This window comes from Ahaetulla prasina, chromosome 13 (genome assembly GCF_028640845.1).
Source record: "Ahaetulla prasina isolate Xishuangbanna chromosome 13, ASM2864084v1, whole genome shotgun sequence".
NCBI classification, from domain to species: Eukaryota; Metazoa; Chordata; class Lepidosauria; order Squamata; family Colubridae; genus Ahaetulla; species Ahaetulla prasina.
Genome location: NC_080551.1, coordinates 23,099,422 through 23,322,334, shown reverse-complemented (window position 1 = coordinate 23,322,334; position 222,913 = coordinate 23,099,422). Strand labels below are relative to the sequence as shown.

At 44.1% G+C, this 222,913-nt stretch overlaps 6 protein-coding genes and 1 long non-coding RNA gene across 17 annotated transcripts; 3 read left to right on the top strand and 4 right to left on the bottom strand.

The window, feature by feature from the left end:
• Nucleotides 1-2,356: 2,356 nt before the first annotated feature.
• On the bottom strand, nt 2,357-19,214 carry ISL2 (ISL LIM homeobox 2). Its single transcript, XM_058156711.1, has 6 exons — nt 19,157-19,214; nt 17,565-17,754; nt 15,905-16,179; nt 11,028-11,317; nt 6,129-6,296; nt 2,357-2,473 (listed from the first exon to the last, which is right to left on the bottom strand). The coding sequence occupies exons 1-6, from the start codon at nt 19,212-19,214 to the stop codon at nt 2,357-2,359; spliced, it is 1,098 nt and encodes a 365-aa protein (XP_058012694.1).
• Nucleotides 19,215-35,022: 15,808 nt separating this feature from the next.
• Nucleotides 35,023-65,317, top strand: ETFA (electron transfer flavoprotein subunit alpha). The gene is made up of 12 exons (XM_058156655.1): nt 35,023-35,181; nt 42,096-42,245; nt 43,335-43,416; nt 43,552-43,634; nt 44,699-44,798; nt 47,060-47,170; nt 48,107-48,208; nt 50,207-50,275; nt 51,170-51,252; nt 59,700-59,765; nt 63,053-63,133; nt 65,045-65,317. Exons 1-12 carry the CDS (start codon nt 35,131-35,133, stop codon nt 65,078-65,080), a joined length of 1,014 nt encoding a protein of 337 aa, XP_058012638.1. The 5' UTR covers nt 35,023-35,130; the 3' UTR covers nt 65,081-65,317.
• TMEM266 (transmembrane protein 266) lies at nt 64,402-138,060 on the bottom strand. Of its 6 annotated transcripts, none has more exons than XR_009152046.1 (11): nt 123,531-124,309; nt 107,392-107,489; nt 103,913-104,101; nt 92,559-92,632; nt 88,538-88,594; nt 87,199-87,337; nt 85,750-85,865; nt 81,970-82,159; nt 69,021-69,083; nt 67,189-68,372; nt 64,402-64,538 (listed from the first exon to the last, which is right to left on the bottom strand). XR_009152046.1 is itself a non-coding variant. In XM_058156646.1 (11 exons), the coding sequence occupies exons 2-11, from the start codon at nt 107,403-107,405 to the stop codon at nt 67,750-67,752; spliced, it is 1,620 nt and encodes a 539-aa protein (XP_058012629.1). In that variant the 5' UTR covers nt 107,406-107,489; nt 123,531-124,311; the 3' UTR covers nt 65,470-67,749. The 6 variants fall into 6 exon arrangements, 5 of the variants coding, with proteins under 5 accessions (XP_058012629.1, XP_058012626.1, XP_058012627.1 ...); XM_058156646.1 differs by lacking the exon at nt 64,402-64,538 and adding an exon at nt 95,579-95,733 and having other exon boundaries at nt 65,470-68,372; nt 123,531-124,311; XM_058156643.1 differs by lacking the exons at nt 64,402-64,538; nt 123,531-124,309 and adding an exon at nt 137,518-138,060 and having other exon boundaries at nt 65,470-68,372.
• LOC131184860 (uncharacterized) lies at nt 86,415-95,565 on the top strand. The gene is made up of 3 exons (XR_009152048.1): nt 86,415-87,233; nt 89,700-89,824; nt 92,537-95,565. It is a non-coding gene; the product is annotated as an uncharacterized LOC131184860 (long non-coding RNA).
• NRG4 (neuregulin 4) lies at nt 113,942-161,578 on the top strand. Of its 4 annotated transcripts, XM_058156654.1 has the most exons (10): nt 113,942-114,350; nt 130,394-130,548; nt 132,035-132,110; nt 144,343-144,419; nt 148,495-148,560; nt 153,690-153,783; nt 157,051-157,200; nt 157,852-157,931; nt 158,741-158,826; nt 160,245-161,578. In XM_058156654.1, exons 5-9 carry the CDS (start codon nt 148,551-148,553, stop codon nt 158,752-158,754), a joined length of 348 nt encoding a protein of 115 aa, XP_058012637.1. In that variant the 5' UTR covers nt 113,942-114,350; nt 130,394-130,548; nt 132,035-132,110; nt 144,343-144,419; nt 148,495-148,550; the 3' UTR covers nt 158,755-158,826; nt 160,245-161,578. The 4 variants fall into 4 exon arrangements, with proteins under 4 accessions (XP_058012637.1, XP_058012635.1, XP_058012634.1 ...); XM_058156652.1 differs by lacking the exons at nt 130,394-130,548; nt 144,343-144,419; nt 160,245-161,578 and adding an exon at nt 159,009-159,144 and having other exon boundaries at nt 113,943-114,350; XM_058156651.1 differs by lacking the exons at nt 130,394-130,548; nt 144,343-144,419 and having other exon boundaries at nt 113,950-114,350.
• On the bottom strand, nt 153,803-175,547 carry FBXO22 (F-box protein 22). Of its 2 annotated transcripts, XM_058156647.1 has the most exons (9): nt 175,375-175,547; nt 173,802-173,934; nt 173,118-173,211; nt 171,578-171,673; nt 170,638-170,802; nt 168,367-168,526; nt 164,343-164,755; nt 155,186-155,288; nt 153,803-154,044 (listed from the first exon to the last, which is right to left on the bottom strand). In XM_058156647.1, the coding sequence occupies exons 1-8, from the start codon at nt 175,476-175,478 to the stop codon at nt 155,215-155,217; spliced, it is 1,239 nt and encodes a 412-aa protein (XP_058012630.1). In that variant the 5' UTR covers nt 175,479-175,547; the 3' UTR covers nt 153,803-154,044; nt 155,186-155,214. The 2 variants fall into 2 exon arrangements, with proteins under 2 accessions (XP_058012630.1, XP_058012631.1); XM_058156648.1 differs by lacking the exons at nt 153,803-154,044; nt 155,186-155,288 and adding an exon at nt 163,075-163,340.
• A 3,421-nt stretch (nt 175,548-178,968) lies between these two features.
• On the bottom strand, nt 178,969-209,282 carry UBE2Q2 (ubiquitin conjugating enzyme E2 Q2). 2 transcript variants are annotated; one of them, XM_058156649.1, is made up of 13 exons: nt 209,030-209,282; nt 198,426-198,527; nt 194,956-195,060; nt 192,011-192,067; nt 190,401-190,538; nt 189,794-189,878; nt 186,309-186,369; nt 185,195-185,285; nt 184,974-185,032; nt 183,713-183,761; nt 182,486-182,581; nt 181,172-181,251; nt 178,969-179,386 (listed from the first exon to the last, which is right to left on the bottom strand). In XM_058156649.1, the coding sequence occupies exons 1-13, from the start codon at nt 209,198-209,200 to the stop codon at nt 179,275-179,277; spliced, it is 1,206 nt and encodes a 401-aa protein (XP_058012632.1). In that variant the 5' UTR covers nt 209,201-209,282; the 3' UTR covers nt 178,969-179,274. The 2 variants fall into 2 exon arrangements, with proteins under 2 accessions (XP_058012632.1, XP_058012633.1); XM_058156650.1 differs by having other exon boundaries at nt 181,185-181,251; nt 209,030-209,281.
• Nucleotides 209,283-222,913: the final 13,631 nt, after the last annotated feature.

The window sequence follows — 222,913 nt, the reverse complement described above, 5'->3', positions numbered from 1 at the left end:
CTGTGTTGTTGCTGCAAGAAATCTGCCCATTTTCGGACAAACATCCAATCTGAAAAAGAGTGCTAATACTTGAACATAAAATATAACTACAAGGTATTTTTCCTCACTCTGTTCATCCAGGGCACAGAGAACGCCCGTCTTCTCTCACCGCGAGATCAAATCCCAGCCCTTGAAACCTTTGGGCTGGAATTTGGGCTATTCTTGAATCCGTGAAGAAAAGTTGATGAAGTCTTGTAAATTCCCAAAAGATTCCCATTACTCAACAATTTTACGGAACCCTTCTTGATATAGAATTGTACATATTTTGTTTTTGGAGGGAATGACCAAGTGGGACACAGCCGCCCTTCAGAAATGGAGTGAAGCCACGAGAAAACTCTAAACCGGCTTTGAATTCATGAAAACAAATGTCCTGGAAACGAAATATAATGAATGAACTCCAATTAATGAATGCTTCCTGTAGGTGGACATCATACTTGACTTCTTAGTTACGCAACAGCTCAAAACCTGGCTGATCTCGAGATGCCGAATGAGTTCCGAGCTGAATATAATTTTTGGATGGGAGACTACGAAAAATCCCAAGAGTGGAAAGACCAAACAATAATAATAATAATGGCTAGAAAAAAATAATGAAATACTGCAAATTGAAGTTGAATGATCATGGAGGAAGAAATCAGTGGTTGTACCAATACTAATAGAAGCCCTTGGAGCAATACTCAAAGGGCTGCTTAGATACATGGACATTTTGAATTTAGCAGACCCTGAATATTCTGACTTTGCAAAAAACCACCTTACTCAGAATTACCTATATATCCTCAAACGTTACCTTAATAGGTCCTTGGTTAGGATTTGAACTGTTTTTATCAATCCCAGACTCTGACTCAAAGATGAAAATTATTATTATGATTATTAAATAATTATTCGATACTGACCTGGCCATTGAAACTATGTGATTATGGATGAAACATGTAACAGTGATACCCATTGTCATCGGGCAGTTGGTACCATGTCCGAGAATTTTATAAGATACATCATAAGATACATCAACAAATTGCAGCTTCCTGCAATAACACCAGCAGAACTGCAAAAAACTGTGCTACTTGGAACATCGTACATCTTAAGAAGATACTTGGTTGATATCTGGGACGCTGGCAGCAACCCGTCTCAACCATTAGCACCAGTCAATGGTATTTGTGATGCATTTTTGAATGTTCAGTTGACTGAGTTTCATGTTTAATGAATAAAATATAATAATAATAATAATAATAATAATAATAATAATAATAATAATAATAATAATAATAATAATAATAGACAGTGGCCGGAAGAAGTGACTATGCACTCTATTACGCTGCTAAAAAACATTCCATGCCCATTTGTGCAAAGGCACCGGAAGCCAGATTCAACTTTTACTACTGAACAGAATCACCATCAAATTAAATGTTACAATTTGGCATCAACTGTCCAAAGAGACTGGAAAGCTGCAGTCAAGTTTTTCTTCCGAGCAATTAGGAAGGCCAAGAGGTAGAACACAAGGATCGGAACAATTTCTCATCTTGGTATTTGTTCTTTTATTATTCGGGTCAAATTCTCAATGTCACTGTTGCTGCGCGATAATAAATAACAATAACTTACTTTGGTCTGCAAAGGCTGAGAAAAAACCACACACCTTCCATCCATAAGATAATTTAACACTGGCAATGGGGAGGGAGGGGAGGGGTTTGATTTGGATCGGGGACACACACAAGTCCTGGTGGAATTTTTTCCAGCAATCATGCGGGCTCAGGAGGAGAGAAAGAGAGTGCGAAAGAAAAAAGAAAAAAATCCTCCTCTTTTGGGACCACCAAAGAAACGGAGTGGAAAAAAAGTTCCAGCTTTTTCCAGGGAAAATGGAAGCCACAAGAGAGGTTGGTGACGGGCATCCAGAACTGGCTGAGATGATGAAGGCAAAGGATGCCTGGGTGCCTCTACACCGTTTCCATGTTGAGCTGATTCCTTCCATTGAGGAAAAAAAAACCAAGAAAATGGAAAAAGCCATTTTTTAAAACGACAAGAATGGGATCTGAATCTCCTTCGATCAGAATCTCCTTCGAGTAAAATCCAGAAGTATTTGAAGGAGGAGGGAACCAGAATTCCTGGGAAGTTTAACTCCTTTTCCCTCTCCCTGTTTGGCAAAGTCAGAGGAACCCTGGAAGACTTCCAGCTATCGACGGACAAAAGTCGAGATGGAGCCGGGTTTTTAAATAAAAGAGAATAATTTAACACGTCGTGTTGGCTTAGCGCTCAAGTTCTCATGCAGGAAGCAAAAAAAAGCATGCGGAACAGTTCTTGAGGGGTCAGGCGTTCCGAAAGACCCCCTTCACGTTTCCACTGGACTAGGAACCATGCTGTTGGGGGTATCTGGGAGCTGGGACGATAAAGAGGTGACGTCGCTGCCCGAGGAGTTCCCTAAGGAGCCGGATTCAGAAATGGAGAGCTGTGGAGGAATGTCCAAAAAAAAAAAAGGAACAAGATTGGGAGAGAGAAGTTAGAAAAATGAGATAAAACAATCTCAATGGGTAAAAACCAGGGTAGAAGAGACTCTATTTTAGTACAGGTCATCCTTGTCTTACAATCATCCGTTAAAGTAACTGTTTGAAGTTAAAGTGGCATTAAAAAAAAAGACCAGTCCTCGCACTTACAACTATGGCAGTGTAGGGGTGGGCTGCTGGGAGTTCGCAGGGGTTTGTGAGAACCTCTAGCTAAGATTCTGTGCAGTTCGGAGAACCCCCCAAATCCCACTCCTGGCCGGCCCCTGCCCACTCCTCCCCTCCCTCCCCTCCCAGGAGTCCCCACACAGCCTGTAAGTGCAAGGCATGCCCTGAAGATCAGAGAGGGTGAAAAATGGGCCTACCAGAAGTTTGGGAAGGCCAGAAATGGGCCCATTTCCCGCCTCCAGAGGCCCTCCAGAGCCTGGGGAGGCCCTTTTTGCACTTCCGAAGGCTCAAGAAAAGCCTCCGGAACCCGGGGAGGGCAGAAATGCCCCTCCCTCGCTGTGGTGCAGGAGGCTGACTAGGTCACACCCACCATGCCCACGCCCACCCAGCAACCGGGCAAAGAACCCCTTGCTAACATTTTTGAAGCCCACCCCTGTGGCAGCGTTGCTATGGTCACATGATCAAAATTCAGGGGCTTGTATTTTTTTTTGAAGGTCTGGCTGGGGAATTCCGGGAGCTGGAAATCCACCTTTGCATCCCTATTCTGGCGACTTATTTTCTTTCCCATCTTGACAAAGCTGTTTATGGCTGGAATCACCCCATAGGAAGATTAATCCATAGGAAGATTCCTTAAAACTAGGTAAATTACCCCCAATTAGGTAAATGTGGTTTTTCTTCGGGTGACAACGCACAAACCCATGACCCAGCCCAACAGAGGCACTTAAGCTGACTTAAAAGATGGCCCCATGAACTAAAATATATTTAAACTATACAGCCAAAAGACAAGCAGAGGTAGATGCAAGCATTTCGTATTGACTCTTCAGTACCTACATTACAATAACACGGTTAAAATCGGCCTCAAATATAAGATCTATTAGATCTATTTTAACCGTGTTATTGTAATGTAGGTACTGAAGAGTCAATATGAAATGCTTGCATTACCTCTGTTCCAGGGGTGAAATCTACTTACCTTCCCTACTGTTTCGGAAGTACGTGCGTGTCACATGCAACTTTGGACTCTCTGCGCATGTGCAGAGGATAAAAAACAGGTTACTTCCTGGTTAAAACCAGGGAGTAACGACGTCCAGGTGGGTGAGCAGAGCCTTGTGCTGCTGCCGCTACTGGCTCTCCAATCCACCACCCGCCGCTACCGATTCTTCCGAACCGGTGTGAACCAGTAGCATCTCACCACTGCTTTGTTTGTCTTTCAACTGTATTGTTTAAATTATTAAAGGGGACTGTTTTAAAATATATTTAACAGTCTCCCAAAGTATTCCTATTAAGAGGAAAACCAATGAAATTATCAACCGTGATATGTTGAAACAACCTAAAGATTGTTCAGGGATCTGGCTTTCATAAATTCCCTTTCTAGTTCTCAGGTTACGACCGTTCCTTGAGCGACTGTTCAAAGTTACGACAGTGCTGAAGGAAGAGAGCTACGATCGGGTCCCAAAACTTCGATAAGACTTTCTGATAAGCGGTTTTGCTTAATAAAGGGAGGGAAAATGGGAAGGCATTTTCTGAGGCTGAGTCTAAGCATGGCCGCACCTGAAATTCAGCAACTTGGGAGAGAAGAGCCATCTTCGGGGGCAGGGAAAGTGATTTGCAATATTTTAGAGATAAATACCCCCAAAGCAGGGGTGAAATACTCCCGGTTCGGACCGGATCGCCTGATCCAGTAGCGATGGCGGCAGGTGGTTTGGAGAACCGGTAGCAAAAATCCCTGCCCCCACCCCCCATGCCCAGCTGAGCCGAAAAAATGCTTTTAAAAATTAAAAAAAGCCTCTGATAATCGCGTGGCTCAGCCAGGATCGTCAGAGGAGCCTTTTAAAAGCATTTTTTTACCACTTCTTCGGCCGGAGAGGTTGTAGAAAAAAAATGCTTTTAAAAGTAAAAAAAACACCACCTGTTGGCCACGCCCACCCAGTCACATTACCCCCACCACCACCAAGCCACGCCCACAGAACTGGTAGTAACAAATTTTACATTTCACCCCTGCCCCAAAGGTCTATGCACGGCAGGATACAGCGGCTTTTTAAGCTTCGGCAACCGGCTCAAGAGATTTCTAGTAGACCCACAGCGAGATGGGCAGCAAATATGTTTAATAAATAAATAAATTTTGCCCCTACTCCACCCCAAGCAAAAGAATAGAAAGCCATCCCCATCTTCCTGGCATTGAAGCTGACTAGATTTTTGCAGCCAGTTCAGATTTCAATTCTGGCAGCTGGACCGAAGCTGCATCCAAACCCACATGCTTGGCCCCCTTAAAGGATTAATCCATCTTCTGAGTTCGCCCAAGACACCAAATCGTAACTTATCACTTCGTGCAAAATCTATCCGGGAGGGTCTCTCGCACACACCTATGCCAAAGTCCACACTGGAAGCCAAAAGCCACCTTCGCATGATCTGGGAAACGAACTACAGAGGTGGAGACCCAGAGGTACAGGTTAAGCTAAGCCGGCTGTGTGGCCTAGTGGTGGGAACCTGTTTCTCTTTGGCCTAACGAGTTCCAAATTCTGCTCCCTGAAACGAATGCTAGTCTTTGCCAAAGGGAAACCTGGCCCTGTTCTCAGTCTTTAACAAAATCTTGCATTTCTTGCGTACATGTATTGCAATTCTTAAAAATGTCAGGGGCCAAACATTCCTATTTCAGGGCTCTTTGGCCCCCAAAGAGGGGCTATTATTTTTCAAGGCCACCCCAAAGGGTTCCTGGTTGCCCCATTCCCTGCAATTTAGGAGGATCTATTCCTGTTGGGGAGACACCTGCCACGCACCAGGGGCCTTCGATGCACCTTTTGCAAGAGGGCACAGGTGTGCCATTGCACCATCACCATCCATCCAGGGCCCTTTTCTCCAACCTCACACATACCAATACCAAGTTATTAAAAATAAATTATTATTATTATTTGCACCATCAGCTCCAATTAGAGGCTGGGTTTGTTTTTTTTTTAATTTCTTTCTCTGTCTTTCTCATCCACGCCCACACCCAAAGCCTCCCTCTCTCTCTCTCTCTCTCTCTCTCTCTCTCTCTTCTTACGCAGCCAATCTTTGAACAAATATTTTGCAGTCAAGATCATTTCACAAGCAAAATATGACACCTTTTATCTTCCCAAACACAATGCGGGAGGAGGGGAATGTCCTTCCCAGGGCTGGGCTCCACATTTCAAATGCACAGCCTTGGGATTCTCTTTGGTGGGGTGGGGGGAGAGAAGAGGAGAGAGACAGAAGTGATGGAGGGAAGGGCAGAATCCTTCCATATATTCTCCACTTTTCTTAAGGCAGAATCCAGGGAAGTGACTGTTGCTGCCAGAGGTAGGGGAACCAGCCCTAGGGATGAGTGGGGTGATTAAGGTGGCAATGCAACAAAAGGCAACTTTCCCCTCCACTGCCCCACTCCCTGCCCTCCAGTTATGGGGCGGATTCTCAGTCGCTTACCAGTTGCTGGAAGGCGGGCTGATCCAAGTCGCTCTGCAGAGCAAAATTGCTGAGAGCTTTCCAGGGCGGCTGGTACGTCTGCACCTCTACCGCGCTCCCTTGCACGGCGCTGTCGTGGCGGATGGGGCTGCCAGCAACCAAAGGGGTGCCTGTTAAGCCCTGCAAGCTCTTGGAGGGAGACCGGAAGGGAGAAAGTTGGAGAAGAAAAGGTCAGCTAGAATGCAGCCGAATCTGCTCAGTTTCGAAGACGATCCCACATCCTCTGCAATTTGTTTTCAGGTTTAATTTGGCCCCTCTAGATCAGGGGTCTCCAACCTCCCTTCAACTCTGGGAGTTGAAATCCACAAGTCTTAAAGGGACCAAGGTTGGAGACCCCTGATCTAGATGGCATATTGGGGGGCATGGAGGATGTCTTTTGGGATCTCTTGCCCCAAACTAGAAATTAAACCAGCTTTCTCCTCACTATCACCTAAACTCAACACCTCACCTGCGGAATCAATGACGGATGTCCCACCATAGCTGCAGAGAATGGGAACATGTCGTATCAGAAAGGGGAAATGTTTAAAAATCACCTTTGGCCACATATTGCAATCCACATCTGTGAAGGCTACCTATGGGGTTGGGGAGGGCAGGGATAACTGGCAAATTAGTACTGAGAACTCTTGACGCGATCAGGGGTCTGCTTTCTGGCAGCCCTGAGTATGTAGAAGTGATCGCCCAATGAAGGAGATTATTCTTATTACTCTTATTATTAATGCCCTTGATTAGAAAAAGAAGCAAAAAGAGAGAGATTTTCTTCTGATGAACTCTCCAGTTCTTTATGTGTGCAAAAATACATAAAAGTGGTGAACAGACACATCCCTATGGAGAAAGAATCATCTGATTGTTTTTAATTAGTTTGGGGATCTGGAAAATTATTTGAGGGGTAGAATTAAAAAAAAAACCCTCACATACTGAATAAGCTAAATGCCAATATCTGTCTGTATGTCATCTATCTATCTATCTATCCATCCATTTATCTATCCGTCTATCTCTAACTATATCCATCCCTAGCTAGCTAGCTAGCTATCATCTAGCTATCTATCATCTAGCTATCTATCATTTATGATATCTCTCTCTCTCATCTCTCTGTCTCCTCTCTCTCACTATATCTCTCTCACTATATCTCTCTCCGTTTATCTCTGTAACTCTATCTCTATATTTCTCTCTCTCATCTCTCTCTCTCTCATCTATGTCTGTCTGTCTGTCTACCTATCTATCTATCTATCTATCTATCTATCTATCCATCCATTTATCTATCCGTCTATCTCTAACTATATCCATCCCTAGCTAGCTAGCTAGCTAGCTATCATCTAGCTATCTATCATCTAGCTATCATCTAGCTATCTATCATTTATGATATATCTCTCTCTCATCTCTCTGTCTCCTCTCTCTTACTATATCTCTCTCCGTTTATCTCTCTAACTCTATCTCTATATTTCTCTCTCTCATCTCTCTCTCTCTCATCTATGTCTGTCTGTCTGTCTACCTATCTATCTATCTATGATTTCTCTCTCTCTTTTTATCTCTCTCTATATATTTTCTCTCTCTCTCTCTCATCTCTCTCTCTCTTCTATCTATCTATCTATCTATCTATCTATCTATCTATCTATCTATCTATCTATCCATTTATCTTCCATCTTTCCTTCCTTACAAAACTGGAGCTCCTCTCAGTATCATTTCCAAACAGGAGGAACTAAAAAAACTAAATATGCCAAAACTAAAAGCCAGATACCGCCCCCCACACACACAAAGAAAGGGGGGGCAGTGCTCTGACTGTGCAAGTCACCATCTTGCCTTTTCTGACTCCTTCTGGGAAGGGTTGGAATTAATTTTTAAGATGCCGGAAGATTTTCCCTTCCCCACCCCCTCCCACCTTGCTATCAGCCAGCTGCTCCACTCCATCAGCCATCAATGGGAGGGAGTACCTCCAATCCTTTGATTTACGGAATCAATCAAAGTAATTTGATTCTGATAAATGAGGAAGAGAAGACGCCCCCCCTCCCACCATGAGCCCATCCCACCTATTTTCCCCCCCTTCTGCTCTCCATTTCTCATCCAGGGAAATATAATATTCTGCCTTTTTTCATATTTTCTAAAATATTTCATTCTTCTAGGAGAGGGGTGGGTGCTAACTTCCTACACCCCCCAATCCCTTTTTCCCTCCCCATCTGGTGCACCCATGATGGGCTTCAGCAAAGCAGCTCAGAACATCTGGAAGGCAGCCTGAGATGTCTTCTGCAGAATTTACAGCAGAGATCAAATAACTTTTAGCAGAAGGGAACACTATGGAAAAACAGCAAACAAAACCACAGCTCAACTATCCTTATTTTTTGGGAAGCCTTTTTAAAAAAACAACCACCACCGACCATTAAAATTCGGCTTGCTTTAAAAACAGTCCCCAAAATCAGGCTTATTTGAAACAATCCTTTTACTTTTCGGTAGATGAAATAAATATAAAGAAGATATCGTGGCTGCTTTTGTGGGGGGGGAACGTTTTTTTAAAATAAGTTCAATGAATCATTACGGCTGTTATTGTTGTTATTCTTATTGCCATCATTATTATTCCTGCCTTTCCCTGCAGACAGATTGACTCACGCAGAGATCTCCTACATGAGACACTATTGATCTTGAGCCCGGGGGGAAAAAATCAATATTGCTTAAATATCACCTGGCGGACAGCCGCAAATAAAAATAGATACTATTGCTGTGCTTAAGAGCCTAATGGTGGAGAACTCTTTGTGGTGCAGTGCTAGATATGTGCGACTAGGGCTTAGGCCCCAAAGAGGAGCTACACCTACTTTAGGCACTGAGTAGATTTGCACCTTGAGCAGAAGGTTTGCTAGGTCTCTGCACAAAGTCAGTTGCATTGGAGTCGATGGGGCAACGTAGGGCTACCATATCTGGTCTGCGAAAGGTCTTAGAGCTTGTAATCCTGACGTGGTACCCTCAAATCTATGGGTCCTTACTCCAAATTGGTGGGACTAGTTGATGACACCCCCGCCCCCAGAATTGAGATCCAAAGAAGCCCTGATCCTGAGAATTTTCCCTCCCCAGTCCTAGTCAGTAAAACTCTGTTCGGAAAAATGGCCTTTGCTCTAATTTATTTCTTTGTTTATTAGATTTTGAGCCCACCTCTGTTATTTTTATAAATAACTAGACAGGAGATATGTCCTTCCTCCTTCCTCTTATTCCACCTTGTAGAATTTGGAGAGCCCAACCCCTCTTCCAAACTCCCAAAACTTCTCCCAAACCCAAGAACCCATCAAACTGCCCAAGGAGTTGATGATCCAATTCTACAGAGGAATTATTGAGTGTGTCATCTGCACCTCTATAACTGCCTGGTTTGGTTCTACAACCCAACAAGACAGACACAGATTTCAGAGGATCATTAGAACTGCAGAAAAAATAATTGCTACCAATCTGCCTTCCATGGAGGACCTGTATACTGCAGGAGTCAAAAAGAGGACTGTGAAAATATCTACAGACCCCTCACATCCTGGACATAAACTGTTTCAACTCCTACCCTCAAAACGATGCTATAGAGCATTACACACCAGAACAACTAGACACAAGAACAGTTTTTTCCCGAACGCCATCACTCTGCTCAACAAGTAATTCCCTCAACACTGTCAAACTATTCACTAAGTTTGCACTACTATTAATCTTCTCATCATTCCCATCACCCATCTCCTTCCACTTATGATGGTATGACTTTGTTGCTTGTATCATGATTTATATTGATATTGTTTCCTGATTGCTTATTTGTATCCTATGACTATCATTAAGTGTTGTACCTTAGAATTGTTGATGAAGGTATCTTTTATTTTATGTACTCCAAGAGCATATGCACCAAGACAAATTCCTTGTGTGTCCAATCACACTTGGCCAAGAAAAAATTCTATTCTATTCTATTCTATTCTATTCTATTCTATTCTATTCTATTCTATTCTATTCTATTCTATTCTATTCTATCTAGTCTAGTCTAGTCTAGTCTAGTCTAGTCTCTGGCCCTTGCTTGCCTTACTCTCTTGAAGACCCAACAAATCCATTCTCCTGCACTGAAACCTGAGCTCCATTCAACCTCTATTGAGACTGAAGCTCTCTCTGCTGGGGAAGGGGGAATTGGGTGGAGGCTATGCCCCCCTGGATGGCTCAAAAAATTACCCTTATTGGGGGAAAAAGGAGGGGCTATTTCCTAAACACCTTTAGCATCTCATGTAAATGCTGCCATTCCTCACTTTTTAGACTTTGCCTATGAAGGCAGGCAGCAGACGATGAGACAATGAATTTGGGGCTGAGCTTAATCTCCTCTCCCTTCATCAGTGGCAAAATATATGCTGATGCCAGAGGAACCTTCCTGCCACTTGAAATTCCCTTCATTGCCTCCCTAAAGCCCCCCACAAAAAAACTAGGACTCCGTAAAAGACTGGAAGGGGACAAGGCAAGAAAAGAGCTGCCTTGAAGGAGAGAGAGAGAGAGAGAACCGCAATTCCACCCTGCCAGAGTGTATGGGAATTGTAGTCCTGAGAGTCTGAGAGGGAGAACCTATTGGCATTATGGGGATTTTACTTCCAAGAGTTTGGGAGAGGGGAGCTGGCTGGCATTATGGGAATTGTAGTGCTGAGAGTCTGGGAGAGGGGAAGCCTCCAGCATTATGGGAAATGTAGTCCTGAGAGTCTGGCAAGGGGGATTCCACTGTAGCCACGAGAGTCTAAGTTGGAGGAACCCACCAGGTTCAGGGGGCTGGTTCGCTCCTGGGGTGTAGTACCTTCGCTCCCAGCGCAAGCGGGGAGACAAGAGAGTGGGAAAGGCTCTTTGGGCCGGCTCGGCTCGGCTCGGCTCGGCTGGTTCACTTACTGCCTTGTCGCTGTGCTGCTGCTGCTGCTGCTGCAGCTGTTTCATGAGGATGGACTTCTTCTTGTCTTTGCAGCGCTTGTTCTGGAACCAGACGCGGATCACGCGTGGGCTCAGCCCGGTCATCTCCACCAGCTGCTCCTTCATCAGCGCGTCCGGCCGCGGGTTGGCCGCGTAGCAGGTGCGCAGCGTGTGAAGCTGCTTCTCGTTCAGCACCGTCCGAACCCGCGTCGTCTTCTCCGCCTGCTTGTGCACGTGGGGACGCAGGGAGGGCTGCCGCCCGGGCACCGCGTCTGCGGAGAGAAGGAGCGGGGGGGAGGTCCAGGCCAGCGTGAAAACGAGGCCAGGAGGGAGAGCGAGGCGGACCCCTAGAAAGAGGGCCGCAAAAACATACCCACAGAGGGGAATTCCTCCCATCCCAGATTTTTTGGGGAACATTTTCTATCCTCCAGGATAGTAGCCCCCTCTTCCTCCGGAGGCGAAGGAGTCGGGAGGACTCCCCCTTCTTTCCCCAACGACAACCCTGCAAGGTAGGCCACCAGGTCCAAAGTCACGGAAGGCGTCTCTCCTACTGAAGACAGTTTGCATCCTGGTTCCCTCGACCTTAATCCCCAATCGCTTTGCGAACCTGAACAGAAGCCTAATCATAATTTAGTGGTCATTAAATACGCCCGACGTCGCCCAGTGTCGCTTGAGAGCGGCATATAAATCTAATAAATAATACAATAAAACCATTTTTATTTTGACCTTCGGAGGGTTTCTTAGTTTTGCTGGGCATACAGCAATGAAAGAGACAATTTTCCTGTCTCCATCTGGGCGAGGGTGGGTGGGGTGGGGCGGGCAGCAGCTTGTCCTAAAAACGGGGCGCAGAAAATAAGGGCCCATTTTATTCGAAATACGGAGGAGCGGCTGAGCAGCGCAAGCGATTCGGCAAAGCCCGGCAGAATGAACTGGGGAAGCCGTCGGAAAGCCGACGATTCGCCCTTGAGAACAGGACGGGAGAAACTTAAATTGCCTCCAGTTTAATTTAATTTAATTGCTTCCCCCAGAAAAGAAAAGAAAAAAGAAAGAAAAACCGAAACTCAGTCAATTCGAGGAATCTTGGTTGTTTTCACAACGGAATAAAATGCGTCTACAGTAAAAACGAAAGTAAGAGAAAGGAGAAAGGAAAAGTTTACTTTCTTCTTTTGAGACCTGCAGAATTGGGGGGGGACCCAATTATAAATCCCCCCCCCAAAAAAATAAACAAATCTTTCCCCAGCAGGGAAAACTGACCGGCGCTGTTCAACTTCTGAGATGCAAACGGATCTGGTCGCGTTCCCTGAAAAAAACCCGAGTCCAATCAGCCGTGTGAACGGAGCCACGGAGCTAAGCGGGGATCCTGGCATATTACCCGCCTCGGGATGGTCCCACGGCCCAGGTCGGACCCAAAAATGCAGGGTGGGGGAGGTTGAAAGGCCGCGTGGGAGCCCCCACGCAAAAAAAGCCATATTTCTTGGGACTAATTCTCCATCCCTATCTGGAAGACAGACCTAATGGGTTGTTTATGATGATTATAATTGCTGCTGCTATTATTATTATTATTATTATTATTATTATTATTATTATTATTATTATTATTATTATTATTATTATTATTTCCTTCTCTCAAAACAGATTCTGCCCTTGCCCATTTCAATCCTTCTGATATTTCATGTCATTATTTTATTTTATTTTTATTTTTTTAATTTGAATTTATATCCCGCCCTTCTCCGAAGACTCAGGGCGGCTTACACTGTGTTAAGCAATAGCCTTCATCCATTTGTATATTATATACAAAGTCAACTTTATTGCCCCCCAACAATCTGGGTCCTATTGCTAACTTCCATACATTTCCAACGCCTGATTTCAAACTCGGGAGCTACGGGAAGGCCCTGCGGAATCCAGAATGCCGTCTCTTCCCTTTCGGTCGGTTTTAAAATAATAAACGCCCAACTTATTTAAAATTTTAATCAATCAGCGGCCGGACTGCGAGGAGCGAATGCGAAAAGAACCAGCGAACGTCTCTTGAGCGTTTTGAAAGAAAACTGAAAAAGAGATTCCTGCTTAACTTTTTCTTTTTAAATCACCCGTAAAAATCGCAGCAGCCTCCAGCTGTGAGCGCGTCCATGTGTGTAACTATCACACGCGCGCAGACACCTTCTGGTCCACGAGGAAAGATTGGGGGCGCGATTTAAAAATTCCTCTTTTTCCGAACGAAAAGGAGGCGAATTCAAAGTCGGCCAACGCGACCTAATTAGACACGGAGGAGACCCCGGGTGTGTTCCTCCAATTCCTCTCATTTCCCCCCCCCCCCCGCTTAAGACCCCCACCTGGCTCTTTCCAAAGATCGTTTCTCAATACCCCTCGCAGGTTTCTCCCCCCCCCATAAATTGTCCCTCGACCCTTCGCGGGGCTGAATTAAGGCCGCGCGCGTTTAACACGGATTTGCAAGATGGCCCGCCGCGCCTGCACTCTGCAAACACGTTTTATATATATATATTTATATATATATATAGCCCACCCGGATTTCGGTTCGGGGGGGAAAAAAGCCGAGCTCGGTTGGGTTCGTTTTTAGCAGGTTTACCTGGCGGGAAGCTTCTCTAAATTGGGTGGGCTTCGTTGCGGGGAAAGAAGGCGGAGGGCTTCAAACGCACCCGCGGCCCTTCACTGATTGGGACCGCGGGGGAGCTTCCTCCCGAGTAAACCCTGCGAGGTTTTAGGCCTGCCGGGGTCACATTCACCAGGCGCCGAGGCCCTTAGATAGACGAACGGGGGAATCTATTCCCCGGGGAAACGGATCTTTGAGGCTAGGAGAAAGAGGAAAGATGGCGTTTCCTTCCCTTCTTTTTCCTTTCTTTTCCTTCCCTTTCCCTCCCCTCCCTTCTCTTTCCTTCCTTTCTTTTTCCTTTTCCTTTTCCTTTCCTTTCCCCCTTCCCTTGCTTTTCCTTTCCTTTTCTATCTTCCCCTTTCCGTTTTTTCCCGTTCCCCCTCCCTTCTTCTCCCTTCTCTTTCCTTCCCTTCTTTTTCCTTCCCTTTCCTTTTTTTCCTTTCCTTTCCTCTTTCCCTTCTTTTTCCTTTCCTTTTCTGTCTTTTCCTTTCCTTTTTCCCCTTCTCTTTCCTTTTTTTCCTTCTTCTCCCTTCTCCTTCCTTCCCTTCTTTTTCCTTTCCTTTCTTTTCCTTTCCTTTCCCCCCTTTCCCTTCCCTTCTTTTTCCGTCTTCTCTCTTCTTTTCCTTCCCTTCTTTTTCCTTCCCTTCCCTTTGCTTCACTTCACTTCCCTTCACTTCCTTTTTTCTTTCCCTCCCTCTTCCCTTCCTTCTCTCTTTTATTTTTTTTCCTCTTTCTCTCCCTTTCTTTTTTTCCCCTTTTTTTATTTTCCCCTTTCCTTCTTGCCTTCATCACCTCCAATCAATTTCAAGAGGCACGTTTGGCCCTCTCGGTTTCCAACATCATAAACGTGCTGGTGGGACTCGGAAGCCACGAGAAAGCAGCGAAAGGCAAACAGGTAAAGGTGTGTGCAGGTGAAAGGCGGCAATTGAACCACAGAACAAGCCCCACAGTACTATTTGGGCTGGTTTGGCGGAGGTAGATTTGGGCTTGGGGAAAGAGAAAATGTGCCAGAGCAGATTTAAACAGGATCCACACTAGTTTTATTTAGGATCGTCTTCTTAGTCAGCAGAGGGAGGGGTTCCTGGGGATCCCTCTCCACACCCGGAAGTTCCCAGAATTCTTTTGTTTGGAGGCAATCGGGAGATTTAAGTCCAAGAACGACATTCGAGGCTAAATCAGGGATCTACCAAACACCCCCTGGCCTGCCCCACAGTTACTTTGATATTGGGAGGATCTGCTTTCTATTAACTCATTAAGGGAGATATTGGGGTTCGTTACTGCACCTCCTTGTGAGTCTTCTCTGTTTACAACCCCCCTTTTTTTTTCTTTTACATTTTGACAACAGCATCTTGGAGGAGGGGGGAGGGGAGAATCAAGTTTGGGGAAAAGAGAGAGAGGGTGTCTAAGGGATTTCTCTGAGGTTGGAGTTTCAAGAATTAGGACTTTCTGACTAGCCATGAACGGGCAACGGGGCTTAGCCAGGCCTTCTGCTCGCTTCTGTCCCAGGGGCCAATCTTTCCCCCTTTCCTTGAACCCAGGGCCGGCATCTGGGTTAGGAATGGTGGGGAGTTAGTTAGGCAGCACAGCTGGAAGGTGCTCATGTGTAGGCTGCCCAAAACATGCCCGGGACCTGTAGGTTAAAATTAAAAAACAAACAAACACCTGGTTATTTCCTGTCTTCCTGCTAATCTTTGAAATAGCCACGTGGCCTTTTGCAACTTAGAGCACTTTAAAACTGCCCTAACCAACGAAAGCAGCCAAACTAGTTTTGATCCCCCAGAAACGGTGAAAGTCCTGTGAAAAAGACCCCCACCCCACCCCCAACAGAGTGAGTGGAGGAGGGGGACACAAAACCAGGTCCCCGGAGGAGATATGGAGTTGTGGATCCAGACAAGGGCTGGAGGGAGGATGAAGCAGAAAATGCAGAGAAAGGAAGGGAGAGGAATAAATATGTGGGTGTCAGGGGGAGAGAGAGAGAGAGAGAGAGGGAGGGAGGGAGGGAGGGAAAAGGTGAGAGAAGAGGGAAGGGAGGGAGGGAGGAAAGAAAGAAAGAAGGAATAAAGGGGAGAGAAAAGGGAAGGGAAGGAAGGAGGGAAGGAAGGAAGGAAGGAAGGAAGGAAGGAAGGAAGGAAGGAAGGAAGGAAGGAAGGAAGGAAGGAAGGAAGGAAGGAAGGAAGGAAGGACTGCTGCGAACTGAATGAGACTTGGGGAAGGGGCTGCCTTTGGATGGGCGGCCAGGCTGGAGGCTTACCTGGGAGCTGGAGGTGTCCCGGCCTGGCGCCCTGCAGGTGTCCGGGGCTGCGCGGGGGGCTCTCGGCTGAGCCGGCGCCGTCGAGCAGGAGGCTGTGGTCGGCGCGGCAGAGCAGCTCGTGGTCGCGCAGCGAGAACTCGTCCCCGGGCAGGAGCTGCCGGCTGCAGACTGAGCATCGGAAGCATTCCAGGTGGTAGACGTGGTCGCGGGCGCGCATGACCAGGTCGCTGCTGCTGAAGCCGCCCGCGCACTTGGCGCACTTGATGCCGAAGAGCCTGTGGAGCCAGCGGACGGAGGGCGGCGGTCAAGCAAGCGCTGCCAGGCCGGACAGCCGCGCCCAGCCCTGCCCTGCCCTGCCCTGCCCGTCCGCCCGTCCGCAGCGCAGCGGTTCCTTGGAAGCTCCTCGCGAGCCGAGACCGAACCCCCACCCCCCGAACCGCTAAGGGGCTCCAGGAACGAATATTTCGCTAGCGACAGCTAAACAAACGAGGAAATCAAGAATCCGCTCCCGGGGTCATTAACAGACAGTCCTTCCCGTTGTTGTTTTTATTATTAATAATAATAGAAATATTATTCCCATCCAAGCTCTTTTGGTTTACTTTTCGTCTGCGCAAGAATTGGAGCTGCCGCTGGCGGGATTTCGAGGCGAACCTGGGAGCGAAACGGGAGGACAGGGGCCGACTTTTGGCCAGGGGTGAAGAAACCAAGGGTCGGCCGAGCCTGCAGACGCCTTTCCTTTCGAAATAAACTCCCCAGAAATCAGTGGAGTTAATGTCCGAAGAAGTATACACCCTTAGGATTTGTGCACAGATGTGTCAGCGTGCAAGGATCCCCCCCTCTATAAGAAAGCAGGTGTGCGTTAAGTGTGTGGATCTGTGCGTATGCAAGGATTTTACAGACAGGCCTGTGGGTGTGTCAGGAACTTGTGCCCCCCCCACCCCCCGTTGTATAGAAGGCAAGTTGGTATACATGTGTGCACGCGTTTGTGCAAGGGTTCCCCAAATATTTTACAGAGAGGCATGTAGTGGAATGGGCGTGCAAAGATTTCTGCCCCCAACTTTATAAAAAGCATAGGTGCATACGTGTGTGTTTGTGTCGGTGCAAGAGAGGCGTGAGGGGAAGTGGGCGTGCAAAAGAGTTTGTGTCAATGTTAGAAAAGGCCACGCGTGGATGGGTGTCAAGGCAAGGGTTCCTCCCCCCCCTCCCTGAATTTCACAGTAAGGCCTCCAGGTGAGCAGTTGTCCATAGTCCGACCATCCTTGTGTGTGTGCGTGTTTGTCGGGGTGGGGGTGGGGGTGGAGGAGAGATGACAGATGGTTCCCTTCTCCTGGCAAGGCGTCTTGAACTTCCGGCCATCAGGGGTTTCCAAAACCCACGCGCCTCGCTCCACCTTCGGCGACCCGCCTTATAATTCCATCCCCCCCCCACCTTAAAAGAAAACTTCCACTAAACGCTGGGGGAGGAGGGAAGAGGGAGGCGAGACTCTTTCAGAGACACCCCCCCTCCACCAACCCCAAGAAGCCAGGCTAAGAGCCCCAAGCGGAGGGGGGGTCCACGCTCGCCCGCGCAAAGCTCCCAGGAGAAGCTTAAAAATAAAGGGGGGTCCCCCATTCCCCCCCCGCTTAGAAAGGAATTGAGGAGGGTGGGGGGGCTCTTCTACCTGATGTAATCTCTTTTACAGTAAGTTTTGCCATCGCGCACGAAGCAAGTACACGTCTCGTCCAGGTACTGGCTACAATCCGCGCACTTCAGACACGCCGCGTGCCACTCCAGGTCCGGCGAGACCTTGAGGATGTACTGGTCGTGGATTTCGCTCCCGCAGCCCACGCACGTGGCGATCCCGGGTTTCTCTGCCGGGTGGGGGGGGAGGGGAGGGGAGGGGAAGAAGGGAAAAGCGGCAAAAAGACACTCAGGAAAACTTCGCAACGGGTTGGGCCGAAGGAGCGCACCACGCCCCCCCCCCCGCCGGCCGAACGAAAAGGAACCGAGCCCCAAAGCCCCTCCGAAGGCCTGGATGGCAGGACAGCCCGAAGGGGTCGCCGAGACCCCCCCCCCCAAAAAAAAAGGGAAAACAGAGGAAGGAAAGAGCAGCGGGGGAGAAAAATTTCGGCCCGGCCGTTTCGGCAGTCGTTTTTCCATCGACCCATTTCCCAGATGGGTTGAAAATGATTTTATGGATGAAAAGATGCAGAAGAGAAAAAAGAAAGTATGGACTTTCTTCATCATCATCATCATCTTTTCCTTCGACACTTTCTGGCGAGGTGCTCAATTATTCCGGGCAATAAAGCCAAATTAACAACATTAAAAGGGAAATATAAAGATGAAGAAAAGCCCTTTTCTGCAACGCACAAGCGTTTGCAACTCACTCTAAATTAACTTCCCCATTAGCAGGAAAATAATAACAACAACAGTGATACATTTTTAAATGTTCAGTTGGAGTTTCATGTTTAATAAATAAAAGGATAAAATAATAAAATAATATTATTATTATTAATAATTATTATTAATAATAATAATAACCAAGACAGTACTTGGTTGATACCTAGGACGCTGGCAGCAATCTGTATCAACCATTAGCACCATCGATGGTATTTGTGATGCATTTTTCAGTGTTCAGTTGACTGAGTTTCATGTTTAATGAATAAAGTATAATAATAATTGGAGGAAGAAATCAGGGGTTGTACCAACAGTAATAGAAGCTCTTGGAGCAATACCCAAAAGGCTGCTTAGATACAGGGAAATGTTTGAATTTAGCAGATCCTGAATATTCTGACTTTGCAAAAAAAAAACACAGCGTACTCGGAATTACCTATATATCCTCAAACGTTACCTTAACAGGTCCTTGGTTAGGACTTGAACTGTTAAGTTTTTACCAGTCCCAGACTCTGAATCGAATTGAAGGTGAAATCTTAAATAATCATCATCTGTAACACCATCCAACGTCCACATCTGCCTATCCCAGGTCCTTGGAAAAGGACTCGCTAGCTAAACAAAAATGCCAAATCCAGGCTAAACATCTGGCCGATTGTGCGACGAACCATAATAATCGTATTAATAAATCTTATTTTTGCACCTCCTTTCCCCCCTCCCTCTCCTCACCCTTTTTCCAAGCGGTCCATCCAAAGCAACCCCCTTCTTTTCCAGAGGCATCCTTGCGCGCCCCCTCTTCCAAGTGCGCCCCAAATCTTCCCAGCGCGGGGTCTGAGCGGAGATGGGGGGGGGAGGGGAAATTTTCAAAAAAGAGCGACTTACTTTTGGTGTGATCCCCCATCGCACCTCCAAAAGGGGAAGGAAAAATAATATCCACCATGCAGAAGGAGATGCTGGGAAACGTTGTGATGCAGAAAGAAAAAAAGAAGGGGAGGGGGAAAAAAAGGAGGAATAAAAATAAAGTAATAATAATAATAATAATAATAATAATAAAAGGGGAGGGGGGCGTCTCCGGCCGCTGCCCTGCTCCAGCCTAAACTCCTGCAGCCCGGCCGGAGAGCAGAGAGAGTGTCCCATACGCAGCATGACGTCAGCACGGCGCGGACCACCCACTCAGCCCCCCGAAAGGGGGAGGACCAGGAGGAAGGGTGACGTCACAGAGGGATGCTCCGGCAGCCCTCGAAAGCGATTGGCCGAGGCGGAGGCGGCCGGAGTTGATTGGCCGAAGGCGAACAATGGAACGCAGAACTTTGGGGTCCCGGGCAGAAGGAGCTCGGCTGCCGGGGGTCTCGCGCGCTTGCTTGGCTCCTCCGCTGCTGCGGCTGCGGCTGCTTGGTACTTGCAGCGGCGGCGACTAAGCGGGCTTTGCACGGCGGCTGGGTGCCCGGGGAACGCAGCTACCCGGTTCCGTCCTTCGGCGTGGAGGGGAGCTGCCGTTGAAAAAGCAGAGACCCCCCCTCCCGCCCGTCTCCGTCCTTTGCAGAAGGGCTTCGGGGCGTGGGAAAAACGCAGCCGGGGAAAAAAATATCTCTCTTGTTTCAATGTTGCAATAAATAATAATAATGATTGATGATGAGGAGGAGGAGGAGGAGGAAGTAGCCATCCAATAGTCTGGGCTAGCATTCCTGACTTCGCGGAGATAACCTTATAGCAACGCCAGTAACTAATCCACCCATTTCTGGGGGTTCCGATTAAGGAATTAATTGGTTTTCTTCCCCAGCAAATACTCCGAGTGCGGCCCGATTCTATATTTACCCCGCTGTAAGGCCCGCTTTATCCGGGGAGGCGGGCATCAGGGCGGGGAAGGATCGCATCCGAAATACAAGATTGCAAGTTTCTGGTTTTTTTAGCGCCATTTTCGGCGCGCTTCCTTGGTCTCCTGAAAGTTTAGCTTACTCGCTAAGTAAGTAGGATCGGCATTCTTTTCTACCCAACCGAGAGATCTGGCAAGGCTTACTTTTGAGTAAACCGAAGAAAAAAACAGCGCTGAGAAAAAGAAACATCGCGCAGCCCGTCTCGCCAAATCTGAGCCGCCTGTAAATTTCTCTTTCGGTTTTGGACCGTTCCTAGTCATTATCCTCCTCTGCCCATCCCCTCCTCTCGATTTTATTCATTTCTTGCAATGTTTTTTTTTTTTTTTAAAGAAAACTTCCGCAGGAACGGCGTTTTATGGTTGCTACGGGCGCGAAGACTTTAACCATCTGGCCGCGTTGTCCTTTCTAACTCGATCCTAAAAAACCCACCAGCGATCGCCTCGAAGATGCGTTTCGTTTTCTTTGGCGCGGGGTAACTCGATCCTTACCAGCAGAAAGACAGCCCGGCACTCTAGTTCTCCGTTTCCAGTTCTTGGAAAAACTGGAAATATATTTCCAAATATGGAACTTTTGTTTCAAATCGAGCCCGATAGTATTTTTTAAATAACTCCATTCCCTAAAAAAAAAAAAAATGTAACCGGCAGGAATGCAAAATGTTAGGTCGCTCTTGAAATAAGGTGTATCTGGATTTTAAAATAGTCGCCCACGAAGAAGCAAAACCGCTGAGGCCACTTTTAAAACATTTAAGAAAATTTCAGACTTTTTAAAATTCTAAATTGTAGATTCAACTCAAATTCTTTAAATGCGATGGGTTCCGATTTCTTGCACTAACAGAGCCAAAAGTCGGAGACGGTCGATTTCAAAGCTACATTTTAATCTCCCACATTTTTCCCCTCAAAAGTTCTTTGCCCCCATAGAAGAAGCTGGCAGGGCTTTAGAGTCTCATGTATAAAATGAATTCGGAGCAATAATATTTTTTTTGATTCGCCTTCAGTATAGGCAAGAGATGCACATTTGTGAACTAGGCAGAATTCCTCGTCAGACCAGACAAAATGGATATTTAGTGACAGGCGTGGTTTGTCAGTAAGGCTTATTCCATAAATTTAAGGTTTAGTTGCTTTTTTATTGTTTTGTTGGTCAACCCTATAGATTAACAACTGGGACTGTTACACTGTTGGTGCACTAGTGTGTTAATTCATACTATAACCTCTGGACATACCTATTTTAAAGTCAGGGCAACTTTAAAATAAAAACAAAAAATATTTTTGTTTTTCCTGTATACGTTTCTCTTCAGATAACTTCCTATATCTGAAGCGCAGGGAAAACTTACACCATGCTGGAAATTTTAACTTTAACTTTATTGAACAAGACCGAAATTTTATTTTTACCCTTTTCATTTGAATAACAACAATAGTAAAGTATGTGATTATTTGACTATATTTCATCCTCAGATATAATTCACGCATATAAACCCCAATAGGTGGCTTAATCTTTCTAGTAATCGCTATACAATGGAAATAGGTGTACTGTGTGCCTATCTTTTGGGGATTGTGAAAAAAAAATACAGGTTTTATCCAATTTACACAATGGTATGCATTTGCGCAGGGCCTGAGTTCTCAACACAGGCTTCATCAGGGCCGAAAGAAAACCTAGTTAATACAGATCAACGGCTCTGCTAGAGTAATTTGAACCTGGATTCAATTTTTCTGTGGTTTAGCGTGTTTTGATGGTTTGGGGATGGCCGAGGGCAGTTTGCAAAGGCAAAAACTGAATTAATTCGGAAACCAGGTCACACCCAATGCTCCCGAGGTACATCCCGCATTTAACACGAAGGCACATTGACATACATAGAAATAGACTCCTTGAAGTGCCGTGTGATTCCTGAGCAATTTGATCCCCTCCAACAAGTGACTTTAGGGGCTACGTTAGACGTTTTTTTCCAAACTTGGTGCGATTTGGTCGGTTAGAGTCTGAAACACAGTTGGACGTTTCCTCGTGGTCACCTTTCCAAGCCCTAACGTGGTCTGACGTTATCTTCCAAAGCTAGACAAACTCAATCACGGGGCCCTGATGGTTGACAGCCGACGATCAGCAACCAGCGGACCTCAGTCTTGAAAGGGAAGGGGTACCTGGAGCTCCCGTTCACATGTCTCCTTGTATCCGTGTCTGCTCCTCCACCTCCGGGCCACAATCGCGCGTCTGCGCAGGGAGATTCTCTGGGCCTTTGCTTGTAAGGAACGATTTGGAGATAGAGGGTCTTCTTCCCCCACCCGCACCCACGACCCAGAAAGAGGCTCGCCCCGTGCAGCCGGGGGGGGGGGAATCCGCTTTGCTGGAGTGTTGCATTCACACGACCCACCGACCCGCCTCTCTAAGAGCAGCTGCATTAGTGGGGGAAGAGAGGGACGGATGTGCGAAGGCTCCTCTCAGTCGCCCCTTTCCCCCAGCTAATGCGGGATTCCATGCATGACGTGGGAAGGCAGACAAAATCAATGTCCAGGAGAAGCAGGTCGTATGAACGCGGCTAATGTCTAATGGAAGAACTTCGGAGACCCTCGGCTGGGATTTCTCTGCTTTGAGGCTGGAAAAGGGAGGATCAGAATATGTCTTTGTAACCTCCCTCCCCCTTTCTGTTCCTTGCAACCCCTGTCAGTGTGTCCTCCCTCCATTGCCCCCCCGCCCCCTCCCCTCGAAATAAAAAGGCATCCAAACCTCCCACCCCAATTCCCAGAACTGCACTGAAACACAATCATTTTGCGGCTTTGTACAAAATCCAGCCAGGAGGCGGAAATTCTGTGGAAGAGGTTTTGCGCCAGTCCCTCCTCAGATGGGAAATTGGGGTGTGTCAAAGTCACACCTTGCAACCTGGGCTAGGAAGAAGCCAGAAAGCAGGAAGCAAAAAGGCTGCTAGCTAAAAACATCACTCTGGTATTTCCCCCCATGTCTTTCACCTCCGGGAATTTTGAAATGAGGTGGTTTAAGGCCAATATTTTCTGTTCCCGCCTCTTTTATTATTTTATTATTCGTCTGTTGTTTTGCATGTACAATGAGAGCTTCTGAACCAGAGACAAATTCCCCACCTGTCTAATCACACTTAGCCAAAGAAAGTGAGCTGTTCTGTTCTGTTCTGTTCTGTTCTGTTCTGTTCCCTTCCTTTCCCTTCCCTTCCCTTCTCTTCTCTTCTAATAGCAGCCAATCTTCTTTTTTTCTGAGAATCTGGAGCTTCCCAAGACAGATATAAAAAGGCGAAAAAGGCTTCCAAGAAGCATGTTTATGAACAAAAGAGCACATTGTGTATTTGTTTGTTTCTCATCTTTATTCATATTTTTTTTTACAAATAACTCAAGCTGACAAACATATCCAGCACATCTTCCTCCTCCTATTTTCTCCACTACAACAATCCTGTGAGGTGGGATGGATTGATGGAGAGGGACTGCTTCATTCACTGAACTGGTTTTCATAGCTAAGGCGGGACTAGAACTCTCCCATATCCTGGTGATTGGCCCAAAGTCACCCAGCCAGCTTTTGTTCCTAAGGCGGGACTAGAACTCTCCGTCTCCTGGTGATTGGCCCAAAGTCACCCAACCAGCTTTCATGCCTTAAAGGCAGGACTAGAACTCAAGTTTCCAGGTGGCAACTTCAAAGATATGTGGCTGGGGAATTCTGGGATAGTTGAAGTCCACACCTCTTTAAAGGGGTCACGTTTGAAAAACACCGCTTGAAACCTTGCTTCTACAAGAACCAGTGAAGACTCTTCCTTATGTCCCAGACATAAGCTAACTATCGGTAACATCCTCGGCTCCCCCATCTTTCTCTCCTGCCTTTCCCTTTTACCTTTGGGGTTTGGTGCCTTGATCCAGTCCAACCACTTCCTCCGCAGGCCACAGATGACTGGAGCAAACAGTCACAAAAAGTCAAACGTCCATTGCTACACAGCAGAGGCACTCCGAAGGACAGACAAGGCTGGGTTGTGTTTTCCATGTGGTTGTGTTGGAAAAGTGCCTCTTGGCTCCCCTGTGAAGGAAAGGTTTACAACCTGCACTTGGGGGATTGAACTGGTCGATGGATGTTTTTCCCCCCATCCCCTCTTTGCTGGATGCCTGACATCCTGTGGGAGGCCTTGCCTTACATAAGGACAAAATGCAGTTTTATTTCTCCTCTGAATTCTTGCAGGCAGATTAGAAAGGAAGTGTTTGGCCTTCCCCAAACAGAAAATTTATTTTTTTTTGACTCTGCTCCTAAAGTATTTTTTGGACATAACACACAGAGGTGTGTGTGTGTGTGTGTGTTTTTTTAAAGAATAATGGCAGGTCTTTGGATATGATGGATGATTCATGTTTGTTGTTTTCTAGACATATTTGGGGTTTTGCAAAAAAAAAAAAGTTACTTAAAGGGAATAAGCTCTCATGAGCTGCAGCCTGCTTCATCACACAATTTACTGAAGCGCCTTTCAGTAAAATTGACTAGTCTGAAAAGGGGCTAACCAAAATCCTTTAGGTTTGGCGCGCCATTGACTAACATAGTTTCTCTTCTACAAAAGCAGAAAACATTCCTTCCTTCCTTCCTTCCTTCCTTCCTTCCTTCCTTCCTTCCTTCCTTCCTTCCTTCCTTCCCTCCCTCCCTCCCTCCCTCCTTCATTCATTATTCCTTCTCTTTCCTTCCTTCTTTCTTTCCATCCTCCCTCCCTCCTCCTGATTCCTTTCCTTTCCTTTCCTTTCCTTTCCGTTCCTCTCCTCTCCTCTCCTCTCCTCTCCTCCCTTCTCAGTATCCTCCCTTTTCTCCATTCTTCCTTTTCCATTCTACCTCCCTTCCTTCATCCCCTCCTTCCCTTCTTCTGTTTCTCTCTATTTCTCCTCTTTCTCCCATGGGTGTATATGTGTGTGTATGTATATATTTTTATATGCATGTATGTAATTTATTTAATGGCAATGCACAATGATTCCTTTTGTGATTCTTGTACATAGAGAGGCTCTTCTACTTCCCCCTATTTAAAAAACAAACAAACCAGCTTTCATCGAGTGTTAAAGACAGAAAATCTGGTTCAATCTGCATTGCTATCATCCCAGATCCAATTAGCCATTTGGAACAGACAAAAACATTACAAGATCAATCCAAAATCAGATTAATATCCAATCCGTAATCACATTAATCACAATCTGTCCATAATTAGACATCAGATAATCTCCGTGGACAGCCGGAGAAGGCCGAATCCCATTAGCAAACTAATTCTCTATTTTCCAATTTGTGGTCTATCAGCACACCGGGTTTCTTAGAGAAAGAAAACCCAGCAAATTGAATCTCACTCAGACGAATTGCTTTCTCTGAAGTAAAGTCAACATTTAAGAATCCTGCAAGTACAGATTTATTTGAGAATATTAACAAACTAACATTTATTTCCTTAGAAGAAAAACCAATACATTGGTTATGGTTTTCTAGCGGACAAGCGTTCTTTGACCTACTTTGCACATTTATGATTAGGCTATTATAATAATATATCATAATTATTTGTCAATCTCTCCTCAAAAGGCTATGGAACTTTCAGATAAAATCAAAAAGGGCTAACATAATGCCAGACAATAGATATTTTGATCATAACAGAACCAGCATGCTTATTGTGGATGGTTTCTAGATCTCTGTGCCTGGGTGTTTTGGTTAAATGGACATAATCCATTCCTAGAGTTGAATAAAATAGTAGGGAAATATTTTTGGAAGATCCGCATAACCAAAACAAGCTCTTCTATATTATCCAATAACATCAGTGGGTTTTGACTTACAAAACCGATCAGTGGATTACACGGTTTATTGATCGATGGACAATTTCTTATTAAATAATTGCCAAAGGTTTCAAAATGTAAATGGATGATCACATTTGCAAATGCTTTTTCTGAACCTGAAAATGTCTGGGTTTGAAGCTTTCTCCCTAATGGATTAGCTTGTAACTGAAAGGTAATTTATGTAGGAAGGAATTTATTTCCTTCCATTAACATGAAGCTGTGTAAATCCATTTATATAGCACTTCATTTGCAAATTTCCAAGCAGAGCCTATTAAAAGTAAGCAGAGCTGAAAAAGAAGGAAACATTAAATGCCTCCTATTTCAGATTTCTCCCAAAAACCTTCGAATACAGTTATATTTTTTAATAAATATATTAATGAAAAGAAGGACTAGGGGAGACATGATAGCAGTGTTCCAATATCTCAGGGGCTGCCCCAAAGAAGAGGGAGTCAAACTATTTTACAAAGCACCTGAAGGCAGGACAAGAAGCAATGGGTGGAAACTAAGGAAGGAGAGAAGCAACCTGGAACTAAGGAGAAATTTCCTGACAGTGAGAACAATTCATCAGTAGAACAATTTGCCTTCAGAAGTTGTGAATGCTCCAACACTGGAAGTTTTTAAGATGATGTTGGATAACCATTGTCTGAAGTGATGTAGGATTTCCTGCCTAAGGAGGGGGTTGGACTAGAAGACCTCCAAGGTAGGGGTGAAATCTACTTACCTTCCTTACCGGTTCGGAAGTGCACACGCACACTTGTCTCATGCGCACATGTCACATACAAACACAGACCTGCGCATGTGCAAGACTTTCTGCACATGCACAGAAGGTAAAAAACACTTTACTTCCTGGGTAAAACCAGGTTTAAATGCCACCTGAGTGGGTGGGTGGAGCTTCATTCCGCCATCGCTACCGGATCGGTGAACCGCCGGCCACGATCGCTACCAGATCGTGTGATCCGGTTCGAACCAGGAGCATTTCACCCCTGCTCCAAGGTCCCTTCCAACTCTGTTGTTTTAAATTCTAAATTTTTTCCTCTGTTCCACCCAATACAGTAAAAAATTGTCCAAATAAGACATAGGCAGCAACTTTATATATATATTTGGGCCTCTGGTGGTTCAGCAGACTAAGTCTGTCTGTTATTAACACAGCTGCTTGCAATTACTGCAGGTTCAAGCCCCACCAAGCCCAAGGTTGACTCAGCCTTCCATCCTTTATAAGGTAGGTAAAATGAGGACCCAGATTGTTGGGGGCAATAAAAGTTGACTTTGTATATAAATATACAAATAGGATGAAGACTATTGCTTGACATAGTGTAAGCCGCCCTGAGTCTTCGGAGAAGGGCGGGATATAAATTCAAATAATAATAATAATAAGCCTGAAGATGACGAATGAGACTTCGTCGAAACGTCGCCAAGACACTTCCAATTTTACACGGGAGAAAACCCGAACAACCAAATACCTATATATATATATATATATATATATATATATATATATATATAAGAATAGAAATGGCGTTGAGTCATGCCGGCCACATGAGACATCTTCGGACAGTGCTGGCTCTTCGGCTTTGAAATGGAGATGAGCACTGCCCCCTAGAGTCGGGAACGACTAGCACGTATGTGCAAGGGTAACCTTTACCTTTACCTTTTAAGGAAAATGTATAAATAAATTGTTTTTTTAAAAAAGGGAATCTGAGTTTGCTATATCCCAGGCTGGATGGAGTTTCAGAGATTCCACCAGGCTTAAGATTCAAGTCCCGTCTTGGACTACCGAATCTAATCAGGTCTCTCTAGGTCAGCGTTTCTCAAAACCTTAGCCACGTTAAGATGGGTAGACCTCAACATTGAACTAGATGAATAATGATGTAGAGCATTTTCAGACCAAAATCAGGCCTTCTCTGTTCAATTCAAAGAGGACTAGGCCCATGATATGAAGCCAGCTGAAGTCTCCGTTGGGTTCTTGACCTTCTTGGAACCATTTGTTGGGCTGGAGCTGTCCAAGGTCCTGGTGCTTCAGATGGACTATCTGCTACCTTAGCTGACTCTATCAGTGTCCTGGCTCCTTCAGGTCCTACTCTGAGCAGTTATTTGTGTATTTCCACCTCTCTTTTTGACAGGGGAAGAAGATAGAAACTCTCAGTGGTCTTGGAAAGACAACTATCTATCTCATCTCTCTCTAATTTATTTAACTCTCATCTATATCTATCTATCTATCTATCTATCTATCTATCTATCTATCTATCTATCTATCTATCTATCTCATATCTCTCTCTCTCTCTCTCTCTCTTCTCTCTCTCTCTCTCTAGCTCTCTATCTCATCTCTCTCTATTTATCTCTTATCTCTATCTATCTATCTATCTATCTATCTATCTATCTATCTATCTATCTATCTATCTATCTATCTATCTATCTATCTATCTATCTATCTACCTACCTACCTACCTACCTACCTACCTATCTATCTATCTATCTATCTATCTATCTATCTATCTATCTATCTATCTATCCTCTCTATCATCTATTTATCTATCTCATCCCTATCTTCTATCTATCATCTATCTATCTATCTCATCTCTCTCTCTCTCTCTCTCTCATCTCATCTTCTCTCTCTCTCTCATCTGTTTATCTCTCTCTCATCTATATCTATCTATCTAACTTCTATCTTCTATCTATCTATCTATCTACCTATCTATCTATCTATCTATCTATCTATCTATCTATCGATCTACCTATCTATCTAATCATTTACCTCTGTCTCCATCTATCATTTATCTATCATTAAAATAAACCAGAACAGGGCATGCATGGGATTTAATCCAGGGTAACAATGAGCTTTCTTTAAAAAAAGTCACTCATGACATTTCTCCCCCCCTCTTTTCTTTCTTTTTTATTAAAATAACATTCCAAAGAGAACTCTAAACAACAAACAGGCTCTGGTTTAGTAGGATGGGTGTAAAAAGCGCAACCCTAGGCCTGTTTTTTTCTTCTTTTTAAACTCCATTACACTGAAAGCCTTTTCCCCACCCCTCCCCCACCCCAGAGAAAGATTTTGTTGTGGTTCAGCTAAATTGGATCAAACTGATATGATCTTCACCCTTATTAGAAGCTTCTAAAACGCCCTGCCAAATGGGGGGAAATGTTTCCTTTAGGTAGTGGGATTCTGGTTTTGTTTTTATTTTTGCTTTCGGCGGTTCTCCAGCCACTGAGTGGGCCCAAGCCTTGTCTGGCACGTCAGCTTTTCTCCGGATCCTTTAGCCTTTCCCTCCCATGTCCCTCTCCCCATTTTCACAAAACCCACCAACTGATTGACCGCATCTATTCGCGTTTGCTTCAATAGGATTCACTCTTGGCCAACCGGTTTTCCATCGGTGCCCCAAACGCACCGAATCTCTTGTCTCTTCTCGCAACTTAAACCCACCCACCCCCCCAAATCTCAGAATCAGACCGGATATCCAAGCAGCCAAACCACCCAGCCGATCGGCGGGAGGAAATCCCTTACAACAGCAAACAATATACGAGAACGAAACTGGACTCTAAGAAAAACCCGCAGAAATAAAATAATAAAACTTGGCTAGCTGGATCAACGCAGACAGAGAAGAGCCCCCCCCCCCCCGCCAGCTGTTGTGAGAACAGGGCTTGTGTGTTACTTTGGCAAGGCACAGGAGTGGTTGTTTGTGGCACGTTGGGATGTGACGAAAAAAGATTTCCTTCGGTGATCCAGTTGGATTGTGAAAGTAGAGTGATCGCCAGTTTCAGGAACGATGGTGAGTTGTTTTGGAACAATTATAGCAGTGTTTTTCAACTCTGGCCACTTTAAAATGGCTGGACTTCAACTCCCAGAATTCCCCAGCCTGCTGGCTGGGGAATTCTTGGAGTTGAAGTCCACCCATTTTAAAGTGGCCAATGTTGAAATACACACTGAATTAGGGGCAAGATACGCCATCTGTCAAGCTTGCCATAATAGCACAGGTAATCCTCGACTTACGACCATAACTGAGCCCCGAATTTCTGTTGCAAAGTGAGACATTTTGTTCAGCGAATTTTGCCCCATTTTATGACCTTTCTGGTTCCAGTCGTTAAGTGAATCCCTGGACTTGTTAAGTTACTAACACGGTTGTTAAGTGAATCTGGTTTCCTCATTGACTTCGTTTGTCAGAAGGTCGCAAAAGCGGATTACGGGACCCAGGGACACTGCAACGGTCATAAAGATGAGTCAGTGGCCAAGCCTCTGAATTCTGATCATAGGGATGCTTCCAAGGTCGTAATTGTGAAAATCAGTCATAAGTCACTTTTTTCAGTGCTGTTCTAACGCTGAATGTGTTGTGGTCCGCCGGCAGCCTGTGGAGCTGGCAAAGGAGTCAGACAGCGATGAGGCTGAGGAAGAACATGGGCCAGTCCTGGAGGCTGGGGAAGGCCTGGATGAGGACTCTGCGTCGGAGGCAGAGGTGGGGCCAGGGCCATCTGGGAGTGATGAGTGGACTCCAAAGCCTCCAGAGGCTGACGGTAGTGAGGCAGAGGAATAAGAAGAGCCTGTTCCTAATGCACGCATGAGAAGAGCTGCCAGAAGGCAAGAGCAGGTAAAGCAAAGAGGACAACTTGGGTGTAGGGCCAAGAGATGATTGGCCCCTCCCAGAAGGCTTAAAAGACCAGCAACGGCATTTGGGCTCTTTGTCGGAAAACAATGTTGATAGCCTTGCTCTTTGTCTTGCTGCATTTATTTCTTTTGATGTTTGCTGCTTTTGAACTTTTGCCAAGAAAAGCCTTTGGCAGTTTGCCTAATTAGACCAAGGTTGGTGATAAGACTGAAGAATTGTGTTAGGAAGAATTTGCTTTGATTTAGTTTGGACTACGCTGAGAATGAGTTAATTCTCAGCTGTTCTAATAAAGTCTGTTTGTTTTTGAACTAAGTGTGTCCACTATTACCTACTTGGGCCTGGGTCACAACAGAACGGTCACTAAACAAACTGTTGTAAGTCAAGGACTATCTGCAGAACCCTGCACCGGGTAGAAGGGGGTGGAATAGATGACCTCTGAGGCGCTTTCCCCCTCTTTTATTTTACAATGCCGGGCAAACCTTTGGAGAACGTTCACAAGCCGTTCCCTGTCACCCTAGACTGGTTGAGTTAGAGACGGACAACTGCAATTAATTGATTTCTGGTTTACAAGAGTTACGGACATGTGGCACCGATCCATATGGTCTCGGTCTGCTCTATTGATCTCATTGATTTGCAAGCGCAGACACCTGCTGGCTAGCCTCCCCCCTCAAAAGTTTCTGAGATGTTTGTACATTCCCCGTTTCTTTTATTATCGTAAGCCAAGGATTTAGTGCCTAACATATGCATTCAACTGGCGTAAAATTTATCTCCGATTATTATTATACGGAGGGTATTGATTTTGTATGTGGGTTTTTTCTTCCTCAGCCAACTCTTTCTAAAACAGAATTAGGATTATCTGCCGAGGTGGGGTGGAAATTAGTTTATATAGTTATCTAGACTTATCTAGACAGACTTCAGAGGATCATTAGAACTGCGGAAGAAACCATGGCTACCAACCTGCCTTCCATGGAGGACCTGCATACTGTACAAGTCAAAAAGAGGGCTGTGAAAATATTTACAAACCCCTCACATTCTGGACATAACTCCCACCCTCAAAACGACACTACAGAGCACTGCACACCAGAACAACTAGACACAAGAAGTTTTTTTCCCAAACGCCATCACTCTGCTAAACAAATCATTCCCTCAACACTGTCAAACTATTTACTAAATCTGCACTACTATTAATCTTCTCATCGTTCCTATCACCCATCTCCTTCCACTTATGACTGTAACTTTGTTGCTTTTATCCTTATGATTAATATTGATATTGTTTCCTGATTTGTACCCTATGACTATCATTAAGTGTTGTACCTTAGAATTCTTGATGAACATATATTTTCTATTATGTACACTGAGAGCCTATGCATCAAGACAAATTCCTTGTGTGTCCAATCACACTTGGCCAATAAGAAATCCTATCCTATCCTATCCTATCCTATCCTATCCTATCCTATCCTATCCTATCCTATCCTATCCTATCCTATCCTATCCTATCCTACTCTACTTACTCTACTCTATTCTATTCTCTAGAAAATCCTGACTTTTTTCTTCTTGCATCTCAATGAGATTTTTTTTTAACGGAGTTAGTGTTTAAAGCTCCCCATGCAGCCCCGTTTAATTTCCAGTTGATGGTTCCTACTTTTATTGCAGTGGGCCAGGGAAAAAAAGGACTTTGCATTGCAATAAATGTAGGGTCTCTTGCTTGGACGGGGGTGGGTGGGTATTGGACTAGATTATAACCTGTAATCCTGTCCAGAATCCAAGAAAAATCCAATATGGGGTAGTCCTTGACTTACAACCTCAACTGAGCCCAAAACGTCTGTTGCTAAGCTAAGACAGTTCTTAAGCGAGTTTTGCCCCATTGTATGACCTTCCTTGCCACGGTTGTTAAGTGAATGACTGCAGTTAAAGTAATCATTATGTGAATCTGGCTTCCTCATTGACTTTGCTTGTCAGAAGGTGGCGAAAGGGGATCATTTGACACAACAACGGTCGTAAGTATGAACCAGTTCCCAAGCATCTGAATTTTGAACATGCGACCCCGGGGATGTTGCCAAGGTCGAAAAACGGTTACGAGTCACTTTTTTCAGTCTGTTGCGCTATGGGGGTGTTCCTTGGAACCCTGACGCGCTAAATGGATTGTTGTAAACTCCCTGTAAGAGGTGCCAAAAGACTTTCTTTGGTGTTTTGAAAGCCGCCGCAGTTCTGGTGACATCCTGGCACCCTGTTTCTTCCACAGGCTTTATGCCACGATGACCAGCTGCAATTGGGCTGCGCGGCTTGTCCTGAACAAGATTAGGTAAACCACCGAGGTTGGATTTAATGGATTAACAGAGTTGGAAAAGATCTTTTAGGTCATCTAGTCCAGCCCCCCACCCAAGCAGGAGACCCTGCACCGTTTCTGACAGATGGCAGTCCAGTCTCTTCTTGAAAGCCTCCAGGGATGAAGCTCCCACAACTTCCAAAGGCAATTTCTGTTCCATGGGTTGATTATTCTCACCGTCAGAAAATTTCTCCTTATTTCCAGGTTGAATCTCTCCTTGTTCAGTTTCCATCCATTCTTCCACTGATTTGGTCGGTCGCATCTGCTGCCTCCGGAACGCCAACCCGCCTTCCGAGGAGTTCTCCTTTAATCATTTTCATATTGCTCCGTGAAATTCAAATCCTGAGACCAAGAGGCTTCTCGGTTCCTTAAAAACCCCTTGAAAGCCCATAAATTATAGAAGGGAAAGAAGGAGCCTGGGTCTCTTGGAACTTGGGCTCTGCCGCAGATTTAATGGCCTTTGAGCTGCGTCTGAGGAAGGAGCGTCAGCTGACGGAGTAGTAAATCTCTTGGACGGGGCCGGGATGGTGTGTGGCATGACTGGGCTTTGAAGCTGCTAGGTCAAACAGACAGTTGGCAAGAGGAGAGGGGAAGCGGAGGGAGAAGAAAGAGGGAAGAAACTCTGAGCATTTCGGCTTTTCAGTCTCGTTCCAGGCACCTACAGACAGATTACGCAAAGCCCCTGCAAGCTTTGAGCAGATGCGAAGTGGAGAAGAAGGAGGGAGGTTTAATATTTCTTTCATTCAGGCCAAAAGGAGAGTGACGGTTGCTAAGTACGAGGCCTGGTTGCAAGTCACTTTTTCCAGTGCTGTTATGACATTGGAATGTCACTAAACAAATAGTTGTAAGTCGAGGACTAACTGTAAAAAGTCTCCTAGGAAGGCTGACTGATGTCTGCTACAAATGGAGACTCCATTCCCTTGGTTTGAAAGGGCTTAAACACCTGTCGTGCTCCAGGTGCCAAGCCTTCTGGATTAGTAAAACGGCTCGAGGCTTAAATTTACTAGTTTACTATCCTAACTAGTCCAAAAATCTTCATGACTTGTTTAAATAGTAGACGGGGCGCTTCTGCTACGGATTTAGACTAACTTATGATTTATATTGATATATTGATCATCAATTGTGTTGTAAATGTTGTACCTTGATGAACGTATCTTTTCTTTTATGTACACTGAGAGCATATGCACCAAGACAAATTCCTTGTGTGTCCAATCACACTTGGCCAATAAAGAATTCTATTCTATTCTATTCTATTCTATTCTATTCTATTCTATTCTATTCTATTCTATTCTAACCAGCCAGGCTGTTTATGGTCACAAAATCACCCTATGGCATAGAATAAATGATAAATCTAGCCAAATATTACGATATCTCTCTGATATTTAAAAGGGCAGAGAGATTGTTGTACCCATCGCACAAACATCAGGCATAACTACATAAACGGCAGGGAAAGGTGGACCGACTGAATGACGCAAAATCACGGGCGCTGGAGAAAGCAGTTGAAAACAAGAAGAATAAAATATTTTAATATTAGATGCCATAAAAGCAGATTGTTCATTGGAAGTGCTGACAGGGAGGTGAAATTTGAAAATGTTTGTGTATTTAATACAGAAGAAAGGATTCGTGGCTGGGGAATTGTGGGAATTGAAGTCCATATTAGAGTTGCCAAAGTTTGGGAAACCCTGTTTTATACCAGGGGTCCCCAACCTTGGTCCCTTTAAGACTTGTGGACTTCAACTCCCAGAGTTCCTCAGCCAGCTTTGCTGGCTGAGGGACTCTGGGAGTTGAAGTCCACAAGTCTTAAAGGGACCAAGGTTGGAGACCTCTGGTTTATACCATTTGGGATTGTAGGTAGGACAATTCCCAGAAGCCCCTCGCGAAAGGGCTTATGGGAGATGAAGTCCAAGCGCTGCATCCTTCCAGGCGGCGCTAAGAATCAGATGAATCACAAACACCCGCCACGCCCCCTTTTCCCCTGATTGGCCACTCCGTCAAAAAGTCACCACGCCTCTTTCTAAGCTCATGTCAACGGCGGATCGACTGGGCGAAAAAAAAAAAAATTGGCGTTCCCGCCTTTTCCGCCGATTGGCCGCCATCCGCCAATGAGCAGCGCCGCCGCTGTTCCTCCTCCTCCTCCTCCTCCTCCTCCTCTCCCCCTCACCTCAATGGCGGACTCGGCTCCGCCCCTCGCTCCCCAGAAACTCTCGCGAGATGAAACGGGGCGGAGGCGGCGCCTGAGGCCGAGGAGGAGGAAGAGGAAGGCTCGCCGTCCGGGGTCGTCGCCATGACCGCGCTTCGGGGTTTCCTCAGGGCGCAGCGCCTGGGGCGGAGAGCGGTGAGTCGACGGCTGAAGCCACGGGCCCGACTTTCCTGACGGCCGGCCCTGCAGGGTAGGCCGGCCGCGCTCCCAAGGGCAAAGGTCACTCTAGCTGAGGACTGGGTGGGAGGGGCTCCTGTGGAGGGGCGTGGCCCTTAAAAAGCCCCTCCCTCTGCCGGCCCTGCAGGGTAGGACAGGGAGGGCAAAGTGGGGCTGGCAATGACCCAGGTTTGTCCCACTTAAGTGGGGGGGGGTGTCTTTGGGGGCGGGGATAAACACAGACACGCCCCTCTCCCCTGGAAACCCCTCCCCCACCTTTTAACCTCCTCATTGCAAATTGGGGGCTCCCCCCCCCTCTGTGCCCCAAAGGCAGCAGTCCATTTGCAGCGTGGCTGCCTAAATTGGGGTCAGGAAAGGGGTCCCCTTTGTGTGTCCCAGTGAAGGGTCTTGGGGGCACCCAAGGAGGGGGGGGCAGGATGGCATGGGCCGCTTTGACATGCCCCCTCCCCCCCCTTCATTCTGGGCATGTGCCCAGGTGGCTCCGTCACAGCACCGGATACTCTTGGGGGGGGGTCCTGAGAATCTGATGTAGCCCCCCCAAAAAATAAATCCCCTCTGAAGAAATGCCACCTTTTGGAGCAGGGGTCTCCAACCTTGGTCCCTTTAAGACTTGTGGACTTTCAACTCCCAGAGTCCCTTTGCTGGCTGAGGGACTCTGGGAGTTGAATCTAAGTCTTAAAGGACCAAGGTTGAGACCCTGGTTTAGATTACAACGCCCCTGCCCTTAAATTTAGTTTGTTTTTCAATCACCAAGAATTTAAGGGCAGGGGCGTTTTGCAATCTAAACCAGGGGTCTCCAACCTTGGTCCCTTTAAGACTTGTGGACTTTCAACTCCCAGAGTTCCTCAGCCAACTTTGGGAGTTGAAGTCCACAAGTCTTAAAGGGACCAAGGTTGGAGACCCCTGCTTTTGGAGCAGCCAGGTTTGGGATTTGACGGCTGGGTTTCTTTTATCTCTATTTTAACAGCTGGATGATCAAGTTCCTTGACTTACGACCGCCATTGAGGGCAACATGTCTCTTGCTGAGCGAGACGTTGGTTTAAGTGCCTCTTGCCCCATTTTAACACCTTTCTTGCCGCCACCGCCCCCCCCCCTCCCCATCGGTGGTTAAGCGAATCCCGGCTTCCCCCGTTGACTTTGCGCGTCAGAAGATCGCAAAAAGGGGTTCAGATAATCGCTGCTGCCGTCTTAAACACGAGTCGGTGGCCAAGCGTCTGAATTTTGACCACGTGATCGTGGGGATGCTATTAAGCGTGAAAAACAGTCATGTGCCTTTGTAACTTTGAATGGTCACTAAGTGAACAGTTGCGAGGCGATTTCCAGTTTTTAGTGACCATATCCTGATAGATTGTCTGCCTCTTATTGACATTATTTTTTTTTAAAAAAAATTGGGGAGTACATTTATATACAGTTGCTAAATTATATCCAGGCATCTATGGGTGGCATATGAATTTAAGCGGCTTGGTGTGTATAGTTTCTGCAAAGCCGTGGAAAGCCCTTGAGGAATGTTCCTGGCCCGTTGCTGGCATGTCAACCTTCATACTGGTTATTCTGGGTTGGCTTTCACGGGTGGGGTCAGTCGACCAGGGGCTGAATGGCCGTGGTCTAATTTTCTGGTGTCTTGGCAGCTCAGAGATCGGCTACAAAGAAATTGGTTCTGCCTCCACAGCCGCCCACAAAACATCAAGACTTCAAAAAAACAAAAAACCAGGAGTCAACCATTCGGCTCCAAAGTTCATAGCTTCCTCATAGTGCCATTGACAACAACCATCAAATAAGTTGTGGCATCACCATGCGAAGGATAGAGATGAACAGGAATCATGAGTGGACATGTGTGTGGCCCGTAAAGAAAAAGAAGGGTTTAACTACGCCCGCTTTGGCATGGGAAATCTAGAGCTGGTTTTGCTTCTTCTGTGCCAATGTGGTTTATTCGGTAAGGTTATATATTCTTGGAAAAATAATATCCCAGGAGTTTCTTTTTTCTGGATTCGCCAACTGGACAGTTGGCGTGAGGGTGCCAAGACAGGATGGCTGGGTCTTCAGCGTAGCATTGTAGCTTTTGTGGTTGTCAGTTTGTGAAAATTGACCATGGACCCTCCTGAGATGGTATCCCTAGAAGTTGGGGAAGCAGCTTACCTTTGATACTGAGTTAGAGGCCGCTTTTGAAACTTGAGTCAGTAATGCATGAAATTTACAAAACTGGAGAGTGCCCGCTGGTAGCTTAAGACAGGCTGTCTCTTGGGCTTGTAGAAACGGAAAGAACACAACCCTGTTGTGGTCTGCCAGCAGCTGCAGAGCTGGCAACTGAGTCAGACAGCAATGAGGCTGAGGAAGAGCGTGGGACAGTCTTGGAGGCTGGGGAAGGCCCGGATGAGAGCTCTGTGTCGGACGCTGAGGTGGGGCCAGGATCATTGGGGAGTGATGTGCGGACTCCGGAGCCTCCAGAGACTGACAGTAGTGAGGCAGAGGAACAGGAGGAGCCTGTTCCTAATGCACGCATGAGAAGAGCTGCCAGAAGGCAAGAGCAGCTAAAGCAAAAAGGACGACTCAGGAGTAAGGCGAGGAGATGATTGGCCTCTCCCATAAGGCTTAAAAGAGCAGCAACGGCCTTTGGGCTCTTTGCCGGAAAACAATGTTGATAGCTTCGTCTTGTTGCATTTATTTTGTATCGGTGTCTTCTGAACTTTTGCCATGAAAGACCTTTGGCAGTTGTGCCTAATTGGACCAAGATTGATGATAGGACTGAGGAATTTGTGTTGGGAGGAATTTGCTTTAATTTAGTTGGACTACGCTGAGAATGAAGTAATTCTCAGCTGTTCGAATAACATTTGTTTGTTTTTATACTGACTGAGTTTCCTACTACCTACTTGGGCCTGGGTCACAACAAACCCTTGCAGTGTAGGAATTCAGATTAAAGCATTCCCCTCCTCAAATCTTTATCCTCTGCTTGAACAGATCTTACAGATCTATCTGTATATCTGCTGAACTTTTAAACCAATATTTCTCAAACTGGGTTTAGCGGGGGTTGCGTGGCAGGTAAAGAACAGGAAAAACTGAAACATCCTCAAATGCAGTCTCATTTTCTCTTACTAGGTCAGGAATTTGGGGAATTTGTTTTCTGAAAAGGTTCGAAACCCCCAGCTTTAAGCCTGTGGAAGTCAGCTCTATAAAGGTGAATAGAGCCATCCTACTTCCACTGTGCGTTTTATACATTCCCAGCAAAGTACCCATCAATGTGTCACGGGTGAATTATGTGGCCCTCAAGCTTTCGTTAAAACAAATTCCCTGCTGGTGGATGTTCTCTCCCGCAGTTTGCATCAGGGCCCCAGCGGAAGAGCTGGCAAGGCAGCAACGACCGGCTACCTCAAAAGAGATTCGGGAGCTGGAGCAGTGAAGGAAGTAGCAGAGCCTGTCGGTGAAGTTTTGCTTAATGAAGCCGTCATGGGTGGGGAAGCCATATGTGTTTTTTTTGCGCAAGTAGGCCAGTGAGAAAATTGTGCTTTATTTTATTTATTTATTTATTTGATTTTTATACCGCCCTTCTCCCAAAGGACTCAGGGCGGTGTACAGGCAAGATAAAAACAATACAATATACAGATTAAAATACCATTTAAAAAACTTATTTAAATTAGCCTAAAATTAAAAATTTCCGTAAACTAAAAACCCCGTTTAAAAATTGATAAAATTTCACATTAAATCCAATTTAAGCCAGCCCCGCGCGAATAAAGAGATGTGTCTTCAGTTCGCGACGGAATGTCCGAAGGTCAGGTATTTGACGTAAACCCGGGGGAAGCTCGTTCCAAAGTGTGGGAGCCCCCACAGAGAAGGCCCTTCCCCTGGGGGCCGCCAGCCGGCATTGTTTGGCGGACGGCACCCTGAGAAGTCCCTCTCTGTGGGAGCGTACGGGTCGGTGGGAGGCGTGTGGTAGCAGCAGGCGGTCCCGTAAGTACCCAGGTCCTTTCTGCCGGGCTCCTCTGTTAATAGTTAATTGGAATCCCGCCAGTGGCCAGGACCCCGTGGTCCGATCCTCCCCCCCTCCCTCCTGGCTGGGTTCCTAATAGGTCAAAAGTGGATCGGCTTTCAAAGAGAGCAAGTTTGGAACAGGACAGAGAAGAAACCAACCTTTTAAAAAGACATTGAGCGTATTTATAGGCTCTGTTTTTTAAGGAAGGACCTGGAAAGATACAAAAAGAAAAACCATGCTTTTAAAAATCTTGAAAACAGAGCAAGGCACCAGGGATAACAAACTATATATCTAGTAATAAGAAAAGTCCCCTGAATAAAGATAAAGTAAAGATAAAGTAAAGTAAAGTAAAGATAAAAGTAATCCCAAGACAAATACATCAGAAGGTTTGAGGAGAAAAGGTGATCAGCAGCAGCAGCAGCCAATCGGCTGGTCTACATTCTGGATAAGATCTGCCTCTTTCCACAAAGGTAGAGAGATCACTTCAAGGGGAAATGTAGTCTTCGCTTTACAATGGTTCGTTTAGTGACCGTCCAAGGTTACAACGGCATTGTAAAAACCGAATTGCGACCGTTTTTTCACCCTCCCAACCCTCGTAAGCATCCCTGGGGTCAAAATCCAGACTCACATTTACGACGGTTGCAGTGCTCCGTGGTTACTTGATCCCCTTGGGCGACCCCCTCACAAGCAAAAGTCAGCGGGGAAACCCGATTCACTTAACAACCGGGTTACTCACTTTATCAACCGCAGCGATCCACTTAGCAACGGAGGCGAGCAAGCTTGTAAAATGGGGTTAAAACTCACTTAACCCAAATGTCTCCCTTAACCACGGGAATTTTGGGCCCCAAAAGTTGAAGACTTTTGAAGACTCCAGAAAAGTGTCATTTGATCCCATCATCACGAATTCTACCCTGGGTATTTTTTTGTTGGTGGATGGACTTTTCAAGCGCCTCTCGGTTCCCGCTGGAAACTTAAACCTCCCAACTTTAGGCAGTTACAGCATATTTCCCTTTCCGACAGGCCTATAAATTTAAGGAAATGTGGGCATTTTGCCACAAAGAGATAGATTTATTCCTCAGGCAGCGCCCTGTGGCCTTGTAACTTTTTCTGGGAAATGATGGATGGAGCGTCATCAGAAATGCCCTCTTTTTGATGTACGTTGGAAATAAGTAATTTCTTCCTGGTAATTCACCTCAAATGATTTAAAAATCTTTTTACACTTTTTGATGATTTAATACCCTTACGTTGGAACATGAGGCATCCTACAGAAACCGGGGCTATTCTTCCCACGAGGTCTTAAATCATGGATCACTGAGCACATCATTCAGGGCACCTTCATAACCTGCAGGTCTCAATAAAATCTCTTTTATGTTCAGCCAGTAATGAAGCAATTGAAAAAGGTAGTTATGAATTTGAAGTGAACATTAAGGGCGTGGGGTAATCTAATAAATTGGAGAATCGGTTGTTCTAAGTGGGGAAATGAATAGCAAGGAATGTCTTTGGTTTTTGCTAACTGGAAAAAAACCTTGGAGATTTAAGCTAAGATGTGTATAGGTAGTCCTCGACGTATGACCACAATTTCTGTCACTAACTGAGATGGCCGTTAACTGAATTTTGCCCTGTGTTACGAGCTTCCTTGTCACGGTCGTTAAGTTAGAAAGGCGGTTGTTAAGTGAATCTGGCTTTCCCCATTGACTTTGCTCGTCAGAAGGTTGCAAAAAGTGATCACATGACCTTGGGACACTGCGGCCATCATGAATAGCTGCCAAGCATCTGAATTTTGATCATGTGATTTGGTCAGGGGTCTCCAACCTTGGCAACTTTTAAGACTTGTGGACTTCAACTCCCAGAATTCCTCAGCCAGCTTTGCTTTGCTGGCTGAGGAATTCTGGTAGTTGAAGTCCACAAGTCTTAAAGTTGCCAAGATTGGAGACCCCTGACCATGGGGATGCTGCAGCAGTCATAAGTGTGAAAAATGGTCATAAGTCAGTCTTTTCAATGCCGTTGTAACCTCAAACTGTCACTAAACGAACTGTTGTGTCAAGGACTGCCTGACAGTGTCCTTATTTCCACTGTTACGTGTCCTCCGTGTATTTTTGGCATGGTATTTCATAGACCGAGAAGCACTGCGGCATAGTGGTTAAGGTAATGGATTAGACACAGATGCAGATTAACAGAGTTGGAAGCAGGGGTGCTATTCAACCAGTTCTGACAGGTTCTGGAGAACCGGTAGTGGAAATTTTGAGTAGTTTGGAGAACCGGCAAACACCACCTCTGGCTGGCCCCAGAATGGAGTGGGAATGGAGATTTTGCAGTATCCTTCCCCTGCCACGCCCACCAAGCCACGCCCACAGAACCGGTAGTAAAAAAAATTGAATTCCACCATTGATTGGAAGGGACCTTGTAGGTCATTTAGTCCAACCCTCCGACCCAATTATGACCAAAGGAGATCCAAATTCTAACTGGTTTTTAAGTATGGAAGATGCTCGGGTGAATTTTGGCCAGGCATTTTTCAGCCCTAAACTGGGACATTTAAACCATTTAGCTACCAACTCAGAATACTAGCATGGTAGATTATGTTACGACAACCTTCCATGATTTATAACCATAATCACCCTGCAGTGTATTGTTTAGGGATGATAAAAATTATATTAGAGAGACCAAAGATATCGAGGCATGTAGAGCCCTTCACAAATAGATCTTGACGGAAAGCAACCGATCTTGCTTGAAGCTTGTAAATGCTGGGCATACAAGCCTCTATCTACAAAATAATTTATCCTGTTGATGAAAACAGAATAGTAAATGAATGCCAAAAATTTGTGGCATACCTTATTTGTCCGTGCAGAACTTCAAGTGTGTTTGATTTTTAATCGAACTCCTTTTTTTTTTCTTCCTTGGTCTTTTCCAGGTTTCGTTACTTCACCGGTTTCAAAGTACGTTGGTAATCGCTGAACACGCCAACGAGGCCCTGACACCAATTACTTTGAATACCATTACTGCGGCAAAACGACTTGGGGGTGAAGTGTCCTGTTTAGTGGCAGGGACCAATTGCGAAAAGGTAAAACAAAAAAGTCTGCTGACCCAGGGAGTTGGTGTCATTTATAACTTTTTTTTGTTTGTTTACATTTATACCCCGCCCTTCTCCGAAGACTCAGGGCGGCTTACAGTGTATAAGGCAATAGTCTCATTCTATTTGTATATTTTTACAAAGTCAACTTATTGCCCCCCCAAACAATCTGGGTCCTCATTTTACCTACCTTATAAAGGGTGGAAGGCTGAGTCAACCTTGGGCCGGGCTTGAACCTGCAGTAATTGCAAGCTGCTGTGTTCTAATAACAGGCTCCTTACAGCCTGAGCTATCACGGCCCCTTGCTTAGTTAAAATGCTAATTAATTTGGTGTGAGACTTTTTCAAACTCGAGTACAGAAATTTAAAATAATTCTAATGTTGGAGCTGTCTAAGATATCTTAGTAGGCCTGAATAGAATAGAATAGAATTTTTTCTTGGCCAAGTGTGATTGGACACACAAGGAATTTGTCTTGGTGCATATGTTCTCAGTGTACATAAAAGAAAAGATACCTTCATCAAGGTACAACACTTACAACACTTAAGGAATTAAGAATATCCTAGCTCTAAATCAATATTTTTCAACCTTGGTAACTCCAACTCCCAGAATTCCCCAGCCATCATGGAATTCTGGGAGATGAAGTCCACATGTCTTAAAGTTGAGAAACTGCTCTTAACTGCAGTTCTGCACCCCTACCCCAGTAATTATTTTCTCACCAACATCTAGGCCAGGGAGAAATGCTTCCCTTAGACCACGGGTCTGCAAACTTGGCTCTTTTAAGAATTGTGGACTTTAACTCTGGGAGTCTTAAAAGAGCCAAGTTTGCAGACCCCTGCCTTAGACCAATATTTCTCAGCCGTGGCAACTCTGAGATATATGGACTTCAATTCCCAGAATTCCTCAGCTAGCATGACTGGCTGGCTGGGGAATTCTGGGAATTGAAGTCCACAAATCTCAGAGCTGCCCAAATTGACAAACACTGCCCTGTACAAATAATAACCTTAACATTCCAGATGTGTGGAGGCAGCTAGGAATTCTGGGAATTGGGGAACACTGACCCCCCTGATCTGCTTCTCCCAGGTGGCACAAGAGCTGAGCAAAGTCCCGGGAGTTTCCAAGGTGCTTTTCGCCCAACACGATGCATATAAAGGACTTCTGGCTGGTGAGTCTTTTTTTTTTACCCTCCAAGCGGATTGATTTTGCATTGAAATTCTTGGCAGGCTGTCTTTTGCCCCAGACCCTCCTTAAAAAGAAGAAAAAAATAAGCTTGCTCTGACCGGTTGCATTTTCTCTCCAGAGGAACTGACGCCACTGATTTTGGAAATTCAGAAACAATTAAATTGCACGCACATCTGTGCTGGAGCATCTGCTTTTGGGAAGGTGAGATTTTAAATTCAGTTTTTAAACCACCCAGGAATCCTTTGCTCCAAAGACATTGAACCACTATATGTAGAGGTAGTCCTCGATTTATGACTGTAATTGAGCCTGGCAATTGCTTTTAGTCCTCGGGTTGCGACCACAATTGAGGCCAAAATTTATGTTGCTAAGTGAAACATTTGTTAAGTGACAATTTGCCCCCACGTTATGAATTTTCTTGCCACCTTTGTTAAGTAAATCACTGCCGTTCTTAAGTTAGTGACATGGTCGTTAAGTGAATCTGAATTCCCCCATTGACTTTGCTTGTCAGCGTGTTGCAAAAAGGAGATCGCATGACCCCCTGGGACACTGCAACCGTCATGGATATGAATCCGTTGCCAAGCATCTGGCCTTCGACCACGGGAATGGTGCCAGGGTCACAAGTGTGAGAAACGATTCTAAGTCACTTTTTTCAGCTCCGTTGCAGCTTCGAATGGTCACTAAATGAACTGTTGTAAGTCGAGGACTACCATAACAGTTGCAAAGCAGGTCATCGCGTGACCAGACCTGATTTTACAACCTTTCAGCAAACACGACGGTTGTTAAGCAAGCCCACGATTCAGGTGTGTGGCTGCCGAAACAGGTAGTCCTTGCCTTACAATATAAGCAAGGTAGCTGTTGAGTTTTTCGCTGCAGTTTTTAAAGTGAATCGTGGCGGTTAAACGAATTTGGCTTCCCCCATTGACCTTGCTTGTTGGGCCAATCATCCTAACTTTAGACTCAGCTGGTAAATAAATGTTGGTGGGTCCTTTATAGTTTTAAGTGGTGATTAAATAAGGACTAGTAACTTAAGGATTGCTTGTAAATAGGATCCTGAATATTGGAGGCACTGCCAGAGTATTGCATTTGCTTTCAATCCATCCAATCTTGCTTTGTCTTAATGGAGCTTGGGTCACTCAGGCCCTAAATATACTTCTTAAATGTTTCTGTAATTTCCAGGGTAGAATTCCGAACCTCCACTTAGTTTTATCTTGGGGTTGCCAAGGTGTTGTTGTTGTTGTGACCCCCAGTGTATTTTTAATATTTAGAACCTGCTTCCCAGAGTGGCAGCTAAATTGGATGTTGCTCCCATCTCAGACATCATTGAAATCAAGTCACCGGATACTTTTGTGAGGACTATTTATGCAGGTGAGGCTTGCGGGCTTTTTCGGGGTTACCTGTGACCCACAGAAGCTCCCCCCCCCCCCACAAAAAAAGGAAACTTTAGAATCTGGAGAACCAGAAATGATTTTTCGACACAGCTGACGGGATCCTTCGGTCCTGTAGGATTGTAGCTCGGTGTTTCTGAGAAAGCGGAGAGCTTAATTAACCCAATCTGCAGACATTCCTGAAATGTATTTATTTTATTTTAGGAAATTTGTATTGCGTTCTTCTAATGCACTTCTGATCAGATTTTGCCAACCCTCAGCCATCCGGCTTCGTCCCTTTTATTTCACGGGGGTTACACATTAGTTCGGATTTCAGCCAAGCTGCGTAGGGTTATTTTTCTTGGTTAGCAGGACATTGATACAATTATTTGTAATATTTAATTGACTTCCCCCTTAATTATTGTGCAGCCCAAATACTTGTCTAGCCTCATTACTTTTATCTGATCCCCTAATGTAATTTGGACATGGAAACATGAGCTTTTATGTCATTTTAAATTTGTTATGGCAGTCTCTCTTTTTTTTTCCTTTGGTCAATGCTGTCCTGCCTTGGAGATTGATGGATTGCATAGAGAGAGGCTTGTATCACCGTCTAATAATTTCCTTTTTAAAAATCATTATGCCGGTGTACCAGTGGATAATATCTCCTTCCCTCCCTCCCTCCCTCCCCCTCCTCCCTCCCTCTTTCCTCCTCTCCCTCCTCCTTACCTTTCTCCACCTTTTCCTCCTCACCTTCCTCTCCCTCTTCTTCTTCCTCCCTCCCTCCCTCTCCTCTTTCTCTTCCTCTTCTTCCTCCTCTGCTTTCTCTCCCTCCTCCTCCTCTTCTCTTTCCTCCTCTTCTTTCTCCTCCTCCTCTTTTCTTCTTCTCCTCTTAGGGGAGTGGAGGCTAAAACATATGAACGGTTGCAGGAACTGGGCATGGCTAGTCTAGTGAAGAGAAGGACCAGGGGAGACATGATAGCAGTCTTCCAATAACTCAGGGGCTGCCCCACAGAAGAGGGGGTCAAGCTATTCTCCAAAGCACCTGAGGGCAGGACAAGAAACTCATCAAGGAGAGAAGTAACTTAGAACTAAGGAGAAATTTCCTGACCGAACAATTAATCAGTGGAACAACTTGCCTCCAGAAGTTGTCAGTGTTCCAACACTGGAAGTTTTTAAGAAGATGTTGAATAACCATTTGTCTGAAGTGGTGTAAGATTTTCTTGCCTAAGCAAGGGGCTGGACTAGAAGACCTCCAAGGTCTCTTCCAACTCTGTTATTCTATTCTATTCTGTTCTTCTTTCTCTTCCTTCTCCTCCTCCTCCTCCTCCTCCTCCTCCTTTCTCCTCCTTTCTCCTCTTCTCCCCTCCCTCCCTCCCTCCCTCCTTCCTTCCTTCTTTCCTTCCTTCTTTCCTTCCTTCCTTCCTTCCTTCCTTCTGTCCTTCCATCCTTCCTTCCTTCCTTCCTTCCCTCCTCCTCCTCCTCCTCCTCCTCCTCCTCCTCCTCCTCCCCCAAACTCCCTACTCTCACGAAGCATTCTTCTTTGTGATTGTGGCTTGCAGGCCCTGGGTTCAGACAGTAGGTGCTTTTTCCTGCGAAACCACAACTGCAGACTCTTGGCAAAAATTGCACAAATTCATTCTCCCAAAAATGTCAAGCCATTCAGCTTCACGAAGAAAGGGAAGAATTCTTAAGCTAGAGTTGGCTCATGGAAAAAGTGGGACCACGCAACTTGGGAGCCTTTCAGTTTCACTGTCTGAAGTACGGTATTTTTCGGACTACAAGACACCCTTTTTTTGTCTCCCAAAAGGGGGTGAAAATGTCTTTGTGTCTTATAGACTGAATATTGCCGAAGCTCCGCCCACCTGCCGGCAGTTTTTTTCCCTCTGCACGGCCCATTTTCAGGCCTTTTTTCAGGCCTTTTTTGGCCCGTTTTCAAGGCTGTTTTTGGCCCGTTTTCAAGGCTGTTTTTGGCCCGTTTTTTGGCCAAACAGGCTGAAAAAAGCCTCGAAAACAGCCCCCCAAAAGCCTCAAAAACGGGCCAAAAAAGCCTTGAAAATGGGCCAAAAAAGACTGGAAAAGGCCCCTAAAAAGGTAGGCCAAAAACTTTTGTTGTCCTCTTTTAAATTTAGGTGGGTCTTATAGTCATGTGCGTCTTGTAGTCTGAAAAATACTGTAGTTTCCTCCGAACAGCAGACAAGCCCTGGTTTTGGTGCAACTGTATTTAACTCTTTTTTTTCCCCCTGGGTTTTTTTTTTGTGTCAGGCAACGCTCTGTGCACTGTGAAGTGTGATGAGAAAATCAAGGTCCTTTCTGTCCGAGGGACTTCCTTTGAGGCTGCCCCAGCGAGTGGGGGCAGCGCAGCCGTAGAAAAAAGTGAGTGGGTTTTTTTTTTGCCTTCTTCTGCTTCAGATGTCATTGAGTTAAAACATTTATTAAATACCAAAACTTGCTGTCTTAATATACTGTGTTTCCCCTAAAATAAGACCCTGCTTTTATATTTTTTTGAACCCTGAAATAAACGCTTGGCCTTATTGCCATGCGCTCAAAAGCCCAATTGGGCTTATTATCAGGGGGTGTCTTATTTTGGGGGAAACAGGGTAGTTACACATGTTTCTTGCATGCTCCTCTCCTCTTCTCACAATTTCCGATTCTCAAAGTTCTCTAGAAGGTTCTTTTCTGGGCTTAGAAAATCTAGGTGGATATTTTGTGGAAATGCAAGGCGTGCAGAATTCTTGGATCCCACACCTTGCAATATCTAACTCGTTTTAGACTCAAACCTTCACCCTGCCAAGGTGACAATCCTTAATGTCATGCTTGAAAATGGTAGAAAGCAGTTGGAGTAAACTACTTTTAATGGTGCTTTCTGAGCTTGGTTGTTTTCTCGGAGACATTTCATTACCCAGCTAGGGAACATCATCAGTACCAGAAGGGAATGGGGCTTGCGAAGAGGAGGAGGAAGAGGGGAAGAATGACGACAGCGGGGTCCTTGTTGCTCTCTGAGCTTGGTGGTTTTCTTGCAAACGTTTCATGACCCAACTAGGGAACATCATCAGTGCTTGAAGGGAATGTTTTACACTAGATTCAGATTTGTGATGTAAGTTTCTATGGAGTGAAGTCCATCATCCTATGAAATGAATGCTAATCCGATTACGGCTCTTTTATTTATAATCCTGTTTAAAATATGTTTTTAGAGAAGAATATTTTGGCTTAGAAGTAGTAGCTGGGGAGTACTTTAGACTCTGCAGAACTATTCAGCCCCTCTTAAGTGTCAGGATTAATTTTTAATTACTGTCTTGTTAATATCCACAGTATCAGCCCCTGCACCTGTCGGCCAGTCGGAATGGATCGAGCAGAAATTAACCAAAAGTGACCGGCCAGAACTAACTAGTGCAAAAGTGGTTGTATCAGGTGGTGAGTAGTGATTAATCAAAAGTTTATTCAAATTCAAAAGGGAGAATGTATACAGGTAATCCTTGCCTCACAGCCGTTCGTATAGCGACCATTCAAATTTACAATGACTGATAAAATTGATTTATGACCCCATGGTTACGTGGTCAAAATTTGGACTCTTGGCCCCTGACTCATACTTACGACAGTCCCAAGGTCCCAAAAGATCCCCTTCTGACAAACAAAGTCAAAGGGGGGAAACCAGATTCACTTAACAACCAGGTTACTAACTGAACTGCAGTGGTTCATTTAATGACTGTGGCAAGAAAGGTCATAAAATGGGTGCAAAACTCTCTTAACAACTGTCTCGTTTAGCAACAGAGACGGCTGTAAGTCAAAGACTTGCCTGCATTTTAAAAAAAGTGTATACCCGACCAAAATTCTGGCTTTGGAGCTTCCAGCCAGAGATAAAGGGAGAAACCCCGACTGCACTGTCTGCCCAGGTGTACCTGACATCTATCACCATAAATACCAACCTTTGACTTAACAATTGGTGAAGGACTCCAATAAAAAGCCTTCATTCCAAACTCATCCACACTTCATTGGTCACAGTGGGCAGATAATTTTATCAGGCCGACTCTCACTCAGTTGTTGTTGTTGTTAGTTGCAAAGTCGTGTCCGACCCATTGCGACCCCATGGACAACATTCCTCCAGGCCTTCCTGTCCTCTACCATCCTCTGGAGTCCATTTAAACTCATGCCTACTGCTTCAGTGACTCCATCCAGCCACCTCGTTCTCTGCCGTCCCCTTCTTCTTTTGCCCTCAATTTTTCCCAGCATTAGGCTCTTCTCCAGTGAGTCCTTCTTTCTCATTAAGTGGCCAAAGTATTTCAGTTTCATCTTCAGGATCTGGCCTTCTAAAGAGCAGTCAGGGTTGATCTCCTCTAGAATTGACTTGTTTGTTCGCCTTGCAGTCCAAGGGACTTGCAGGAGTCTTCTCCAGCACCAGAGTTCAAAAGTGTTGTGTCTCGTTCGCTTTCCCCGCAGCCGGGCCCGTCTTATCTCCTCCCGAACGCTGAGGAATGTCCTGGCATGCCTCCAGCCCCCAGCCCTGGCACCATGCCCAGACAGGCCGAGGAAGAAGAAGTGCTTCCAGCCCCCAGGCCTGGCTCCATGCCCAGGCAAACGGAGCAACTAGACCCCTCCCCCTCCCCCACAGCATGTGAGCCTGAGGAAGGTCAATTACCAACAGCTGGAGCCTGGAGTGACCCTCACTTCAGGAGAATTGATAGGCGGCGTCAACAGAAGGAAGGGATAAGTGCTGAGTCATGGAGCCACACCCCATGGCCTATATAAAGGATCTGCTTTCTGGCATTCTCTGAGTCAGGCAAAGTCTACCTTATCTTGCTGAAGTCACTTCCTGGTCTCCTGCCTGCCCTGAGGACTTTGCTAGGACTTTGGCAGAGCTGCAGAGGCACACCTGATTCGGATTTCCCTGACCCGGCCGTCAGCGGAGGAGTGGGACACGACAAAAGGCCTCAATTCTTTGGCGGTCAGCCTTTCTTCTCACTCAGTACCTCTACCTTAAAAGAAAGAAGTGAAATTTTCCTCTGCTTTCCGGCTAGAAAATCGGTAGCAAAAGGGAGGACCTTTTGCCAAGATTTTAAGTCCTGTTTTATTTTGTTGTGCAAGGATAAGGAAATAAGCCCGTTAATCTCAAAGCAAGGCTTGCATACCAAACACCATCCGAATTCTTCCTGTTCCTTTGCTGGAGTGCATGGAGGAATTAATGGGACAGAAGAAGCCAGAGTACAGAATGCAAGAATTGGAAGGGGTTTAGAGATCAGCTAGACCTACCCCCTGGTCTAATGCAAAACAACAACAGCAACCCACGATTCTCGCATCCTTGCCTTTTTTTAAAAAAAAATCTCCAGCAAGAGAGAGTTCGCCAGCCCCCAAAGGGAATCTCTTTGACACTGTTTGGACTTTAATTTGAACAGATTTAATTTTCTTATTTTTCAGGGCGAGGCTTGAAGAGTGGCGATAACTTTAAGCTGTTGTACGACCTGGCTGATCAGTTGCACGCCGCAGGTAAAAAGTGTTTTTAGTTTTGATTCTTTAAAGCAGGGGTCTCCAACCTTGGCAACTTTAAGCCTGGTGGACTTCAGCTCCCAGCAAAGCTGGCTGGGGAATTCTGGGAGCTGAAGTCCACCAGGCTTAAAGTTGCCAAGGTTGAAGACCCCTACTTTAAACAATTCATATTCAATCGTTGGTGGTTTTTAAGTGGGGAGGCTGGTTCAAGGTTGGCCATTGATAAGCGAGGGATCGGTTGGCTCGGATGCTGCTATCTCTGTGGGTTCCTTGGTCCTCTTTCCGAGCTTGGTTGTTGGCTTGCAGAAGTTTCACGACCCATCTAGGTCACATCATCAGTGCACTGATGGTGATGATGTGACCTAAGTCAGTGGTGGGTTTTAGCAGGTTCTGACCAGTGGAAATTTTGAGTAGTTCAGAGAACTGGTAGTAAAAATTCTGACTGCCCCCCCCCATCTATTCTCTGCCTCCCAAGTCCCAGCTGATTGGGAGGGAATGGAGATTTTGCAGTATCCTTCCCCTGGAGTGTGGTAGGAATGGCGATTTTGCTGTATCCTTCCCCTTCCACATCCACCAAGCCATGCCCACCAAGCCACACCCACAGAACCGGTAGTAAAAAAATTTGAAACCCACCACTGACCTAGTTGGGTCATGAAAAGGTCTGTAAGCAGGCAATCAAACTCAGTGAGCACCACCGTTCAACTGAGCTACAAATATTCTTTTCCTGGTCTTTTAAGGCCCTTTAAGGAATATGATCAGTCCTGTCAATCCAGGGCACGGGCGGGATCTAGAAATGGAAATTGGCCAAACGAAGGACTCTTAACCTCAGGGAAGGGATTGGGACCAAGCAGTGAACGTTTTGTCTTCATATCGAACCATCTTCCTTGCTTTCAGTTGGTGCTTCTCGAGCAGCGGTAGATGCCGGCTTTGTCCCCAACGACATGCAAGTTGGACAGACGGGCAAAATCGTAGCGCCGGTAAGTTTCGGAAACCAAAGCTATTTGCGATCGTCAGTTGCCTGAAGCTGAGTGGATCTTACATTTTGAATATTGTTGGAGAGGAGCAGTGCTTGTTAATTTGTTCGGAAGGGATCAGCCTGTCTCCCACGCTCAGTTTCTGCTGGTTGTAGTAGGGCGTGGCTGCTTTTATGGTTGTTTATACCGGTGTTTTTCATCTTTTAAAAGGTGTGGACTTCAACTCCCAGAATTCCCCGGGCAGCAAGCGTGGATTTGGGGAGCTGCAGTCCACCCATCCTGGCTGGAGATTTCTGGGAGTTGGAATCCCCAAGTCTTAAAAGTTTTGCAGTCTTCTAGTACAGGGGTCTCCAACTTGGCAACTTTAAGCCTGGTGGATTTCAACTCCCAGAATTCTCCAGCCAGCAAAGCTTTGCTGGCTGGGGAATTCTGGGAGTTGAAGTCCACCAGGCTTAAAGTTGCCAAGTTGAGACCCCTGCTTTAAACAATTCATATTCAATCGTTGGTGGTTTTTAAGTGGGGAGGCTGGTTCAAGGTTGGCCATTGATAAGCGAGGGATCGGTTGGCTCGGATGCTGCTATCTCTGTGGGTTCCTTGTTCCTCTTTCCGAGCTTGGTTGTTGGCTTGCAGAAGTTTCATGACCCAGCTAGGTCACATCATCAGTGCTCTGATGGTGATGATGTGACCTAGTTCAGTGGTGGGTTTCAGCAGGTTCTGACCAGTTCTGGAGAACCGGTAGCGGAAATTTTGAGTAGTTCAGAGAACTGGTAGTAAAAATTCTGACTGCCCCCCCCCATCTATTCTCTGCCTCCCAAGTCCCAGCTGATTGGGAGAGGATGGAGATTTTGCAGTATCCTTCCCCTGGAGTGTGGTAGGAATGGCGATTTTGCTGTATCCTTCCCCTTCCACATCCACCAAGCCACGCCCACCAAGCCACACCCACAGAATCAGTAGTAAAAAAATTTGAAACCCACCACTGACCTAGTTGGGTCATGAAAAGGTCTGTAAGCAGGCAATCAAACTCAGTGAGCACCACCGTTCAACTCTTTGAGCTACAAATATTCTTTTCCTGGTCTTAAGGCCCTTTAAGGAATATGATCAGTCCTGTCAATCCAGGGCACGGGCGGGATCTAGAAATGGAAATTGGCCAAACGAAGGACTCTTAACCTCAGGGAAGGGATTGGGACCAAGCGGTGAACGTTTTGTTTTCATATCGAACCATCTTCCTTGCTTTCAGTTGGTGCTTCTCGAGCAGCGGTAGATGCCGGCTTTGTCCCCAACGACATGCAAGTTGGACAGACGGGCAAAATCGTAGCGCCGGTAAGTTTTGGAAACCAAAGTGGTTGGAAGGCTGTCGCGTCTCCTTCCTACGGCTATTTGCGATCGTCAGTTGCCTGAAGCTGAGTGAATCTTACATTTTGAATATTGTTGGAGAGGAGCAGTGCTTGTTAATTTGTTCGGAAGGGATCAGCCTGTCTCCCACGCTCAGTTTCTGCTGGTTGTAGTAGGGCATGGCTGCTTTTATGGTTGTTTGTACCGGTGTTTTTCATCTTTTAAAAGGTGTGGACTTCAACTCCCAGAATTCCCCGGGCAGCAAGCGTGGATTTGGGGAGCTGCAGTCCACCCATCCTGGCTGGAGATTTCTGGGAGTTGGAATCCCCAAGTCTTAAAAGTTTTGCAGTCTTCTAGTACAGGGGTCTCCAACTTGGCAACTTTAAACCTGGTGGATTTCAACTCCCAGAATTCCCCAGCCAGCAAAGCTTTGCTGGCTGGGGAATTCTGGGAGTTGAAGTCCACCAGGCTTAAAGTTGCCAAGTTTGGAGACCCCTGTTCTAGTATTTGAGGGGCTGCCACAAAGAAGAGAAGGGGTGGGGTGGGTGTCAACTTATTTTCCAAAGTACCAGGAGGCAAGGTAAGAAAAAATGGATGGAAACCAACCAAGGAGAGAAGCAACCTGGAATTGAGGAGAAACTTCCTAACAGTAAGGACAATTAACCAGCGGAACAGCTTGCCACCAGAAGTTGTGGGTGCTCCATCACTGCAGGTTTTTAAGAAGAAACTAGACAGTCACTTATCTGAAAGGGCATAGGGTGTCCTGCTTGAGCAAGGGGCTGGACTAGAAGACCTCCAGGGTCCCTTCCAGCTCTATCCTGATTCTTTTAGCCGTATCCATCCAACCTTGGCAACTTTTGCGACCCGTGGACTTTTTTTTTTTTATTTGCATTTATATCCCGCCCTTCTCCGAAGACTCAGGGTGGCTTACACTATGTCAGGCAATAGTCTTCATCCATTTGTATACTATATACAAAGTCAACTTATTGCCCCCCAACAATTTGGGTTCTCATTTTACCTACCTTATAAAGGATGGAAGGCTGAGTCAACCTTGGGCCTGGTGGGACTTGAACCTGCAATATTGCAGGCAGTTGCTGTTAATAACAGGCTGCATTAGTCTGTTGAGCCAATTCCCAGAATTCATGGCTGGCCGGGGAATTCTGAGCGTTGACTTCCACATATCTTAAAAGTTGCCAAGGTTGAGAAAGACGCCCTGGGGGCAGGGAATATTCTTCAGAACAGGACATTCAGATCTAAGCAACATCACTTCGTTTGTTGACCTGAGGAGAGTTGCGAAAGAGAAACACCCAATTCAACAGGGATGTTGTTGAAAAGGCTTTTACTATAGATGTAAATGAGCCTCGGTTTACAATGTTGTGTTGGCATTACGATCATCAGGGAAGCCGGATTGCTTTATGGATCTGATTTCTGTTTAGGGAACTGCCACAAGTGGCTTATCTCTTCTTCCAGGTTATTAGCTGGCCAAGAAATCAGCGGAGATTGAAGGAGGAGAACGGCCTTATTCATAGCCATAGCATCCCGAAGGTTGCTTGTGTGTTTGTTTGTTTGTGTGTGTGTGTGTGTGGTCACAGAGCTGGTTATGTGAGTTGCATCACTCCTTCTACTGGTAGTCCTCGACTCAACGACCACAGTTGAGCCCAAGGTTTCTGTTTTGAAGTGAGAGATTTTGAGGGTTTTTTTTCCATTTTACGACCTTTCTCACCACAGTTGTTAAGTGAATCACTGATAAAATGTCTGTGGAGATCCTCAGTCACACCCAGGCTGTGGTGGCCCCAAAGGCAACTGGACTTTCTGGGTTTTTTTCTTCTGAAGACGTTTCACTTCTCTGAGAAGCTTCTTCAGCTCTGAGCTGCAGCTGATAAGTTAATCATCCAGTCATTAAATGAATCTGGCTTCACTTTGATTTTCGCTTGTCAGAAGGTCGCAAAAGGGGATCACATGACACCCCCCACCCCGGGACACTGTGACCGTCATAAGTGCGAAGCGGTTGCCAAGCATCTGACTTTTGATCATGTGACCCTGGGGATGCTGCAAAGGTGGTAACTCTGAAAAACGGTTGTAAGTCACTTTTTCGCTTAACAGCTCTGGCAAAAGTTGTACAATGGGGCAAAACTGTCTCACTTAGCAACAGAAATGTTGAGTTCAGTTGTGATGGTCAGTGGAGGATTACTCTTTAGTATTTTAAATTCCTGCACAGGCATGGAAGCTTCTCTGGATCCTTCCAACTCTATGATTCCTGTGAAGTGCAAACAGTAACAACTGGGGATGTGTGTGTGTGTGTGTGTGTGTGTGTAACAGTGTTGTGGCCCATCAGCTGCCAGCAGAGCTGGCGGCAGACTTGGACGATGAAGAGGTTGGGGAGGAACTTGGGCCAGTGCTGGAGTCTGGGAAAGGCTCTGATGGATGCTCAACGTCGGATGCAGAGATAGCACCAGGGCCGTCCGACATTTCCCACCCGCCAGAGAGGCGGCTGCCTTTGGAGGCTGAGATGAGTGAGGAGGAGGAACAGCTGGGGCCTCTTCCAAATGCGCCTATGCGCAGAGCAGATAGGAGAGGTGGACAACGGAGGACAAGGAGTCGACTCGGGAAGCAAAACAAACGTGGACGCCGAATGGCCCCTCCCTGGCTGGGGAATAAAATAGGAGGAAAGGGGAGTGGTGGTCGTAGCGGACAACCGTTCGTATTTCTGGAAAGTTTCCTCCTCGTGTGTTTCGTGCGACAAAGACTGCCAGAACGGAGGTTTGTCTACTTGAAGTGGCTTCATTTGCAGCCTTTCTGCTGGGGCCTCCCTGCCTTGCAATTATCGTAAGGAGCTGATCAGACCTATTGCTTCAGTTAGCTCCTTGCAGGACCCTTGCCTGGACTTTCTGTCGGTGAATGCAGTTAATTCACAAAGTGTAAATAAAGAAGGGTTTTTATTTGCGAGGAGCCTGTTTCTTGCTTCTGCGAAGGCTGGGTCATTCAGACTCTGTTGCCCCCCACCCACCACACAGCTCAGTGGAGACTGAATCAAGGTTAAGGTCACTTGGGGGTGAGAATTGCACAGCCGGCTGGAACATTGGCCCAACATGAGTCAAGGGCTTAGTTGCAAACCCCCATTTGTTAGATTGATGGTTAGCAACGAAGCAGTGACTGTTAGCCGGATGTTTCTGCTCTACTTGCGTTGAGTGCCAAGGAGTTTTGCCGAGAGGCCCATTTTCTAATGTTGGTTTGAACTCCGCTGGAAGTTGGTTTGCACTCTCGATGCCCATCTGAATGCTCTCCCGGGGGGTCTATGTAGATATCTTCCAGGTCATTTGGATATTCAGTGGCTGCGCTTAAAACGCTTTCTGAGTTCAGCCAGTGAAGAAAGGATAGGCATTCTGTCTTCTTTCCATCTGGATTTTCCTGCTTGGTGAAAGTATCAGTCAGAAAGGGACCTTGGAGGTCTTCTAGTCCTCAACTCCCTGCTCAAGCAGGAGGCCCTGTGCCATTTCAGAAGCTTTTCCAGTCTCTTCTTGAAAGCCTCCAGTGATGGAGCACTCACAGCATCTGGTGGCAAGCTATTCCACTGGCTAATTTTATTCCAGCTGTCAGGAAGTTTCTCCTTAATTCCAGGTTGCTTCTCTCCTTGATTAGTTTCCATGCATTATTGCTTGTCCTGCCTTCAAGTGCTTTGGAGAATAAGTTGGCCCCCATCCTCTTTGTGGCAGCCCATCAAATACTGGAAGACTGCTATCATGTCCCCTCTAGTCCTTCTTTTCGCTAGACTGGCCATACCCAATTTCTGCAACCCTTCTTCATAGATTTTAGTCTCCAGGCCATTAATCATCTTAGTTGTTCTTCTTCTGTCTAAAAAAACCCAGACTTTAGGTAAAATAAATTGTTTGCTTTAAAAATTAGTTAACATTATAAAGACTTCTTTCTAATTCAACCTTTTTGTTGTTGCATATTTTCTTATTTTGCATCCACGTTTTTGTGCCCCGTACTTAAGAAATTCAAGCCATTGTTTTGAGTTGTGCATTAGGAAACTGATACCGCGGAGAGCAACTTCACACTTTTAATAACATGCATTCCTGGAAGATTTTTCCACTAAAATTTCTGCAAAGATTGAAGATCGCTTCAAGCTTCTTCTATTTCACCGAGCCCGAACTTTTAAAACGTACAGTGCATCTCACTGTATCAGGTTATTTTTATCACCAGGCTACCACTGATAAACCGTTGTGGCTGATTAAAATTTGGGAGAAATTTGCTTTCGATTAAGAAATTGTTTATGCCTTTTGAAAGGTTTTCAAGGTACAACTTCAAAGCGTTGTTTGCCCGTATCCAGGACAAAAAAATATATGTTTAAGCTCTTTCCCCGCCCTGTGAATTTTAAGTTTTAAGACTGACAGCCCTTGTTCGAACTGCATTATCCGACACGGCTTTTAAGTCCGAGAGTTCTCAGATTGATGCTCTGCTCCTTGGGGATTGGTGCAGAAACATTAAATTGTACTAAAATATTCATATGAGAGTGCATTTAGCTGAAAGCAATTGATGTGCTTCTCCCAGGAGAACAAAGCAAAAAAAACCCCACACCAACTTAAAACTGCAGGGCCCTGCACTCAAGCGAACACCCCAAGCCAGCTTCTTAAGAGTCATCATGTGTACGAGCTGATCAAAGGTTCTTAAAATGAAAAAGTATTAGAGAGGGATGAAAATGCTTGACCTCTCGGACTCCTTAGGAACACGAAATTATTCTGTGGTTGGGATTGGAACCAGGATCACGTGAAAAATCATTACCGTATCAAAAATCGAAGAGAGTATTTGGAGCTCAGGGTTGAACCGTGGGGGTCTCTGAGCTTGGTTGCCTTCTTGCAGACGTTTTGTTAACCCAACGAGGTAACACCATCAGTGCTGGAAGGGAGTGGGGTCTGTGGAGGAGGAGAGGGACAATTGTGGGGATTTTGCTGCTTTCATTACCCAACTACGTAACCTCATCAGTGCTGGTGAGAGTGGTGGTTTGGGGTTTGCGCCCTGTTAATTACCTAGCATAGAGATACAGAAATAAATCACACATTCAAAAGAGACAAAAAAAATAAAAACAGAACCCATAAACAAAAAGACCAGAGCACATCCCCTCCAGCAGCCTACACCCAGATAAGCAGGGATTAACACCAGACAAACAATGAAGCAGAAAACAATCCCCAAAATCAAGAAACTACCAAGGAGAAACCACACTTCCCCCAACAATGGCAGGGCACACTACGTATATAAGCAGGGGGAAAACCCCCACGTTCATCACACTGATATTGTTACCTGGTTGGGTAATAAAACGTTTGCAAGCAAACCTCCAAACTCAGAGAGCACGAAGGACCCCCACAGTGTTGAAAAAGAAGAAAAAAAAAATGACAGCCAAATTGCTTTTAATGAAGGCGGCATGACTTTCTGTATGGAAACCTGAGCTTTTTCCATCTCTCCCTCCCCCACTCCTGTTACATCTGCCTGCAAAATCTGTTCTGATTTGGTTTGTATCCAGATCAGAGACGTATTTCGAGTCGGGAACAAATCACTCCAAACCAGCTGTTCCAGGCGCACAACAGCTGGTGCCCAGGCCACTTTGCGAACAGTCCTGCTTGGAAGCAGTCCTGCTACGCACGAGGGAATAGGTCCAGTTGCAACCAGCACGGTTTCTTAATATAGGATTGTGTCGCAAAGCTTCCAGCGAATAAATGCGTCGCTCTGTTGTTTCATGACTTCACTAAATCTGGAAATGAACGTTGGGTGTTGCAACTCTTTGGGTGTTGCTAGTTTTAGCAGCTACACTAAATATGATAATAATGCACATTTCAATGACTGTCACATTTGACGGAAAACGAACCCTAAAGCTACTGTGTGGATCACATAGGTCAGGGGTGTCAAACTCAATTTCATTGAGGGCCGCATCAGGGTTGTGTTTGACCTCGGGGGGTGGTGGGGCGTGGCCAAAGTGGGCATGGCCAGCTCGACATCACTCATGTCGGGGGCGCCTGTGGAGGCCCACGGTGCCTTTGCCGGCGAAAACAGGCTCCCAATCTCCGTTTTTGGCTGGGGTGGCCTTTTGCAACTGCACGCAGCCCTCCCGAGCTCCGTTTTCACTGGCAGAGGGTTGCAGGGGGCCATCCCAGCCGAAAACAGAGATCGGGGATGTCATGTCCCACTCCTCCTCTGACGGCCGGGTCAGGGAAGTCCATATCAAGCGTGCCTCTGCAGCTTTGCCAAAGTTCTGTCAGAGTTCTCAGGGCAGGCAGGAGACCAGGATGTGACTTCAGCAATCCAATTTAGACTTTGCCTCAAAGAATGCCAGAAAGCAGGTCCTTTCCATGGGCCATGGGGTGTGGCTCCATGACTCAGCACTTATCCAGGCCTGCCCCTCCCTTCCTTTTGCTGACGTCGCCTCTCCACTCTCCGGAAGCGTGGATCCCTCCACCCTCCAGCTGCCGGCAATTCCAGCTCGTGACTGGCTTCACACTCCCCAGGCTCACATGCTGTGGGGGAGGGGCCCAGTTGCTCCGTCTGTCCGGGCATGGTGCCAGGACTGGGGGCTGGAGGCATGCCAGGACATTCTTCTGCACTCTCAGCATCCGGCAGGAGACGAGAGGGGCCCGGCTGCGGAGAGGGGGGCGAGCGAGGCACAACAGGTGGATAGGCAATGCTGTCCCTGAAATTGGAGTTACAACAGTTCATTTAGCGACCGTTCAAAGTTACGACAGCACTGAAAAAAAGGGACTTAACGACCATTGCAGCATCCCCAAAGTCACGTGATTAAAATTCAGATGCTTGGCAACTGACTCATATTTATGACAGTTGCAGTGTCCCGGGGTCACGTGATCCCCTTTGGTGACCTTCTGATCAGTAAAGGCGACGGGGGAGCCAGATTTCACTTAACAACCGTGTGACTAACTTATCAACTGCAGTGATTCACTTAACGTCTGTGAGCAAGAAAGGTCGTAAAACTCACTTAACAAATGTCTCACTTAACAGAAATTTTTGGGCTCAGTTGTCGTAAAGACAAGGATTACCCGTACTTCTGCAGAATTTGCAGAATCTTTGTCATCATAAAAGGTTTTTAAAATATTGTAAATTGTTTTTCCGTGCAGGAATTATATATCGCTGTAGGAATATCCGGAGCCATTCAGCATTTGGCCGGAATGAAAGACAGTAAGGTACAGTCCAAAACTTCTTTTTTGTTGCTACAAGGAGTGGATGGTTTCCGTTTCCCAAATCAGGTTTTGTTGTTGTTGTTACTGACAATGCAAAACCTAAAGGACTCCAGATGAATTCTATTCCAAAAATCAATTGGTTTCAAATAACTCACATAACGTTCCAGCAGTTCACAGGAGAACGTTATTAATAGAGCCTCGCCTTTAAATCTTGCGACTGCCAAATCTGGAAACTTGAGCGAGAAACAAACTTGAGTTTTCAATGTGAAAATAAAATTAGGATCCGTAGACCCGATGCATTTTCATATATCTCAGACTGTGAGGCATGAATTCATGCATGACGATGTACAGCCTGAATTATGGATTCACTATTGCGCGGAGAAAAAGGCGTCTTTGAATATTCCACAATTTATCCACTCAGATGGAAAACCTAATATAAAATGATAAAAGCTTCAAAAACTTAACTCGTTAGTACCCGTGTTTAACCCGTGTTGGATTCTTATCCAACCTGACCTGTGATGCCAAGGAAAAACTCTGTTTTTAAAAAAATATTTCTCGCCTTTTTAGAAAAATATTTCTCGCCAATTTCAAAAGGTGATTCTCACACACAAACCCCATTCCTCTTCAAGCTGTATACAAGTATGTAGGGCTGTATAAAACTATAAAGGAGTTGCGTGTTCATCTAAAATATTCTTTTTTCCACACTGCTTTTTCTCTTTAAAATAATAAAATCAGATTCTTCCCCTCCACTTGCAGAAATATTTTTAAGGAGCTCCGAATCAGTGCAACAGAATGCTATTACAATATCCCATGTTTGCTTTAAATAGTAATATTTATGCAGCAAACTAATTCAGGGCACATTTTAACATAACCCTTGAAGGAGATTGTTTAGTAACATTCAGGTGTGTTTTACTTGTGGATCACTCCTAAAGCAAGATATATTGTCCAGGGAATCCGACCCTGGAAATATTTTAAGGATGAGGTCTGACATTTACCTGAGATTAAACATCACTTGACTGTAGTAAAATCTTCTTCTGGGTTGCCCTGAAAATTGACTCTGTTCTAAAATTGAAGAATAAAAAGATCTGAAATTCATACCCTCCCTTTCCTCTTAAGTGACGTTAGCTAAAAGCTACCCATATATTTTATGAAATTGTAAAAGTGGAATGAACATTTTAAGTGTTAGGCACTGAAATGGTAACTATTTTAGCTTGATGGAGAGGGATGATTTAGATTAAACCGCGTGCAGTTAAAAAGTAATAAGTGATCCAGAATTGGCGTGATAATGGCAATAAAGGAAGGGAACCAGGTGTTATAAATTCCAGTCCAAAATGGAGGCAGTTGTATCGATAATGATAAATTGATGAGTGTCGGTAAAGTTGAGCCATTTCAAGGTGTATGAAGCGATTCTATCAACTCCCTCCTGTTTTAGATTTTGTAAAAGAGTTCAGGTTACAGAACACTTTTTGTTTTTACTAAATGATCTCTCCCTGTCTTCAGAAGTGAACAGAAAAATCTGTTTGGCTTGATTTGATTTGGGCTGGGAACAGTGGTGGGATTCTACCGGTTCGGACCGGTTTGGCCGAACCAGTAGCTCCCACTTCCTGGGTTCTCTGTTGCTGTGAAAGTGGGCCCGCCTGCGCTATACTGAGCTTTATTTCTGCTTCTGAAGCCCAGCCGATCGGGGCGGCAGGTTGAATTGGCCCTGAATCAGCCGTTTTCCTTGCTCCTTTCCTTGTTTGCGATGTGGAAGTTCAATTTTATGGAGACTGTGTCCACACGCACGCGCTCAGCGAACCAGTTGCTCAACCGGTAGGATTCCACCCCTGGCTAGGAAGTTAAGTTCATCTTACAATTCATTAATTTGAGTAATTGGTGGACTGGATCAAATTTATTATCTGTTTCTACGCTGTCGGTGTTAACGCTGTTAATCTGATTTTTTATTTAGATATTTAAATTCCAAACATGGATTTTCCAGACCCAATTTTTTTTTTATTTCACTTCGATTTTACCTGTGCTCTACCTCTGTGTTTTAGAAAATTTAAAACATACCGTCTTTACTCAAACAAATAATGTTTGTTTAAAGGAACTCTCTGTAATCACATTAACTGTCTGGCTTTTCCCTCACGCTAGGAAATATCAGCCATTATGAGAAATTGGGTAGGGAATCCCCTTGAGCGTTCTGCAACTAAAATGTATTATTTACTTCACTTACAACGGTAGAAAACGGGTTTAGTAGAGGGTGCCCCCTCCTGTTGCCCCTCCCTCCCTTGCTTTATGGATGCTAGGCTAAATAGACCATAATTTCATCTAGTGGAGTGAAGGTGGATGACAATGTCAGTCTCAGCAACTTTTAAGAGGGATGGACTTCGATTCCCAAAATTCCCCAGCCAGCATGAGGAATTCTGGGAATTGAAGGCCACCTCTCTTTGCAAAAACTGATAGCAGATCATCTGTAGCTCCCAGTTTGCAATTTTTGCAGCCCCCGAGTAGAATTACTCATTGCAACCAATTTCTAAGCCAGTGATGGCTAACCTTTTTGTCATCGCGTGCTGAAAGCGTATGTACATGTGCTGGCACCCACAATGCAATCTGCATGCGATGCGCGCCCTCCCCCGCACATGTACACGTGACCCCCATGCACTTCTTCCACGCATGCACATGTGACTCCCCACATACCACTTTAGGCCTAGCAGGCCTTCCTGCAGCATCCTGGGACCAAAAACGGGCCCCCACCCCATGCACGCGCATGCAACCCCCCACACATGCGTGCGCGTCTTCCACATGAGGCTCGCTCCGCGCGCATGCGCCGCAGAAACCTGAAAATCACCTGGCCAGTGATTCCGCCATCGTGGTTCTGAGCTTTTAGCTCCTTAGACTGTAAGTTGGGAACACCCCAGAAAATTGTATTTATTACTATTAAGCTGAGCACTTTGGATTTTTTTGTTTTTGGATGCTTGCAATATATCCCACTGGGATAAAAGTGGGAAGTCAAGATGAGTCTACTAAGCAGAGTTTTTTGCTTTGGGGTCTCTTCCTGGGTTTCAGAGAAGATGGCACACAAGCTGGAACTTTTGACATTTGCCTATGTAGGAATTTTATGAGAAAAGTTTTTTCATTCACTTCATTTTTGAACTTCTGCTTTGTGAACAATGGAAGGGAACTCATTATGGAAAAGCTGTTGTGTTTCGGCCAATAGCAGCAAAGCCATGCATAACACTGCAGCGTCTATAGGCTGCCCTGTAACATAACTAGGCGCCTCTAAATAGCCCCATTTCCTTCTCTCACAGACCATCGTCGCCATCAACAAAGACCCTGAAGCGCCCATATTCCAAGTTGCAGACTATGGTATCGTAGCTGACCTGTTCAAGGTGAGTCTTGCTTCTAGGGGAATCAACCCAAGCACATTCCTCCTCTTGATGCCAGGGGTGGAAGTTGAATTAAGACTTCGAACATGGCATTTAGTCCTTCTTATTCTGCATGGAAGGTCTCACCTCTGTCTAGGGTTACAGCACTGGGTCTCCTGACCCTTAATATTTCAAGCCATGGAAAGCTTTATCCACCAAACCAGGGGTCTCCAACCTTGGTCCCTTTAAGACTTGTGGACTTCAACTCCCAGAGTCTTAAAGGGACCAAGGTTGGAGACCCCTGGTTTGGTGGATAAAGCTGGCTGAGGGACTCTGGGAGTTGAAGTCCACAAGTCTTAAAGGGACCAAGGTTGGAGACCCTTGCACCAAACGTTTCAACTTTCTGACCTCCAATTTTGATACCTTTGATGAAGATATCTTTTCTTTTGTGTACACTGAGAGCCTATGCACCAAGACAAATTCCTTGTGTGTCCAATCACACTTGGCCAATAATAATAAAAAAATCTATTCTATAGCAAGCATACGTGAAAATGCAACAATTGACTTCTTATGAACTCAATGATCTATTGCCCCATAGACTATATTCTTTTTTCAAGAATATGAAGACATGTCTCGGTAGCAATGCAAGAGACCAAGTTGGGCGAGATTGCTATAAAACACGATTGTTGGAGATTTGGAAAAGGTTTTATACCCAGTGTCTCTGCCAACATTTAGGGGATCTGTTGATTGTTATTATTAGGCGGTAGATCACCTGTTGAAAGCAGGTAACAGAATTTCCTTTTTAATATGTGCCAGTATGCTCACAGTAAAAAAAATGGCAATAAAGGCCATCTTATCAGGGTTTTTTTAAGACCGACATGCTAGGAAGCAAGAAATTACCTATGTGTTCTTATACCAAGTTATTATGGGGTCCTCGGTGCTTTCTGAGGTTGGCCATTTTTTGCAGACCGTTTCATTACCCAACTAGGGAACATCATCAATGCATCACACTGTCAAGATGGCAGCCACAATGATGTGAAGGCCACTCCGCCCGATTCCATGCAACACGCATAAAAAAGTTGCAGGCACTTTGGCTGTACCATTGCGGCCGCCATCTTGCTTTTCCCTCCCCCATTATGCCCCGTGGACATTCCCGCAAGGCGAGAAGACGGCCCGAAGTCTGCCAGCAGTTAATGCTGTTCCTCGGTGATTGCCTGCCAGCTTGGCAGTAAACACCGGCCTTTTAATAAGCTGGAGACAAAGCGACATTCGGAAGAAACACGATGTAGACAATTTCCTTAATAAATTTTGTACGACCACATTATTTCCACTTAATGGAAATGTAGCTCTCTTAAATAATTGAGAGGCTGTATTCATCAGACGGCGAGTTCAGCTGGGATCTCTCCAAGCGAGGGCATCCTTACGGCGCCTGGAAAGGTAAAAGGAATGGATATTTTACACAAGCCGTTTGCGCAAGTGTTCAGGTGTAACCGGTAAGGAACATGCCACCTGTTCTCATCCTCTGACGCTCTACAAGGAATCACCTAAGCTGCCCCAGGTGTTTAGCCTTGGCAGTTCCACCATTGGGGGCCATTCCTCGGCACCGATTTCCACAAATAGTGGCTTTTTCCCCCCCCAGCTGACTGCTTCCAAAAGTTAAACTCTTTGTCTATAATAGCTTCCTGTGGTCCAAACAATGAACCCAGAAACTAAAATAAATCAGTAGGTTAGTTGATTGGCAGTCCAGGTTTACGTATTTTGTAAGTTTTGCCAGCATTATTTTTTTTTTAAAAAAAAAACCTGAATTCAAATATTTAGTTGCTTCCAATGTGGATGAATAAGCATCTCTTTTACATTGATTAAAAGTTGGATAAACGTCTGTTGCCTGTTGTTATTTGGCTGATGGTAAAGCTTGTTGTTTTGTGTTGCTTCCAGGTGGTTCCCGAATTGACGGCAACATTAAAAAAATGAAAGCTATTCCACATTAGGGAAGGAATGAGTATTTCTTCATACAAAGAGAAATTATTTTTAAGCAGTTTAAATTATGTTTTAGCAAACTAGAAATGTTAAAATTGCCAAAAACAAAATTGCCAATGACGATCTTGCAATATATCAATTTTTGCCCTTTTCATTTCCATTTGGCTTCGTTATTTCCTGAACTCTTTTTCTAATTCTCTAATAAACATGCAGCCACTGTATTTTGTATTATATCAGGCTGTGGAAATTCCTTACAGCGTTGTCATTAAAGAGTTGATATTGACTTAATAACAGAATAAGAGTTAGAAGGGATCTTAGATGTCTTCTAATCTAACCCCAACCTTCCACCAATTCACAAAAATGGTTGTCCAATCTCTTCTTAAAAACCTCCAGTGGTGGAGCATTACTAACTTCTGGAGGCAAGTTGTTCCGCTGACTAATTGTTCTGTCAGGAAGGTTGCTTCTCTCCTCGATATCCTTTGCTGCTTGTCCTGCCTTCAGGTGCTTTGGTGAAGGGTTGACCCCCCCTCTTCTTTGTGCCCCCTAGATTTTGGAAGACTGCTATCATGTCTCCCTTAGTTCTTCTTTTTCATTAAACCAGACACACCCAGTTCCTGCAACCATCCTTATCCTGCAACTTCAAACTATCTGTGCCCTTCTCTTTAGATATTCAATCAAAACAACCTCCAGATGTGCTGAACTAACAGCTCCAGAGATTTTGGGCTAAGCTGCTTGAGAATGCCAAGAGTTACCACCTGATCAAAAAATACCAGGTGGAAACATCCGTTGCGTATTTTAATGTGGCCACTGGAGCAATCCATGAAACCCAACAATTTTTCCAGTTTTCTTCGGCTAGCCAGCTTCTGTCCTCTTGCCCCAAGCTTTTAATAGTTGAAAAACTAGGTATTGATGCTGGTGCCTTCTCCAGTTCCTAGAGTCAGTTGCTTCCTGTTTAATACTTCCAGTAGCTATTGCAGCTCTATGCTTAACAGGCCTATGGATCTGTCTGAGACACTTGAGATATACAGAGGTAAGCATCATTTTGATTTTTTTTGTTTTCTTCAATGCTGGCACTGCTTGGTCACTGAAGTTTCAATTTAACTTGTGCTTGTATGCTGCTCTAGTATAACCTACATCTTTTAAAAGCTAGTCAACTATTGGTAAAGCTAGTGTCTCTGGGACTTGTGATTTCCTCCTTAGTAAGACCTACTCTGACGTAGAGTGGCTAACCGTAACATCTGGGAAGATAAGGCAGCTTCCCTAACCTGAATCCTTAGAAACCCTGACCAGATCATGCCACGTTGGGGGTATGCTGTTGCAACTTAGTTCATCACATTACTTACCAAAAGAAGGGGGGGGGCTATGGCAAAACAGAGAGAGGGGAACCAGCATGTGTGGAATTTCAAAGGATCCAAAATCAACCTATGAAATGTCCTGTTTTGGGGATCTACTACCAGTTACCATTTATGTCCCGGTTTCTGAGTGTAAATGGATTTTTTGGAAATAGACGGTTCTCCATCTTGATCTCAATTGGCGGGTACAATATTCTAAACGCCTCCAACCAGTGGGTTCTGAGAATTGAACAGCTCTTACAATTTAGACCAGGGGTCTCCAGCCTTAGCCACTAAGACTTGTGGACTTCAACTCCCAGCAAAGCTGGCTGAGATATTCTGGGAGTTGAAATCCACATGTCTTAAAGTGGCCAAGGTTGAAGACCCCTGATTTAGAAAAATGTTACAAGTTACTCCATGTGGAAATGACTAGTTGGTAGCTTTTGAAATTCACACAAGGTAATGCGAGCACACCTGATCATATGGTGGAAACAGAGAGAAAAAATCAATTATAAATTAAAAGTTTTGTGTTTAAAATATTTTTCTTAAAAAAAAAACCTTTAAGCAAAAGTTGCATGATTAGTTCCTCCAGCTAGGAAAAAAAATTGAAAACACTTATTTAAAATATTGCTTTTTTAAAAAAAATATTTTAATTAAAATTGTATTTGTAAAATGCCCATTTTTGTTTTGTTTATCCCGGAGGCAATAATAATTTTTTTCCCCAAAATATTTCTTCCCCAAAGTTCATGCTAAAAATAAGAGAACACTTACTTTAAAATTCTTTTGAAGTATTTAAAGATGTCTTTGAGTGGCATCGTTCAAAGTACTTTTTGAAAAACAGGGTGGGGTTTTTTTTCCAGTAAGATCAAAAATAACTGTCAATACAAATGGATTCATAATTGGTCACATACAAAGGGACGTCGTAAGAAATCGTTAGGAGGAGGGGAGATTGTGAGTTTTTATAGAAGATTGTCCGAAGTTCAGTAAAAAGGATAGGATTTGTGTTCGCTCGGCGTACAAAAACCCCACACACACCTTAAGAATCTATACATCTTTTGAGGTCATTGTTTTAACCGCATTCACCTCCCCTGCCCCCCTAATTCTCCCTTGAGGGTGACACCCCACAGACTCCAAGTGGCAGAATTTGTCAATTTCTTATTTTCGTGCTGGCTCTTGTAACTCATGCATTTTGAAAAAACGAATTTCCAATTCTTAAATCCGCATAAAACACCCACCCCGGAATGGTTCCAAGGGCCCTGTTTTTAAAGCTTTAGTGTGTGTGTCCCCTGGCGAACCACCGGTCTTGTCTGAACCGCGCAACTCCACCGAAGACTAGGAATCCGGGATGCTGTTGAACCTTGGCTGTTTGGATTCCAACGACGTGTACTTGTCAATCATCTGTGTCTTCTGCTGGAAGTGGATGACCGGCTTTTTCTGAAAGACCCCCCCAAAATTTTCTTGGTTCTTTTTGTTGTAAATATTGACGCGGCGCTCCAGTTCGGGGCTGGCTGTGGCCGACCCCGCTGGGCTTGGCAGTTTAAGGTTAACGGGGTCCAGTCCCTTTTGGGTTAAGCAGGAGTCTTCGGATAAGGAGGACAACAGTTCTTGGACGACAGCATTATGGACCCTGCGGTGGGGAGACGAAGAGCTGACCTGAGCGCCTTGAGTCGCCTGACAGGGCCGCTTCAAGGGGCAATACTCGGAGGATTCCTCCCGAGTCGTGCTGCAGTCTGTGGAAGAGCCAAAGGTCTGGCTGCTGTCGCTCTGCGCCCGGGTGACCGAGCTGTCCGTGGACCTGGAGGCGCTGCCTGACGCGGCGCTCGTGGAAATCCCGTTGCTCTCCATCATCTTCATCGGCATTTCCACCATGAAGAGGTCAGAGGAGACGTTGGGCTGGTGGACGTCGATGGCCGCTGTTGTGATGACGCAGAAGGCCCCTTCAGGCACACCGCTGTCTGTGGGTGAAGAGGTCAAAGGTTAGAGGACCGCGAGTTTAGATTCAGAGAAGTGCCTTCCCAGCTATAAGAAGCCCTGAGCTTTGTCTGGAAAAGGGTGTGAAAGACACACGTGCGCGCACACACACACACACAGAAATACAGTTGGAAGATTGTTTGAGAACCATTGAAACAGGTTTCAGAGGCTGAAAAAAAAAGCAAGGAACAACCAAGGAACCTCTGGCTAAAATTCACCTCTGGGAACAGCTGATTGGGGGTATTCTACCTGCCAATCAGCTTTTTTCTTATTTTCCTTCCCCAAAACTAAACTATACTCCGGTGCATCTTATACTCTGAAAAATACGGTAATTGCAAAATACAGGCGTTAATAGGGCTGCTCCTGGCCTGCGTTGCCACCTGAGACAAGGAGGTGGAAGGGGAGTCCCAGCTGCTTGTGTCAGCTGCTGAGGCAATGTTGGAACAACACAAATCTCACATTGATAATGTTCCTAAAGGGAGGAAGGAGTTGGAGCTGGGACAGAAGGGCCATCTCTTCCTGAAATTCAAGGGGGAGCTAAGAAGGGGCAGCAGATCGTTTCTGGGGAAGGCCGCCTTCCTAAAGACTCCCTTGAGGGTGAGTGCCTCTTAAGTTTCAAAACCCAAGCTTACCACTGCTGGGTTCGTTGTAGTATTGACTGATGTAGTTGTTCATGTCGTCTTTCACCACAGTCTCTAGAAAGGCAAAATGGGAATCATTAATGGGAAAACTCCCAACCGTAGACTGGTGATCTGAACTAGCCTCCCTTAGAAAGCACACAAACTTTGTCCTGGCAAACCTCTTTAATTCAAACGGCTGTGAATTATTGTCATTCCCAGTCCGAAAGGCTTTTTAAACAGTCTTATCAGGGGAGTGTTTACAAACACCCAACTTATCTTCCTTGGAATGCTGCCAGAGAACTAATTGCCCCACGCAGGGCAAGGCCAAACTTAGCACAGAGTCAAACAGAGCTTTTCCCGACCAGATGAACTAATTGCTTCCTGCACTTCTCCCGTTCACTTCCCTTTTATGTCTTATGGGAGAGGCCAATCATCTCCAAGCCTTACTCCCAAGTCGACCCTGTTTTCTTAATTGTTCCTGTCTTCTGGGAGCTCTGCACATGCGCACGCTGGGAACAGGCTCACACTGTTCTTCTGCCTCGCTGCTGTCAGACTCCGGAGGCAGCAAAGAACTACCAGATGGCCTTGGTCCCCCACGTTCCTCCCCAACCTCCTCACTGTTTGACTGCTGCCAGCTCTGCTGGGGGGCCACAACAACTGGGTCAAGATTTGCAAGATTAGGGTTCCCTAATTCCAGAGTTCACAAGCCTCTTTGGGGTTCAGACGCCTCTCAGTCAGTATCCTGTTTTATACAAAGTTTGTAAGAGGATGTGGGTGGGGGGAGGAAGATGCATTTTCTGAAAGAGTGTATGGAGCCATTTTAAATAGGGGGAAAAAAACCCACCCAATGTTGTAAAATGCCTGTTATAGAAAAAGTTCACAGCTCATATATGACACTGATGGACACTTGATGGACACTTGATGGTCTTGAGAGCTCCTGCTAACTTTTAACAGGCTCCAGAACTATTTATTTTTCACATGCTCAGGAAAGACATGCCCTTAAGAAAAGTTCCTTACTTAAAACTTCCTTCAAAAATGCAAGTAAGTCACACAACGCAAGTCTCCCCAGCTTTTTCATCGTACTTATTTGACTGTGTATTTTGGTGGCAGTAAAGGAGAAATCCGTCCCTTCTTAATTTGGAGGCAGGAATCAACTTTAGTAAAATACTTACTAAGTAAGCCAACATGACTGCCAACGCCCGATGACAGATATGGCAGAAGAAGGAGGAGGAGGAGGAGGAGGAGGTCCTTACAAGGAGGGCCCTTATTAAATGATTAATTAAATTTTTATGCCCTCCCCCCGGTCTCCCCTGCAAGGTGACTCTGGGTGGCCTTACCTTCTGATAAACTCTCCCTCACTGTCACCAGATGACCCAACGATGTAATTTGCAAAGAGGGTAAATTCTCAATATTTTTTCCGCCACGCTTTTAGAAATACCTCCTTCACAAAAGTTCTGGTAAGCTAGCAACCCATGCCATACTGAAGACGAAAATGCCAGCCGCTCCGCAGGACATAATGGGAGACATGAAGCCTTATTGCCCTCCCAGATTTTGGTTAAAAACAACAACACACACACACACACACCTATTTTGATATCGGAGAAACTCAGAGGATGCTAAAATGATCAGGAATGGAAATGTCAATCCCGTGCCACTGAATCCACCCACCCACCCACCCACCCCGTGAGGGGGAGGGAAAAAAGGGGAGGTTAGAAATCGCAAAAATAATTCTGTAAGAAGCCACATGTGGGCAGGAAGAGTCAGCAACTTGATCTGCTCACTTTATGGCGTGCTGAATGCCTTAAAAGCATCTCTTCTTTTATGTGCATGGTTGTGTTTTTTTTTTAAAAAAAAACCCATTTCAGGAGGGAGGGGAGAAGTCAGGCCTTGCTCGATCCTCCCAGTGGGGATCTCTTTAACCCCCCCCCCCGGGTCTCTGTGGCTACAGCCCAGCCTTCTTCACAACCCATTGTGGTTTGTAGGTGAAAGGAACAGATGTTTTCTGGGTACACGTTTCCCTGGCCGGCCTCAAACCGCTGAGTGCTTGGTACCTGAACGAATGAAGCTCTGGAGATGGCAATCTAACCTGACATTCAAAAGGGAGGCATGGCCGCCCTGCTGGTTTCGCTGGCTTTTTAAAAGCTTTTTTGGCCTCTGTTGATCTTTAAATGCCTTGCAGTCCGAGGGCGTCTTCCCTGCTAATGTCTCGAGTTTAGAAAGAAGCCTCAGTGCAGCTCAAGGCAAGCTCGTGGGTCAGGGAGAGCCCTGCGAGGCTTGTCAGCTACGTGATGTTCGATGCGTTTTGTCTCGTTCATCCATTACTGGCTCCTACAAAAACCCGCACGGAGACGTGGCTACATGCACCGTTGGTGACCCGTTGTGACAGGAGTGGCCAAGGATGATCCCAAGCTGCAGGTATCTCCATGGCAAGCCCACGCTGCAAATGCAATGGATCCAAAGTGCTATGAAAATGAAGAAGGAAAGGCTATCTGCACAAGCTTAGCTCCTTCGCCATGGTTCTGGCTCCTGCAGCAGCAAACCAGGTGTGTTTGGGCCTCTTTAAAAAAAAAAACCCTCTCCCAGTGTTGCTCCTGCAACGGCTGGTGTTTAAGGGAGCCTGTCTTGAAATTCAGAGGGCAGTACACACCCAACGGGACAGAAAACCTCTCTAGAAATTGTCTAGATCAGTGTTTCTCAACTTCTGCAGTTTGAAGCTAGATGGACTTCAACTCCCAGAATTCCCCCACCAGCCTAGCTGGCGGGGGAATTCTGGGAGTTGATGTCCACACATCTTAAAAGTTCTCAAGATTGAGAAACTCCGACCTTCATTTCTGAGAGTTGAAGTCCACCCATCTTCAAGCTGCCACGGTTGAGAAACAACGGTCTAGACCAGGGGTCTCCAACCTTGGCAACTTTAAGACTTGTGGACTTCAACTCCCAGAGTTCCTCAGCCAGCTTTGGGAGTTGAAGTCCGCAAGTCTTAAAAGTTGCCAAGTTGGAGACCCCTGGTCTAGAACTTTTTTGAGCACCATGGTCTTCACCATTACATCCAAGAGGGCAGCAAACCCTACAAGTTCAATCATCTCCCCTAAAGTCTTTCTCAAGCTGAGCTCAACTCCTGGCGATTATGTAGGCCCAGGGATGTCATTTTCTAACAAAATTTGCTGCCAGTCTTTCTCCATTTGATTTCAGGAGATGACCCTGTGTCCTTGTATTGTGAGAGATGAAAGAGAAAAAAAACAACCCCTAATCTCTGTTCAGGTTTTCAACAAAATGTAAGACACAAGTAGCGGCAAAAATCTCAGATCCTGACAAAGTGTATTATTTGGAGTAGAGAAACGGGACAGCAAATAAGCCAATAGGTACATCAAAACCAAAGTACGGTAGTTACAGTGGTGCTTTGGACTTCCAGAACCATTGTTAATTGGTTCTGGAAGTCACAACGAGTATTAGAAATGGTGATTACCGAACAAAATTTTCCCATAAGGAATAATTTAATGAATCACTGACACCGACAATTTCTATACCTCGAGTGCGTTGAGTATCAAACAAGCTATCAGTACCGGGACAAATTTTTCACATCATAATGCGTTGAGTACCAAATTCGATGAGTTTCAACACAGTTGAAGATACTTAAGAGGTGGGATTCGCCCAGCACTGGAAATGTGAGCGTGCGCCCGCTTGCTGAGCTTGCGTGTGTATTGTCCACACATGCCTGCGGTGTCACAAAACACAGTAATTCGCTTGCACGTGCCTTCCACACATGTGGGTGGTGTCAAAAACAGTGATATAGTACGGCAGGGGGTCTCCAATCTTGGTCCCTTTAAGACTTGTGGATTTCAATTCCCAGAGTCCCTCAGCCAGCTTTGCTGGCTGGGGGACTCTGGGAGTTGAAGTCCACAAGTCTTAAAGGGACCAAGGTTGGAGACCCCTGTAGTACGGGATTGTACACCTGCAGGTCGCTACTACTGGTTCGCCCGAACCGGCTAAATACCAGCTCTGAAGATCCTGCTGTAATTGGCTACAACTCGTTCTGAAAATGAGCGATGGCTTTATTTATTTATTTATTTATTTAATCACATTTATATACCGCCCTATCTCTCAGGGGACTCAGGGCGGTTTACAGCCTAATAAAAACATGCATATAAATACAGAAAAAAACACCAATTTAAAAAACTTATTAAATAAGGCCGAATGTTAAAAATTGCAATAAAAATAATAAAAACCCCTTAAAACCAAATTAAAATTTAAAATTCTAGTCCAGTCCTGCACAAATAAATAGATGCTTTCCTCGATACAAGAAAAATGACCCAATTTTTTCACCAAAAGAACAACCTGGACAATGAACAAGTTAGGGCTGTTGGCTCTGGATGGGACCCCGTTTTCCTTAAGGAAGTGTTTTGCAAGAGTCACAGGTGAACTGACTGTTCACTGCAACGAGAGAAATAAAACCAGGCCAACTCCGTGTTCTCAGGTAAGATCGGTTACAGCGAGTGTAAATAATTCAGGTTCAAATCATGTCTCCCATAAAGGATGAGAAGCATTCTGAGTACTTTATGCTTTGGCAGGAAAATTACGAGCCTGAAGTTTCCTCTGATGCAAAGATGTAAACTGAAATATTCAGCCTTTCTCCCAAACTACAGGTGACAGGTGTCAACTTTTCCAACATAAAAAACACTTCACCGGAGGCGGGGGGGCGGCGGCTTAGAAAATGCTTCTAATGCTCCATGAATGTCGGCCATTTGTTCAGATCCAAAGCAACCCACTTAGCTGCGTTTGCAACCCACCTGGCGAGCCTCATCATCTGCTTTGCAAAAGATTCAGTTTAGGGGTTAAAAAATATTTGTGTTTCCCGATTCCCATTTTTAAAAAAATCTTTTCCATCACTCCCGGTTGGTTTCAAAAAGCTTTTTACCATAAACCTGAGCTTCTCAGCTATGTAAAACAAATGCTTTGGTTACAGGTAACCATGCGGGTCAAAAAAGTCAAAATCATACAACCAGAGCCTTGTTCTTTTTGAATGGTATCATTTTCTGCTACACTTTGCACATAGAGATAAACAACATCTTCATACCATTCTGCAACCCAACAAGACAGACACAGATTTCAAAGGATAATTAGAACTGCAGGAGAAACAATGGCTACCAACCTGCCTTCCATTGAGGACCTGTATACTGCACGAATCAAAAAGAAGGCTGTGAAAATATTTACAGATCCCTCACATCCTGGACATAAACTGTTTCAACTCCTATCCTTAAAACGACGCTATAGAGCACTGCACACCAGAACAACTAGACACAAGAACAGTTTTCCCCCCAATGCCATCGCTCTGCTAAACAAATAATTCCCACAACACTGTCAAACTAGTTATTAAGTCTGCACTGCTATTAATCTTCTCATTGTTCCTATCGCCCATCTCCTCCCACTTATGACTGCATGACTTTGACCTTGTTGCTGGTATCCTTAAGATTTATACCACTGTTTCCTAGTATGATTTGATTGCTAATTTGTACCTTATGACTATCATTAAGTGTTGTACCTTATGGTTCTTAACAAATATATCTTTTCTTGTTATGTTCACTGAGAGCATATGCACCAAAGACAAATTCGTTGTGCGTCCAATCACACTTGGCCAACAAAGAATTCTATCTATCTATTATCTATTCAAAAGACATAACTGAAAAACTAAAAAGGAAACAAAAAGACCAAACCATGCCCTCCCTAGCAATCAATAGCCAGATAAGCAAAGATTAACACCAAGAATTAATATCAGAACAACAATCAAGCAGTCAACAATATCCCAATCTAGGAACTATCAACTCAATCAAACATTCAATCCAGTCTAATCAAGGAACCGCCAAGAAGAACCCCACCAACATGACACAGCAAGCCACTAGTATATAAAAAGAGAGCAAACTCACTCCCTTCCAACACTGATGAAGTTACCTAGTTGGGTAATGAGATATCTCCAGGAAAACAACCAAACTCAAGAGAGCACTAAGTACCGCACAGCCTTCTACAGAATAACTACCTTGTTATGTTCTGTATTACCACTTGAAAACTCTTTCCCAGCCCTATCAGGAGAAGCTACAAATCAGAATGTGAGACCCTTTGCAGCCAAATATCCGGTCTGTTCTCATTAAAGCTTTAAGTGTTCCTCACAATAATATCAGCTGTGCCAAATGCTGTATCTAGAATTTTTCTTAGCACAAGAAGAAAATAATAATGATAATAACAACAGAGTTGGAAGGGACCTTGGAGGCCTTCTAGTCCAACCCCCTGCCCAGGCAGGAAACCCTACACCATCTCAGACAGATGGTTATCCAACATTTTCTAAAAAATTTCCCGTGTTGGAGCATTCATAACTTCTGGAGGCAAGTTGTTCCACTAATTAATTGTTCTGACTGCAGGAAATTTCTCCTTAGTTCTAAGTTGCTTCTCTCCTTGTTTCCACCCATTGCTTCTTGTTCTACCCTCAGGTGCTTTGGAGAACAGCTTGACTCCTCTTCTTTGGGGCAGCCCCTGAGATACTGGAACACTGCTATCCTGTCTCCCCTAGTCCATCTTTTCATTAAACTGGACATATCCAGTTCCTGCAACCGTTCTTCATATGTTCTAGCCTCCAGCCCCCTAATCATCTTTGTTGCTCTTCTCTGCACTCTTTCTAGAGCAGGGTTCCCCAACCTTGGCCACTTTAAGCCTGGTGGACTTCAACTCCCAGAATTCCCCAGCCAGCTTTGCTGGCTGGGGAATTCTGGGAGTTGAAGTCCACCAGGCTTAAAGTGGCCAAGGTTGGGGAACCCTGCTCTAGAGTCTCAGCATCTTTTTTACATCTCTTTTTTCCCACCTCTTAGCCTAACCCTGACTACTTGTAGTTAAAACTCTGCAAGGTGTAAGAATAAGGTTTGAACTACTAGTCTGATAAATTAGCCAAGGGCTCCAGTTTACTGAACAAGAAGCTTGATTTTTTTTTAAAAAAAATAAATCCGATTTTTATTACAATGACTTAGGGAACCTCTTCCTGCGACAGACTTGAACTACAGAAGATTAATGAAAATATGAGGCCAGGGCCTCTTAAGAAGATTTTCCCCACATGTGCATTAAATCAATCGATTACTTGTTTGAGTTCTCAGCAATTAAACACCTCTAATAATCAAAGGTTACAAGGGCTATTTTGAAATAAACAGTCCATTTCTTCTCTTGCTTCTTTCCCCGACTAATATTTTTTATATCATCTGGGATCATCGATCCGGCATTTCAATAATAACCCTCTCTTACCCTGATTGGCATTGCTTCATTAACAAATATATCTGGACCATCTTTTGATATTAAGTAGGGCACAATTGATTCGTGATTAAAAAAACTGTTTAAAAAAGATGCTGCTGCATTGACTTCCTGGGGTACCTATGAAAACAACCCCCTCCTCCTTAAACTTTATCCGTATAGATTTTGCATTTGTGGAACAAAGGCTGGAAAATGGATGAAAAAGAGCCTTAATGTCATTAGTGCCTCCGCAGTTTGGCTGCCTTATTGGGTCTTCATTTAATAAACTAACTCTCCATGTCTCGGGGGAGGACCGAATAATCACCCACTCCCAAAGACTTGTAATTGTTTTAATGGACGGCTAGACAAGGTCTCCCGGCTGCAGGAATTAAGAACGGGGGAAAAGGAGAAAAGAGTTCGGCGCATCTCGAACAATTAGGGGGGAAGGGTGTCACGTGCCCCTTGTCCCCCCCTCCCCTTTCTAGAAGGAAAAAAAAAAGGAAGTCGTTTTGAAATATTAAACACAATTTCAAGGCCATTCTCTTTGCAAAGATTTCACACAAAAAAAACCCAAAACCTCTCTGACTTTGAACAAGTTAGGAGCGCATTTCTGCAAAGTCTTAAAAAAAAAAAGAAAAGAAAAGAAGAAAGAGAGAAGGTTTCACAAGCGATGGAAGAGATGAAAGGCTCATAAAGGAAATTTTAAGAGGTTCGGGAGCTATTAGTACTCCATAAAGGCTTTTTCCCTAAGATCTGAAGGCAGGTTTAGAGCAGCAAGGCTAACGGTTGGCATATTGAATCTGTTAAGAGCTGCAATCTGGGTGTAGGCAGAGAGAGACAAAGACTGGCAAGACATTGACCGGGGTGGCGATGGCAGCTTTGGTTGCAGGCTCCGTTCTGAGCCTTCCCCCAGACAGTCCTCGACTTACGACCAGAATTGAGCCCAACGTTTCCGTTGCTAAGAGAGACATTTTGTTAAGTGAAGCTTGCCCTGTTTTACGTCCTTTCTTGCCACAGTCGTTAAGTGAATCACTGCAGTTGCTAAGTTAGTGACACCATTAAGTGAAAGGAGATCGCATGACCACGGGACACTGCAACTGTCAAGGATACAAGTCAGTTTCCAAGCGTCTGAGTTTTGATCACATGACCATGGGGATATGTTGCAATTGTCGTAAGTGTGAAAAACGGTCCTTAAGTCACTTTTTTCAGTGCCGTTGAAACTTTGCATGGTCACTAAACAAACCGTTGTAAGTTGAGGACTACCTGAGAATGATCCTGCTTGCAATATATGGAGGAACCTGCTTATACAATTATACAATTTATTTATTATATTATATGCTGTCCATCTTACTACTGAGTGACTCGGGGTGGCTTATAATAGCATCATAAAAAGAAGAATAAAAACATTAACAAAAACTGGGGAAAGTAGGCACCAATATATGAGTGGGATGGAAGCTGGATCTTCTTCTTAGTCAATCTTGAGCATTATTTAAGAAAAGGGTAAAAAATATATATAATTCCTAAATGCTAATTAGCTTGGCAACCTTAATGATCATGGATCAGAAGCCGCCTAGACTGGTGTTTCTCAACCTCAGAAACTTAAAAGATGTGTGGATTCCAACTCCCAGAATTCCCCAGCCAGCATGGCTCGGCTGGGGAATTCTGGGAGTTGAAGTCCACACATCTTTTAAGTTCTCAAGGTTGAGAAACATTGACCTACATCATTCAAGGCAGGCTGGAAACATTCCCCCCCCCTTTTTAATGTGCCAAAGGTTCCTCTGCCTTTTCCCCACGAAAAATGAAACCAGAGAAGGCCAGACTATTATCAGAAACGGATGCTATATTTTTTTTTAATGCAAGTATTTTAAAACTTATACACACCTACCACCTGCCAGAATATCATTTCCAGCGTTTCATAGCTCATCCGAGTTCTTAACTGCCAATTTGGGGAGATGTTCTAAGGGTTTACGGGATGCTCGGTGCCTGTGGGGGGGCTCTCAAATTTGGCTCCGAAGAGGCCTGATGCAGATGACACGAGATACAGCCAAATTTGTGCCGATCTCGGTGGAGCTTTAACTCACGAGCCTTTCCCGTAAAAATACTGTGCAGGGGAAAGGGGGCTGAAAATCAGCAAAGTCTAATCTTTCTCGTGTAGGTTTGCAACTCTTCACGGTCAAATAGTTCATGGTGAATGTTTGCATTGTTCTTTACGAGTCGGGGAAATATAATTGGCTTCAGGGGGTGGGGAGGGAGTATCCCCTTTCTCCGGAATTAGGTAGGGCTCGCTCACTAAAAGGCCATTGTTGTTGAACCTGGACTGAAAGATCTCCAGGTGAGAAGATTTTGGAGGGACTCAGAAGCAATATTTCCACAGCGAAGAGTAATCTAACCTGTTTTATCCAGGGGTGACATCCAGCAGGTTCTGGTGAACTGGTAGCGGAAATTTTGAGCAGTTCGGAGAACCGGTAGTGGAAATTTTGAGTAGTTCGGAGAACCGGCAAATACCACCTCTGGCTGGCCCCAGAGTGGGGAGGGAATGGGGATTTTGCAGTATCCTTCCCCTGCCATGCCCACAAAGCCACACCATGCCCACAAAGCTACGCCCACCGAACTGGTAGCAAAAAAATGTGGATTTCACCATTGGTTTTATCCCTCTGCTCCTCAGACGTACTATTAATCCACAGCCATAACATAATACCAAAGACTCAAATCCGTTGGATGGTTCAATGTCTACGGAGATTCTCCATCATCCAGGTCATGGTTGTTCCAAAGGTGCCTTTTTTCCTTCCAATGATATGACCATCATTAAGTGCTGTACCTTATGATTCTTGACAAATATATCTTTTCTTTTAGGTACACTGAGAGCCTATGCACCAAAGACAAATTCCTTGTGTGTCCAACCACACTTGGCCAATAAATTCTATTCTATTCTATTCTATTCTATTCTATTCTATTCTATTCTATTCTATTCTATTCTATTCTATTCTATTCCTATGACTATCATTAAGTGTTGTACCTTATGATTCTTGATGAAGGTATCTTTTCTTTTATGTACACTGAGAGCATATGCACCAAAAACAAATTCCTTGTGTGTCCAATCACACTTGGCCAATAAAGAATTCTATTCTATTCTATTCTATTCAAAAGGCAACTAGACTTATTTTTCCTTTGAAAACTTTTGGCTGCAGAACTGAGGAAGCTTCTTGGATAAGAAGTGAAATGTTTTCAAAGGAGAAAAACCAAGAAAGTCCAGTTGGTTATTTTTTGGGTTGTTTTTTTTTTGGAAAAAAAACATTTTTGAAACATTGGATGGTTCTGTCTTGGACAGCTTCTGAAAGGTCAAGTTTAAGTCACTGGGGGTAAGTTAAGCAAGGAGAGAGCCATTCTGATTCCCCGCATCTGAACTTTTAGTTGTACTGTGGTAAAAAAATAAAGAGAAATTTGCGACACATCTGTAAGCATAATTGCATCCGTTTTTTTTTCCATGTTGGCGCTGAAGAGATTGTGTACTTTGAAGAGTAATTTCCATGAAATTCAGTTGAATAATCTGGGATCAATTTTAAGTAGAGGGACTTGTTTTTCTTAAAGTACTTTCAACAGTTCATTTAGGGATCGTTTAGTTACGACGGAGCTAAAAAAAGTGACTTACGACCATTTTTCACACTTGCAGCTGGGAATCCCCAGGGTCATGTGATCAAAATCCAGAAGCCTGGCAAGTGCCTCGTCTTTATGACGGTTGTAATGACCTGAGGTTACGTGATCAGTTCTTGTGACCTTCTGGCGAGCAAACTCAATGGGGAAGTCAGATTCACGTAACAACCACGTCACTAACTTAACAAATGCAATGATTCGCTTAACAACTGTCATAAAACGGGGGCAAAACTCTATACGTTTCACTTAGCAACGTAAATTTTAGACGCAACTGTGATCATAACTCAAGGACTACGTACCAGCTAAAATTCTCGTTTGTCTGAACACCGCCAGACTGCAACCTAACTCCCCTTCCCTCAAACACAAACCGCCTTCAAAACAAATTCTAATTGATTTTAGCCCGTCTTGTTTTTCAAGCAGGCTGCGAATTGTAAGTATGCTTAAGTACCATGTACAGACGTTCAGGAATGATTTATTTGCCTGGCGGATCGGTCATGTTTTATGTATGACCCAGCTGAAGCACTCTGTGCTTGTAGCTACCTAGAAACATACTGTAGGAAGCATAAAAGTTTAAGGCTGGCCCTGCAAAACATGGGGATTTCAACACTACTTAGAAGTCTGCGCTATTCTCTTCCACTCCTAATGTAACCCTCAAGGAACATATGTATAAATTATAAAGTTATGTTCAGGTATTCAGATGTAAAAGAATAAGTGGATTAATGAAACTGGGATGCAAACTCACTTTGGAAAGCCACCCGTCAACGGAACACGACTTTTTTTGTTTTTTTTGTTTTACATTTATACCCCGCCCTTCTCCGAAGACTCAGGGCGGCTTACAATGTATAAGGCAATAGTCTCATTCTATTTGTATATTTTTTACAAAGTCAACTTTATTGCCCCCCCAACAATCTGGGTCCTCATTTTACCTACCTTATAAAGGGTGGAAGGCTGAGTCAATCTCGGGCCGGGCTCGAACCTGCAGTAATTGCAGGCTTTGTGTTCTAATAACAGGCTTCTCTATTGCCTGAGCTATCCCGGCCCCAGTGATATTGCCCACTTGGCAATATCAACAAAAGCACTGGACCTCTGTACAAAATTACTGTGGATAATCCTCGCCTTAGGACCATAGTGGAGGAGCTCTGACGGTCGTAAAACAGATCACCCACATAAAGCTCGAATTTACGATCATTGTTGCGGCAATTGTCAAGTGAATGCTGGGGGCGGTTAAGCAAAACAATGGTTTGCCATAGGTCAGTTTTGCTGAAAACTACCTGTATAGGTAAGAGGGATCCCTGTTTAACCTGTTGGTGGGAGATAATTGCAAATCCTGATGCTGCACAAATAGATTATTTATTATGGGTTTTTACGAAGAGCTTTCTAAGCAAGCATCCTATTGCCTATTGCAACGTTTCTGAACCTTGGCAACTTTTAGATGCATGGACTTCAATTCCCCAGCCAGCTGGCTGGGGAATGCTGGGATTTTTTTTTTTATTTGCATTTATATCCCGCCCTTCTCCAAAGACTCAGGGCGGCTTACACTATGTCAAGCAATAGTCTGCATCCATTTGTATATCATATACAAAGTCAACTTATTGCCCCCAACAATCTGGGTCCTCATTTTACCTACATTATAAAGAATGGAAGGCTGAGTCAACCTTGGGCCTGGTGGGACTTGAACCTGCAGTAATTGCAAGCAGCTGCTGTTAATAACAGACTGTCTTAGCAGTCTGAGCCACCAAGGACCCTTGAAGTCATCTAAAAGTTGGTGAGATTCAGAAATAGTGTCCTACTAAATGAGGAATCCAAGACTCCTCTCTCGGATGAAAACTACTAAAGGCGCAAACCCACTTCCTAAAAGTGCAGCCCCTGCATATTGTCCTGATCCTAAGGAGATCCTGTCTGTCACTTCCTTCTACAACCTGGGGAAGGTTATAGATCTTCACATCAGACACGACTTAACAAGAATACCACAACTTAAACATTCTCCACTACGTTTAAGTGGGTGGGTGGAAAGGGAAGACGTAACAGGGGACTCTCGGCCACTTACCCCGAGCAGGACGCAACTCCGTGATGTTCTCGGTGGTTTCGTCATCGGAATCGCCTCCGGTGGCTACCACTTTGTACCGGTTGCCCGTCTGTTTCTTCAGCATGTGAGGCACCTGCAAAGCTGCCTCCCTCTCAGCTGCCAGGTCCAGGTCTTGCTGGGCCAGATGTGCCCGCAACTGTCTAATTTCGAACTGAAGCCAAAGAAAGAGAGAGAGAGAAAAAAAATTAGGTTTTTCTTTTAACATGTCCAATGTGCAGAGGTATCTTGCGTGTAAAAACAGACGCCCACACAAGGCGCAGTGTTCTGGCCGGGCTCCTAAAAGGACATCTCGGCCTCAGAGTTCGAAGGTCTCAGACCTGGGCAACATCTGTGAGGATGACCAGCTTGACCTGTTCGAACAGTTCTAGCTTTCAAAGGGTTTAGGATGACGTAACAATGGTTCAAGGGCTGCTAAAGGCTGTCACGGGGTAGACACGCTGCATTAAATAAGGCACGGGTGAGTTTATCCACAATTACGGGGTTAAGTGATCCACTCACACAAAACTCAATATGGCTTATCCTGGCTCTGAAACCAAACTGAGGTTGTGAAAACTGGCATGCAATTTGCACTGATGTTATGCTTGCTCCAAAAACTAGACACGCTTTCTCTAGATATAAATACATATACAGCTGTACATCTAAATTTCCTGGTACTTCTGGAGTAGCCACGGTGATATCCACTTGTAATAGAAAGCTGTGGTTTCCAGCTTATAGGGTTTTGCTACTGCTTGTCTTTTTTTAGAGCCTCAAAGTCAAACAAGCCTCAACATCAGAGGCCACTGTGTGAAGTTGGTTCTTTAGAGGTAGTTAAAGAGTTTCATGCAGCCAAATTTGACTGCACGGGGAACTGTGTCTTGGCCGAATTTTGGAGCTCCAAAGACCGTCTGTGCTCCAAAAATCAGGCATTATATTGATGGACAAGAAGCAGAACTGGATGGCCGTTAGGATATAAGAACCTGCTATCTGACCTCTAGAACCAAGGCAGATAGAGTTTCCCCAAGTCTCAACAATTCCCCAATTTCTCTCAGCAAAAGTCAGTCGAGGTAGAAAGCGTGATACGTGATTCCCTGAGAGATCTATTAAGTGGTGTTTTGTCTTTCCTGGGAAAATGGATCCCACGGCATTTAATACTTGGAGGTGCCTACATGGCCAGGAATATGAAATAAGTGGAAGGAAGCAGTGGGCATGTAATAGTACTGCTTTTCTAAATTCAACATTTTGGTACGATCTACTAGAAATGTAGTACATGTAGAATGTAGAATGTAGTACATGTAGAATGTAGAAATGTAGGGACACGGTGGCTCAGGGGCTAGGACACTGAGCTTGTTGATCGAAAGGTCGGCAGCTCAGCGGTTCGAATCCCTAGTGCTGCTGTGTAACGGGGTGAGCTCCTGTTACTTGTCCCAGCTTCTGCCAACCTAGCAGTTTTGAAAGCACGTAAAAATGCAAGTAGAAAAAATAGGGACCATCTTTGGTGGGAAGGTAACAGCGTTTGGTGTCTAGTCATGCCGGCCACATGACCACGGAGACGTCTTCGGACAGCGCTGGCTCTTCGGCTTTGAAACGGAGATGAGCACCGCCCCCTAGAGTCGGGAACGACTAGCACGTATGTGCGAGGGGAACCTTTACCTTTACCTTTTACTAGAAATGCAATTTTGGGAAGCATGGGAAAAAACAACCACGAGAATTTGAAAGACGGCAAGCAGAATAAAAATGCTGTATTTACATCAAAGGACGACCCTCAATTAATAACAGTTTTCCCTAAAACACCTAGAAAGAGCCTGGCGCTGAAAAGGAGAAAAAAAATGTGTGTTCAGGTGGTGGGAAAAATCATTTAATTCCACCAGATAAACCTTTTCTTCCAGGAAGGCTTAATATTCGGACAAGTTGAGGATGCAAGGCGACCCCACCCCCCCAATTCACAAATAATTATTTGGAGAGGAAAAAGTTAAATAAGCATTGAGAATTACATAAGAGGTCAGATTGACCAAGGAAAATGAAAGAAGCGTCTTTGCTGCCACCCTGTGGCCAGAAGGCATGAGCGCAGCCTGGCAGTCGAGCCTGGAGCATTTGCTAATGTAGAAATGGGCAGCAGGTTTTGACAGGTTCTGGAGAACCGGTAGCAGAAATTTTGAGTAGTTCGCAAACACCACCTCTGGCTGGCCTCAGGAGCGGGGAGGGAATGGGGATTTTGCAGTATCCTTCCCCCTGGAGTGGGGTGGGAATGGGGATTTTGCAATATCCTTCCCCTGCCACGCCCACCAAGCCACGGCCACAGAACCGGTAGAAAAAAAAAATTGGATTTCACTACTGGTCAGGATCCAGAGTTTCTGACACCCAGGAGATTTGATATATATATATATATATATAAAGCTTGTTCCCTTTAGGTTAAAGGCCTAAACTTTGCAATTCTGTTACTGTAATCTGGATTTTTTGAAGATTTAGCCAAAGAGGTTTTCTGCTTTCTAGTTTTTCCCTGCCCTCACAGACACGAGGACACTTCCTTTTTCACTGGCTTTGCTTGCCAGAAGGTCACAAAAGGGGATCGTGTGACCCCGGGACACTGCCACCGTCATATATGTGAGCCGGTTGCCAAGCATCTGAATTTTGATCAGGTAATCGTGGTGACTTTTTTTTTTTTTTTTTGAATTTATATCCCGCCCTTCTCCGAAGACTCAGGGCGGCTTACACTGTGTTAAGCAATAGTCTTCATCCATTTGTATATTATATACTAAGTCAACTTTTATTGCCCCCAACAATCTGGGTCCTCATTTTACCTACCTTATAAAGGATGGAAGGCTGAGTCAACCTTGGGCCTAGTGGGGCTTGAACCTTCAGTAATTGCAAGCAGCTGTGTTAATAACAGACAGACTTAGTCTGCTGAGCCACCAGAGTTTGAACTGTCACTAAATGGACTGCTGTTAAGTCAAGGATTACCTGTATAACCAACACATTAGACACCTATTTCACGCCTTAAGTTGTCATTTTTGAAAGAGGGCAAGAATTCTTCAATAGCTAGGGGCAGGTTTGGGGTAATCCCTTCCCAGAGACTGGGAAACCTCATCTAGTCTGTCCCCAGTCAAGAAATATTAGTTGAGTGTAATATTGCTTAGAGGAGAGCAGGAATTCTACCCGTCCACCATTAATGATCTATTTTAGGACGTCGGCAGTCAGGAATAAGGACTGAAAGAGTGTTGGACGTGTGCAGTTCCAAACATCTCTTGGCAGTGCCTGATGGGGCCAAGCCAATTTCGGTCCCTTTTATTATAGGTTGGGCCTCTGTGTGGCTCAGACTGCTGAAACAGTCTGTTATTAACAGCAGCTGCCTGCAATTACTGCAGGTTCAAGTCTCACCAGGCCCAAGGTTGACTCAGCCTTCCATCCTTTATAAGGTAGGTAAAACGAGGACCCAGATTGTTGGGGGCAATAAGTTGATTTTGTATATAATATACAAATGGATGAAGACTATTGCTTGACACAGTGTAAGCCGCCCTGAGTCTTCGGAGAAGGGCGGGATACAAATGCAAATTAAAAAAATAATCAGTCAATGTTATACTGATGTGTTTTTTTTTTACGCTCTGAACTCACAGTGATGTGACTGGATATAATTATTTCACGGACTTTGGTTTATTAACAGAAACAAGTATGCCTGCCTGATTAATTTTAAGCAAAGCCAAAATTCAAGAACAAAAAAACCCCTTTGACACTGGCATGAAAATATTAACAGGGTGTCTTACTTACCCCCTGTTCTTGGCAGATGTGGGTCAGTCTTTCCAGCTGTTCATCCTGAATAACCTTTGCTTTTTCGTACTGTTGAATAACCATCTCCATTTCCACTTTAACCGGCAGGACGTAGGCTACGAATCACAACCGTATAAATAGGACATTTTACACCAGGTGGAAGGCTCTTCCTTACAACTCATGAGCTACCACAAAGGCAGGCTTCCTACGGCTACTGAAAGCAAAAGGGGTCACGGTGCTTCCCTCAGCAAGTTAGATTTAAAGAACTGGGGTGCAATTAGGAGAGAGGATAATTCTGAACAACCATCTTTAAGATAAGATTCTCTCCGCTTGTCAAAATCACCTATTACCTCCCGAGTCGTCTCAGATCTTCTCAAATCAGCTTTACAGGTTTTTAAAAGCTGGGTGGAATTACTTAGGAAAATGGAAGCAAGATTTGCTCCTTCAAGATCACCCGTTCTACTCTAATTGTCTAATGTAGGGTTTCTCAACCTTGGCCATTTTAAGAAGGGTGGACTTCAACTCCCAGAATTCCCCAGCCAGCATGGGGAATTCTGGGAGTTGAAGTCCACACCTCTTAAAATGGCCAAGGTTGAGAAATATTGGTCTAATGTCTCACAGTAGGATTTTAATAATAATAATAATAATAATATTTTAATTTGTATACCGCCCTTCTCCCGAAGGACTCAGGGCGGTGAACAGGCAGATAAAATATAAATACACACAATAATTTAAAACAACCCTTAAAAAACTAATTTAAATGCCCAAAATGTTAAAAAACATACTCCCCTGTAAAATAACACAATTTTAAAAACCCATCCAATAAAAATAAAAATCAGGCTAGTCCAGCAGTTTTCACATGCAGTTTCTTTAAAAGAAGTTGCCAACCATTGAACTGAGTTGGCGTCTTTTTCTTTTTCCTAGCTCCACATCCTGCTGCAGATGATGGTGATGATATTATTATTATTATAATTTACACAAAATGACAGTATACACAGCAATCGAGATAACTACGCTGGATTTCGTATCACAGATCACTAGTCGAATACTTTCCAAGTGTTTAGGACTGCGTGATGTATCAGCAAATTATGCGAGCAGATAATAATAATAATAATAATAATAATAATAATAATAATAATAATAATAATAATAATAATAATAATAATAATAATAGCAAAATTCTAATTGCCCACACAGTTACATGTGACTTAAGTACATTGGGGATTTGTTTTATCTTCTCAGGGAGGGTCAACTGCTTAAAAGCTGCCTTTTCCATTTGCAATTAGTCTAAAACAGATTTTATCCATTTAACAAAGGAATGGCCTATTTTTATTTGTTATTTTTTCAAATTTATACAGCCACTCCTCTTCACCAAACAAGTTGACTCCGGGCAGCGCACCACCGAGTTAAAAAAACAACCTAAAAAACAACAATTCACCGTGGACTTACCATCAATAATTCGCTTGACTCTCCAAATTCTCAAGGTAATGATGAGACTAATAGCATCCCATGGACTGCTTGGTCCATTAGCCACTGTAGACGCCACCATGGGAGCCAAAGATAAGATGATCACAGCACCATCAAATACCTAAGGTGAAAAGGATTTCACGGGAATCACATATATGTTATTTCTGAACGTGTGTTATCTGTAGGAGAGGACCAGGTTGAGGCTGAGGGTGGGGTCAAGTGTGTCATTAGTTTGGAATCGTTATGCAGCCACAAGAGACGTAAATCCAGCCCTCTGTGAATTTCTGCCGACTCTTATCCTAGTGCCAATTTGCCTTGACTGTGAGTAGATCAGATTCTTGTGTATAAGTAACAGGAAGTAAACTTGTAGTACTTTTGAACTCTATCCTGGATCCTGGTTTCTTGTGCCTGACATTATCAAGCGGCAATGCAACCCTTCCTCTTCTTCTTATTTTACCCACAATGTTCCCCATACTGCATTTGTCATATTTACTGTAATCACATTTCAAAGGAATTGTCCTATACAGGTAAGTCCTTGACTAACAACAGTTCACTTAGGGACCGTTCCAAGTTACAACGGCGCTGGGAAAAATGACTTATGACTGTTTTCCCACACTTACAACCGTTGCAGCATCCCCCATAGACGTGTGATCAAAATTCAGATGCTTGGCAACTGACTCCTATTTATGACGGGGTCCCAGCGTCATGGGATCAGAGGTGGGTTTCAGCAGGTTCTGACCAGTTCTGGAGAACTGGTAGCGGAAATTTTGAGTAGTTCAGAGAAGCGGTAGTAAAAATTCTGACTGGCCCCGCCCCCATCTATTCTCTGCCTCCGGAGTCCCAGCTGATCAGGAGAAAATGGGGATTTTGCAGTATCCTTTCCCTGGATTGGGGAGGGAATGGAGATTTTACAGTATCCTTCCCCTGCCATGCTCACCAAGCCACGGCCACAGAGCCGGTAGTAAAAAATTTTGAAACCCACCACTGCATGGGATCCCCTTTTGCGACCTTCTCACAAGCAGAGTCAATGGGGAACCCAGAGTCACTTAACGACCAGGTTACTAATTTAACAACTGCAGTGACCCACTTAACAACTGTGGCAAGAAAGGTCTCAAAAAGAGGCAAGATTAAACATCTGTCTTGTTTAGCAACACAAATTTTGGGCTCAACTGTAGTCGTTAAGTCAAGGATTATGTTTAGTTTAACATCTTGACTTTAACCTGGTTGGCTACAACGAGTAGCAGAAACCTGATCAACAACACACCAAAAATGTTTGGGCGAGAGGGACAGCTCAGGAGAAAATTCGTTACATTGCACTTACCTCTATTTTGTTTTCAATATAGTCCCATATACCAAGTACGACTATTCTCAAAATAGTCTAGAGTCAGTCCACGTTGGGAAACAAAAGAAGGGAAGGAGGGAGAAGAGGGGAAATTAGCATTTGTGTTTTTCAGATTCCTTAAAAAAAAAAAATGCTGGTTCGGGCGAACCGGTAGTTGTGACCTGCCTGCCCCAGCGCTATGCCGTCCCATTCGCCCCAGTCCTATTTAGCTGCATTTTTAAGCCGCACTCATGCATGCAAGCGCGCACGCACAAGCAAACTACATGCTCACATTTTCGAAGCTGGGGTGAACCGCTTGTTAAATTATGTGATGCCCACCAGCGTCACATATAAAGAGGCAGTGAGGTGCGCGTGGGAGGAAAGTTTGGGAGGAAAGAAGGAACCCAGAAAATAACAGAGAAGGGATTCAGAGTCTGGTTCCTTCACAGTAAATCCGAAAAAGTTGCCGATTTCGAATAATTTTAAAGGGAGGGAAATAAAATGGAACGCAACAAGTCCTATATACATTCTGGTCGAAGCAAGAGGGAGGAGCTTTTGATAGAAGTTAATATGAAGATATGATTGACCTGATGATAGTAATGTTAGTCAAAGAGACGAGAGTATAAGGAACATGACCCAAAGGTGTTTCTGTATTTGCCGTTAGGGATTTCTTTCTTTTTTTTATATAGAAGTGCAATATTTAAATGCTCCAAGTTCTTGGGAGTAGTTCCATTTTCTTTTGGTTGAAAGGCAGCTCAACATGGAAAATGCTTTTTCTTATTTTTAATTTGTTCCCAGGAATAATGGAAAAGATAGGTAAAATTCCAGAATAATAGGACCGATATTTCCATGTTTAATAGCAGTCATTCTCCAACTCATGGGTAGCGTTGCTTAAAGTCTCCATGGATCCTACTTTTAAGTTAGTGCAATTTTCACCCCCTTTTGTAGATTTTAATGGAGAGGAGCTGCCAAACATTTTAGACCAGGGGTCTCCAACCGTGGTCCCTTTAAGACTTGTGGACTTCAACTCCCAGAGTTCCTCAGCCAGCTTTGCTGGCTGAGGGACTCTGGGAGTTGAAGTCCACAAGTCTTAAAGGGACCACAGTTGGACACCCCTGTTTTAGACCATTTGCAAATACAAATGTTTCTTTTTTTTCCTCAGGGCAGAAAAGTGGCTACCCGCTGAATGACTGCAATGACTTACGACCAAACTGCGGTCGTAAATGGAGGATTACCTGTAAAACAAACAGCGCAAGGGGAATTCGTGGGCTAATCCTAATTTTGTGGGTCCGTTCTAAATATTTTATCTTCGGGGCTGTTTAGCTGGGAAGGGAGATTAATGGTCTCCGTCCACATTTGTGCGATACGGTTAACGAGGGATGAGCCTAAAACAATCCCAGTGTTAAAACGATCCATTTCTAACCCAATTGCTGATGGAGTGGGGGGGTGTCAGGAGGAAGAACCGAGCCTGCCCAACGGTTTAAGTGAACACAGCTGCTAAGCCAATTTCATGCCTTATTTGAAGTTTGGCAAGAAAACATGTTCCTAATGAAGTATGAATTTGGCCATTTACAAGCAGGTAATGAGGAATTAAATCTCTTAAAGCATGGGCACTTGCAAGCTTGCAAACAAGTGTTATTTAACAGGACCTGGACAGTTTAAACCGGGGGTCTCCAATCTTGGCAACTTGGAAGACCTGTGGATGTCAACTCCCAGCATTCTGGGAGTTGAAGTCCACAGGTCATCAAGTTGCCAAGACTGGACACCCCCGGTTTAAACAATCTGGTATATGTGTGTTCTGTCCCCCTCCTCAGTCCGGGAGACACGAGCGATGACTTAATTAGCCGGCAACTATCAGCTCTGGCAGCAAACTAGCGAGCGTATGCCAAGTGTCTCTGTTAACTCTCTTGATGCCGATGAGTCAGCCAGGAAACCAGGAACAAACAGGACTTCAACTCTAATTCTCCCTCTAAGCAGTTGAGATTTGCTCACCACAAAGTGGTATAGCAGCCCTTGCTGCTTTTATATCCTGTGGGGTGTGGCTCTATGACTCAGCACTTCCTAGGCCTGCCCCACCCTTGCTTCTGTTGTTCCCGCCTCTCCTGCCTATGAAATCTAGGGTCCAGCCAGGCCTGATTGCCATCAGCCGGGTCTGGAGGCGTGGCCTGGGGGGGGGAAAGAGTCAGGGGACAGAGGCCTCGTTATCTCCTCCACCTGGCCTGCCTCTGGCTCCTGGAGCTGAGCCAGGGAAGCCGGTGCTCCAGAGGTAAGTCCTGATAGCCCTTCCCCCTCACTTTCCGAGTCACTTTCTGGCAGGGGCCCCAGCTCGGGGGGGCGCAGACACAACAATGTGGGCTGTGAGAGAAGAGATCTGAGGCTTTTTCAACTACTCTGTGTTCTAAATTTCTTGTATTTTTCTAAGGCAGAACAAGTTCTAGGAAGTTTACCATTTCAAAAAACCAAAAAACCCACAGAGGAATACGCCCAATTTGCTACACATTTCAAATGGTGACAACCCTAAAAGAAAAAAAAAATCCCCTTGGATTGTACTGGATTAATGCACCTGCGACATTTTAGGGGAAGCCGTTTTTGCGGCACTGTTAATGTAAATAACACAACCCGAAAACTACACCTCTGCTCCAAAGAAGCTATAAATTAAATGCCAAGAAAGAAGGGAGGAAAATGGAGGCGTAGATTAGGGTGGCAGATTGAGACGACTTTGAAGGGTCCTTGGTACTTTTCTGAGTTTGGTGGTTTTCTTGCAGATCGTTACCCAACTAGCTAACATTATCACTGCTGGAAGGGAGTGGGGTTTGCAATGTGGAGGTGGAGGTGAAGGTGAAGGAGGAGGAGGACTGTGGGATCCTTGGTGCCCAATGAGCTTGGTTGTTTTCGTACAGACATTTCATTACCCAAACTAGGAAACCATCATCAGTCCTAGTCAAGAAGTTTTTAATTCTAGACTCACAGTAGTGGCCAAAATTGTGGGAACCTTTTGGGAAAAGTATATTTTCAAAAACTAACTAATAACACCACTTTTTTTTTTGAGTAGTACAATAAAATTATATATCCATGGAAAGATAATTTAATCAAGAATGCAATGCAGTAACTTTTATGAAGGATTTGCTATTAGAATAGCAGTTACAGTATAAAGAAGAAAAGTGAAACACGTAGAAAAAAACGAGATACGCAAAAAATTATCACCCTAGAAAAAAATGAGACATACAAAAATGATCATCAGTTAATCCTTAGTTGGGTAACCTTTAGCATGATTTATGGCCTTACAACTTCTTCCCATGGAGTGAACCGAGTCTTTGAGTTCTGCAGCTGTTATAACGTGAAACCAAGATTGAATGATGGCTTCTATTAACTGGGTTTTATTGCTGGGTCGCTTCTGACGAACAAGTTTCTTTAGTCAACTCCATAGATTTTCAGTTGGGTGAAGATGGCCTGGGAATATCCCAGACCATTTCAGCAGTGAAATAGGATTATCTTGAAACTCAAAAAAATAAAAAAATAAAAATGGTGTTCTTAGCCAAACCTCGAAAAGACCCTTTTCCCAAAAGGTTTCCACAATTTTGGCCACTGCTGTAATTCTAATCCTTAATTGAGATGTCTTTTTAATTGTAGACAATGCCCCAACTAAGTCCTCTGGAACACTGTAGAGGCCAATTGTTCTCATTTCTATTGATCGTGCCACTCATTTCAACACTTCAAGTGACAATGGAAGAAGCATCTGTCAATAAAAGCTGCTATTTATGGCTCTTTCTTTCTCTCTGAGTCTCAAGAGAACTTCTGGGACATTCTCTGTTCTTAATCGGGAGCTGATTGGTACACTGGTCTTCCCCCAACCATTAGCACATTAAAATTTAGTTATGGAAAGCCTCTTCTGAAACCCGAAAGTCTGTTAAGTCCCAATTAAAAATACATTTACTGAAGGATACGGGGGGAAAAAAATTCTCCTCGGAGAAAATTCAGCCGTATTTCTTTTCCATGCAGTAACGATTCGTATTTCTCTTACCTCTGAAAAGAAGACAGACAGGATAACCAGACTGATCCAGTGAATGACGCCAGCAAATTGTGATGCGCTTGAAACTAAAACGAAGGACAAAAAAGCAAGTTAGATATGAGGCGTGCAACGCATAAAAGCCAAAGCAGAAACGGTCAGTCTTAAAATGTGTTTGAAAATTAAATGGAGCTGTCATTTTCGTTCTTATTCTTTACATTCATATCACCATTTTGGGAAAGCCGGTTCAAAAACCCGGAAGTCGCAGAAACCTTAAGATGGGTAAAGAGAAGGTATCAATAAAAACAAGAGGGCATATAGCAGTGTTGGCGAGTGGAGGTTCATGCGTGTGTGCGTGCTGGAAACCAGAAGAGGAGCTGCCTGGTGCGCATGCACACGCCGAGAAGATAATTTTCTGGTTTATGGCACACACCTTCAAGACCAGCTGGACAGTGAACATGCGCATGCTGGAAACCGGAATATTATCTACCTGGTGTGTGCATGCGCACCAGGAGGCTGCTCTTCTCGTTTCTGGTCCTCCTGCACATGTGAAGACCAGCTAGCCGGTGTGCCAGAACCCAAAAGAGCAACATGCCATAGGTTCACCATCACAGGCATATATCGATATTCTGATGAAAAGTTGTTCAGAAGCCCTGAGAGAGAAAGGAATGGGCCGACTCGACGTGGCCGACACACTGCGGGACAATTTAATCCTTCAATTTAATTATTTAAAAGAAATTTTAAAAAAGTATTTAAATTTTTGTCATTCCCATTTCTGTCCCTCCTTTCGTTAACAATTCTCTTCCATCATTTCTTTGATATTAGCGTAAACTTTTGTCCTGTGGGGAATTGGCTGCAGCAAATGATCCTAGATCGCTTGGAGAGTGCGATTGATTCAAAGACGATACTATGGGAAATAAAGTTTATAAAGGATTTAGGGGAATTTCCAGAACATCGGGTTATGAGTCAAAACGAACATGAATGAAGGCAAACATATGGGTCTCAGGATAATGCTTCAAGATCCAATCTGGGTCATTCATCGGGTTTTAGTCTTCCGAGCTCTTGGACTTGTGCTGGAGCACCATCCTTAGGGAACTTCAAACTTCAAAGCTCAGAAGACTAAGTCTTTAGTCTCAGTGAACGACCCAAGTTGGATCCTGCAAAACGGACACGTTTGAAGGAGGCAATATTTGCTCTGCACTGGTACCTCCAACTTAAGAAAGCCTCTCCTTTTATAGAAGAATTCCCTGATATATTTTTTTTGAGATCACACCTATTACTATAACGTGAGAATATAACAGTGACTGTTATCACGCAAAGAAAATGCATAGAAAACCCTCCTGGCCATAAGAAAAGAAGACAAAATCAATATGGCAATAAGCAGACACAAAGAGGGGTGTATGTTTGTGTATGTACGTCAGTGGTGAAATCCTATCAGTTCGCACAGATTCGGGCGAACCGGTAGTGATAAAAGCTACTGGTTCGGTAAAAAAAAAGGCTACCAGTTGGTCCGAACCAGTATTTCTGATGATCAGCTGTGCCGCGTGATTTAAAATCGCTAGAAAGCAGGAAATCCTGCTTTCTCGAGCAGCAAAGCTGTTCCTCCCCCTCGTTGTTCTACTTGCCTTCTGAAGCCTCCTTTTTCCGCACGTACTGTGCATGTGCAGCATGCATTTGGCATGTATTGCGCATGAGTGCACAGCGTGCATTTGGTTGTATTGTGCATGAGTGTGCAGCGTCAATTTGGTGCGCACTGCGCATGCAGCCTGCAGAGGCAGCAAACTGGCGAGGATTTCACCACTGATATACGTGTATATGTGCAGACACACCAACATGTACCCACATACATTCCATAACTGACAGCAGGAATTTCACAGGAACCAGCCCCAAAACAAAAGAAGGGCAAATACAACAGCATTTAAGTGTTGTTTCTTAAACTTTTCAAATCCTGCAAATGAAATGATGGGTTTTTACGCTAGAAGAGCAAATAACACAGAAACACAAATTTGCAAAAGTGAGGCTATAAGAGCCGTGTCTGCGTTTGTTTACAAAAAATGGGGAAGGGGGAGGGGAAACAGAAACGATATTCAAATAAAACCTAATAATTTTTATTATTACAATGAGACAATGATAGTATGGGCAAAACAATTTTTTTGGGATATACTATAGAATTAGACCAAGGGCAAAAACTTGGGGAAAGGAATTGTAAGTCGACAATGGCAACTACATATAAGGAAAATTAATATAAAATGTTTTATAGGTGGCATTTACTATTGGCCAGATTAGCAAAGAAGTTTAAAAACATGTCCGCCAGATGTTGGAAATGTAACCAGATACTGGGTACATATACATGCAGTGGACTTGTGAAAAAGCAAAGAAATACCGGACAAAAATACATACATATTAAGAAAAAAATGATAAACCAAAAATTAGATTATAAGACAGAAATATTTTTGTTAGGCATAATACTGGAAAAGTATGACAAAGGGAATCTATATTTAATATTACTACATGTTCTGAGAGCAGTAGGAACTGTATGTGCACAGTACTGGAAAAATGAAGAAACACCTACAGAAGAAAATGTAATTAAAAAACGTTGGTTTGTGCACAAATGGAAAAACTGACACTAAAATTAAAAGAAAAAGAAGACACGGAGTATTTTCAAACATGGGCCTTGTTTTACAAATGGCTGGACAGTAGAGGTAGAAATCAGGAGAGGGAAAAGTATTATTATAGACAAAATAAAATGACAATCCGGACAATACGCCGTGTCACTATGCATGTAATGTGAAAATATATAAATAAACTGTTTAAAAAAAATTGTATTTTTTTTTGTGGCTGCATGAGGTTTCATGCCATGTCGTACTTGGTAGTCTTTGTAAGTATGAAAAAGGGTCATAACTCAGTGCCGTCGTAACTTCAAAAGGTCACTCAACAAGCTGTTGTAAAGCGAGGACGATGGTTTTTTTTCAAACATTTCAGGAAGAGGGAAAAAAATAAACCAAAGAAAAATAACGGTAAAGCCTGCTACTCACACTGGAGAAGCTTTATATCTATTAGGAGCTCCAAAGTCAGAAGGAAGACCACCAAAACTACACAGGCTACCAGGAAACTGTTGAGACTCGCACTGAGCAAAAATACCTGCCAGACGGCCGCTCGCCTCCCGCAGCACGGCTTAAGCCAGTTAGATCTGAAGGGAGAAAAACAGAGGGAAGGAGGAAGAAGAGGAAGACAGACGAGAAAAAGGCAGACAGGTAAAGAAGAGCAAGGCAGAAGCAGCAACAGGGTTCCGTTTCAGCAGAAAGCGGTTGGGGGCATTTAAGAGTCTTAAAATGCTTATTTAGCAGGGGGTTGGACTAGAACAGGGGTCTCCAAGCTTGGCATCTTTAAGACTTGTGGACTTCAACTCCTAGAGGTCCTCAGCCAGCTTTGCTGGCTGAGGAACTCTAGGGGTTGAAGTCCACAAGTCTTAAAGTTGCCAAGCTTGGAGACCCCTGGACTAGAAGACCTCCAAGGTCTCTTCCAACTCTTCTCTTCTCTTCTCTTCTCTTCTCTTCTCTTCTCTTCTCTTCTCTTCTCTTCTCTTCTCTTCTCTTCTCTTCTCTTCTCTTCCCTTCCCTTCCCTTCCCTTCCCTTCCCTTCCCTTTCCCTTCCCTTCCCTTCTAGTCTATTCTCTATTCCAGGGGTCTCTTTGCCGGCTGAGGGACTCTGGGAATTGAAGTCCACAAGTCTTAAAAGGACCAAGGTTGGAGACCCTTGCTCTATTCTATTCTTTTAATTCTATTCTAATTTTCTAATCTATTCTATAATTCTATTATTCTATTCTTGGTTCTCTTCTCTTCTAGTCTATTCTCTATTCCATTCTTTTAATTCTATTCTATTTTTCTAATCTATTCTATTATTCTATTCCCGATTCTCTTCTCTTGATTAAATTTATACTCCATCTTTTCTTCTGATGCAAGATGCAAATTTAATCTGGGGTTCTCACACCCTTAGCAGGGATCGTAAATACTTGGGCTGAAAGGATGTGGCCGGACCATCCCTCCACCGAGTTACTGTACTTGGTCCTGATCCAGCCCCGCCTAAATCATCACAACACAATATCCTTAATGAAACCTATCTTTAGGGGTACATATGTACTCAACCCATCTGCTTAGTGAACGTACCGTGCTCACTGCACACCTGGTGTTAAGTCCAGTTTGCAAAGTTCTCCTCGTAATAAGTAAGCACGGAGAGAGTCCAGATTCAACTCCCAATGATTCCTTTTTGTACAAAATGCGCAAACAGCGAAGAGAAGCGATGCAGGATCAGACCAAAAGAATAGAATGAATGAGTTGGAAGGGACCATGGAGGTCTTCTAGTCCAGCTACTCTTTTATTCAGGCCACGCACTTGGCAACTAGAAGACCAGAAGCAAGGTACAAGCTCAAGAACCCACACCTATTGATCTTTGCCATTAGTGGGTAATTATTTATTAATTAAATTTATATGCTGTCCATCTCTGTCAAGAGGTGACCCTAGGCGACTTAAAGGTATGTGCCTTTCAAAACTGGAATTATTAAGTAATGGTCCCAATTGGTATCCATTACCAGCTTTATTTTCTTGCCTGACCTTACCCAATTGTCCTTTAAAACAGGGGTGAAATCCAGCAGGTTCTGACAGGTTCTGGAGAACTGGTAGTGGAAATTTTGAGCAGTTTGGAGAACCAGTAGCAGAATTCTTGAGTAGTTCAGAGAACCGGCAAATACCACCTCTGGCTGGCCCCAGAGTGGGGTGGGAATGGAGATTTTGTAATATCCTTCCCCCAGGAGTGGGGAGGGAATGGGGATTTTACAGTATCCTTCCCCTGCCACACCCCACCAAGCCACGCCCACCAAGCCACTCCCACAGAGCCGGTAATAAAAAAAATTGGATTTCACCACTGCTTTAAAGCCATTGACCATCAGTATCTAGGACTCCTTGAAATATATTTAAAAACTGAAAAGCATTTCTAAATCTAGATTAAGTGACCTTCTCTGATGACTTGCAATCTGTTTTATTTCACGTGGTGCGTGCGTGTAACTGCAGAAGCGCATTTTCCCATTTTAATTTTTCAGAGGACCAAGGACTGCGCAGGTAACGAAGCCTACCGAATTCTTCATACAACTTCGGCATCGAAACAAAGAAGGAATGAACATAAACATGACTGCTTCTTGTAGTTTCCTGCTTTGTTATTCCTACGTTTTGACATATTGTACGAGTAAAGGAACAACAGTTAAGACAATAAGTGCGAATCAAAGCACTAAATCGTTTTATCCAGCAGTGAATACTGCAGAGGTCTTCCCCAACGCTGGCTACCTGAGAATTTTTAATTTTAGACACCAACATCTGATTGAACAGGAACCTTTTCAGTATGCAAAGCGTTTATTCTTCCTTGTAACTTCTGCCAACGCAACCGAACGTGTTCTTTCTCTACAAGACTTAATGTTCTAGAGCAAATATTATTAAGTCTTTACATAATGCAACAGAACAGAGAGCAGCAAACTTGGACCCAAATTTACGAATAAACTTCCCAAGTCATTCTCTCAAGACTTCAATTGCCATCTATCAAAAACTGGGGGCTAATTACAGATACGCAGGAGTTATCGCGATATTAAAATTGCAGTATTTTTCTAAAATCATAGCTACGGGATGATCTACTTACATTTAAAAAAATAAATAACTGCTTTCTTCTCCCAACAATATTTCTAGATGCTATAAAATCTAGGTTCCTATTTCATTTGTCATTCTTAAATGTTTATTCTCATTCCGTGATTTTTAAAAATTCCCCAGAATGGACAGTAGATGGCAAAGATGCTATATTTAAAGCAACGGTTGGTATATAAGGCTGTCATTTTAACCGGGGCTCACCTTGTTAAAAGCAAAAATAAAACAAACGGAGAGAAATATAGACATTGGAATGGGTCTGAAATTACTACCAACAAAAAGATACAATTAAAGATCAGGATCGGTTAGAAAAATCCCGTTTTTAAAGTCATCACTTATAAAATGTATGTTTATCATTCTTTAGGGATGTACAGTAAGTAGTAAGTGTGTATTTTGTAAATTATACCCGTCATTTAAAAGCAGCATATTATTATAACAACAAACATTTAAAAGGATCACAACCAAAGAATCATCAAAACATCCATCGAAAACATTTCCAGTTGCTAGCAAAGTGGTAGAAGAATAGATGCCTGAATTTTACCTCGCAGACAGTTCCCAGGACTGATTAGATGTAAGTTGTAAAAAAAACAGATAAATTTCTTTCTAGTTTTAAGTAGGATACACAGATTAAAGAGACGGCAATTTGATCAAGCGAATTCTAGAACAAGCTGAACCTCTTCAAAGGAAAAGATCAAATCGCTTTCATCAGCAACGGAGCATTTATGGAAATAAATATAATTCTGCGATATTTTCCTTTTAAAAGCAAGCTGTTATGTGAAATCCCTGCTATAAATCTATTTATGCATTTCTTTTTTAAACTGAGGGGTTTTAAAAATACGCTGAGAGGGGAAGGCGCCAATTTACGAAAGGAGGAGAAATGCGCATCTCGAAACTGCCTTTCCCTGTGTACAAAGCCAATTCTATTACCAACTGACAATTTTCGTAATATACCGCTGTTTAAGCGAATGCTCAACAGCGAACGAGAGAGGGAAAAGATTACCATAATACTCTGGTAATGAGCCACTACAAACACTCCAACTCAAGCTGTTAACAGATGTCACAGTTTCCGCTTTCGTGACTTGGAGAACGGGGGGAGGGGACGCGATGCCACCAAACGCAGCACCGTGCCACGCAGAAGGACGTGGATACAAAATACAGTCCACGACAGCATCCAATTTAGCAAAGGGATGTATCAACCTTTAGGTCCAAAAACTAAATATATAGGTAGTCCTCGACTTAAAAACAGTTCATTTAGTGACCGTTCAAAGTTACAACAGCACCGAAAAAAAGGGACTTATGACCGTTGTAGCATCCCTATGATCGCATGATCAAAATTCAGAGGCTGGGCAATTGGTTCATACTTACGATCGCTGCTGTGTCCCAAGGCAGTGGTGGGTTTCTACCAGTTCACCCTGGTTCGAGCGAACCGGTAATGGCAGTGGCGGGAGGCTCCACCCACCCACTCAGACATCACCATGGACACTCTGCACATGCGCAGAAGGTTCTAGGCATGCGCAGAAGCGCCGAGCGAGAGCGAAGCGAGCGTGTGCATGCACGCGCTCACCGTTCCAAACCGGTAGCGAAGGTAAACGGAACCCGCCACTGTCCCAAGGTCATGTGATCCCCTTTTGCGACCTCCTGACAAGCAGAGTCAATGGGGGAAGCCAGATTCACCTTAACAAGCAAAATGTTACTAAATTATCAACTGCAATGATTCACTTAACAACTGCGGCAAGAAAGGTCGTAAAATGGGACAAAGCTCTCTTAACAACAGACATTTGGGGGTCAACTGTGGCCGTAAGTCGAGGACTACCCCTATATATATATATATATACCGTGTTTCCCTGAAAATAAGACCCTGCCTTATATTTTTTTGAACCCTGAAATAAGCGCTTGGCCTTATTGCCATGCGCTCAAAAGCCCGATTGGGCTTATTATCAGGGGAGGTCTTATTTTGGGGGAAGCAGAGTATCTATCTATCTCTATCCATCTGTCTATTAGTCTATCTGCCTGCCTGCCTGCCTGCCTGCCTGCCTGTCTGTCTGTCTGTCTGTCTGTCTATCTATCATGTTTCCCCAAAAATATGACCCTGTCTTATATTTTTTTGACTCCTGAAATAAGCGCTTGGCCTTATTGCCATGCGCTCAAAAGCCCAATTGGGCTTATTATCACGGGATGTCTTATTTTGGGGGAAGCAGAGTATCTATCTATCTCTATCCATCTGTCTATTAGTCTATCTGCCTGCCTGCCTGCCTGCCTGCCTGTCTGTCTGTCTGTCTGTCTGTCTATCTATCTACCTACCTACCTACCTACCTACCTACCTACCTACCTATCTATCGTGTTTCCCCAAAAATAGGACCCTGTCTTATATTTTTTTGAATCCTGAAATAAGCGCTTGGCCTTATTGCCATGCGCTCAAAAGCCCGATTGGGCTTATTATCAGGGGATGTCTTATTTTGGGGGAAACAGGGCATATAATTTTTAGACACTAAGTCTGACACTTAAAAGAATCCCAAAATATTAAGATGAGGTCATCATTTTGTAGCTTTTAAGAGTGAACTACTACTTCAAATGTACTGTAGGGCAGAGGTGTTCAACCCCTTGGCATCTTTTAAGAGCTGTGGACTTCAACTCCCAGAATTCCCCAGAATTCTGGGAATTGAAATCCATGGGTCTTAAAAGTTGCCAAGGTTGAGCACCCCTGCTGTAGATGCTGATTTGCCCCATCCACTTAACAAAGAATGAATAAGCAAGTTTCAAGAGAAACTTCATCATTTATAGAAGAGAAAAATTGAAGGATTATAGGGAAACTCTGGCAAAGAGCTGGTTATATTCCACGGGCACAAAAAGTTGATTGTTGGGAAGAGGAAAAAGAAATGGAGAGGGGTTAGTTGTAGATGGGACGGAATATCTTTAGAAAAGTCTATATTAATAAAATGGGAAAATACATGTAGGGAAAATAGTACTATATATATATTAATAGATAATACAACTTATTATAACTAAAAATAAGTTAAGATTAGTAGATGGAAATTTAGGATTAGGTAATTTAATTGTATTATTAACATTAATAGTGTGTTAAAGTATATTGCAAATTTAAAATATTAAGGATTAGAAATTGTGGGGATTTTGAGATACATGGAATTGATTAAATATTGTTAATATCTGGCGTTATTAGTAACCCTACACATTTGAAATATTGAAGTAATGGTGGAACAATGAGTAATTCTTAAAATATTAAATAATAGTAATTTAGTAAGTGATAACAAATACATGGCGCAAAGAAATGGTATTTATGCTTAAATGAATTAATCGGAAAAATGATAAAGGATTATGAAGAGAGAATAGTATTGTTGAAGTTGGAAGATTAGGATTACACATATTTATTTGTATTATTATTGTTAGTATTGTTTAAAAAAGACTTGACCCAGCCAACACACTGACCATAAAATAGAAAACTGCAAATAAAACATGTTTAAAAGAAAAGTCTATGTTTCCAAAAAAATAATAATGATAATCTGATTTGTACTGCCGCATCTCACCTTTTTATTCTCATAATCCCCCTTTGTGAAATGGATTATGTCAGCAATGGCCAGCTCAGGATCGTAAACTTGGTTTTGTAAACAGAAGAAGACATGGGAAAATACCTTCAATGCATTAATTAATTTTATTCTCTGGAGGTTTTAGAGAGCCCCTTGACCTTCCATGCAACCAATTGTCTTGTTATCTCAATCTGTTCATAGAACTATATTCATCCTTTTAATTGTTTTTATCGCTCTTGAAATAATAACAAAAAAAAAGGAAAAGAAACTCAAAAGATAATTTGCATTAGATCATTAAATAAAGTGCATTAGGATAAGTAAAATAGATAAAGTGCATTAGATAGCAATAGCTCTTAAGACTTATATACTGCTTCACAGTGCTTTTACAGCCCCCTCTAAGCGGTTTATGGAGTCAGCCTCTTGCCCCCCAACAATCTGGGTCCTCATTTTACCCACCTCGGAAGGAGGGAAGGTTGAGTCAACCTTGAGCCGGTCAGGATCAAACTCCAGACTGTGGGAGAGTTAGCCTGCAATACTGCATTCTAACCATTGGAAAGGAGGGAGGGAGGGAGGGAGGGAGGGAGGAATGAATGAAGGAAGGAAGGAAGGAAGGAAGGAAGGAAGGAAGGAAGGAAGGAAGGAAGGAAGGAAGGAAGGAAGGAAGGGCTTTTACAGCCTCCTCTAAGCGGTTTACAGCCTCTGGTCCCCAACAATCTGGGTCCCCATTTTACCCACCTCAGAAGGATGGAAGGCTGAGTCAACCTTGAATAAATAAGTAAAAAACTGTGATATATCATTAGTTGCTGTAACTGTTTACTGTTGTAATGATATATCACACTTTTCCCCTTTTTTGTGGATAGTATTTTTTTCAATTTTTAAAAAAGCATTTTCCCCCCTTTTTTTCTTTTTGACAATGGATGTATTTCTATCGAAAGAACTACATTCATTAAGCTGAAAACTCTTTAAACCAGAAAAGGGAAGCTGTTATTTGTAGTGCTTGGGAAGAACTCTGCTAAAACTTCATTTTGCCTCCAATTCTGCATTATGTCAAGAACGGCCTGAATCTTATTTCTTCTAAGGCTCTTTTTAGAAGAATGATCCTCTGCTGCATTCGCCCAGCTCCTTAAAAGCATTTTAAGAACCCCAAAGTTACCCAGCCTAAAAGCATTTTATAACTGTTCTTTCCCATTACACATAATACGATACATTAAGACTGTGGAACTAGAACTTGTCACCCAAACCGTCCAGAGTCAGAAACTAAAAGTCTTGGCTCCAATAAAAACAACAACAATGAACAAACCCTTTTCCCTGGTAAGGGATTAAAATTGTAATTTTAAGAGCTCTAACATGATTGGGTAAGAGCAATAGTGTAAAACCAGGGTTACCTGATGTGTGTGTGTGTGTGTGTATTGGGGCAGACCAGGTGCTTCGACAGAAAAACACTTTATATGTGTGTGTGTGTATATATGTGTGTATATGTGTGTGTGTGTGTATACATATATATGCAGGTTTTGGTATGTTCGGGTCTTTTCCCGTGTAAGATTGAAAGTATTTAGGCAACGTTTCGATGAGATCTCACTCATCATCTTCAGGCTGGAGTTTTTTTGGCTTTTTATGTGAGCAAAGTGTGGATTTTAACTGCTTTTTTAATTTTAATTTTAAATTTAATTTAAATTTAATTTAAATTTAATTTTAAATGCCAAGACCTATGTATAGAAAAATTTCTATATATAATTTCTCCTAGAAGCACGAAGCTGTAAACACCTAGCCTGAAGATGACGAATGGGATTTCGTCGAAACGTTGCCAAGACACCAATTTTATGCGGGAGAAAACCCGAGTAACCAAAGACCTATATATATATATATATATATATATATGAGAGGGGGCATTCTGCTTCCCTTTCGCCTTTCAACTCCAATCCAGGAACCCTCAGGCAGTCGCTTTCACGACAAACTATTTTGTACCAAATCTGTGTTCGCTGATGAAGAAATAAAGGGAGACTGGTACAGATCTATTTCAAGCTATTTAGCTCTCATCAGCTAGCCATACCCTTACTCGGATTTGGATTTATATATATATATAAATAAATATATTTAAGAAAAAAGTTTGGGGAGTTAAAAGTAAGTGAGAATGTGTGCTTACCCTTCTCGTTGGTATTCCTCATCCAAATTCGACAGGAGCTGGGAGCCTGCTATGGACAAATCTAGCGCAGCCAGAGGTAAGTCCCGATAGGCGAAATTAACAAGCTGTATGGGTGCGACGCTCCTGGTTTCTTCTTCTATTTGTTGTGAAATTATTTCAACTTCGGAAACGCCACCTTCTATAGGAGGCCTAATGAAGGAAAGGCAAAAATAAGAACCAGCCTCCACCTCAACTGCGAACTCCTACTCAGAGCAGTCCTTTACAGGAAATTGTTGACTTACAGGAGTGGCCAAAATTGTGGAAACCTTTTGGGAAAAGTGTTTTTTTGAGGTTTGATGGCTCATAACACCACTTTTTTTTCCTGGAGTTTCAAGATAATCCTATTCCATTGCTGGAACGGCCTGGGATTAGCCCAGACCTTCACTCAATTGAAAATCTATGGAGGCGACTAAAGAAACTTGTTAGTCAGAAGCAACCCAGCAATAAAACCCAGTTAATTGAAGCCATCATTCAATCTAGGTTTCACGTTATAACAGCTGCAGAACTCAAAAGACTTGGTTCATTCCATGGGAAGAAGTTGTAAGGCCATAATTCATGCGAAAGGTTACCCAACTAAGGATTAACTGACATGCTGATCATTTTTGTGTATCTCGTTTTTTCTACGTGTTTCACTTTTCTTCTTTATACTGTAACTGCTATTCTAATAGCAAATCCTTCATAAAAGTTATTGCATTACATTCGTGATTAAATTATCTTTCCATTGATATATAATTTTATAGTACTACTCCAAAAAAAAAAAAAAAAAGTGGTGTTATTAGCTAGTTTTACAAAATACACTTTCCCCAAAAGGTTTCCACAATTTTGGCCACTACTGTACAATTGTTTGTTGAGTGACCGTTCGCCGTTGCACCAGCGCTGGGAAAAAAAGGGGACTTAAGACCGTTTTTCAGAGTTATGACTCTTGCAGGGTCCCAGTGACCATGTGATTAAAATTCAGGCTCCTGGAAGCTGGCTCAGATTTATGACCGTCGCTGTATCCATGTGATCCGCTTTTGCGACCTTCTGACAAGCGAAGCCAGTGGGGGAGCCAGATTCACTTAACAACCGGCCGACTGACTTATCAACTGCAGTGGTTCCCTTAACAACGGTGGCAAGAAATTCGCTTAACTTCAACCGCAGAAATGTTGGGGCTCAAGTGACAAGAGGTTGTCTTCTGCACGTTAAGAAATTGATCGGAGCCGTGGTGGCCATGTGGGAGAAGCGGGCAAGGTCTTGGACTTTCTTTTGGGTGAGGAAAACCCGGAAGGTCTCAGATTCGGGTTTTCCCAGATGTGCCAATTATGACATCTCTCATAAAAGTTAGCTTTGGGGAACTGCAAGCCTCGGAGTTTTGATTTCGTTGGGAGTGTTACTTGGAACCCTGACACCGAAAAGGTTCGCCAACACCGGTATAAGAATTTGCAAAGGGCTTCTATTATTACACCTCACAACAACAGTGACCTTCGTACCATCTTGAGCTATTCCCTGTTCTGGTTTTCCTCAAATGGCTGACAAATAATACGCAGTCTCGGAGAAACGATGAAGAGAAACAGGATTAATTATCCCACCTCAAGGGCTGCCTGTTGGAAGGCCAAAGGGTCTAAACCAGGGGTCTGCAAACTTGGCTCTTTTAAGACTTGTGGACTTCAACTCCCAGAGTTCCTCAGCCAGCAAAGCAAAGCTGGCTGAGGAACTCTGGGAGTTGAAGTCCACAAGTCTTAAAAGAGCCAAGTTTGCAGACCCCTGGTCTAAGCCAGCTCTCCCACCTGCCACCCTCTGCTCTCAGTCACGTAGGATAACAGCTTAATAAACTTCATGAGACTGGAACAAACAAGGTAAGGTAAGCCGGGGTGGGGGCAGGGGGGGGGAAAGGGTTCACGTTCAACTCCATTTTGATGAGCTGGCTGCAGACCTTACACTGATTTCTCTCTGGGGGAAAAAAAAAGTGTTTAAAATCCTCTAGTGAATTAAACGGCCTGGATAATCAGCCGGATAATTATAGAAGACACTCTATTCCAGGGGGCAAATTATGCAAGAATATTTGCCCCAAACAAAACATCTGTTTTTCGCATGAACATGAGGGATTGAAAAAGCGGAACAGCAAACCGTATTATATATTCTCTTGTTTCTAGCTAACAAAAGGAAAAGGGGGGGGGAAGGAGCAGCAACCAGGAGTATTTGAGAAGAATATATTAGAACAGAGCTAGATGCTCACAGCCAGACCAAATGCTTTTGATTACCATCAAACCCAGTTGGAATGACCAACAATTAGAGATTAAGACTCAAGGTGGACTCAGCCTTCCATCCTTCCGAGGTGGGTAAAAGGAGGACCCAGATTATTGGGGGCAAGAGGCTGACTCTGTAAACTGCTTAGAGAGGGCTGGAAAGCACTGTGAAGCGGTATGTAAGTCTAAGTGTCTTTCCTTCCTTCTTTTGCCGCGGTGGCACAGTGGTTAGAGTGTGGTACTGCAGGCTATTTCTGCTGACTGCTGTCAACCTGCAATTTGGCAAATCGAATCTCACCAGGCTCAGGGTTGACTCAGCCTTCCATCTTTCCGAGGTCAGTTAAACGAGGACTGAAGATTGTTGGGGGCAAGATGCTGACTCTGTAAACTGCTTAAGAGAGGGCTGTAGAGAGGGCTTGTTCTTATGTGAGCAAAATGTGAGCAAACTTTGCTCACATAAGAACAAAGCCAAAGCCTGAAGATGATGAGTGAGATCTCATTGAAATGTTGCCTAAATACTTCCAATCTTACACGGGAAAAGACCCGAACACTGCTTCTTGCTCTACCCTCAGGTGCTTTGGAGAATAGCTTGACTCCCTCTTCTTTGTGACAACCCCTGAGATATTGGAACACTGCTATCCTGTCTCCCCTAGTCCTTCTTTTCATTAAACTAGGCATACCCAGTTCCTGCAACCATTCTTAATATGTTTTAGCCTGCAGTCCCCTAATCATCTTTGTTGCTCTTCTCTGCACTCTTTCTAGAGTCTCAACATCTTTTTTACATCGTGGCGACCAAAACTGAATGCAATATTCCAAGTGTGGCCTTACCAAGGCCTTATAAAGTAGTGTTAATACTTCACGTGATCTTGATTCTATCCCTCTGTTTATGCAGCCCAGAACTGTGTTGGCTTTTTTGGCAGCTGCTGCACATAACTGGCTCATATTTAAATGGTTGTCCAAGATACCTCTCACAGTTACTACTATATATATGTGTGTTTATGTATATGTATATGAAAGCTCCATGTGAAATTAAAGGTTGGAAGGAAATGGGGAGGTTTTACAAGTCATCCACACCACTGAAAGTTTTCTACTACCACAATCTCCAACTTTCCTGACCAAGAGAGACTTAGTTCATTGCCTGTTGCCTTTTTGATATCAAACAGAACACCACCGTATAAAAAAGCAAGAGATTCTTATCCAAGCATCCGTACTCACTGGGGGTTGGTCATGTTGAAGGATGAAACCAAGGCAGGACTCGTCTAGCCGTTTCCAGCTCCTCAGTCATGAATAGGTTGCCTCAGGAGGAGAAAATCCTTTGGAAGGAGAAAACACGGAATAAAACGTTGTGACTTAGTGGCCAAACCTCCTTTATGCACCAAAGGCATAGAAGCAAACATTAATGCCGCTAACAATCCTTAGGAATTCTTTTAACACATAAGCAGGTTAGATAGGTCTTAAAATAAGGTGAAACCCAGACGTCGGCTCACCAAATTCCAGGCCAGGACTCAATTGGTGGGTGCAGAATTTTTTTTTTAAAGTCGTTCTTTCTTTCTTTTTTGGTGTCTGGGAGGTTGACATTTAGGATGAATAGGCTCCTGTGTCGATAAGGAAGCTGCACAGAAGCAAAACAGAGACCTGGCATTTACTCCTAATCTGCCTACATCAGCAAAGGGTGAATTAATCTTTCTTCCTGTTTCAGGACATACTGTGGGACACCGAAGGTCTTCGGAGCTCATCACTTTCTCATCTTTTTTCCTCCCAAGGGATTGTTTCAGATAAAAGAGAAGTCTTTTTTTCCTTTTCCGGAAACCTTGCCAAAAACCACGGCTTTACTAAAGTTTCTAAGGCTGCTTTCCAAATTCTTGAACCGTACCTACTCATCAAGCAGAATGCTTGAATAATTTGAGCAGAACGCGCGTCAGAAACATCAAACGACAGCCCATCCAGGAATCAGGCACAAAAGATCCCCGAAACCGATGTCTCAAGACTCTTCTTATACAGGCAGTCCTCGACTTATGACAGTTTGTTTAGTGACAACGTTACAACGGTCCTGAAAAAGTGGACCCACGACCGTTTTTTTACACTTACGACCCTTGAAGCATCCCCACAGTCACGTGATTTTGCACTCAGCTGCTTGACAACTGACTCACATTTATGACGGTCGCAGTGTCCCGGAGTCACGCGATCCCCTTTTGCGGCCTTCCGACGAGCAAAGTCAACGGGGAAACCAGATTCACTTAACAACCATGTTACTAACTGGAGAACTACAGCGGATCCCGTAACAATCGAGGCGAGAACATTCGTAAAAAGGGGGCAAAACTCGCTCAACACATTTCTCGTTTAGCAACATAGCTTTGGAGCTCAATTCCGGTCGTACGTTGAGCAGTTCCTGTATTAGTGCCAAAAACTGGTCTCATCAATCACTACACAGACAAACCCAGGAAACTGCTTACTCGGTGAATAGAATAGAACAGAACAGAACAGAACAGAACAGAACAGAACAGAACAGAACAGAACAGAACAGGTTTATTGGCCCAGAACAGAATAGAATAGAATAGTTTATTGGCCAAGTGTGATTGGACACACAAGGTCTTGGTGCATAGGCTCTCAGTGTACATAGAAGAAAAGATACCTTCATCAAGAATCATAAGGTACAACACTTAATGATAGTCATAGGGTACAAATAAGCAATCAGGAACCAATCAATATCAATATAAATCGTAAGGATACCAGCAACAAAGTTACAGTCATACAGTCATAAGTGGAAGGAGATGGGTGACAGGAACGATGAGAAGATTAATAGTAGTGCAGATTTAGTAAATAGTTTGACAGTGTTTATTTATTTATTTATTTATTTATTATTTAAATTTGTATACCGCCCTTCTCCCGAAGGACTCAGGGCGGTTCACAGCCAAGTAAAAAACACAGTACACTATAAATACAATTAAAATACAGTTAAAAAACTTATTAAATTGGCCACGATTAAAATTTAGGACTAAAACCCATTAAAACCCATAAACTTAAAACACTAACCCAGTCCAGCGCAGATAAATAAGTAAGTTTTAAGCTCATGCTAAAGGTTCGAGGTCCGGAAGTTGACGAAGTCCTGGGGAGTTCGCCCAGAGGGCGGAGCCCCACAGAGAAGGCCCTTCCTGGTGTCGCCAGACGACACTGTCGCTACCGACGGCACCCTGAGGAGTCCCTCTGTGAGAGCGCACGGGTCGGTGAGAGGTATTCGTAGCAGCAGGCGGTCCCGTAAGTAACCCGCCCTATGCCATGGAGCGCTTTAAAGACGCTCACCAACACCTTGAAGCGCACCCGAAGGCCACAGGTAGCCAGTGCAGCCTGCGCAGGATAGGTGTCACTCGGGAGCCACGAGGGCTCCTCTATCACCACAAGAGCTGCATTCTGACTAACTGTAGCCTCCGGATGCCCCTCAAGGGGAGCCCCATGTAGAGAGCATTGCAGTAGTCCAGACGAGACGTCACAAGGGCGTGAGTGACTGTGCACAAGGCATCCCGGTTCAGAAAGGGCGAACTGGCGCACCAGGCGGACCTGGTGGAAAGCTCTCCTGGAGACGGCCACAAATGGTCTTCAAAAGACAGCCATTCATCCAGGAGAACGCCCAAATTGCGCACCCTCTCCATCGGGGCCAATGACTCGCTCCCGACAGTCAGCCGCGGACTCAGCTGACTGTACCGGGATGCTGGCATCCACAGCCACTCCGTCTTGGAGGGATTTATTATTTATTTATTTTATTTTATTTATTATTTAATTTGTATACCGCCTTCTCCCGAAGGACTCAGGGCGGTTCACAGCCAAGTAAAACACAGTACACTATAAATACAATTAAAATACAGTTAAAAACTTATTAAATTGGCCACGATTAAAATTTAGGACTAAAACCCATTAAAACCCATAAACTTAAAACACTAACCCAGTCCAGCGAGATAAATAAGTAAGTTTTAAGCTCATGCTAAAGGTTCGGAGGTCCGGAAGTTGACGAAGTCCTGGGGAGTTCGCCCAGAGGGCGGAGCCCCACAGAGAAGGCCCTTCCTGGTGTCGCCAGACGACACTGTCGCTACCGACGGCACCCTGAGGAGTCCCTCTGTGAGAGCGCACGGGTCGGTGAGAGGTATTCGTAGCAGCAGGCGGTCCCGTAAGTAACCCGCCCTATGCCATGGAGCGCTTTAAAGACGCTCACCAACACCTTGAAGCGCACCCGAAGGCCACAGGTAGCCAGTGCAGCCTGCGCAGGATAGGTGTCACTCGGGAGCCACGAGGGCTCCTCTATCACCAGCAGCTGCATTCTGACTAACTGTAGCCTCCGGATGCCCCTCAAGGGGAGCCCCATGTAGAGAGCATTGCAGTAGTCCAGACGAGACGTCACAAGGGCGTGAGTGACTGTGCACAAGGCATCCCGGTTCAGAAAGGGCGAACTGGCGCACCAGGCGGACCTGGTGGAAAGCTCTCCTGGAGACGGCCACAAATGGTCTTCAAAAGACAGCCATTCATCCAGGAGAACGCCCAAATTGCGCACCCTCTCCATCGGGGCCAATGACTCGCTCCCGACAGTCAGCCGCGGACTCAGCTGACTGTACCGGGATGCTGGCATCCACAGCCACTCCGTCTTGGAGGGATTTATTATTTATTTATTTTATTTTATTTATTATTTAATTTGTATACCGCCTTCTCCCGAAGGACTCAGGGCGGTTCACAGCCAAGTAAAACACACAATACACTATAAATACAATTAAAATACAATTTAAAAACTTATTAAATTGGCCACAATTAAAATTTGGAGATAAAACCCATTAAAACCCATAACTTAAAATACTAACCCAGTCCAGCGAGATAAATAAGTAAGTTTTAAGCTCATGCGAAAGGTTCGGAGGTCCGGAAGTTGACGAAGTCCTGGGGAGTTCGTTCCAGAGGCGGGAGCCCCACAGAGAAGGCCCTTCCCTGGGTGTCGCCAGGCGACACTGTCGCGCCGACGGCACCCTGAGGAGTCCCTCTCTGTGAGCGCGCTCCGGTCGGTGAGAGGTATTCGCTAGCAGCCGGCGGTCCCGTAAGTACCCCCGCCCTATGCCCTGGCCCGCTTTAACGTCGTTCACCACCACCTTGAAGCGCACCCGAAGGCCACAGGTAGCCAGTGCAGCCTGCGCAGGATAGGTGTCACTCGGGAGCCACGAGGGGCTCCCTCTATCACCCGCCCAGCTGCATTCTGGACTAACTGTAGCCTCCGGATGCCCCTCAAGGGGAGCCCCATGTAGAGAGCATTGCAGTAGTCCAGACGAGACGTCACAAGGGCGTGAGTGACTGTGCACAAGGCATCCCGGTCTAGAAAGGGGCGCAACTGGCACACCAGGCGGACCTGGTGGAAAGCTCTCCTGGAGACGGCCGTCAAATGGTCTTCAAAAGACAGCCATTCATCCAGGAGAACGCCCAAATTGCGCACCCTCTCCATCGGGGCCAATGACTCGCTCCCGACAGTCAGCCGCGGACTCAGCTGACTGTACCGGGATGCTGGCATCCACAGCCACTCCGTCTTGGAGGGATTTATTATTTATTTATTTTATTTTATTTATTATTTAAATTTGTATACCGCCCTTCTCCCGAAGGACTCAGGGCGGTTCACAGCCAAGTAAAAACACACAATACACTATAAATACAATTAAAATACAATTTAAAAAACTTATTAAATTGGCCACAATTAAAATTTGGAGATAAAACCCATTAAAAACCCATAACTTAAAATACTAACCCAGTCCAGCGCAGATGAATAAGTGGGTTTTAAGCTCATGCGAAAGGTTCGGAGGTCCGGAAGTTGACGAAGTCCTGGGGGGAGTTCGTTCCAGAGGGCGGGAGCCCCCACAGAGAAGGCCCTTCCCCTGGGTGTCGCCAGACGACACTGTCGCGCCGACGGCACCCTGAGGAGTCCCTCTCTGTGAGAGCGCACGGGTCGGTGAGAGGTATTCGGTAGCAGCAGGCGGTCCCGTAAATAACCCGGCCCTATGCCATGGAGCGCTTTAAAGACGTTCACCAACACCTTGAAGCGCACCCGGAAGGCCACAGGTACCCAGTGCAGCCTGCGCAGGATAGGTATCACTCGGGAGCCACGAGGGGCTCCCTCTATCACCCCTCGTGGCTTGAGCCTGTTTCTCCCCATCCAGACCCGTACGGCTTCCAAACACCGGGACAGCACTTCGATAGCTTCATTGGGGTGGCCCGGTGTGGAAAAGTACAGCTGGGTGTCATCAGTGTTGAGGGAATTATTTGTTTAGCAGAGTGATGGCGTGCGGGAAAAAACTGTCCTTGTGTCTAGTTGTTCTAGTTCATCTAAATATGTTTAGATGAAGACAACAGGTTGGATGCAGAACTCAAACTGAACCAAGAACTGATGCCAACTCTATTCTATACCAGGGGTCTCCAACCTTGGCAATTTTAAGACTTGTGGACTTCAACTCCCAGAATACCTGTTGAAGTCCACAAGTCTTAAAGTTGTCAAGGTTGGAGACCCCTGTTCTATACAGCCTGCGGCTGTCCTTACATGTCAAAGTCTTGCGCTGTCATTTGAAAGAGACCCATCATCCCCCAGACGGAATGAGAGTGGATCAATACTAAAGATTCCTTAACAAATCAAATCCACTCAGTGATTGGAAGGAAGAAGCACCTACTTCAAATGCCCTTACATGAAAAGGGCACAGATCAGTTGCAAATGAAAAGAAAATCAGAAAATTAGGGGGTGGGGCGGGGATGGGGGAGAACAGGAAGGAATGATAAGGGAGTAAAGATTTTCACAATTTTTTTTTTAAAAAAAGAACTTAAGGTAAAAGGTAAAGGTTCCCCTCGCACATATGTGCTAGTCTTTCCCGACTCTAGGGGGTGGTGCTCATCTCCGATTCAAAGCCGAAGAGCCCGCGCTGTCCGAAGACGTCTCCGTGATCATGTGGCAGGCATGACTCAATGCCAAAGGAGCACAGAACGCTGTTACCTTCCCACCAAAGGTGGTCCTTATTTTTTCTACTTGCATTTTTTACATGCTTTAGAACTGCTAGGTTGGCAGAAGCTGGGACAAGGAACGGCAGCTCACCCCGTTACGCGGCACTAGGGATTCGAACCGCTGAACTGCCGACCTTTCGATCGACAAGCTCAGCGTCTTAGCCCCTGAGCCACCGCGAAAAAAGAACTTAGAATAACTTTATTGTTGCTCTGAATGTACACTAATCGGCATAGATTAAAATGAAATTTCGTTGCATGCGGCTCTCAAAGGGTCACCACCTCCAATATACAACATATAAACAGGACAAAATAAACAAACAAATGCAAAATTATGCATATACCCGCATAGATTATATGACACAGAGAAACAACATGGTCTAGTTCGGATGTACACGGCGAGGAAAACAAACCTTCTTAAGGATGGAACAAATGCTATGGCTGCAACCTACTCAGGGGTATTAAGAGGAATGTGCTTCTGTTGTGCAGGAAGTCCTCAACTTACAACAGTTCGTTTAGTGACCGTTCAAAGTTACAACAGAACTGAAAAAAAGGGACTGTTTTTCTCACTTACAACCTTTGTAGCATCCCCACGCTCATGGGTGCAAAACTCAGATGCCTGGCAACCGGTTCACACTTATGACCATGTTGCTGTGTCCCAAGGTCACGTGATCCCCTATGGCCACCTTCCGGATAAGCGACGTCAACGAGGAAGAGATTCACTTAATGACTGGGTTACTAAGACTTATCAACCGCAGTGATTTAACAATGGCGGCGAGGAAGGCAATAAAATGGGACTTAACAAATGTCAACAACAGAAATGTTGAGCTGAGAGTGGTGGCCACACCTGGTGGATCAGGAGAAGGGAAGGACCATTGAGATCTGGCCATCCAAAGCCAGCCGGTTGGATTGTGTTCTCCTTATCTTTTGTTTGCACTCCAAAAGAGGCAAGGCTGGGAAACACACCTCCCTCCCGGCCAGTGGAAAGGGGAGGGCCCTAAAAGAGGAGCCACCATGAGGCACGGCCTAAAAAAAGAATCTGAGCAGCTAATATTCTGTCCCGTGAAGTTTTCTGACCACCACCGAAGGCCCCGGTCGGTACGTCAGACAGGCAAGAATTTCTGATTTTCACCAAGCATTCATCAATCTCTGCTTCGGAAGACAAACTTCGAAGTGTGAGTACGAACGACGTCTGAGTTACTACAAGCTTAACTGCAGTGGGAATTCCGTGCTGCACGTAACCCATCCTTCTTCCTTGGAAAAAAGCGGAGAGTTACAACAGGAGGGGAAGCCTTTAGAAGCTTTTTTTTCTTTTCTTTGTGTGTCTTAAAACATTTTGTGGCCAAACTTCGCCAAGGGGGATATCCCCGGAAATCCTGCGGGGTTTTGATTTGCATCAGCTTTCTCTGAAGTCATACTTGGGCTGGGTAGAGGAGTTTTATTTGTCCTGTGACACAATCCTGATGGTCATTGTGCATAGTCCAGCCAAAATGTAAACATTATCCACTTCTTCTTTTTTGGTATAAGAACTTTGGAACGTTATAATAGCCCCTGTGTGATTGCTCTGTCTGTAAGTGCAATTTCAAAATACAACGTTGGTAGTAACCGAAGGCAAGAAGAATGTGGATGGTACAGTTTTTTGTTGCTAAGTTAAAGTTCTCTGTATGTTAGGAGCAAAAACAGTAGATTTGTTACTCTGGATGTTTGCTAACTCATATTTTAATTTAATCAGCAGAGTTTAAAAAAAATTGAGCCTAGCAGTGCTTTAGAGAGAAACTTAGGAGAAACTTTCTTCAACAAAATTTCATCTTATTCAAAAAGTTCCCTACCAATCTCCTTATTTTCACCACAAGAAACAAATAGAATAATTTACAGGAAAAACAAGTCTATTTTGTGTTCCACTGATCTTGGCTGGAAAACTATGATTTGTAGAGGCTCCAGGAATGTTGTTTATTTGTTAAATAGTGTTGTAATAGGCATTTAAGTGGGAGAGCCACTGAATAGGACTTGCAAACTTAATGGGGGGAAATTCTGACTTTTCAAAATGTCACTGAGCTACGATTACCAACATTAGTTGGCACTGAGCATTTCCCTTAGACAGCTGGAAATTGCAAGCCATCGACATGTAAAGGGAGGCAATTTCCTTCTCCTTGTTCTTTGTGCTCACCTGTTGTGTTTGTGTGTATACCGTATGTTCAACTGGCAACGGAGAGCAATAGGAGAAGCTTACATTCGTTTGTTTCAACAGGATTTCTTTGTCCTTTTTCTTATTGAGTTTTCTTTTTACACTCACATAATTTTTCTCTGGTTTGATTTGATTAGCCTTTTAATTATTTTTCTTTAGTTCTAGGTTATGACTGCCTTATTACACACTCGTGTGCTTTCCTGTGTTATTTTTTTTATACGTTGTTAAGCAAACTTGAGCATCTTGCTAAACAAAATGCACAGATGCACTATATGCGGTATCTTTCTCAATAATAGTAACTGTGAGAGGGATATTGGAGTCTTAGTGGGCAACCGTTTTAATAGAAGCCAGCCGTGTGCAGCAGCTGCCAAAAAAGCCAACACAGTTCTAGGCTGCATCAACAGAGGGAGAGAATCAAGATCATGTGAAGTGTTAATACTACTTTATAATGCCTTGGTAAGGCCACACTTGGGATACAGCATCCAGTTTTGGTCCCCACGATGTAAAAAGGATGTGGAGACTCTAGAAAGAGTGCAGATGATTAGGGGACTGGAGCCTAAAACATATGAAGAACAGTTGCAGGAACTGGATATGCCTAGTTTAATGAAAAGAAGGACTAGGGGAGTCTTCCAATATCTCAGGGGCTGCCCCAAAAAAGAGGGAGTCAAGCTATTCTCCAAAGCACCTGAAGGCAGGACAAGAAGCAACAGATGGAAACTAATCAAGGAGAGAAGCAACTTAGAACTAAGGAGAAATTTCCTGACAGTCAGAACAATTAATCAGTGGAACAACTTGCCTCCAGAAGTTGTAAATGCTCCAACACTGGAAGTTTTTAAGAAGGTGTTGAATAACCATTTGTCTGAAGAGGTGTAGGGTTTCCTGCCTAAGCAAGGGGTTGGACTAGATGACCTCCAAGGTCCCTTCCAACTCTTGTTATTCTAGTCTAAAGAATAGAATAGAATAGAATTTTTTTATTGGCCAACTGTGATTTGGATACACAAGGAATTTATCTTGGTACATACGCTCTCAGTGTACATAAAAGGAAAGATACGTTCATCTTTTCTACAAATAAATCCTATAAATCCTGTAAATAATATAAATATAAATATATAAATATAAATCCTATAAATAATGAATTTCATTACAACCCGGTTTTGAGCCAGGAAATTCCTTTCGAATGAGACCTTTGTACGTGAAATACGGTACTTGTGTATCGTCCTGAGTTGTGTAGGAGATGCTTCTGATTCAACTGTTCTATTCAAAGCATCCCAACACAATAGGATTTCTGGCTAATGTGATTGTATAGCTCAGGGACATTTGAAACCTTAATATAAACATGGCCCCTGCGTTTCTGCCAGGGGTTATTTGAAAATTACAAAAGTATTACATTTTGTGGGGGGGCCAGGAAAAACAATATGACAAGAATGCTATCTTGAGCTGCGATTATCTCTAGGAAATGTATAAACTTCTGGCTTTGGGCATCTCAGCTCAGCTGATGGAAACATAGAAAGTTTCCATTAGTCGGAGGAGAGCATCTATGGCAGGAGGGTCCAAACTTGGCAACTTTAAGACTTATGGACTTCAACTCCCAGAATTCCTCAGCCAGCAAAGCAAAGCTGGCTGAGGAATTCTGGGAGTTGAAGTCCACAAATCTTAAAGTTGCCAAGTTTGGACATCCCTGATCTATGGAGATTCTCAGTCATCCAAGTCATGGTTGACCCAAAGGCAATTGAACTTTCAAGTTTTTTCAAGAGGCAACTGAACTTTCTGGGTTTTTTTCTTTGAAGACGTTTCACTTCTCATAGAAAGGAGCTTCTTCCGAACTGAAGAAGTGACGTCTGATAGTTCAAAAATAGTGCTTCTTCTCCAAGAGGAGGTATTTAATCAATGGAATGGCTTGCCTGCTGGAGCTGTAGTGCTCCATTGCTGGAGGTTCTTCAAGGAAAGGTTGAACAAAGTCTGAGATGCCATAAGGGGGGCAGGGGGTTCGGCTAGAAGACCTCTAGGGTCCCTTCCAGCCCTAGAATTCTCACCTTCACAGGGAAGTCCAGTTGCCTCTTGAAAAAGCCACCTTTGGGATAGTCATAAGATGCCTCTACCATCTATGTCAGGGGGTGAACAACTATGGCAACTTTATGACCTGTGGACTTCAACTCCCAGAATTCCCAGAGCCAGCCACGCCAGGAATTCTGGAAGTTGAAGTCCACAGGTTGCAAAAGTGTCATAGTTGCTCACCTTTGATTTATGAATTTACAGTGGAATATTTTTAAGGTCCATTTTGCTTGGGTCAAGTACTCCAGATAGTCCTTGACTTACAACAGTTCACCTAGTGACCGTTTGAAGTTACAACAGCACTGAAAAAGTGACATATGACCATTTTTCATACTTATAACTGTTGCAACATCCCCATGGTCATGTGGTTTACATTCAGATGCTTGACAACTGGCTCCCATTTAAGAGAGAGATTTCGGGCTCAAATGTGGTCATAAGACGAGGACTACCTTTTATGCTGTTCTTAATTTATTAGGCGACTAGCTTTCTGGTATTATACAACATTTGGCTTATACCTAGCAGCAGAACGGGAAATGCTATTAGAACAGAAAATATCATACGTGTTTTGAAAAAAAAAAAAAAACATTCGTAGAAATTATGGTATAAATTTTAACCGCTTCCCCTTAATGAAACATTCTCTGGCTATGAAAAATACATGCTTTGGGCTAAAATTGACCTAGAAATGTTCTCTTCATTTGTCTTTTTTGATTTTATACTCTGGAGCAGTGTTTCTCAACCTTGGTAACTTGAGGACTTCCAACTCCCAGAATTCCCCACCCAGCCAAATCGATTCCATCATTAACTATGACCTGATTTGGGGGGTCACAGGCAGTCCTCACTTAATGACCAGTTGCTTAGCAGCTGTTCAACGTTACGACAGACCTCCCCAGAGCTATGTATAACCGGCTCCAAGTTCTTATGGCCGCATGACCCTTCTCCTCCTCCCCGCAGCCCCCTGAGGTCACTTCACTGCATTTTGGGGCATCTGACAATTGACTGGCATTTACAGTCATTTGTAGCATCACCTAACTACGTTTTCAGGTGGGTTTTTTTTTGCCATTTCCTGCAAAAAACATCCAATGAAGAAAGTAGGCTCAAGAACTGCCCCCAAAAAGGTCATAAAATCAGAAGGTCTACCTGGTGATCTGTTTAAGGACCATGATGTACAACTGCTCAGTTACGATTGTTCAGTCGAGGATGACTTACCTAAGCAAGTTTATAACTAGTCAAACTTTATAACAGCCAACCAAACTTGAACTAACTCAGAACAATCACACCAGGGGAGTCAAATAAGAAGCGAAAAGCTTGCGGAAACAGCCACCCCGTCGAAAATGAAATAAGCTGGCATGAAGAAGTATTTGGCTGCCATCATTTGTCATTAATACGATGGGCATCTTTCCAGAATGGATGTGTTTCATTGCTATGAAATGATAGCCGGAGTGTGTTTAGCTCAAGTAATCAACAGCATCTGACAGAGAACTGTACTAAAGTTAGTCCTTGACTTACGACCACAATTGAGCCTAAAACCTTTGTTGCTAAGCGAGGCGGCTACTCAGTGAATTTTATGACCTTCCTTGTGAATCACTGAAGCCATTCACTTAGTCCAGGTGTTGGCAACCTTAAACACTCATAGAGCCATTTGGACCCCATTTCCCACAGAAAAGAAAACACCGGGAGCCACAAAACCCTTCCCATGCCTGACTATTTCCTGAGTAGCCACAAAACTAGCATATGTAGTTGAATTAAACATTTCATTTTCTTCTGAAACTTTTCTTTTCTTGGATTTATCCATGGTTGGCCTACCCAGAGTTGAAAAGATCAATAAATCGTGTCCATTAAGAATGTTTTGAACTTTGACTTCCTATGTTACTGGAGAATATTTAAAGACTGAGGGTTGTTCTTTGAGATGCTGTAATTTGTTCTTTTTGTTTTCTGTGGATTTGCTGCTGCCAATCTTGGCAATCCACAAACTATCAGGAAACCACCTTCTTCTTGGTACACAATGCCATTTAGCTGCCTCAGTTTCTCTTTTGATGAACAGCGGGAAGGGGAATGAGGAAAGTCCAGTTAGCAAATCATTTTCCTTGGTAAGGCTGGTACATTTTGGAAAATATATTGGTTTTCTCTTTCTCCAAGCAAAACTGGAATATTGAAATTAAGCTATTGATTTTTCAGCCTAGCTTGGGCACATGGAATAGGCCTTGCTAATTGGGGCATGATGAAGTTTTCACAACTTAAGCTGTGAAAACCTGATCATGACCCAATTAGCGAAGTCTAACTGAAGTTAATTGACTCATTAGTTATTTGGGCAATGTGTAATGAATGGCAATGAAAGTGGCCAAAATAGTTTTCGAAACGCATAGCAAGAATCAATAAACACACACACACATGCACACTTTGGAGTTGTTACTTTTTTCCCCAAAGATAAAGAAAACATGAAAGGAATATTTAAATAAGCACCATTACTTATTGCTTTAGTCCATGTCCAGGAAGGGAGGGAGGTAACAGGATTCCTCTGGGAAGGATAAAAAGCTGGCAATTAAAAACTTCTGAAAAATATCTTAAATGAAACCTTATACAGGTAGTTCTGACTGAGCCCAAAATCTCTGTTGTTAAGTGAGTTTTACGATCTTTCTTGCCATGTGAATCTGGCAATGGTCGTAAGTATGAAGCAGTTGCCAAGTGCCTGAATTTTGATCACATGATCATGGGGAATGCTGGGAAAGTCGTAACTGTGAAAAACGGTCGCAAGTCCCTTTTGTCAGTACCGTTGTAACTTCAAAAGGTCACTAAATGAACTGTTGTTGTAAATCGAGGACTGTCAGTTAATCCCATTTGGTCCCAAAGTTGATAATTCTACAACTTCTAGGACTAATGGAAGAAAGTCCTTCCAATTTTGCAGCCTCATTTGTAGAACTGAAGTACAAAATGTTATTTGCAGCAATTTGCTCGGGGGGGGGGGGGACACCGTGTGTGTGTGTGTGTGTGTGTGTGTGTGTGTGTGTGTGGACATGTACACCTCTTTCTCACCCTTTCCTTAATACCTTTAGAGTCACCGAGTGGAAAGAGCCCATCCCACCTGCAACAGGGAGAGAGGATGCAATAAATTTCAGTAGTAGTTGGCAAGAGTTTATTTTTTGGTTGTCAGTAGCAACTGATATTTGCGGATGTAAGTGGAAGGCATTTTTTCTTCCGGGGAGTTTAAGAGAAAGGAAAGAGATTGAAAAAGAAAGGGGATGGGGGGGGGGAGAGAGAAAGAAAGCTTTTTAAAAAAATTTACTCAACCCCAAAAGCATTTTTCTCAAAATAGAATTCAGTTGGCATGTCTGTTAAAAAAAAAAGCTTCACATTCATACAGCTACATTAGCTTTGCTTGTACTATTAACAAGGAGAGAGAGAGAGAGAAAGGTAGGTAGGTAGGTAGGTAGATAGATAAAGATAGACATAGACAGACAGAGATAGGGATAGATCAATGATAGATAGAAAGAGACATAGATAGAGACATAGACAGACAGATAGGGACAGATCAATTATTGATTTAGACAGACAGACAGAGATAGCGATAGATCAAAGATAGATAGATAAGATAGATAAGATAGATAGAGACATAGATAGAGACATAGACAGACAGATAGGGATAGATCAATTATTGATTTAGACAGACAGACAGAGATAGAGATAGATCAAAGATAGATAGATAAGATAGAGACATAGACAGAGGGATAGATTGATTGATTGATTTAGACAGACAGACAGAGACAGGGATAGATCAAAGATAGATAGATAGATAGATAGATAGATAGATAGATAGATAGATAGATAGATAGATAGATAGATAAGATAGATAGGAAGAAAGAAAGAAAGAAAGAAAGATAGATAGATAGATAGATAGATAGATAGATAGATAGATAGATAGATAGATAGGAAGAAAGAAAGAAAGAAAGAAAGATAGATAAGATAGATAGATAGATAGATAGATAGATAGATAGATAGATAGATAGATAGATAGATAGATAGATAGATAGATAAACAGACAGATAGGGATAGATCAATGACCAATTGTGATTGATTGATTGATTGATTGATTGATATAGACAGACAGACAGAGATAGGGATAGATCGATGATTGACTGATTGTGATAGATGAGAGAGAGAAAGAGAGAAAGAGAGAGAGAGAGAGATTCCAAAGCATCATCCCTAGAACTAAAAGGAAGATACCATTTTTGGCAACCCAGGGCATCTTCAGTATCAAAACCCTGGCACTGTCTCCAGATGGTACACTCTAGATGCATGGGAATTGATTTTCAAGACTCCCAGCCAGCATCTGAATTGGGGCAATCGAGTGTAAAAACTGCATTTCTTCATCCCTCCTTTTAGTATTTCAACAGAACTACCACCAATCGGTTATGGATCAGTGTTTCTTATTAACTTCAGCAACTTTTAAGGTGCATGGACTTTCAACTGCCAGCATGGCTGGCTGGGGAATTCTGGGAGTTGAAGTCCACAGGTCTTACAGACGCCAAGGTTGGAGAGCCCTGCGACAGACAGATACATGAATTAACTTCAGGGTTTTAGGTTATATTTTCTTGGCTGGTGATACAATGAACTTGCCTCAAACTTTTTTTTTTAATCCTGCTGTTATTATTTATTTAAAATTACCACAGAGAGAGTAGAAGCCTTGATAGTGAGAGGGTGACTGCGGTAACAGCAATGTCCCCTTTGTGCAGAAATGTTTTCCCTGCCAAGGAAGACTCAACCTTCTCTCTGTTGCAACCGTTAACAATGGGACGTAGTCAGTTCCCAAAATGTCTTTGCATGTACAGAAATAAACTTCACAACTCTCCAAAAGCATCATAGCCTCTGAGGGGGAAGCTGTTCCCTCATCTCTGCCTGAAATCCGCCTGACATTTTTCCTATTTTTGGCCTTGAGATCCCATTCCTTAAGGAGATGGAAAGCTGCAGCCCACATTTTCAAATTATTATCATTATTTTTTTTTTAAAAAAGCAACATTGCGTGTTAGAAAACAGTTCCCTCATCCGATTGGCATTGACTGAAATTTAACTTCAAAAGCATAAAGCTACCGCTTAAATGGAGTTAGGCTGAAGAACTACTACCTTGTCAGAATATACTGTATATATATATTTTTTAACATCACAACATCACAACACAGAGTGCCAAAAATAATTACACAGACTTCAAAGACTGCTTCCAGGGAACTTATCCATCTATTCAGGGGAAGGAGGAGATTAGGACAGAAAGGGAACACTGAAAGTAGAAAGACTATTGTGAATGGAGAAGAAGAAGATATGCCAAGGTCAAACGGTGGTTTTTAAAAATAGATGAGTACCAGGCTAAATGGAACCATCCATACTCAAAGCATTTCCACATCTCCATGCATTCCACACCTATAAAAAGTGACCTCAGATGAGACTGCTGATCCATGATGATCATCTAGGATGGACAAATTCAGAAGCAACTTTTATGTCCGTAACTCTGCTAACAGCAAAAGAAACTCCTTTAAAGCACTTTAAAAGTTATGTAATATTGTTGCATGGCAGGGAGTTGCAAAAACTCATCATGCCAGGAAATTTCAGAATGAAACAGAAATAGAAAAAAGAGTGTTGGGGAGGGACCTTGGAGATCTTCTAGTCCAACCCTTTGTACAAGCAGGAGACCCTCTACCATTCCAGACTAGTGACTGTCCAGTCTCTTCTTAAAAGCTTCCAGTGGAGTTTCACCCACAATTTCTGGAGGCAAGTCGTTCTATGGATTAATTTTCTTTCCGAAAAATTTCTCCTTAGTTCTAGGTTGCTTCTCTCCTTGGTAAGTTCCTATTCATTGCTTCTGGTCCTGCTTTCATGAGCTTTGGAGAACAGCTTGACTGCCTCTTCTTTGTGGCAGCCCCTCAAATATTGGAAGACTGCTGTCATGTCTCCCCAGTCCTTCTTTTTGCTAGATTAGACAAACCCAAATCCTGCAAACGTTCTTCATAGGCTTTAGCCTTCAGCCCCCTAAATCATCTTTGCTGCTCTTCTCTGCACTCTTTCCTTTGTCTCTACATCTTTTTTTATAACAGGGTGACCAAAATTGGATACAGTATTCTAAGTCTGGTCTTACCAAGGCGTTTATAAAGTGGTACTAATACTATGAAGGAAAGCGAATATAGGCATCCCGGGATAATGTTGCAGGATCCAACCTGGGCCGGTCACTGGGACCAGAGGTTTTGTCTTCCTTGTGCTGGAGCCCATCCTCAAAGAACTTCTCTCGTGTGCTTAGGTGCTCCCTAGCTATTCTGTGTGTGCGGCGTTTATATGGTGTACTTAAATGTGAAGTGCTAATACTTCACGTGATCTTGAAGGCTCCTTCTCCCTCCAGACGAATGCCGACCCTTTTCCTAGATCAGGTCATTCTGGAAGTTGATACAAGTAGAGATTTGGTATGGCCTGCATGGAAAGCAGAAGACCGCTCCAATCAGCACATTTTGCAGATTCCCCGTAATCCAGCATTTCTCAACTCCAGCAACTTTGCATGTGGACGTGGTGGCTGGAGAATTCTGGGAGTTGAAGTCCACACCTCTTAAAAGTTTCTGAGGTGCAGGAACACTTCTATAGGCCACAGCTGTCTATGCGACTGGCTCTTCGGAATGCTGGGCAGAGATTTGTCTTAAATAACCAAACAAATCAGTTTGAGTGTTTTTTTTTTTAAATGGTAATAAGGATCAAAGTGGAACCTTCTGGGTTCAAGAAATGGGCCCCATGAATTCTTCTTCTGTATATAAATAAAATGGCTCATATATTAGGAATGGTTGATCAGATCAAATCTCAGCAAATCTCAGCTGGATTTAATCCATCCATCCATCCATATCTACCTACCTACCTACCTACCTACTCACCCTCTCTCTCCCTTTCCATCTCTTTATCTCTCCCCATCCATATCTATCTATCTATCTATCTATCTATCTATCTATCTATCTATCTATCTATCTATCTATCTATCTATCTATCTCATCTATTTATCTCTCATCTATATCTATCTTCTCTCTCTCTCTCTCTCTCTCTCATCTATTTATCTCTATCTTCTAGCTCTCTCTCTCTCATCTATTTATCTCATCTCTATCTTCTAGCTATCTTCTATCTATCTATTTGTCTATCTATCTCATCTCTCTTATCTATTTATCTCATATCTATCTATCTATCTATCTATCTATCTATCTATCTATCTATCTATCTATCTATCTATCTATCTATCTATCTCAATTTCTGCAATTAAGTAAATTATTATATGGATTGCATACTAGTTTTATCTGCATGGAGACAAAGCTCTTTGCCCACAATTACTTTTAAAAGATTTGAACAATTTTATTAAAGAATGGTCAATGGTTGTTGTTGTTGTTTTTAATAGGAGCAAACATCTCCCATTCAATAGATACTTGCTACTCATATCAGCATAGTTACTGTGAAGTAACCTCATTTGATGTAGTGGATTTTTGGCTTTATCCTTAATCAATGTAACTTTATTGTTTTGAAAGATACTTTGTACTATATAACCTCAATAGGACACGAACTGTTACTTGTAACTTATTCTATCCTTACTATGGTAGACTAAATACAGCTAACAAAAAAAAATCCTTTTAAAAATATTTATCACAAGTAATAAAACATAGTTTGAATGCTCTGAAACATACAAAGCGAACAAGGGATCGGCAACTAACATCCACATGCAACAGGTGAATAGCACATGCACTGATTTCATAACTGACCATGTCAAAACAACTACAAATTATGCACCTTTTTAAAGACTCCCAGCTCATTCATCATAAAATAAAACCCCAAAACCTTTTTGTTAATTTCTCAGATCCTGACAAGTTAGGGAAATCAGAAATGTATCATTTTGCTATTACGATCCAACAGAATATCCTTCTGCACAACCTCTACCCATATAAATGAAGACTCAATCATCCAGGCAATAGATAGATCCATTTAGATCCATTTCCTCTAAAAAGATGAAATCTGTGGCAACTTGTAAACGTTGATCCATTTGCCATGATTTAACCTTTTTAAACCCCTATCTTCCTTTCCTTTGCTTTCTCCTTTCTTCCACTAATGGGTCTAAAACGACTAGGCTCCTAAGAAGGTATAACATCTTGGCAAATTTTCAAGCTTTGAAGACCAAGTTTCTTGCTTAATTAGAAAACTTCTCACCCTCATCCTCCCCCAAACTCATCAGCCAAGCTGTAGCCTCAAAAGCTGCAATTAAAATAATTTCTCCGAGGTTAAATCTTTTCCATGCACCTAGGAAAATTAACACGAACACCTTTAAGGTCTCAAACAGACAAACCTCACCAATCACTGAATAGGAGCATAGCTCCATTTCTAATTCAGAGTGTAAAGAACGCAAAGAGAAGAACTGTTAATGTTTCAACACGCAGCATAGAGAGCAGTTCCTACTCATCTTTTCCATCGAGGGTACCTCATCTTCTCTTTGAGATGTTCTTATCTCTATAATCAGAATATCTGGTCAGGAAAACAAATTGAGGACAGCCGGGTCCCCTATTGGGGAAAAAGCTCTTTCCCTCTTGCAAAAAAATATAAATAAATAAAAATAAATGCACGTTTATAGACATTTGGAACTCAACACCGGAGTATAATAATCGGCCGCTCTCTTTTAGGCTCCCCCGGGAATCTGCGGCTTTAAAATAAAAATTTGGAGATGCACTGCCCTCATCTTCACCCCTGCACCAGGTTGGAGAAGAAGGATGTTTACCTGCACATGGGAAGAGCATGGATGAGAAGGGCAGGAGAGGGGAGGGGAGGGAAAATCTGTGCCCCCCCCCTCTCCCCGGCTGCAGGGGAGATCTTCCTATATGAGAGGAAAGCCTGGTTGGAGGAAAAGTCGGGAGCCCCAGTGGGTGACTTTATCCGGGGTAGAACCTGCTCCTTCCTCTTCCTCCCCTCCAAGCGTGGAAGACGCCACTGCTCTTACTCAGCTTTTTACAGGAGGGATGCCCTGCTCTTCAGCGCAAGGAGGTGTCCCCGCTTCCCCTTCCTGAGTCCCCCCACCCCTTGAATTTAGGAAATGCCTGGCCTCTACCTGCCCCCCACCCCCACCCCATGGCCCAGCCTTGAGATAGGCAGGACCCCTCTCGCCCGAGCCCACAGGCACTCTTGCCCAGCAGGGACACTGGGGTGGGTGACAGGGAGGGTGGGATACTTTGCTGGGGCTGAAAGGACCCCTTTGCTCCTCTTTCTCCTTCCTTCCTTCCTTCCCTTCTCTCTCCTATTCCTTCCTTCCTTCCTTCCTCTTTCCTATTCCTTCCTTCTTTCATTCCTTCCTCTCTCCTACTCCTTCCTTCCTTTCCTTCTTTCCTTCCTTTCTCTTCTATTCCTTCCTTTCTTCTTCTCTCCTATTCCTTCCTTCCTTCCATTCTCTCCTATTCCATCCTTCCTCTCCTATTCCTTCCATTCCTTCCTCTCTCCTATTCCTTCCTTCCTCTCTCCTATTCCTTCCTTCCTTTCCTTCTTTCCTTCCTTTCTCTCCTATTCCTTCCTTCCTTCTATTCCTTCATCTCTCCTATTCCTTCCTTCCATTCCTTCTTTCCTTCCATTCTCTCTCCTATTCCATCCTTCCTCTCCTATTCCTTCCTTCCTCTCCTATTCCTTCCTTCCTTCCTTCCATTCCTCCTCTTCCCCTCCACCTTCCCCTTCCTATTCCCTTTCCTTTCTCCTCTCCCCCACCGCCTCTCATTCCCATTTCCTTCCTTCCTTCCTTCCCCTCCCACCCTCCCTCCCCTACTTCCCACCTCCCCTATTCCTTGCAGGGTTCCTCCTGGTGCCCTCGGGATCGGGGACCCCAGCGCCTCCCATTGCAGCAGGTGAGCACGTGCCCTTTGCGGAGGCCGGGCTGGGGGAGCAGGGCAAGGCGGAGGAGCAAGCACGAGCCAGGGACACCCCCACACCCCACCTCCACCCCCGGCCAGGGGACTCGGAGGCCGATGGAGAGGTACCTGCTGCTGCTGCTGCTGCAACCGAGGTTCCTCCTCCTCCTCCTCCTCCTCGCCGGGCTCCGCTCTGCTGCAAGAGGCAAGCGGGCAGGCGAGGGAAGCGAGCGAGCGAGCGGACGCGCGCATGCGCGTTCTCCCTCTCTCTCCTGAGCCTTCTCCGAGGGCGCGCGCCCGGGGCCCCTCCCCTCCGGGGGCGGGCCCGCTCCCTCCCTCCCTTCCCCGTCATGGGCCTCGCTCTCTCCCTCTTCCTCCTTCCTCTTCCTCCTCCGGTCGCCTTGGAAACCGACCCGGCGGAGGAGTGTTTGTGTGCGCGCGCGCGCGCTCCCTCCCTCCCTCCCTCGCCCGCTCGCGCGGCCGGCCCTCGGGCGCGAGATCGCCGCCTCCTCCTCCTCAACCTCCCTCCCTCCCTCCCTCCCTCCCTCTCGTCACGTGACGCGCTCGCGCGCCGGCCAATCGAGGCGGACGGATGAGTACGGCGCGGGTGCTGGGGGAGGGGGGGGACTGGGTGCGGGGGGGGGGAAAGAGGGAGTTTGTAGTAATAGTACGAGAGGGGAGGGGAGAAAAAGGGGTGGAGTCCAGAAAAGGGGAGGGCGGTTGCTGAGGGGAGGGGCTTCCTGGGTGTGTGGTGGGGGGAGGGGAGAAAGGAGTGAGGCGGGGAGGTTGTGAGGGAAAGGATTTATTTGAGGATTCTGTATAATTGTAATCGTGTCATTAATATGTGTTAATAAAATATTTATTACCATTATTTGTATTTAATGTTAGTATTTATCAATATGAGCTCTATTAATAAAAGTCCCTTGTTCTTTTACTTTGCAATATAAAACGGAGAAAACATTTTATACCATAATGTATAAAATACATGAATATCTCTCATCTTCCAGGTGTGACACTCATATTAATAATATATAAAACCACCTATAGTATCTAATCTCTATGTAAAATGTGTAACATTAACTAGTGTTATCTAATGTTGTACATGGCATAGTTAATGTAAATAATCTATAAAATATAGGCGGAATTTTGTATATTACATATTTTATTTATCAGATTTTTAAATCCGCCCATGTCCCTCTGAAAGGGAATCCTCTGCACAGAGACCAATGATCTTGTTGTGGTTGACAATAAATACATTTTAAAAAAAAGTAATAATAGCTGGAAGAAGGAATTCCTTCACATTCACATTAGGAGGGAGGAATATTAGGTTTGCAACCTTGAGTTATTTATAAAAATAATAAAGGCACAAGATATCAATAAAATAAAATAAAATAAAATGAGGGAAGGAAAAGAAAAAGAAAGAAAGAAAAAGAAGAAAGAAAAAGAAGAAAAAGAAAGAAAAAGAAAAAGAAGGAAAGAAAGAAAGAAAGGCTATCTAATAAAACTCCTGTATGGGATTCATAGAATCACCAAGAATTGGGCAAGATAGAATGGATAGCATCATTATCGTCAAGGATACCCAATAAAATGCAAAATAAAAGCCCCACAGAAGCCCAATAGTCATGCTAATCTAAACTGATATACAAATTAAATTACGATAACAATGGGATTAAAATAGGGTGACAAAAAAAGCTTGGGAAAATGAAAAAAGTAAAACAACCACCACCCCGAAATAGGATTAATTGTAATCACTTGATTTCGATATTAGGACAACTAATCGCCTCTAAAGATAAAAGTCCTAAATGGGTTCCTTCATAAGGTTGGTACTCTTCATAGCCATGACAAAATATTTCAGATTATATTCTGAGATGAGAGGTATAAATAGTTCTACTGTGCACCTGGTATTATGCCTAGTTTTATTATGGAATTTCAGGATGGATGGTAGCCACGCAACAAACCTTGTTTTGGTGATCATGAGGTTTCAGGTCTTCTTGTTGTGAAATTTTATGTTTTCCATAAATGCAAATGCCTATCTCCAACAGTCGTTCGCCCCAATTAATTCTTTACCCGAGGTATGAAAATAAATAAAATGCTTTAAAAAGAATAGCGGGTTAGTCGTGTTTTAGACGTGTGGATGGTGCAATGTTTAGGCAAACATGGAAAATCCTGGCCAAATATACGTTACGGTGAAAAGAACAAAGGGGTGGTATAGTAAAAAGTGGGTGGTTTTTAAAAAAAAAAAACCCTGGAATTTGCTATGCAAACAAGAATTATTAAAATTGCTACATTCATGTCAGCATTCAGGATCTTTAGGAGTATTGCGACTATAGTATCAAGTAAAACGATAGATTGTGCTTTATTTTCTACTTCGCTACATATAGCAAAACTGATTTATTTATAAATAATGAAACTTGTATTGGAATATTAGAAACAATGTTGAATAGTAGGCCATAAAAAGATGGGCAATGCAATATACTCTTCACTTTTTAGAAAGGAAACTACAGAGGCATGTCGCTCTGGGAAAGAATTTGTGAAATGAGAAACCGCAACTGAGACTGTCATTTCTTGTGATCTGTAACAGCATCATAAGGAACTTAAATTGCAAGGCAAGTTGATGCAAAAAGAAGTCTTTTCATACCGAGTGTAAGAATTGAGTTTATAACCCTTGTATAATTTATAAGAATACCTCTGGGGAATCTTCTAAGCCAAGATATGCATTTATTTATGCCTTTATTAATTTCTAATACGATGCATTCATTTTGGCCAGCCTGTCATCCACAATACTCTCTTACATTCAAGTTTAAAATTTCTTTTTAAAAAAAAAAAAAACCTGAATAAAATAAGAATGAGTGAAAATGCTCTTTTGAATTTAAAGTTGCAATGCAATGCAAATTCAGCAGGCTTACTTTGGAATAAACAAGATTGCAAAAGTTTCGAAAGTTTTTTGAGGAAGAAAGAGAATCTTAACAGCATTCTCTCTTGAATGGTAATGGCTTTTCCCAAGTTTAAATGATTATGTTACATCTAATGACATGTATGCAAACTACTCTATGCCATTAAAGGTTTCCTGGTTATTGTTCCTATGATTTTATATATCTGTGGACAGATTCAGAAATAGTGCGACAGCTGTTCTCAACTGCATTCACGCATCTTCAGTACATCTGGTTTTCTGGAACGTATTTAGTTTGTTATCTGAGCATTGACAGAATGTCCATTGGTCAGTTATAAAAAGGCCATACTACTGGATCTGCACATATACAGGTAATCCTCAATTTAAAACAGTTCATTTAGTGACTGTTCAAATTTACATAGGCACTGAAAAAAGTGACTAAGGACCATTTTTCACACTTATGACCGGTGCGGTATCCCCATGGTGATTTACATTAGAATTCTTGACAACTGGTTCACATTTATGACGGTTGCAGTGTCCCGGGGTCACGTGATCCCCTTTTGTGACCTTCTGACAAGCAACGTCAGAGGGGAAACCATATTCACTTAACAACAGCATTACTAATTTAACAATTTAACGACCGGGTTACTAAGTTAACAACTGCAGTGATTCACTTAACAAATGGGGGAAGAAAAGTTATAAAATGGGGGGGAAAAACTCATTTAAGCAAATGTCTTACTTAGCAACACAAAATTTTGGTCTCAATTGTGGTTGTAAGTTGAGGACTACCCGTATTATGCCAATACATTTATGACATCCTAGGTTCATTGGGAAGAAGTTGATGCATATGATGGCCAGCACCGGCTGGAGAACTGTGATTTCACGTTGTGTATATAATTATAATAATTCTGCTCCTTGTATTACTTGTGCTATGGCTCACGCAATGAATATTTCATATCCAAAATTAGAATTATGTTCTTTCTACTCATATTATTTTGATTATGCTGAAGCACAACTAACTGTGCAGTTTAATGCTTCATGGCAGACAAAACTCCATCTGTATGTATTTCTGTCTCACTTAGCTTGCCAGCAGTGATCAAATCTGCATATTGAATTATGACTTTACAGGCTTATTTGAAAATATGTCTTGCACTCCACTAGCACAGACTGTAACAACGTACTGTATTTTATGCATACTAGCTTGAAGTCAAATCCTTACCAGCTTCACTGGAACTAAATCCTTAATCAAAAAAAAGGAGATATAATTTGGAACCCAACATACTATTCCTTAAGTCACATTCACACTTATTGAAGCGGTTTATATATTGGCTTAAACGTTGGAAAGCGGATTAATCCCTTTTAAAATAAATAGTAAAAGTCACCCCCAATTTCAAAAAAGGGATTATTTTAAGAGGCACTATTTTAAAGCTGGGATGAGTCACCTTTTTTGAAGCAAAAATAGGCAGGTAAATTAGAGAAGAAAGTGACAATAGGAGTATCGTATCTGGAAATTCAGAAGAAATGTATTCCTCATTTTCATTTGTTGGGCAACAATTAGCAGCAAAGATTAGTTGCTATGTTATTCTTGGCTGTTTCTTGACCTAGCTACAATTCTGGTCTGCTTTTAAGTTCCGAACTATTAACAGTGATCATTCAAGATGATTTTAAAAAAAATGTTTAAGTACATTACAAAAAATGAATTTCTGATAGATCCCTTCTGCCCTAGACATTGAGGTGTAAAATAGCAATTGAAGCCCTTTGTGCCAAAATTTGCCAGAAATCTAGGTTGAATTCCAATTTATTTATGGCAATGTTTTGCCTTTTTAAAGTCCTAATAAATTTCCTTCCTTCCTTTAGGCAGAAAGTTCACGGGCATCAGCTTTGCACTGAGAATAATTTCTGTCATCCCAACAAAAAAGATGAATAATTGTAGGTAAGTTGTCGCCTCACATCTGCCTTCTATCTATTAAACATATACCGTATTTTTTGGAATATAAGACGCTCGGGACTATAAGCCGCACCTACCTTTTTTGGTGAGGAAAACAAGAAAAAGAAATCTGCCTCTGCCTCCCAGCAATTTTGCCTCCTTGCAGCAAACAGCAAACAGCCTGCTTTACTTTCATTTTCGTTTTCAGCATAGCTTGATTAGCACAAGAAAAAAAAAATCTGCTCCCAGCAATTTACCTCTTTGCAGCAATCAGCTGAGGCCTGCACAGGGCAATCCCTGCAGCCTGAAACAGCTGAGAGTCGGGAAGCCATCCAAGGACAATCAACTTGTGCTAATCAGGTTGTGCTGAAGCTGAAATGGGCTGTTTCTTCTTGCTGCTTGCTGCAAGGAGGTAAATTGCTGGGAGGCGGAGGCCAAAGCGTGGGGGCCAGTGGGTGGGCAGGGCTACATTCGGTGTATAAGACACACCCAAATTTTCACCCCCTTTTACGGGGGAAAAAGGTGCGTCTTATACTCCGAAAAATACGGGTATTTGGCCCACTGTGGGCCAGTTGCTAAGCCCCAAAACCAAAAATCAGTGAAGTTACCACAGACCCCAAAACTGGAATTGACAACCCAGATTCGAAGTTACGACCTCTCTGCCCCCGTTATGTGGCCACATTTTGAATGCTCGGCAACTGGCCCACATTAACAGTTGTTTGCAGTGCCCCACAATCGCGAGACCATGATTGACAGTGTTTTTGCCATAAACCAGCATTTATGTCCAATTTCCAGTAAAAAACTGCCCCATAGCAAACAACAGGTTTGCTTAATGACTGGGGTGGTTGCTTAAAGACCGTTGCTCCCTCTTTATGAATGCTGCAGAAAAGGTCATAAAATGGCGTCTGGTCACATGGTGATTCTTTATGATTGTCCTGATTTATAGCCAAAATCGCGGGCTCAAAAGTGAGTCGTATGTTGTCCTCAACTTACAACAGTTCATTTAGTGACCGTTTGAAGTTACACAGGCATTGAAAAAAGTGACTTAGGACCATTTCCTCACATTTACGACCACTGCGGCATTCCCGTGGTCACGTGATCAAAATTCGGATGCTTGGCAACTGACATGTACTTATGACGGTTGCAGTGTCCTGAAGTCACGTGATCCCCTTTTGAGACCTCCTGACAAGCAAAGTCAATGGGGAAGCCGGATTGGCTTAACCACCGTGTTGCTAATTTAACAACAAGAAATGTCGAAAACGGGGCAAAACTCACTGAAGAAATGTTTCACTTAGCAACATAAATTTTGGGCTCGGTTGTGGGTCGTAAATCAAGGACTACCTGTTCTGTGGGAATACCTTAAAGTACGGTGGGCGGTCAGCTTCCTGCTTTCGTTGCAAGCTGCACAGCTTGGAAGGGAAATTCTTGGCTTTCCCACAGTCCCTCCTCCTGTTTCCAGATCATTACTATTGTGCCGAGTCAGGAATATTGCGCATTTGCTGCGCAAGCATACTTTCAGTGGCACGTTGCAGCGGAAATCACATTATTCTGTGCTCCAACAGATTATGTGCTAAAGCACCATAAAAAAATACCCCCTCCAGCCCTCCTTTGGTATTAGGAAATGGAGGTATCTGCTTTGACGCCACTTCAGCTTATAAAGAGTTCTCCATGAGGGACATCGCAGGAATATCTTTTTAAGCTTTTAATAAATGTACCCAACTTCAGGGAAATGCCACAACTTTTTGTTCGGGCAGACTTTGTTCATTGATTCATTTAAGATCAATGTGGAGTTCAGGAGTGCATAATTTGTTCAATTATTTAACATAACATAACATAACATCAGAGTTGGAAGGGACCTTGGAGGCCTTCTAGTCCAACCCCCTGCCCAGGCAGGAAACCCTACACCATCTCAGTCAGATGGTTATCCAACATTTTCTTAAAAATTTCCAGTGTTGGAGCATTCACAACTTCTGAAGGCAATTTGATCCCACCGGATAAAAAGTGTTCACGAAAGAGACCCAAAATAAGATGGATCGGCGACATCAGCAAGTATGGCAGGCCCAATTTATTTTATTTTTATTTATTTATTTATTTGTCGAGTACGTATTAGATAATATATATGTATAAGCATGAATTGAATACATAAAGTGAATACAATTAAAGGAAACATTAGGACAGGGACGGTAAGAACGCTGGTGGGCTTATGCACGCCCCTTACAGACCTCTTAGAAATGGGGTGAGGTCAACAGTAGCCAGTCTAAGGTTAAAATTTTGGGGGTTTGGGGATGAGACCACAGAATCTGGTAGTGCATTCCAGGCATTGACCACTCTGTTGCTGAAGTCGTATTTTCTGCAGTCGAGTTTGGTGCGGTTTACCTTGAGTTTGTATCTATTGTGTGCTCGTGTATTATTGTGGTTGAAGCTGAAGTAGTCATTGACAGGTAGGACATTGTAGCAGATGATTTTATGAGCTGTTCTTAGGTCACACAGAAGGCGGCATAGTTCTAAATTTTCTAAGCCCAAAATTTCAAGTCAAATTGGTCAAAGAAAGCTTAGGACCGTATGGGTTGGAAATGTGCGGAAGAAGCCTTCATCCTGCAGTGGATAGACAAAGAAGGAGGAGGAAAAGAAGAGGAGGAGGAGGAAGGACAAGGAGAAGAAGGAATTAATTAGGGTTAGCTACCAGACATTGCAGTGGGAAGCTGCTCAGTCCTTGGAATCCCAGAAATAATAGAAGGAGAAAAGAAGAAGGAGGAGGAGGAGGAGGAGGAGGAGGAGGAGGAGGAGGAGGAGGAGGAGGAGGAGGAACAGGAACAACAACAACAACAATAACAACAACAACAACAACAACAACACAGTCCTAAACGCTTAGGAAGTGTTTGACTAGTGATCTGTGATACGAAATCCAGCATATTTATCTCGTTTGCTGTGTATACTGTCATTATTATTATTATTATTATTTTATTTACACAAAATGACAGTATACACACAAAATGACTGTCATCATCATCATCATCATAATTTTATTTACAGAAAATGACAATATACACAGCAAACGAGATAAATATGCTGGATTTCGTATCACAGATTACTAGTCGAACACTTCCCAAGCGTTTAGGATGATGATGATGATTATTATTATTTAGGGTTAGCTACCAGACATTGCAGTAGCTATGCATCTTTAGCCATTTCACCTTCATTTAATGGAAGCAAGCCACCGCTTCCCTTTTGTTCAAGGCTGGGCTGACTGCAGATCTGCACCTCTGTCATTGTCAGATTCTAATCCCAGAGATGCTAGAATTAAAATCCGCCGTCCTTCCGTGGGATGTATATCATAAATAGAATATTGTTCATTAATTGGGAGAGTATATCTTACTCTCTTGCTTGAAATTCAACAGCTGTGCAATATCTTAAAGATGAGGAAAAAAATATTAATATAATACTGCACAAAAGCACTAAAGGACCACAATTCGTTTTTGATCGATTGCTTCTAGGACTTAAATAATAAGATTTAAGTCTGAAAAGTGCTTAAAAGTTATTTGTTGCTCTATTCTAAATTAAATGTTTTGGGGGGGAGGAATGTTTCCAGAATGCAAACTTGGTAGCTTGAACATGCCTAGTGGGTTAATCAATCACATTTTTTTTTGCTTGTTAACTGAAATAATTTTATGCTCTTTAGTATATTGCTTTCTCAGACACACAGAAAATTCTCTCACACAGACCATTAATTTCGATGTTGATCTACAGCATACTTGTGAATCGATTATTGTACAATGCATTTGCATTTGCTTAGATCGTCTGATTTTCCAAACTGCGTTTAGCATGTTTCAAATTATTTGCTGAGTCTCGCCCTTCCAGCCGCAGTCTTTTAAACAGGAGGAGCAGCTCCCTTTATAAATTAGAATTATGGTTGTGGGCAGCATCACAGTAAGTTACTACCTTCATGCCTCATACCAGAAACCAGGTTTCAGCGTTTTTCAAGATCTTTTTTTTTTTTAAAAAAAATCAGTTTTCAAGCCCATGTAAAAAAGTGGTGGGATTGATAATTTGGGGCCATCTGCAGCCCCCACAAGCCAGGAGAAGGCCTTGGAGGTTACCAGCTGGGTTGTCCTCCCGCCACCAGCTTCTCCATCTCCTCCCTTAGGCATGCTTTCAATAATTTACTGAATAATAATAATAATAATAATTTACTATTTACTGAATCTGCACTACTATTAATCGTTTCATAGTTCCCATCACCAATCTCTTTCCACTTATGACTGTATGACTATAACTTGTTGCTGGCAATCCTTATGATTTATATTGATATATTGATCATCAATTGTGTTGTAAATGTTGTACCTTGATGAACGTATCTTTTCTTTTATGTACACTGAGAGCATATGCACCAAGACAAATTCCTTGTGTGTCCAATCACACTTGGCCAATAAAATTCTATTCTATTCTATTCTATTCTATTCTATTCTATTCTATTCTATTCTATTCTATTCTATTCTATTCTATTCTATTCTAATGGAAAGAGCATTTGAGATGATCACTGTCCACAAATAAAACTCTTATTCACGCTGTTATGATTGTTCAGGTAGAGTTTTCTCATGTTGTTTATCGTGTTGTTAAAAACAACAACAACCCAGTTCTGTCATTAAAGGCAGGGGTTGATTCTACATATGTTCACTTAGATGTCAGCGGCCCGTAGTTCCATAAAACCACAGAGTGAGTACAGTTAAGCTTATAGTAGTGGATATTGCAGATGCAACTTCAACTTCAAGAGGCAGAAACACAGCTAGGTATGAAACCACCCAGTTTCTCCTTTTCTCTTGTTATCTTCAAGTTTCTTAACAGTTGTCTTTTCTGCTTTGAGAAGCAATAACAATCCGTTGACAGAGAGAAATAAATGGCTGACGTGTAGGAGAAACTATCTACAAGAGGCTTTCTCGCTCTAGTAAAACCTGCCTGTAATCAGTTAATATCATCTTGCTGTCACAAGACACCTTCGGGGAAGCCTCAAGGATGTGTTTTTTTCTCCTCCCCACCCCATGGTAACCAGAGGGAGCATCTCAAGAAAACAAAACTAGAAAGAAAACAAGAAAATAAATTAAACCTGTAATTCACAGCACTTCTAGTGCCAGCCATGATAGGCAGTGGATCCTTGATGGAAGAGGAAGCTGGATAGATTCGTACAGAAGTCCAGAAGCAAGCAGGAATTAGCGAAATAAGCAAAATAATTCTCCCATGACTCTCCTTGGTTAGTTTCCATCCATCGTTTTTCGGTTTTTTTTTTCAAGTTTAGGCCCCAGCAAATTCAGGGGAGGAAAAAACCAAAACAAAAAACCACTGGTACCAAATATTCTTCATGAATTTTTGTTCCCTCTCCTTGGCATTTCGTTTTCACACCTGGTTTGAAAAGCCTTACCTTTGGTTTTCCTCCCCTCCGCATCCAAAGGTTGGAAATGCTTCTCTTAACGCTGGGATACCAGTCAGGATTCATTCGTGGTGCCCGAGGAAAAGCCTTCGACATCCCTGGCCTTGCCCAGAGCTCTGCCTTGAGCCCTTTTGTCCATGCTGGGTCCATTAATCAGCTGAACTGAACTCTCAATGCCTTAAAGGCGAGGATTCTTTTTCAAGGTTGAAGCCACAAAAAGAAAGGAGGACTTTGTAAGACGAGAACTCCCTCCTGAGGCAAAAAAACCCGGTGTTTACCTCTCTTAGCCTCCTCCCAACAACCCAATAACACTCACACACACACGTACACCTCAATTCTTGCACTGCCGGGTCTCCGTCTTTTTAACCCCAAATGGGGAAATTAGGACAATATATGGTAATTATTGATCTAGTATTGTGATGGCGAACCTATGGCACGCGTGCCACAGGTGGCATGTGTAGCCATATCAGTGGACACACGAGCTCAGCTCCGGCGCGCCCACCAGAAGTAGGGAAATAGGCTGTTTGCTGCCTCCGGAGGGTCTGGCGGGTGGTGGGGAAGGCCCGTTTTTCTCCCTCACCTGGCTCCAGAGCCTCTCTCTGAGTCTGGGGAGGGCAAAAATGGCATTTCTCACCCATTCGCCGGAGGTCCTCTGGAGGCCAGAAACGGCCCGTTTCCCAACTTCCGGTTGGACAGGAAGTGATATTTTTTGCTGTCCCCAGCCTCCAGAGCCTTTCTAGCAGTCCCTGGAGGCTGGGGACAGCAAAAAACATCACTTCCTGTCCAACCGCAAGTTGGGAAATGGGCCGTTTCTGGCCTCCAGAGGGCCTCTGAGGGCGAAGCCCATTTTTGTCCTCCCCAGACTCAGAGAGAGGCTCTGGAGCCAGGTGAGAGAGCAAAACAGGCCTACTGGGCCATTATGTGCCAGGAGCGGGGAGGGAGCGGGGGGGTTGCACACGTGGGGGTGGGACATATAGAATTATGGGTGTGGGCACACGCGGCCCCCCCCTCCTGGCATGTGATGGCAAAAAGCCATCACTGATCTAGTATTTGCTTGGCTGGGGCCACCGAGCAATCTGCTATGAAATACCTCCCTCCCACAAAGAAGCAGAAACCAAATGCCACCTTTTATCTCTCTCTCTCTCTCTCTCTCTTCAACCAACTATATTACTGGTACTTTACAGGAGGTAACGTTAAAATCAGAATTTCCGTTGCTGAGCAAGGACGGTTGTTAAGTGACACAGGCCCACATTCTGCAACTTTTGCCAAGGATGTTGAGCAAATCGTTGCCCTTGTTATTCGAATCCTGTGGTCCTTGAATGTATCCAGCTTCCTCCATTGACTTTGCTTATCGAGAGCTGGCTCGGAATGCTGTTCTGTGATCCTCGGATGCTGCCACTGTGATAAATATATGCTGGTTGCAAAGAGAGAGGGGGGAAGGGAGAGAGAGAAAGGGAGAGGGGGGGAGAAAGGAAGAGGGAGAGGGAGAGGGAGAGAGGGAGGGAGAAAGAAGGAGAAAGGGAGGGAGAGAAAGAGGGAGGAAGAGAGAGGGAAAGGAAGAGAGGAAGGGAGTGAGAAAGGAGGAGGGAGAGGGAGAAAGAAGGAGAAAGAGGAAGGGAGAGAGAAAAAAGGGAGGGAGAGAGAGGGAAAGGGAGGGAGGAAGGGAGAGAGAGGGAGGGAAAGGGGGAGGGAGAGAATAATTTTTTAGGATTTAATTATAAGCACCCACTTTCTTGCTTCTGATAAAAGTGCTGCTTTCATGCAGAATTTAGTTCCAGATTTAGAGTGTTTTGTTTTTTTTAATTTACATTTATATCCCGCCCTTCTCCGAAGACTCAGGGCGGCTTACAGTGTGTAAGGCAATAGTCTCATTCTATTTGTATATTTACAAAGTCAACTTATTGCCGCCCCAACAATTTGGGTCCTCATTTTACCTACCTTATAAAGGATGGAAGGCTGAGTCAACCTTGGGCCTGGTGGGATTCGAGCCTGCAGTAATTGCAGGCTGCTGTGTTTTAATAACAGGCTATCTTACAGCCTGAGCCATCACGGCCCTCAAAGTTAACAGGGAAAGGTTTAAATTACGAAAAGCCAAACCATTTAATCCGTTTGTTCGATAAACTATGGATATGTGGACCGAGTAGTAGGTAACAAAAATGAAAACGGTGTCCTAAGCTTTGGGAAATACGGAAAAAAGTCTGAGGAAACCACAGCCTTTGCCAAGAAAACCTTTTGGCTAAGAGATCAGTTCAAATCTTTCCCCATGACTATATCTTGGGAATTTAATGATCAACGCCATTGATCAGCATGAGGAGATCTGTCTCTGCCCTGAAGTTTTCGGAGTCTGAAAGGATGGAGCCAGTAGGACAGTCTAGAATAAAAGTGTACTATGAAGTATCACTTTTTAAAAAAAATAAATAAATAAATCTGAATACTCCACTGACTATGTCAGCGGATGTGTCACTGTATTTTTATGACAAGATTCCAAGTAAAGTGGTATCGTTTTGCAAACAAACTGAATCACCCTGTCAGTTCCAGATAGAAAGATTATTCCCTACACCATGTCACAAAATATTTCATTCCTATCTGCAATGCAAAAAACTGAGTTTGGGTTTGTTTGGGCAGTTACCATAGCTGCACTTCCAAAATGTAAGATGTCTAGAATTCTGGAAGGTGCTTCAACAAATCTGATGAGGAGTAGTAGGTTGATGACTCCCCGACCTCCGGACCTTCAGACGGGAACTGAAGACTTTATTATTCCGGCGTGCGGGACTAGCCTAAGAATAAAATGTTTTAGTTAAATTTTAATGGGGGTTTTATTGGTTTTTACTGTTTTAGTGATCAGGCCAAGATAATATTTAGTTTTAACTGGGTTTTAATGGTTATTTATTATATTGTTTTAATATGCCTGTGAACCGCCCTGAGTCCTACGGGAGATGGTGCGGTATATAAGTTGGATAAATAAATAAATAAATAAATAAATAAATGTAAAATAAATCTAGGGATAGGTTCCATGCAGTGGTGAAATTCCAATTTTTTTAATTACCGGTTCTGTGGGCGTGGCTTGGTGGGCGTGGCAGGGGAAGGATACTGCAAAATCTCCATTCCCACCCCACTCCAGGGGAAGGATACTGCAAAATCCCCATTCCCTCCCCACTCCTGGGGGAAGGATATTGCAAAATCTCCATTACTTCCCCACTCCGGGGGACGGATACTGCAAAATCTCCATTCCCACCCAACTCGGGGGCCAGCCGGAGGTGGTATTTGCAGGTTCTCCGAACTGCTCAAAATTTCCACTACCGGTTCTCTAGAACCTGTCAGAACCTGCTGGATTTCACCCCCAGTTCCATGCCCTTGGGGTTTATGAAAAATAGGGGTAGTCCTCCACTTACAACAGTTCATTTAGTGACCAAAGTTATAACGGCACTGAAAAAAGTGACTTGTCAGCATTTTTCAGACTTGTGACCATTGCAGCATCCTTCTGGTCAACGACCGAAATTCGGTTGCTTGGCAACTGGCTCGTATTTATGACGGTTGCAGTGTCCCTGAGTCCTGTGATTCCCTTTTGCGACCTTCTGACAAGCAAAGTCATCGGGAAGCCAGATTCATTTAAAATCCAGGGTTACTAACTTAACTGCAGTGGTTCACTTAACGACTGTGGCAAGAAAGGTCATAAAATTCTGGAAGGGTCCTTGAGTGGCTCAGATTGCTAAGACAGTCTGTTATTAACAGCAGCTGCTTGCAATTACTGCAGGTTCAAGTCCCACCAGGCCCAAGGTTGACTCAGCCTTCCATCCTTTATAAGGTAGGTAAAATGAGGACCCAGATTGTTGAGGGGGGCAATAAGTTGATTTTGTATGTAAATATACAAATAGGATGAAGACTATTGCTAACATAGTGTAAGCCGCCCTGAGTCTTCGGAGAAGGGCGGGATATAAATGCAAAAAAAAAAAAAAAAAGATAGATAGATAGATAGATAGATAGATAGATAGATAGATAGATAGATAGATAGATAGATATAATAATAAGAGGGCAAAACCTATCTTGACTTCACAGGCAAACACTACTGCCCTTGGCTGAAAAATGGCATTTGCACCCTTGACAATCAAAATGAGTCTCTCTCCCTTCTCCTATGGCAGGGGTCTGCAAACTTAGCTCTTTTAAGACTTGTGGACTTCAACTCCCAGAGTTCATCAGCCAGCAAAACTCTGAACTCTGGGAGTTGAAGTCCACAAAAGAGCCAAGTTTGCAGACCCCTGTCCAAAGGAAACTGCAGAGGGGTGGTTTGGCATCACCCGTTGACCCAAAAAGGTAGCTTTTCCAAAAAAAGAGAAGGGCAGGATATAAATGCAAATAAAAAAAAAATGGGGCAGAGGTTACTCAACAAATGTCTCACTTAACAACACAAATTTTGGGCCCAATTGTGGTCGTAAGTTGAGAACTACCTCTACTGACACTATCGTGGGGGTAAATTGACAATATCTTATGCAGAATTTGCTGAATAAGCCAAAGTGCGCAGTTTACATACATATAACAATACGCTATGAAGAATGGTTTACATTATCTTGTACTTTTCGCCATGCAAGCCTCAGGGGTTTTAATGAAGTCTGACTCCACTGTGCAAAAAACATTCCTAATATATATATACCACTCTATAAAGCCTTAGTAAGACCTCACCTAGAGTACTGCATCCAGTTTTGGTCACCACACTATAAAAAAGTTGTTGAAACTCTAGAAAAGGTGCAGAGAAGACCAACCAGGATGATTAGGGGACTGGAGGCTAAAACATATGATGAATGGTTGCAGGAACTGGGCATGGCTAGTCTAGGGAAGAGAAGGACCAGGGGAGACAGGATAGCAGTCTTCCAATATCTGAAGGGCTGCCACAGAGAGGAGGAAGGGGATCAAGCTGTTTTTCAAAGCACTTGAAGGCCAGACAAGGAATAATGGATGGAAACTGAACAAGGAGAAAACCAACCTAGAAATAAGGAGAAATTTTCTGACAGTGAGAACAATCCAACCATGGAACAGAAGTTGCCTTCAGAAGTTGTGGGAGCTTCATCACTAGAAGTTTTCAAGAAGAGATGGGACTGCCATTTTGTCAGAAAGGGTGTAGGGTCTCCCGCTTGGGCGGGGGAGTTGGACTGGATGACCTACAAGGTCCCTTCTAATTCTGTTAATCTGTCCATATGCGATTATAGGATTCAGAATTTTAAAATGGTAACTGAGGATGTTAAAATAATATGTGGCTTGGCATTTCCCAACTCTCTCCTTCCGTATCCAAAAACTTTCCGTAAGTCCAAATTTAGCTAGTGTTGTGTCTTGCCCGCCCTCAGAGCAGCCAGGGCCTTCTTATCTGCTCCCGAACACTGAGAAATGTATGCCTCCCGGCCCCAGTCCTGGCTCCATGCCCAGACAAACTGCAGAAGAAGGAGCACCTCCCGGCCCCAGCCCTGACTCCATGCCCAGGCAAACGGAGCAGCTAGACCCCTCCCCCTCCTCCACAGCATGTGAGCCTGAGGAGGGTTTATTACCAACAGCTGATTGGAGTGACCCTCGTATCAGAAGATTGGATAGGCGGAGGCAACAGAAGGAAGGGAGGGGCAGGCCTTAATGAGTGCTGAGTCATGGAGCCACACCCCATGGCCTATATAAAGGATCTGCTTTCTGGCATTCTCTGAGTCAGGCAAAAGTCGAACTTATCTTGCTGAAGTCACTTACTGGTCTCCTGCCTGCTCTGAGGACTTTGCTAGGACTTTGGGCAGAGCTGCAGAGGCAAGCCTGATTCGGATTTCCCTGACCCGGCCGTCAGCGGAGGAGTGGGACACGACAGCTAGGTTCAACGTTTGAAAGTCTCAATCTCATTATTTCTAGATAGGAATGTGAAACAATAGCAGTACGATGCTTTGGAAGTTAGTACATTATTCCATACTCGTTGGGTGGGCGAGGAGTTCGACAGCCCAAACCCCTCATCTCTTACACCTCCGTGAAACTTTCAAAATTCTTCTATCTCGCTCTGCTTCAGAACGCATGCAATGCAAAAAAACAACAACAACAACAACAACAACCGTCTGTCTCAGAATTTGTGTCTGTGTCAGATATGAAAAACAGGTGGGAAGAATGTGCTGGTCACATAAATAACACTTAGGTTGCCCTAAGAGCAGAGACCTAACGCTGGGAAGGAGTTGCAAACAACGGCTGTTGTATAACTGCGTGCGGGGTGTGTGTGTGTGTTTCTCTGAAGTGTAGACTTAAAGGGAATGAAACGCCTGTCAAACCTGGTAACTAGGTTGGGGGCGTTTGTGTTGTGTTGTGTTTGTGTTGCTATTTGGGCGCTGCTCCGAAGTCCACTCCGAATGTCAGTGACAGGGCATTTTCACTTTACGATCAAAGTCTTCTCGGAGATTGACAGGCCTTCCGTTCCCGGAGAGCAAATGGGCGGTTCTCCTGCCCATACTTGGCCTCTGTGTAAACTTCAGAGCGTCTGTCAACCTCACCTACGTTCCACGATGCCGTCCTATAAATCCCCAGCTTTCGAAGCATCAGGTGCACAATGCCAAATCTCCTGGATGAGCAAAAGAGCTTTACCTGTGGAGGTGCGTGGTTGTTGTTTTTTATTTGGGGGCGAGCACTTGGGACGTTCCTCCCCAGGTAAGCCTCTTTCCGTTCGGTTTGTTTCCGTTCTAACCGCTGTTTTGAAAACTGCGCTATCTTACCTATCTAGAAGGTCGATGAGGCGTAAGAGAAAGCCAGGAGGCAAAACAGGGGCCAGGCTTACATAACACAAGGAGTTGCATTTCCATCTTTGCATTGCAGACTCAGAAGACGCAGAAGAACAACAAAGACATCAAATCACCTTAGAAGGAGCACCAGTATTTGGTTATAGTGATAGAGTAAGTATAGATACTGCTCGCCTATTGATGTTTAGATTAACAGAGTTGGAAGGGACCTTGTAGGTCATCTAGTCCAACCCCAACCCCTCACCCCGCCCAAGCAGGAGACCCTACATACTATTTCTGACAAATTATTGATAAATCTCTTATTGATAAATCCGTACGCGATTATCCTTCGTTGATAAGCAGAGAGGTCGTTTCGAGCATCTTATTTTCACGCCGCCGCCATGCGCTTAGGTTCTTTGATGGAAAGGTAAAAATACTTCAAGTGAAGAATTAAAGATGGGCCCACAATTCAGGGTCCACAAAAGAAAAATATCACCCCATGATTAATTAAGTAGTAAGAGGCAGTTCCGGCGTAAATATCTTGCAGCAAAGTTTATACAAAGAGAAAGGTCATACGGTGTTATTCTATTTACCTTGTTCCATTTTTCAAAATGCTACTGCAGAAATAAGGAAAATATTTTTCTTTTAAAAAAAACCACAGACAAATATATATTTGAGGAAAACAGCATGTAAGTTAATATGTTGTTTAGCAGAGTATAAAACTGGTTACTTTGCCAAGAACTCCCTCAGGCTAAAATATTATATATCTGAAAATGAGTTATCTTGCAATCAGTTCATTCTATTTGGGACTCTATTTGCGTAGAATTGCTTTTTAAGTGTGTATTACGGTTTTGTAACTAGGCTTTTAAATACTTTGAATCAATGATTTATCCAATCTTAGAATTTTCTTGTAAATATCTGGTTTCAATTTTTTTTTTTTTGCCCAACGTAACTTGGAAGGAATAATAGTTGGAAATGACAATGGAGTGAGCATGATGAAATGTTCTCATCCTTCCAGCTTGTGTAAAACAGGTAGTTCTCCAGACTGCGTCAAATTTATAATTAAATAAATGAGATTATAATTATTGATGTGCTCATTTATTCGCTGAATATCTTTCTCATGGCAGTCTTGTGATTCTCAGTGAGTCCCAGGATGTATAAATACATTAAAACACCTACAATACCCTTAAAATAAAATGAAATCAAACCTTATGCATGCCTACGTAGAAGTAAGTTTCTTTCTGAGCTGGACTTTGGAGAGTGAAGTTCCTTCACGCTGCCTTTCCCATCCTTCAGTGTTTTTCAACCTTGGCAACTTTAAGTGCATGAACCTCAACTCCCAGAATTTCCCAAACCAGCATGCAGATTGGGAATTCCCCAGGTGCTAGGCCGGGAATGCTGACTAGGGAATTCTGGAAACTGAAGTCCACACGCTGCCTTCCTAGGTGTTTCCTGGAGATTTTGTGTTTCGTGCTTGTGAAATATTCCCGTACATTATAAATTCCTTAAGCGGATGTCAGCAATTATGAAATTTCCTAAGGTCCGCGTTCTCTCACAATTGGTATGAGAAAACTATGTCCATCCAGTGTTTGCTAAAGCAACTGCAAAGGTCTTTCCGGGCTAGGAGAAGTCACACCATGACTTTCCTGAGGGAGACGACTCAACTGAGGTTGATTTTTGCCAACCTCCTGACCTGCAGGAAGAGGACTAAAAATAGCCAAGAGCCAGTGTGTACCCTACCTGCGGTTGTGTGTCGCAAAAGATCGCGTGGCATTTCTTTAAGGAGTTCTTTGGGAGGTCTGTACGAAAGTTATTCATTTATTTATTAAACTTATACGCTGTTCGTTATGCCGGCCGTCCCCCTAAATTAGAAGGACGTTCGCAGTCAAATTACGAGTAATCCTTGCACGCTTGTATTTGATTTAAAAAGAAAAAGAATGTATATAGTGACGCTACTTAAACGCCTGAAAAAAACGCGTAAAACTTTAAGATGAACTGAGTATCTGAGTGGAAGAGGCAGGAGCCTTGTCCAAATTGGGTCCAAAAGTTTTGTTCTTTGTTGTGATTATTAACTAATATAACCTATATACGCATTTAGTTATGAAAAGGGAATCTTTATTACTCAACTTTAACTTTGGGGAAAGCATTTGTTTTATATCTGGAGGCGAGGGAAGGTATTCATGCAGATGGATTATTTTTAAAGTTTGGGAGCAGCCCTTCTGTAAACTATTTAATTTCTTTCTTTTATCTTTTTAATCCCCCTGCAATCTCAACGGTTACGTCATGACACTCATCCACCCATGACCTTGGCATACAGATAGTCCTCGACTTACAACCGTTCATTTAGGGCAGGGGTCTCCAACCTTGGTCCCTTTAAGACTTGTGGACTTCAACTCCCAGAGTTCCTCAGTCAGCAAAGCTGAGGTCTAGAGCAGGGGTCTCCAACCTTGGTCCCTTTAAGACTTGTGGACTTCAACTCCCAGAGTTCCAAAGCTGGCTGAGGGACTCTGGGAGTTGAAGTCCACGAGTCTTAAAGGGACCAAGGTTGGAGACCCCTGATTTAGGGACTGTTCGAAGTTACAACAGCACTGAAAAAAAGTGACTTAGGACCATTTTCCACACTTACGACCATTACAGCATTCCCAATGGTCACAAATTCATCAAAATTCAGATGCTTGGCAATTGGCTCGTATTTATGACGGCTGCAGTGTCCTGGGGCGGGTGTCACGTGGTCCTCTTTGGCGACCTTCTGACAAGTCAAGTCAAGGGGGAAACCCGGATTCACTTAACGACCGTGGCACTCAACAATCGCAGTGATTCACTTAACAATGGTGGCAAGGAAGGTCATAGAACGGGTAAAGCTCACTTAGCAACCGAAATTTTGGCCTCAATTATGGTCACAAGTTGAGAACTATCTGTAACGAGTTGGGCAGATTTTAGGTAAGGCAGAACAGTAATTGAAATGGGATGGAAATGACCATGGAGACGGTCATTTCCATCCCCTGTTTCGATTACTGTTCTGCTAACCATAAAGTTGGAGAATCTAGAGGGCCCTAAAGCTTAAGCTATGTTGCAGTCTTGAATGTTTAGCTTCTCTCTCTTTTAATTTAAAATATTGTAATTTTTTGCTCCCTTAAATCATAACATAACATAACATAATAACAGAGTTGGAAGGGACCTTGGAGGTCTTCTAGTCCAACCCCCTGCGCAGGCAGGAAACCCTACACCATTTCAGACAAATGGCTATCCAACATTTTCTTAAAAATTTCCAGTGTTGGAGCATTCACAACTTCTGGTGACAAGCTGTTCCACTGGTTAATTGTCCTCACTGTTAGGAAGTTTCTCCTTAATTCCAGGTTGCTTCTCTCCTTGATGAGTTTCCACCCATTGCTTCTTGTCCTGCCTTCAGGTGCTTTGGAGAATAGCTTGACTCCCTCTATGGCTATCCCTCCTATGGCTAGGATTTTTTGTTTAGCGCAAGAAAATGCTAATACCAAATGGGAGACAGTAATGCAACCTCCTCCGTGCTAATTCAGAAATGGATATTAAGATAATTAAGTGGGTCATTTAATAGGGTCAACTTTACCCAGTTATTAGAAAGCAACAAAATGGGATGTAATTGCAAGCAGAAGTATTTAATTAAGGGTCATGTAGTTCTTTGAAGTCTTAATACAGTGGTGCTTGGCCTGATGATCTTAGATGAGATCAGTGATGCAATTCTGATTTCAAAATTAGAGTATTATCTCAAATTACACGAAAATGACAAGACTAGGCACCACACATAGACGTAACATCATGGGGATATGCTCTACCCCAAAAATTCAGCTCCCAGAAAAGGGTTATTGTAAAGAGCTAAAATGTAGGTTTAATTCTGAATCTAGTCCGTGAATTTAATTCATCAGTTCATCTCAAGAATCTCTGCGGTGTTTGAACATGTTCATTTATTTCTTGTAAGATTTCCAGGAATCTTAACAATTCTGTTGGAACAAAGCAACCTAAAAAAAGTCGGATTATTCCCCACACCCCACCCCACAAATTAGTACCAGTAAGCCAACAAGGTTTTGCCAAGCGCAAGGAAGATTTGCCATTGTATTTAAAATTAATTGAGTTCATGTAGAACATTAAAATCATTCATTATCTATAGCGAGTAAAGGTAACGTATTCCATATTGATGTTTAACCCAAGTTGCAGTTAATCAGAAAGTAGATATTTGGATTAAAACAAGGGTGTTTTTTTTTGTCTTCTGCAGGGCAATTTTTGAAGAACAGCCTGTGTCCAAGAATTACAAATTGTGGTCAGAATAATATGCGAACAGGTAATCCCATGAATCTTTTCGTTTATTCTAACATTAAGTCATATCTGTTTGGAATAATGCACACTTTGTGTGCAATATTTTGATTGTTTTGAAGGCTGGCCTGAATGTGATGCTAATAATAATCTTTAGAGAATTCAAACTACTTTATATGCGGGATAAACTCAAATACGTTCAGGTTATGATTTGGTGGATATGGAGAAGTGTGTTGCTTATATTGGTCTTCTCATTGCATATGGGGTATATAATTCATTTCGGCCTTTTAAAATCAGCGCAATATACCGTTAGAGCCAAATTATAATTTGAGGTATCCTTCAGAATCCGGAATCAAACTGTGAATTGCAGTCTACTTTTGATAATTACAGAATGACAGAGTTGGAAGGGACCTTGGAGGTCTTCTACTCCAACCCTTTGCTCAGGCAGGAAACCCTATACTGGGTGTCTGCAACCTGCGGCTCCAGAGCCGCATGTAGCTCTTTCGTCCCCCTGCTGTGGCTCCCTGTCCGCTGAACCCACCACTGGCTGGCCCTGCCCCTCGCCCTCCCCTCCCAGTCACTCCTCGCCTGGCCTAAGAAGGCAACGGCAATTACCTAATTTTATACCAGGAGGCACAAAACCTGGGTAAGCGTGGCTGTGGGGGTGTGTGTGTATGTCATGTGACTGGGAGGGAGGGAGTGATGTCGGGTTGGCCACACCCGTCCAGGTTTTGTGGCTCCCACTGATTTCTTTTCTGTGGGAAACGGGTCCAAATCCAGGGTGAAATCCAACAGGTTCGGACAGGTTGTGGAGAACCGGTAGCGGAAATTCTGAGCAGTTCGGAGAACCGGCAAATACCATCTCTGGTTGGCCCCAGAGTGGAGTGGGAATGGGGATTTTGCAGTATCCTTCCCCTGGAGCGGGGAAGGAATGGGGATTTTGCAGTATCCTTCTGCTGCCATGCCCACCAAGCCACACACCACGCCTAAGCCACACCCACAGAACCAGTAGTAAAAAAAAAAATTGGATTTCACCACTGGTCCAAATGGTTCTTTGAGTGTTTAAGGTTGCAGACCCCTGCCCTATATACCATTTCAGATAAATGGTTGTCAAGTTGAAAGTTTAGGTCTTACGAGTCAGGAAAACCTGCCTGCTGGATTTTTGTTATTGATCTACGTGTCGGCTGCGAGACAGGACAGGCAAGGAGGGGACAGACAGGCTCAAAACCAGACTAGCAAGGCAGTCTGAACTCTCTCCAGGAAAAACCTTGACATTATTAAAGTAGACAGCAGAATTAAAGTGCAGAGAGTTTTGCACGTCTCCATCCCTCTATTCATTTCCCCCAAATTTTTAAAACACACGAGTGGAACGTTTTAAAAAACAAAACAAAACTCAAATCTAGGCCCTCAAGTCATAAAGAGTGTGTGGGCTTTTTGCTAACTTCCACCCTGGGCAGGATATTAGAAATAATAAACACCAGTAATTTATTTTGCCCAAAAGTATTTGGAATTGTTTAGAAAACACTGGCTTCAATGCTTTGGGGGCAAACAGATCAGAGGTGAGTTTCAGCAGGTTCTGACCAGTTCTGGAGAACCGGGAGCGGAAATTTTGAATAATTCAGAGTACCGGTAGTAAAAGTTCTGACTGGCCTCACCCCCATCTATTCTCTGCCTCTCAAGTCCCAGCTGACTGGGAGGAAATGGGGATTTTGCAGTAACCTTCCCCTGGAGTGGGGAGGGAATGGAGATTTTAGAGTACCCTTCCCCTGCCATGTCTACCAAGCCACGCCCACAGAATCGGTAGTAAAAAAAATTGAAACCCACCACTGAAACAGATGTTTTAGACAAAATGCCATCGAGACTGGATTTCAAAACGATGAAATTCTTTTGTTTTGTGAGATGAGGAAGGTAGGGGCCGGGATAGCTCAGGCAATAGAGAAGCCTGTTATTAGAACACAGAGCCTGCAATTACTGCAGGTTCGAGCCCGGCCCAAGGTTGACTCAGCCTTCCACCCTTTATAAGGTAGGTAAAATGAGGACCCAGAGTGTTGGGGGGGCAATAAGTTGACTTTGTAAAAAAAATTGGATTTCACCACTGGTCCAAATGGTTCTTTGAGTGTTTAAGGTTGCAGACCCCTGCCCTATATACCATTTCAGATAAATGGTTGTCAAGTTGAAAGTTTAGGTCTTACGAGTCAGGAAAACCTGCCTGCTGGATTTTTGTTATTGATCTACGTGTCGGCTGCGAGACAGGACAGGCAAGGAGGGGACAGACAGGCTCAAAACCAGACTAGCAAGGCAGTCTGAACTCTCTCCAGGAAAAACCTTGACATTATTAAAGTAGACAGCAGAATTAAAGTGCAGAGAGTTTTGCACGTCTCCATCCTCTATTCATTTCCCCCAAATTTTTAAAACACACGAGTGGAACGTTTTAAAAAACAAAACAAAACTCAAATCTAGGCCCTCAAGTCATAAAGAGTGTGTGGGCTTTTTGCTAACTTCCACCCTGGGCAGGATATTAGAAATAATAAACACCAGTAATTTATTTTGCCCAAAAGTATTTGGAATTGTTTAGAAAACACTGGCTTCAATGCTTTGGGGGCAAACAGATCAGAGGTGAGTTTCAGCAGGTTCTGACCAGTTCTGGAGAACCGGGGCGGAAATTTTGAATAATTCAGAGTACCGGTAGTAAAAGTTCTGACTGGCCTCACCCCCATCTATTCTCTGCCTCTCAAGTCCCAGCTGACTGGGAGGAAATGGGGATTTTGCAGTAACCTTCCCCTGGAGTGGGGAGGGAATGGAGATTTTAGAGTACCCTTCCCCTGCCATGTCTACCAAGCCACGCCCACAGAATCGGTAGTAAAAAAAATTGAAACCCACCACTGAAACAGATGTTTTAGACAAAATGCCATCGAGACTGGATTTCAAAACGATGAAATTCTTTTGTTTTGTGAGATGAGGAAGGTAGGGGCCGGGATAGCTCAGGCAATAGAGAAGCCTGTTATTAGAACACAGAGCCTGCAATTACTGCAGGTTCGAGCCCGGCCCAAGGTTGACTCAGCCTTCCACCCTTTATAAGGTAGGTAAAATGAGGACCCAGAGTGTTGGGGGGGCAATAAGTTGACTTTGTAAAAAAAAATAATATACAAATAGAATGAGACTATTGCCTTATACATTGTAAGCCGCCCTGAGTCTTCGGAGAAGGGCGGGGTATAAATGTAAACAAACAAACAAAAAAAAGAGTGAAAGTGGCAGGGAGACCCACTTTAGAGCAGGGGTCTCCAACCTGGGCAACTTTAAGACTTGTGGACTTCAACTCCAGAATTCTCAAAGTTTTAAAGTCTTAAAGTTGCCCAGGTTGGAGACCCCTGCTTTAGAGGGATCTCATTAGATTTCATTTCCTTAGATTGGGGTATTCTTCTGCATGGGTTGTCTGAAGTGAGATGGTCTCTTGCAATTATTCCACTGCTTCTTGGTCTAGAAGACCTCCAAGGTCCCTTCCAACTCCGTTATTATATTATGGATGGAAACTAACCAAGGAGAGAAGCAACCTAGATCTAAGGAGAAATTTCCTAATAGTGAGAAGCAATCAATCAATGGAACAGAAGTTGCCTTCAGAAGTTGTGAGTGCTTCATCCCTGGAGGCTTTTAAGAAGAGGCTGGACAATCATTTGTCTGAAATGGTACACAGGGTCTCCTGCTTGAGCAGGGGGTTGGACTAGAAGACCTCCAAGGTCCTTTCCACCTCTATTATTCTATGTTCTTCAATAGACGATTCAAGAAGGTCGGAATGAGACGGCATCGCTCCGTTTTGTTCCTATTTTGTTCCTCACATGGTTGGTTGTTTGCTAAGAGACCGTAGCTTTCTATTTATGGGAGACGTGAATTCTAGATGTTCTCTCTAACAAATCACCGGTTTGTAAACCATTAACTTTGTTATTTTGACCTGGATAACACAGGTTTCAGTCTTAACCTCACATCTCTCGCGTCCAGAACATGAACTTCTGGCAAAATCTATCCTTTCGCCTCTAAAAATCCGAAGCAAACGTCTTCACCAAGCAAAGCCTTCAGAGTAAAAATAGAAATTCTGGTTGGTTGAGTTTAGTTAGCAAAGAGCAGTAAGTATACTGGATGAACCAGCTGGTCAGGTTATGAGTCTATAAACCAAACTTATTGATGTAAGGGAAGAGTGGGCTGCTCCCCACCCTACTGGCACAGCTCCCTCCTGACTTATGGAATAACAGGCAGGATGGAAAATCTCAGTTGGTAGCTGCCATCAACAGCATGGCTGCCATCCTCATTTTTACTCATCAGAGAGATGGCTGCCTTGAGAGTAGTGAAAATATCAGGCCCTGGATGAGCTTTGCTTTTCAGAATTCGGGCAAGGGGAAATTGCCAGAGTCCCCCCGCCCCACCTCAATTTGCAGGGTGGTCAAAATTTCTTAAGAGGACACAGTGGCTCAAAGAGGATGCGGTGGCTCAGTGGCTAAGACATCGAGCTTGACGATCGAAAAGGTCGGCAGTTCAGCGGTTCGAATCCCTAGTGCCACGTAGTGGGGTGAGCTCCTGTGACTTGTCCCAGCTTCTGCCAACCTAGCAGTTCGAAAGCAGGTAAAAAATGCAAGTAGGAAAATAGGGACCACCTTTGGTGGGAAGGGAACAGCGTTCCGTGCGCCTTTGGCGTTGAGTCATGCCGGCCACATGACCATGGAGACCTCTTCAGACAGCGGTTTTGAAACGGAGATGAGCACCGCCCCCTAGAGTCAGGAACGACTAGCACCAAGTTCCCTGCAGCAACTTCCCATGCTTCCAGTTAAGGATATTTATGTCCCCATTTTTCAGGGAGTGTAGAAATAATAAAAACAATCCAGGACTTTCACACCTAATGTGCAAGATAGCACCAGTTTTCAACCCCATGTGATGCTCCGTTTTTCATGGAGACGGCTTCAGTGTTCAAAAATAACGAAATAATATTTGAGATTTGTTATGTGGCTTTGAGTAAAAACATTTATTCAGAGCAAGCAATAGATACGGTTTTCTTCTTCTTTTTTTTTTTTCCTGTTGGTTCATGTCCGATTTTCGGAGGTTGACCACGCAGTTTTCTCGGTGAAGTTTTTCAGAAGTTTTTTTTCCTCCCCCCACCCTGCTCCGTTTTAGATCATGAAGAACTCTGTGGCAGCAGTTATGGATCTTTCTGTCTGAATGGTGGGATCTGTTATACCATACCTTCTGCTTCCAATCCGTTTTGCAGGTAGGCGAAACGTTGACAATTACGCTTTGTGGCTTAAGGGCCGTGGCTTTTTCAAACATCACAGCGTTTGCCCCTTTCCCGGTGCATTAGCTGTAGGGTGCATTAGCTGTAGGGTAGAGCTGCCCTTGCTGATTCGACCCGGTGTTATGTTTTATTCACTTGAAAAATGTGATACCCAGCCGCAAAAGTGCTGGTTTAAGAGAAGTCTTTTACAGCCTCTGCATCAGCTAATTTCCCAGGCACGAAGCCTCCGGGAAGTCCCTAGAGACAGAGGGAGAGAGAGAGAGAGAGAGAGAGAACAGTAGGAAATACCAAGGCATATTGGCCTAATTGTAGACTGACAGATCGTGGCCGGAAAAGGGATACCATATTGAGAGGCGATGTCTAAATCCGATCATTGTGGAGATGCAAGGAAACCTTGTGTCCCCAGAATTACAGCAATTAATTGCTGTTGTCTTAACGCACAGGATGGAAATCGATAATTCCCGTTTACCTTTCAGCACTAAATAGTTATTGCACTTTATGGTCAGACTGGGCATTTCAATGGAAGAGGAAATACTTCCCGAGTGAAAAGAGGCTTTTAAAAACCAACCCAGTAGCAAATCCCAGAGAGATAAGGAAAAGACGAATATCTCAGCCCTTGATGTATGCATTATTTGTGTCCAGGTAGTTCTCGGGTTATGACCGCAATCGAGCCCAAAGTTTATGCTGCTAAGTGAAACATTTGTTCAGTTGAGCTTTGCTCCATTTTATGACTTTCCCTGTCCCAGTTGTTAAGTGAATCACTGCAGTTCCTAAGTGAGGAGCATGGCTGTTAAGGGTTATCTGGCTTCCTTGACTTGGCTTGTCAGAAGGTCACAAAAGGGGATCACGTGACCCCGGGACATTGCAACCGTCGTAAATACGAGTCAGTTGTCTAGCATCTGAATTTTGATCATGCGACCGCAGGGATGCTGCAACGGTCGTAACTGTGAAAAATGGCCATAAGTTCCTTTTTTCATTGCCCTTGTAGCTTTGAATGGCCACTAAATGAACTATTGTAAATTGAGGACTACCTGTATGTTATTATTCCAATAATTCCAATTTTATTATTCGAATAATTCCAATATTATTCCAATAACCTTTTACTCCCAATTAGATCAGGTGCTAATTTTTTGTTAGATATACTGTAAAAAGTTTTCTACAAATAGAGAACTCTGTCACATCTTCCTTCTTCTCGTCTCCTTCTGCTTACAAGCAACCCCTATTTGTTTTCCAAATCAGCACCAGAGGCCAAAGCGTACTTTACTCCACTTTTACTCATGACCTACGAAATTTAAAAAGTATAGATTTTCTTTCCTAAAAGACTGATTAGTCTGCAGAACATTACATTCATTGTAGCGGTAAATATAAGTAAACATACATGCCGCGGTCCTGTAGAAGAGGCAATTCTCACAGGGTGACCTGGCTAGTATCGGCTGGGCCAGAATGAAAATAGGATATTCTCATGTTCCTTGAAATCTTCCCTGCAACACATGGAAAGCAGATTTCACTGTAAGGTGGCAATTTTAACATTCAATTCTGGGAATTTTGTGCACATTATTACTCCATTACAGACAGATAAGATTACATTCCAGTGCACGCTGTAATTAAAATTTGTCATTAGGGAATCTTTCAAAGATCGTAACCTCTCCTCTGTTCATGTCATATTTCAATTAAAACCCCGCAATAAATGTTTCCCTTTCCTTCAGTAAAGAAAAGCCTCCATTTTTGCAAGCATCCTCACAATGAACTGTCATTCCGGTTTTGGGGGGCAGTTTTCGTTGCTGTGTTATTCAACCCTAGCAAAATGCAAGCTTTCCATTCAAGTCCTCTTCTCATACGGTGTCATTTTGCCTCAATCTCTCATATCCCCATGGTTTGCTGATTCCGATATTTCCCCCAATTGCCCGCACCGAATTATTTCCTTTAATATTCAGATTTTTCAATCCTTCTAAGTAGCCAGAATCTTTTGTTGGATTCGCACGTCAACATTCTCCTTACACAGTGGAGATTTATATTTTGAGACGCCACATTTCGCATCTTTGGGGTTGTGCAAAGGTGTCCATAAGAAGCCACAGCGGGCCTCACCTGCGTTTTAACTTCAACTGCATGGTGTGACATCATGACGCAGTGTTGCTGGTCCCTTTCCCAGATTCCGTGGTCACTGGGTCTACTCAAAACAGCCACCATGGAGAAAATGACGGTCATAAAATCTTCAGCCTGGCAGATTTAGGACTGTCTGTGTAATCCCAGTGTTTTTCAACTCGGGCAATTTGAAGACACGTGGACTTCCAAGTTCCAGAATGCCCCAACCAGCATTCTGAGTACTGAAGTTCAGGCATGTTGCCTGGGGCATTCTGGAACTTGAAGTCCACACCAGTGATGGGTTTCAATTTTTTTTACTACCGGTTCTGTGGGCATGGCTTGGTGGGCATGGCAGGGGAAGAATACTGTAAAATCTCCATTCCCTCCACACTCCAGAGGTAGGTTACTGCAAAATCTCCATTTCCTCCTGATCAGCTGGGACTCGGGAGGCAGAGACTAGATGCGGGCAGGGCCAGACAGGAGTTTTACTACCGGTTCCCCGAACCACTCAAAATTTCCGCTACCGGTTCTCCAGAACTGGTCTAGAACCTGGTGAAACCCACCTCTGGTCCACACTTCATCTAATGACTCAGGGTTGGTAAAACAGGAGAAAGGCATATTGTGCGTGCTGCCTTCGCATTCTTGCAGAACAGAGCATGAGTCAAATAAAGAACAAACAGGGAATTCGAGCAACGTACCTGTACTGCAACTACAATACCCTTTCCACAACTCCTTGAGCTCTTCGCTCTAACGCTCATTGTATTGGGAGACAACCAGAGGTGGGTTTCAGCAGGTTCTGACCAGTTCTGGAGAACCGGCAGCGGAAATTTTTAGTAGTTCGGAGAATCGGTAGTAAAAATTCTGACTGGCCCCGCCCCCATCTATTCTCTGCCTCCCGAGTCCAGCTGATCGGGAGGAAATGGGGATTTTATAGTAACCTTCCCCTGGAATAGGGTAGGAATGGAGATTTTACAGTATCCTTCCCCTGCCGCGCCCACCAAGCCACGCCCACAGAACTGGTAGTAAAAATTTTTGAATCCCACCACTGGAGACAACCGAGAAAGTGAAGAGGGAGAGGGAACATGGACCAACCTTGTGGTGGGGAGGGGGAGGAAATGTGGCTTTGTTTCAGCTCACAAACTCACTCACCTTTGTTCCCAGGTGTGTTGACAACTACACAGGAGCTCGTTGCGAAGCAATCTTGCTCCCCAGCATCAAGAGCCACTCAAGAGGAGAACTGTTTGTAGCCGTGTTGGCTTCGGTTGTCGTTCTCAGCGTCTTGGTAGCCGGAGCGTTTTTTTTCCTTTGCAGGTAAAGTAGCTGAAATTACTTATTGACCCAGAGAGATTTGGGCTGTTCGAATTGGCAGAATAAAAGTTCCCGTTCTGTAGTCCAAACTTTAACGTACGTGCCGTTGCTCTTTAACACTGACCAGAATGTGTAATTTCCCGTATCGCTTTCTAAAAGAGCTGAGACCAATTCCATTCTCAGATAAACTCTACGAACAGAATAGAATAGAATTTTTTATTGGCCAAGTGTGATTGGACACATCAGGAATTTGTCTTGAATTCTGTGTTTGAATTAATCTGAAGATAACAGTGTTTCTGGGCAGCTGACTCACAATCGGGCCGTGCCGCTTTAGTTCCTTGGCTAAAATATAAAATAAATAAAACAAAACCTCAGAGAAGCTGTAAAGCTGAGTCAAGGGAAGCTGGCACACACATTTTCAAACAAGGCAAACCGCATTGTCCTGAGAGCAGAGTTTATAAAGAGCGTTGAGTTGAGACAGGCTGGCACAAAGAGCGGCCAACAATTGCGTCTTATGCTCCGTTTCAGGCCATTCACAGCCTTAAGCCACTTCCATTGAGAAGTGTGAGAGGGGAAGCTAAAACCCACCGGCTTTCTCGGATTATCCATCTTCTGTCTCTTTGTTGTCTCATTCCCTTTATCCCTTCTTGCCAGGAAAGGCCAGATCCCACGGGCCAATGCCCTGGAGCGTGGCGAACACCTGTTTGAGGGAAATGGCAGGGATGCTTGCAACAGTGAGTACTTCTCCACTCAATACCTGGTGTAAGGAGCAGGGGGTGGGGGAGGACAGGTGTAGGGAAGCTGCCTGCAGCCTCTAAATCAGGGGCGCCCAACCGTGGCCATTGGTGGACTTCAGCTCCCAGAATTCCCCAGCCAGCTATGCCAGTTTCAAGTACAAACGTAATGCGAGCTATGCTGGCTGGGGAATTCTGGGAGCTGAAGTCCACAGGTCTTAAAAGTGTACAAGGTTGGAGGCCCCTGCTCTAAATCCACTTTTTTTGTAGCCATCAGCACTTGAATCGTCATCGGCCCCGATTGATTGATTGATTTAAGTTTATAGGCCGTTCACCTCGCTATCCAAAGCGACTGATAGCATGGGTAGTTTTCCCTATTCCCGGTTTTGAAACAGGGAGTGGAGTCAAAACTGAAAGATAGCCTAAAAAACTCTCTAGCTTAAAACGAGGTTGCTGTAGGAGATGACCAGGCTGAGCCTGAGGGAGGGAAGGTCAAACGCGTCATCAGTCTCAACTCCCTGCGCGCCCGCAAGAGTGCAGTCCAGCAAACCTTGAATTCTGTTGGCTCTTATCTGCCGCCAATTTGCCTTGACTGTTAGTAGTTCAGATTCTTGTCGAGAGCATCAACTTGCAATAAACCTGTATTTAGTTGAACTACCTGGGTTTCCTGATTTCCCGCGCTTGATAGTCACACTTCCAATCCCTCATCCCAAGTCGTGGACCACTGCAGACCCAAACCCCCAAGTCATTACGCACACCCCCATAAGAGATTGCCCAGTGGGTCTGATGGAAATTGGTGTCTTTTTCAGAAATAACTGAATAAAGAAATCCAAAGAAGGAATTATGGACCAGCTGCAAGAGAAGTGGAAAAGCTGAAACCACGTTGGAGGATATGGTAAGAGGGCGGAACGGATATCTGTGACAAAAGTGTTGTGCTAATTAAAGATTTACCAGGCCAGCTATATTTAGGATCCCGTTTCAAAGGAAGAGGGGCTCTCGCGGAGAAGTCTGACGTGTTGCATGGACATCTTCTCTGAATTTTTCATACTTTTCCAACTTTTCCATTTTTTATTACAGGAGGGTGTTTTTATTATGCAAAAACAGCGAGGTCACAAGATTCTGATGCATTATCATCCTGATAAAGGGGGAGAAAAAAAAATAACGACATCTGTTTAGGCTGTGTCTGGTAATTTTGGCCTGCTACAAAAACGCACGGTGAGAGCGAAGAAGCTGTGAATTATTCTAGACACCTATTTAGGCACACTTGAATAATGCAATTTGCTTGGCCAAAAATTATGAATAAATCGCATCGGCTCGCATTTTTCCACAAAGGCTTCTTTTAATGCATGAAAGGAGAACGGGCTGGGATGAGAATTGTATTTGTACATGGATATAAAGGTAAAAACAAATAAACAAATTATCAGGGAAATGGGAATTCATAGGTTTTTCTTTCCAGGCTCCTACCATCTTGAGATACTGTCTTCTGTTCAGTCTCCAGATGCTATGTTCTAAGGCAGGGATCGGCAACCTTAAATACTCAAAGAGCCACAAAGATCCCCCCACTCAATTCTGGAGCTGACCGGAAGTCCGGTATTCTCCCACCATAGAGTCTCCTCCTAGCGCGGCGTCCTTTTTCCTCTACCTGTCCTAACCGAAAGACTTATCAATTGTGGAGCCGACTGGCGACAGGGAGCCGCAGCAGAGGGATGAAAGAGCCACATGCGGCTCCAGAGCTGCAGGTTGCCAATCCCTGTTCTAGGGATAATGCAACCTATGCAATTTCTCTTGATGATGACTCTATACTTGTTGATGATCCAAGCACTACCCTTCCTTTTCTGAAGCCACCTTACACTGTTGGTTCACATCCCATTGTGTTCCACCCAGATCCTTTTTTGCTGCCCGATATTGTTTCGGAGACAAACAAAAATGTGACCGGACGAAGAATAAATGTTAAAGAATTCCATGCAGACTGAAGACGGACCCCAAAATAAATCCTGCTATGTAAATGCCACTCCTTTTCCTTCCCTGAACAAAGCAACACCTAATAATTAAATGAGAGATCTTCAAAACAGATTCTTAGGACAAGCCGATGAACGAGTTAAAATTTGCTCATTGTAGTCTTGAGGATTTTCAGTTCCTCGTTTTCGATGTGCTTAATTAATTCCTGCGGGTACAAAGACTAGTGTGCTATTTTAATACCTTTTTGCAAGCTGCCTTGACGGAAATGATGGGAAAGATAAGACATAATTTGACATTTTTTTTTTAAAAAAAAAAGAAAAGTCTAATAAAGCCACTGTCTTCTGTGATTTTCAGGAATCTGTATCAGTGTTCCCAGATACTCTGAACGAAAAACGTGATTTACGGGACCAAATATCTATGCAGAAATATGCACAGCTTATGTTCTTACCGTTCCCAGACGCTGGAGGTCAGAGGTATGTGAAGATGCTGAGAGAGACATTTGAGTCAACTCCGTCCTCGGTAATTAAAATGGACAAAATGCTTTTAAAGTATTTCCGAACATTAGTAGGTAGTATTGAAAAGCTGTTGGATATCTTCCATCCGTTTTTATTGAAGGCGAAATCAGCTTTATGCTTTAGTATCCTGCAACGGACTTTCCATGTCAGGAGCAAGCTTAGCGAACAAAATCAGAACCATTTTATGTAAAAGTTCCCACAATGTACAGTGGTTGACGTCCGGGGGGGGGGGAGCCCTTTTAGGGTCATGATGTAGTCACCGTATTCCTTTTTTTCCCCTTCTGTTTGAAACATTTCCATTTGTAAATAAAGTTTATCCTTTTCAAAGATGTATCTGAAGTCTCTCCAAAGTATCCTGGGTTTGAAATTCATTCATGTGTTATCAGTTGGTTGTAAAAGACAACTAATTAAGAAACGACGCCTGGCCAAGCCAGAGTAGAGTAATAGTTAAGGACGAGGATTGGGGAGGCTCAGGTGTGGGGCCACCTTGGTCCTGGGGTTAACTTACTCTCAGTCCAGTCTACTGACAAAGTTTCTGTTTTAGAAAAGAGTTGGAAGAGTTTCTAGAACAAGGGTGTCAAACTGGATTTCTTCGAGGACTGGATCAGCCTCTGTGGGCTGGGGGAGGGGAAGGAGATGGGACGGATGCTTCCTGCAGCACCCTGCCAGCCAAAATGAGGTGTGGGGGGTCCACTCCTCCGGGCCTCGTTTTCACCCCCCAGGCCTTCTGCAGCACTCTGGTGGCCATTTTCGGCCCCGTTTTTGGGCTGTTTTTCGGGCCCATTTTAGCCGCCAGAGGCACTGAGGACTGATCCTTCGGTATTTCCAGTCTGGCTGCATGGGCTGCATTTAAGCTCCCCGTGGACTGGATCAACACCTTCAGTTTGACACCCCTGTTCTGGAAGAAAACTGAGGTGGGAAAAAAAGTTCAGCAAACTAACATAAAATTATATGTAGTTCTGTAATGACTCACAAATCATTTCTTCTTCTTACTCATGAAACCATCAATTGGTCTGTAGGCTTCTTCTTTAAAGGTTTGGTGTTGTTGTTTTTTTGCACACCTTCTGATTTGAAAAAATTGCCAACCACAGACCCGCAGAATTGAGGAGGAGAAAAAAACCTATTTAGCCATTTGGCTATAAATGGATTTATTTCTAACAGAATCTCACCTCTGCATTACAATCCCAAAACTGAATTTGTTTTTACACTACCCAGGAAATTTACCCAGAAAACTGAGTTGACCATATACCAAATTTTCCAGAATCCATCTCAGTTCAGGAAACTTTTTAAAGCAACCAAATTACTCTCGTGTGCCCAGCACGTGTCAATGCCAACTTTAACAGAGAGATACATATTCAATATGCACTTTAGATTGTCTTCCGTAAAGCAGCGCTAAGTTTTCCAACACAAAAAGTTTACTTTAAAACAGAGGCCTTCAAACTTGGCAGCTTTAAGACTTGTGGACTTCTGTGGGAGCTCCTACGCTCTGGAACGAACTTCCCCCTGGATTACGTCAAGTGCCTGATCTTCGGACCTTCCGCCGTGAGCTGAAAACACACTTATTTATTCAAGCGGGACTGGCCTAATATTTTTTAAATTTTTTAATTGGGGTTTTATCATTTTGGAGTTTGAAATTTTAAATTTTAAATTTTTTAATTTTGGCCATTTCTTCTAATTTGCTCGGTTTTAAATTGTTGTCTTAACTGTATTTTTTCATGTTTTTTACCTTTAGGCTGTACACCGCCCTGAGTCCTTCGGGAGAAGGGCGGTATAAAAATTTAATAAAACTAAAACTAAACTAAACTCCCAGAATTCCCCAGCTGTCTGTAAGCCACAGATTTCCCCAGCTGGCTGGTTTTTCTGCCTTTTTAAACCAGCCAGAAAATATCAGTGTAATCCAGATACCTTCAAACTTGGCAGCTTTAAGACTTTTGGACTTCAACTCCCATAGCTGGCTGGAGAATTCTTGGACTTGAAGTCTACAAGTCTTAAAGCTGCCAAGTTTGAGGATCCTTGCTTTAAAATAAACACGCTGGCTGTTAAAACCCGACTTCTTTTAAAGCAACCTAGCTAGCGTGCTCCACAGGCAAACCCATCTCAGAAGTGGCTTCAGAATGGGATGTCTCTGAGACGTAAGCAGAGTTTCAGTTTTGCGCATTTTAAATATTATTTTAAAAATGACTTCCCTAAAACTTTTGAATTACTGGCTTTATGAATCACGTTGGCAAAAAAACCCTGAAACTTGGCCCATAAACCTGCATCAACCTAGAGTACACTAACCAACCTTCTGTATTCCTACCCCTAATATTTCCCTAAGTTTTAGTATTGCGGGTGGGTATTGCATTAACATTACCAAATCAAACCAGAAGAAAGATGATCAGGGACTCTCAATGTTAGGCAACGACTTCAACTACGTGAAGAATTTGGTCCTGAAGCTGGATTGCCATCCTTCATGTATTCAAAAACAGCACCAACAGCTACGTAATGAAGTAGGTCATTAAAGCTAGTCCAGCAAACGGCGTTTCTTCCAAGGCATTAAAAGCAGTCAAGTCTGAAACGACTCCCAAAATACATCATATGGACACTTTTATCCAGAATGAAAAATGGTGTTTCCTTGCATCACGGTTTTCAATTTTTCATGGAAAAGACAAGCACATTTTTGTGAGGGAAAAAAAAAAAAAAAAAGAAAGTCAAAACTTCCTGGCCCTCTGCTTTTGGAGGAAGACAGAAAGAATATTACTTGAGGTTGAAAGGGGAAAAAAATGTGTATTTAATTCTCTGTTACCTTATTTTGCACTTGCCCGACTTCCCCAGTATAACCGTAGGACATTAAACCAAATCATAAAATATCTTCAGTAGCTTTAATGTCAGAGAGAAAGCTGAATATCAAGTTAAACATCTTTCGGTCATATAATTCTGCTGCCGTTCATCCTTCCTACATTGATAAAAGCAGTGAATTCAAGTGGGGGGGGGTTGGCACAGGAAGGAAGCCATATTAGATTGTTGCCATTTAGACAGCTCCAGGTCACGACAATTCATATTTAAAACACTCAACAGCAGAATTCAAACCAAATTAAGACAAATCTTGAGGTTCCTTCATATATTTAAGACCCCCAAGGAATATATTCCTTCCTTCAACCGAAGCGATTAAGAAGCAAGCAACTAATTTATAATATAAACTGTAGCTAGTGTACAAGACTGGCAATCTTTTTACCAAGATAAGGCCAAGAATCCAGACCATCTAAAGCAGAGGTCTTCAAACTCGGCAGCTTTAAGACTTGTGGACTTTTACTCCCAGAATTCTCCAACCAGCATAGCTGGCTGGAGAATTCTAGGAGTTGAAGTCCACAAGTCTTAAAGCTGCCGAGTTTGAAGACCTCTGATCTAAAGGATGAATATTCAAGTACAAACGTGGTTTCAAATTTGACTAGGCCTCCATGGGCTACTTTGCCACCTTACCTTAACAGATGATTTTAAAGAGCTCAGTTCAGACCTGAAGCTTTGCATTTCCAGAGACAAACAATAAAAGACAGCTTAAGACAGGCTTAGTTCATAGGCTGACTTGTTCAGTAATCCACTAAGAGCATGAAAAAAAAACCACTGATATTTTTTTCCACCATGAAAGCATTGGTGATGCTAACCACCATCATTCGCAACTACCGGAACAAAGTAAAAATCTACCGTATATATACGAAACACTTTCAGTTTTAGAAAATGGAGTTTAAAAAAAAATCTTCTTTTCTTCCCCGAATTTAAGATCACATCATCGGGGAGACCGTCAAATCGACGGGAAAAAGCCTTCCTTTTTGTTTCAGGAGGCACGCGTAATGACATGCCCAGAATGGCCCGTTTCTCACAATTAATTGCAGCCTGGTTGGCCACTGTACAGGGGCAGAAGAGAAAAGAGAAAAAGAGAGAGAATTTTAAGCTTGATTGCCTTTAGCCGAACCGAAGTGCAGAAGCGCCACGACCGTGGTGTAGCTGTGCAGGAGGACATCCTTGGTCTCGTGACATTCCCGGAGGACGAAATTCCCCGTCACGATTCGATCGCATCCGATCTCCCCGTGTCCGAAGAAGCCAAATAGCGGCACGTTGGGGAAGTACTTTCGAAAAACGTCGGCTTCCACGTTCACTTTGTTGTGATAAAAGTGGCTCCCCCTGCCCACGCAGGCGAACATGAAAGCCAGGCTGTGGTGCTCGGGAATGTTGGCCGCTTTGAGGCGTCGCATGGCCGCTTCGGCTAACTTTTCATCCGTGACTTCTTGATCCAGCAGGACGGAGGCACACTGGATCTGGGCACCGCTGAATGCCAGGCCGACCACGCCCCACGACTCGGCAGGCTGGGTGTGACTGGAAGAGAGGAGGGGAGGGGGGAGAAAACAGAGTCAGAAGCTGGCGGGTCACAACCCAACATCGCCCAAAAGGCCATGCAAAGTAATACAGGTAATCGTTCGTTTAGCGAAGGTTCGAACTTACAACGGTGCTCAAAGATGTGACTCATGACAGATTCTCAGGCTTAACAATTGTTGCTTGATCAAACTTTTAACAGATTAACAGAGTTGGAAGGGACCTTGTAGGTCATCTAGTCCAGGGGTCTCCAACCTTGGCAACTTTAAGCCTGGAGGACTTCAACTCCCAGAATGCCCCAGCCAGCTTTGCTGGCTGGGGCTTCCTGGAGGTTGAAGTCCACCAGGCTTAAAGTTGTCAAGGTTGGAGACCCCTGATCTAGTCCAACCTGCGCCCAAGCAGGAGACCCTACGCTGGGGGTCTCCAAACTTGGCAACTTTAAGACTTGTGGACTTCAACTCCCAGAATTCTGGGAGTCCACAAGTCTTAAATTTTTCAGGTTTGGAGACTCCTGCCTTGTGCCATTTCTGACAAATGGCAGTCCGGTCTCTTCTTGAAAGCTTCCAGTGATGAAGCTCCCAAAACGTCTGAAGGCAACTTCTGTTCCACGGGTTGATTGCTCTCACTGCTTGGCACAACTGCCGTGTATTTTCGATGGTTGCTGTGTCAGGTGATGGCCCTCTGTGGGAGAATAGTGGGAGTCAATGGGAGAAGCCAGGTTCACTTGCCAACTCACTTCACAACTGCCTCAGTTAGGGAGGGTCCCAACTGTTGTAAATCGAGGATTATCTCACCAACCCAAATACGCTATTCTCAGCTCCCAAATGGGCATTTTAGGCATCAGAATTTTCTCCGACTTCTCCCAAGACAAAACTACTCTGATGGACAGCAGCGAATCAACTTGCCCACTTCCCTGAGAAAATTCCCCGTGGGCATTAAGACAGGGGTGGTCAAACTCGATTTCACTGAGGGATGCATCAGGGTTGTGTTTGACCTTGGGGAAGAGGGTGGCGTGGCCAAGGTGGGCATGACCAGCTCAAGGACTCTCATGTCAGGGGCGCCTGCAGTGGGCCGATTGCTCTACCAGTGGAAACAGGCTCCAGAGCTCCGTTTTCAGCTGCGACGGCCTCCTGTGACCTTCTGCCAGCCAAAACGAAGCTCAGGAAGGCAGCCCGCAGCCCTCCTGAGCTCCGTTTTCGCTGGCAGAGGCATCGCGGGCCGGCCCTTTGCTCTTTTCAGGGATGCTCCGCAGGCCAGATCTAAGCACCCCGTGGGCGGCATCCGGCCAACGGGCCTTAAGTTTGGCAGCCCTGCAGTAAGAGGTCCAAATATTGAAAATCTGAAGCTTCTTGTTTTGTTTTTTTAAATACATAAATTAAATTAGCCTCTTAACTGGAAGCTGGTTAAAAGCTAAAGGGCTAAGGGGCTCAAGAGTGTGTTATCTAACTGACAGAAAGGAAGTCACTCAAATAAGGTGAGAAGTGCAAACGGAGGGGAGGGGTGAAGATGACGAAAGGGCTGTAACACACATCATTGGCACTTCTAAATTTAGACAAACAAATGATAACTTGGCAGAACACGAAGCGTTTTAAAAGTGGTTCACTGTACGAGCAGTTGGCACAAATCTCTCTTCCTTCCTTTAACGCGAGGATCGAATGAAAGTGGCCGACTCCAAATCAGGAAAAACTTTTCAGGAAACCCTATTCTCCTCGAAAAGGAAATAAAAAGGAAAAAAAAAACCCATGGAGGTTTACAGGTAGTCCTAGATCTACAACTGTGGAGGAGCCTGGAATTTTCCTTGTAAGTGACGACGGTTGTAAGTTGAGGCACTCTTGTGACTGGCTTCTTTTTGCGGCAGTTGTTAAGTGAACGTGATGGTCATTCAGCACTAGGCCAGTAATAGCTAACCTTTTTGCTGTTGCATGCCAAAAGCGTGGGGAGCGCAGGGGGGGGTCACACGTGTGTGTGCCCACACCCATAATTCAATGCGCTCCCCCCACATGCCTGCACACCTCCCACCCTGCGATCCCCCCGCTTTTGGTACGTGATGGCCTGGTGGGCCCATTTTTCACCCTCCCCAGGTCCCAGAGGCTTTCTAGGAGCCTGGGGAAGGTGAAAACTCCTGCAAAGTTTTCCGCTGCAAAGGGCTGCAAAGTTTTCCGCTGCAAAGGGCCCCGCTGCAAAACTCCGCTGCAAAGGGCCCCGTTTCCCAACTTCTAGTGGGCCTGGAAGGCCAGAAAATCGGGTGGCCGGCGTGTGCAAGCAAACTGGAGGTGAGCTAGGGCAACAGAGATATGGCTCCGCGTGCCACCTGAGCCATAGGTTCACCATCACAGGCCCAGGCCATTCCATTAAGCAAATCAATGCATTCTTATGCACAGGTTTTTGTGGTTTTTTTTGGCTAGAAACTGGACAAAAAAAGCTGGAAACAGGCAAAAAAAACTTCTGCCCCCCCACCATCACAACCAAGAAGACACAAGAGCTGACTATATTTGCCAGCAACTTATTCCTACGACAGATATCAGTTCTGGCAATGAACCTGCGATTGCCTGCCAAGTTCTCTTATCTCCTCAGAAGCCAGCGTAACTGCAGTTCGTTGCTGGTGCAACCAAGGGTTCAGAAATAAACAGAAATCCAGAAGCCAAATTCTTAGTCTCGAAATATTGCAGCCAAAGTTTCCAAGAGTCAGTTTTTGTCCGTCACAAGAAGCTATAGAGCAGCTCCTCCTGCTTTTATACCCTGTGGGGTGTGGCTCCGTGACTCAGCACTCTCTAGGCCTGCCCCACCCCTTCTTTTGTTGTTCCCGCCTCTCCTTTCTGCGATGCCTGGGATTTAACCAGGACTGATTGTCAGCAGCTGGGTCTTGAGGCGTTGCCTGGGAGGGGGAAGGTGCGGGAGAAAGAGGCCTCGTCATCTCCTCCACCTGGCCTGCCTCTGGGACCTGGAGTGGAGCCAGAGGGGAAGGTCCCGCAGAGGGAAGCCCTGTCAGCTCTTCCCCCTCACTCTCTGAGTCACTCTCTGCCAAGAGGCCAGGCTCGAGAGCCGAAGACACAACAAAAACCAAAAAAAACCCACCCCATTGTAAATTGCGGTCACATGACTGTGGAAGGCTGCAACCAGCCATAACGATGAGTGGGAAGGCCTGATCCAACCCAGCTTCTCTTTGCTCGAACAACTTTTATCAGCCCAAGAAATACAAGCAGGCCAGGAAAATCAGAATCTTCCTTGATCGCAATAGAGAAGCCAAGATTTTCAGAAACAGATAAAAGCCGACCGGACTGAACCCTACAGACGTTCCTCGACTTACAACCGTTCCATTTAGTGACTGTTCGGAGGTGTGTGGGGTACAAGGCTTATGACCAGTTTCCACGCTTACGTCCGTTGCAGTGTCCCCGGGGTCACGTGATCCCCTTCTGCGACCTCCTGACAATGAAGAGTCAATGGGGAAGCCAGGTTCCCTCAACCATCGTGTTACTAAGTTAACTGCAGTGATTCATTTAACAACGGTGGCAAGAAAGGCGGTAAAATGGGGCAAACCCCCTTTTGGGCTCCACGGTGGCCGTACGGCGGGGACTACCTGTGACCACAGAAACCTAACAAACCGAGACACTCACGAAGTCAAGGAGGGAATGCTCTCTACGTATCCGCCTGCTAAGATGATGCTTTTTTCGTTCAAGCGATTGACAATTTGGCGGAAAAATCGTGACGATCCCGACTTCCAGTTGTTGTATCCAAAGAGGAGCATGGCTCTAAGGTCCGGGATATTCTTAAGACCTGGTTGGAGTAAAAGGAGAGAGAGAGGGAGGGGGGGAGAGAACAATATTATTAATCTCTGTCTTTCTGCTGATAACAACCAGGTGCCAAAAGACATGCATCGTTTAGTCTACGAGCTGAATCTGTTTATGTTTTCTGACCTACTTTCCCTAAAGGGACAGAGCAGCCTGTACGCATATCGAAAGGTTCCCACGAGGTTTGTTGTTGTCATAAGAAGCCCTCCAGCAAATTTCTGACCTCTTGGGTACTAATCCTGGAGGGTTGTTTTTTTTTGTGTGTGTGTGTGTAAGGCTCTAATCATATGTTTTGTATTGGGCAAACTTCACCAGCAGTTTTAACCTTTTACATATCAGAATACAGGGAGCCCAGCAAGGAAACTGGCCAACAACAGATATAGCTAGAAAAAAAGGACTCAACATTTCCTCCCGGTTATAAAAACCCTGTAAAAACCACGGGAACCAGTTGTGGTTTAGCAGGGAGAGGCACAAAGTTGGAGAACAAACCGGTTGACTTAAGTCTATTGCGTGTGTTCACTGGAGAAGGGATCTTTTGCTCTCTCGCTTAGCTGTTTCTGGTGGGTAAGGATGGAGAAAATATTAATTATTTCTAGCCTGCCTTTATTATCTATTTTTATAAACAATACTAGGTAGCGAGCCTTACCTAATACACCTTCCTCCTCCTCCTCTTTTCCTCACAACAACCTTGTAAAATGAGTTGGGCTGAAAGAGACAGACTGCACCAAAGTCACCCAGTCGGCTTTTATGCCAAAGGCAGGACTAGAACTCACTCTCTCCCAGTGCTCGGCCCAAAGTCACCCATTGCCTTGCATCCTAAAGCAGGACTAGAACTCTCCGTCTGCCAGTTTCTAGCTTGGTGCCTCTACCACTAGATCAGATCGGTATGGAAAGAACGGCAGGAAGACTTAGAAAATACGATTCGGTTCCAAGAATCACTAAGTTTCTTCCTAGTCTTTTCAGCCAAACACTACATCACAAATCACAACCTTCCAATCATCACCCTCATCATTTAACGACCCCATAATCCCTTGCAGGGTGGAGTCTGGGCAACTGAATGGAGCTAGCGGAGCGTTTTAATGGCCGGATGCCCTTCCTGTTGCCGATGCGGAGTTCTGTTCAGCAGATATATTCTCATTGTGCCCAGAGATAGAAGTTGTTGTGACTCGTCCTCCCTCCTCTCCTCAGCCGGGCCCCTCTTGTCTCCAACCGGGCTTGTTATCAGACTCCGAGTCTGATAATGAAGATGAATGGCCTGTCATGCCTCCAGCCCCTGTCCCTGGCCCCATGCCCAGAGAGGATTCCAGGAATGAACGGACAAGCCCGATAAACTTCACTCCTACAGCTTGTGTTTCTTTGGCTCAGCCGTCAGAGCAAGAAGGCAGCCAGGTGCTGGAATTACTCGGCCCTACACCCTCTGACCCCTCCCTTTCCAGAAGCTGCCAGCAGATCCAGCTGAAGACAATTCAGCGTGGGAGGACCCTCGCTTCTGGAGATCTGAGAGGCGACGCCAGCAGAAGGAGGGGTGGGGCAGGCCTGGATAAATGCTGAGTCATGGAGCCACACCCCACAGCCTATATAAAGGACCTGCTTTTGGCATTCCAACCTTGAGTCAAGCAAAGTCGTATCGAGTTTGCTGATACCGGACCCTATCGCTGAAGTCACAACTTGGACTCCTGCCTACCCTGATAAACCTTGAAGGGACTTGGCAAGCTGCAGAGGCTTCGTTGCCAAGTTTGCCACGGACTTCCTTGACTCGTTCGTCGGAGTGGGGGGTGGGACACGACAGAAGTATCTGCCTCTACCTAGGATCGAACTCACACCCTTCTGATTGTGAGGCGAGAACTCTACCTCTAGGCCACTGTACCACTCTGGCCAAATCGCAGCCTTCCAATCTACTCCAAAAAATATCTTCAAAGCAATTCCCACGTTGCGCTGCTCAAGCCTGCGTTCGTCTTATGAGGGTCAGCTGTATCAGCTTTTACAATCTTGTGTGAATTACCACTGGGAAATAAAAGGCCAGACTGTGACAGCTTTAAATAATAGCACGAGTTCAAAGAGAGCCCCCAAACAGCCCCCCCACCCCCTTCGGCTTGCCTGCTTCAGCAAACTGTTCTTCGTCTATGGTTTGCTTCTTCGGGTCTTTAAAAAAATGGAAGGTCTGAATCTTCACCCCATCGATTTTGGGGAAGAGCAGGGCGAAGCCGCCTTCTCCTTCTTCAATCTCCACTGGACGATGGCTGCCGGAGCCTTTGGGAGTAACTGAAAGAGCAACGTTCAGTGCCGTTAAAAAGGGGTTAATCTCATTTTCCAAACTCCAATAATCGTTTTGAAACCTGCTCTCGTTTTCCATAAGGAGCAGAAAGCGAAGCGCAGGCCATTCAATCGTGAAGCATCCTCCCTATTATTCTTTGGTGTTTTTAAAGGTTAGTCCTCGACTTGATGGCCACAGTTGAGCCGCCAATTTTTGTGGCTAAGTGAAACATATGTTTTAAGTGGATTTTGCAACTCTGGATGTCAAGCCATTCAACATTACAGTCCTTTCAGTTCATTTTGAGGCAAACCTGAGAGAGAACTAGGGATCTGCTGGGCCCCAGTAACTTACCCAGGACTTGTGAGGACATGGGAACGCTTTCCATTCTTATCATCTTCTTTTAATGACCCCATAATCCCTTGCGAGTTGGAGTCTGGGCAACTGAATGGAGCTAGCAGATTCTTTTAATGGCCGGATGCCCTTCCTGTTGCCAATGGGGAGTTTTGTTCAGCAGATATATTCTCATAGTGCCCAGAGAGAGAAATATCTGCCTCTACCTAGGATTGAACTCACAGCCTCTTGATTGTGAGGTGAGAGCTCCACCTCTAGACTACTGCACCATCTTGGTTTCCATTCTAATCAGAAGTCCAAATTCTACTTTTATTTGCAATTAATTTTACAGAATGTTGTGTCTTTTAAGCAGGTGGAAAGACCAGACTGGACGTACAGCTGTATCGAGGGAAAAAGTCAGGGAGCTTATTTTGTAGAGGTTGTTCTCCTTACCTACAACTCCAGGTGTCACAAGACCAAGCACCTCGCATCGTGCAGGGAGCAGTTTTTCCAAAGCGGCTGCAATTTCTTTACTGTATCTTCGCCGTGCTATAAATGCAACAACAAAAAAAAAATGGTTAGTCTAAGTTCCTGCAGGATCAATAACAACCTTGGGGGCAGCATCCAGTTTTTCTAAGTATTTTAATTAACTGCTGCAGTAAACATGGAGATCCCTAGGAGTAAGGAGAGCTGCTTGAAAGTCACACATCCGTCATTGGTTGGTCTTCACAATTTTCAGGAATAAGGTTTCAGATGATTCATGGCTCATTGGGATAGGCTTCCAGCAGGAACAAAGAGATAAAAATGAGATTTGAATTTAGGCTGATGGTATTACCTAGTTTAAAAGGGGGTGCAGTGGCTCAGTGGCTAAGACGCTGAGCTTGTCGATCGAAAGGTCGGCAGTTCAGCGGCTTGAATCCCTAGTGCTGCGTAACTGGATAAGCTCCCGTGAATAGTCCCAGCTTCTGCCAACCGAGCAGTTCAAAAGCATGTAAAAAATGCAAGTAGAAAAATAGGGACCACCTTTGGTGGGAAGGTTACAGCGTTCCGTGAGCCTTTGGTGTTGAGTCATGCCAGCCACATGACCACGGAGATGTTTTTGGACAGCGCTGACTCTTCGGCTTTGAAATGGAGATGAGCACTGCCCCCTAGAGTCGGGAAGGACATATGTGCGAGGGGAACCTTTACCTTATTACCTAGTTTGGGTAATGAAACATCTGCAAGGCAACCACCAAGCTCAGAGAGCACCAAGGACCTCTTGTTTCAACCCCAAGCTACAAACATTCTCCGCTATGCATCTCTGTTTGTTAGAAGGAAGTATGATTTGTATAATCTATCGTCCAGGAATTTAACCTTTCCAAATGTATGGACAAACAAGGAAAGATCTTATTTTCAAAGTTCTTTCGAAGGCTACCTGGTAAAAAGTTGTCGAGAGTCTGCAGAGCAGCAGCAGCAGCAACCTCTGCCAGCTCTCTATTCCCAAGGTCAAGCTTGGAGCAGAAGATCAAGATAAATCCTGTTTTCCAAACTTGGCAACTTTTATGATTTTGTGGACTTCAGCTCCCATAATTCTCCAGCCATTGTGACTTCTGAGAAAATTTGAAGTCCCAGAATTCTGGGAGTTGAAGTCCATACTTTAAAGTTGCCAGGTTTGAAAAATACTGCTCTATAGGATTCTTCCAGCAATATACTTTCGTGCTCCTGCAACTGGCAAATAACAAGAGACTCCGATAAATTCAATTACTTAGGCCAACTAAATCTATAGACCCACTTTATCCCCTAAATCTCAACACCCTTTGTGAGTGCCAAACAATACTTCTCCAAAGTTGTCTAATTAAGTCATAACAGAGCAGAGAGTCCCATTCAAGGGTATCATTTTGTCTACAGAACCCAAACAGTCCAATCAGGTGACAGCTTCCTTGCCCCGTGTGTATAGATCAATGGCTAAGAACACAGCTCACTGAGGAGGGAAACAGTCTCGCTGGCCACTTACCTTTCTTAGAACCATAGCCGCAAAGTTCTCTTTCAGTTAACATCACTGCATCTGATATTACATATAACGCTATCTGGGGGAGGACTTGAACTTTCTGTAATGTAAACACAAAACACAACATGATGGACAATGGACAGTCACACATCAGGAACTTGTCTTGTATATGAAAAACAAGCACAGCTAGCAATACAACTTGGGGTCCTCGGTGTTCTTGACTGAGCTTGATTGTTCGCTTGCAAATGTTTCGTTACCGGACTAGGTGACATCATCAGTGTTCGGACGGTGCTGGTAGTGCTCTGATGGTGATGGTGATCATCAAGTACTGATCATGTTCCCTAGTTGGGTAATGAAATGTCTGCAAGAAAACCACCAAGCTCAGAGCGCAACAAGGATCCCAGAGTTCACCCTGCGCTGCGGATATTTCTTCAACTAGAACCAAATTAAACTTGAAAAAAATTGGCTGCTTCTTGACTTGTCACTGGAAAAAAAGATATAACTGCACAGTCAAAAGGCTGTTTCTTAACAATCATCGTTTAGGAAAAAAAAAGAACAGTAAATGTGATAATGTAACAAACATGAACAAAGCTTGCCAAATTGATGGGGTTTCAAAGTTGCAACCTTAAGAATGAAGCTCAACAACAACAGGCAAAGACCTACTTCAGTCCATCTGTCCAAACCGCTTACCTCAATGTCTTCTGCTAACACGTGGACCAGGACATGGCTGTTGGACGGGCCTGGTTCCAGGGCAGAGATCCAGGTGATGCTCTGCTGTGTTCGCAGGATTCTGCGGGAACACTCCCGCCACAGCTGGCACACACTGTAACAGAAATATATATATATATATTTATAGAAATAATTATATAGAGAAATAGATAGATAGATGATAGATATAGATGATAGACAGATGACAGATAGTTATAGATAGATGATAGAGACAAATGATAGAAAGATAGATAGATAGATAGAGGATAGATGGATAGAGACAGATGGTATAAACTGATGATAGAGACAGATGACCGACAGATGATAGATGGATAGAGATATGATAGATTAGATAGATAGACAGATGATAGATATAGATGATAGAGACAGATGACAGACAGATGATAGATGGATAGAGATATGATAGATTAGATAGATAGATGATAGATATAGACAGATGATAAAGACAGATGACAGACAAATGATAGATGGACAGACAGATAGATGATAGATAAATCGATGATAGAGACAGATGATAGATGGAGACATTTTTTTTAAAATTTGCATTTATATCCCGCCCTTCTCCGAAGACTCAGGGCGGCTTACACTATGTTAAGCAATATGACATGATAGATTAGATAGATAGATGATAGATATAGATGCATGATAGAGACAGATGACAGGCAGATATAGATAAATGATAGATAGATGGATAGACAGATGATATAGATAGATAAATCAATGACAGAGACAGATGATAGATATAGATGATAGAGACAGATGACAGACAGATGATAGATAGATGGAGACATGATAGATTAGACAGATAGATAGATGATAGATATAGACAGATGATAAAGACAGATGACAGACAAATGATAAATGGACAGCCAGAGAGATGACAGATAGATATAGATAGATGATGGGTGGAGACAGATGATATAGATAGATAAATAAATGATAGAGACAGATGATAGATGGAGACGTGATAGATTAGATAGATATATGATAAATATAGATAGATGATAGAGACAGATGACAGACAAATGATAGATGGAGACATGATAGAGAGATAGAGAGATAGATATAGATGCATGATAGAGACAGATGACAGGCAGATATAGATAAATCATAGATAGATGGATAGACAGATGATGTAGATAGATAAATCAATGATAGAGACAGATGATAGATTAGATAGATAGATGACAGACAGATGACAGATGATAAATAGATGGAGACATGATAGATTGGATAGATGATAGACGGATGATAGATTAGACAGATCAATTGATCACATTGTATTGGGGGAGGGGGCAATTGCAGCCTCCTCCTGAAGCCCCCCCCCATCCCATCCATTCCAGGGATGTCAGCTGCTCCCTCGGGACTTCTGCCTGCCTCCGCTGCCACCGCCACCAGCCTGCCCTCTCCCGACCCCCCCTTCTCTCCGTGGCTACGACCACCAGCTACCCCTCCACCCCCAATTCGAGGGGCGCTTGTTCCTCTCTCGTCGCTCTTCGGGGTCCATTGGCGGCCCGGCCGCTCCCTTGCTCACCAGGCCGCCCGCAGGAGGGCCTTGGTGGGCAGGAAGCCGAGGATCCGCTCCACCACCTCGGCGAGGCTGCTCAACACGTAGCTGCCTTTGGGGTCCGGCTCCATGACAACCGCAGGCCGCGCGAGCCCACCCCCCCGCCCAAAAAAGCGCCAGCCCGGAAGCTCCGGCGCGTTGCTGACGCCAACGGCGACGCGACGCTCCCCGTTGCCGTGGAGACCGACGCGCGGGGGGGGAGAAGGAATCCGGAAACCCTCCCTTAGTCGCGAGTGATCAAGGATAGTCGCTCTAGCCTTTTGCATTTCTATGATGAGCGCTCCCTTACGTTACGAAGCTCAGAACGGGACTCGGAAGAACGGAATCTGCCGACTTTTAATGCTACATTTTTCCTATCTCTATGAACTCACAGCTTGAGGTTGGAGGGGAGACCACAGACCTAGAAAAGTGCAGATAATCCTCAATGAACAACAGTGAAAAGTGACTTATGACCGTTTTTTCACACTTACAACTGTTGCAGCATCCCCACTTATGATGGTTGCAATATCCCGGGGGTCACATTATCCCCTTTTGCGACCTTCTGACCCCCAAAATCAATGGGGAAGCCAGATTCACTTAACAACTGGGTTGCTAACAATTGCAGTGATTCACTTAGCAACCGTGTCTGGAAAGGTTGTAAAATGGAGCAACGCACAACAAAATGTGTCTCTTAGCGACATAAAATTGCAGTTGTAACTCAAGAACTACCTGTATAGAGCAAGGTTTTGTTTAAAAAAACTGTTTAGGGAGAAATCTTGAAGGCACGAAGAATGAAAGTTCACTGTGGCTGGGAAATATTTATGCATAACTCTTGAATAATCAGTTCCTTTCCTTGCATTTCCTCCTAATTTCTTTTTTAATGGAGCAAGGAAGAGTTCTTTGCAAGTGAAATGTTTCCAGGGGTTTTGCAAATCTTCGGCTGACATAATCCACGGTTTGCAGCTGCTGCATGTTGGATTTGTGTCCAGCTTCAGTTACAGATCTTCAGGATGATGGGACAGATGCAAGACAGGAGAGTCACTAGAATGGTGTCAAGAACAAGAGGAATCCCCCGTTATCTTTTGGGAGCATCATCGTTTAGGGGGATAAAAGGTCAAAGTGGGATGGAAAAACTATAAAAACACGGGATCTGAAGAAACCAGAAAGGAGCCAGTCTCTCTGCCAGTCAGGAAGAAAATTGAGGCGATTCCAAACTAGTTGATAAATAATAAATAAAATACAACAGGACTAGTAGGACTATATTTGCTACCATAATTGCTACCAACTTGCCTTCCATTGAGGACCTGTATACTGCATGAATCAAGAAGAGGGCCGTGAAAATATTTGCAGATCCCTCGCATCCTGGACATAAACTTTCAACTCCTACCCTCAAAACGACGCTATAGAGCACTGCACACCAGAACAACAAGACACAAGAACAGTTTTTTCCCCGAAGGCCATCACTCTGCTAAACAAATAATTCCCTCAACACTGTCAGACTATTTACTGAATCTGCACTACTATTAATCGTTTCATAGTTCCCATCACCAATCTCTTTCCACTTATGACTGTATGACTGTTGCTGGCAATCCTTATGATTTATATTGATACATTGATCATCAATTGTGTTGTAAATGTTGTACCTTGATGAACGTATCTTTTCTTTTATGTACACTGAGAGCATATGCACGAAGACAAATTCCTTGTGTGTCCAATCACACTTGGCCAATAAAATCCTATTCTATTCTATAAGCAAACCTCAACTTACAACCATTTCTTTAGCAACCATTTGCAGTTACAGCAGCACGGAAGAAAGTGAATTAACCAGCCCTTGCCCATTCAACAGCATCCTCAGGGTCACGTACTCAAAATTAGGACATTTAGCAATTGGCTTGTGTATTATGACGGTTGCAGCATCCCAGAAATATTGCGATCACAATTTTTCAATCCTCTCAGGGGGTTTCCGACAAGCAGAGCCAATGAGGGAAGCCGGATTTGTTTAACAGCCGCACAATTCACTTAATAATGGGAGCGATTTGCTTAACAACGGTGGGAAAAGTTGTAAAATCGGGTGTGGCGTACTTAACCACCTTGCTTAGTAACAGAAATTCTGGCCCCAAGCCGAGGAGCACCTGTAAATTAGCTGAAGAGCTTCCAATTACTATGTTGTGTACCACAACTTTTTAATGTTTTTTACCATTACTAAAAGTTCAAAGTCAGTCCAGCTTTTAAACGCTGCATTGATAGTTATATGAGCTTAAGGTCACACTCAAATCCCCCCTCAAATGGCTCTTCCAGAAACATTAAATAGTAACAGGATTCTTAAAATGGTTCATTTTATTCATAAACTTGATGCAAGTTTACAGATTATTGTACGCTGCTAAGTACTTCTGAATATTAAAAAAAAAACAACGAAACTCCCAATAAAATAAAATAGAGAAGCCGAGGGTGTGCACCTGTCATTGTGCTAGTCCATTAGAAATATTAAACAATTTGATAAGGTATCCAAAATATTACCCTCAGGTTTTCAAATGAGCTATAGGAAACTCATAGAATTTGTCCTTTGATTTAAGGCGGCTAAGACAATTCGATAGAAACAATATGTACAACCGAGTAAGCCAAAATCCTGGAAATGATCTGGAGAACGTCTTCAAAAGATCGTAAGAAATTAAGTTCCACCGGACAGAAGTCTTCAAATCTTGTCTTTCAAACTGAAGTCCAGCATCTATGATCATATTTTGGGTATCAAAGAAAGTACAGATGTAACTTTGGAGGCGACAATGGTGGGGCACAGGAGAACTGTGCATTTCTGATCTTGGAAAGAAAAATGCCGATTCCTTTAATACAATTCCAATGAACAAAAGAAAGTGATCCCAAATTCAGCTCTAAAAATTAAAAACACCTGATTTTTTAAAAAAAGTAAGGCAATGATAAAGCAGTTACTGGCTCACAGCAGTTTCCAATCCAAATTGGTTTTCTAAAAAAAAATGGAAGAGCGTGTCCCTGTTATTTTCTGAACAAAATCCATGGTCACGATGATAGTGACGTTTAGAAGAAACCACCAATCTGAATCAAGACCTTCCTGGGAATTTTGGGGCTTTTGTTTTTTTTTAAAAAAAATTGGTCTTCTTAAAAAAAAAAGTAAGGAGTGTCTTGATTTTTGCCCATTGCTTTTTAAGTTCATTATCAACAAATGATTGCAACAACCCGTTAATGGAATTGACCTTGTAAAGAGGCTTTCTAGCATTTTAAATAAATTTTCAAGCTTTACACCTAGGGCTTCCTCTTGAGAAGAAGATGCTAGAGACTCAAAAATTATCAGAACAGCTCAGCAACCCTAGCAGATACGACCCGTTGCAAAGTTCTATTGGCACAGCCTGGCTTTGCTTAAACTAAGGAGTTCTAACCTCAAGACAGCCGTAAAATAAAACATTTTAATTCTTTCACATTGCAAGCTTTCTCCTATTATCGCTTTTCGAATTAAGAAATTCTAGAAAGGTTCTCAAATTTTAAGCCGGGAAAAAAAAAAAAAAAAAAAAGAAAAGAGAGATTGGTTTTACAAGATCTGAAAACTCTACAACACACATTATCAAACTAATTTTATTCCTCTTGGTTGGCTTTAAATAAAATATATTGCAATCCTCTGCAGTCCATTCTGGAGAAAAAAAAAACGTCAACCACCCCTGAAGTGCATAGAAAAGTCAATAGGAAATTTTGAGTAAACCAAGAACCCAGTTTGAGGGACTCAGTACTAAAACGCAGGTGTGTTCAATCCGCTGGGAAAATATAGGAAAGTCTTAAATTGTTCTGTCCAAAATATTTGTCCAATGAGCAGAACAGTATGGCTGTAATTTTATACTGGATATTGACTGATTCATTTATGAGCTGTTATGGGGCATTTATAGCTTGAGTCTGCAAATAAAATCTTTTACTGATATTGGTCCAAATGTTAAATGTGGCCCTCAATATTATCCATCTTCTTTTGGAGGTGTGAACCAGCCTGGAAGAAGAAGAAAAAATAATTACACATTGTCAAATACGCAGGAACAATGGTAAACGAGACGCTTTTATGCTTTACAATAATTCTATATAGTATCCCTGAAGTCTAGAATGCACGCCACTGAAGGACACCTATCTACCACGTTTCTGGGATTCTGAAGGATCCGTGTTTGTTTATGGCTTATAGGATTGTGCAGCATTGGGGGGCGTGGGGACAAAACGTAGACTTTTCTGCAGTCTCTAAGGTGCAACACAAGGCTTCCTGGGATCATGATGCAGCCACCTGAAGAATTGCAGATGGGCTCAGTCTGCCTCCTATGACTTCCAAAGCTTCTTTTTCTTCCAGTAGAAGTAGCTATCTGTAGCTCCACAACTGAACTGTGGAGTTAGTCCTTGGTGCTCTCTGAGCTTGGATGCTCAGCTTGATTGGTTAGCTGTTTTCTTGCAGGCATTTCATTACCCACTTAGGTAACATCATCAGTACCTGAGGGTCATCATCAGATCACCATCAACACTGCAAGCTGTGATGATGAGAAAGACCATCAACCTGAAGGCCATCAACACCTCAACTGGGAGACTATCACCATGGAGACCATCAACACTCCGGTAACGTTACCTCAATGGGTAATGAGATGTCTGCAAGCCAACAACCAAGCCCAGAGGACACCAAGGGGCTCTGCATGGTTTTTTTCCTCTTTGGATCCATCCAAGCTCCTGTGAGGCCCTCAAGATGTATTCCTCTGTGATAGGAAGCTCCAAATAAATTCAATTAATTCATCACTGAAAGAGAAGCATATTGCTCTACTTTTCCTCCTTTAGACAGAGGCTTCTCGGCTGCCACAAAGAAGAGGGAGTCAAGCTATTCTCCAAAAAGGGCAGGACAAGAAGCAACGGATGGAAACTCATCAACGAGAGAAGCAACTTAGAACTAAGGAGAAATTGTCCAACAAAACAATTAGTCAACAGAATGATTTGCCTCCAGAAGTTGTGGGTGCTCCAGCACTGGAAGTTTTAAAGAAGATGTTAGATAACCATTTGTCTGAAGTGGTGTAGAGTTTCCTGCCTAGGCAGGGGGTTGGACTAGAAGACCTCCAAGGTCCCTTCCAACTCTGTTATTCTATCTTCTAAGGTTGAAGGGTGATAGAAGCACCAAGGAGGCCAAGCATTAAAATTTCTCTTCTTCTCGTCAACGTATCGGAACCAAAACCAAATACATTTTTAATTTCCAGCTCAATGGGTTTGAATTATTGTCCCAGGGCTCAATTACAGGTAGTCTTCAACTTAGGACAGTTCGCTTAGTAACCATATTACAGCGGCAATGAAAACATTGACTGATAACCATTGTTCACACTTGTGACCGAATCCACACGGTCGCACAATTTATATTCGGATTTATGACGGTTGCAGAGTCCCCCAGGGGTCACGCGATCCCGTTTTGCGACCTTCTGACAAGCAAAGTCAATGGGGAAGCCAAATTCACTAAACAACCCTGTGGCTAACTTAACAACTGCACTGATTCGCTTAACAGTGGTGGCAAGAAAAGTCTTCAAATGTGAGCAAGACTCATTTAACAAATGTCTGACTTAGCAATGTTTTGGGTTCAACTGTGGTCACAAGTCAAGGACTACCTGTTCTGAATTCAGCAGACCCATAATGAGGGTCAGTCGGCAGAGACAGAAATGTACGAGAGATACATGGGGGTACAGTGGCTTAAAATGCCCCCTCCCCTTTCCAGTCGCTCTCTTCTGATGTTATACTTACAAAACTATGGGTTTCACATACATACCATACATACATACCATTTTTCTCATGTAACTGTACTAGAGATTTATGAGACTGCTGTGCTCTTGCTAGATTGTATTGGCTCTGGAAGAGAGAGAATGTGCTTTTAACGTTTTCCTTCTAAGGAGACAAAATCAGCTCGGACAAAGAAGAGGTTGAGATGGTGGGCAACTAAGAGACTTATACAGAAACTTTCATGCCATGCTAAGACAAAACCTAACCGGGTGTCAGGCCTGGAAGCCATCTTTGGCACTGGGCCTTCAGGCCTGCCACATTTACTGCTGTGGGAAACTGGGAGGGGGGATTGTATGGAGCAGGGGTGATATGTTGTCAAAATAACATTCCTTTCTCTGAAAGTCAAGGACATCTTGCCCCGCACCTGGAGGGGTGTGATTGGGAGGCATCTCCAGTTGGGATGGTGCATTGATTGGACCATATGGGTGCTGCGCAGGCACTTGGACTTTTGTTTGGGTGGGGAAAACCTGGAAGCTTTCAGATTCGGGTTTTCCCAGATGTGCCAATATGACATCTCTCATAAAATGGAACTTTGAGGAACTTCAAGTCTCAGTGTTTTCTTTTGCTGGGGGTGTTACTTGGAACTTGGTTTTGGAATAAACTGGAATAAACTGCAGATGCCCGAGTTCAACACACCTTAAGATGTAAACACCCCACACTGATTGGCTCCATTGAGGGTAGGACAAAAAGCAATGGGTGGAAACTAATCAAGGAGAGAAGCAACTTAGAACTAAGGAGAAATTGCCTGACAGTGAGAACAATTAATCAATGGAACAACTTGCCTCCAGAAGTTGTGAATGCTCCGACACTGGAAGTGTTTAAGATGATGTTGGATAACCATTTGTCTGAAGTGGTGTAGGGTTCCCTGCCTGGGCAGGGGGTTGGACTAGAAGGCCTCCAAGGTCCCTTCCAACTCTGTTATTATTCTTATTCTAACCACTGAGAAGCTAGCGGGATGTACCAAGGGCACCCCTGTTTCATTTACCCAAAAGAGGTTGTATTTACTTTATTTAGAAAATTTACATGGCTTCCAAACACGCTTCTGGCCACGCCTGGCTGGCTGGGACATTTTGGGACTTGGAAGTCCACACCTCTTCACGGGGCCGAGATTGGGAAACACCGGTGTCCAATATGGGAGAACTTCAAATCGTTTTTCAGTTCTATGGATTTGCTTTAAAACCTGGACATGATGTGATCAAATGACCCCCTCTACTTTGACAATGAAATTTAAGCCCGTTGGTTTGCAGCGGAAGAGGCAAATGGAAGTCTTAAACAACTGGGAACACACAATGGTGTCGCCTACCTTATTCGCCCCAAACTGAACTCTGGCCTTTCCTTTGACCAACGTGGCATTAATCTGCATGATGACCGATTCTGTGGAATAGGCGCTGCTCCAACCCTAGAAACACGGGGGGAGGGTCCCGTGGGGGAGAGGAAGAAGGTGAAGGGAAGTCCTCCAGAATCAGGAGTATCCACAGCGTCATGGACAGGTGGTCCTCAAATTCCAACCTTTTGTTTAACAACCATACAGTGACAACAACACTGAAAAAAAGGGACTCGCGACCAGTTTTTGCTCTTAGGACTGTCACAGCATTCTTCCCCGGGCAGGTGATCAATTTGCACACTTGGCAAGCAGCGTGAGTTTACAACAGTTGCAGCTTCCTGGGGTGGCGTGATCGCCACTGGCGATCTTCCCAACCAGCAAGACGAATGGGGGAAAGCCAGATTCATTGATTCACACAATTCCCTTAACAACTGTTGCGGTGCGCCAGAAGCCTGCGGAGCTGGCAACAGAGTTGGACAGCAATGAGGTTGAGGAAGAACAGGGGCCAGTCCTGGAGGCTGGGGAAGGCCCGGATGAGGGCTCTGCATCAGAGGCAGAGGTGGGGCCAGGGCCATCGGGAAGTGAGGTGCGGACTCCAGAGCCTCCAGAGGCTGACAGTAGTGAGGCAGAGGAACAGGAGGAACCTGTTCCTAATGCATGCATGAGAAGAGCTGCCAGAAGGCAAGAGCTCAAGCAAAGAGGACGACTGGGGAGTAAGGCCAAGAGATGATTGGCCCTCCCATAAGGCTTAAAAGACCAGCAACAGCGTTTGGGCTCTTTGTTGGAAAACAATGTTGATAGCTTTGTCTTGTTGCATTTATTTTGTATCGGAGTCTTCTGAACTTTTGCCATGAAAGGCCTTTGGCAGTTGTACCTAATTGGACCAAGGGTAGTGATAGGACTGAGGAATTGTGTGGGGAGGAATTTGCTTTAATTTAGTTGGACTGCGCTGGGAATGAAGTAATTCTCAGCTGCTCTAATAAAGTTTGTTTGTTTTTACATTGACTGAGTTTCCTACTACCTACTTGGGCCTGGGTCACAACAACAACTTCAATGATTCGTTTAACAACCGTGCCAAAAAAAAGATGGGAAAATCGGGGGTGACTCACTGAACAACTACTTGTGGTCATAAGTCAAGGACTACCAGTACATAAAAATCAGGTGGTAATTCCACCATGGGCAGCCACCCTCCAGACCTGCATTTACCTGTTTGGTTAGAAGTTCCATGCATAGGGCGCCTCCACCCAGAACGTACCTGAGACACATAAAACGCACACTGAGAACATTTCCAATATTTATTTATTTAGGCATTAAATTTGTAGGCTGCCCATCTCTCTAGCGGGGGACTCGAGGCAGCCTACAATACCGTAACTAACAGAATGAAACCGTTGTAGCCATGATGGCGAACCTATGGCACGCGTGATGATGGCCCGAGAGCTGTCACCCTAGTTCAGCTCCTCTGTGCATGTGCGCATGCCTCCTGCCAGCCAGCTGGTCTTCAAGTCTCTGTCGCGCATGCACAGGCGGCGGGGGGACCATATGAGGACATGCGGATGGGGTGCGTGTGTGGGGGCTGCGTGTGCCTGCACAGGCCCACACACGCATTGCATTTTGGGGGTTCGGGCCCATGCGCTTTGGGCACATGGTCCGGAAAAGGCTAGCTATCACTGAATTATACCATTAAAACAGCAGGCATTAAAAGCTAAAACATTAGAATTAATATTAAAATGGATTTTTTAAAAACCCCAGTGTGTATATAGAGTGGGTAGTGAGATTTTGCACTAGTCTACTAGCCTTCTCCGAAATGGGTAGTTAACATCATGTTTAAACTTAGACTTCTATGAGTTAAACTTAGGGAGATAGGAGCCCAAGACTCTAAAGTTAATTTGAAGAATCCCCTTTGGTTTGTCTATTTGTTTGCGCCATGTCCATTCCACAGGTGACAGTTTGGAAACGGAGACCATCGAAGCTGTAAAATCAGTTGGCAAATAGTTTGACTATCGGCTCTGCCACGAGAATAATTTAGCAGGAAGCACTGTGCAACTATTTCAAGTTTCCCTTTTGTGACAACAGTCTCATTTTCATTCAGGGCATTTTTCACACTGCACTTTACTACTCCCGGAGTGGCTTAGGAAATCTTGATAAATATTAAAATTCTCACGCCTTTTAATTCTTGCTCGTAGTTAGAACAGGAATCCCCTCAATATCTCACATGCAAATATTTCCTACTCAAAAGAAAATAGATTGGACTGCTGACAGCCCAATTCAGGAGCGATTGGAGAAAAAAAGTTCTTGATACTCCGCTTAGATTTAATAGAACTAACCAGCATTTCTTACCATTCTCTTACTATAAGGTTTCCAAAGAAATATTCAAAAAGCTGCGCCGATCATTGTCCAGAAAGTAAGAGGAATGTCAGATTTGTAATTCCTGAATAATGACCGATTAAGAAATAATAATTGAACCTACCCTCCACTGAGTACTGGAGAGACTACTCGTACAAATGGAGGGTCAAATGGAAAATTATCCTGAAACAAATAAGAGAGATCCATTAGTCTTAAATCTTGGAAAAGTCTATTCTCTACCAGAGCGGTGAGCTCGGAAGAGGCTGAAATTTCGTTAAAGAATACGCTCATTAAAAGAAACAGCCTCCCACCGGTGAATTGTTTCTTTCCTTCCTACCTACTTACCTTAAAAGAGAAGCTGAGTAAAATATATTCCACGCCTTCTTTCTCTTTTAAGACTTGGAGATCGCTGTGTAACGGACTGTCGGGATCGACCCTAATCACAAGAAAGAGAAAAAGGAAGAAGAGATGCAATAACTGGATTGCAATGCCTTCCTATCTCTCATGCTCTCTTCAAAGAAGAACCGGGGAGTGACTCGCCTATAATTTAAGGGCTCAAACCAGGGTTGAAATGTAAAATTTGTTACTACCAGTTCTGCGGGCGTGGCTTGGTGGTGGGGATGTGACTGGTTGGGTGTGGCCAATTTTTTTTTCTTTTTTCTTTTAAAAGCATTTTTTCTACAACCTCTTCAGCCGAAGAGGTTGTAAAAAAATGCTTTTAAAAGGCTCCTCTGGTGATCCCAGCTGAGCCGCACGATCATCAGAGGCTTTTTTTTTTAACGTTTAAAAGCATTTTTTCTACAACCTCTTCAGCCGAAGAGGTTGTAAAAAAATGCTTTTAAAAGGCTCCTCTGGTGATCCCAGCTGAGTTGCCTGATCGTCAGAGGTTTTTCTTTTTTTTTAAAAGCATTTTTGGTCGAAGAAAAAATGCTTTTAAAAGGCTCCTCTGGTGATTCCAGCTGAGCCGCACGATCATCAGAGGCTTTTTTTTTTAACGTTTAAAAGCATTTTTGGTCGAAGAAAAAAATGCTTTAAAAAAAACAAAAAAAAACCAACAAGATGTTATCCAACATCTTCTTAAAAACTTCCAGTGTTGGAGCATCCACAATTTCTGTTGGCAAGTTGTTCCACTGATTAATTGTTCTCACTGTCAGGAAATTTTTCCTTAGTTCGAAGTTGCTTCTCTCCTTGATTAGTTTCCACCCATTGCTTTTTGTTCTACCCTCGGGTGCTTTGGAGAATAGCTTGACTCCCTCTTCTTTGGGGCAGCCCCTGAGATATTGGAACACTGCTATCATGTCTCCCTTAGTCCTTCTTTTCCTTAAACTAGACATACCGAGTTCCTGCAACTGTTCTCCATATGTTTTAGCCTCCAGCCCCCTAATCATCTTTGTTGCTCTTCTCTGCACTCTTTCTAGAGTCTCAACATCTTTGTTTTACAGTTTCTTAGTTTACTTACTTTAGAAGTTTCACGTGCCACTCATACAAGCTGTCATTCACGAGTTCCACTGAATAAATCCCTGTGGGGGAGGTGGGGAAGAAATGAAAAAAGAAGAAGAGCTTGATTAGGTAATCAAGGTTTGGGATTGGACTTGGAACTTCACAAAGCTTCAAAACAAGCCAATTTGGCACAAGGAAGGTTTCCCCCCCCCCCCCCCAATATCAGAAAGGTTTCAATATCTCCGTGAATTCCCTCTACTTTTTATCCAAGGAGAGGTTGTCTAAATAAAAGAAACTTGCACGAGTATAAAAACGTAGAAAGACACAGACAGACCCCGTGGGGGGCCCGCGGTGGTCCCGCCACTTCTATGCGAAGCATCTGCTCCATATTCCAAAGGTGCTTTTAAAAAAAGGCAGCTGGACTTTCGTTGTTTCTTTGGTTTTGTTTTTCCTTGAAGAAGTTTCGCTTCTCATCCAAGACGCTTCTTCAGTTCTTCAGCTTTTTCACTTCTTCAGAACTGAGGAAGCTTCTTGGATGAGAAGCGAAACACCTTCCAGGATTAAAAAAAAACAACACACGGTGATCTGGAGGACTGACAATCTCCACGGTCATCAGCTCCATAATGGTGGCTTTTATCATTGGATATTTATCACTGGATATTTCCCTGAATGTTCTGGGCCTCTGGTGGCTCAGACTGCTAAGACAGTCTGTTATTAACACAGCTGCTTGCAATTACTGCAGGTTCAAGTCCCACCAGGCCCAAGGTTGACTCAGCCTTCCATCCTTTATAAGGTAGGTAAAATGAGGACCCAGATTGTTGGGGGCAATAAGTTGACTTTGTATATAATATACAAATGGATGAAGACTATTGCTTAACACATTGTAAGCCGCCCTGAGTCTTCGGAGAAGGGCGGGATATAAATTCAAATAACACCCCCCCCAATATTAAGCAAGCCAACCCTGCTTAGCTTCTTCAAGATCAGCCAAGGTCAGCCAAGAGCTGCCATCTGCCAGGAGGACAGGCGGTTCCATCTCACGCCAGCGCATAAAAAGCTTTGACATCTATGTCATCTATGTACCATCTAACATCTATGAACATGACCTTCTATGGGAGGAAGCTTTGCAATTTGGTCAGTTGTTTTTCGTTTTTGTTTTTTTAAATCTAGGAGTTCAGGATGGAACTATTTAACCAGGGCAAAAGACATACACAAAATTTTCAACAACCAAACGACAACACCCTGCAGCATTCTGAACCTTACAATTCGTTGTGGGCACCAGAATTTGCATTTACCTGGGGCTTTTCTGCTGTTTATAGCAAGCATCCTTGCTCGATCGGTATCAGCAGTTCTCGACTTACGACCGCAATTCGGCCCCGAATTTCTGTCGCTAAGTGAGACGTTTGTTTGAGTATTGTCCCGTTTTACGACCTTTCTCGCTGCCGTCGTTCAGTGGAATCGTTGAACATCGGGGGTGTTGCTTGGAATCCTGACACATTGCAGTCGTTAAAATGAGTAGCTCGATTGTTTAAGCGAATGCGGCTTCCCCAATTGACTTCGCTTGTCTGACGGTCGCAAAAGGGGATCACATGACCCCGGGACATTGCAACCGTCGTAAGTACAAGCCAGTTGCCAAGCGTGTGAATTTTGACCACATGACCCCAGGGATGTTGCTATGATTTTCACACTTAAAATGGTTTCAAATGTGAAAAACAAGTCAGGTCACTTTGATCAGTGCCGTTGTAGCTTCCAACGGTCACTAAACGAACGTTTATAAGTAGAGGACTACCTGTATAAACTATAAATACGAAAGGAGACCAATGCAAGGGTGTTTTCTCATGCAGAACAGAAAAGACACAACAGGAAACCGTCCGCTTAGTGAAGCAGATGAAGCAATCAGTGGAAAATAGATAATTGCAGGGGGGGGGGGGAAAGAACGAATTATTATTATTATTATTATTATTCACTTTCGGTCTTTTTTTGCAAGAAAATCATGTTCTGGGAAAAAAGAACCCACCCATAATTTTCAGCTAAAAAAAGGATTGTCTCTCACAGTAGCCAAGAAGGTGCTACTGAATTTAATTGAGGCCCAGCTCTGGAGCCATGGTTGCACAAGGTCTTGTGCAACCTGCCCTCATTAGCACTTTCTGAGAAGTAGGCAAAGAATCAGGACTCCTGACATCCGTTTGTCACGTCACCTGTGGTATTTTGAGAAGGTGTAAAAAAAAATGTTTTCATTCCAATTGAAGAAAAAAAAAGGTGAGGTGTTTTTTTTTTTTATTTATTTTTAAAAAGCCTCTTTTGAACAAAGGGTAACCAAGAGAGGAAATTCACTTGGAAATAACGTCACGATAACACAGCTGGAGAAGTAAAAATTAAAAAACAACAACCCAGCATCATCTAAATATCGCATCATTATCTCTTACACACAAAAATAAGTCACATAATTCCAGATTTTAAACTGTCAGGAGAAATTTCCTGACAGTTAGAACAATCAATAAGTGGAACAACTTGCCTGCAGAAGTTGTGAATGCTCCAACACTGGAAGTTTTTAAGAAAATGTTGGATAACCATCTGACTGAGATGGTGTAGGGTTTCCTGCCTGGGCAAGGGGTTGGACTAGAAGGCCTCCAAGGTCCCTTCCAACTCTGTTACTATTACTACTACTACTACTACTATTATTATTATTATTTTACCGGTTGACGGTGCAAATCTATTCCCCTTCTTTTAAAAGCTTCCCGTGGGCTTTAGTTTACTTTAGTTTACTTTACTTTACTGTCATTGCACAAGGTACAACGAAATTAAATGCTGTCTTCAGTGTACATTATAACTATAAAAATAAAAACACAAACATACATCCTTTACATTTTATATAATTGAAATTGAAAACCTGATATTGCGCTGTACCAGGGGTCTGCAACCTTAATAGAATAGAATTTTTTTTTTTAAAACACTCAAAAGAGCCATTTGGACCTGTTTCCCACAGAAAAGAAAACACCAGGAGCCACAAAACCCTTCTGACATCTAAAATGAAGATAACACTGCATATATCTTTTTTTTTTACCTTTATGCTATGTATAACAAAAACCTATAGTGTGTTGCATTTATGAAATCAATGAAGTGCTACAGCGAAAATGAATTTTTATTTCTGCATGCAACAAAAACATTTTGAACTCAAAAAAAAAAAAAAGATGGGTCGAAAACCTCAATAAATTGTGTGCTGGCAGGTGTCTCACATTGGCAGTTGTGATGCATATTTTGAGCAACAGGGAGCCGCAGCAGAGGGGTGAAAGAGCCACATGCGGCTCCCGAGCCACAGGTTGCTGACCCCTGCACTATACCGTAGAATGAATATGGCTATTGCCCTGGGATAGAAGCTGTTTTTCAGCCTTTTAACTTATTTAAGCAGGATAGGGATCATAGTTTGAAACAGGCTTACCAAAAGAAATTATGCCCATGCTGCAAGATATCCCATTATTTGCTCCGTTAGAAAAATAAATCACTTACCTGTCTTAAAACTTTGCGACCTATATATATCCCTGAGCTCTTTCATTAGTCGATCCGATGCTTGGACAGACCCAGAAACCGCACCCTGCAGACAGAAAAAGGGCAAAAACAGAGTAGGTAAAATGAGGACCCAGATTGTTGGGGGCAATAAAAAAAGTTGACTTTGTATATAATATACAAATGGATGAAGACTATTGCTTAACACAATGTAAGCCGCCCTGAGTCTTCGGAGAAGGGCGGGATATAAATTCAAATAAATAAAAACAAAAAACTAGCAAAATCAATGCAGGATGCATTTAAAGAACCATGATGATTCGCTTAAAGACCTTGGGGGGAAAAAACGGGGTGCAACTCAATTAATGACCAAATTGCTTAACGATGGAAGTCCTGAAAGACCGCAATTGTGGTCGTTAAGTTAAGGACTTTCTGTAATAAAGGCCATTTTACTTTTGAGTGACCTTTTGAGTGACCTTTCAAAAGTCTAAAATAACATGAATTTAAGGCCTCTTGTGTCTCTAACGCCCTCCGTCCACTTTCAATTCTTTCATACGTGAAATGCAATGAACTTTCTAATGGATCCCTTTCCTCTCACCTACCAAGCACTTACGTTTAGGTGATCCTCCCTTTGATTCTTCCGAATTTTTTCCAAGATGGCCAGATTCTCCTTCTCGATGCCGTCATCCTCCGTTTTCTTCCCTTCGGCAGGCCCTTCCTCCTTCATGTCATAATGATCCAGATCGATGTCCTACGAGACAAGATTGCAGAGTAGGGGGAGGGGAAAGCAGAAGCAACCGATCGCTCAGGACCACGCCAGCAGTTCGGCGGTTTGCATGGATCACGCATACTGTATTTTTTGGAGTATAAAATGCACCTTTTTCCCCCAAAAAAGAGGGTGAAAATCTGGGTGCGAATGTAGCCCCACCCAGCTTCTTAAACAGAGGTTTCAGAGGCTGAAAGAAGCTTCAGAAAAGAAGCCCCCAAACAGAGCTTCAGAAAATATGCCCCCAAACAGAGCTTCAGAAAATAAGCCCTCAAACAGAGCTTCAGAAAAGAAGCCCCCAAACAGAGCTTCAGAAAAGAAGCCCTCAAACAGAGCTTCAGAAAAAAAGCCCCCAAATAGAGCTTCAGAAAAGAAGCCCTCAAACAGAGCTTCAGAAAAGAAGCCCCCCAAACAGAGCTTCAGAAAAAAAGCCCCCAAATAGAGCTTCAGAAAAGAAGCCCCCAAACAGAGCTTCAGAAAAGAAGCCCCCAAACAGAGCTTCAGGAAAGAAGCCCCCAAAGAGAGCTTCAGAAAAGAAGCCCCCAAACAGAGCTTCAGAAAATAAGCCCCCAAATAGAGCTTCAGAAAATAAGCCTCCAAACAAAGCTTCAGAAAAAAAAACCCCAAACAGAGTTTCAGGAAAAGAAGCCCCCAAATAGAGCTTCAGAGGCTTTTTTTCTGAAGTTCTGTTTTGGAGGCTTTCAGAGGCAGAAAAAAGTTTTTTCTGAAACAGAGTTTCAGAGGCAGAAAAAAAAGCCAAAAAAAAAAAAAAAAAGCCAGGCACAGAGCTCACAACCAAGGAACCTGTTGCTAACATTCACCTCTGGGAACAGTCGATTGGGGGGTATTCCGAGAGGCCCATCCACCTGCCAATCAGCTTTTTTTTTTATTTTCCTCCCCAAAAACTAAGGTGCGTCTTATACTCTGAAAAATACGCTAATTTCTCAGCTTGGGGGAAAGAGAAACACGAAGGCACAAGTGTTCAGGTAAGAGGAACAGGCAAGGCTTCCAATACCACAACTGGAGCAGTGGAAAGGAGTGTGAAGATGACGGAAGATCTGGAATGGGTAGGTGATGAAATGAAAAGAGGGACTAGGGGAGACATGATAGCAGTCTTCCAATATCTCAGGGGCTGCCACAAAGAAAAGGGAGTTAAGATATTCTCCAAAGCACCTGAGGGCAGGACAAGAAGCAATGGGTGGAAACTCATCAAGGAGAGAAGCAACCTGGAATTAAGGAGAAATTTCCTAACAATGAGGACAATTAACCAGCGGAACAGCTTGCCACCAGAAGCTGTGGGTGCTTCATCACTGGAGGTTTTTAAGAACAGATTGGACAGCCGTTTTGGCCCTTCAATGATGTCCTTAGATCCTCCCACCTTTGTTTTCTGGACAGATAAAAGATCCAGAAGCAAAAACGAAGAGCAGAGCAGGCTGCAAGTGAGCGGAGACACCTACTTCACCCATATCTTCCTCCTCTTCCTCTTCTGATGTCACCTCTTCGGTCGTTCCATTCTAGAACATGACAAAAGTTTCTCATCAATTAAATAAGCGTTTTCTTTCTTTCTTTTTCCCTCTACAAAAAAACCCAGGCAGCAGATGGGCAGAGCAGCTACGGGGCAGAGTTCCACTAAATGGCTGTGGCTGTGGAACAGAGACTCAGGTCCCTAGTCCTCAGCTTATAACCATTCATGTAACGAACATTTGAAGTTACGACGATGCTGGGAAAAAAGGGACTTACGACCAGGGGTGAAATCTACTTACATTCCCTACTGGTTCGGAAGTAAACACGCTGTGTGTGCACTCGCTCTGCTCATGCACGTCACATGCGATTTTAAACCCTCTGCACATGCACAAAGCCTTTTATGCATGCGCACAGGGTAAAAAACAGGTTACTTCCCGGTTAAAACCAGGAAGTAATGACGTCTGGGCAGGTGGGCGGAGTCTCGTGCTGCCACCGCTACCGATTCTCCGAACTACCCGCCGCTGCTACCGGTTCGCCTGAACCGGTACGAACCGGTAGCATTTCACCCCTGCTTACGACCAGTCTTTGCACTTACGACTTTCACTGCAACCCTGCAATCATAGGATCAAAATTCTGGGGTTTGTCAACTGGTATGTCTTTAAGATGGGATCGACATTTATAATAACGTAATATATAATTACGTAATATATTATAATAATAATAACGTAACACCGCTCCTGTGCAGACTGCACTGGCTACCTGTGGCCTTCCGAGTGCACTTTAAGGTGTTGGTTACGACCTTTAAAGCGCTCCATGGCTTGGGGCCTGGGTACTTACGGGACCGCCTGCTGTTACCATATGCCTCCCACCGACCCGTACACTCTCACAGAGAGGGACTTCTCAGGGTGCCGTCCGCCAAACAATGTCGGCTGGCGGCCCCCAGAGGAAGGGCCTTCTCTGTGGGGGCTCCTACACTTTGGAACGAGCTTCCCCCAGGCTTACGTCAAATACCTGACCTTCGGACTTTCCGCCGCGAACTGAAGACATACCTTTTTATTCGCACGGGGCTGGCCTAAATTTTAAATTTTACATTTTAAATTTTAAATTTTAAACTACATAAATTTTATCGATTTTAAATTTTCTACTAATTTTAAATGGGGTTTGGTTTTATAAATTTTAAGGTTCTAGGCTAATTATAATAAGTTTTTTAACTCGTATTTTAAATTGTATATTGTGGTGTTTGTATTTTATTGTTGCCTGTACACCGCCCTGAGTCCTTCGGGAGAAGGGCGGTATAAAAATCAAATAAAATCAATCAATCAATCAATAAATAATACTCCCATGGAACTGCCGACAAGCGAAGTCAAAAGGAAGCTGGATTTGCTGAATGACTGTGGCGAAAAAGGCCGTCATATTGGGCGCGATTCACTTAACGATCACATAGCTTAGCATCTGGAGTTCCAATTGCAATCGTCGGTGGACCATTTGCATCATTTCTTTCCAACATACCACTGAGTGGGAATGCATAAAACGAAGGTGGATGACATGTTTTTAGCACCCCAAAACAGTGATGACGGTGGAAGAGGGATGGGTTTCCAGAGGTTGCTGAAGGAGCCCTCCTTCCCAACAGCCCTGACCTACGGCTTCCTCGTCTCCCTACGGCTGCCCTACAATAGCTGCCATTCTGACTTTCTAGCCACCCCCCCCATCTCTTCTGAAAGGGAGACTACCCTGCTTTTAAAACCTGGAGGAACTACAGAACAACCTGGAGGTACTTACGGGACCGCCTGCTGTTACCGAATGCCTCCCACCGACCTGTTCGCTCGCGCAGAGAGGGACTCCTTAGGGTGCCGTCCGCCAAGCAATGTCGGCTGGCGGCCCCCAGGGGGAGGGCCTTCTCTGTGGGGGCTCCCACCCTTTGGAACGAACTTCCCCCTGGACTTCGGCAACTGCCGGACCTTCGGACTTTCCGCCGAGAACTGAAGACCTACTTGTTTGTTCGCGCAGGACTGGCATAGGAATTTTAATTAGTTTTAATGTTTTAACATTTTAAAATTTGGGTTTTATTCTAAATGTTTTAATTCGGCCATTTGTAAAATAAGTTTTTTAAATTATGGTTTTATGTGTATCCTGTTGTTGTTTTTATCATGGCTGTAAACCGCCCTGAGTCCTTCGGGAGAAGGGCGGTATAAAAATTTAAATAATAATAATAATAATAATAATAATAATAATAATAATAATAATAATAATAATAATAATAATACAGGGGGTTCTTGACTTACAAATTTGTTTAGTGACCATTTGAAGTTACTTACAACGGCATTGAAAAAAGTGACTTAACGACCGTTTTTCATTCTAATGGCCATTGCAGCATCCCCCATGGTCACATGATCAAAATTCAGACCCAACTGACTCATATTTACGACAGTTGCAGCGTCCCGGGGGGGCCGAGGAAAGCTAGATTCACTTAACAACCGGGTTACTCCCTAAACACCATTGTTAAGAGAGTAACGCCGTTCACCGTTAAATGAACACGTGATTCACGTCGTAAACACGGGTCCGAACTCACTTAACGACCCCCTCTCGTTTCGCAAAGAGAAATTTGGGGCTCGACTGGGGTCGTGGGTCGAGGACTATCTGTTTTCGCAAAGAAGTTTGGGGAAGGCAGGAAGAGAAAGTCAACCCAAACTGCCCTCTCTTTGAAGACGACTTGAGTAAGGAAACCCAGAATTTCTAGGTGGGGCCTTTTGCTAGCAGACCTGAACAGAGCAAACTTGCATCCTTCATGGAGAGCCACCACGGAACATAATCAAAGTGGCCAGCAATGACAGGTTTCTGAGTCATCTCTCACGCCCTGCCATGAAACTTGGCAGTCATCTCCCTGCTTGGCAGGGCATTTCGGTCCTCTGCCCTAAAGCCATTTCATCAGGGCCTTTACCTGGCCAGACGGCAAAGGCTGATCTAACATTTCGACATCCGGATGCTGGGGAAGGTTGTAGAGCCGGCAGAGGTCACATATCAACCGCTTCAGCTGCTGGAGAAGCTGCGGGAGGGGAAAAAGAAGAGATTTAAAGGGGCATCCGTGATTGGGTCTATGACAATTCACAATTCACAATTCACCACAGCCAACTCCCCATGGTCAACTCCCCATGGCCAACTCACTGCAGGACAAGAATTACACTAATATCAAAGAAATGGTGGAACAGAATCATTAAAGAAAGGTTGTAAAATAATTAGATAATTAGAACTGCAGAAAAAACAATGGCTACCAATCTGCCTTCCATGGAGGACCTGTATACTCCACGAGTCAAAAGAGGGCTGGGAAAATATCTACAGACCCCTTGCATCCTGGACATAAACTACCCTCAAAATGACGCTATAGAACACTATGCACCAAACAACTAGACACAAGGACAGTTTTTCCCCAAATGCCATCACTCTGCTAAACAAATAATCCGCTCAACACTGTCAAAACTATTTAGTAAGAATGTATTAATATTCTTCTTCTCATCTTTCCTTGGTACCTATCACCTTTTCTACTTAGGACTACAACTTTGTTGCTTGTATCTTTATGATTTATATTGTTTTATTTAGTTTCTTAGTACGATTTATGTTGCTTGCTTATTTGGTATCCTACGACTATCACTAAGTGTTGCATCTTAGGATTTATGATGAATGTATTTTTATGCTGACTACGATCATGATTTATCACTTATAGCTTTTATGTACAGTGACAGCTTATGCACCAGAGACAAATTCCTTGGGTGTCCAATCACACTTGGCCAATAAAGAATTCTATTTTATCCTAAAAGGAGAGATAGAATGAAACGTGAGTTGGCCGCAGTGAATTGTCCCCTCCACCTTGGTTGGTGGTCTTCTGGTGGTTGTGGCCTCTTCAGCTCATGCCTTCACAAGGAATGCTGGTTTTCCTCGTGTTACGATCAAAAGGTGAGCCGTCTCTACTAGCAAATCCAGGGATCAAGGAAAAATCAAGTACTTTTCTTTAGAATAGAATAGAATAGAATAGAATAGAATAGAATAGAATAGAATAGAATAGAATTTTATTGGCCAAGTGTGATTGGACACACAAGGAATTTGTCTTGGTGCATATGCTCTCAGTGTACATAAAAGAAAAGATACGTTCATCAAGGTACAACATTTACAACACAATTGATGGTCAATATATCAATATAAATCATAAGGATTGCCAGCAACAAGTTATAGTCATACAGTCATAAGTGGAAAGAGATTGGTGATGGGAACTATGAAACGATTAATAGTAGTGCAGATTCAGTAAATAGTCTGACAGTGTTGAGGGAATTATTTGTTTAGCAGAGTGATGGCCTTCGGGGAAAAACTGTCCTTGTGTCTAGTTGTTCTGGTGTGCAATGCTCTATAGCGTCGTTTTGAGGGTAGGAGTTGAAAAAGTTTATGTCCAGGATGCGAGGGGTCTGTAAATATTTTCACGGCCCTCTTCTTGATTCGTGCAGTATACAGGTCCTCAATGGAAGGCAGGTTGGTAGCAATTATTTTTTCTGCAGTTCTAATTATCCTCTGAAGTCTGTGTTTTTCTTGTTGGGTTGCAGAACCGAACCAGACAGTTATAGAGGTGCAAATGACAGACTCAATAAAAACTTACTGGTGTTAGATCTTTAGTTCTAACTAAATTCTCCTCGGAAACATTTTGTTCCAATTATCCAAGCAAAATGAACAGAAAAAGCCTGATCCACCTCCTCCTCTGGTTAAAATTCATGCCAGAGTTCACGGAAAATCAATGCATCAATCTAGAATTATCTAGAAGCTGTCTCTCGTTTTCTACAGGTGGTTCTTGATTTACAACCAGCGGTAGCATTCAGCCGGTTCTATCCGGTTCGGGTAAACCGGTAGTGGCAGCTGCAGGAGGCTCCACCCACCCATCCGGACGTCATCACATCCCGTTTTTGATGTTCTGCGCATGCACGGAAGACCCTGCGCAGGCGCGGAGGTGGTGTGTGCGAGTGAAGCGGTAGCGAAGTTAAGTGCCGCGGTGTGGCTCAGGCTGTAAGAAGCCTGTTATTAAAACACAGCTGCCTGCAATTACTGCAGGTTCTAGTCCCACCAGGCCCAAGGTTGACTCAGCCTTCCATCCTTTATAAGGTAGGTAAAATGAGGACCCAGATTGTTGGGGGCAATAAGTTGACTTTGTAAATATACAAATAGAATGAGACTATTGCCTTACACACTGTAAGCCGCCCTGAGTCTTCGGAGAAGGGCGGGATATAAATGTAACTAAATAAATTAAAAAAAAGTAAATACCACCTCTGCTTACAATCTTTCATTTAGTGACTGTTCAAAGCTATAATGGCACTAAAAAAAAGGGGGCTTACGACGAATCCTTACACTTATGACCACGTGATCAAAATCTGGGTGCAGGGCATGCATTTATAACAATTCAAGAGTTCTGGGCTCAGGGGATTGCTATTTGTGACCTTCACAGCCGGCAAAGTCAATGGGGGAAGCTGGGTCTGCTTAACGACTGGCGATTCACTTAGCAACTGCAGTGATTCGCTCAGCGGGTGTGACTCGCTCAATAACCATTTTGCTTAGCCACAGAAATTTGGCGGCTGTAAGTCGAGAACTGCCTGTGCTACTGTTAATTCTCTGTAGGCAGCGAGTCCTTGGAATTAGTCAATGATTCTCCAGCCTCTGAAAATGAATCCTTTGGCAGGTGGCTTAGGGAAAGCAATTCAAAAATCCAATTGCTGCCTATACAAACAGTAAAAACGGATTCTAAGTGCCAGCAGGGAGACAATTAAGTTTGCCAATAATAATAATAAAAAAAGGGCCTTCTAAGAGTTCTGCAACATGACTAAAGGAAAAACAGAAGCCGGCATTCGAAGCCAGGATCCAGCCCGCTGCAAGACAGTGATAAGAGAAGGAAGCTGTCATTTTTTTTTTTAATTTCTACCTCCAGGTGCTGGAAATTATGTTTGCAAAGAGACATTTTTCCTCCCTGCTTTCTCCGGTATATGCAGAACGTTGGGATGTAAATCAAAATAATAACTCTCGCTTAAGTTGTTTGCAAAAATGTGGCACACCGCAGGTAGGTTTCCTCACCTCCAGCAGAGTTTATGCATTTCCTGGCTTGCAGCTGCTGAAGGATTTGTGAATGTTATTTAGCTCGGGTGTTAGTAATTAAAACACATTATCGACCAGATGAGATAATTGTTATTTTGTGAAGGGCTTCGCTGGATCGCTGGTGTGTGTGTGTGTGTGTGTGTGTGTGTGTGTGTGTGTGTGTGTGAGAGAGAGAGAGAGAGAGAGAGAGAGAGAGATCTCAGAGCTGAACTCCATTCAAAACAGAATCCTTCCGAGATTTGAACCCAAGGCCCCTCTGGAGTAAAAAAAGCTCAAGAATGGATTCCTTACCAAAGTATTGCTTTTAATATCGTCTAGTCGCTCCAGCACTGAAGTCAAGTTGGGGTCATCTGATTCCACAAACCATATTGGCGAGGAAGATGGGTAGGACTCCTGCATTTTTAGGGAGAACAAACGGTTTAGCACAGAAAAACTCCTAAGTGCCTTACAGTAGTGGCCAAAATTGTGGAAATTTTTTGGGAAAAGTGTATTTTTGAGGCTAATAACACCACTTTTTTTCCCCCCTGGAGTTTCAAGATAATCCTATTCCATTGCTGGAATGGCCTGGGAATAGCCCAGACCTTCACCCAATTGAAAATCTATGGAGCCGACTAAAGAAACTGGTTAGTCAGAAGCGACCCAGCAATAAAACCCAGTTAATAGAAGCCATCATTCAATCTTGGTTTCACATGATAACAGCTGCAGAACTAAAAGACTCGGTTCACTCCATGGGAAGATATTATAAGGTCGTAATTCATGCTAAAGGTTACCCAACTAAGGATTAACAAAAATTATGGGGATAATTTTTGTATATCTCATTTTTTCTATGGGGATTCTTTTTGTATATCTCGTTTTTTCTACGGGTTTCACTTTCCTTCTTTATACTGTAACTGCTGTTCCAATAGCAAATCCTTCATAAAAGTTATTGCATTACATTCTTGATTCAATGATCTTTCCATTGATACATAATTTTATTGTACTGCTCCAAAAAAAAAAAAAAAAGTGGTGTTATTAGCTAGTTTTAGAAAATACACTTTTCCCAAAAGGTTTCCACAATTTTGGCCACTACTGTAGCATCCCTCCAGGAATTTATTTATTTATTTAATCAAATTTATATACCGCCCTATCTCCCGAAGGACTCAGACTTCATTCTAGAAATGAAGATGGCTGGCCCAGAAAATAAACCCCACCGATTCAAATCATGATTCAGTGTGCTTCTTTGACGCCTGATGCAACCAAAACCGCCTTCACCCAGGCACCCAACAGACTGTAGAAATTGAAAACAGAAGAGACGTTTCTGGCCCCAAAATAGGAAGCAACGGTTCCTGTCTGGCCAGCGTGAAGCCGTTTCTGTTTACTGCCGTTCACAGACTGGCAAAACCTCTTTTTTTTCCCCTTCCAAGTTTTTTATTTTATATTATTTATACATATCAATGCTTGAATAGTGTGATACCTGGGTATCGTATTTTTTAATACAAATAGACATAATATTATTACTCATAGTTATTACGTTTCGTTTTCATTGTTTCAGGTTGTTTAAACCCACCTAATACTACCGCCCTTCAATTTCTAAACCTCCATCTTATTGTTATTATTATTAATAGTAGAATCACGCTGGTTGGACGATTGGAAAGAATATGAATATATTTACGCTCTATGTTTAAATGACTGTGATTGGTACCAGAAGTGTACATTGAAACACTGAGCAATGAAAGAATGAAGGATGAAACTTTTAATATAAATAGATGCGAAGAGTTAAATAAAGGAAATATGAATAACAAAGCAGGTGAAAGATGGAAGATAGAAAAGAGACAGGGCGGCCGGGCGGTTATCTGCCGACGCAACGAGGGTGGAAACGTAGGAACGTTTCGCCTCCCTCAGTGCCACTAGGTAGGTCTTCGAGAAAGGCCTAACTAGTGTCCGATCAGCCTCGGAATGGCTGGACCTCCAGGTACTCTCTAGGCGTCTTCTCCGGCGTTTCATCTCTCTCTCAGCTCCTCAGAAAACCAAGGAGCCAATTGAGATCTGCGCCGGGTCAGAGGCCGCAAAGGCACGACATGGTCCAAAGCCCGGCAAACTGTTTTTTTGAATTTATCGCACTTGAAGCTGTATTGGCTAGCAATCTGAACTGCTTGCGATTGCCTTGAGGACGGAGGCATTAAAGCGGAGACTCCTCCCCTATTAAGTTTATGGCGCCTGAAGCCAGATTAGGCTAGCGATTGGGAATGATTGCAGCTGGCTTGAGAGGGAGACACCAGAGCAAAGATTTCTCTCTTTTTTAATTCATCGTGCCTGAAACCGAATTCGCGATTCTTCGACTCGCAAGTATACTTCCCATATTTCCGATGGTCTTAGGCGACCCCTGGCAAATCGTCATTCGACCCCCAATGGGGTCGCAACCCACAGGTTGAGAACCGCTGCTCTAAAGTGAGCCAAGGTCAGCTGGGTGCTACCCCTCGCCCACATCCTGAAAGATCTGAAGCACAGCCTTGTGACGTGAAAGGATACTTCTGTCCAGGGACAAATTGACCTGGCTGTTGGGTTTTGTTTTTTTTAATCCAGGGTGTTGACGGCTTCGCAGCTCAACTGCGTAAGGATTTTTTTGCCTGAATACAATGCTCTGTCCCGGGTGGAACAAACAATTCCCTTTTGAAAGCACATTGTATTTGTGGTGTGTGCGACACAGCACCTCCATGCGCAGAAACCGGGACTTGACATCATCCGATAACAATTTAAGTTGGCTTTGCCTTGGGAGTTGGGTTCGGGGTTCTGCAGGTAGCCCTCGACTTAAAACAACCAGAATTCAAACGAGTCGTGCGTGATTTATATGACACACCCGCCACCCACCCACCCACCCACCCAGCCCCACGCTTGCTAAGAGAATCTGCAGTTGTGAAGGGAATTGTGAGGTTGTTGCATTGCCAGCTGGGGAATTCCGGGAGTTAAAAATTGAAGTCCACCAGATCCTGAAGATGAAACTGAAATACTTTAGCCGCCTAATGAGAAGGAAGGACTCCCTGGAGAAGAGCCTAATGCTGGGAAGGATGGAGGGCAAAAGAAGAAAGGGACGACAGAGAAGGAGGTGGCCGGATGGAGTCATTGAAGCAGTCGGCATGAGCTTAAATGGAATCCAGAGGATGGTAGAGGACAGGAAGGCCTGGAGGAGCATAGCTCATGGGGTCGCGATGGGTCGGACACGACTTCACAACTAACAACATCTTGAAGTTGCTAAGACTGAGAAAATTCTGCTTGGCCCAAAACGAATATCTATTTCCTTTCCTGGCACGAAGGCTACCATTTCCTCCATACAGGAATTCCAGCAGGAAGTGTGCCAGCCACTGGGTGAGGTTGAAGAGGCGTTTGATTGAAATTCCTGTTTTTGTGACCCGGTGTCTAGCAAGGATGCAGAAGCCCGCCGTTCAAGGACGGCTCATAACCCCAGCAACGCGCATTGTCTGACAACAGCTTTGTCCTTCTACGGCGCTAACTAGGGGAAGATAGGAAGCCTTGTTCCAAATACCCAGAAGGCACCAGACGAAAGAAAAGCTGTACCAAAACAAAACAAAACAAAACAACCCTCACTGCTAAGGAACAATTGGCATTTTTCCTTTCTCTGGGAGAGGACGCCACAAAAGAATCCTAAAGAAGAAACATCTTCAACCTCCTACTGAAACCGACATCGATTTCCCATTCCTAAAACAGTCTTGACAAGCAAATGACATGGCGGTGCCTAAATACCCGAAGTTCTGTTCACCAAAGTCCAGCTGATTGATTAAGGAGGGGAAGGCTCTCTTCCCCCAGCCCCGTGGCATGATCTAAAGTCAAGGCAGATGATAAACTGTGGTTTAACGTTGAGCTTGATATGCAAACTCGGTCAACTCTAGCCTAGGCAGCAAACCACCTTTTATAAGCCAGCTATGGGTCACTGAGCTTGTCGATCGAAAAGGTCGTCAGTTCAGCGGTTCGAATCCCTAGTGCCACGTAGCAGGGTGAGCTCCCGTGACTTGTCCCAGCTTCTGCCAACCTAGCAGTTCGAAAACACATTAAAAAAATGGAAGTAGAAAAATAGGGACCACTTTTGGTGGGAAGGGAACAGCGTTCCGTGCGCCTCTGGCGTTGAATCATGCCGGCCATGGAGACATCTTCGGACAGCGCTGGCTCTTCGGCTTTGAAACAGAGATGAGCACCGCCCCCTAGAGTTGGGAACGACTAGCACGTATGTGCGAGGGGAACCTTTACCTTTATGGCTATAGCAGAGGAAGTCAATCTAATCTGCACAACAGTTTGGCAAGAGGCGGGGGGGAGGGGGGGGGAAGAATTCCACCGTGCTGGAGAATGATCCCAAATTCTACTTTGCAGATCTCCAGGATCCAGCAGCTCCGGAAGCTGGCCACAACAGAGCCATGCAAAGTTTTGAAAATAATTCGAGGAGTAGTTTTGGAGCCTGCATCCATTTGCAACTCTTGAAAGCAGCTGTGTCCTTTTTCTCCAGGATGTCCCTCCCTCCGCAGGGACTACATGACCTGCTGGATCAGGCCAGAATTTTAAGGATGATTTAGGGAGGGGAACAGCAGAGGAAAAAATCAAGGCTGGCCTAAATCTCAGCATCTCTTTATCTGACGGATCACAACTAACCAGACGATGGCAAAAATTTCTGGTCTTGAGCTCAGGGCGGTGGCTCCCAAGCAGACAATGCGGGGGATGGAAAACCCAAAAATGGTCTCTGGTGGGCAGGCCCTTGTTCCTCCCTCCCCTCCCCAAAGATAAAATTTGTAATTATTAGCTGGCCAGAAAAACACAGTGAGTTATACTCGCATCCTTAGCAACGTCTTCTTCTCAAATCCCAAAACTTGCATTCTTTCTTTCTTTCTTTCTTTCTTTTGTCACAATATATGTATATTGTATGGATATACTATAGGTATATCCATATATATGTAGGAATCATACAAAAGATTATATAGTATATAAACATATATGGGTAAATATAAGGAGGTATAAGCATATATATAGAAAGAAGAAAAGAAAAACAATAGGACAGGAACGGTAGGCACGTTTTGTGATCTTATGCACGCCCCTTATGGTCCTCTTAGGAATGGGGTGAGGTCAATAGTAGAAAGTTTTTGGTTAAAGCTTTTAGGATTATAGGAAGAGACCACAGAGTCAGGTAAAGTATTCCAAGCACTGGTGATTCTGTTGCAGAAGTCATATTTTCTGCAATCTAGATTAAAGCGGTTGACATTTAGTTTAAATCTATTAGTTGCTCTAGTATTATTGCAATTAAAGCTGAAGTAGTCTTTAACCAGAAGGACATTACAATAGACGATTCTGTGAGATTCTAAGAGATTCAAGACTTCAGGCAGCCCCCGATTTAAAGTAGCTCATTTAGTGTCCGTTCAAAGTTTACAACAGCACTGAAAAAAAGGGACTTACGACTGTTTGACAGACTTAAATGACCGCCGCACCATCCCCATGGTCCCGTGATCAAATTTAGCTTGACAGCTAATTCACATTTATGACGGTGAAGTTGGTGGGGAAGCCAGATTCATTTAACAACCGTGTGACTCACTTAGCAACTGCAGTGATTTACTCAGCCAAGAAAAGTGGTAAAACGGGGCAAAACTCCCTTAATGAATTTCTCATTTAGCCACACGAATTTTGGTCGTAAGTGGAGGAATGCCTGTATTTCGACGCCGGGTAGGAGACAAAAGCAACGACCAGCTATATCTCAGCCACTAAATGAGACTTAATGAGCAGGAGAGCTGGATATTTTTGTCCCAGGGCTAATCCTGAGCTCTGCTCAAATCTAGGATGAGCTTGATTATTTATTCAATCACGTCCAACCCCCCATCACCACCCTGGGGTGGGGGGATCTCTGCCAACTTCCTTGAGATTTTCGGGACTCTTCCCTCCCAGTCCCTCTGCACTTCCTGCCAATAGACTCTTCCCTCCTGTGTATATTTCGAGATTCAGCCCAACGCGATCTCCAAACCGAGGAATCTTCTACCCACAACTTCCTGCGATTCTCTGCTGTTCGCCATTGCTCGATCTTAATAATAATAACAACAGAGTTGGAAGGGACCTTGGAGGCCTTCTAGTCCAACCCCCTGCCCAGGCAGGAAACCCTACACCATCTCAGACAGATGGTTATCCAACATTTTCTTAAAAATTGGAGCATTCACAACTTCTGCAGGCAAGTTGTTCCACCGATTAATTGTTCTAACTGTCAGGAAATTTCTCCTTAGTTCTAAGTTGCTTCTCTCCTTGGTCAGTTTCCATCCATTGCTTCTTGTCCTACCCTCAGGTGCTTTGGAGAATAGCTTGACTCTCTCTTCTTCGTGGCAACCCCTGAGATACTGGAACACTGCTATCATGTCTCCCCTAGTCCTTCTTTTCATTAAACTAGACTAGATCTTGGCCTCCTGCCTCTCTTTAGAAGAACAGGAGATCCCAAAACGGATCCCCCACCAGCTAGAATTCCTGCCAGGGGCTTCTCACCCTCTGGGCTTCTCCCCTCTCAGAACCCTCCACAATGGATTTTTGAGGCAGTTCAGGAAAAGGGAATATTTTTAGATGGTGAAAAGAAGGGCTTAGGGAGGGAGGAGGAACTGCCGAGCCGCTCTCCCGTTTAATTCCCCGCAAAATGGGGGTTTGGGGGAATAGCACCCAGTCCGAGAAGGTAGGATCTGGTTTAGTGTTTGGTTTGGTGGCCCAGAACGGGAGTTTAGACTGGGCAAAGCTGGGAAAAATGTAAAATAAGCAGCGACGTCAAAACCTCTTCCGTATTATTGCCAAGAAAAGTCAAGAGTGACCAGGGGAATATTTTAAACTTTGCCTTTAACGATTACGCCAGAGGTCTTCAAACTTGGCAGCTTTAAGACTTGTGGACTTCAAGCTATGCTGGCTGGAGAATTCTGGGAGTTGAAGTCCACAAGTCTTAAAACTGCCAAGTTTGAAGACCTCTGGATTATGCTGATATTTTCTGGCTGGATTAAAAAGGTAGAAAAACCATGTTGGCCAATTGTAAAAAAAAGAGCCAAAGGCAACCAAGAGGATTTTTGAACTACAGGCAGCCCCCCTGGTTATTCACTGACCACCATGCCATGCTCCAGGCAAATCCTCCTCCACCCCCAAACCGGGTTGCCCCCTCCCTCTGTTGAAGTGGTGTCGGGTTTCCTGCCTAGGCAGGGGGTTGGACTAGAAGACCTCCAAGGTCCCTTCCATTATTCCGTTATTCTACTCTATTCATTACAAGATTCTGTCTTCCAGGACCAAATGCTTTTCGGGACTTCACACCCCACCACCCCAAATTAAAGATATGCATAGCAATCCCCCACCGCAATCCATAACCGCCTTTGTGCTGTAATTGAATTCTCTCCCCAACCACGATAAATACAGGTAGCCCTGGATGTACAGCCATTCTTTTCGTGACCGTTAAGTTACAAAGTTATAACCGCGCTGAAGAAATAGGGGCTGGGGACCAGTTCTCACATTTACGATGGCCGCATTGTCCCAAAGTCACGTAATGAAAATTTCCTGACAGTGAGAACCATCAAGCGATGGAACAGAAGTTGCCTTCGGAAGTTGTGGGAGTTTCACCACTGGAAGCTTTCAAGAAGAGACTGGACTCCCATCTGTCAGAAAGGGTGTAGGGTCTGCTTGGGCGGGGGGGGGGGGTTGGACTAGATGACCTCTAAGATGCCTTTCAACTCTGTTATTCTGTTACTATTCTGTTATTTAGAAGTTGTGGGAGCTTCAACACTGGAGGCTTTCAAGAAGAAACTGGACTGCCATCTGTCAGAAATGGTAATGTTAAATGATTCAAACTTAATGTTAACCGCTTCAATCTTGATTGCAGAAAATACGACTTCAGTAACAGAGTTGTTAACGCTTGGAACACAGTACCTGACTCTGTGGTCTCTTCTCAAACTCCCAAAAGCTTCAACCAAAAACTGTCTACCAGTGACCTCACCCCATTCCTAACAGGACCATAAGGGGCGTGCGTAAGTGCACAAAAGTGCCTACCGTTCCTGTCCTATTGTTTTATTTCATTATATGTGTTTATATATAATGTTGTGACAAAATAAATAAATAAAATAAAAATAAAATAGTATAGGGTCTCCTGCTTGGGCGGGTGGGTGGGTTGGACTAGATGACCTACAAGTTCCCTTCCAACTCTGATAATCTGTTAATATTTATGATGGTTATATTATCCCAAAATCACGCAAACTTCCCAGCCAGCTTCTGTCCAGCAAAGTCAATGGGGTAGGCCCGATGGGCTTAATGACCACAACTAAGTTAAGTGTTGTACTTTGATGAAGGTATCTTTTCTTTTATGTACACCAGGAGCTTATGCACCAAGACAAATTCCTTGTGTATCCAATCACTTGGCCAATAAAAAATTCTTTCTATTCTATTCTATTCTATTCTATTCTATTCACTCAAAACGGTCATAACACGGAGGCTCAACTCCACAAACAAGTGTCCTTGCTTAGCAACAGAAATGTCGAGGATCCCTGTACTACCTTTAAAGATTCCCTCCATGTGTCCCTTATGCATAGATCACTGCTTTAAAGCCGATGATCCTAGGGATTTTCAAATCGTGATTCCTGATCCAATACAGCAGAGGGAAAATTGGAGCCAGCCAAAGAAACAACGGCGAATTACAAAGGGGATTTTTCCGCTTGCCAAACAAAGGATCCTTGCCAGAACCAGGATCTCGCCTGTCCGGGCAAAACTGGGATGAGTTCTTACAGGATTCCAGTTTAGCCCATCCAAATGCCCACGCCAAAGCAGGGCCCTCTGAAGCCGAGTGGGATTGCTATCGGTTACTCAACCCTGCTTTGCCCAGACAAGCTAATATCAAAGTCAGGATTTCCTACCGTTCAACCCCCCCTCATCAAAATCGAAAGTGGGTCAAGACATGAAGAGGGGGTGGGGGTGGGCGTCTCAATGAGAAAAGCCAGATTTCCGGTGTGGTTCCAATCCATAAGGCTCGACGTTATTCCAAGGGCCAAGGGGACCTGCGTTTTTAATGGGGCGTTTGCATTAAATCCGAATGATTTAATGCAAACGAGGGGATCCCTCCTTCGTGCCCCAATTTTACCCCCTCCCTCCCCAGAATGCCACCCTAGACACGTTGGAAGCTCATCCGAAGAGGTCAGGGGGGGCGGAGGGGGAGCTTGGAACCAGCAAAGGCAACGTTTGAGAGATCTCAAAAGATTACACCATCTTTTTTCCCCTGGCAAAAAATCTTTATTTTTTTCAAAGGGGTAGGTAGGGCTAAGCTTACCTACCTCACTTCCTTGGCCCATCCTCCTTAATAATGCCAAGTTTAAAGACCGAGAGAGGGATATACTCTCACTAGCACATCCACCCTCTTTCCAGCTGACCAGGACTGGCTCCGAAACGAATGGCAGTCCTCAACTTACAATAGCCCCTTTAGCGACCGCCTCCACGGCAACGGAGAAAAAAAAAACGCGACTTGTTGTGAGTGTTTTTCTCACACTTACGACCGTCGCAGCATTCCCCCACGGTCCCGCGATCCAAATTGAAGGCCCTCGGCAACGGACTCCTATTTATTTACGACGGTCCCCTAGGGGTCAAGCGATTCCCTTCAACAGGGGGAGCCAGATTCACTTAACAACCATGTTCCTAGCTAACCCCGAAACCCTAGCTTCACCCCTGCAACAATTCACTTAATGACCACGGGCAAGGGAAAGTCTTCCAAACTCAAACTGGAGCTGAAAGGTCTCCCTTACCCACAGAAATTTTGGGGCTGGATTACCGGTCGTAAGTCCAGGACAACCTTTGGTTAGTAAAGGAAAGGGGTTTTTTCCCCCTCCCCCCCCTTCTCTTTTCCCCAGTGACTTGCAATATTAACCAGCTTTGGAATTCTACCTTCAGAAACAGCCTCTGTAATGGTGATGGGGGGGGGAGACAAAGGGGTGAGGGGGGGGGGAAAGGGGGAAGACCTTTGTCCCTCCGGGGCCCCCCCGCCCCTTTTTACAACACTGAAGCCCTAAGTCAGAAGTCTGGAGCGGAAGGAAGGCAGGCAGGAGAGCGGCGTTATTCCAATGTTTGGCCTTCCTGTTTGTTGCAAAACCCAGACCGAAGCTACAATGTTTCTTTGAAGATGAGGGAGGGGGGGCGGTGGGGGGGGGGAGAAACGACACATTTTCCTTTCCGAATCAGCTTTTCAAAACTTTTGGGAGTTCAAAAAACCCGATTTCCGGAAGGAGGGAGAGAGAAAGAGAGACAGACGGAGAAATCTGAATGGGAAGTCACTTCCCCCCCCCCCACTCCCTCACCCACCAGCCAGTGTTTTTCCCACGGCGGAGGGTCTGTAAGATGGGACATGTAGTCCTCTATCCCCCACTCTTCCAGTCCGGTCCCAAACGCCTTGGGAGGCACGTCGAGGTCATCTGGACAGAACCCCCGCGCTCACTCCTCCCTCCTCCTTAAGTTTCCTGCCAGCCGGGCCCGCGAATGCCTCCAGCCTCTGAGCCTACACAGAGTTCAGAAGCGGGTTGTAGCGCCTTTTTCGTCCCCCATCCCACCCCCGGCCCCCCAAAAAAGGAGGCCGCCTCCTCCCCATCGAACCGCCTCCCTCCCCCCCCCCACTCCAGATGAGACCCTCCAGCTTTGGGGAGGGGGAGGCGGTCCTCCCTGGGGGGAACCCCGACTCTTTAAAGAGGGGGGGGAGAAGAAGAGAGCGCCTCCTCCGGCCCCACGACCTCCCCGGCGACCACCAGCCCCCTCCCCACGGGCAGCTGGGGGAGGGGGCGTCTAGGGGGCAGCCCCCAATTCCTCGGGGGGAGGGGTTGAATGATGGCTGCCGGGGGGAGGGAGGGGAGGGGACCCGACCGCGACCCCCCTCCCCGCCTTTCCCAGCGCACCGTGATGTTGCAGTGGATGGCGGGCGGCGGGGCCGGGCCGGGGCCGTCGGGGGGCACGAAGAGGCAATGCAGCTCGTCGGGCTTCCAGGAGGCGATGCGGAAGCGCTCGTGGTCGCGGCCGAAAATGGACTCGAGGAGGCGCAGTTCGGCCTTCAGCCCCGAGACGGCCATCCTGGCCGCATCGCCGCCGCCGCTCCAGGCCTCGCCGCCCCAGCCCAGCTCCAGCCCAGCCGGCCCCACCCGCCCGCCCGGCCGAGCCCCGCCGAGCCCCGCCGGGCCGCCCCTTCCCCCGCCCCTTCCCCCGCCCCGAAGGAGGGAGGGAGGGAGGGAAGGAGGGGAAGGGGCGGCCGCCACTGCCGGCCTTGGGGGTGGGTGGGTGGACTCCAGCACCCATGGTCCCCAAGGAGGGAGGGGGGCCGAAGGAGAAGGGCTTGTCTCTCCCCCGATAGGGACTCCAACGCCCATCGTTCCCAAGGAGGGAGGGGAGGCGAAGGAGAAGGGCTTGTCTCTCCCCCGATAGGGACTCCAACGCCCATCGTTCCCAAGGGGGGAGGGGAGGCGAAGGAGAAGGGTTTGTCTCTCCCCGAATAGGGACCCCAATGCCCATCGTTCCCAAGGAGGGAGGGGAGGCGAAGGAGAAGGGTTTGTCTCTCCCCGAATAGGGACTCCAATGCCCATCGTTCCCAAGGAGGGAGGGGAGGCGAAGGAGAAGGGCTTGTCTCTCCCCCGATAGGGACCCCAATGCCCATCGTTCCCAAGGAGGGAGGGGAGGCGAAGGAGAAGGGCTCTTCTCTCCCCGAATAGGGACTCCAATGCCCATCGTTCCCAAGGAGGGAGGGGGGGCGAAGGAGAAGGGCTTGTCTCTCCCCCGATAGAGACTCCAACGCCCATCGTTCCCAAGCGGGGAGGGGAGGCGAAGGAGAAGGGCTTGTCTCTCCCCCGATAGGGACTCCAACGCCCATCGTTCCCAAGGAGGGAGGGGAGGCGAAGGAGAAGGGCTTGTCTCTCCCCCGATAGGGACTCCAACGCCCATCGTTCCCAAGGAGGGAGGGGAGGCGAAGGAGAAGGGCTTGTCTCTCCCCCGATAGGGACTCCAACGCCCATCGTTCCCAAGGAGGGAGGGGAGGCGAAGGAGAAGGGCTTGTCTCTCCCCCGATAGGGACTCCAACGCCCATCGTTCCCAAGGAGGGAGGGGAGGCGAAGGAGAAGGGTTTGTCTCTCCCCGAATAGGGACTCCAATGCCCATCGTTCCCAAGGAGGGAGGGGAGGCGAAGGAGAAGGGTTTGTCTCTCCCCGAATAGGGACCCCAATGCCCATCGTTCCCAAGGAGGGAGGGGAGGCGAAGGAGAAGGGCTTGTCTCTCCCCCGATAGGGACCCCAATGCCCATCGTTCCCAAGGAGGGAGGGGAGGCGAAGGAGAAAGGGTTGTCTCTCCCCGAATAGGGACTCCAATGCCCATCATTCCCAAGGGGGGAGGGGAGGCGAAGGGGAAAGGGTTGTCTCTCCCCGAATAGGGACTCCAATGCCCATCGTTCCCAAGGAGGGAGGGGAGGCGAAGGAGAAGGGTTTGTCTCTCCCCGAATAGGGACTCCAATGCCCATCGTTCCCAAGGGGGGAGGGGAGGCGAAGGAGAAGGGTTTGTCTCTCCCCGAATAGGGACTCCAATGCCCATCGTTCCCAAGGAGGGAGGGGGGGCGAAGGAGAAGGGCTTGTCTCTCCCCCGATAGAGACTCCAACGCCCATCGTTCCCAAGCGGGGAGGGGAGGCGAAGGAGAAGGGCTTGTCTCTCCCCCGATAGGGACTCCAACGCCCATCGTTCCCAAGGAGGGAGGGGAGGCGAAGGAGAAGGGCTTGTCTCTCCCCCGATAGGGACTCCAACGCCCATCGTTCCCAAGGAGGGAGGGGAGGCGAAGGAGAAGGGCTTGTCTCTCCCCCGATAGGGACTCCAAAGCCCATCGTTCCCAAGGAGGGAGGGGAGGCGAAGGAGAAAGGGTTGTCTCTCCCCGAATAGGGACTCCAATGCCCATCATTCCCAAGGGGGGAGGGGAGGCGAAGGAGAAAGGGTTGTATCTCCCTGAATAGGGACTCCAACGCCCATCGTTCCCAAGGAGGGAGGGGAGGCGAAGGAGAAGGGCTTGTCTCTCCCCCGATAGGGACTCCAATGCCCATCGTTCCCAAGGAGGGAGGGGAGGCGAAGGAGAAAGGGTTGTCTCTCCCCGAATAGGGACTCCAATGCCCATCATTCCCAAGAGGGGAGGGGAGGCGAAGGAGAAAGGGTTGTATCTCCCGATAGGGACTCCAATGCCCATCGTTCCCAAGGAGGAGGGAGGGAGGCGAAGGAGAAGGGCTTGTCTCTCCCCCGATAGGGACCCCAATGCCCATCGTTCCCAAGGAGGGAGGGGAGGCGAAGGAGAAAGGGTTGTCTCTCCCCGAATAGGGACTCCAATGCCCATCATTCCCAAGGGGGGAGGGGAGGCGAAGGGGAAAGGGTTGTCTCTCCCCGAATAGGGACTCCAATGCCCATCGTTCCCAAGGAGGGAGGGGAGGCGAAGGAGAAAGGGTTGTCTCTCCCCGAATAGGGACTCCAATGCCCATCATTCCCAAGAGGGGAGGGGAGGCGAAGGAGAAAGGGTTGTATCTCCCTGAATAGGGACTCCAGCGCCCATCAACGGTCTTGATAGGGAAGGGGCTGCTTCTCCCTAAAAGAACCCCCAGTAGGGACTCTAGGGCCCATCGTTCCCAAGGAGGGAGGGGTTCCTGAAGGAGAAAGGGTCGTATCTCCCCAAATAGGGACTCCAGTGCCCATCGTCCCCCAGGATGGAAGGGTCCTGAGAGGGAAGGGGCTGCTTCTCCCCAAAAAGAACACCGAATAAGGACTCTAGGGCCCATCGTTCCCAAGGATGGAGGGGTCTCTAATAGAGGAGGGGACGGGGCTGCCTGGCCCCCCCCCCGCATTCCAGGGCCATCATTCCCAAGGATAAAAAGGGTCTCAGTGGGGGAAGGGGCTGCTTCTCCTCAATGAGGATTCCAGCGCCCATCATCCCCAAGGATTGGGGGGAGTCTCCGATAGGGAAGGGACTGCCTTCCCCCCCAACAGGGACTCCATCACCTACTCTCCCCAACGATAAGGAAGTCCCCGGTAGAGAAGAGCCACCTCTCCCCCAAATAAGAAAGATTCCAGTTCCCATCATCCCCAAAGCCATTGGGACAGACCTGGCTCCATTCCTTTCCTGCTTTCCTCTTCAAACTCGGGGGATCCCAGCTCCCATCATCCCCAAGAAGATGAGGTTGGGCTCTTAGAGCTTCCAAAAGCATCTACTACTTCCCTTCCTCCCTCTCTTCAAGTGGACGATGGGATTTGATAGGGATAGGGATGGGACGATGGGATTTGATTTTTCAGTGAGGGGAGGGGGCAGGTTGTGCGGGGGGTGGGGTTGGAGATAATTCCCACCCTCCACAGAATCTTCCTGTTTCCTGGTGAAATGATCATGGGAGCTAAAATCATAAAAACCTACCCCGTGTAGGGGTTTATTGGGCTGAGGCTTGCTGGGGATAATGGGAGTTGGGATCTAAGCCAGAGGCAAACGTTACATGGCTCCCTGTTGGAAGGGATAGGGTGACTTGCAAGAAAACACACTTTTAAGGGCAGTTGACACAATCCAATCCATTTGGGCTATATATATATATTTAACACTATCCTTACAATACTTCCTTGCCGGAAAAAAAAATTCTTCCATGGGCCGTTCTGGGCCTACTAAAATCTCATTTTAGCTGCTTATTTTTTTATACATGTTTACGATTATGTGCCACTGACCCTGAATTCAGTTCTGCGACCTTCTGAACATGTGTACGTGGGCCAGTCAATGTCACAACACTGTGGCACGTGTGTTCATTAGAAACGGATTGGAAACAAGCAAATCTGAGCTCAAAAGAAAAAAAAAATGCAGATAAACTGAGATATCATTCTCTGAAGATTTAAAAAACAGAACAAAACCCTACCCGTTTTTCCAGAGCAGTTTCATCTGAGTAGACAATTTTCTTTTGTAACGCAACTCCGGTTGTGTAGCTGCATCCAAATCTGCAGAGGTCTGAAAATGAAGTGAGGGAGGGGGGGGGGAGAAGGGAGTCTTTTATCTTCCATTCAATTAACCAAAAATTATTTTCAAAGCAGAGGGGTTGCTTCAAATAAATGCTGGTTATCCTTATTTGCTTTGCTGTATGATGGTGCATACAGACCTCCTTGCAAATAGTTCAATAACAACAACAACAACAACAACAACAATAATAATAATAGTAATAATAATAATAATAATAATAATAATAATAATAATAATAATAATAATAATAATAATAGTAATAATAATAATAATAGTAATAGACATCACGGTACCAGGAGATGCCGGAGTCGAAGAAAAAGAACTAGAAAAAATGAAATATCGCGACCAGGCCATCGAAACTACACAGCTATGGATGAAACATGTAACAGCGATACCCATTGTCATAGGGGCACTTGGTACCATGTCCAAGAATTTTATAAAATACATCAATAAATTGCAGCTTCCTGCAATAACACCAGCGGAACTGCAAAAAACTGCACTACTCGGAACATCGTACATCTTAAGAAGGTACTTGGTTGATACCTAGGACCCTGGCAGCAACCCGTATCAACCATTAGCACCAGTCAATGGTATTTGTGACGCCTTTTTGAATGTTCAGTTGACTTGAGTTTCATGTTTAATGAATAAAGTAAATAATAATAATAATAAATAGATGAATAAAAATGCCAAGTCCTGTCTGAACATCTGGCTGACTGTGTGCCAAACCATAATAACAACTTACAACTGAGGTGATACCTTTAACACCATCAAACGATGATGATGAACCATTAAAATGTATTAAACTTGTATGTTGGAAATGTCCTTTGATGGCATTAAAGCTATTATTGCGAGAGACGAGTTCCAAGTCGAGCTGGTTTTTGCAATTGACAAAATCCCCATCGGTCAATTGCAAAAGGCTTACTGGAAGGCAGTTGGAAGGCTTCCTTCCTACAATACCTTTAACATGATCTAACCACATACATCTGCCCTACGGCTTTGGGAAGGACTCAATAGGGGGGACAAAAGTGACATATCCAGGTTAAACTTCTGATTGATTGTGGGATCAAGCAGAATGAACAACCATCGTCAAATATCTGGAACACCACTTGAAAACGAATCAAGGAGAGAAGCAATCCGGAATTAAGGAGAAACTTCCTGACGATGAGGACAATGAACCAGTAGAACAGCTTGCCACCAGAAGTTGTGGGCGCTCCATCACTGGAGGTTTTTAAGAAAAGATTGGACAGACAGATTCATCTGTCTGAAATAGTGTAGGGAGCATCTCCCGCTTGAGCAGGGGACTGGGCTAGAAGACCTCCAAGGTCCCTTCCAGCTCTATTCTGATGGAAACACCACTGGCATTGACAAAATCGCCACCAGTCAATTGCAAAAGGCAGCTTTATCTACAACAGCTCACATTCTGCATTGATACCCGTCAGCGCTATCTAAACAACCACATCTGTCTTTGCCAGGTCTTTGGAAAGTAGTTGCTAGGTCGATAAAAAGGCCAAGTCCTGTTGAAACATCTTGCTGATTGCACGGTGAATTATAATAATAATATGAAACTTTTTACTAAAGTGTGTTAGTTAGTGCTCCCAAACTTCTGATTTTTTATTTATTTAGATGGGTTCCACCATCACCACTCTTCCAGAAAATGTGTTTAAAGCTTTGGGGGAGGAGGGGCCCCCCCCAAAAATATTTTTGCTTCCAGCTCTCCTTCGGCACTTCCAGTCCTAAAAAGCAATAAGAGCCCTTGATTGTGGAATTTCCTGCCCTGAATAGTTTTGATGGTACTTGCTAAAGTTGAGGTGTGAAGGAAAATCCACTTTTTATGATTACCCAAATCTTTCCTCCAGGTGGCTTTTAGTATTTAAGTTGTGACTGATGTTTGCCGTTTGGTTGTTTTGAAGCTTCTCTTGTGGTTCCTGGCTGTGATAGTTATTTTATTACGTTCATCTTAATTACGTTTCTGCTTCACAACCTCCATTTTTTATTTTTTTAAAGTCCTTCAAAGCTTTAGAACATTTCCAGGCCGGTTAATTTTATTTTATTTTATTTTTAAAAAGAAAGAAAAGCAGGAAAAATTGGAAAATAATCTGTACAGATTATTGTAACCGCATCTTATTAATAGATGTGATTATCTCAGCTGTGAATTTCACAATATTTTTATGATGCATGAATGATGACCTTTTCATATGCTTTTATATTCTTTTTTTTAAAACTCTTGCATTGTTGGTTGTTTTAAATTCTTTCCACTGTGTGTAAACAACCCAGAGTCATAGATGTGAGGGAAATAGCTATATAAATCTGAAACATCAATGGCAAAATTTATTATATTACAAAAATAAAGCGTGATTCTTGGAGTGGCATGCTTTAAATATGCCTCATTGCTGGAAACGGGGAACATCCCCAGAAAACTCTCCCTTGTATTTATTCATGCAGGACATTTTGGTCAAGATTTGGGGTTGAAATGGGAATAAAAAGCTTCAATAGCTTTTCTCACGTCCCACTTGAAAATGGGCCCAATGGAGTGAAAATGGGCCCAATGGAGTACAGAAAAAAATTAGTTCAAGGGATCTAAGGAGATTCTCAGTCCTCCAGGTCCTGGTTGTCCCAAAGGTGCTTTTTTCAAGAGACAACTGGACTTTCTTGTTATTCTTTGAAGACGTTTTGTTTCTCATCCAAGAAGCTTCTTTAATTCTTCTGGATTCAGTCAGAGCTGGCAAATTTATATTCTGCAAGGGAGAGAAATCCTTCCGTTCCCCTCCATCCAGTCCGAGCTGAAGAAGCTTCTTGGATGAGAAGTGAAAAGTCTTCAAAGAAAAACAAAAAAAAAGTCCAGTTGCCTCTTGAAAAAGCACCTTTTCTTGGGGAGTTCAGTGGATCAGAAGTTTTCATGCAATAGACAACCAGAAGAGGGCAGCAAAGGAATAAAAAATGTTAGATTTTCTAACCAAGTCCCTGGAAGAGAGCCAGCGAACAAATTAAAAGCAACTTTATTGCATTTACAAACACCAAACAGCAGGTACGGATAGCCAAAAATTCCCGTTGCTAAACAAGGTGGTTGTTAAGTGAGTTTTGCTCCATTTTACGACCTTTTTTGCCACCGTTGTCAAGTGAATCACTGCAGCTGTTAGATGAGCCATGAGGTCGTTAAGCCAATCTGGTTTCCTCCAATGACTTTGCTTGTCGGAAACCAGTTACGAAGGTTACGAGGGCGATCACGTGACTCTGGGACACTGCAACCGTACTAAATACATGCCAGTCAAAAAGAGGGCTGTGAAAATATGTACAGACCCCTCACATCCTGGAAATAAACTGTTTCAACTCCTACCCTCAAAATGACGCTACAGAGCCCTGCACACCAGAACAACTAGACACAAGAACATCCCGAAGGCCATCACTCTGCTAAACAAATAATTCCCTCAACACTGTCAAACTATTTACTAAATCTGCACTACTATTAATCGTCTCATCGTTCCCATCACCCATCTCCTTCCACTTATGACTGTATGACTGTCACTTTGTTGCTGGTAATCCTTACGATTTATCTTGATATTGATTGTTTCCTGATTGCTTATTTGTTCCCTATGACTATCATTAAGTGTTGTACCTTATGATTCTTGATGAAGGTATCTTTTCTTTTATGTATGCACCAAGCAAATTCCTTGTGTGTCCAATCACACTTGCCCAATAAAAAATTCTATTCTGTTCTATTCTTACCAAGCACCCAAATTCTGAGCACATGACCAGAGGGATTTTGCAATAGTCACAAGTGTGAAAAGCAGTCGTAAGTCACTTTCTTCAGTGCTGTTGCAACTTTGGTCACTAAACGAACGGTTGCAAGTCAAGGACGATTTGCATCTTGAGCCTTAAAGTAGCCAGAAGAGTGCTAGGAAAACAAGCAACGTTCTCAGAAGCTGTTTTTGTGCATCTGAATATATTTTTAAAATAAGCTTTCCTTGGGCTGAATGAATGGTGAATAAACCCTGATTGGACTATTAATACGGTTGAGAGCCTTTGAATGTAGGAGACCTATCCCCAACTGCCTGCTCCCTTTCCGGGTGTGTTTTCTGATGAGTAATGCGCCTTCTGCAATTTCTGAAAGACCAATAAACAAATGAGAACGAGCAGGCCCAAGAAGTTTATGATCCATCAAATTAAACAGAAACCATCTCCAGGATGCACAGCTACAGAGCCTGAAGATTTTTTGGCAACTTTTTTTGGCTCCCACTGTTCTGGAAAGGGAAGAAAACAGTTGCACAACAGCTGCTACGCATTACAGTTAGCTGTTTTTTTTTTGTTTTTTTGTTTTTTTTATTATTATTATTATTATTATTATTATTATTATTATTATTATTATTATTATTATTTACACAAAATGACAGTATACACAGCAAACGAGATAACTCTGCTGGATTTCGTATCACAGATCACTAGTCGAACACTTCCCAAGCGTTTAGGACTGCGTGATGTATCGGCGAATTATGCGAGCAGATCCCAGTAAGGTGGCCTTCTGCAGCTGACCAATGGTGATCTTGTCAGCGCCAATTTCTTTTAAGTGCTTGCCTAAGTCTTTAGGCTATTATTATTATTATTATTATTATTATTATTATTATTATTATTATTATTATTATTATTATCTCAATAAATAATACTCAATATTGATATATTGACCATCAATTGTGTTGTAAATGTTCTACCTTGATGAAGGTATCTTTTCTTTTATGTACACTGAGAGCATATGCACCAAGACAAATTCCTTGTGTGTCCAATCACACTTGGCCAATAAAATTCTATTCTATTCTATTCTATTCATTAAATATGAAACTCAGTCAACTGAACATTTAAAAATGTATCACAAATATTATTAACTGGTGTTAATGGTTGTTACGGGTTGCTGCCAGTGTCCTAGGTATCAACCAAGTACCTTACGATATATGATGTTCCAAGTAGCACAGTTTTTTGCAGTTCCGCTGGTGTTATTGCAGGAAGCTGCAATTTGTTGATGTATCTTATAACAACAACAACAACCTCTACTCTCTTCACTCTGCTAAACAACTAATTTTTTAAAAAAATTTGCATTTATATCCCGCCCTTCTCCGAAGACTCAGGGTGGCTTACACTATGTTAGCAATAATCTTCATCCTATTTGTATATTTATATAGAAAGTCAACTTATTGCCCCCAACAATATGGGTCCTCATTTTACCTACCTTATAAAGGATGGATTTATAAAGGATTATAAATTCCCACAACACTGTCAAACTATCTCCTTATCTTCTTCGGGCTATAACTTTGTTGTTTATATCTTGTGATTATATTGTTTACTTGGTATCCTAGTATGATTTATGTTGATTGCTTATTTAATAGGAGAAATGAGGAACAATCAACCAGTGGAACAGAAGTTGCCTTCTGAAGTTGTGGGAGCTTCATCATTGGAGGCTTTCAAGAAGAGACTGGACAATTATCTGAAATGAAATAGGGTTTCCTGCTTGGGCGGAGGGTTGGACTAGATGTCCTACAAGGTCCCTTCCAAGTCTGTTAATCTGTTAAAGTTGAAATTTATTTATTTATTTATTATTTATTTATTTATTTACATTTATATCCCGCCCTTCTCCGAAGACTCAGGGCGGCTTACATTGTGTAAGGCAATAGTCTCATTCTATTCTATTCTATAAATATCCTATGACTATCGCCAAGTGTTGTATCTTATGATTTATGATGAATGTATCTTTACAATGACCATGATCATGATTTCTTACTTATTGCTTGTTTGTACACTGAGAGCTTATTCACCAGAGATCACTTCCATTCTTCAATAATTTGAAAGTTTGCAGCCCTTGTGTTAGCCCAAAACCCTTTATGGGGTTCCTCCCCCCCCCTTGAAAATGTCTCCTTTCTCATATGAGAAGAACCGGAGAAGCTTCTTGGCTGAGAGGCAAAATGTTTTCAAGTGGGGGGAGGAAACCGAGAAAGTCCAGGCGCCTTTTGAAAAAGCACTGTTGGGTTTTCCAAGAATTCATTTTTGACCTCTGTATTTTGGGAAGCAAAGATGCTTTAGAAGATGCTGAGCTCATCCCTGCATTTTTCACCTGCTTCCGGTGACACGGGCCCTAATAGGCAACTAATTCATACCCGAAGAACTGCTTGTCCTGCCTTCATTATTTATTGTGTTCTCGGATTTCTACACCGCCGGAATTAGCCTGTTTTCCCTATAAATCATTTAGCGTGTTATGATTCAGTGCAACGATCGCAGGACATATATTTCACATAAATGCTCACCTAACCGTACGGGAACCCGTTCCCTCTTATCCAATCAGCCATCTGAGTTTTAAAGATTAATTCAGCATGCATCGGAAATGCTGAATTTACAGCTAGGTCAGGAGGAACAGAAGCCGGATTGTTATCTGCAGAAACAAGTATAGTCAAGGCCAGCTGGAAACGTACGTAATGTAGGGCACAGGTTTCCCCTGTCCAGCTGTGGCCGATTCTAAAGGACCACGCTCATCTCTGTTTCCTGGATGAGGAAGCCAGAGTTGTCTGAAGACATTTTCCTTGGTCGTGTGGCTAGCATGGCTATACACCAAAGGTGCATGGAAGGCTGTTAGTTTCCCACCGAAGTGGTACCTATTTATCTACTCGCATTTGCATGCTTTCCACCGAAGTGGTACCTATTTATCTACTCGCATTTGCATTCTGCACTCTAACCACTGGGAAGAGAAGGGAAGGGAAGGGAAGGGAAGGGTGGGAAGGAAGGAAGGAAGGAAAATAGCAATAGCACTTAAGACTTATATACCACTTCATAGTGCTTTTACAGCCCTCTCTAAGTGGTTTACAGAGTCAGCCTCTTGCCCCCAACAATCTAGGTCTTCATTTTACCCACCTCGGAAGGATGGAAGGCTGAGTCAACTGTGAGCCACTCAGGATCGAACTCCTGGCTGTGGGCAGAGTTAGCCTGCAGTTCTGTACTCTAACCACTGGGAAGGAAAGGGAAGGGAAGGGAAGGGAAGGGAAGGGAAGGGAAGGGAAGGAAAGAAGGAAGGAAGGAAGGAAGGAAGGAAGGAAGGAAGGAAGGAAGGAAGGAAAATAGCAATAGCACTTAGACTTATATATCGCTTCACAGTGTTTTCCAGCCCACTCTAAGCAGTTTACAGAGTCAGCATATTGCCCCCATAGGACGGGAAGGCTAAGTCAACCTTTGCAAATGCAAAAGGTTTGCTTAGTGCAAAGATCAGCTTCCAGACCGGAGATAAAACCGAGATTGCGATAGAGACCCCCTACTGCATTATTTACAATTATTAAGTTAAAAGCACAGCAAGCTCTCAGATCTGGAAGAAAGAGGAAGAATGAATCAAATCCCTTACATTGCCGGGACTGAAACATTTATGACCGAAAATCCCCGCTGAGCTTTTGCTGCAATCGCCAAATGAACGGGATCTGCTGTTGCATTTTGCATCAAGGCCGTCGGTTTTAATTTTGGAATAAATGCAGCAGCCGGCTTTCTCTCTGATCATACACAACTGCATTTCCAAGGTCAGACGGCCGAAAAGTTATGTTGGACTAAACAAGGAGAAAGATGGAGGGGTTGGCACAGCAGTTAACTGGCCTGTTTTGAATTTGGCCTTATTTGGACCGGGATTTATTCAGGAAACAAGGACCAAGTACCTTGATGAACATATCTTTTCTATTATGTACCCTGAGAGCCTATGCACCAAGACAAATTCCTTGTGTGTCCAATCACACTTGGCCAATAAAAATATCTGTTCTATTCTATTCTATTAAGCAAACCGCAGTTTAGCACCATGAGTAAATCCCACCACGACGGGGACAGATCCATGGGCTGTGTGGATAAGCCTCAAAACCTCCCATTGCATACATCTGAAAGCCGGGGTGCTTTCTTATAGAGCAATGACAACTGCCCCCTAGTTTGATTGGCTTTTTAAAATTGTAGCAAGCCGGCCAGTCATCTCGTAGCGGTGGTGAAATCTAAATTTCTTTCCTACCGGTTCTGTGGGCGTGGCTTGGTGGGCGTGGCCTGGCCGGGGAGTCATGTGACCGGGTGGGCGTGGCTATGTAAACATGTGACTGGGGGGGATCAAAAGACGGAAATTCACTAACAATCTCCTGCTGGAGCAGGGTTGGACTAGATGACCTCTAGGTCCCTTCCAGCCCTGGATTATCCACTGAAGCTGCGTCTAGTACCAGGTTTGTAGTCTTTCCTTTCTCTCCTTTTTCCTCCCACCCTCCCTCCCTCCTTCCTTCCTTCCTTCCTTCCTTCCTTCCTTCCTTCCTTCCTTCCTTCCTTCCTTCCTTCCTTCCTTCCTTCCTTCCTTCCTTCCTTCCTTCCTTCCCTCTCTCTGTCTCTCTCACACACACACATGAACCCCCCCATTTTTTGCCTACACCCCCCATTTTTTGGCTAGCAGGCTTCAGCTTTTTTATCTTTTAAAAAATACTTTTAAAAGTAAAACAAAAAAAACCTCTGACAATCAGGCAACTCAGCTGGGATTGTCAGAGCCTTGTTTTAACCCTTTAAAAGCATTTTTTTTACAACTTCTTTGGTTGAACAGGTTGTTAAAAAAATGCTTTTAAAAAGTAAAAAAAAAAAGGCTCTGATGATTGCGTGGCTCAGCTGGGCATGGGGGAGAGGGAAGGGATTTTTGCTACCGGTTCTCCGAACCACCCGTCGCCATCGCTACCAGATCGGCTGATCCGGTCCGAACCAGGGTCCTTGAGTTAATAGCAGCAGTCTGTTATTAAACACAGCTGCTTGCAATTACTGCAGGCTCGAGTCCCACCAGGCCCAAGGTTGACTCAGCCTTCCATCCTTTATAAGGTAGGTAAAATGAGGACCCAGATTGTTGGGGGGACAATAAGTTGACTTTGTATATAAATATACAAATAGGATGAAGACTATTGTATATAAATATACAAATAGGATGAAGACTATTGCTTAACATAGTGTAAGCTGCCCTGAGTCTTCGGAGAAGGGCGGGATATAAATGTAAATAAATAAATAAATAAGTAAATAAATAAATAAATAAACAAACAAACAAACAAACAAACAAACAAACAAACAAACAAACCAGGAGCATTTCACCCCTGCCTCGTAGTGACACAGGCAGCAATCAAATCAAATCAAATCAAATCAAATCAAATCAAATCAAATCAAATCAAATCAAATCAAATCAAATCAGTAAGTAAGTAAGTAACTACTTAAGAGTTAAGGGAGCCATCCCTTCTGGAAATGGGGAAGAAATTATATCTTAGCAGTGCTACATACGATAAGGGCAAATTGTTCTGTTGAATAAGACTATATTACTTGGAAAACAGGATCCAATTAGATTAAGGAGCTTAAGTAGAAGGGAGTTTGGCTTCTCTGGCACATGGACTGCACTTTATTTCTCTGCTGTCACTACAAAATCCACCGAGTCTGGTTAATGTCAGGTCTCCAAGTAATAGGTCCATTGCAAGGCGATTGAATCAGAGGTGGGTTTCAGCAGATTCTGACCAGTTCCGGAGAACCGGTAGCGGAAATTTTGAGTAGTTCGGAGAACCGGTAGTAAAAATTCTGACTGGCCCTATCCCCATCTATTCTCTGCCTCCTAAGTCCCAGCTGATCGGGAGGAAATGGGGATTTTGCAGTAACCTTCCCTTGCCACGCCCACCAAGCCATGCCACTCCCACAGAACTCGTAGTAAAAAAATTTGAAACCCACCACAGGATTGAATCCCTAAAAGAACACTTTTATTGGAAATATATTGGCATATATCTGGGTAAAAACT

Excerpts from the sequence above, each read along its gene's own strand:
- ISL2 (XM_058156711.1), bottom strand. The coding sequence starts at position 19,214 with ATGGTGGATATTATTTTTCCTTCCCCTTTTGGAGGTGCGATGGGGGAT. Across the intron at positions 11,318-15,904 it reads GGGACACCTCCAGCTCCCAG|ACGCGGTGCCCGGGCGGCAG; the intron begins GTAAGCCTCCAG and ends TTCTCTCCGCAG. Across the intron at positions 6,297-11,027 it reads AGCAGCACAGCGACAAGGCA|AGCTTGCAGGGCTTAACAGG; the intron begins GTAAGTGAACCA and ends TCTCCCTCCAAG.
- ETFA (XM_058156655.1), top strand. The coding sequence starts at position 35,131 with ATGACCGCGCTTCGGGGTTTCCTCAGGGCGCAGCGCCTGGGGCGGAGA. Across the intron at positions 51,253-59,699 it reads CGGGCAAAATCGTAGCGCCG|GAATTATATATCGCTGTAGG; the intron begins GTAAGTTTCGGA and ends TTTTCCGTGCAG. Across the intron at positions 59,766-63,052 it reads CCGGAATGAAAGACAGTAAG|ACCATCGTCGCCATCAACAA; the intron begins GTACAGTCCAAA and ends CTTCTCTCACAG.
- TMEM266 (XM_058156646.1), bottom strand. Across the intron at positions 87,338-88,537 it reads ATATTGAAAACAAAATAGAG|GTATTTGATGGTGCTGTGAT; the intron begins GTAAGTGCAATG and ends TTTTCACCTTAG. Across the intron at positions 85,866-87,198 it reads AGTCAAGCGAATTATTGATG|CCTACGTCCTGCCGGTTAAA; the intron begins GTAAGTCCACGG and ends TGTGATTCGTAG.
- NRG4 (XM_058156654.1), top strand. Across the intron at positions 153,784-157,050 it reads GCTTCCAATCCGTTTTGCAG|GTGTGTTGACAACTACACAG; the intron begins GTAGGCGAAACG and ends CTTTGTTCCCAG. Across the intron at positions 157,201-157,851 it reads GCGTTTTTTTTCCTTTGCAG|GAAAGGCCAGATCCCACGGG; the intron begins GTAAAGTAGCTG and ends CCTTCTTGCCAG.
- FBXO22 (XM_058156647.1), bottom strand. The coding sequence starts at position 175,478 with ATGGAGCCGGACCCCAAAGGCAGCTACGTGTTGAGCAGCCTCGCCGAG. Across the intron at positions 173,935-175,374 it reads GCCCTCCTGCGGGCGGCCTG|TGTGTGCCAGCTGTGGCGGG; the intron begins GTGAGCAAGGGA and ends TTTCTGTTACAG. Across the intron at positions 170,803-171,577 it reads TGTGACACCTGGAGTTGTAG|TTACTCCCAAAGGCTCCGGC; the intron begins GTAAGGAGAACA and ends TTGCTCTTTCAG.
- UBE2Q2 (XM_058156649.1), bottom strand. The coding sequence starts at position 209,200 with ATGGCCGTCTCGGGGCTGAAGGCCGAACTGCGCCTCCTCGAGTCCATT. Across the intron at positions 198,528-209,029 it reads CCATCCACTGCAACATCACG|GAGTCCTACCCATCTTCCTC; the intron begins GTGCGCTGGGAA and ends CTAAAAATGCAG. Across the intron at positions 192,068-194,955 it reads AGCCTTTGCCGTCTGGCCAG|AATGGAACGACCGAAGAGGT; the intron begins GTAAAGGCCCTG and ends GTCATGTTCTAG.